General features: G+C 32.7%; 30 protein-coding genes, 8 long non-coding RNA genes, 5 other non-coding genes and 5 pseudogenes across 54 annotated transcripts; 22 read left to right on the top strand and 26 right to left on the bottom strand.

Moving 5' to 3' along the window:
* Window positions 1-10,252: 10,252 nt before the first annotated feature.
* LOC108857228 (uncharacterized) lies at window positions 10,253-11,775 on the bottom strand. 3 transcript variants are annotated; one of them, XR_008943379.1, is made up of 6 exons: window positions 11,590-11,775; window positions 11,256-11,510; window positions 11,087-11,163; window positions 10,823-10,985; window positions 10,610-10,706; window positions 10,253-10,544 (listed from the first exon to the last, which is right to left on the bottom strand). It is a non-coding gene; the product is annotated as an uncharacterized LOC108857228 (long non-coding RNA). The 3 variants fall into 3 exon arrangements; XR_001950327.2 differs by having other exon boundaries at window positions 11,256-11,336; window positions 11,573-11,772; XR_001950326.2 differs by having other exon boundaries at window positions 11,256-11,771.
* A 5,448-nt stretch (window positions 11,776-17,223) lies between these two features.
* On the bottom strand, window positions 17,224-19,209 carry LOC130500239 (uncharacterized). The gene is made up of 8 exons (XR_008938872.1): window positions 19,127-19,209; window positions 18,460-18,792; window positions 18,335-18,373; window positions 18,082-18,163; window positions 17,936-18,007; window positions 17,786-17,857; window positions 17,586-17,676; window positions 17,224-17,492 (listed from the first exon to the last, which is right to left on the bottom strand). It is a non-coding gene; the product is annotated as an uncharacterized LOC130500239 (long non-coding RNA).
* An 880-nt stretch (window positions 19,210-20,089) lies between these two features.
* On the bottom strand, window positions 20,090-22,381 carry LOC108859762 (putative zinc finger CCCH domain-containing protein 9). Its single transcript, XM_056985626.1, has 7 exons — window positions 21,971-22,381; window positions 21,755-21,844; window positions 21,416-21,670; window positions 21,089-21,304; window positions 20,655-21,050; window positions 20,373-20,444; window positions 20,090-20,296 (listed from the first exon to the last, which is right to left on the bottom strand). Exons 1-7 carry the CDS (start codon window positions 21,983-21,985, stop codon window positions 20,162-20,164), a joined length of 1,179 nt encoding a protein of 392 aa, XP_056841606.1. The 5' UTR covers window positions 21,986-22,381; the 3' UTR covers window positions 20,090-20,161.
* A 7,510-nt stretch (window positions 22,382-29,891) lies between these two features.
* Window positions 29,892-34,275, bottom strand: LOC108809114 (disease resistance protein RML1A). The gene is made up of 4 exons (XM_018581250.2): window positions 33,668-34,275; window positions 31,733-32,831; window positions 31,337-31,633; window positions 29,892-31,256 (listed from the first exon to the last, which is right to left on the bottom strand). The coding sequence occupies exons 1-4, from the start codon at window positions 34,135-34,137 to the stop codon at window positions 29,970-29,972; spliced, it is 3,153 nt and encodes a 1,050-aa protein (XP_018436752.2). The 5' UTR covers window positions 34,138-34,275; the 3' UTR covers window positions 29,892-29,969.
* A 2,224-nt stretch (window positions 34,276-36,499) lies between these two features.
* LOC130494825 (uncharacterized) lies at window positions 36,500-37,636 on the bottom strand. Its single transcript, XR_008934262.1, has 2 exons — window positions 37,240-37,636; window positions 36,500-36,830 (listed from the first exon to the last, which is right to left on the bottom strand). It is a non-coding gene; the product is annotated as an uncharacterized LOC130494825 (long non-coding RNA).
* Window positions 37,637-39,967: 2,331 nt separating this feature from the next.
* Window positions 39,968-40,525, bottom strand: LOC108845695 (uncharacterized; annotated as a pseudogene).
* Window positions 40,526-42,299: 1,774 nt separating this feature from the next.
* LOC108845684 (uncharacterized) lies at window positions 42,300-43,502 on the bottom strand (annotated as a pseudogene).
* Window positions 43,503-44,585: 1,083 nt separating this feature from the next.
* LOC108851796 (eukaryotic translation initiation factor 4E-3) lies at window positions 44,586-46,243 on the bottom strand. The gene is made up of 5 exons (XM_018625268.2): window positions 45,830-46,243; window positions 45,450-45,615; window positions 45,229-45,354; window positions 44,905-44,970; window positions 44,586-44,820 (listed from the first exon to the last, which is right to left on the bottom strand). Exons 1-5 carry the CDS (start codon window positions 46,165-46,167, stop codon window positions 44,770-44,772), a joined length of 747 nt encoding a protein of 248 aa, XP_018480770.2. The 5' UTR covers window positions 46,168-46,243; the 3' UTR covers window positions 44,586-44,769.
* Window positions 46,244-46,579: 336 nt separating this feature from the next.
* LOC108820214 (uncharacterized) lies at window positions 46,580-48,958 on the top strand. Of its 2 annotated transcripts, none has more exons than XM_018593249.2 (4): window positions 46,580-46,897; window positions 47,338-47,873; window positions 47,962-48,057; window positions 48,723-48,958. In XM_018593249.2, the coding sequence occupies exons 1-3, from the start codon at window positions 46,780-46,782 to the stop codon at window positions 48,049-48,051; spliced, it is 744 nt and encodes a 247-aa protein (XP_018448751.2). In that variant the 5' UTR covers window positions 46,580-46,779; the 3' UTR covers window positions 48,052-48,057; window positions 48,723-48,958. The 2 variants fall into 2 exon arrangements, with proteins under 2 accessions (XP_018448751.2, XP_018448707.2); XM_018593205.2 differs by having other exon boundaries at window positions 46,582-46,897; window positions 48,728-48,958.
* A 56-nt stretch (window positions 48,959-49,014) lies between these two features.
* LOC108820337 (membrane protein PM19L) lies at window positions 49,015-50,103 on the bottom strand. Its single transcript, XM_018593314.2, has 4 exons — window positions 49,898-50,103; window positions 49,565-49,784; window positions 49,415-49,460; window positions 49,015-49,327 (listed from the first exon to the last, which is right to left on the bottom strand). Exons 1-4 carry the CDS (start codon window positions 50,022-50,024, stop codon window positions 49,241-49,243), a joined length of 480 nt encoding a protein of 159 aa, XP_018448816.1. The 5' UTR covers window positions 50,025-50,103; the 3' UTR covers window positions 49,015-49,240.
* Window positions 50,104-50,946: 843 nt separating this feature from the next.
* On the bottom strand, window positions 50,947-51,728 carry LOC108845676 (auxin-responsive protein SAUR67-like; annotated as a pseudogene).
* A 338-nt stretch (window positions 51,729-52,066) lies between these two features.
* On the top strand, window positions 52,067-53,336 carry LOC130494816 (uncharacterized). Its single transcript, XR_008934258.1, has 2 exons — window positions 52,067-52,234; window positions 53,179-53,336. It is a non-coding gene; the product is annotated as an uncharacterized LOC130494816 (long non-coding RNA).
* LOC130497883 (small nucleolar RNA U31b) lies at window positions 52,171-52,259 on the top strand. Its single transcript, XR_008936919.1, has one exon. It is a non-coding gene; the product is annotated as a small nucleolar RNA U31b (small nucleolar RNA).
* On the top strand, window positions 52,494-52,573 carry LOC130497885 (small nucleolar RNA U31b; annotated as a pseudogene).
* On the top strand, window positions 52,631-52,718 carry LOC130497888 (small nucleolar RNA snoR4a). The gene has a single exon (XR_008936923.1). It is a non-coding gene; the product is annotated as a small nucleolar RNA snoR4a (small nucleolar RNA).
* LOC130497832 (small nucleolar RNA Z196/R39/R59 family) lies at window positions 52,893-52,981 on the top strand. Its single transcript, XR_008936850.1, has one exon. It is a non-coding gene; the product is annotated as a small nucleolar RNA Z196/R39/R59 family (small nucleolar RNA).
* Window positions 53,337-53,867: 531 nt separating the features above from the next.
* LOC108861670 (uncharacterized) lies at window positions 53,868-54,954 on the bottom strand. Its single transcript, XM_018635636.2, has 2 exons — window positions 54,646-54,954; window positions 53,868-54,578 (listed from the first exon to the last, which is right to left on the bottom strand). The coding sequence occupies exons 1-2, from the start codon at window positions 54,826-54,828 to the stop codon at window positions 54,003-54,005; spliced, it is 759 nt and encodes a 252-aa protein (XP_018491138.2). The 5' UTR covers window positions 54,829-54,954; the 3' UTR covers window positions 53,868-54,002.
* A 273-nt stretch (window positions 54,955-55,227) lies between these two features.
* LOC108807643 (probable methyltransferase PMT24) lies at window positions 55,228-58,841 on the top strand. The gene is made up of 8 exons (XM_018579911.2): window positions 55,228-55,489; window positions 55,884-56,794; window positions 56,871-57,020; window positions 57,103-57,484; window positions 57,581-57,755; window positions 57,844-58,113; window positions 58,179-58,373; window positions 58,453-58,841. Exons 2-8 carry the CDS (start codon window positions 55,928-55,930, stop codon window positions 58,694-58,696), a joined length of 2,283 nt encoding a protein of 760 aa, XP_018435413.2. The 5' UTR covers window positions 55,228-55,489; window positions 55,884-55,927; the 3' UTR covers window positions 58,697-58,841.
* A 9,434-nt stretch (window positions 58,842-68,275) lies between these two features.
* Window positions 68,276-69,105, top strand: LOC130499396 (uncharacterized). The gene has a single exon (XM_056993407.1). The coding sequence runs from the start codon at window positions 68,416-68,418 to the stop codon at window positions 69,034-69,036; it is 621 nt and encodes a 206-aa protein (XP_056849387.1). The 5' UTR covers window positions 68,276-68,415; the 3' UTR covers window positions 69,037-69,105.
* Window positions 69,106-75,389: 6,284 nt separating this feature from the next.
* Window positions 75,390-79,184, bottom strand: LOC108859515 (uncharacterized). The gene is made up of 5 exons (XR_001950492.2): window positions 79,059-79,184; window positions 78,850-78,906; window positions 78,659-78,728; window positions 78,191-78,277; window positions 75,390-78,084 (listed from the first exon to the last, which is right to left on the bottom strand). It is a non-coding gene; the product is annotated as an uncharacterized LOC108859515 (long non-coding RNA).
* Window positions 78,197-78,711, top strand: LOC130496046 (uncharacterized). The gene is made up of 2 exons (XR_008935070.1): window positions 78,197-78,445; window positions 78,506-78,711. It is a non-coding gene; the product is annotated as an uncharacterized LOC130496046 (long non-coding RNA).
* Window positions 79,185-81,441: 2,257 nt separating the features above from the next.
* Window positions 81,442-82,088, top strand: LOC108832801 (auxin-responsive protein SAUR64-like). Its single transcript, XM_018606249.2, has one exon. The coding sequence runs from the start codon at window positions 81,585-81,587 to the stop codon at window positions 82,017-82,019; it is 435 nt and encodes a 144-aa protein (XP_018461751.2). The 5' UTR covers window positions 81,442-81,584; the 3' UTR covers window positions 82,020-82,088.
* A 1,050-nt stretch (window positions 82,089-83,138) lies between these two features.
* Window positions 83,139-83,804, top strand: LOC108832799 (auxin-responsive protein SAUR68-like). The gene has a single exon (XM_018606248.2). It carries the CDS (start codon window positions 83,243-83,245, stop codon window positions 83,654-83,656), a length of 414 nt encoding a protein of 137 aa, XP_018461750.2. The 5' UTR covers window positions 83,139-83,242; the 3' UTR covers window positions 83,657-83,804.
* Window positions 83,805-84,478: 674 nt separating this feature from the next.
* Window positions 84,479-84,567, bottom strand: LOC130497831 (small nucleolar RNA Z196/R39/R59 family). Its single transcript, XR_008936849.1, has one exon. It is a non-coding gene; the product is annotated as a small nucleolar RNA Z196/R39/R59 family (small nucleolar RNA).
* A 191-nt stretch (window positions 84,568-84,758) lies between these two features.
* LOC130497889 (small nucleolar RNA snoR4a) lies at window positions 84,759-84,847 on the bottom strand. The gene has a single exon (XR_008936926.1). It is a non-coding gene; the product is annotated as a small nucleolar RNA snoR4a (small nucleolar RNA).
* A 29-nt stretch (window positions 84,848-84,876) lies between these two features.
* On the bottom strand, window positions 84,877-84,956 carry LOC130497880 (small nucleolar RNA U31b; annotated as a pseudogene).
* Window positions 84,957-96,581: 11,625 nt separating this feature from the next.
* On the top strand, window positions 96,582-101,095 carry LOC108861778 (protein MEI2-like 5). Its single transcript, XM_018635732.2, has 12 exons — window positions 96,582-96,749; window positions 97,452-97,598; window positions 97,694-98,142; window positions 98,225-98,383; window positions 98,460-98,576; window positions 98,665-98,816; window positions 98,902-98,990; window positions 99,089-99,986; window positions 100,075-100,159; window positions 100,235-100,303; window positions 100,388-100,570; window positions 100,660-101,095. The coding sequence occupies exons 2-12, from the start codon at window positions 97,475-97,477 to the stop codon at window positions 100,738-100,740; spliced, it is 2,406 nt and encodes an 801-aa protein (XP_018491234.2). The 5' UTR covers window positions 96,582-96,749; window positions 97,452-97,474; the 3' UTR covers window positions 100,741-101,095.
* A 529-nt stretch (window positions 101,096-101,624) lies between these two features.
* LOC108861797 (cold-regulated 413 inner membrane protein 2, chloroplastic) lies at window positions 101,625-103,084 on the top strand. The gene is made up of 6 exons (XM_018635754.2): window positions 101,625-101,786; window positions 101,870-102,001; window positions 102,167-102,262; window positions 102,392-102,456; window positions 102,627-102,696; window positions 102,770-103,084. Exons 1-6 carry the CDS (start codon window positions 101,644-101,646, stop codon window positions 102,933-102,935), a joined length of 672 nt encoding a protein of 223 aa, XP_018491256.1. The 5' UTR covers window positions 101,625-101,643; the 3' UTR covers window positions 102,936-103,084.
* A 236-nt stretch (window positions 103,085-103,320) lies between these two features.
* Window positions 103,321-105,415, bottom strand: LOC108861805 (uncharacterized). The gene is made up of 6 exons (XM_018635766.2): window positions 105,209-105,415; window positions 104,759-105,085; window positions 104,657-104,716; window positions 104,324-104,587; window positions 103,952-103,994; window positions 103,321-103,864 (listed from the first exon to the last, which is right to left on the bottom strand). Exons 1-6 carry the CDS (start codon window positions 105,270-105,272, stop codon window positions 103,630-103,632), a joined length of 993 nt encoding a protein of 330 aa, XP_018491268.1. The 5' UTR covers window positions 105,273-105,415; the 3' UTR covers window positions 103,321-103,629.
* A 1,572-nt stretch (window positions 105,416-106,987) lies between these two features.
* LOC108861788 (F-box protein At2g38590-like) lies at window positions 106,988-108,425 on the bottom strand. Its single transcript, XM_018635744.2, has one exon. The coding sequence runs from the start codon at window positions 108,321-108,323 to the stop codon at window positions 107,193-107,195; it is 1,131 nt and encodes a 376-aa protein (XP_018491246.1). The 5' UTR covers window positions 108,324-108,425; the 3' UTR covers window positions 106,988-107,192.
* A 6,500-nt stretch (window positions 108,426-114,925) lies between these two features.
* On the top strand, window positions 114,926-119,813 carry LOC108808543 (uncharacterized). Its single transcript, XM_056985592.1, has 10 exons — window positions 114,926-115,330; window positions 115,574-115,617; window positions 115,903-116,020; window positions 116,107-116,221; window positions 116,616-117,175; window positions 117,509-117,752; window positions 117,835-118,207; window positions 118,387-118,542; window positions 118,655-119,149; window positions 119,242-119,813. The coding sequence occupies exons 1-10, from the start codon at window positions 115,132-115,134 to the stop codon at window positions 119,545-119,547; spliced, it is 2,610 nt and encodes an 869-aa protein (XP_056841572.1). The 5' UTR covers window positions 114,926-115,131; the 3' UTR covers window positions 119,548-119,813.
* Window positions 119,814-122,876: 3,063 nt separating this feature from the next.
* On the bottom strand, window positions 122,877-125,168 carry LOC108830912 (U-box domain-containing protein 17-like). Its single transcript, XM_018604516.2, has one exon. The coding sequence runs from the start codon at window positions 125,036-125,038 to the stop codon at window positions 122,927-122,929; it is 2,112 nt and encodes a 703-aa protein (XP_018460018.2). The 5' UTR covers window positions 125,039-125,168; the 3' UTR covers window positions 122,877-122,926.
* Window positions 125,169-138,846: 13,678 nt separating this feature from the next.
* LOC108840366 (ER lumen protein-retaining receptor A-like) lies at window positions 138,847-148,466 on the top strand. The gene is made up of 6 exons (XM_018613202.2): window positions 138,847-139,066; window positions 139,234-139,499; window positions 147,421-147,536; window positions 147,915-147,988; window positions 148,085-148,148; window positions 148,241-148,466. The coding sequence occupies exons 1-6, from the start codon at window positions 138,976-138,978 to the stop codon at window positions 148,275-148,277; spliced, it is 648 nt and encodes a 215-aa protein (XP_018468704.2). The 5' UTR covers window positions 138,847-138,975; the 3' UTR covers window positions 148,278-148,466.
* LOC108863194 (uncharacterized) lies at window positions 148,434-150,882 on the bottom strand. The gene is made up of 12 exons (XM_018637534.2): window positions 150,714-150,882; window positions 150,518-150,633; window positions 150,387-150,416; window positions 150,156-150,292; window positions 149,881-150,060; window positions 149,740-149,803; window positions 149,561-149,668; window positions 149,315-149,468; window positions 149,139-149,228; window positions 148,996-149,051; window positions 148,873-148,930; window positions 148,434-148,781 (listed from the first exon to the last, which is right to left on the bottom strand). The coding sequence occupies exons 1-12, from the start codon at window positions 150,793-150,795 to the stop codon at window positions 148,540-148,542; spliced, it is 1,317 nt and encodes a 438-aa protein (XP_018493036.1). The 5' UTR covers window positions 150,796-150,882; the 3' UTR covers window positions 148,434-148,539.
* A 606-nt stretch (window positions 150,883-151,488) lies between these two features.
* LOC108807693 (uncharacterized) lies at window positions 151,489-153,703 on the bottom strand. Of its 3 annotated transcripts, none has more exons than XM_018579969.2 (6): window positions 153,587-153,703; window positions 153,072-153,446; window positions 152,759-152,986; window positions 152,331-152,685; window positions 151,987-152,247; window positions 151,489-151,889 (listed from the first exon to the last, which is right to left on the bottom strand). In XM_018579969.2, the coding sequence occupies exons 2-6, from the start codon at window positions 153,419-153,421 to the stop codon at window positions 151,650-151,652; spliced, it is 1,434 nt and encodes a 477-aa protein (XP_018435471.1). In that variant the 5' UTR covers window positions 153,422-153,446; window positions 153,587-153,703; the 3' UTR covers window positions 151,489-151,649. The 3 variants fall into 3 exon arrangements, with proteins under 3 accessions (XP_018435471.1, XP_018435576.1, XP_018435525.1); XM_018580074.2 differs by having other exon boundaries at window positions 153,072-153,438; XM_018580023.2 differs by having other exon boundaries at window positions 153,072-153,443; window positions 153,587-153,702.
* A 19,764-nt stretch (window positions 153,704-173,467) lies between these two features.
* On the bottom strand, window positions 173,468-174,092 carry LOC108837018 (precursor of CEP14-like). Its single transcript, XM_018610098.2, has one exon. It carries the CDS (start codon window positions 173,946-173,948, stop codon window positions 173,628-173,630), a length of 321 nt encoding a protein of 106 aa, XP_018465600.1. The 5' UTR covers window positions 173,949-174,092; the 3' UTR covers window positions 173,468-173,627.
* A 6,935-nt stretch (window positions 174,093-181,027) lies between these two features.
* On the top strand, window positions 181,028-182,590 carry LOC108846445 (uncharacterized). 4 transcript variants are annotated; one of them, XM_056987887.1, is made up of 4 exons: window positions 181,028-181,399; window positions 181,719-181,938; window positions 182,041-182,087; window positions 182,197-182,590. In XM_056987887.1, the coding sequence occupies exons 2-4, from the start codon at window positions 181,851-181,853 to the stop codon at window positions 182,464-182,466; spliced, it is 405 nt and encodes a 134-aa protein (XP_056843867.1). In that variant the 5' UTR covers window positions 181,028-181,399; window positions 181,719-181,850; the 3' UTR covers window positions 182,467-182,590. The 4 variants fall into 4 exon arrangements, with proteins under 4 accessions (XP_056843867.1, XP_056843795.1, XP_056843846.1 ...); XM_056987815.1 differs by having other exon boundaries at window positions 181,028-181,938; window positions 182,197-182,298; window positions 182,385-182,590; XM_056987866.1 differs by having other exon boundaries at window positions 181,028-181,938; window positions 182,201-182,298; window positions 182,385-182,589.
* Window positions 182,591-197,944: 15,354 nt separating this feature from the next.
* On the bottom strand, window positions 197,945-199,330 carry LOC108850103 (probable WRKY transcription factor 65). Its single transcript, XM_018623686.2, has 2 exons — window positions 198,973-199,330; window positions 197,945-198,839 (listed from the first exon to the last, which is right to left on the bottom strand). The coding sequence occupies exons 1-2, from the start codon at window positions 199,095-199,097 to the stop codon at window positions 198,176-198,178; spliced, it is 789 nt and encodes a 262-aa protein (XP_018479188.1). The 5' UTR covers window positions 199,098-199,330; the 3' UTR covers window positions 197,945-198,175.
* Window positions 199,331-203,487: 4,157 nt separating this feature from the next.
* Window positions 203,488-204,171, bottom strand: LOC108860111 (uncharacterized). Its single transcript, XR_001950591.2, has 2 exons — window positions 203,877-204,171; window positions 203,488-203,726 (listed from the first exon to the last, which is right to left on the bottom strand). It is a non-coding gene; the product is annotated as an uncharacterized LOC108860111 (long non-coding RNA).
* A 6,987-nt stretch (window positions 204,172-211,158) lies between these two features.
* On the top strand, window positions 211,159-214,395 carry LOC108814434 (O-fucosyltransferase 8). 2 transcript variants are annotated; one of them, XM_057011407.1, is made up of 10 exons: window positions 211,159-211,306; window positions 211,582-211,979; window positions 212,071-212,145; window positions 212,466-212,633; window positions 212,721-212,809; window positions 212,887-213,004; window positions 213,076-213,219; window positions 213,307-213,632; window positions 213,716-213,956; window positions 214,030-214,395. In XM_057011407.1, exons 2-10 carry the CDS (start codon window positions 211,611-211,613, stop codon window positions 214,333-214,335), a joined length of 1,836 nt encoding a protein of 611 aa, XP_056867387.1. In that variant the 5' UTR covers window positions 211,159-211,306; window positions 211,582-211,610; the 3' UTR covers window positions 214,336-214,395. The 2 variants fall into 2 exon arrangements, with proteins under 2 accessions (XP_056867387.1, XP_018442510.2); XM_018587008.2 differs by lacking the exon at window positions 211,159-211,306 and having other exon boundaries at window positions 211,475-211,979.
* Window positions 214,322-216,421, bottom strand: LOC108814442 (uncharacterized). Its single transcript, XM_018587015.2, has 6 exons — window positions 215,857-216,421; window positions 215,489-215,690; window positions 215,128-215,262; window positions 214,915-215,009; window positions 214,738-214,832; window positions 214,322-214,563 (listed from the first exon to the last, which is right to left on the bottom strand). Exons 1-6 carry the CDS (start codon window positions 216,265-216,267, stop codon window positions 214,497-214,499), a joined length of 1,005 nt encoding a protein of 334 aa, XP_018442517.2. The 5' UTR covers window positions 216,268-216,421; the 3' UTR covers window positions 214,322-214,496.
* A 6,267-nt stretch (window positions 216,422-222,688) lies between these two features.
* LOC108852034 (uncharacterized protein At2g34160) lies at window positions 222,689-223,929 on the bottom strand. Its single transcript, XM_018625526.2, has 5 exons — window positions 223,705-223,929; window positions 223,509-223,557; window positions 223,231-223,293; window positions 223,082-223,146; window positions 222,689-222,953 (listed from the first exon to the last, which is right to left on the bottom strand). The coding sequence occupies exons 1-5, from the start codon at window positions 223,822-223,824 to the stop codon at window positions 222,858-222,860; spliced, it is 393 nt and encodes a 130-aa protein (XP_018481028.2). The 5' UTR covers window positions 223,825-223,929; the 3' UTR covers window positions 222,689-222,857.
* Window positions 223,930-224,050: 121 nt separating this feature from the next.
* Window positions 224,051-225,228, top strand: LOC108814899 (peroxisome biogenesis protein 7). The gene has a single exon (XM_018587547.2). It carries the CDS (start codon window positions 224,116-224,118, stop codon window positions 225,067-225,069), a length of 954 nt encoding a protein of 317 aa, XP_018443049.1. The 5' UTR covers window positions 224,051-224,115; the 3' UTR covers window positions 225,070-225,228.
* LOC108814889 (disease resistance protein ADR1) lies at window positions 225,208-228,097 on the bottom strand. Its single transcript, XM_018587535.2, has 5 exons — window positions 227,379-228,097; window positions 226,942-227,276; window positions 226,515-226,861; window positions 226,245-226,441; window positions 225,208-226,168 (listed from the first exon to the last, which is right to left on the bottom strand). The coding sequence occupies exons 1-5, from the start codon at window positions 228,043-228,045 to the stop codon at window positions 225,345-225,347; spliced, it is 2,370 nt and encodes a 789-aa protein (XP_018443037.2). The 5' UTR covers window positions 228,046-228,097; the 3' UTR covers window positions 225,208-225,344.
* A 644-nt stretch (window positions 228,098-228,741) lies between these two features.
* Window positions 228,742-230,584, top strand: LOC108861829 (uncharacterized). 3 transcript variants are annotated; one of them, XR_001950916.2, is made up of 5 exons: window positions 228,742-228,888; window positions 229,425-229,533; window positions 229,911-229,999; window positions 230,225-230,303; window positions 230,398-230,584. It is a non-coding gene; the product is annotated as an uncharacterized LOC108861829 (long non-coding RNA). The 3 variants fall into 3 exon arrangements; XR_001950918.2 differs by having other exon boundaries at window positions 228,749-228,888; window positions 228,974-229,533; XR_008946549.1 differs by having other exon boundaries at window positions 228,813-229,533.
* A 7,549-nt stretch (window positions 230,585-238,133) lies between these two features.
* On the top strand, window positions 238,134-239,683 carry LOC108845644 (uncharacterized). The gene is made up of 3 exons (XM_018618821.2): window positions 238,134-238,198; window positions 238,342-239,084; window positions 239,190-239,683. Exons 1-3 carry the CDS (start codon window positions 238,142-238,144, stop codon window positions 239,512-239,514), a joined length of 1,125 nt encoding a protein of 374 aa, XP_018474323.1. The 5' UTR covers window positions 238,134-238,141; the 3' UTR covers window positions 239,515-239,683.
* A 795-nt stretch (window positions 239,684-240,478) lies between these two features.
* Window positions 240,479-241,938, top strand: LOC108859411 (uncharacterized). The gene is made up of 3 exons (XM_018633312.2): window positions 240,479-240,620; window positions 240,685-241,433; window positions 241,507-241,938. Exons 2-3 carry the CDS (start codon window positions 240,859-240,861, stop codon window positions 241,820-241,822), a joined length of 891 nt encoding a protein of 296 aa, XP_018488814.2. The 5' UTR covers window positions 240,479-240,620; window positions 240,685-240,858; the 3' UTR covers window positions 241,823-241,938.
* Window positions 241,939-249,368: 7,430 nt separating this feature from the next.
* On the top strand, window positions 249,369-250,869 carry LOC108849681 (protein BPS1, chloroplastic). Its single transcript, XM_018623307.2, has 2 exons — window positions 249,369-249,528; window positions 249,690-250,869. The coding sequence occupies exon 2, from the start codon at window positions 249,695-249,697 to the stop codon at window positions 250,775-250,777; it is 1,083 nt and encodes a 360-aa protein (XP_018478809.1). The 5' UTR covers window positions 249,369-249,528; window positions 249,690-249,694; the 3' UTR covers window positions 250,778-250,869.
* Window positions 250,870-256,135: the final 5,266 nt, after the last annotated feature.

Below are 256,135 nucleotides of genomic sequence, written 5' to 3'. Positions count from 1 at the left end.
AAAAGCAATCAGGTTTAGCTCGATTACAGAGAGATGACGGAGATGATTACAGTGGAGATGATCACGACGGAGATGAGTGACATCGGATGTTGATAACTTGATCAAATCAGAAACAGGAGAGAATGAGATGCGGAGAGGAATACGACGATGAATCAAGGCTGATGCAGAGACGACGGATCAAGACTAACGCAGAGACGACGGAACGAATATGACGACGATGATATCAAAGTCTTCTTCACCGGAGAAGATGGAATCGACGATTCGCCGGAAATGATAGATCGAGAAATGAGTTTTGTGATTTTTTTGTTTTATTAATTATAACACAATGATAGTAATGTCATTTTACCCTTTAATGAATGCTATTTTGTGATTTTCTTTCTTTAGTGTCATTTTTGGGATAAAAATTTCAAAGGTGCTATTTTAAACAATTGCCCTAGAGAAAAGCAGAAGAAAATAATTTCAGATTACTGTTCTTTTTTTTTCTGGGATCAGTTTCAAAAATCTTATGATTAGGATATTTTAGTTGTTTTTGCAGAGATTGAGATCCAATGTTCATCAACCGTGCGTTTATGTGTATGAAATTGAATCTGTAGCAAAATGAATAATATTTTATTCTGAAGATCTATGTAGAAATTGGAATATATTTTTGTTTCACTAATCGATAGAAGGACAAAAGACAAATAATACCAGCTGTTGGGACCTAATTGATTGAGAGAGAGAGAGGTCACATTTCTTGCCGGTGACAGCAACGTGAAAAGAATGAATTATTTTTAACGTATTTTAACAACCAAATTTGCATTGTTTTGTTTTTATTACTCGGTTCAGTAATGTCAAAACGGTTTAGCATTTGTTTTTTCTTAACGTTTTAGCATTTGTTCGTGAAAAAAGATAATAAGATAAGAACAGTAAAATACTAGATACACGTGTTCGAGAGCAAGTCAAAGTTTAGCCCAAACAAAGTTACGTGGTCAAGAAAATTAACTTATTTTATCTCCAGTTCTTAACCAAATATTAAAATGCAATGGAAGTCCATTATTCAAACATTATTCTTCATTTTTTTTAAAAGCATATGAAGATCTTGACATCAACGACATGATTATATATCTTGTAGCCATCCCTTTGGAGATGGAGTGTCCTCGTGGGTTTACTTTTGTAAGTGAGACTAGCCCAATGGGCCAAACGAAGACTGATCAAGACATGAGCCCAATCCAACAAGATCAACAGAAGCTGCAAAAGGTGACAAAACAGAGTGAGACAAAATAGAGGAGCTGCAGTACGGTAAAGGAGACGCTCCTCTGCTCTAACAGATTTGATACTCTGCGTGACTCACCTCTGACAGCTGTAGTCAGTAGATAAGATCCTGCTGTAACGTCTAGATTGTTCTTAGACTCTCTATATATGTAATCAAAGCTCCATTGTAATCGATAAGAAAAATAAGAGAAAGTTCAGACATTTAGTCTTTCAGTCCTGTTCTTTATATGGTATCAGAGTGTCGCTAACCTTAACAGGTGAAATGATGGCTGCGACCTATCGTTTTCCCGACAGAGTTCATATCACCAGTTCCGTCACCATCAAGCTAAACGATAGCAACTATCTCCTATGGAAGACCCAGTTTGAATCTCTCCTCTCCAGTCAGAAGCTCGTCGGCTTCATCAACGGTGCTGTCACGGCTCCAGAAACCATGACTACTGTCGCCACTGAAGAAGGAGAAAACGTCGTCCCCAACCCGCTGTATGAAGAATGGTTCTGCTCTGACCAACTAGTCCGGTCATGGCTGTTCGGTACGCTCTCCGAGGAAGTCCTTGGTCATGTTCACAATCTCACAACGTCTCGTGAGATCTGGTTGTCGCTTGCTGAAAACTTCAACAAAAGCAGTGTGTCTCGTGAATTCACTCTCCGTCGCACACTTCAGCTTTTGTCGAAGAAAGACAAGCCCCTGTCTGCGTACTGTCGTGAGTTCAAGTCCATCTGCGACTCCTTGAGCTCGATTGGAAGACCTGTTGACGAGTCTCTCAAGATCTTTGGCTTCTTGAATGGTTTGGGAAGGGAATATGACCCCATCACTACGGTGATTCAGAGTTCTCTTAGTCGTCTGCCCTCCCCAACGTTCAATGATGTCATATCTGATGTGCAAGCCTTTGACGTCAAGTTGCAGTCTTATGAAGATGCTCCCTCTGCAAACCCTCACTTGGCATTCAACACTGAGAGATCTGCGTCTCAACCACCTCCGTACAATCCAAACTACAGAGGCAGAGGTCGCTCTAACTACAGAGGAAGAGGAGGTTACTCCAGCAGAGGCCGCGGTTTCAGTCAACATCAAACTCAGAGTCGTCCCTCTGGTGATCGTCCAACCTGTCAGATCTGTGGTAGAGTTGGACACACTGCAGTGAAGTGCTACAACAGGTTCGACAATAACTACAACACTGAAGCCTTTGCCTCTCTGCGTGTGTCTGACGAAACAGGAAAAGAATGGATTCCTGACTCGGGTGCCTCCAACCACGTCACTCCCTCTGCAACTGGTCTCCAGCAGGTCTCCTCCTATGAAGGTACAGATGCTATAATGGTGGGAGATGGTGCTTACCTGCCCATCACTCACATCGGCTCCACTAATCTCTCTACACAGAAAGGTAACATCCCTATAAACGAGATACTTGTCTGCCCGAATATAAAGAAATCTCTGTTATCTGTTTCGAAACTTTGTGATGATTACCCCTGTGGAGTGTTCTTTGACTCTAACAAGGTCTGCGTGATTGATTTACAAACTCAGAAAGTGGTGTCAGAGGGTCCTCGAAATAAAGGACTCTACATGCTGAAGAACCGAGAGTGTGAAGTGTTCTATTCAAACCTTCAGACTGTGACAAGTGCAGAGATCTGGCATCACCGGTTAGCCCACTCCAACATGAAGATTCTTCAGCAGCTCAACTCCAGCAAGGACATCAGTTTCAATAAGAAGACAACACAACCCATCTGTGAGCCTTGCCAGATGGGAAAGAATTCAAGACTTCCGTTTTTTGCTTCTACTTCTTGTGTGGTGAAACCTCTAGATCGGATTCATTGTGATCTATGGGGTCCCTCTCCAGTTGTATTAAACCAGGGTTTCAAATATTATGCAGTCTTTATTGATGAGTTCACTAATTACACCTGGTTTTATCCCCTACACAACAAAGCTGAGTTCTTTTCTATCTTCAAAACGTTCCAAGTGATGGTAGAAAATCAGCTAAACACAAGAATTAAAGAGTTTCAAAGCGATGGGGGAGGTGAGTTTACAAGCAATACGATGAAGAAACACTTAGCTGAGTCTGGTATTATTCACAGACTGTCCTGCCCATATACTCCTGCTCAGAATGGAAAAGCAGAGAGGAAGCACCGACATATTGTTGAACTTGGCCTCTCGATGATCTTTCACAGCAATACGCCTCTGCAGTACTGGGTAGAAGCGTTCTTTACAGCTAACTACATTGTCAATCTACTCCCAACTCAGCAGCAACCAAGCCCTCATGAGTGTCTGTTTCATAACAAACCTGACTACACTATGCTTCGAGTCTTTGGGTCTGCGTGTTACCCATGTCTCAGACCAGTAACACAACACAAGTTTGATCCTCGTTCTCTACAATGCGTGTTTCTCGGTTATAACAGTCAGTACAAAGGCTACCGGTGTCTGTTCCCACCAACTGGGAAGGTCTACATATCGAGACATGTGCTGTTTGAGGAGTCTGAGTTCCCATTCAGTTCGAGGTACAAGCATCTGATTCCTGAGTATCAGACAGTACTACTGAAAGTTTAGCAAGCAAACAACTCTCCTCTGACTCTTACAACGCCTTTGACTCCTCCCATACAACTACTTCCGAGAAAAATACCTGTCGAACCAGAGCTGCAGAATGTACAAGAAGCAGTTGCAGAAGCTGACCAGCCTCATAAAAACAATGAGGACCATGTAGAGAACGAAGAACAAGTAGAAGCAGAGCCAGTAGTTAACGCTCATCCCATGACTACTCGTTCTAAAGTTGGAATCTCAAAGCCAAACAGTCGGTATGTGATGCTTGCTACGAAGTTCTCGCCAACTGAACCTCGAAACATAGCTGAAGCAATGCAACATCCTGCTTGGAATGAGGCTGCCCTTGAAGAGATCCGGAGAATACATCTGCTTCATATGTGGACTCTAGTTCCACGAACTCCAGATATGCATGTCTTGGACTCTCAGTGGCTTTTCACAACTAAACTCAACCCTGATGGCACACCATGAAAGAGGAAAGTGAGACTGGTCGCCAGAGGCAACAAACAGGAGGAAGGAGTGGACTACCTAGAGACGTTTAGTCCCGTTGTCAGAACTGCTACAATCAGACTTGTCCTCAAAGTAGCTACTGCTCGCAACTGGCCTCTGAAACAACTAGATGTCTCAAATGCTTTCCTACACAGGGACCTACAAGAACCAGTATACATGTTTCAACCATCTGGCTTTGTTGACTCCAGCAAACCTGATCACGTCTGTCGTCTAACAAAAGCTCTGTACGGCCTAAAACAAGCTCCCCGTGCCTGGTTTGACACCTTCAGTCGGTTCCTCCTTGAGTTTGGATTCGTCTACAGTAAATCTGATCCCTCCCTGTTTACATACATCAACAAAAACATTGTCTTGATACTGTTGTTGTATGTGGACGACATACTGCTCACAGGAAACTCTCAAACCTGTCTAGATGAGTTACTGGTGGCTCTTCATGGAAGATTTGCTATGAAAGACATGGGGAAGCCAAAATATTTTCTGGGAATTCAGATAGAAGAGACAGTGACTGGCCTATTTCTCCATCAAGAAGCGTATGCAGCAGACATCTTGCATCAAGCAGGAATGTCAGACTGCAATCCTATGCCAACACCACTCCCTATCATAACCGATGATCCGGAAGCTGAGCTATTCTCGGAGCCTACATACTTCAGAAGCTTGGCAGGGAAGCTGCAGTACTTAACCATCACGAGACCCGACATACAGTACGCAGTCAACTTCATCTGTCAACGTATGCACGCTCCAACAGTCTCAGATTTTGGGCTTCTCAAACGAACTCTGAGATATGTTAAAGGAACGCTCAAAGCAGGCTTACCGATTGTCAAAGAACAGAATCTTCTCCTCACTGCATTCTGTGACAGTGATTGGTCTGGCTGCAAAGATACGAGACGCTCCACTGCAGGATTCTGCATCTTCTTGGGTTCTACAATTCTATCTTGGTCAGCAAAGCGTCAGGACTCTGTCTCGCACTCATCTACTGAGGCCGAGTACAGATCACTGACTTCAACTGCTAGAGAACTCACATGGATTGCCAACTTGCTTCGTGACCTGTAAATTCCTCAGCATCAGGCAACTGTAGTCCACTGTGACAATCTCTCAGCAGTGTATCTCTCCACCAATCCAGCTCTGCATCGTCGTTCGAAACACTTTCAGACAGATTATCCCTATATAATAGAACAAGTTGCGTTTGGATTTGTGGAGACAAAGCACATTCCCTCCTCAGCTCAACTAGCAGACATCTTCACTAAGTTCCTGCCTCGCAAAACGTTTCTCAGCCTGCATGACAAATTCGGTGTCTCTGTTCCAACAGCCACGAGTTTGAGGGGGAATGTAAGTGAGACTAGCCCAATGGGCCAAACGAAGACTGATCAAGACATGAGCCCAATCCAACAAGATCAACGGAAGCTGCAAAAGGTGACAAAACAGAGTGAGACAAAACAGAGGAGCTACAGTACGATAAAGGAGACGCTCCTCTGTTCTAACAGATTTGATACTCTGCGTGACTCACCTCTGACATCTGTAGTCAGTGGATAAGATCCTGCTGTAACGTCTAGATTGTTCTTAGACTCTCTATATATGTAATCAAAGCTCCATTGTAATCGATAAGGAAAATAAGAGAAAGTTCAGACATTTAGTCTTTCGGTCCTGTTCTTTATAACTTTGACATAATTATAAGCCGACGGAACATGCATCTAGCCATGTTCCTATCCATCCAAAAACTTTACTGACTGAACTGTTTTTTTTTTGACAACTCTGACCGAACTGTTTGAATACACTATTTTTTAAGCTTGTTCTTCACATTAGAATTTGCGATAGTATAATATACTGTACATGCTTAATACTTTTCCAGCCAAAAAAAAAATCAAATCAAACTTCTTGGTCTTAGATTAGGCAGCTTTTCTCTGATGGTCAATTTTTGCTACCACTCGTGCTTTCCTTTTAATATTTTTTTATAAACCCGACAAGGAAATAATAGGTCAAAATATAATTGAATAAAATTCCTCTTATCTGTCACAAATAAGATAACCAAGAATGTTTATGTAATAATAGGGTGAAACGTTTCTTCAAAAAAAAAAATAGCGCGAAACGAAACGGTTATATTTTTATTAATATATAAGCATAAATTTTTTATTTTTAACATAAATATTTTTCTTGGTTTTAATGTTAAGTGGTCTATAGTGTTATCGTCATGACTATTATCAAGATCATAAGTTAGAAAGAACCTTTTCGTTCCTCATATGAAATAACCAAAGCATGTACGTTATGTGTTTTTTGCCGCGAAGATAACACTATTTTATTATTTTTAAAAAATCTTTTAAATATTTACCAATTATGATGCCCTAGTTTTATACGAACTAGTAAAGTATATTTTTTACTTTACAATGTCAAAATGGAATTTAGCAAAAAAGAAAAAAGGTTCAAATGGACAGAAAAAAATAAGTGAGATGACGTGGCAGTACAACTGGGCCACGTGTGTGAGAACTAACAGAAACTTCGAGTGAGATGATCATAAGAGTCAGAATCTGATTAGACTGTTACAGATGATATGTTTCATTGCTGTTTCATCAAGAAAAAAAAGATATGTTTCATTGCATTCACGTGCACTCCTTTGAAGCCACAGATCTTTCCACCCCAATTTATTACGTGTGCGAGCAAACAAATAACCCAAAAGCATTTGATTACATCCATTTAGCTTGTCTATTTCTCAATAACTCTCTCGAAAGGTTTATAGTTTGGCCCAAGTTTACATTTAATGCAGACTCTATTGCTTTTGGGTCTCTGCAACTTCTAGTTATGAAAATCATTTTCTGTAATTGCTCAATATGTATCCAAAAGGAGAATTAATTTCCAACGGATGACAACGAAGGTTGTTTCGCCGACTTATGAATCAATTTGTTGCGTGAGGAATATGTGAACAAGAATATTCTGCACAGTGAAATGCGACAAAGAAGTTGTTTCTGCAGCAAAAGCCTTTTGCTTGAGATAAAATCTCTCACATTTTGTCCTAAAGAGGTGGTTTACTTACAAATCTGAGCTCCCAAATTGACAATTGGCTTGACTTTGTCAAACTGGTTGATGGATAACCAAACTTGCTGATGTGTGCTTTAGGAAGAGAACCTACTTTTGCCAAAAACAGAATAAAGACAACAAACAAATGTCTTTGAGATTATTGCATCAATCACCAAAAACTATTGAACGCAGTAAACTTTGAGAGATAAAAATATTCACCCTTTGGAAGGACAAGTGTTGCGGATATCTTTGAGAGGTGCACGCAGACCACTAGCAGGCCCGGCTCAAACCTTTTAGAAGCCTGGTGCAAAAAGAAAAAAAAATTGAATAATTTATCTCTCACAGTTAAGAATTTTATAAATTTAGGCCCTTTTTAAACATTTCTTTTCTGAAATTAGGACCCTAAAATCCCCTTAATTTTTTTGAAAAAAGTTGTTGGATCCTGTGCTCTTGCTCCATCAGCACTCCCCTAGAGCCGAGCCTGACCACTAGCACGAGAGCCAGACCTAGAATATCTAGAAGATGATATAGCTGAGACAAATATTTCCACTGATTTCTCTGCTATTTCTGTGTAGTGCCCCATATGTGAAATGATGGACCCACACTTTTCAACATCGTCGGTTTCATGTTTCTGCACTTACAACTTCACACGATAGCATTTACAAGCATTATCAACAGTGAGGTTCGTGAAACTTTAGTTGTTGATCTATTAACCGCAACATCTAATTCTTGTGTTTTTGAGTCTTTCTCACTTTACATTATTAGGAGATGTGGAAGAAATTGAGACAAAGCCTTATAGCTCACTCAGCTTGTCAAGAGGTGGAAAGAAGATAAAACTCCCAACTAAATACCAAGTCATGGATTGGAAGACAGTTTGAGGACGAGGAAAACGTCGCGGCCGTAGATCCTATCACTAACTACTCTTTCATTGTATTGTTGGTAACTTTAGTCTCTTCTTTTGTTGTTTCACAGGAAGGGATTCAACCACTTTCTCGCAAACTTTATCCAGCTATAAAACATATCATCTTATTTTGTTTATGTTTAATTTGAAATCCTTTAATAAAAAAAAGGATAGCACGGCACGAAAAAACATTTACTCAGAGTAAAATTTCCTAAATAACATCAAAGATATTCGTGCACAACGCAGAGTAGCTCTATTTTAAACTTTAAAAGTTTAAAATAAAAGCATTATCTTAAATTTAACCTTGATACTACGTGATACATCACGAAATATGTCACTGAAATATTAGTGCAATCTTTATATTTCATTAAAGGCATTGTGTCATTTATTTTTGATGAAAAATATATTTATACTAGGGTCAGCCCGCCCTACGGGCGGGATGTTAGTTCAAAAATAATTGAAATAGTTAGAGTAAATATTTAATATAATTTTTTATTAACTTAAAATATAAATATTAGTTTAATTCTGTATTTTTTTTTAGTTTTTGAAGTCTAAATAAACTCTGATATTTTGATAATTAGATACGTATTCTTTATTCCGGGTAATTCTACACTAAATTTAGAAACTGCTAAATTTCTATTGAATTTATTGTTGACATTTAAATATTTATAATATAATGCAAATGATTACAAAGAGATATGGAAGATATATTTGCATTAGATATATATTGTTTATAGTAAAAAATATGCCATATAAAACTAATTATTTAGATTTTGAATTTAATAGGTGCATTTAATTTTTAATAACAATTATAGTTTACTGGAAAGTTTATACTATTTGAATTTTTATTAATTATTGATCTTCTCATTTTGCGTCTAGCTAAGGAATAAACAAATCTTGAGATATTATAATAGATTCATGTCGAGAAGAAATTACTTCTGATATGATACCATATGATATTCACTAACCTACTGAGGTTGGTTGTGGTGACTTTGTAGATCGAATGAGCATTCGGGCTTGTCTAGATGATTGCGGCTCATTGTCTGGATGATCACCTGATGGAAATGTATGTTCGGTAATGTTAATAATACTGATGAACTCATCAACAATTTCTATGTTAAAAATAAAGAAAAGCCGGACGAACCGGAACTTGAAACTCTGGAGGCATCGTGAACGTTTGGTGTGTCTAAGTCAGCGCCCATGCTTTTCTCTTGGTTACTACCCGACTCACTGGAACCAGAACATGGAACTCTTCTAGGTGTTTTGTTATCCATGAATCAGAGTAGGTTTCACAAAACGAAACGGTGCTTGAGTGGAATGTGTAGATGCAAAGGGGCTGATCACTAAAATAAGAGCCATTGTTGATTTGTATCTCTCTGTCAGTTACATATTAACTTAACAGGGGATGTGAGAGGTCAATTAATTTTATTTTTCAATACAACACATTTCTGTGTAATTGTTGTATATTATTATATGGCCGAAGAATTAAAAGAATAATTGTTTGTCCACTATCAAACTCTGTTCTGATGTATACCTATGCGTCTAATATTGTACAGGTTTAGGTGAATACGGTCAGTGATCGTCGCAGGACATAAATATGCTGTAATCAGTCGCTGTGAATTCTAAAGTTAAAACTTAAGCCTTACGTTAATTCGACATTTGTATAATACACGAACATCTGTGTATCCTTGATAAAGAGGAAATAAGGTAACTGGAAGACCAATACTTGTGTAATTGCACGAAAGCATGTTTTAATTTTACTAAATAATTTGTTAAAAAAAAGACGGTTCATATTTTATTCGTAAATAAATATCTTTATCTAAAAATATATATAGTGGTAGCCTATTAATGTACGTGCACTAACCATACCAAAATTATTTACCTCATAACTTGAACTAACAGATTCTAAAACCTTAGTTCAAGTTATGAGGTAAATAATTCAAGTTATGTGGTAAATAATAATTTACCTTAGTTCAAATTATTTAGCTCAGCGATTGTTAAAGGCTCAACAAACCTTGATAGTAAATATAATAGTAAAGGACCTAGCAACCAAATAGAGTTGAGAACGTGTTGTTCAACCAACCTTAGTAGTAAATATAATAGTATTGATAGAGTTGAGAACGTGTTGTTCAGCTCAGAAAGAGTTACTGGTACAAATTTTCATACGAAGTTGTGGAGCTGCTACCATCATCAGATCCACATGTTTAAGAACAAATTCCACATTATTTCTTAGACATCACATGCTATGCAGGAAGAAACACCTCGCTGGAGCTTCTTGGAGCACTTGGAGAAGGGAATGTAACACCAGCCGTTGTAAGTCTGAACAACCGTCAACTGTCTTGATTCATGAATAAAAAGCTAGGGAAAAAAAATTAGTGGCAAAACAATTTACTGGTCATGAAATTTGAAGATTTGTGTCACACCTGAGGCTGTGATTTGATGACATAACCATTGAGTTCAGCGGTGGTTAGGGTCTGTACTTCCTGTGCTTAAGATACTTTGGTGTTATTGTGGAGTCATCTGTGCCATTACCCACCAATGTACGGTAGTTTTAAGTTTTTGGAAAAATTAGTAATGAGAACAGAAATATATTGAAGGTGATGGATTAATAAAATAATAAGGTGGAGTTACCGTACCTTTCATAGTAAATCTGCCCTGCATAAGTCTCGGTGTCAAAGAAGAAATGAGTGCCAGAGGTGCGTTCAGATAAAGCCGGCCCAAAAAAATGACATTATGTTGTACGGTGCTGAGTTCTGTTGCATACGCATTTGACTAACTTACATCCCTATTGTTTTCAAGCTGCAAGAGATTACAAAAGAAAGAAATATAATCACCCATTGGTTAATTCAACTTGTTACAAAATCCTAAACTACACAATTATAGTTCATCATGAGTCTTACATAAAGAGTGGTGGATCTAGAGAGAACCTGAAGGAGTGATTATCACCTCGAACCAACTCATCAAACATGGAACAAATCTGGAAAATTACCATTAAATTAAAAATCAAAACTTTGTTAAACATAGTCGGCAGAGGATAAATTTCAAGAGAATTAGAGATAAAGAATCAACTTATAGAGTTTAAGCAATGAATCTTAGACGAAGGAGGTGGGTCAAGCTTCGATCCGAACTCTTTCAACTGCTCCTCCGGCTCTGGAGTCATCATGGATGAAACAGAGAATTTTTAACCGACAATGTGCTCATCTCTCTAAGCCAAAGCACCATACATGAAGATGGAGAAGACGAAAAGGGTTTCTTTCTTGTTTATGTCGGATTCATTTGTTGTTCAGAGGGGGGAGCGATCTTCATTTCTATTCTAGGAGTGCTCTAATACATAGATAGCAGAGAGATTAAGGGATCAAGAAAAAAAAACAGAGTGAGATACGAACCTATTTACAACACACACCGACGTATGAGCAGCACAACCGAAGAGATCATATCAGACACACGAATTTAAGACATTCGGAGTAAACACGCATCCGTTACAGCATCTGTTTCGTCACGCTCGGCGCCGATGGAGACAGGGAGGACGAAGGCGAGGACTCCAAACTCGATTAGGGTTCACGCGAGACGTGATTCTATGGGCCGGGAATCACACACATTAAACCCATGAAGCACACAACATTACACGTGAAGCCCAGGAAGCACAGACCACTACTCCGCGTTTCATTTAACGCGACACGTGTCGGCGTCACAGAGATCCTATTTGTGACATGGCATCCGACGTGTCAACAGGAGAGAAAAAACCATCTTTTATAGTAATAGATATATGGTAGTATATTATTATGTATATAACTATAGTTTGAAATTTTGTATTTGAAAATTGCTTATACGAGATGAAATAGATTAGTTAAAATTATATATGTGTTTAAAAACAATATAAAATGTGTTTTATATTGTTTTAAGTTTTGTTATTATTTTTGGTTTTTTACATGAACTAAACATAAATTGTTTCTTGATCAGTTAATTACGAGGATACAAGGTAATGTTATTTAGTTAATCTTGTAGGATTGGATATATTTTCCTAAACTTGTAACTTTTTTTAAAGGTCTGACTAATTATATTATTACATGATGAGAAATATTACATAGACGATACAGTCGATATATCTACTACTACATGAAAGTACACGTTTGATTGCGTCACTCTGAGCCGTTCTATGAAATCTATATTCGATGATATACCCTACATCATACTAAAAACCTTTGTAACTTTTTTATTTATTTCTGCATAATTTGCATTTTCTGGGATTTGAAACTCGTACATTCTGATGTAGAAGCATTAATAATTTTTTAGTTAAACTAGTGGACTAAAGAGACTTCCAACTAAACAAATAATCCATAGTTGTCGAAACTAAATATTCTGTAGTTATAACACTTCAACACGATTATTTGAAATTAAATTTAAAAACTAACTAAATTTTACAACCCAAACTTGTAATCCTCTGTATCTTGATTTAGAAACTTAATTTTGAGATTTGTTATGATTTAGAAACTAGCATATCAGTTTTGGATAAAATTATATAAAAATAATATTCAGTGCGATCTTTTAATAGGTTTATAAATTTTAGGCAAATAAATATATAACAATCGCAGCTGCTTTTCAAGGTTATATATTTTGCAAAAAAAAAATTATACTTTTTGAACGGTACTGTAAATCCAAATTAAAAAAAATTGTAAACCATAAACCCTAAATATATTAGGATGACCCTCACCAACTTAGTTTATTTTTAAACTATTAATGAATATAAATCCAAAAGAGCTGGACTTAGGAATGTCAAATGGACCTGTGGACCACGGGACAAGCCCGTTTAAACCTGTGGCGGGGCGGGTTTGGGCCTAAAGATTGTTATCCTGCAACATTGCGGGCTTCGCGGGAAAGGGCTTGTGCGCGATGGGCCTTTTGCGGTACGGGCCCAGATAGATCGTGGGATACCAAAAATTCCCGCATCTTCTTCGCTTCTCATTTCCTCCGCCACCTGAAAAACAAAAGAGAGAGAGAGAGAGAGCGAGAGGAAGGCCACTCGGTGCCACAAGAAACGGAGCTCCGGCCATGGTTTCTTCATGCATGATGCCTCCGATCTACCATTCGCCTTTTATCTCCTCCGGTGAAGTTTCTTGGAGCCATAGCAAGAAGATCCATTTCCGGCCATGGTTTCTTCATAGACGGTGGTCCTAGGCTCTCTTGCTTCGATCATACACCGGAGCTTCTCCTTCACTGCATGCATGTTCGTTTTCTTCTCCATTTCTCCTCTCTATGTACTTATAATTTTTTTTAATTATTATTGATCTATGTAGTTACTGATTTTTTTCTTTTCTTTTTGTAGTCTAACAGTTTGACTTGGTTTAACTTTTCAGGTGTGTTCTCTGAAGCTTTGATCCACCACTGGTGCTTCATTGCTTCTTATAGATCCAACGCCTGAGCTTTATATGTTGTAAGATCCACCACCTAATGACTACACCTTGTTTGTCTATGTGTCGGTTAGGTTAGTTAAAATATTAACTTAAAACCAGTGTCCTAATGTGTATTTCTTAAGTCTCTATTTCGGTTAGATTAAGGATTCAACTTATGCTTGTTTTGTGTTCAGTTTATGATTAGTGTTTTGTTTTTATAGGTGAAAAGAATAGACAAGACAGAGTTGAAACTACAAAGTGAACAAGTAGGCGAATAGTGGTGACAGTAAAACTGATGTAGGCTCAAAACGATATAGAAGATGTTCAGTTGATGTAAGTTTTGGTCGTACACCAGCTTGAACTGTCGCCACCACCTGGCTCCTTGTTTAGTGAAGAAGAAATCAACACCGTTACACTGAGCTGCAAAGATTGTAAGGTGTTACCAATCTGAAACTTTAAGTTTTTTGAGCTGCAAAAGTGTGATTTGAGTTGATGTTTATTTGAGTTGCTGTTTCTTTTGATTTGGTGTTTTCAGTTGCTGTTTTTTTAATGACATTGTTTTTAGTACTAGCAACTTTGAATTAGTGTTTGGTTTTAATTTTATAAATTCAGAAAACAATAGCATTTGTTTTTTTATGAAATTATTAGTTATGTTTTGATTCAGAAAAAATAATTGTGTCTTAAACTCTTCACTCTTGATCATGTATAACAGGACATAACAAATTAACCAATGATTCTAAAGTGGACACGACATACATATCACTATATCATCGCCAAGCTGAACTAATAACATGTTTTTTCCAAATTAACAGGATATATTTAGCTTGGATCGTCGCCAAGCTGGATCATCGCCAAGCAAGATGCAGATTGAAATTATTCCGCGGACCGGCCTGTTTGTAACAGGACTTTAGGCGGGACGGGATTGGGCCGGGGCTTTGGAGTACCGCAGTCCGCGCGGGACTGGACCGCAATGAATCGCAAATCGACGAGCCCGCTGCAGTCCGGGACGGGACGGGACGACCTGTTTGACATTCCTAGCTGGACTAGTTGATTTGACTAATACAATACTGTAAATTGGTGTGATAAATATATAAATTATAGTATAATACTTTAAATTTTTAGACATAGTACTAAATTTTAGAGCTGATAATTTTTTAAAAAAATATCAAAATATATATATATATATATATATATATAGATAAAGCTATTAATTTTTAAAACTATTCAGTTACATGTTAAATATATCATTAATGTTTTTTGAACAGGGTCCATATATGTGCAACAATCTATGAAAATCTATCAAAGATTGGTATGACATTTGACATAACATATATGTATTTTGAAGGAATGGTGTTGACTGATTAAGATAATGACGTAAAACTGGTATGAATTCTCCAAGAAAATTATTATAACATGTTTATAGTATAACTGGTATCTTGTTCAAAAAAAAGGGAAAATTGCCAAAAAAGAACAAAAAAACAAGGGTGTTGTCCCCTTGGTATAAATCATTTTTTGTCCAATTTTTCTCCTTTTTACCCTTTGTATTTCTGAAAACTAATAAAATAAATACTTTTGTGAATCAAGAAAAATATTAAAAATATAAACAATTAATAAAACACCTATATACACATGCTGGTATTTTTTTATTTTCAAAAAGTTCATAAATAAAAATTTGAAAATACGTTCTACTAAAGGTAGAAAGTGCATTCTACGGAAAATGGTATAGTAGAAAGCGATTTCTAAAATAAATATGTTCATTTACTATTTTTAGAACGTACATTCTACTATTTACTAATTTTCTAAAAATGTGGAATGCGCATTCTACTAATCCTAAAGCTTCTACTTTTCGTCCGGAAGAATCTTCTACTTTTATTAAGTATTCTAAATTTTGTGGAATGTGTTTTCTAAAGTTTACTCTTCCATCTACTAAAAGTAGAAAGCATGTTCTGGAATTTTGTCAATGTTCTAAACTTTTAGAAGACGCCTTCTACGGATAAGATTACCTGATTTTTGCGAAAATTAATGAAAATTTCAGTTAAGGAAATATTCTAAAAATCTCCTAAAAATATTCTAACTTCCTAAAACGTGTTATTTTTGATTTTACTTGTCAAAAAATTTTAAAAAATAATTTTCCCTTGTCTTCTTCATTAATCTATGGTTTTTCCATAGTTTTTTTTTTGATTTTTTTTCATAAACTCTTGTTCTATATGATGCATATCTATACAACATGTAGTGTTTTGAAGTTAGGTGCAACTTTTTGTAAAGTTTTATTTTTATTTTTATAAAGTTTACAAATTTTATTTTTATTAAAAACTTTTTTAAAATTTTTATTTTTATTAAAAACTTTTTTAAAATTTTTATTTTTATTAAAAAAATTTTTAAAAATTTTATTTTTATTAAAAAGTTCGATAAAATTAAAAAAGTTACAAACATTTTAAACTTTTTATAAAAATAAACATTTGTAAAATGTTTTTTAATAAAGTTAGTTTAAAGTTTTTATTAAAAAATTATAAAGTTTTATTTTTATTTTTATAAAGTTTAAATTTTTTATTTAATTAAAGTTTTATTTAAAACGTTTTAAACTTTTCTAAAAATAAGACTTTGTAAAATGTTTTTAATAAGTTTATTTAACGTTTTTATTAAAAAAATTTTTTTTTATTTTTACAAAGTTTATTTTTATTAAAAAAATTTAAAAGTTTTATTTTATTTTCCCTTTTTAAAACGTTTAATTAAATTTTTTAAAATTCTTTTAGTTTAATGTGTTTAATAAAAACTCTAAACAAACTTTATAAAATTTGTAAACTTTATAAAAATAAAAATAAAACGTTACAAAAAGTTTTTAATAAAGAGTTTAAACAAACTTTATAGAAATACAATTTGAATTTTTTTATTTGTATTAAAAGTTTTGATAAAATTAAAAGATTTACATACATTTTAAACTTTTTATAAAAATAAAACTTTGTAAACTGTTTTTATTAGGTTGATTTAACATTTTTTTATTTTTATTTTTATTAAGTTTTACAAAGTTTATTTTTATTTTAAAAATAAAAGTTTTTATTTTTATTTTCCTTTTTAAACGTTTTTAATTATTTTTTTATTTCTATTAGTTTAATGTGTTTAATTAGATTAGTTAAGGGTTAGTTTTGGGATTATGAAAAAAAATATACTAAAATGACAACTAAATGATGGTTTTATACTATAGGGACAACCATGCTGAATTTTTGTTCCATTTTGACAATTTTCTCAAAAAAAAAACTGGTATCAAGATTCTGAAAGACAAATCTATAACGTGTTGGTATAAACAAATTTTAATAGACGACAAAATCATGACAATATACAATGAGCTAGAGAAGGAAAATATCATATATATATATAATTTTATTATTAGGTTACTAATGACTTGATTCAAATATAACAATCTTGTACAATATTTTTTTCTATAATGACTATTTTAACAGAGTAGATAAAACCAATTTAACTAATCAAATCGGAGATACATAAGAACTGTATTTAGAATATATTAATTATGTTTATAAAATGATGTTAACAATAATATATATTTATGATCCAAACAGAGATACACAGTATATAGAAGTTTTTAATTATAAACTGTTATCAATTTTGTGATACTTAATTTTTTGATCTATTATACTTTTTTACTGGCTTATATCCATAGCATATAGGCTCAAATTTATCCCAAACACAGTCTTCGTACGGTAATTTAATCAGCACAACAACCACGAGGTTAAATACGAAAGCTTCACAACACATCAGTTTCTTGTGTTCCAAAAAGCTGGGATTCTCTTTTGTACCCTCGTAACTATTAAAATCCATCGCTCTCTGTAAGTATGAATCCGAATTTTGCTAGTGTCTCTCTGATACTAGTCACTTCATCGAAACAAATTGTTTGTTTGATCTGAAGAAAACCAAGCAAAACACTCTCATGTGGTAATTCAAAAAAAATAAAAATTAGAGAAATGTTAAATGAGTCATTTCAACACCTACTCACGTCTCAAACGAGCCTCTCTCCTCTGCCTCTGAATATCTCTCTTTCTCTGTTCCTCTCGATTCTGTTGATCATTATCATTCTCTTGTGTCTCCTGTGAGAACAAGTAATTCAAATGAGAAATAACAGTAAATGACAGAGCAAACTCTGTTTCATCTAATAGTAGAGAGAAGACTGAGGTCGTGGTTATGTTGTTTCTTTACCCTCAAATTCTCTTCCTGCAGATTGTCTTCAGCCTCTGTACTCTGCTTCTCATTATCTTCCTGTCTATGTTTCTGCAAATTCTCTACGAATCATTCTCTTGGATCACAGTAAATCAAAAGTATAAAAAGATGACATTTAGTTATAGTTACCCTCTTCTCTGGACTTAGACTTGACCTTGACCTTGACTTTGACTTTGACTCAGTTCTGTGTCTTTTCTGACCCTGAAGAAGAGACTCAGTAAAGTCTTTCACACTTGGCTGATAAGAATAGTATATAGTAACTGCGTTGAAATTACCTGACGCGTATGTTCTGCACCATCCCTTTTCTTTGAATGATCAAAATCACAAGCCGTACTTACATTTTCCTCTCAGATAATACTGAAACGAATTGCATATAGAAGAGCAAATGATTACCTCTTAAATGGTTTTAGAAAACTAGAACAAACTTGTGTGCCTTTTGTTAGATGGACTCATGGACAATAAGCTTAATTCAAATGCATCACGCTCAGCAAAATATAGTTTTAGTCACTCTACAATATGCACTCGTACCTTACACTTTGGCATATTAAACTTGTCTGGTGGTATCTCCTATTAAGATGTTCCACAGTAAGCCGTAAGGTCTATTGCAACTTATAAATTTATAATAAAGCTAAATAGATAGTTTTGTTTCTTACCTTTGGGTGATTGTAGCGACAAGTCTCTCCATAGCCACATCGACCAGTTCTTAGATAAAACTGGCAATCTTTTGTACCGGGACGAACTAGATACTCACTTTATGCCGTCATCCCGCTTTCATTTGCTTTCATCAGGCTAAAGGTACTTAAACGTCACATAATTATTCCTAATATACTGATTTTTAATCACAGGATACGTAATCAAAATAAAAAATGATATGAAGTTTCAAAATGCTATAAAAGTTAGACCAAATGGTGCATTATGCAATACTTATCTCGAAAGGACGGTTAAACCACCCGTGATTTCACACTTGAGGGATTTGGATCCATGACCTAGACTAGTATGGTAAATTTTTAGTACGCTGGTCTCTGACCTACTTTGACTTCTTTGATTTTTAATCCGAAAACCAAAAATTATTAATGCACATCGCGCATGAATCATTTAGTTAATCAGAGATTTCAATGCATATGTGCATATTTAAGGACTTTCTGGTTTTTTCATAACCAAAATGTCATAATATAATCATATTACAAAATATGTGAAAACCGTTTAAATTGATGACGATTATTCGAAATTTTTGTCATTCTTTGGGAAAAACTTCTCAATGCATAAATCACTATATAACATATGATCAACAATCAATTTCATAAGAAGCGACAAACTTACCCTTATAGCAGAAATGTTGAATTGCTTTCGAAAGCAAAATTCCTGATCAATGGCAATGAAAAACCTAATTTTTTGGGGGGGCAACACCTAATTTTATTTTCTAATTGATTACTTGTGTCATTTTATGCTTTATAACCCCCTCCCTCCCCATTTATTATGTTGATTTCTAGAAAAAACGACACATATAGATAAAATGATACATTTTTCTTATTAAAATTTATTATTAAAATTATGATTATTGATATTTTAATTAACTTTTTAATATTTGTTTCTAAATCATCTTTTTGTCAAATGGAAAATATCTTTAATAAATGTATAATGTTTAAAACATATGATATTTAATAAAAACGAATCTTTTTATATAACTCAAAAATAAATTTAATATAAAAATACGATATCTTTAATATTAATATATCATCAGAATCTATCTCTACTTTCATACTATTGTAGTATTGTGATTGACTACACTGCTTTTTGGAACTGTATACAGTGCCGGTCCAGCATAATCTCATGCCTAAAGCATAAATAAATAATTTGCCCCTTGAATAGCCGCTTAGACTGAACTGAAGAATCTGGAGCTTTCCAAACATCGCCTCTGATATTCCTTTAAAGACTTCAGAAGCGTTATCTGCAACTGAAAGACACTAGTATCTAAGCATGATCATAGCGCTCAGGTCACCAAACTTACCATCTTTTTGAGATTCTGCAGCTCGCTGTGCAGGCCCTAACAAAACAATTTGTATCAAACCATATAATCATATAAATCTGTATATAGCTATATATTTTTCGCAAACGTAAATTGAGTGATCAACCGAGCTAAGAAAACAACAAATGAATAAATCACAAGATCGAAACTACAAAAAGTTTGACCTAAATCTTCCCAACAGGTATCGGTTTGTTGCATACCAAACAATCTCAGACTTCTCTTTGGTGTCTCGTAACTCTGTTTCATCTTTGTTTACCCTAAACTCTTCGTTCCTCAACACTCTCTCCAGTATCTCCATACTCTCTTGAGCTTGCCTCCTACTGTTTTGTCTATCTCTCTGTTCCCCGGACAATCTCTTCAACCTCTACCCTCTGACCCCCTTCTCCATGTTCAATCCCCGTTCGCTTGTATCCCGCCGCTATATCATCTTTAAACACGCTCTGGAGACTCGTCACTAGTTCTGACTGAGAATTAAGATATCCCATATAACTAACTTAAAACAGTAAAGAGATAAAAGATATAACATTTAGTTAAAGTTACCTTCCTCGCTGCCATAGAGCTCGACTCTGTCTGATGTTTCCTCTCATCAAATTTCCTATCAGAAGTTGTAGCCTGAGTATCAACGTTCAAAAAGACAACGTCAAATAACATGGGTAAGAAGAAACTCAGTGACGTCTTTCAAATTTTGGCTGATATATAAGAAGTAACCGAAACCTGAAGCATAGGTTATACACAAGACATGTAACTTGGAGAGTAAACCAGACAACATGAATCTATTGTAAATGGAAGTTAGAGAACAGATATTGTTTCAGTTTAGTTTACCATCAATCTTTGTTCCTGCTCCTCACTCTTCTCCTCCCCAAGATATCTCTGACGTCCACTGGTCTCTCTCTGTCTATGTTGCTGCACAATCTCTTGACCGTCTCTCCTTCCCATCTCAAAATATCTCTGACGTTCAGTGATGTCTCTCTGTCTGTGTTCCTGCACATTCTCTTGAGTCTGTTGATCACTGGTCTCTCTCTGTCTATGTCTCTGCACAATCTCTTGACCGTCTCTCATTCCCATCTCAAAGTATCTCCGAGAATCAGTGATGTTTCTCTGTCTATATTTCTGCACAATATCTTGAGCGTCTCTCCTTCCCATCTCAAAATATCTCTGCCACTCAGTGTTACCTCTCTGTTCCTGCGGATCCTCATGAGCCTGTCTTTGTTCCTTTTCCTATAGAGAAGAGAGACTCAGTTTAAGCATTTTTTCACATTTGGCTGAAAAGAAAAAGTAGGCGATGAAATAACCTGAGGCATAGGTTCTGCACCATCCCTTTCTTTTGGGTGAGAAAACTCAGCTAAGATCTTCAGATTTGAAGAAAGTGCTTGACGCATAGTAGTATTATTAGGTAAACGAGGAGCTTCATTGTTCTTTGCGTGAATGAATTTACAATCTGAGCCGTCCTTACAATATCCTTTCCTGAAGAACTGCGAGTAAAAGACTCAAATGAAAGTTTTGTGTTTACTTTTGCTACAAGGAACATAAGCTTAAGTAGATTTGAGATAAAAATCAAATGAAGTATGTAGAGTAAGTAGTACCTTACAAGTAGGATGATTGAAAAGGCAATTGGTTCCATGGTCACAGAGACCAGTCTGTAGATAACTCCTACATATTCTTTCACCTGGACGAACCTTATACCCACTTTTTACTTTATTTACCCTCTTCCACTCTGTTTCATCATGCCTTCTCAGCTGCTGCTGTTGCATCTCAACATCTCTCGGTTGTTTCAGTACGTCTGCGTGATTGCGAACCTGACCCGGTCCGTTCATTCTTAAACCGGATTCGTTGTTCTCCTGAGAAATTCGCATTCTTGATTCAATCATACTACTAATCCCTGTACAGTACTAATAACATAGCAGAGTAAAAGATCCCTTTACCCTCTTCCCTTCCCAGGTTCTTGGATCCCTTTTGTGTCTCCGGTCAGTTCTAACATCAGGTTTGCTCGACCTCAAATCCAGATTTCGTTCCTGAGAATCAAACCGACAAGAATCAAACGTCACCCTTTTCACAAGAACATATCTCGACTCTGTTTCCATGGACGAGTAAATACAGTAAAAAAGAAAGCAGAGTAAATTGTCGTCGAGTTTTCTTACCTTGGTTTCTTCCATGGATAGCGACTCTGTTCCTGCAGAGTAAGTTTATTTAGCCTCTTTCGATTATCCTCTCTGGGTTCTTACTCTTGTTTATTCCGTTTTTTTTGGGTTTCTCTTTTCTTTAGCGCTCTCTTCTCTCTCGAAAACTCTAAAAGTTTGATTCTTTTAAATGGAACACTCTCAAGTTTTCTTGCTTGTCAAGATAGTTTCCACAACTGTACTTTTTATAATACACTCGACTTCATTTGTTTTTTTTTCTTTTTGGAGGGAAAATGTTCCTCGTTTCTCTAAAAAATGGTTTTTTTTTGTTTCTTGAACAGCTATTCTGGTTACGGCAATAAGGGAAAAAATTAATAGCTTCAAAAATACATTTTACAAAATATCCACTTTCTTCCCATCATGATTGAAATCGTAAAACTATTACTCCCTCCGTTCCACTTTAAATGGAGTTTTAGGGAAATTTTTTTGTTCCATTTTAAGTGATGTTTTCAAGTTTCTAGGTAAAAAATAAATACATTTTAATATTTTTAATTATTTATATTATGTAATATAATTGTTTATTAGTTGAAATTACTTTAATCATTATTGTTTTTAGGTAAACGAGAAAAATAAAATAAAAGTTTGTAATTTCTTAATCAACGTGCAAAAATCTCAAAACTCACTTATTTTAGAATAGAGGGAGTATCTTACAACCATGAATTAGTTATTTTTGGTTTCCAAACATTTAAATATTTAATGTAGTAAAAGTAAAAGAATGATATAAAGCAGGCTTGTCTTTTTACAAATGGAATGACTAAATATAATCGGAACCATTCTTCAAATGGACATAAAGTCATACAAATTTTTTCTTGTCAGATTTCAAAAACCAATTGAGAGAAAATGTTTTCGATGATTCAAATTCAAAACACATGATCAAGTCTCAAACTAGCCTCCCTCCTTATTTGGTTGATCATGAGCATGTTTCTCCTGGTGAATAAGTCAATAAAAACTGAGTTAAGTTCTATTTTTCTCCTATTGAAATCTTATGGAGTCAGTTAAATTTCATGATTATCTTATACTATTACTACCTTCAATCTTTGGTTCTCCACGCTCTCCTCAAATTTCTTTTACCATCTTCCTCGCTCGTATGCATCCGGCAACTATTTCCTCAGAACTCTCTTCAGCCTCTATCTCCAGCTTGTCAGCATCTCTCTGTCTCTTTTTGTCAAGCTTGTCCTGAGAGAGTAAATCAAATGAAAATCCACACAGTGTATATAACAAAGGAATTAAGGTACCGTTGTCTTTTTCAACTTGCAATGACAGTGAAGAAGAGAATCAGATATAGTTTCAGTTTCTTTTTTACCTTTACTCTTAGTTCCTCCAAAAACGCTTTAGACTCTCTCTCTTTCTGTCTACTTGCAGATTGTCTTCTTGACCATGTGCACTATCTACCTTGTGATTCTCTGGTATCTCCTGAGTTAAAAAAAAAAAGTAAAACCCAAAAGAATTAAATCAAATGACAACAAGAGTAAGTTCTGTTCTCCTTATCTTTACCATCTGCTCTCGCTTGAACCCAGCCACTATACCATCACATATTTGACTTAGGCTTCTGTTATACTTCTTCTCAATATCGAACACCCAATCTTTAGTTTCATTCTCCTCTTGCCAGTAATCTTGCTTATTCTCTCCAGCTTCTGTCACCCTCACCCATTAAGTACGGAATAGTCTAAACGACAAATCACAGTAAAAAGATCGCAAGTTGGGATCACCATTCATAAGAAGTTGTTGTTTTACCAACTTCTTATTTCATCGCTTCTTCTTCTTCTTCTTCTTGGCAGATTCTCTCGACCGTCTTCTCCCATCAAAATTTCTCCGACTTCTTGTTTCAGTGCCAATGGTCCTCTCTTTCTTATTCCTTTTTTTTTATTATTACTCTGTCTCTCTCTCTATCTTCTTTGTTTGCTTCAAATCAAAATTCAAAGAATGTTTTTTTTTCCTTTAAATCCAAAACTCTAAACGCTGATGTGTTTCCGTATAAGTGTTTAACGAATTCTCTGTCTTTACACTCAACAAAATATAAAGGTTTGTATTTTGGCGGGGAAATGATTTCTGGTTAATTTTTATTTACTTAACAAAACAAGATAGTATATAACAAGTAGATAAAACAGAGTAGACTGTGGTTGAGTTTTCTTTGGTTTTACCTTCTTGGTTTCTTCCATGGATATCGACTCTGTTCTTGAAGAGTAACTTCTCGTATCTTCTTCTCCTTTACCCTCTTTGATTCTCTTCTCTTCTGGGTTCTTACTGTTGTTGTATATTCCGATTTATCAAAGGGCGTTTGGTCTAGTGGTATGATTCTCGCTTTTTTTCCAATCAGTTTTTTATGTGACGGACTTGTCTTTGGTTAAAACGCACCGTTTTTGTCTGGGGGTGATTTATTGGCGATTAGGGTTTTCGATAGCCGCTTCACCAAGGCAGCTTTTTCCGGCGCCGCCGATGCCTCCGACGGAGGACTTGGCTGCCTCGGAGCAGAGGGAAGGGTCTCCAGCAGGTTCACAGACGTCCACTACTCCAGTTATGAATCGTTCATGGGTTAATGTTGCACAAGAGCAGAGAATTCTAAAAAAGTACGAAGTGGAAATCACGAAAACTGATGGGGTGGATTCAGTTGTGGTTCCAGATGAAGTTTTTCATGATCCTTCACCGTTGTGGGAGGATTTTTTGATTGGGAAATTCCTAGAAAAAGCTCCTCACGTAGGAAAGGTTCACGCCATAGTCAACAAGATATGGACAACTGATAAGACTAAGATGGTTGAAGTGTATGTGCTAAACTCTACAACTATGAAGTTTCGGATCATCGATCCAGAGATGCGCAAAAGGATACTCAAAAGAGGTATGTGGAATCTAGCAGGAGTTCCGGCGGTTATGTCAAAGTGGATGCCTTTTGCGGAGGAAGTACAACCCGAACAAACGTCAGTACCGTTGTGGGTTCATATGCGCAAAGTTCCTATGAACATGTTTTCATGGAAGGGTCTCAGTTTCTTGTCGAGCTCGGTAGGGACTCCAGAGAGGTTGCACCCAGAAACAGCACAGTGTGTGGACTTTAAAATTGCAAAAATATTTGTAAAGGCAGATCTTACCAAAGAGCTCCCACGAGCTATGACTTTTAAAGTTCAAGGAAAGGAAGCAAGAGTTGAATACTCTTATCCATGGCTGCCTACGAAGTGCACAAAATGTGGGAAATGGGGACATTCAGTTCAAACATGTGTGGTGAGGGAGAATTGCAGTGATGAAAAGGTGGCACCAAACGCAGTAGAGGATGTGGTGATTCCAAGTGTAGAGGGAACAGTGGCTCATGATATGCAAGTAGAGGATGATACTCTGATATTACAGAAGGAAACAAATGATGCTCAAACTGAGAACATGGAGAAGGAAAATGAGGTTAACGTAGCGCCGGAGAATGAGTGGACGACTGTGTCTCCTGGTAAGGTTGGTCGATCTGCTGAAAAAAAGGGGAAAGATGTCGAGCATGGGCAGGATTCCATTCTCTCAAACTCGCGTTTTTCGGTTCTAAGTTTGGATGAGGAGGATGGGGAAATTATTGAAAGAGTGGAAGAGGCAGAGAAAGGGGACCTCAAGGAGCTTGAGAAGGTAGCAGAAACACAAGCATCTCTGAGCGAGGATTTAAAGAACACTGGCGTAGAGGAAATTCATGAGAAAGAAATCCAGAATACTATATCTCAGGAAGGTGATGAGATAGTAGGATTGATTAAAAACAGAGAGGCTAATGAGACAACAATGGAAACTCCAGAGGAGGGAGCTTCACAAAAGGTGATTGATGCAGCGACAAAAGTTAGAGAAACGACCTCCCTCAGGCCTTCTCTTCCTCGGAGCTCTAAAGAAAATCACAGTGTTTTATCCAACTCAGCTGTTCAGAAAGCAAAGGATGCGTCCAGCTTTTTGAATAAAAAGTCCCTCAAAAAGAATCATTAATGTCGTGTTTTTTCTGGAATATTCGCGGATTAAACAAGCCTACTAAACACACAGTAATCCGGGAATGGATCAAGAAAAACACTCTTCAGTTTGGATGTATTTTGGAAACAAGAGTCAGGGAGAGCAAGGCTGATCGGATTGCTTCCTCTGTATTTAGAAACTGGTCGATGCTATCTAACTATGAACATAGTAGATTGGGAAAAATATGGGTGGTCTGGGGCCCTAAGGTGAGAGTCACACCCTGTTTCAAAAGTTCACAAATGATCACATGTTCTGTCTTGATGGAGGGAGCTCAAGATGAAATCATATGTTCATTTGTATATGCTGCTAACCGAGAAGAAGAAAGAAGAGTTCTTTGGGAAGATCTAAAAAGTCACCAAGACTCTCCTATGATAAGAAATAAACCTTGGATTGTGATGGGAGATTTCAACGAAACTTTGGAGATAGAAGAACATTCAGGATATCTTAATTCTCCGCTGGTAACTTCGGGAATGAGAGAGTTTCAAGAAGTGGTACAATACTGTTCAATGCTTGATATGAGCTACCATGGACCCAAATTTACATGGACGAACAAGAGAGATTTTGAGCTGATTTGTAAGAAGCTGGATAGAGCCTTGATGAACTCTGTTTGGATGCAATCTTTCCCTCAGTCTCACTGTGTTTTCGAGGCAGGAGGATGCTCGGATCACCTGAGGTGCAAAATTAAAATTAGTTCAGAAGAACTGCAGCCAAAACGACCATTTAAATTCGTCAATGCAGTTGTGGATTCACCGGACTTCCTTCCTCTGGTAGAAAGGTTTTGGGCTGAGACTCCTGAGATATATAGCTCCACCTCTGCCATTTTTAGACTATCAAAGAAGCTTAAGGAGCTCAAGCCTTCGCTTCGAAGTTTGAGTAAAGCTCATGTCGGAGATATCACACGACGTACGAAAGAGGTCTTTGAACAGCTTTGTGCTAGTCAACAAAGAACTCTGTCTACGCCAACTCAAGCTAACTTAGCAGAGGAAAAAATGCTCTATGAGCGCTGGTCTCATCTATCATCTATTGAGGAAAAAGTCTTAGGCCAAAAGGCGAAGCTACATTGGCTATGTGTAGGCGATGGTAACAACAGGCACTTTCATAATGCGGCAAAGACTCGGGAAGTCAGGAATACTATTCGAGAAATTAAAAGAGATGATGGATCAACAGCTGCTACTCAGGAGGACATAAAGACTGAAGCAGTTAACTATTTCAATGGTTTTCTTGCGCATCAAGTATTGGACTATCAGGGTATCTCAGTTGAGAAGTTGAAGGAGATTCTGAATTTTGAATGTGAAGAGCTGGATCAGACAATGCTAGCGCAGGAAGTCACTGCAGAGGAGATAAAGGAGGTTATTTTTAAGATGGCAAGAAATAAATCTCCAGGACCTGATGGATACACTTGTGAATTCTACAGAGCAGCATGGTCAATTGTTGGTAAGGAGGTGGTGACAGCAGTAACTTCTTTTTTTGAGTTTGGTTTCTTGCCAAAGGGTGTCAATTCCACAATTTTGGCATTGATCCCTAAAAAAGACGAGGCCATAATGTTCAAAGATTATCGGCCAATCTCCTGCTGTAATGTTCTATACAAAATTATCTCCAAGCTGTTGGCAAACAGGCTGAAAAAAGTGCTACCGAAATTCATATCCCCGAGTCAATCTGCATTTGTAAAGGACAGGCTGCTGATGGAGAATGTCCTCCTAGCTTCGGAATTGGTTAAAAATTATCATAAGGATTCTGTCTCATCTCGATGTGCGCTTAAAATTGATATATCAAAGGCTTTCGACACAGTGCAGTGGCCTTTTCTCTTGGGAACTTTGAGGGCATTGGAGTTTCCGGGGAAATATATTACATGGATAGAGAAGTGCATCACGTTAGCCTCTTTTTCTGTTCAAGTTAATGGTGAATTGGCTGGCTATTTTAATAGCAAAAGAGGGCTAAGGCAGGGTTGCTCTTTGTCTCCATACCTGTTCGTCATCTGTATGCAAGTGCTATCTCGGTTGCTTGATAATGCAGCTATATCTAGACAGTATGGCTTCCATCCTTATTGCCAAAGTTTGAAACTTACGCACTTATGTTTCGCGGATGATGTTCTTGTGTTTTCTGATGGGAAGAAGCGATCTGTAGAGGGTATGCTTGAGGTGTTTCGGCAATTTGCAGAGTTCTCGGGTCTGCAAATAAGCATGGAAAAATCAACACTCTATCTTGCTGGAGTAAAGGATACAGAGAAAAGTGAAATTCTTGAGCACTTCTCCGTCGCGTCTGGTACATTGCCAGTTCGTTACCTGGGATTGCCTTTGATGACAAAACAAATGTCGGTGGCTGACTATACTCCTCTTATAGAGAAGATCAGAAATCGCATAAGCTCATGGAACAATAGATTCCTATCATTTGCTGGCCGACTCCAACTGGTAGGATCTGTAATTCATAGCTTGACAAACTTTTGGATCTCCGCTTTTCGACTACCGAAAAAATGTATTAAGGAAATAGATAGTCTTTGTGCGGCTTTCCTCTGGTCTGGCACAGAGCTGAATGCAAAGAAGGCGAAAGTCTCATGGAAAGACTGTTGCATGCCAAAAGAAGAAGGTGGGCTGGGACTGAAATCAGTTGCTGAAGCAAACAAAGTGGCGAGTCTGAAACTCTTTTGGAGGTTAATCTCTTCCCCATCGTCTCTATGGGTTAAATGGGTCAAGAACTACTTGATACGAAAGGGTTCTATATGGACAGTAAAGGAGAGTTCTACACTTGGTTCATGGATATGGAAAAAACTCTTGAAGCATCGGGACGTTGTTAAAGAGTTTTTGAAAACTGAGATACGAAATGGGGAAGAAACTTCTTTTTGGTTTGACGTCTGGACTCCGGCTGGAAGATTATTTGACATCACAGGCAGAAGAGGCTGTATTGACATGGGCATAAGACTAGATGCAACAGTCGACATGGTGATTAAAACGCATCGTCGACGACGGCATAGAGTGGAGACGCTAAATGATATAGAAGATCATATTCAGCGACTGAAAGAGAGAGGTCTCCTGGAAGGGGAAGATGTTAAGCTGTGGAAGAGGGGAGATAAGTACAAATCGGTCTTTAGTTCCAAGGAGACATGGAAACTAATTCGAGTACCTCAACCGAGAGTGAGCTGGAATTCTGGGATCTGGTTTGCTTTTAACACACCTAAATACTCTTTCATGGCTTGGCTTGCAATTCTCAACAGGCTTGCAACAGGAGACCGAGTTCAGCAATGGAACACAAGCAACCCTAGCTCTTGCGTGCTCTGTAATGATCCGATGGAGTCAAGAAATCACTTGTTCTTTTCCTGCAATTTTTCGGAAAGTGTGTGGAAAGGATTAACTCAGAAACTGTTGGCTGCGAGCTATACTCATCAGTGGGATCAAGTCATACAACTACTGCTGGATAAAAACAGAGACAAGACTGAATTATTCATAGTGAGATATGTGTTCCAAGCTACTCTATATGCCATATGGAGGGAACGTAATCAGCGAAAGCACGGAGAAACTCCAATGACATACGGACAGATAATCCAAACGGTGGACAGGATTGTTCGCAACAGGCTCTCATCCATCCGTGACACGGCGCACACAGGTGGATTGGCCAAATGGTTTGCCACTCGATAGCTACTTCAAGCTCTGTTTTGTTTAACTCTTGATTAAAAAGCTTCAACTCCAATGTAACACAAAGTGTAAAACAGTTTTTTTGTTTGAATTAATTTAACATTCTTTCAAAAAAGTTGTATATTCCGATTTTTGGGTCTCTCTCCCTCTTCATTTATCTCTGGAAAACTCTAAAAGTTCGATTCTTTCTATAAATGAACAATTCTAATAATGTTTCTTGCTGCGCAAGATAGTTTCCATAACGGTACTGTTTATAATACATCTTTATTACTCAACGCAGCTTCTGTGAAAAAATCACAATTTAAAAAAAAAACACAGTTATATTGTTAAATAATAAATAGAGATTTGTCAATGTACACAAAGCTTAGGAGAGGGAGTTATTAAAAGAGACATGATGAGCCTGTAAGTGCTATTTTACACAGCCAACTCCAACAACCTCCATGTTTATTAACTTCGACGTTAACCTCTTCTGATAAATAATCCGAGTCGTTCTGTACTTGTTCGATCTCGTTTGTATAGATTCCATCACCGCATTGAACAATCTCGTCTATATACTTTCCTTCATCGCTTTCATCAATGTCGTCTGAGTCGATTCGAACACCGCATTTAACAATCTCGTAGTCTTCGGAGGGCGTGCAGCTGAATTCGAACAATATCTCACTGCTCAATTCAATACATCTCTCTTGGTAAAATAAACACAGATGTTCCGATTGTAATCCGGGGGACTTATCAGGTAAGCAAAGGTACTTCCAATTTTTTTTAGCGAAGCCACCGTTTTTGCCTATGAGAGTACACGATAAAGCGATAGGTGTTCCCTCTGTCGACCTTCTAGGGGAAATCACAATGCAAGCTTTAAATCTTAAGGACTCGGAGAAAGGATTATCACCGTCGCGACGAATGGTCAAGAAATGTCCTGTAGCTTGGTGACAGAACTCTGCTGGCACTTCTCTTCCGGGTAAGATTCTCTCCCCGGAAGTTAGTTGGATAATTTCTCCTCGTGTTTGTTGGTTCAGTTTGAGGCAATTGATGAAATTGAGGTTCAGATCTAATATTGATGGGTCAAACGACGTGCATGACACGCTCTCCAGTGACTCGCAGTCACATGCATTTAAATGCCTCAGCGAAACAGGAAGCTGTGGCAGACATTTTAGTTTACTGCAGCCCCCTACATATAGGTATAATAGCCCATGAAGATCTTTGATGCAATCTGGAATCTTCTCAATACCCATAAAACATAGGTTTAGAATCTCACACTCCGGGAGATGTGTTAATGTCTTAAAGTTTCCACTGCCCCCTATAAAGAGTGTCTGAAGACGAGTGCAACGCATAAATGATGCAGGGACTTCCTCTACCAGTGTATCATCTATTCTGATACGTGAGACGTGCGTAGAAATTTCAGGTAAGCTCCTTAATTGTGAGCATCCAAGCATATCGACGTGTTCAAGAGATGCCAAGTTGATTAGAGTTGGAACAACTTCTAGTTTTGCGCAGCTGTACACATTTAGAGTCTGTAGTTTCTGAAGTTCCGACACGGAGGAAGGAATCTCTACCAAACTCTCGCAGAAACTCAGGTTCAATTTCTCAATATTTGTAGCATTTGAAAGATCTGGTAGTTCCTTCAAACGATAGGATCTTCTCAAAACCATTTTCTTGAGATTTGCAAGTGGCTGAGTATAAAGAAAATAATCAGAACATAGAGAAATAAAAGTATATATAGAGAGATATTTAAAGTATAAAAATATTCAACCTGGGTTCCTTGCCAAAGCTTTTCAAGATTGCTCTCCTGCAAATTGAGTTCGACAAGATATTCCGGATGAAATGTGCGAGGAAGGGCATTCCTTGGGTATGCCTCCCAGTGTAGTAACCTTAGTTGAGGTGGAAACTCCAACTCCTCAGGTATTTCCACTCGATCATTTTCAACATACCTTGTCTTGTAGACATGTAAGAAGCGAAGGTTACGCATTCTCTTCAGAGCTCTCTCATTTATGACAACGTTGTTGATACCAGACATATCCAACGATATACCTAAAGCAGCTCTATTATCCTAAAACAAATGAGTAATTTGTTAGTACTTTAAAAAAAATGTTTCCCCTGCACCAAATTAATTTACTTATTTAGATTGAAGTTAAAAGAAAAAACTCACTGTATCATCATTCTCAAGGACATAACAAATCTCCTGAGCATCTATTAAGATGCGTCGTTTCCAAGGCTCTTGTCTTTGAATAGCTTGTCTACCCACTTGTTGAAGTAACTTGTGCATTACTATTTCCCCGAGGGTAGATTTATAAATGAGTGATTTGTCAGCTAGAATTTTCAATCCTCGTTTGACATTCAAGTTACTGTCAGCGAGCATTGCCATCACATCATCATCTTTCTTGTAGTTGAAAAAGACCGCAATGTGGAGAAACAGAGCTTGTTCGTCCTCGTGTAAGCTATCATACCCAAATCTGAGTACTCCCTCGATATCTCGATCGAGACTAGTTTCTAGCCTGTCCAGTAGAGCTTCCCACTCATCCTCCTCTTTCCCACGTAAAGCTGACCCCACAACACGGAGACCCAATGGAAGGTTATCAAAACTCTTTGTTACTCTTTCTGCAAGCTTTTTGAAAGCATCAGGTGGTTGGAATTTTCTAAAAGCGTATGTGTAAAAAATCTCAAGAGCATCTTCTCTACATGGAAAACCCACATGGTAAGTAGTTTTAATACCATGTCGCTCCAAAATATCTTGATCTTCGGTGGTTACTATGATCCTACTTCCAGGACCAAACCAACTTGTTTCGTTAGCCAAAGCCTCCAATTGCTTTAGATCATTCACATCATCAAGAATGATAAGCACCTTTTGGTCGCAAAGCCTTTCTTGTATTGCACCTAAATGGTATATCCTCATACCATTTTGGTCTAAGATCTTTGAAAGAAGTTGCTCTTGTAAACGCAGCTTCAAACCATATTCGTCAAGACCACTATTATAGCTTCCCCTAAGATTCTCCACGAAACAACTCAGCTGGAAACTGCTAGAGAGTAGGCTATGTAAAGCTCTAGCAATGGTAGTTTTACCAATGCCTGCAGGGCCACAAATTCCAACTATCTTAGCTTCATCCTCCTTATCCAAATCTAAATAATATTTCATTTTCTCCAGATGTGCATCAAGTCCCACCATGTCTTCAAAGTCCCTAGAGATTGTAGTGTTTAGCTTGTTTGAAATATCTCTAGAAATCTTTTCAATCATCTTTGACTCATTGTCCCTAACAAGAGAGAAAAAGCAATATGAAATTAAAAAGAAGTTTTACATAAGCATGGGCATTCGGGGTCCCAATCGGGTTTCGGTTTTATCCAATCGGGTTTCGGTTTTTCGGATTTATCAAAATCAGTCTCATTCGGGTTATATGAAAGTTCGGTTCGATACCGGTTCGGATTCTATCGTGTTCGGATCCCAATTGGTTATTCGGTTTAAAAGTACCTGATTTATACCTACTTTGTAACCAAAACATAAGTAAAATCGGTTCTTTGGTTTTAAAATACATGATTTGTACTTATTTTGTAATAAAAATATAAGTAAAATCAATTTAAAAATAAGAAAGGAAACTCAACCGTGATTATTCAAAATCAAATGAAAAGTAAATATTTTATTGATAGAAAGAAAACCAAATAAATGAAAGCATAAAACGAAAATGAAGTTCTCATTAAATGAGAAACATTGTTCAATAAAACAAAAAATAATCTAAAAAATTTAAAGCTTCGACCGCCACTTTCAACCATCAATTTCATGTAATAGAACCACTAACCTTCATTCAACTGATATTTATTTTAGATGTTCAATATATCTAAGTGTATTTTGTATACATATTAGGAATTTAGATCATGTTTGGTACAAGATCTTTTTGGGGTTTTGAATATTTTGGGTTCTATCGATATTCATTTAGATTCAGTTCGGTTCGGATAATACCATAATCTAAAATACTATAAAACAAGATTCATTCGTATTTATGTCGTGTTCGGACCAGTTCGGTTGGGTTTGGTTTATTTGCTCAGCCCTGGTTTTACAAGAGAAAAGAAAATGATTTAAGGAAAATAAACAAACCAGTTTTGAAAGTGTTCCCCCGCTATGTTTCCAACATCGTTCAAAGCTTGACTCCATGCTCGCCTCTTCTCTTTTGTTGCTCGAGAACATGTTTCACTGAAAGCCCTCCCAAACTCTCTAGTCTGTTTCCGCACATCAGATGGATCGACTCCGTAGAAGACCGTCATGACTATTTGTCCCATAGCTTCCCTGCACTTGATAATCTCCAACAACTCATCCAAACACCATCTCGAAGAAGCATAGTTCTTTGATAGCAAGACGATTGAGATCCTTGACTCCCTAATCGCTTGTGTGAGAGCAGGTGCGATTGTTTGGCTTTTCTCGATCCCTTGATCATCGAACATTGTAATCCCATTATAGTTAAACTGTTTTCTTAAATGGCTCAGAAATGTTTTACGAACGTCTGCTCCGTGGAAGCTCGCAAAGACGCGGTATCTCCAGGTGCGAGGTGAAGAAGAAAAAGATGCCATGAGATAGAGTGGAGAGAAAAAATCAAAGATCAAATATACACAAATGTTTCTGCTAGAGTCGTAAAAGACGGAGATAATGGAAGTGGCTTATTCGCCGTTGGCTTTTGGCTTTTGCTAAACATTGTCTTTTGACTTTTCCAAGCTTTGTCTTAACTCTTTTGAGAAAGACAGATGAAACTACCTAGCTGTATCTCAATAATAAGAAACATTTAATAAAATAAATTCAAAAAGAAATCACTGTTGTCAATATATTATTAATATTATCGAGAAATTAGATTGTATATACACAGAAAGGCTATACATTCTGTCACTGTATATATTTAAATTAATACGATTTAACTAACCACTATATGCCTACACACTTATTATATCTCCTAGTATTATAGACTTATAGTATCATAAGCTATTATGCAGTGAGTCTTATTATACGTCTTGTTATGATGTCTTACACTATGGTCGTGCTTTTTCCTTTAAAAAATCATATGCGCAATTGGCACATTAATTATCAACTAACTTAATAATTTGCAACGATGGAAAAATCATCAGCCCAACCATAAAGTCCATGTCCAGAGCTTTTAAAATGTCTACCATACTCCTATTACTTTGTTGTTACAGAAAAAAATATAAATGTTTTGTAATGATGATATACATGCAATCATGACCTAGTCTATATATACAAACAATATAAGTATTTGTATAGCATATTCATGTCTAAAAATAGCCAGCAAATGCTGATCAATAGGACAACATTAATTGACGATATATTTTGTAGATTTAAACACTACATATACAAATATTCGTATCAGGCAATTGATATATTGTTTATATCTTTCCTGCAACGATCAATACACTGTTTCACATGAATTTGTTTCTTTATTTAGGGATTAGACATAGTTTGATTTTTTACAGAAATCAACTACATAAACAGTGATATTTTGCGTAAAGAAGATGCAGTAGACATACGATCATTTGATGATCCACAACTTCACTTGCCTCTCACGAAAAATCATAAGTGTTTTACTAGCAATAGTACTTTCAGTTTAAAAAAAATTCTTCACAAATCGGAATTTCTTTTCCGGCGAGATTCCAACGAGTCACAGGTTTTGCCATCTCAGCACACTCGATTAGTATGTGTCACTAGGCCTGGGCACGGATCGGATATCCGGGTTTTTGAAGGTATTTGTGATTTGCTTCGAATGTTACGGATATCTAATTTTCCGATTTGCTTTGATTCGGAAAAATACGGATATTCGGAAAAACGGATATCCGGAAAATAAATAGATATTTGCGGATATTTGCGGATACTTACGGATATCTCATTTGTTTTGATTAATACAAATAATCTTAAAAATTTGATACAAATTTTTTTTGGAAAATATTTTTTTTTGCATGATATAAAGGATAAAAATTAAAAGATACAATGAATCTACATATTTTGTAAAATTTTAAACTTAATTAACAATTATAATAACACAAAACTGAAGAAAAAATTATAATTGTCATAAATGTTTTTTTCCTTTTATGTAATATTTTTATATAAGTAATAATATGAATAGAATCTGTCAAATCATATGTTAGAATAATAATTTTATACAATTAAAATTTTAAATATAATCAAAATATACATGTATTTATATATTGACGGATCGGATCGGATATTCGCTTCCCAAAATTTTAGTATTTGTGATTTGCTTCGATATTAACGGATATTGAATTTTAGTATTTGCTTTGCTTCGAAAGCTTACGGATATTCGGAATTTTCGGATCGAATAGTAACGGATAACGAACCGAATCAAATTTCACGGATAAAATGCCCACCCCTATGTGTCACAGTCCGGTCTATGAAATGTAGATATGTATGTAATATATACCAATTATCCAGTTTTCTTTAATGGTAGTTGGTTATTTAAGTTAGTGGTCGTTAATTTAAATTATTATCAGGACATTGTTATTATTATTCTCATATCTAATAAGTTAAATAATGTATTTCAATTATCCGGATATCATTATTGTTAGTTGGATTATTTTATCAATAGTTGGCTACTTAAATAATTATCCAGATATTGTTATTGTTAGTTGAATTTTCGATCAATAGTCGGTTATCACTATAGACTCAAAGTCGTAGATTATTCTCGTTTCCTAAATTATGTAATGTAATGTATATCAAATTTTCACATATCATTATTGTTATTTGGATTTTTTGATTAGTAGCCGGTTATTATAACTAGACTTGTTGATGAGGGAAAGAGCAAAAATGAAAAAGTCTACGCCATTGTAACTCATAGGTCGTAACTTGTTGTAGTTTTCTTGATCCAAAATTTGCAATAACATATGACTGAAAGTATTGTTAGTTGGATAATACTTTTTAAGTAGAACTAATTATTCCATTAGCCACAAAAAACAAGACAAATATATAGTTTTACACCATGATTCTCTCTTCCAAAAAGTTATGAGGCTGATGTAAAATACATGATTTCCTTGTGCGAGTTTCACTCTGCTAGAAAACCGAAGCCAACAAAGACCAAACACACCCATACCTTGTTAAGGAATCTATGACTTCAAATCATCGGAGAATCTTGAAGTTGACCCAAGAGTCCGAAAGGGGAAGCTGGAGAATGCGAGAAGCTTTCATTGCAAAGCTTCAGTGGATCTGAGGATGAAGATCAATACAGATCTCCATGGGAGGACAAAACCTGCAAATAATCAGACAACCTCAAATCTACAAGATAGGTCCACAAATCCAACAAAAGAAGAACTGGTTCTACCGAAACAGAGAAACATAAGGAAAAAAAGATCAGAAAGACACAATGCCGAGGGTAAAAATCCATCAGACACTGGCCCTAAAACCCAGATGCGTGCTGCTTTGATTCACACATACTCTAATCAATCCCTAAACAAGACAATATGACATCAACAACTAGAGACATGCTTTACTTCTGATGATATCAAACCCATAAAATTCATACATAAGGTTAACAAATTAGAGACTAAAACCTAAGTTAAAAACCCCCACAAATAGAAAACCCACAATGAAATCATGGATTCAGTCAAAGAAACCAAATCAGGAATCATATAAGAGAAGAGGATGATAAGATGATATACCCTGAAGACGAAGGCGTTGAGCAGCGTCATTGGATTCATATTTCATTTAAGGAGCATTGCGTGAATCTCATACTCACTGTAGTTATCAGCAGTGATCTCTTTGATGGTCTCAACCGTCTTCATGGCACCCGCCGGAATCGAAATCCTAGCACCATTCCCAACCATCCTCTTTTTTCAAAAAAATATAGCTTCTGGTAATTGAATCTGGGACCAAACCGAAAATGTCTGAATAGCCATGTATATGTATGTATACGAATACGCAGGAGAGAGAAGGATGGGCTTTGAAACTAGTTGGTGCGTCAAGGAGGAAGAGGAAGTAGAATAAGAAGGAACAGGGGCGAGAAAGGAGAAATAAAAAAAAATATAGAGTGTGGTTTTTGGAAGTGTATGTCTTTCTTCTAAATTCATAATTTTGATAATTACAATAATTATAAGGAGAGAGGAGAGAAATGGGTTTTGGAAAACGATACGATATATGTTGGCCCCGAATGGTAATAGCGGATTATGCGGTGCGCGGCAAGCGGATTAGTTAGTGCGGTGCGGTTTTACTGTGGTTTATACATGAGAAACGCATACTACGGAACAACTGTGGTTCGTCTAAACAGTGTGGTTTATAACAAAATATGAACGGTGATATTTATAATGAGTAGTGTAACTGCGGGGTACATATAATCTATTTTATAAAAACTAAAATATTAGTTATACTAATTTAATTTTAAATTATTTTTAAAAAATTATATAGCTGAAATATAAATAATATTTTTGAGTATTTCGACATACAAATAATATTTTTAAATTAATTGATTATTTCAAAAATAAATATATTTAAATTTATAAATATATAAACTATAAAAATTTGGATATCCATTCAGTTCTCGATTCGATTTCGGTTCGGTTCTAATTTTTCGATTCTAGAGATATAAGTCCACTAGTATAATTGACATGATTAAAACCCGAACAAAATTATATTTCAGTTTCATTTTACTGTTCCAGAAAAATGTGCCCAGACCTACTTACTACCATCAAACTAGGGTTGGACAAATCTAGATTCCGAAAAATTTAGGATATTCGGATACTATACCGGATTCATCGGATTCGTTGATTTAATGTCTTGATATCTGGATATTCGTCTGTATATCGTACTACCACAGATATCTGGATCCGTAAAAATATATTTTTAAAAATAATAAAATTCTAAAAAAATATCATAGATTATATACTTATACAAGATTTATAAATAAATATATATATACATATATATACACACATGTAAATAACACTAAAATATTTAAATATAATATTATAAAGATAATGTTATGTATAAAATTTAATATATTTTTAAAATAGGGCACCGAAATATTAGTGATACTAATATAATTTTTAAAATATAGTATTTTTATTTTAAAAGGTATTTTATATATCAGAAATATGAAATTAAATATGATACTATTGAGATTTTTATAGCTAATATCATATTTTATTTAAAATATTATAATTGAGATTTTTTTTAAGAACAGAATTAATTTAAGTTTGTTATTTAAAATAAAAAAATGTCAAAGTCAAATTATACCATATTTGTACGGTTTTAGGCCTTAACAAAATGGTGCAAATTTTGATATATATAATACGATTTTATTTATATCCAAACTTTTATTTGAATAAATGTGTTCTAATTATTGATGTTAGTTAAACAAATTTTTTTAACTTACTCAGTTCAAAATAATAACTATAAAGAACCACACCCTAAAACACACCTCATTTGAGGTGTTATGACTATACATCGGCGTTCCATTTATTTGTTCGTGTTGATGAAATGCCGACAGCCCACTTAATTTTTGTATCAGTTGTCATTATAATAAAATTGCAATTGTTGAATGGTGACTTATTTGCGGTCGGTCCCGTCCCTCATAGAAAACGCATGCAACATTCATAGTCATTGTATAGGAAAAACAAGGACAAAACTGCCATTAAAAAAGAACAGATCAGCAAAAAAGGTGAAATTTCATATCGAACTCTCCATGAGATTCATAGTTGCATTACTTATAGCTTCCTTCTTCGTAGACAAAGCTGATTCGCAAATTACACAGTTTTCGTGTATATACGCTGCAATTACTCAAATCATATCCTCTCAACTAATTGCTTTTTCCTTAAAAGATCACGTTATTTTCTTTTTGTTTTGTATTTGTGTAAAATATTTTTTTTAAATAATTAGTAAAATAATTTAATAATTATATTAAAATATTTAGACTAAACTTATATTAATAGATCATATTTCTATTTAATAGAGTAGATCATAAATCTATACCATTTGTTCCTGATATATTTTTGTCACTGCCACTTCTCTTTAGGCTCCGAATGGTAACAATGGTTTGAACGATCCTGGACAAGCGGTTAGGTTAGTGCGGTGCGGTTTAACTGCTGTTTATGTTAACAAAACGCATATTGCGGGACAAATACAATTCGTCTAAAAGAAGCGGTTCAAAACATGTGTGAATGGTGATAAAAGTAATAGATAGTGCGGGACAAATGTTTAAATGGTGATTATAAAAAATGCGGGAAAATATAAAATAATATTTTACTGTACATTATAAATATATTTTATATTTCTTATAAAGCACAAATAAATTACATTCAGAAGATAAATCGGTATGAAAATCAATGTTCCCTCAACTGTTTCCACATCATCTAAATCGGTATGAAAATCAGTCTCTTCATGTGTGTCGAATCCTCATGTTTCTGACATGACTTCAGCAAAATCTGCATCAGAAAAAATTGAAATTTTGATAAAATTATGCAATCCTATTGCAACTATTATCACTCCCTTTTGTATGTTAATACTATATCTTGGAAAATCACAAAGAATTCTTCATTTTTTTCCAAACTCCAAAAGTCCTCTCTGTAACTGAATGTAGAGACGCATGATATCAATTAAAAGATTCTTCTTTATTCCGTGGAGCAGGCCCATAGTTGAACTGAGACATATGATATCTGACAACATTGTTTCGTGATGACTTATATGGAGCCAAAAATCCTTGCATGTTTGGATAACCCGAGTCAACGACATAAAACTTTTCCATTAGAGGCAAAGGAAATTAGGATCGCTTTATTGTGCCATTGTGAGAACAATTATATCATGATAAGATACTGATGCTCCATTCCATATATATGTGAATAGCATATTGAGATCGCAGATTGCCATGATATTTAACGACACATTATCGTGTTGGTTCCAATACATTCCTTGTAACTCTAGTGGCACTTTTACGCAAAAATGAGACTCATCCATAGCTCTAACAAATCCACTAAAATATAGATAATATTTTGGATGTATTTGAAGTCTTTCAGGAATTCAGTATAGTTCTTATCTTGTTGGAGTTCTGATATAATTACACACAAGTAATTTTGTCGTTTTAAGAATTTCTTTAAATTTTTTTTTCACAGTCTCTTGATTTCGTCCCAATCTCAACCCAACATTTCTTTGAACTTCATTGTGCTTGCATATTCGCAAAAATATAGACACACTTTCTTCAATGCTTACATTTGAATTTGGTTGTAGACCATAATTCGTTTGTAGCATGTTACATAAAATCCGGAAACATGGCAGCGACATTCGTAGGAGTTGTAGACAAGCAGCATCATCTACTTGAAGTCGAAACCACATATTTCTCCACCCTTTACCTCCGTCTGTCTAGGCAGGTGCTCTATGAAAATATCGATCATAATAATTCAATGTGGGCTGAATAATCAACTCTTCGAATAGCTCATTTTCTAAATTCCATAACTCAATTCTCTCTTCATAAGATAGCATGTAGATGTTTTGTGATCGCAACTGACAGATACGAAACGCCTGCAAATTAATAAACATGTGAAATGCTTCACTAGACATATATAAATAATAACCATTAACACACCAAAACATATAAAAATATTTTAAAGCATTACAACATGACAAAACATTAACACACCAAAACACATAAAAATATTTTAAAGCATTACAACATGACAAAACATTAACACACCAAAATAATATTTAAATATTTCAAAACATTACACTATAACAATAAATTAATACACCAAAATAATATTAAAATATTTTAAAATATTACGACTTAACAAAACATTAACACACAAAAAATAATAAAATATTATATCACAATATCAAAACATGACAATCAGATCGCTAATCTTCTCCTGAATCACTTTGATGTCATGTATTATGTTCTTCTGTGGTTCTCCAAATGTTGAACAGACCTCCATGTCTCGGTTGTTGCGATGTGCTTGCAGATTCAAAATAATTTGTGAAACCGATATTCGGTGATGGTGTTTGGTGAATTTTGGGTGAAGTATATGTGGTTGTACCTTCTGGATACTTTCATTGATTATTCATTGGACTTTCAACTTGATTTTAAGCTTCAAATCCAAATTGAACATTTGTGGGTGTTGTTCTTGAAGAGCCGTCTTACTGAAAATTTGATGCATGTTGACCATGATGAAAATTTTGTGGAATGTCCATTGCTGATGATATGGTGGTATACTCCATTGTTGAACATTTGAGCGTGTGTTCCAACCGAGACCACTTGGAGGTACACCCCCACGGTTGAGAATTTGGTGGTGTCCCCCAATATTGGCTCCGAATGGTAACATCGGTTTGAGCGGTGCGGGACAAACGGTTAGGTTAGTGCGGTGTGGTTTAACTGCGGTTTATGTTAACAAAACGCATACTGCGGGACAAATGCAATTCGTTTAAAAGAAGCGGTTCAAAACAATATGTGAATGGTGACCAAAGTAATAGATAGTGCGGGAAAATGTTGAATGGTGATCATAAAAAGTGCGGGAAAATATAAAATAATATTTTACTGTATATTATAAATATATTTTTTATTTTTTATAAAGCACAAATAAATTACATTCAGAAGATAAAATTAATTTATTGATTTTTCCCATAAAAGATTTGCAATATTATCTCTTATTTAAAACTTATGTCCTCCATCTGTTCCCTCAACTGTTTCCACATCATCTAAATCGGTATGAAAATCAGTCTCTTCATGTGTGTTGAATCTTCATGTCTCTGACATGACATCAGCAAAATCTGTATCAGAAAAATTTAAAATCTTGATAAGATTATGCAATCTCATTGTAGCTATTATCACTCTCTTTTGTATGTTAAACTATATCTTGGAAAATCACAAATAATTCTCCATTTTTTCTTCCAAACTCCAAAAGTTCTCTGTGTAACTGAACATAAAGACGCATGATATCAATTAAATAATTCTTCTTTATTCCATGGAGCAGGCCCATAGTTGAACTGGGACATATGATATCTGACAACATTGTTTCGTGATGACTTATAAGAAACCAAAATTCCTTGTCTGTTTGGATACCCCGAATCAACGACATAATACTTTTCTATTGGAGGCAAAGGAAATCAGGATCGCTTTGTTGTGTCATTTTGACAATGGCTGTATCATGACAAGATCTTGTTGCTCCATTCCATATATATGTGAATAGCATATTGAGATTATATATTGCCATGATATTCAATGATGCTTTATCGTGTCGATTCCAATACACTTCTTGTGACTTTGGTGGCACTTTTACACAAGTCCCATCCATAGCTCCAACAAATCAACTAAAATATGGATAATATTTTGGATGTACTTGAAGTCTTTCAGAAATTCGGTATAGTTCTTGTCTTGTTGGAGTTCTAATATAATTGAATGCAACTAATTATGGTGCTTTAAGAACTTCTTTAAAGAAACATACTTTGTTGAACTTTTTTAGACAGATAAAAGAATAAAAGGAACATACCTTGTTATGGTTTGAAAACAAAAAAAAAAATTCACCAGAAAAGGAAATAAAGCGAGATGGAATTTGATAATTGAAGTGTGTAAATTGACTGTACGTCTTCCTTTTATAGTGTAGATATTTTTTATTTTTTTGTTGTATTTGAAAATAATAAAAACAATTGAAAACATCACAAACCACCAAAAACCACTGTTTTTCTACATAAAATATGGGTATGGGCGTTTTACCTTCTAACAACAGAACATGGAGAATTACTCATTTTCTATTATTTTAAAATTAAAAAAAAAAAAGCAAAACGAAAAGTAAGGTGAATGGCGACAGCTTTTGTCCCGTCCCTATCTGTTTTGTGGACCACATTCACCACACACACCCTTAGTTATGATTAAAACGGTTTCCATATAAACTCTCAATTCAATCGTATCAAGAATCAAACGTGTGGGTGCAGCAATAACCATCATTTTTGTTTAATAATTTTTATCTTTGGTGTTCTCTTTGTTGATAGCTTTTAGATACAAAAAGTGGGGCCGTTTAAATTGAAATCAAAATGGTGGTTACAAAAAATAAGTAGTGAGCGTAGAAATACAGTTTATGAAATATATAAGTAAATTTGTTTTTTAAGTTGGTCTAGTGGCACAAAAGTAATATTCCAAAGAGTTGCAAGGGTAATTGTTAATAATGATTTTGTATTAATAATATTGATATTCTCTCAACTAATTTATTGATGCTACTTGTGCCCATTTCTTCTTTTTGTCAAGAAATAACCTTTAATTTTGAGATAAACATCCACCAAACAAAAAGTTAAAAAGACATAAACACACAACCAACAAAATAAAACCATAATTGTACTACCAAGAAAATTATATTATGCGCGTAGCGCAGACCGATTCTAGTATATATGTATATATATGTTTTTTAGTGAAAGACTGCATCATACATAAATAGTTGATGTTAAATTTGTTATTGAGTCTGTAAGTATACGACAATAAATTATTTTGCTGATTTTTAAATTAATATTATATTTATTAATAAATATTAGGAAGATAATTATGTTTGTATGGTGGTCAAAACACCTAGTTTAATAATTAAATTCGATGAATCAAATGTTAATTAAAACCGAAATATAATAGGACAATCATACATTAGGTCATCATACAACGACAATCAATGTACTCATAGTACATAACCAGTCTCTACACTTCACATTTCTTTAAAAAATATATAATAAAGCTTGATTGTGTGTCTACACGGATTCTATTTTTATAAATAAATATTTATTTGTATAAGTAGTAGTATATATTTTAAAATTTTATCATATTAAATAATTATTTAATATAATTTCTAAACACAATAATTTATAGTTTATATCGAGTAATTTTATTTATTTTTTAACTTTTTGTCGGAACTTTTAAAATCTTTTTGTCAAGAGAGAAAAAAAAGTAAGAGGTTTATGTTAGTGGGGTTAAACTATACGAGCATGGTGGGGTTAACCTTTCCATATACCTAACTAGTGTTTTATTTGAGGCTATGTACTGCAATTTCCCTTGACTAAAACCCATTCCAAGGTTGAAAGTGAGAGAATGCTAATCACTTCAATCACAAAATGTGCATCTTTTTACAGTAAAAGATAGAAACAGAAATAACAAAAAGGTCATGTATTCTCTCATAAGACTTCTCTTTTGAGTCTTCTTTTTCTTTTCCGGGAAGCTGACAAGTAAGACAGTAAGCTCATACAGTATACCGAGGTTTAGCATTACGATCAAGAGTCTTTGCATCCTCCTGAAAAGAAGATTGGACAAGTCAGAACAACACAAACCAATGTAGCTTTAAGAGAACATTACAAAGATGTCTACGAATAATTACATGAAATATGAATCCGACTATTTCATTGCAACCAAGAAGTTCCTTCCACTGTTTTCCAATGCTTAGCTGCAGGTTACATCAACAAGATATCAGTCTGGAAAAAAACCCTCATATAAACAGAATAAATGATTAAACTTCCCCAAAATTTAAGTACGTTTGTACATCTTATGAAGGAAACAAGGATAAGAGTCAATTGTCGTGTAGTTTCTCCTTACTAGTGTTTGGATAAGCACTTAGGGACCTCAGGAAATCAACTATCTACATGTTGTGTGTTCCTCAAAAACAAGCGTAAATGTAGACTTAAAGAAAACGTAAACGATCTACCTGAGCTTCCTCATTAGCAGCGTTCTTTGTCCATACACAGATCTTATCCCCTCTCATTCTGAAATTCAAAACTGCCCCGCAAATCTCATCTCCATGCTCAAACTGCTCACCTACTAATGCAAGTAACTAACACAAGTAGCAGAGACAAAAGAAAAAACATTCAAAAAATGCATCCAACAAGCACCATTGCCTAAGGATTACTCCTGAAAAGTTACAATTACCGTGTTAAGCCAGCTGGATTCCAGTGTAGCCTTAGGGAACATCATAGTCCACTTCCCTCCATTAGCACAAACAGGATCTTCCCACTTGGGTTCAATTTCACGTTTGAAGCAGTAAAGATCCGACCCATGAACCCACTTGGTTGGAGGATGCATGTTATTGTAAAGACTGCATCAAGTAGTTAAACAAAAAACGCTTTTGAACAAGATACCTTAAGCTACAAGAAAGCTCAAACGCAGAAAAAGGAATACACACAGCTAAACCTAGAAACAATCACAAGCAGCTGATTCAATATCTCTGATGTTTACTCCAAAGATACAACTATAACCATTCTTCTACTACTTGAACCTGCCATACGAGATGGATTTTAGGTAAATCTAACCTCCAGAACTCCTCGATGGTAGCGAATGTGTACAAGGTTCTGAGAGAGCTTCCCCATGTGGCTTGATACGATTTCGAGGAAGGATTATCGAACCAGAAGGTCCAAGATCTCTGGAAGGCGTGCGAGCGTTGGATTACGGTGGTTGGTTTTGATTTCTTCCACACGTAGCCATTTCCGCCGCATGCGATCTTTTGCTCCTTCGACGGACCTTCTTCGCCGCCGCGGATAGCGCGAATCACCGGCAAATGCTTCTCGAAGCGGATAAGGTTCGTGGTGTTGGGATCGAGATTCTCCTCTTCCGCCATGATCGCTGATAGTGAAGAAGCCTCAACCGCCATTTTCTCTCTCTCTCTCTTTCTCGCTGGCTCGGATCAGTTACTTTTCCGTTAGCTCCGTCGAGTCCGTCTTCTGTTGTTGACGGAGATGGAGGGGAAAAAGTTTGTCCGTAACATAAAGCCCAGTGTTAGCCCATTAAAGACCAATACTCCAAGTCAAATTAAATTACGCGGGGATATTTATTTATTCTTTTTAATTACGAATAATAAAAAGAGAGAGACCTTAATAGTCGATGATATGATTAGTGAAATAAAAAGCTTGGTTTTGTGATTTAGTTTTTTTTTTCTTTGTATGAAAATGTTGTTTGTTCGGTTGAATATCATAAATTAAAAATTTAATGAGGTGTTGAATAATAATATTAGAAACCAAGAAAAAAAAAGAGTAGCAAGTCAAAAAAGAAAACAAATGATCTATTTCCTCCACGGGAGATTCTGCTTTTCGTCCTACGTGGAGACAAAAAGAAAACGCAGTCCACACACACCAAACCAACTCACACTGTAGCGAGCGAGCGAGATAGAGATAGAGAGAAACAAACTCTTGAGGCGAACGAAACTTTTTACTCAATTCTCAAGGCGAGAGAGAATCAATCCTCCATTGTTTTCGATCGATCGGTCATGCCTCCCGGTGCGAAGAAGAGAAAGGCGTTGAAGAAGAAGCAGCAGCAGCAGCAGCAAGAAGAAGCGATTGGAACAAGTACGAACAATAAGAGGTTCAATGGCGATAATCTCCACGGTACATTTCTTCTCTCTCTCTCTCCTGCTCGTCGTATTATATCGAGGATTCGTTGCTGCTAGGTCGATAGATTTGTCTTGAATGGAATGGTGTTAACGCCTGATTTTGCTATAGTTAGTTTCCGCAAGTTCGTCGAGGATAATTAACCTTTTCATGATTCGTGCGTGCGTAAGAGGGATCTGTTCGATTTAATAGTATTGTCTCCTCTCTTGTGAGCTAAAGATCTTCCCCACTGAATTGAAGAAAGAATGCTAAGTTCATGAACTTGACCTGCAATGTGAAGAACACATCGTCCACGAATTTGAACAGCATTTGTAACAAGTGTTTATCGTTCTTTCTCATTCTCCAGTAGTTTAGTTTATGGAAGAGGAAGTATTATTTCTTGTTATGTGCTCAGTAGATTCTGTTAACCTTTTGAATTTAACCAAAATTTATATCAGGAAATGATGAACAAGGAAGCCAAGATGATAGGGAAAGTGATAGCACTTTGAGTTCCCCTGTTTCTCAAGAGAATCAAGAATTTGGTGTCACAAAAGATCCATCATCTTCTTTGGTGCTGAAGGAGAAGGACACTACTACTAAAGAGATATCAGATGTTACTCATCAGGGACTAGGACCCAAAAGTGGAAATGACGTCGCTGTTGAAAGAGGAACGGATGACAATGACAATATTGTGGAGAAATCTCCCATTTCCTCTAATGGAAACTCTACTCAGGATTCTTGTGGTGATTCAGTTGAGGAAATCGCTCCTGTTGTCGATTCTGTCTCCCAAGTAGTGATTCCTGATAAGAGTGAGCGTGCTGAGACCTCAACACACTCAAATCTGGTCAAACAGAAGTCTGATGAAAAGAAAGAGTATCAATCTCTGGAGAAAGAAAACGGTAAAGAGTCTACTCTTCCAGGGTCTGCTAATGGAACAAGCGGAAATGTAGAGAGTGCAAGAGAATCTGAAGCTCCAGTATCCTCTGAGGAAAATGTAGCATCTCTTTTTCTTCTTCTTGCATCGTGTACATGTGAATTTTCTCTCTTTTTAGTTTGACTGAATCTCATGTAATGTTTTGCAGCGTCTTTTGTTGCCTGCCCCACCAGCTGTCCGAACTTCATGGTTAAGTTGCTGCGGTTTGTTTGATGCAGTGACAGGATCTGACAGATAAACACAGGTTAGTTTTGGTTTATGAATTCCTGCTAAGATGTTCTTTACCTGGTTGAGGTTCTTAGTTACAATGATCTTCCCTGACCTGCAATGTGTCCTGTGTTTGTGATGATGTCCTTGGACTCCTTATACTTTCACTGAAACTACTTCATTTAATCTTGGATTGTGAGTGTGTCTTAAGTAGATTGTTTAGCGCAGAGTTTCTATCAAATTATCCACTTTAAAAACTTTCTCCGAGAGTCTTTTCCAATTATTTCATTGTTGTTCTCGTTATTCTATATTTGTTACTGAAATTGTATAGAACTAATGTCCAATGCCAAGCTATCTAAAACACACAACTCATGCTTGGTCAAGTTAACACTAAGAAGTCTACATCTAGATTGTATTGTGGCCGGAATCTGAAGTTCATATGCCAATGCAATCTTGATAGCTATTAGCTACTTTAATCTTGTTTGGTTGGATTGTCACAAAATCTTGTAAAAATAGCAGTTAGCTTACACTCATCTCCTAACATTTTTCCACCGGTTAGAGGATCAGATTGTTATAGTTTCTCTCCACTCTCCCTCAGAGATCAAATCCTTATGTTGTTCTTTGTGTGTATCTTTAACAAAATTGTCTATTATGTTATAACCCGTGTCACTGACATGTATTCTCTGCATTGTGCTGCGGAAGAGCAGGTGTTGGATAAAGATGGACGCTCATGACAGCAAAGCTCAAAGACAACCAAAAAGCAGAACTTAGGGTACACTCTTCTTTGTACATCATCTTTGATAGATAATAATGTGGGCGGCTTTTAGCAACATAAATCTCAATTTACCTTTCATTTTTGAAATACAGTCTTAATTTGTCCATTAAATGGATTTTTTAGATTCATGAGACTAAATAGAGCTCTATTTTTCTTTCAATTACCACAACTGTCATTTATATTGTGTAGTTCATTAGATACATGTAGAGGTGTGATCCATCATATCAAGCCTCACAGTTCGAATTTATTCAATGAACACAAAGTGATACACACACAAATCAAGATCTGATCCTTTTGTACAGAAAGAATGCATAAATTTAACTGAAGCTTTACTTCAATTTCCTATGAAAATATAATCTCTCACACACACACAAACACACCCACACGCCGAGCTTCGGGATGGTTGACTTGAAAAGTAGAAAAAAATCCGAAAGGCCATAATTTCTTAAGTAGGTTTCTTCACGCCGTGAACAGCAGCGATGTAAAGAAGCTGTGTGACTGAGAGTATGATCAAGAACGCCTCCATGGTTCTCTGCAAAGAAAAGGAGAGGAACATGAAGCCAATACTTGTGTGTTTCCAAAATACAATCCACTATTTGAGACTAGGGAAAATTCTCACCAGTTTTGCATTTCGCACTTGAAACTCGATTTCTTTCCAGGCGAATCTGTTGATAAATGACGATATGATTAGTCTTACCACCGAAGTCTCAAAACATGATGTGTGTTTCTTGTGATACGAGAGAGAATGATAAATAAAATGTATATTTACCCCATGGCAAGGACTGTGAGGGTCCATGCAATAGTTGCGGCCATGGCTGCACCCGGTAAGCTTCCCACGGTCCAAGAACGAATGTGGGTAAGGCCAGAGATTGTGGAAGCTGCACCAACTACTCCCGCAAGCAACGCGAATGTCACAAAGAACCCTGTTGCTGCGTTTCCCATCGGAAAATAAATTGGGGCGAAATGTGCTGGAAGATTGAAATCAGGTCCTGCTCAAATTTTGTTTTCACAGGAACAAATTAAACTCGAGAAACGTTAAGAAATCAAAAAGAATAACCAAACAACCATAATTGGAGATGAGTCTTTTTAACAGTGTTTTTACCGATTTCGAATCCGCGGTCGATGGCTCTGTTCATGGCCCATCCTCCAATCCCTAGAACAATCACATACATGCAGAAGTTGAGCACCAGAAGTAGAGAAGCAACAGGCTTCATTTGCTCACCCGCCATTTTCCCTTTTAAAAACAGAATTAAAAATGTGGAAGAGAAGATAAGAAAGCAGAACTACAAAATTAGAGTTGTTCTTATGTTTGGGACGAGACATAACGAAACTACTTAATATACTAACTTGCATTGTTCTTTTCTTGTTAAGGATGCTGGTAATAGAAGAAAGGTTTACTAGAGAGTTGGAAAGTTGATAGCTTGAAGTTCAAGGCAACTCTTATAATAACCCAAAGATTCTTGGCTTTGTTTTTGTACATATAGAAAGTGTATGTCTTATTTTTAAGGGGAATTTTCAAAAATACCATTTTCAAGGTACCATTATTCATCTTTACCACCACTAAAGACACATTTTCAAAAATACCTTATTTATTAAAATGGTAAAAACTCTTATATCTTTGTATTTATATGATTTTCAAAATTCTAATCTCAAATTCTAAATACTAAACCTCCAATTCTAAACTCTAAACCCAAAATCTTCAACTCTAAACCCTAAACCCTAAACTATATATCCTAAATTCAATATCCTAAACCCTAAACCCTAAAGTCTAAACTATAAACCCTAAATCCTCAACTCTAAACCCTAAATCCTCAACTCTAAACCCTAAACTATATACCTTAAATCCTAAAACATTAAATTTAAACCCTAAATCCTAAACCTTCAATTCTAAACCCTTTATTAAAAGTAGTGGTAAAAGTGGTTAGTGTAAACATGAAAAGTGGTACTATGAAAATGGTATTTTTGGCAATTTCTCTATTTTTAAAGAGTTTTTCAGATGTTCTTACAGAAGAAAAAGGTAGATTCATTGGCAGTTCAGTGTCTCCTTACTATTTGCTTTTTATCCAATTGAGACATGGTACTTATTCTTAAACAATTCTCAATGATTTTGTCATATCAAAATAGCATATTAGTATTTATTCCTTGTTTTCTTTTGGTTGCAAGGGAAACCCCAAACTTATAGATGGAGCAACTAAAAACCCTTTTTGAGTACAATGAAATTTTGGTAGATTGACACCTTCAGTTTCTAATTCCTATGTAAACACTTTGCCCAATTCTTGATTTTGTTTTTGTATTTCAAGTCCAGTTTTCCCTTTTTGTGTTGTAGTATCCAAAAATCTAAAACTTTACAAAAAAAATATACAATATTTGGAAGCTCTAAAGTAAAGCAATCGTTGAGTATTTTGTTCTTGTTGTTGCAAAGAGCATTGTGAGGAACACTTAGAACTAGAGATTGACAGTAGTAGTCTAGTAGAGCCTTTTGTGTGTCTTCATCCTTTCTTCGTTGGACCAGTTTGATTAGATACTCCAAGAAAACTGAATCGAATGGAAAGGTGTTTGGTCCAGCAGTTGGAAGGCCGAACTCTTCTTCAGATTCAAGAGCTCTTAAAAAAAACAGAATTGGTCAGGTAAAAGCAAAGTTGATTTTGTCAGCCGTGTAAACCACAAAATAACTCTTTTCTACAGAGGTTGATCTGCTAGAAGATGTTTTTGATCTCTGAAATGAAATTGTATTCCTGCTTGAAGCTGCTCTCTGTTGCCACTTCTTAGCCATCTTTATTAACTTCTTGTCTTCATCATTCTAAAGCAAAAAAAAAAAAGAGATTATTTGCAAGCTGTGATTAATGAAGAAATACATAAAACTTGTTGCATTATGTAGAAAAATGAAACTGTGAAGAGTTTAGAAGAGAAAGCCAAACCAGACACAAACACATGCTTCCCTAATTATTGTCTGTGGTCATAAAGGTTATATAAGTGGGTAAGTCAATTCATAAAGTATTTGCAAATCAACTCAAATGTATACATGATGATAACTGAGAAGGCATGATCATGTGGGAATAAATCTTTTGGATAACGTGTGCAATGAAAGTGCTAATCCTTCGATATACAAAACATTTGATACAAAGAAAGTAGTCACATGTCGAAGTTCAGAATACCGGTTAAATTGAAGTAAACCAAATCGAACCGGTCAGAGGTCAGCCGCTAATCCCATAAGCTTTACCTCTTAAACCCTAGAGCTCTGTATATAATGACAACGCCATATGCGTAGAGACTCGGACAGCCTCAAAAACAAAAACCCCGTACCGTATTACTAAGTTTTTTCGTTGGTACCTCCTTTGTCTTAATAAACTTTGTGTGTCTACTATGGCTCTCAAAGAAAGTGATGATAAGGAATTGTCGCCCCAGTCTTATTTGTATCCACTACGGTGTATGCAACATGGTGATTGACTATTTTCGTCTGATTCTCTTCATCTTGTATTTTTCTTGTTCTTAGGATTTAGTCAATTGATATGATGAAAAGGCATTAATTGTTTTGTGACACCCAGTCTGATCTGCTTTTGGCAGAGTGAGTGATTCGCCCTTTTCTGATCCATTGATAGCTTTAATGTGTTAAAAAATCTCAACTCTTTAGTGTTGATTTTTTTTCTATTGCTCTGCTTGGTTGATTTTCAATGCTGTGATTCTTTATTTTTATTGACGAAAGTGATGATATGAAATTGTCGCCCCAGTCTTATTTGCATCCATTGCAACATGGTGATTGACTATTTTCGTCTGATTCTCTCAGATATATTTTTTTATAAGATTTTCATAACTGTTTGGTTTTGTTATCTTAATTGGAAGTGAAGAAAAGGCATTAATTGTTTTGTGACACCCAGTCTGATCTGCTTCTGCAGAACTGAGTGATTTGCCATGTCCTCTGATCCTTTTCCAATCATATGGCTTGTGTTTTTTATTATTGCAAAGCATGGGGAATGAGGATGTTTATTGAACCATACGTCTGCAAATCTGAATTACAGTGTAGATTCATAGACATGCACTACCATCTGACCTCTGTTTTCTAACTATTTTTCTTAAACCAGTCTTATTATTTGGTTCGCTGCAATCGATGATGAATAATATCGTCCATATTTAATGATAATCCCATGATTATTAATCACTAGATCACCATCTTTCGGCTGAGGTTGCAGTTTACTCTTTATTCTTTGAGTTTGTTTGTGTTATTGATTATTGCCAATGGTATCTGTCTAAAATTTTTCCAATAAGCTAGCTGTTACTTTTTTACCTTTTTTTTAATATTTTTTAATATCATTCTCGGCTATGGTAATCTAATTGATTGTTGTATTTTCCGTATCACTTGTGTCTTTTTTTATTGTTCTTTTGCAGGGTAAAGGGATTGTTCATAACAATAGCCTGAGACGGTCTCTTGGATTGGAAGTGGCTTTGCATATGGATTCGTTCATTGTTTTTTGTTTTCTTAGACGCAGTTGTAGTCGTACTTTATAAACACAGTACCTTCAAAGAAAAAGTCTTTATTTCTAAAAGACTCGTTTACAAGGGTTTTGAGAGTTTTCTGAGAGTTCTCTAACCTCTCAAACAATTTGATCGACAAATCATTGGATGATCCATTATAAGAGAATCACAAATATACTTAAAGATGAGTATAAGGTCATCAACATTCCACAAGGGGATCCTCAGACTGTTTTTTTCATTCATCTAAAAGGCTTGTCATCATGCTCCAACTCCACTTTGATGCAGAGTGCCCGTTTTACTCTTCTCCTTTCATCCTTGTTGGCTTAGGAAAGCTATGTCCCTTACATATTATTCATATTCATTAAAAGGCTCTACTGCTTTCCCCATTCAAAAGTTTTTACGTTTGATTCAGATAATTTATATACATCATTGTATAATAGATGGAAGATCGCAACTGAAAAGTGCATGTATATACTGTATGTACATGTTTTATTTTTATTTTTGTATGGTATTGTAACCTTACAGAATCAGGTATGTCTCAAAGGTCTTGTCTAAAAAAATACAAGTAAACTGTTTCGGAGACATCGTTGTTCCCCACAGTATAACCAATCATTCCAGAATTCATATAACAATAAACATAGTCACAACGGAGAATCAGAAACATACAACAAACCCTTGGAAATGAAATTAGATATACGTCTGAGCACACTCCTCTGACTCTGACTAACAAAGCAACATTAGAACACGTCTGGATGGTACCGACCCGGGATCGAACTACTGTTCTGCTGCGCTTGTTTAAGATGAAGCGTCAGAGCATAATTATTCACCTCGAGAGTCCTCAGCTGCTCCTGGTACTGACTAACCATCTGCCTCAAACGCTGCAACTCCTGGCTTTGATCTTCGGTTTCCCTCTGCCGCTTCTGCTGCGTCACCACGGCTCGTTTAAGCAAACCGTTCTCCTGGACTATAGCTTCCAACTGCTGCCTCAGCATCGAGTTCTCCTGCTGTAGACTGCTCTGCGTGGCCGCGTCGGCACCTGCACGTGCACGTGCGTTGATGGACTTCTCCAACGCTTGTAATGCTCTCGAAGCACGGTCTTTAGCGTCTTTCATGTCTGAAGCATTCGCCATCTCCCTCACGAAGAGCTCAACCCACTCGTTACCATCCAAGTTCAAGACTTCCTCTTTCTCTGACGATCCTCCTCCTCCTGCTTCTTCTGAATCCTTATTGGTCGATTCTAAACGAAGCTGGTTCAAAGATCTAATCGCAGAATCGAGATCGTCACCACATTCCTCGATCGCCCGCTCAAGAATCTAACAAATAAAGCAAAGAAAAGTCAGAATCTTTGCAAAACCCGGGAAAGGAAGTTTGAAACTTTACTTGATTATCCATGTCGGGGAAAAGGGCCGCGAGGTGATGGAGGAGGAGGAGGGATGAGGAGGAGAAACGAGGCGGAGAAGAAGATGAAAAGCGACGGAGTTTCTTGGAGACGGGAGGCGAAGAAGAAGCGGCGGACAAATCGTCGAAAAGAGATCTCTTGCTGCCGCAAACAATCGCAGACATGTTATCTGCTTCCCCTCCCTTTCTTCTTCTTTCAGATCTGATCTCACCTTTCCTTTTTGTTATTTTTTTCTTTTCCCTTTCTCAGATTCTCTGGTCTGGTGATGATTCTCGGAAACTGAACAGAAAAGTCAAACCCTTTGATAACACAACAAGAAACGGATCTAAATGGGATCCGACAACAACCCGGAGTCGGATCTTAAATTCTCAATATGGGCTAACCCGAAACCTAGCAACAATGGGCCTATTGGGCCGTTGTTAGCACGAGATTAACTGTTTCCCACATCCAAAAACGGTGCCGTTCTCGTGTGAACTAAAAAATATCGTTCATACTGAGAGCTTAGCTGTTCGTGTCGGTGGATCAGCGTATGAACAGATCTTCGAAAACGAAGTTTCTCAATTATTGTTTTTCTTTCTAATAAAAAACAGAGGAAAGTCAAAAAAATTAATTAAATTTTGGTGGAGATCAGATCCAAATTCTGGTATTTTAACACACTACTACCGCCTTTGCATTAGTACTATGACCACTTGCTCTTGAGGTATAAGAGCCAATCTAGTGGTGGATCATTTGTATCATTCACTCTCTCTACTAGATCCGGATCTGGAGATTTCGCTTATCTATTAACAAAGTTGCAATCTTGGTAGAGACCTGAAGCTGCTTCTGGTATTTACAGCAACTCTGTTTTTTTTTTTTTAAGTTGTTGCGTTTCTCTAAATGCAAGATTCCTCCTCTGTTTACTTTCTTACTTTAGCTCATCAAAGTTGTATGATTTAAGTTTTGGCCGATGTTTGATCTAAGTCCTACATCCGAGTGTTTTTTTTTTTGTTGATTTTTAGTTTGATTTATAGATCTTTAATCACATGTCATCTCTGCTCTGTGTTCTTATAGTATCATATTGCCATGTGATTAGTCTCAGATTTTGGGGTTAACCCATCAAACAAAAGCTTAAAGAAACAAGCTCACTGTAGATCCTTACCTAAACATTCTTTTTAAGGACCTCTTGATGGTTTTGACTCTGTTACTTAATAGTCATTGTATTCTCGTTGTGTGTTTGCAGGTGCATTTTGACTAGGGATTGTGCTGGTGGGTCTAAGGAGGAACATGGCAATGGGGAAATATTCTCGTGTAGACGGGAAGAAGTCATCGGGCTATGGCTTAACCATTACCATAGTTTTGATTGTTTCTCTCTCTTTGGTTGGGGCTTGGATGTTCATGTCTTCCTGGTCTGCCCCTACCGAGGCTATTCACTTCTCTCCAAGCCAGACTACCAAAGATGTGGAAACTACTACCAATACTTATTCCACTAACGAAGAAGTTGATCGAAGCTCCAAGAGTTTTCCTGATGAAAAGACTGAGGAGACGGAAGTTGTGACAGAGAGCAACGAAGAGAAGCCTGATCCTCAGAGCTCTGGTGAGAAAACAGAGCAGGCTGAAGAGAAAAAGGAATTTGAAGACAAAAATGGTGAAGGGGATAGAAAAGATGGAGAAGGTGAGAAAGACACGGAACCAGAAAGTGATGAAACTAAGCAAAAGGAGAAGACACAACTTGAAGAGAGCTCTGAAGAAAACAATGGTAATAAAACCGAAGAGACTACTGAAGAGAACACCGAGAAAAAGACAGAAGAAACTGAAGAGAGCACTGAGAAGAGTAAAGACGTGTTCCCGGCTGGTGACCAGTCTGAAATCACAAAGGAGTCAAGCACAGGAAAAGGGGCTTGGTCTACCCAATTGGTTGAGTCGCAGAACGAGAAGAAAGCTCAAGTCTCCTCTATCAAATGGAAAGTCTGCAATGTGACAGCTGGACCAGACTATATCCCTTGCCTTGACAACTGGGAAGCTATCAGGAAGCTCGCCAGAAAGCATTATGAACATCGTGAGAGGCATTGTCCCGAGGAAGCTCCAAGCTGCCTTGTTTCTCTTCCCGAAGGGTATAAGCGATCCATCAAATGGCCTAAGAGCAGAGAAAAGGTAAAAGCTTCTTGAGTTTACATTTATGTTATTTGTCAATGATTAACTCTTTATGTTGTGTGTGTTTGCCACACAGATCTGGTACACCAATGTTCCTCACATGAAGCTTGCAGAAGTCAAAGGACATCAAAACTGGGTGAAGATGAGTGGTGAATACTTAACATTCCCTGGTGGTGGTACTCAGTTCAAGAACGGTGCTCTTCACTATATCGATTTCCTCCAAGAGGTACAGCATATTATTTTGATCTTTCATTCAACTTTCTTCATTGACTATTACTCATTATTATTGATATGTGTATTGATTGCAGTCATATCCTGACATTGCTTGGGGAAACAGAACACGTGTTATATTGGATGTTGGGTGTGGTGTTGCTAGCTTCGGAGGATATCTTTTTGACAGAGATGTGCTTGCTTTGTCATTTGCTCCCAAAGATGAACACGAGGCGCAGGTGCAGTTTGCTTTGGAACGTGGTATCCCTGCAATGTCTAACGTTATGGGAACCAAGAGATTGCCTTTTCCAGGATCTGTTTTCGACCTTATCCATTGTGCTCGTTGTAGAGTCCCTTGGCATATTGAAGGTGGTAAACTACTTTTGGAATTGAACCGTGCATTGAGGCCAGGTGGTTTCTTTGTCTGGTCGGCAACTCCAGTTTACAGGAAGGACGAAGAAGACGTTGCCATATGGAAAGGTTTGGATATTTTGGTTCCCTTGTTTTGGATATGAATAAGACTGTTTGCAATTGGTTCTTAATTGACTAAGTGAGATGCTTTTCTCTGTTTTGTAGCAATGTCAAAGCTCACAAAGGCAATGTGCTGGGAGTTAAAGACGATTAAGAAAGATGAACTGAATGAAGTTAGTGCTGCCGTTTACCAAAAGCCAATGTCGAATGAATGCTACAACCAAAGATCTCAGAACGAGCCGCCTCTATGCAAAGACTCTGATGATCAAAATGCCGCCTGGTAGGTTTATCTATTTCCCTTTTCTCACATCAATTCTCAGTTATATTGAACTCTGTTGCTAAAAAAGTATGTGTGTTTTGATGTGCAGGAATGTTCCACTTGAGGCATGTATGCACAAAGTGGCAGAAGAGTCAACAAAACGTGGAGCAGTTTGGCCTGAAAGATGGCCAGAGAGAGTAGAGACTGCTCCTCAGTGGTTGGAATCTCAGGAAGGTGTATATGGAAAACCTGCACCAGAGGATTTCACAGCAGACCATGAGCGTTGGAAGACTATTGTCTCAAAGTCATACCTCAACGGTATGGGAATCGATTGGTCTTATGTGAGAAACGTGATGGACATGAGAGCTGTGTATGGAGGGTAAGTCACCATTACAAAATTAGCTCCATGCATCTGTTACTAAATGATATCTTTCTGTTTTTCAGTTTTGCTGCTGCATTGAAGGATCTGAAACTCTGGGTGATGAATGTAGTTCCCATTGACTCACCAGATACGCTTCCAATCATATATGAACGTGGTTTGTTTGGAATCTACCATGACTGGTGTGAATCATTCAGCACTTACCCTCGAACTTACGACCTCCTTCATGCTGATCATCTTTTCTCTTCACTGAAGAAGAGGTATGTGTAATATGCACCTCTGTCGCCTTTTCTTGATTGCAAAATCTGATGACTGTGTGTGTAAACAAAACCCTTTCAGGTGCAACTTGGTGTCGGTAATGGCTGAAGTGGACAGGATTCTTAGACCACAAGGAACGTTTATAGTAAGAGATGACATGGAAACAATTGGGGAAATTGAGAAGATGGTGAAATGTCTGCAATGGAATGTAAAACTGACACAATCTAAAGATGGTGAAGGAGTGCTCTCTGTTCAGAAGTCATGGTGGCGTCCTACAGAGGTCGAGACCATTACATCTGCAATAGCAAAGGCAGGAGAGGTTTAAAATAGTTTTACGAGTAAGTTGTTTCTTTTATGATCACACGTTGATTGTTTACTTGTATTATTAGTCCAATATTTTGTATCCTCTTTTTGCATGACGAAAATTGTATACAAGACACTTGTCTCAGTAGTGTAAGCTTTTATGAGTTTTTGATTTGGTCCTAAACCATGAATTGAAATCTTTATTATAACTACTCCAGCAGAACAGTACACTCATTCTGGATTATCAAAGCTTTTAACCCCAAAGAGGTGTTCTTTTCTTTGGTCTGTCACTCTGGAACTTACCTAGATACTGAAAATTTTTAAACTTGATTATAATAGAGAAATATAGTTCAAAGTTATTTCACTAATTTTATTTGAATAATTTGTTAATTTTCTCGAATAATAGTTGCACAGAAATATAATTACTTTCATTTTGTTGGTATTAATATTTACCAAAAAAAATATATTCTATTCTATATTAAATTTCTATGTTCATTTTCTAATGCAAACTTAAGAAAATACAAAAAAAAAAATACATATATCTATTGGATTCTTAAAATCATTAAACTAATTTATTTTTCTAGATTTTTTTCACAATATACAAAACTATTTCCAACTCTTTCCAATTTCAAAAAATCTCTCAACTTTTGAAAAATTAACAACCTTTATATAAATTTTCCCCCCTCCCCTCTTAACAGGCCCTAATAAAATTAGGTAAAAAAAATAAGTGGTGTAATATAAATTTTAATGTTTAATTCATGAACTATACTTGTTGTAAAATTATTTCACAAGCACAGTCGAAAATTATGAAAGAAAAAACAAATAAAAAGGGAATAAAGATAGAAAAAATAAGAATTTTTTTTCTGATCAAACGAAAAATAAGAATTAAATCCAAATAAATGAACACCAAAGATGCAGTTTTTTTTTTGTGTCATCCACCAAAGATAGAAGTTTAGAAAAACACGCCCAAATATACCTGGAGAGTGTGGGCCCAACGCGTGGCGAGTGAGATAGACTAATAAATACTCAAGAACATAGTAACTTGGTCCCTAAGACTCTACTATAATTGTATCCTCTTAGTGTCTTTAGGGTTTTGTAAACAAAATCATCACTCTCCCTTCTCATTCTCTCCCCTCTATTCCAATCGTCATCACTCTTGTTGAAGATTAGCGAGAGCGATGGAGATTGCTTCGATTTCCACCGATTTGAGATATCAGTTCCCGAGAGATCAGAGATACGAAATCAAAGATGTTGGGTGCAAATCAACCAGTTCCTCCTTCTTACACATAAACCCTAATTTGCGACGAGATGGCAAGGAAAGGCGCGACCTTGTTGTTACGGCGGCGACTCCGAAGAAACGCAAACATTCTAATGAGGAAAAACCACCGGAGGAGAAGAGACAAAAGAAGACCTTCGAAGCTTCCAAGTCTAAGTTCACAGAACCTGCGGATGCAAAAGCTATACCGGTCAAGTTTACAAAAAAGGTGCAATCTTTTACGACCCTTCATGTCACAAAGACGGCTAAGTCCAAGGTTGTTACAACAAAACCAGGTGATCAAGATCACAGTTTCAAAGACATGATCGCCAAGGCGCGAGAGAAAGTGCAAGAAAAGAGACAGATCGATCACAGGAACACTGATATCAGAAGCCAGAGGATAAGTGCTCGGCTAGCCCTAAATCAGATGGAAACAAGTGTTTGTTTCGATGATCATCTTGAATACCACATGGAACTAGAGAAGCTTGGGTGTGATTTTATCAGTGATCAAGTCAGTTGTTTGAAAAAGTTCAGTCTGTTGTCAAGAGACGACTACTACTTACATTGACGAATCTATGTAGTTGTGTTTTTATTTTTTGGTGTAATATGTACAACATGTCTCAAGTTATCTTTCATATATATGACAAAAAAATTTTATCTTTCATATATATGACAAAGTTCCAGAGTAATTCTGTTTATAGTATTTGCAAAAATGATCAAACTACTTTAACTGATGCACAAATATTAGCAACTCCATTTACGTTATAAAAGATGGAATAGTCCATATATAGATTGGAATATATGTAGAAGTAGAAAATAGATTTTGGTTCTGAGTTTCAAATTCGTTGACATTATTGTGGTTCAGATTCCAATTATTGTCTACATGTCTCCCTTTCATTTTTTTGTATTTATTATCTCCATTAGTTGCCATAAAAATCATCAATTAATATAGAACATCTCCATTATTGTGAATATTCTCTACTGAACGTTTTAATTTATATATATTCAAGGATATCTAGAAGTCATAAGATCCGCTGTAGCACACTTTGTTAAAACTCCTGATCATTCGAGGACTTTCCTGGTTCGAAGCCCGGCAGTGGAAAATTATTTTTTGCATTGAATAAGGTTAGATATTTGTTTCTTTGTTATCTGCTCTATTCATGTCTCATAACTTGAAGAAGAGCTAAGAGAAGTTGCACAACTCTGGAGATCTCGCTCTATCTCAAAACAGACCTCTTCTCTTCTCTTCTCTGCACTCACTATACAAGATTCAAATACTTCTTTTTTTACTCTGTCCTCTTCCCTGGAATTAGCAACTCCATATACATTAAACGTTATAAAAGATGAAATAGTCCATGCCTGAGAATCGACACTTTCAGATTTGCAATCAAATAAAACAAAATTCACATCAAACCAACACAAAACCAAACTATTTGGTCATGAATTTGTGAAACCGAAGTAACTATATGCAGATGCAAACGGTCTGCTCAGAGAAAGATTACAACTGACTAGTAAAATTAAGATTCAAGATTACAGTCAAAATATTTTCACCTTTCACTTGATGTCCTATGAAAAAAGTGGCTAGAGTCTTCGTGAGAGTTAACTAGTTTGTGGGGCGAGGATTGCAGATGTAGCAGCAGCAGCTTCTGCTATCAGAGCAACTGGTTGACGAGCCTGAAGGCAAGCACTAATGTTAAAAAGGATGCAACTCTGAACCATCATCATACAGAAAATTCAGTCCTGGAAAAACCATTTCTCCGCTATCTGCTTCTTCAGCATCTGCCTTTGTTCTAGTTGTTGTTGGTGCATTCTCGTCTATGGTCCTAGTGGCAGCCTCATATAGTGGTGTCTTCCTTTTCTTGCTTTCCAGCTTCATAGAGTGTTACAGCATGAGACTTACAATCCTATAATATTGAAGGACTGTGTTAGAATAAAGTAAAAAGTGATCCTTTTACAGGAATAATTGATATTTATGAGATGATAACAATAAGTTAAGGATACCTCACGACACAGAACCCATCATTACATATGACCTTATGTTAGCATCGACTATGAAAGCAACTCGAACATGAGTATAACTTAATCCTGAGCTTTCTGTATCTTCTTCATCACTGAGGATGGCACGTGGAGGCCCAGGCATAATCTTGTCATGAAGCACAGAAGCCGGATCAATTAGACTCCTAGAGGATCCCAGAGAATACTAAATCCAAGATGAGCTAAGGTTCCATGTAACCCAATAGTGTTCCCTTACTCTTCAATGGGATATTCATAAAAATATTCAGTTTTTTATATTTATTAATTAAATTGTTTTTAAAAAATAGAAAATCGTTTCAAAAATGATAATCGATTTAAAAAAATAAAATCATGATTTATAAAATTAATTTTAAATCAAAAATTCGTTTTCTGGGATTTGAAATATTTTTTAAAAAATAGAAAATCGTTTTTGAAAATTGATTTTATAAATCAAGATTTTTTATTTTTTAGAAACTCGTGATTTATAAAATTAATTTTTAAATTTAAATAGTTTCTTGAGTATAATTTAATATTTTTAAATAGAAAAACGTTGTTTGGGATTTTTAATATTTATTTTTAGTTACTTTAGTTAAAATTTATATTTTCTTAATTGTACTTTTAAATTTTTAATTGAAATTAAGGGCAGTATTGCCATTTTGAAAATTTTTAGTCTAGTAGAACAAAATATATGTGAGATTATTAGTACATAATTATCATTTTTGGCTAAAAAATAAATTTCCCAAAAAAATATGACATACAACACAAGCTTTGGTGATGTAATTATCAGAAAAAGGTTGTCAATTTGAGTTTCACGGCGGAGAAGCTCTTTGGTGAACGGAGAAGGAGTGTCGCGGAAAAAAAACTGGATTATGATAAATGATGGACGCGTGTCACAAAGTGGCTATCAATTCTACATAATCATGTATTACGAAAACAATTGTAATTTTGTTTTCTTGTAAACTTTTATTGGGCTTAAAATTTTAATATTATGGCCCAACTTGTAATGGTCATTGGACTTTTTAATTTTAATGAAATGAAATGAAGTAGTCCTACAAAAAAAAAAAATTTCCACCAAAGACGTGATTTTCCAAATTTTAGTCCAAACACAATATTTTATGACTTTCAACAATAACAATATTTACAGAATCCCGTGCTAACCAGTCTAATCGACAACAATATAAATTACCAAATTTAACAGTTGTATAGTTAGAAACTTAAATCTTACTAACTTCTTCATGTTACTTGAGGATCTTATCTTTGACACCTAGATGTTCTAAGTAAATTAGCATTCTTCTTCTAGTGATTCTCTAAGCCTCATCAAGTTTAGACAAATTCCTTTATAAATATACAATGAATAACCACTTGGAAGTAAAAAATATATATAATTATTAACTATGTAAACATGTTACTAACCTCAGTTAAGTTTTTATATTAACTTTTCTTTGTCATGTAGTGTAGAATACATAACTCTCTCATCATTAGCAATTTTCTTCAATTCCTGAAACAATAAATATGGCAAACCACTTCTAAATAAACAATCTTTTTATGTTCCATGATAATATTTTTTAAAAATTTTAGTTGGTTACACATATTTTCCTTTTGCTTCTTTAACACATCATAAAGTTTATTAAGTTCCTGAAACATTGTACAATTATTAAACCTTCAAATTAAGTAAATTTTGAACTATTGTCTAAATTGTGGTGTCAGTTCTTACTAATATTGATGTTCTATCCTTCAAATCTCGGCAAGCTAGTTGTTCAAGTAGATTAGTTTTCTCCATCTCGTGTTTCTTTATATCCTCAGTAAGTGTACACAAATCTTGAAAAATATACAATGAATAATCAATTCGAAGTAAAAATTTATATAAGCATTGATCACGTAGACATCTTACTAATCGCATTAAGTTTTTGGATGAATATTTCCTTGTCACATAGTTTAGAATGCATGGCTATCTTCTGATTATTCAACTTTATTAAGTCTGCGTAATTATCTTCCTATTGTTCCAAAGGCTGTGCGTTTGTTGTACATTTTGAGATATTAGTCTCTCAAACTTTTCTTCAAGTTTTCTTTGTTTCACCTTCCACAGCTTCATATTCATTTTTTGGTCACTGAACTGCATGCTCCTCATGACTACAATCATCACCAATTTTTGATTTTGCTTACTGAGATTATACATCATATTTTTCAAGCTTATCCAATTCTTCAAAATCTGCTACAAAATAAAACATTCAAAGTCATTTGTCACTGAAGTCAACCCTTAAAATTGGAAATCTCACAAAGATTCCCTTAGAAATTAGTTCATATCATCATATATACTAACATTATATGTTTCAATATTATTATATTATGCCAACATGTTTAAGACAGAGTTAAAAGAATAGAATTTGTAATGACACTTTTAATTATTGATTCTAGATTTCTATTATCTCAACCAGAAAAAAAAACATTTTTATTGGTGAACCGTCTGACTATTCATAGAAATATGAAATTAAAGATAACAAAATACCAACTTCTAAAAACTCAAAACCTCACCATTATTCAAAATAAACATTTCTCTAATGTTCAATAAACATCAATCTCATAAACCTAACTCGTAAAAGCTGCAAATCCAACAAACATTTAAAATAAACATTTCGCTAATGTTTTATAAACATCAATCTCATAAGACCAACACATAAAGCTATAAATCCAACAAACATTCAGATTAAAATTTCATTCAGATACCAACATCAATACACTTCAACATTTGAGACTTTCTATTACACATAACATATTAAGGAAAGATCTTACGTTCTTGAGATCTCTCAGAGTCGAGCTGCTTTTTCGCATTAGTTTTCTTCATGCTTGTGTCCATCTCTTACAATTACAACAAAGAAGGAAGATCTCAGAGACTTTCTACACAAATGAAACAAAAAAAAAAAGATCTTACCTCCTTGAGATCACTCAGAGTCGAGCTGCTTCTGCGCATATGTTTTCGGCATGCTTACTTCCATCTCTTTAGCTCTGTAGCTACTAATAAAATGTATTTCCCTCTGCGAGTTGCAAGCAAAAAGGTGAAGAGAAGAAAATATGCATATTAACCAGTGGTTTCTCTTGTTTGCATCTGCTCCTCTTTTCTCTTCTCTTTACTAATGTAATTCGTAGTATGCCACGTGCCCTCATTAGAGTAGAGTATTAAGAATAAAGACAAAAGATTATAGCATCTTTGTAGAAGAGGCTTTTGATATTTTGGTGAACAATCTTTGTTTTCTGGCAGGAATTTAGACTTTGGTTGAGGGTCGTAGCATCGATATTATTTCAGCCATCTTGATTCAGCTAGTGTGTTTACCAGTCAAGTGAAACAAATTATAATATTTTATTATGTTTATGCTAGATATGAGTTTTTGCGTTACAATGAATTAGTTTATAATTAACTAACTTTAAAATTACTATCAAATAGGTTAAAATTAATACTTTTACAATTTGTATCACTACCATTCTTACAATTAATTTTTAATTAAATAAATTTTAATATCATGTTTATCACCAATTTCGTTTGTAAAAAGTATTACCAAATAACTTTTTACAATTTTTTTTTGCTTAGGACTTCAAAAACATATGATACAATTATTTTTAAGGAAAACTACTATAAAATATTCTTTTAAATTTCTTTAAGATTTTGGAAAATGAAAATTAATATTTCACATCTATATTTAGGTTTAAGCTTCCACATATTATTTTTACAAAACACAATAATATTTACATGAAAATAATACCTGAGTATTTTCTTTTAATTTCTTGATACAACACGTTTTTTTGGTTGGTTCCTCTACCTCTTAGCGAGGTGCTTTTGTCACTCGAGTGAAAGGAGAGGAGACCTTAGGATAAGTTTCTAAAACAAAGGGGAGTAGAGGATCGACCCGTTCAGTAGAATTACGAAGAAAGACTGTTGACAGCTGGTGGAGACATTTCTTCGGATGCTTAGATCATCTCTAATGGTACTCTATAAATTTCTCTATATTTTACTCTAAAATAAAGTGACTATTATAGAGTGATTCGCTTTCATGATTTATTCTATAATAGATTTATTATATTATAGAGTGAAATATAGAGAAATGCTATCACTTTACTCTATTTTTAGAGTGAATAAGGATTATTTCTCTATATTTCACTATACTATAAAGTAACTCTATTATAGAGTAAACCATTGTAGCAAATTCAACTCTATAATAAAGTTACTCTATTTTAGAGTGAAATATATAAAAAATTATATAGCACCATTGGAGATGTTCTAACATGTTTTTTTTTTTAATTATGATGCTGTTGTCGTACATGAGTATGTGTGAATATGATGATGAATATGTGTTTGAATAAGACAAAACATATAAATAATAAAACAGAATTTGTTTATAAAAATAAGTTAGTTGTATAAAATCTTAAATAAAAACTAACTATAAAATAAGTATTTTTGTTTTTTAATTCTAAATAAAATAAAACTGTAAGAGTAATTTTATTTTCTTATAATTAACTAACTTAATTTTTAATAGATAATCTGTGTTAAAACTATAAAGAAAAAAAACTTCAAATATTTCACCCGAAATGATTGTTACATGTGTCAATTAAAAAATTAGGTTGTGAATGTGTTAATAAAAATGTGTCATTATGTGAAAATAACTTTTCCCCTAAAATCCTAATTAACAGAGATTTGTAAAATACTCTTCCCTTTTAATCTTAACCAATAAGATTTTTTTCTTGTTTTAAATCTTGACCAGCGAATTTAATAGTATTTTTTACTTAAAAATTAATGTTAAACATGATACTAAAAGTTTTTTTATTGACTTTTAGAAAAAAATATTTAATTAACAAGAAAAATTCTAAAAATATTAGCAATATTGAAAAAAAAGAATTTGAAAATGGCACTCTTAAAAATAGTTAATATTAACTGGAAATGATTATTTCATAGTAATTTTATTTTTCTAAATCCTAGACAAAATATAATTTTAAAAGATTATGGAATATTAATTTCCTTTTCTGAAACCCTATAACTGTAAAGTAAATATTTAATAATTGTTTTCTGTTTAAAAAATCATAAACAAAAGAGATTTGTATCATATTTTAAAAGATAATTTGATGATGAACATGATACTAAAAGTTATTTAATTAAAAATAAGTGTAAAATAGTATTGATACAAATTGTAACAATAGTAATTTTAATTTTTTTTTTATTAGTAACAGAAATATTTATTTGATAGCACTTTACTTTTTTTGAAATTCTAAAGTGAAGATAAATGTAAAATCTTACAGTAATTTTTATTTTCTAAAATATTAAAAAACGTAAGAGTATTTAATAGTATTTTAATTTATTTTTGAACTGTGAATAAAAAGGAGATTTATAAAATAGAGTGGTTTCCTTCTTTTTAAAATCTTAGCAAAAAGAATTTTTTAAAAAAATATATTTAATAAAACATTAACTTAGTACATAAGAAAGTGTATAATATTGTGATTGACTCGATTGGTGTTATTTAACTTTCAACTTTTTTATTTCATTCTAATTCTTATCTTGGGTCAGATTTAATTTAAACTTTTAGGTATAGTGTTTTTTCTACCCCTAAATATAAAACTGGTAATAATTCGTTTATGCACCATGATTATAAAATAAAAATATTAACTTTAACTTATGTGTGAAAACAAATTTTTAATTATTAAATAAATCTCACACAACATATACAAAACAATCACAAAAAAATAAATGATTTATTATTTTATGTTCTTTATTAAATTAGAACATTAAACAAAAATTGTTGCAACGACACGTACTCATATTTAGTAACTAATAAAAATAGGTAAAAAGTAAGTGGTGAAACCCTTTGTAAAAAAAAAGTAAGAGGTGTAATTTAAATTTTTTTTATGAACTAAACTTGTTAAAAATACAAATAAATCTAGTAAAACTTGTTACCAGATGTTTTCATATCTAGTAACTAATAAAACTAGGTAAAAAGTAAGAGGTGAAGTCCTTTGTCAAAATAAAAAAGTAATAGGTGTAATATAAATTTTAATGTTTTGATGAACTAAACTTGTTAAAAAAAATACAAAACTGAAACGGAAAAATTATTTAACAAGCACAGTCGAAATAAAAAGATTAAAAAATCATAGATAAAGATTAAAAAAAAGAATCAAATCCAAATAAATGAACACCAAATTAAGAAAAAAAAAAGAACACCAAACTACCAAAGATATAGTTTCTTTTGTAATCCACCGAAGATAAAAAGCATACCCAAATATACCTGGAGAGTGTGGGCCCAACGCGGGGAGGGGGGAGTGAGATAGACAAATAAATACTCAGTAAACATACTAACTTGGTCCCTAAGACTCTACTATAATTGTATCCTCTCAGTGTCTTTAGGGTTTTGTAAACAAAATCATCACTCTCCCTTCTCATTCTCTCCCCTCTATTCCAATCGTCATCACTCTTGTTGAAGATTAGCGAGAGAGCGATGGAGATTGCTTCGACTTCCACCGATTTGACATATCAGTTCCCGACAGATCAGATCAGATACGAAATCAAAGATATTGGGTGCAAATTAACCAGTTCCTCCTTCTTACACGTAAACCCTAATTTGCGACGAGATGGCAAGGAAAGGCGCGACCTTGTTGTTACGGCGGCGACTCCGAAGAAACGCAAACATTCTAATTCTAATGAGGAAAAACCACCGGAGGAGGAGAAGAGACAAAAGAAGACCTTCGAAGCTTCCAAGTCTAAGTTTACCAAACCGGTGCGATCTTTTACGACTCTTCATGTCACAAAGACGGCTAAGTCCAAGGTTGTTGTTACAAGAAAACCAGGTGATCAAGATCACAGTTTCAAAGACATGATCGCCAAGGCGCGAGAGAAAGTGCAAGAAAAGAGACAGATCGATCACAGGAACACTGATATCAGAAGCCAGAGGATAAGTGCTCGGCTAGCCCTAAATCAGATGGAAACAACTGTTTGTTTCGATGATCATCTTGAATATCACATGGAATTAGAGAAGCTTGGGTGTGATTTTATCAGTGATCAAGTCAGTTGTTTGAAAAAGTTCAGTCTGTTGTCAAGAGACGATTACTACTTACATTGACGAATCTATGTAGTTGTGTTTTTATTTTTTGGTGTAATATGTACAACATGTCTCAAGTTATCTTTCATATATATGACAAAAGTTTCAGAGTAATTCTGTTTATAGTATTTGCAAAAATGATCAAACTACTTTAACTGATGCAAATTTTATACGTTATAAAAGATGGAATAGTCCATATATAGATTGGAATATATGTAGAATATAGATTTTGGTTCTGAGTTTCAAATTCGTTGACATTATTGTGGTTCAGATTCCAATTCTTGTCTACATGTCTCCCTTTCATCTTTTGTATTTATTACTCCATTAGTTGCCATGAAAATCATCAATTAATCTAGAACGTCTCCATTATTGTGAATATTCTCTACTGAACGTTTTAATTCATATGTATTCAAGAATATTTAGAAGTCATAAGATCTGCTGTAGCACACTAGTTAAAACTCCTGATCAATCGATGACTTTCCGGGTTCGAAGCCCGGCAGTGGAAAATTATTTTTTGCATTGAATAAGGTTAGATATTTGTTTCTTTGTTATCTGCTCTATTCATGTCTCATAACTTGAAGAAGAGCTAAGAGAAGTTGCACAACTCTGGAGATCTCGCTCTATCTCAAAACAGACCTCTTCTCTTCTCTGCACTCACTATACAAGATTCAATTACTTCTTTTTTTACTCTGTCCTCTTCCCTGGAATTAGCAACTCCATATACATTATACGTTATAAAAGATGAAATAGTCCATGCCTGAGAATCGACACTTTCAGATTTGCAATCAAATAAAACAAAATTCATATCAAACCAACACAAAACCAAACTATTTGGTCATGAATTTGTGAAACCGAAGTAACTATATGCAGATGCAAACGGTCTGCTCAGAGCTAGAATACAACTGACTAGTAAAACTGTGAGCACAGATAAGATTCAAGATTACAGTCAAAATATTTTCACCTTTCACTTGATGTCCTATGAAAAAAGTGGCTAGAGTCTTCGTGAGAGTTAACTAGTTTGTGGGGCGAGGATTGCAGATGTAGCAGCAGCAGCTTCTGCTATCAGAGCAACTGGTTGAGGAGCCTGAAGGCAAGCACCAATGTTAAAAAGGATGCAACTCTGAACCATCATCATACAGAAGATTCAGTCCTGGAAGAACCACTTCTCCGCTATCTGCTTCTTCAGCATCTGCCTTTGTTCTAGTTGTTGTTGGTGCATTCTCGTCTATGGTCCTAGTGGCAGCCTCATATAGTGGTGTCTTCCTTTTCTTGCTTTCCAGCTTCATAGAGTGTTACAGCATGAGACTTCAATCCTATAATATTGAAGGACTGTGTTAGAATAAAGCAAAAAGTGATCCTTTTACAGGAATAATTGATATTTATGAGATGATAACAATAAGTTAAGGATACCTCGCGACACAGAACCCATTATTAGATATGAACATGAGTATAACTTAATCCAGAGCTTTCTGCATCTTCTTCCTCACTTAATCCCAGGCATAATCTTGTCATGAAGCACAGAAGTCGAATCAATTAACTTTACAGCCCTATCCCAACCGGCAAAAGAAAAGATGCAGCAGCCTGTAATCGAGCTATGTAAGCTTGCAAAGTGGATGCCAGCTCTGCAAATGTTGAGTTCTCATTTGAAGCTACAAAAACTACATAGAGTAATCTGCAAAATGAAGTTGCAGCCATTAGAGACTCCTAGATGATCCCAGGGAATACTAAATCCAAGATGAGCTAAGGTTCCATGTAACCCAATAGTGTTCCCTTACTCTTAAATGGGATATTCATAAGACAGCTCTCTGTTGGAGATGAACCCTTCAATGCAAGTATAGAGAGTCTAGATGCAAAAGTAGCTTACATCTGCATTTTATTCATGCACTGAAGTTTTGACAGTGAAGCAAACCTTTCTTGCAGCTTCAGATCTTCAGTGAGAAGATCCACAAACAGCTTCTCCATCTCCTGATTGAGCTCAGGATCATCACTTCCACAATCTGTCTGTCACACAACATATAAGTAAAAACAGAGGAAGGATGTTTAAAAAAAAAGAGATAAACAATCTTTTCAAAAGTGTTCCTAAAGCAACAGATAAAAAAATCTCAAGCTACCTTAGTTAGAATTGGTTACTTATACACCAAAGTAACTCACATGTATTCCAGATGATTCCATAATTAAGGTTTCTTGATTAAGAATCATCTCATACAAATTACATCATTAGATAGAATCTGGATAATAAAAATAATCTTTTTTTTTTTCAAAGAGGAGAGTTTTAAAATTAAACACAATAAGAGAATGAGACTTGTTAGAATTTACAAATTAAAGATCAAAATGTAAGATATTCAACAGACCACCATCGATTTTGGACAATAGCATACACAGGGAGGACAGACGGAGTTGCTTGCTACGAACAGATCCAACGAGACCTACAGAATATCACAAGAAACCCCGACCTTCGCGATATTGCGGTGACGGACAAATGCTCTATTTTGAAATTTTTTTGTCTCACAAAGCTGAAGCGTGAATGTGATAGTCAAAACGACGTCGCTACTTTCACACCTCACAATCTGATCGCATTTCGTTTCCTCACAGGCTCACAGGCGGGGTCGTAATTGGTAAATGTCCAAAACGAGTGAGATCCTTGTAAATACTTGCCAATTGTTAAAATGCCTGTATCATTTTGCCAACTGATACACTTCAAGGCAAAATGCTTTCTAGCGACGGTTTGATATATAAAAACAAACAAAAAAGTCATAATAATTAATTAGTATATTAATATGAAAAAAATTGTTACATAATTTCCGTACGTGTAATCCTATTTTTGTTACTGTATATAATTTTCACTTTGAGATTCTTAACTAGGTATAAAAATAATATTCTCAATAATTTTTTTCATTTTTTACACGACCAACTATTCCAAGAGTTCAAGATTAAAAAATAGTTATCATCTGACCACGTCGATGATATCATGATCAAAAATAATCTTAACAGAGAATGATCAAGATAGTCGGATAAGCAAACAAATGTGTTTGAATGAAAAAAAAAACTTATGATCTAACACGAAGCCAAAAAAATATGTAAATCATTGTTTATCAACACTGAAATTAAATTATCCATTTTAGGCAACAACCAACAATAAGAAATATGAATTTATAACAAAAATATTCATGTAGAAAAGAAAACAGAGACCATGAACTGAACTCTTCAGTTTTGGCAAAGAAACCAAGTTTCAAGCAACTATGTTAAGACAAAGTGAGAGACACTAGTCTAATACCATAACTGAAATATTTCCAAACATTATATTATAAAAGTCAAAACAACTGATACACATTTTAAAGGAATAAAAAGTTAAACAATAATCATACATGTAAGAATCATGATGCACAATTCTAAAAATTACTCAAATAACAACCAATTGACTCTAAGGATGTCACTGTAAAATTTTGGAACAATCACCAAGGAATTAGAGCATCAGGCAAAACAAATACATACAAGACTCAAGGAAAATTCTACCATATGAGTCATACTTATACCCAAGTAAATATCTGTAAGAGACACCAAGATATATTCATTTAATAAAATGAAGACAAGCACCAAAACATAGATAATATGTATTGTCTAGTCAGTGTTTCAAAAAAAAAAGGATTGTCTAGTCAAAAGAGATAAATATTTACATAAGCTCCAAGATATATCTATTTATCAAATATAGATTGATAATAACTACTTTATATTTTCTAATCACGATATATATTGCTGACACCATAAGCACAAAATATAAATGTGCCAATATTAAAAATATTTTTCTTATCAAATGGATAATTTTTTCTACAGTATGACAGACAAAATCAAAGATGATAATATTGTCGATATTATCAGATCACAAAACTCTTTGGGAGGTAGGCAAGATAAGTAAGAAAAAAGCTAATAAGGAATTGCAAAATAGTATAAGGAAGCAAGTGAATACACACACAAGGGAGGAAGTAAGGAAGCGAAAACAAAAGGAACCAAATAAACAACAAATCAACAAAGCAAGTTAAGAAGTGAAACACTGAATCAATGGAGTTAATTAAGAAGTAAGACATCAAGAAAGCAAGCAAGCACATAAATTAGCAAACGAATCAAACAAAAAAGTGAAGCCAGTAACAATGAATAATGGTATCAATTATGAATGTATGAATGCATATATGTATTTATGCATGTATGTTTTTGCCATTCTGGAGGTTTGAAATACACCACACTAGGATTTAAAATCTGTTGATCCAGAAGCAAATACGACCTACAAGATCAAAATAAATGAGTAAGCCAACACCAAAACCAGACTTGGAACTTAATGAATCAAAACAGAGACATCAAAGGAACCCACTAACCTGCATAATTTCAAATGACCAGTGTTTTCTCTACGAAAACAGAGACGTGGTAACTCTGAAACATTAAAAGGCTTCATTTAAGCAACATTGATTCAAATGCAAAGTTATACACTATTAAATAGGGTACTAAATCCATACTTCACCAATGATTTATAAATGTTAGAAAAAAAAAATTTGGGTGTCCATAAGAGAAGCACATACCTTAGAAAATCAATATTGGCATATATATTAAGATTTGGATGCTAACAAATAAACATCTTAAGATTTGGATGCTTATTCAAACACGTGTTTAGTGGAAAATGAAATTAATCTTGATTTCACATATGTTTCTCCTACTTGTGAATCTCAGAAACTAAAATTACAAGCAAGTTTGAAAACCACATACCTATCAGAAAAGTCTGCTACACTTGAAATCTCCTCAAAATCTCTAACCTTGTTTTGAATACCTTCTGAAACACATACCTGGAAAACAAAAATCAGAACTAATTAGTCTTTACTTTGTAAAAAATCGATTTTTGTTTCCTACTCCTTGAAACTGTTGGTCGTATTAGCCATTTGACGAATCATTATACTCTCTAAGCCGTGGGTAAAACAAAGTAAAGAATCTATAATCAATTTACAGTTTTTGCCTTAAAGACTTTCTTAAGCCTTAGTTATCTTATTGGTCCTTCAAGACTTTTAAGTTCTCAGTTCAGAGTCTTTCTCTTAACACATCTTTAAGCCATTGCTTGTGTTTTTTCCCCATCAAACAAGTGTTAAGCCATTGCTTGTGTTTTTTTCCCATCTAAGGACTCTTTCAGAATCTTTTTCTTAAGACACTTAAGCTATTGGTCATCTTTTCCCATCCTACAAGTCTTGTTTAAGCCGTTAATTTAGAATCTCTCGTAGATTCATAATAATAATCTTTGTCGTAAGAGTTGGTCATTAATTCCATCTAACTTATAGTCTTTGCATACTTTTAAACCTTGTGGTTGTCAAGCAGAAACAGTTCTCTGAGCCTTGTGTCATAGTCTGTGTGTTGAAAAAAACTATTCAAAACGGTGTTGCAGAGTAAAAAATCGGTTATCCGTCCAACAGTCTCAGTCATGAGAGATTTATTTAATTTTAGCTGTGGGTTGTTTTCCATCTTTTTTTTTGTACCGCTGATTGTTTTTCCATCTAAATTATTTGTTTTGAGACCTTCTTTAAGTTGTTGCTCATTTTACCAAAACCAATCCATAGTCTTTTTCAAAAGACTTTTTAAGCCATGTCAGTTCTCTGACACTCTCTAAGCCGTGTGGAAATAAGAATCTTTGTCAAGAATCTTTAAGCAGTTGTTCTTTTTTCTGTACAGCAGATCGTTAGTTGTTTTTATCATCCAACAAGTATAAACTGAGATACAAAGTCTTCCTCAAAAGACTTTTCTAAGCTGTTAGACATTTCTAAGCCGTAGGTTGTCTTTGTCTAGAGATATTCTTAAGTCATGACAGATTTTGTTTGAGCTCTGTCTTTGTCTACTTTAAGACCTTGGGGTTATTAAACAGAAACAGGTCTTTAACCCTTTTGGTCCATAGTCTTTGTCTTTAAGACTTTTTCAAACTGTTTGTCGTAGTTTTCTTAATCCAACAAATATTGTCTCAGCTATTAGTCATTTTTCATTAAAGACCTTTTTCTAAACCGCTTGTCACTGTTTCCATTCATCATGCCTACAAGTCAACATATAGTCTGTCTTATACTTTTAAGCCTTGTGATTATCGCGAAGACAATTCATAGTTCAGATTTTTTTGTGTTAAGACTTCTCCTAAGTTGTTGGTCGTTTCTTTACCAACCAACAAGTCTAAATTAAGCCATTAGTCATTTTATCCAACAAAGGACTTTTCAGAGATTATCTTAAGACATCTTTCAACCGTTGGTTGCATTATTCCCCATCCAACAAATTTTATTTAAGTAGGAATCTCTTGATTCTTGTTTAAGAAACTTTGCATTATGATCTTTTAAGCCGTTGGTAGCCTTTGTCAAAAGACTTTCCTAAGCTGTGTGACTTTCTCAAATCCGTGAGTTGTTTTTTATCAGCTTTGTTCTTAAGAGATTTTCCATAGTTTGTCTTATGCTGTTGGTCGTTTGTTTTCCCAATCCAACAAAACGTAAACCAAGCCAATGTCTTTGTCCAATGACTTTTCCAAACCGTGGGTTGTTTCTCTACCCAAAAAAAAATCTAATACCAACTCATTCTTTGTCTTTTTTCCTTGTGCAACCTTATTTTGATTTAGTCTCTATGTGGAGACCGATTTCAGATAAGCTTGACATTCTTCCATTGTCTTTGTATTAAGATTTGATCATTATGTCCATCCAACTCATAGTCTTTGTATATTTGTGGTTATCCGAGCAGAAAACAGTTTGTTTTACGCTTTGTGGTTCATAGTCTTTGTCTTAACACACACCTTTAAGCCATTAGCCGTTTTTCCCCCATCTTTAAGCTATTGGTTGTCTTATCCCATCCTAGAAGTCTTCTTTAAGCCCTTAAGTTAGAATCTCTTTTAGATTCATAATCTTTGTTAAGAATCTTTAAGCCATTGGTGTCTCTGTTTAAGACTGGTTTCAGAGTATGATGGTCATTATTTCCATCCAACTCAATACTCTTTGTTAACTTTTAAAGCCTTGTGTGGTTATCAAAGCAGAAACAATTCTTTAAACCTTATGGTTCATAGTCTGTGTGTTGGGACTTTTTTTTAGTTTGAAGTCGCCTGGCAGAGTAAAGAATCAGTTATCTATCCATTTTCTCATGTCTCAATCATGAGCCGTGGGCCTTTTTCCATCCATAGTCATTATCCTGAGACATTTTAAAGCCATTGGTTAGTATACCAAGACCAAGCCATAGAGTCTTTTTCAGAAGACTTCTTAGCCATGTGGTTACATAAGAACCTGTTGTCAATTCATATTTTCAAGAAGCTTTACCTTATGAATTTTCGTTAAAGTCGTTGGTCTTTTTATCAATACAATAAATCGTTAGTTGTTTTCTATCATTCAGCAAGTCTATGACATAGACTTTCTCAAGAGACTTCTGAGCCGTGTGGTTAAATAAGAATCTGTGTTTGATTCATCATCATTGTGTCAAGAATCTCTAAGCAGTTTGGTTTCTTTAAGCCCTTTAGGTATCATTTCATACAGCAAGTGTAAGTTGATTTACCATATTCAAGTCTTTCTCGAAAAACTTGAACAGTTTGTTAAAGCCTTTAACTCTTTTAGTTCATGTAGTCTTTCTTATGGTTTTTAAAAGCTGTTTGTCATTTTCTTCATCCAACAAGTAACTCTCTCAGCCATTAGTCTTCTTTATTCATCTAGGGACATTCTTTCTTTCCTAAGCCGCTGGTCAATGTTTCCATCCAACGGGCCCATATTGTCTTTTGTCTAAAGTAAAGAATCCTTTTCGATTCATAAAATCCTTTTCGATTCATAATCCTTGTTTAGATTCTGTGTGTTATGATTCGTTAAGCCGTTGGCAGCCTTTGTCAAGAGACATTCCAAAGCCATTAGTTGTTTTTTGTATCAGTTCTGTCTTAAGGAATTGTTCATTCTTTCCATCCACCAAAATTACAAACCAACTCATAGTCTTTCTCTTGACCTTTTACAAAGCAGAAACTGTTTTCGATTGAGTTGGTCATTATACCCCCTATCCAACTCATAGTCTTTCTCTTGACCTTTTACAAAGCAGAAACTGTTTTCGATTGAGTTGGTCATTATACCCCCTATCCAACTCATAGTCTTTGTTTACTTTTTTTTAAGCCTTGTATTTACCAAGCAGACATAGTTTTTAAAGCCTTGTGGTTCATAGTCTTTGTTTCAAGACTTTTTTTTGTTTGTCTTTTCTCTGTTCTTTCATTTACGGACCCTTTTTTGTCTGATCAGCTGGTCATTTTTTTCCATCCAGCATATGTAAAAACCCACCCCTTTTGTCTTTGTCAAGAGACTTCTTTAAGCCGTTGGAACTCTTTTATTACACCAAGGACCCTTTTCTAAGCAACCCCCATAATTGTCTTTTGTGTGAAAGACTTTCGTTTAAGCTTATTTCACCTGTTGATCGTTTCTTTCTTTCCATCCAACAAATCGTAAACCAAACCCCATCCAACTCATAGTCTCTGTCTCTTGTGGTTATCGCAAAGACAATCTGTCTTAAGACTTTTAAGCATGCACTACCACCAACCAACCAATAGACTTTTAAGACTTTTAAGCATACATCTTTAAGTTGTTGGTCGTTTTCTCCAATCCAATGAGTCTTATTTAAGCCATTACCATCAAAAGATTTTTTTCTAAGCCGTGGGTCATTTTCTTTCTCATCCTCCTCACATAGTCTGTGTTAAGACTTTTAAGCATGCACTACCAACCAAACGATTCCTCATGGGACAATGTTATCCGAGATAAAAATCGGACAGATAACACTATTAGATCAGTGCTTGCCTATGATCTTCATATAGTCTTTGTGTTAAAGCAAGCAAGCATGCACTACCAACCAATAGACTCCAAGTCTTAATTTTCCATCCCCATAACATCCTTCTTTAGACCATGCACTATACCAACCATAAGATTTCTCACGGGACAATGTTACCCAAAATAAAAAAAATCGGACAGATAACACTCATCATTTAGAAATGATCAACGAAGGATAAATTACCTCAACGACGATGGTTTCACGCAGAGAAGCTTCAAGATATGTAAAGCAGTAACTCTGTCAGACAAAAAAAAAAACAGAGTAAAAAAAAAGGCAAAGTGAGATTCCTGTTCCAAGAGATACTATCATATGTTCAAAACCAAAACCATGTCCAGACACTTACCATGACGCTGACTTGTGTGAAATTTATACAGAAATAAAATTTGTGAAGTAACGATTGCAATCTTCAACACTCCTCCTATAGCCAAACCTACATTGAGAAACAAGAGTGATGATGATGATGATGAAACCATTTGGGATTGATTCCTGAGAAGTATGATTTAAACACAAAAATCTATGGATAAACGGATCTGTTCACAGGAGTTTGACCACCAGCAAAATCACCTGTGACAGATAAATTGACACTGTATGTATGTATGTATGTATGTATGTATGTATGTATGTATGTATGTATGAATGAATGTATGAATGTATATAGGTATGTATGTATGTATGTATGTATGCATGCAGTGTATGTATGTATGTATGTGATGTACTTACAAAGGATTGTTCAAATTAAAATCATCAAACCTCAAGGCTTAGCTTCAAAGGGAGAAAAGGATAAACCCTAAATCATAAATATTTTATTTACCTCGAAGAATGAGTCAAGAAGCTTCGCTCCAAAACGAAAACGAAGAAAAATAACCCTAAACCTAAGATCACTGCGAAAATCGAACTTTGAACAATTAGTCAAATTGAAAACGCGAAAATGATATCGCGAAACAGATGAATGATTAACACGAACCTTACAAAATCCCTAATCAACATAATATAGAGACGTACCTCGACAGCGAGTGTGAGAAACCCAAACAATCACATCGGGTTTCAGGCGGAATCAACCTTCAAAAGAAAATCAAAAACAATCTAATCAAAGATTGAACAATTTAAAAAAAAAAAATTGGAGACCCAGAAACAAAATCGTGATCAAAGAGTACTCGAGACTTAGAAATCCTCAAAACAAATTCAGGATTTACAGAGAGTGAAACACTTACTAATCTAAAAACCGTAATCGGATTTTCCGGTTTTGCAGATCTTCGAGGAGTCGATCGAGAGAAATTTTCCCAGGAGAAGGAATAAATTGGGACGCACACGATTCTTAAGGTTTACATTTAATTAACGGCGTAGATCACTTATGCATTTGGTGAAGACGCGTTTTCTAACGGCTTTATTTTAAAAACTGAGCCAATTATTTTGAATTTGAACCGGTCCTGCGTTTACAGTTATATTTTCCACTTAAACCAAACCGATCTTGAATATTTTAACGATGTCTACTACTTATACGGCGTCGTGTCTATGTCTATTAAACCAAACCGGTCTTGTATTTTAAGCAATGAAATATTAGTTCTTGCTATTCTATTTGTTTGTGTTCAAAAGAAAAAAAAAGTTATTCTCATTTTTTTCATATCTTTCACTTAAAATATTGGATTTGTTTGGTTTCATAAACATCAAGTTTTGATTTATTACACTGAAACTGAATTTCAAACTACTTGATAGACCCATAGTTTTTATTTGTTAACCTTCGGCTTTCTATTGATCTTCCTTATTCTTTCAAATCTCTGTAATATTCACCGATCCATTTCTTAATAATGGCCACCTCTGCTCTTTCAGCCACTTGGGGTTGTCTTTCGTAGCTGCCCTGTTAATATGCAAACAATGTTGGGTTTCAGTTTTTCTCAACACCGCCATTTGACAAAATATGTGACAAAAATCAGTATGTCAAGATCTAAATCCAATAAAATTTTAACATCACGAAGTATTACTTACCCTCTACGGCTCCACGGATCATGCATTCCATTGGAGAATATGATGTTGCTTCCAAACCTCTTCAACACTGACTCAATTCTCTACTAAGCATGGCAAGAATCTCATTTTATTGAAATCGATCCATGGACTGGAAGAAATAAGAGAGGACACAATACAAAAACTAACGTTCCCGGCAAACTCTGTGGTGTTCCAATGTGGTCGATGCTTGACTCCCAATCTACCCACGCTGCAAGCACTGTCTCAACACATAACATACAACAGAACATAGTTTATAAGGAATGATAGTTAAATAATTCGAAGTTATTATTCCATTGACAGTGGTGGGTGTGAGCTTACTTCCACCATAAGAGCCACCAAAGACAACCACAGTTGATGCCTGGGATGATAGATTCTGCTTCAAGCTTCTTATCAAGACTACATAATCAGCCAGTGCCTGCTGAGAGTTCTGGTAACCTTATGTCTCAGCCAACTTATGCTACTTCTTACCAAATGGTGTTGATTCTCCATAGAACCGGTGCTGCAATGATATGCATATGCAACTAACATGCAAAACATTACAATAGTTTTTTTGAATCTCGTTCTTGAAATATACATGTCTTGGACTGCTAGAAAATTCGAAATATTTATAAAATTTTGAGACCATTGCTTTTAGTTCAATAAATATTAAAACTATAGTAAAATTTATTTTGACCAAAAAAATAGTAAAATTTTATTTGTTATTGGGTTAAGAATTTTACTTCTATTCAAAATCATTTGTTATTCACACCAAGGTTATAGCTCCACAATAGTAATAAAAAGTCAAAGCAATTCACCAGTTGTCCCTATGAATATCTTAGAATGGGAAAGAACTAATAAAGACACGAGATGTCTCCATAAGGATCTTCGTCTTTGATTCAACAACACATGTAATTCTTTGTGTCTATCTATTTCTCTGATCATTAATTGTAACCACAACTTTGTCCCTGATTTCACCACAGATTTGTTGTCCCCTAATAATTTCTTGACCTATTATTTTTGTTATCACATTGGCTTATAGCTAATAGATCTACTCACCAACATGGGACCCTTATGCTAATAAAAAACGGTGTCAAGAAGCATGAGTTTGGTATTTTTTGTCTTCTCTTGTTTACAAATTCTCAATTTTTGTTGTAAGTATCATATACACGGTAATTAACTCTTGTAGAAAATTTATTGCTGTAGATTTTGCTTTGAAATTTATGCTGTAGAAAAAAAGCTGTAGATTCTTTACTTTGGTTTTAAATTTTATTGCTGTAGATTTTGTGGAAAGCTCAAAAAAATTGATTTAAATATTTGGCTTTAGAAAGCACTTAAAGAGCTGTAGATTATTTCTGGAGCTGTGATTTTTAAAAAGTCATTAAAGCTTGATTGATGTAAATTTGGTGCTTTAGAAATAAATGGTGCTTTTTGACAGCACCTACAGCCATTAACAATCACACCCAAAGCTTTTAATTTTCATACCCAAATGATCATGTCTTCTCACCATAAGCTGTATAGTCCACAATTTGTTTTGTGCGCAATTGATTATGCAACTTGGGACCATCATTGATCAGATAGAGTAGAAACATAGGCAGGTGTTGTGTCTGGTTAGGTTTCTCCTTCTATAAAATGAATCAAGGCAATGGTATTTTTCATCATTCATAACTATCATTCAGAGAGAGCGCTAAATCAGAACTTACAAAATCTGTTCTCTTTCTTTGTACTTCTAGCTTTTTTAATTAAATATTTTTCAGAAAATGGTAATGAACACAAAGACGCTAATCAAGATGGTCAAGAAATGGCAACAAAGAGCAGCCCTCCACAGGAAAAGGATCTCATTTCAGAGGTCGACTTCTACTGGTAGCAGCTCAACGTCAGTAGAGAAGGGTTGCTTCGTGGTTTATACGGTGGACAAAGCCCGCTTTGCTTTTCCAATAAGTTACCTGAGCAACTCTGTTTTCCAAGAACTCTTGAAAATCTCTGAAGAAGAGTTCGGCCTACCCACAGAAGGACCAATCACATTGCCATTTGATTCTGTTTTCTTGGAGTATCTTATCAAATTGGTCCAGCGACGAATGGATGAAGATACAGAAAAGGCTTTGCTAATGTCAATCTCTAATGCTAGATGTTCTTGGCAATGCTCTTTGCAATTACAAGATCAAAGTAGTAGTCAACATTTGCTTGTATTTTAAAGTGTAGCAGTTTCTGTATTAGATAGACACAGAAATACAAATGATTATCTTCATCTCTTCTCATCAAAATCAACTTCTGTTGCAAACAAGGAAAAGTGAACAACGTCAATATCACTTGTACTCATGCTTTCATATAAAGTTGACGGTAAAAAATCTTCAAGATACTTCACTAAGAAATGTCTAATTATGAAAACTTTCCGTCTCAGAAATGGTGCAACTGTTAAGAGGCGTTCCTATGATATGATGCACATGTAACAAAAGATTATTACACGAAAGAGTCGTTCCTATGATACGAACTTAATATGTACCGAGGAAATAAGAAATATTAAAAGAGTAGTTGATTTTTGGACGTCTAATCTATGGACTTATCTACATGGCCATCATCATCTTCTTCAGTATGACATGTTTGTTTTTACCATATCATGTGCTGCACCAAAATATAGTTTAGTCCCTTTTCTATATTTCGGATTTAGATTACTTTTTACTTAGCATGAGTTTGGTCAAGAAAAAAAAGCATGAGTTTGGTCTTTCTGGTTACTCTACCAATTCTTGTCTCCAAGTGAGAGATGCTCTTTACAATGTATGTGGCAACAAGAACATAACGGTCAGCAAATGCTTTTCGCATAGACTTCTGGTAAATAGTTTTCAAAATGTACCTTGAGGGTTTCATTTTGCTAAACAACCTTAAGGGTTCTGTGACACTTTTTTACTCATTACCAAAATTGTTACAGGGCTGCACCGTTGGTTTTGAAGCTTAACGGTTAAAAGCCAACTAAATTCTCCCGACTTTTAAGGAATTTAATATTAAAGGACTCTAGAATTAACCATAACCACTGAAATTTTTCAGGTTTGTGGTTTTAAATTCCCTGAGAACATCAAAGGGCCTACAAGTATCTTTCGTTCACTTGCACGTCTTTGTATCTAAAAGTTTAATCACATGGTCATGTCTTTTCAGAAGATGTTTTAGTCCACAAGTTGATTGAGCATACAAGATTGATTACTAACTTGGGACCCTTTATCATATACAACAAAGACAGAAACATGTGCTATGTTTGGTTTGGTATTTCTAAGTTTATCCAAACTTTAGCTTCTCTTTATATATATGTACAACGATCCTATGGGATTACTCATCTATATACATTGCATTCAAAGAGCTATACAACACAAGTTAATTACAAATCCCTTGTGCTTTTTGATTGAAACAAGTCATTTCCCTAAAAATAATGATGAACACAAAGAAGCTACTCAAGATGGCCAAGAAATGGCAACAGAGAGCAGCCCTACACAGGAAAAGAATCTCATTCCAAAGATCAAGTACATCTACTAGCAGCTCAACAGCAGTAGAAAAAGGTTGTTTTGTTGTTTACACGGCGGATAAAGCACGCTTTGCTTTTCCATTAAGTTACCTGGGCAATTCTGTTTTCCAAGAGCTGTTTAAGATCTCTGAAGAAGAATTCGGCCTCCCAACCAGTGGACCAATCACCTTGCCATGTGATTCTGTTTTCATGGAGTACCTGATCAAATTGATCGATCTACGAATGGATGGAGACACAGAAAGAGCTCTATTAATGTCAATCCCTACGGCTAGGTGTTCTTATCCATGCTCTTTACAAAAAGAACAACTGTTTGTATTTTAGAGAATCAGTATGTGGCATTTTTTGTATTTGTAAAGATATTTAAGATTAGATAGGCTTTATTCAGATATTCAACCCACGTCTCCATAAGCATTGTTCCATCAAAATCAATTTTCATTGTAAACAATGACAGATGAATTCGTTTTGTATACTCAAAACTGTTTCTCTACTGAAAGTTTCAGTCAAAAGTTTTCAATACACGTCATTCTTTGCATGTATCTCTGATCTAACATTTGTTGCGTACCCTAAATCTAGGCTTTCTGCAATTTTCGTGACTAATAACATTTGATTTAGCTGATAGACCTACAAACTAACATCTAATCCATGTTTGGACCGCTCAATGTCCAGTAATGGCACCTAGCCCTTTATTTAGTTCTGACCATGTTTATCCATGTTCATATAGTGTTGCCATTCCTTGAATGTTTTGTTTTTGCAAAAGTTTAAAAAAATAATTGTCAGACAATTGCTGTATTTCTGATCAAATGTTATTTCTGATTAAAGGTTATAACTTGCAATCACATAAAAATAAAGCAGACGGCCATCTCTCTCACAATATAAACTAAGAGAATTTAAATTTACAATCACAAACACGTTGATGAAACAACAGAATATAGTCACAAAGACATTTCTTGGTTATAATCCATCCTCGAAAAATGAAATCAAAAACATATTGCCGTCTCAGATGTAAATAACCTGCAAAAGAACAAAAATATAAAATATATGAAAAGCAACCTGCAAACTACGACAAGAGAAACGCTAACCTAACAGTGTAAATCAAATACCATTGAAAATTTCTTAAAAGGAAAAAACATATGAAGAGTAAACTGCAACCTCAGCCGAAAGATGGTGATCTAGTGTTTAATAATCATGGGATTATCATTAAATATGGACGATTTTATTCATCATCGATTGCAGCAAACCAAATTATAAGACAGGTTTAAGAAAAATAGAAGCAAAAAATAGTTAGAAAACATGAGGTCAGATGGTAGTGCATGTCTATGAATCTACACTGTAGTTCAGATTTGCAGACGTATGGTTTAATAAACATCCTCATTCCCCACACTTTGCAATAATAAAAACACAAGTCATATTTATAATTAAAAGAGGATCAGAGGACATGGCAAATCACTCAATTCTGCAGAAGCAGATCAGACTGGATGTCACAAAACAATTATATGCCTTTTCTTCACTTCCAATCCTTTTTTAAAGAAAAAATTGAGAGAGAATCAGACGAAAATAGTCAATCACCATGTTGCAATGAATGCAAATAAGACTGGGGCGACAATTTCATATCATCACTTTCGCAAACAAGTAATAGATCCAAAAACATCGAGAAAGGGCATCTACAATACAGCTTAGCTAATAACATTCCTAGACAGAACAACAACCAAAGCAAGATAATAAACAGAGATTGCTGCAATAAAATTAGCGTTTTCAGGTCGTCTTTGATTTTGGTGTGTGTAAGAGAATCCAAAGGTTTTCGCTTTATATATAAGCAGACGACTGATTAGGTTTTTAGGGTTTCTCTCTCCCGCTTCGCTTTTCGTGGGCCTTGGCCTTCTTAATCAACCGTCTTCAAAAGCCTTTGTCATGGATTTAAGTAGGACTAGTTTAATATTCAAAAGACCCATTATTCGTAATGCATTGTGGAGATTCTAACTAAACCAGAAGGATTTTTCTACGTTTGTGTTGTATCACTTGATTTCGGTTTAGCACGAATACAATCTATAAGCAACTTACAATAAACACGTTTAAATATATATTTGGGAAGCAGACTCTGCATCCATCGGTAGTTTCACGTTTGTGATCAAGTTGGGATGTTTTGTATTGGAACTTGGACGTGTTCAATCTCTATATAAAGAAAAGGACAAAGACTGTCTTCTCTTTTATGGACCTCATTCTTCTGATACGGTTCTTGATTTCTTGCTTCTTCTAAGTCCACTTGTCAAAAGTTTTAGGTTAACATATACTATCTTAAGTACATGTGATGTATAATAGTTTGCGTAATCAATTTGAAGCCTAAGAAAAAGGAGAAACAAACATCGCACAGAATTGTATTCCATGACGCAAAGCAAACGAACGGATTAGGTCTTTCACCTTTACACTCGACATCCTTACGACAGTGACTCTTGTTTAGACCACCAACCCTCCTCTCTCTTTTATTTTTGCATCATCAACCCCAAAACAAAATACATTCTATACTAACTTTTGTTGGTTTTTTTATTCTTGAGTCCAGTTTTTTTTTTAAATAAATTACTCTTATGCGTTTGTGCCGAGCTTATTTGTGGAGAAACATACAAACTCTTCCAAGCTTTATATGTGCTTATTTATGTCACACCAAGTTTTATAGAGAAATTTTTTAAATGATCTTTAAAAAGTTAGCTTTCAATGTTCAAAATAACCGAAATGTTTCATTAAATTAGATAAATAAATATTTTCACCTTTTAGCATTAACTACTAAATTTGTATTTGAGGGACGGAGTTTAGGATTTAAAAATTAAATTAATACTTTTTAAAAGTTTAAAAATAATTTCGGAAAGAATCTTTGGATTTTAAAATAAAATTTTGAAAAAAAAAAATTCAATATGTTTTTATAAAAATGTTTAATTCAAAAAATGTATAATTCAAAAACTATAAAAGTTAATTTCACTTTGAATTTTTCTTTAAATAATTATTTATATTTATATATCTATAAAATAAATATATATAGGTTTTTCACTGTTGAATGAAATATATTTTGATCATTTTCCTCGTTGTTGATTTTTGGTGAAAATACTAATTTTTTGGTTATATGGGAGAATTGCCTAGTTTTATATGTATTTTTGTTACATCTAAACGAATATGCCAAATGTTTCAATAGATTTATATGATATATGCAATCAATAATATTCAAAAACAAATAAATAAGTTGATCACTTTATTTTTCTGTTAAAAAAAAATTAGTGGACCACTTTATTCCTTACTCAATCCATCTGAATAAATAGTATGTATTTGCTTCCTAACCACAGTTCACAACTTGTGCTCTGTCAAAATCAAATTTGAAAATCAGTTATATGTTTTAGTTAAACGAGACAACGTTTTAAAGTAACCTGTAATCACTGTAACATTATCTTTAAATGACCGATCAAGTTTGAAACAGCTGTGAACAAGATGTACACATATAAGTATTGTGTTACAATTAGAATCACACGACTAGCTGTTTCGATATCTATAATAACTCGTGATGTCATATAGTCAAATGTACATGCTAATCTAATTTTCAGATGTGATGATCTGAAGGAAAACTACAAATAAGCAAACCAAAACTAATAATCTGTAGAATCAGGAGAGACAGAGCTCGTTTTGGAGCTACATGAGTTGAACAAGTCTCTTTTCATAATTTTTTTCTTTCAAATTAAAGTACCTCCATTTGCAAATCGCAGATCTTTTATATTGCTTGAACAAGTCTCTCTTTTCAGAGTTTATGTTAATAAAATCACGGATCTTAATCACCACTTGATGCTAAAGACCATGCCTACTTGTACATCTTCTTACCTTAAACAATTGTTACAAATATATAGCATTCAGTAAAAGTCAAATCAGATATGTACCATTCTAGCAGATTGCAAACTGAATCGGACAGTAATGTCCATATGCAAATGTCATATCTTAGAGACGATTACTACTTTTTACCTCTATCCATTAGATTTTAAGTTGATGCTATAATAATTTTTTTATCCCGCTATGTTCATTTTCAAATATTGGTTATATATCTTGTTTCATATAAGTTTATTCACGTCAGACAGTTGCTAAAAAAAAAAAAAAATTCACGTCAGACTAAATTTAATTTATACATTCATATAATTGTTTATGTTACAGTTACAGGATAATGAAGATATCTAAACGATCAATTCAAAGTTAGAGTGAATACTATATTAAAAAGGGATTGAATAGATTCCTAATATATGCAGTTTGTATTGAATGAGTCAAAGAAAAAACCTTTGTAGTTTTCTACGACATTTTGTACTTTTCAACACTGTTTTGGCTTATCAGTTTAAGATTTTCTGACGAAGTACTTTGTCAGTAGGCTCTAGTCTTGTTCCTTAACCCAAAAGAATAACTAAGAATTTGCTAAATATCCATCAATTGTTACTACAATATACTTTTACCACAAAACTATATACAAACTAGGGAAATGAAAAGGAATATCCATAGTGACATTCTCGCATATGCTTCAAGATTATCCTGATGTGGCTTCGCAATATCTTATTTTTAACATAACCCAAGCCGTAAAGCAATAAGACTAAATTGTGAATCGGATATTTACTTAAAATATAAAAGTAAGCCTATGATGTTAACCCAAGTGACTCTACTATGATGTTAACCCCTTAATTATTTTTTATTTTATTTTTATGTATTATATTATAGCTCTAGCGTGAAGAAATGAAACTACCAACAACAAAAAAACCTTTCGCAATAAAATAAAATAACTAGTGGTCCAGTTATATGATGTAGAGATCATTTATATTTAATTATCCTAACGCGGTCCTACTCATTCCCATGTCATATTAATCTATACAATCCCCTAGACTATATTTGAGAAGTGATTTTGCCATATGTCATCTCTACAATCATTCTCACAAAAATAATATGACATGGCTACTAAAATTGATGACATATCTTATAGATTAATATGACATGGACAATTTTTGCCACATGTCTTCTCTACAATCATTCTTACAAAAATAATATGACATGGCTAATAAAATTGATGACATGTCTTATAGATTAATATGACATGGACAATTATACTTAATGTTAATTTATATTTTTGGTAAACTTTTTAAAATATGGTAACAACTCATATATAACATTTATTTTCGATTTATATTTTTGGACTTTTCAAAAATAGGGTAATAACTCATAAATCATCATTAAAATAAATATATTCAATTATGACATTTCAAATTTCGAAATATCATTTAAATTAAAAATATTTCAAAAATATATACATATTTTTAGAAAATTACAAAAATTAAATCATAAAATCAAATTAAATCTTAAAATCATTAGTTTCTTATAGGTATCTACAGATTTTATAAATATTTTTTAATTTTAATTTTTGACAATTATGAAATTTTCATCCCCTAGACTATATTTGAGAAGTGATTTGCTACATGTCTTATACAATCATTTTCACAAAAATAATATGACATGGCTACTAAAATTGATGACATGTCTTATAGATTAATATGACATGGACAATTATATTTAATGTTAATTTATATTTTTGGTAAACTTTTTAAATATGGTAATAACTCATGTATTACATTTATTGTCGATTTATATTTTTGAACTTTTTTAAAATATGGTAATAACTCATAAATCATCATTAAAATAAATATATTCAATTATGGCATTTCAAATTTTGAAATATCATTTAAATTAAAATATTTCAAAAATATATACATATTTTTAGAAAATTATAAAAATTAAATCGTAAAATCAAATTAAATCGTAAAATCATTAGTTTCTTATATATATATATATCTACAGATTTTATAAATATTGTTTAATTTTAATTTTTGACAATTATGCAATTTTACATATTTATTTAATATATTTAATTAAAATAAATAGATAGAAAAATCTATCTAAGATTATAATTTTAAATATATACATGCACATTCTTAAATATATTTCAAAAAAAACAAAATTGTTTTTATCTTAATTTTAATGTTCAGTTAAATCAAATTTATATTAAAATATTAATAAGAAAAAGAAAATTTATAATATTAATAAAAAAATATAATTTATATTTATCTGTTAGAAAATATTTTAAAATTTTTTTACTGCACATGGTGCAGGAAAACACCTAGTTACTATGTATTTAGATTCTTTGGTAACAGAGAGTGCCGTGTGAAGATTTTTTGGGGCCTATGACAAAAAACAATGTTTTTAAAAAAATTCTTGCTAGAAAAAAATTATAAACAGTAAAACATTATGTATATTAAATAAAATAAAAATATTTTATGATTTTTAAATTTTTTATATAAGATTAAATTTTAAAACTTCATATAAATCATTTTCTGTTTTGCAAAGAAAATTTTAATAGATTTGTTTATATATAGAGAGAGAGAGCGATTAATATATATACAATATTTTGTATTTTTACAATAGCTATATATGGATTATTACATCAAATAATTTATGAAACACAATTAATAATTTAATAGGTAATACTTTAAGAAAACAATTAAAACATCGTAAAACACGAAAACAACAGAACTGAAATTAATGGAGAACATAATTTCTTCAAAAAACAATAACATATTTATGTAGACAATCTATCACATGCACAAGATGAATATAAATATTTCTATTAACATCCTGAAAGACAGAAATAATATATATTTTGGTATTTGTTTTAGTTAAAAACTTAAAATAGTTCATTTATATTTTTCTCTATCAATTAACTAGTAAAAAAAAGAAATAAGTCAAGATAATAAATGGGGCCCTAAAATTTGATGAGAAAGTTGGGGGCCTGGGACTGTTGCCTTTTTCTTTAAGGGTAAGTATGGCTCTAACGGATATATTTATTTCTATTAACATGCGTTAAAATATGAAATCCTATTTTTAATTCACTAACTAAACAGTTTAATCAAAGAGATGTTGGTCTGGTGGTAAGTGAGTGTTTAGTAAGCACTTTTCCATTTAGGTTAAATTCTCGTTAGGAGGAATTATTTACAACGCTTGAGTTTTTTACATAAAAAAAAAACTAAACAGTTTTTTTTTTTTTTGATGAAATTTCAAATTTATTCATCCATATAGGGAAGGAACATTTACAAAAGAATTTATAAGACTTCTATGCCTATTTATGTAGTGAAATAACCCGAAAAAGAAAAAGAGCTGTGAACCTACAAAGTGTGTAAGCCTACAAAGTGTGTAAGAACCATCTCTGAAGCAATCCCGTGTACTTATGTCATGCCTTATACTTGAGTGATGATATGCGGTTCCTCATCGCTTTATCAATCAAAGTGCACATTGAATCAGTAGCTATCCAACCAGTGTGATGTCTTCGCGCGTTGCGCTCTCTCCAAATGTGATAGATCGTAGCCTGAAATAACAATTTGAGGAGGATAGTATCCATCGCACCAGCTCTCAATTCCTGTAGATGATCAAGAGTCATTTGCCAATCTGGGTCCGTATGGGATTCAGGAATACGATTTGCCATGCTGTGCCACACTGTGAATGAGTATGGACATGCAAAGAACAAATGATCCCTTGTCTCATTAATCTCTCCACACAGTGTGCAGCATTGCGTCATCCCCCAAGAGCGCATCCTATCACCTGTTGATAGCCGATTCTTGACCGCTAACCAGGTAATCAAGTGGTGATGGTTCAATAACTAAATGGTTCATAATGATTCAATAGTTACGATTTCAACCATTTGTGTTATTCATTAGCATTTTCAGTAAAAAAAATACAATTTTCTATTTATAAACATTTTAGTATAAAAGGTGAACCTCTTAAATAGTCTTTTTGCTTTTATTCATAAAATAGCATTTAAAACCCAACATGCCCAAAATAGATTTTACCAAAAGAATAATTGACACTTTTATCATCTTTTTATAATTTTAGTTTATTATTTATTAAATTTTAATATATATATATATATATATATATTAAATTTTTGAAAGGATAAAATCAAAAATATGTTTTGTCGATTTTTTCTCTAATTTTTTTATCTATTTCCAAATAGAACTATAGAAATGTTATTATAAAAAATTAGAAAGAACTTCATGTATGATATTTTTCTAAATTTGTAAGAAATTTTAAATCAAGAAATACCTTCATAAATATTTCTTAAATGTAGTTTGTACGTATACTTAGAAATTTGTTCCTAAATCTGTATGTCATGTTCTTGAATTCAATTTATATGTATATTTGTTTAAAAAAATATTTTTCAGTATATAATCTCTCGAAAATTTACAGAGATTCTTTTAAATATGTATAACATCTTTATAAAATTTAGATATAAAGTTTATGAAAGTCTTATGAAAACTTTAGGAAAATGTTATATATTTTTTAAATATCTTATTAAATATACATATAGTTCAAATTCAATAAAGTATTCATAAATATATTTTTATGAAAATCTTCTTGAATACACATTTAAAAATATATTTCTAACGACATATTTATGAAAATTTCCATATATTTAATGAAGATATATATATATATATATATATAATTTAAATTTATGAATATATTACACTTCTTCAGGAAGATGTTATAAAACAAATTTAAATGATATCATACAAATTAAGAAATATTTTCTTAAATTCAAATTTAAGAATATTTTCTTAAATTTTTATTTTAAAAAATCACTTTTTAAAAATTCAGAAAGATGTATTTTAATATTTATTTATTTTATATATCTATAGAGTATGAATATAATTGTAGTTTCATTTTTTATGAAACTTATTTTAATGAAACTTATTTTAATGAGACATATAATTCAAATTAAATAAAGTATTCATAAATATATATTTATGAAAATCTTCTTAAACACACCTTTAAAATGTATTTTTAACTTTACATATATGAAAATTTTAATATATTCAATGAAGATATTATATATATGTATCAATATCTTTTTAATTTATGCATATATTTTACTTCTCCAGGAAGATTTCTTAAAACAAATTAAAATGATGTCAAACACATTAAGAAATGTTTTCGTAAATTCAAATTTAAGAAGATTTTCTTAAATTATTTTTAAATTTGCTTTTAAAGTTCAAAAAGATGTATTTTAATATTTATTTATTTTATATATCTATAGAGTATGAGTATAATTGCAATTTCATTTTTTGATGAAACCTCTTTTAATCATTTTAACTATTGAAAACTATTCTGTGATAGTTTTCTCTCAGTGCTATTCTATAGTATTTATATATAAAAAATCAATTGTATATTGAAGAGTTATAGTTTTTAAAAAGTAATATCATATTTCCAGACGATGTATTCGTGATGTATTTGTAAACAGTTCTGTCACATTCAGGATGGAAAAACATATACACATAAATAAACGTCATAGTTCAAATTTCACAAAACAATTACATATATTCGTGATATCAAATCAATAATCAGCGAGTATAGTTCTTAAATATCTCGACCGTCTATGGTTATTGGATCCACATGTTATTTATGTTAAATCGTGTTTACTTCCTGTAATTATCACATGATTTTTTTATACTTTGGCATCATTGGAACAATATCGTTCATCTACCATTCTATTACTTTATTTTAATCACACTTTTTTTTAGAATTTTAAATGAATATGTAATAAAAAAAATAAATATACTTTAATAATATAGGTAGTCAAATTATTTTTTTAAACTTTTCTAAATAAAACCGAAATCGAGATGTTACAGGTTCTTCGTAATTTTTTTTTTTCACGCTAAAAGCTTCATTACCACTGCAAGAGTTATACAGGTTCTTCATAATCTCTAGGAAATGATAGTTCTATGCTCTGCTAGCTTTTGCCACCCCGGTATAAGTTCTTGCAATGGTTCTTCATAATCCAAGTAAATTTTAGTTTACAGATCCCCCATGTACTTTCGTGGAGGATGACTTGACATCTCAATGACTCAATTGATTATGGGATAAGAAGTATGTTAAAATATTATAGTGATGCATTATCCAACATTATTTAATAACACTCATTTCGGCCCCTCTTTTTAAATCTTTCCAGCCCCCTAGGATATACTTTACCATATACTAATATTATATTCGTATTCTATGTTTATAGACTTCTAGTCTATCTTATTCTCATGTCTCGTATTGATTTCTGAAATAAATTCATCTTATCACCAAGGCACCAACTAGCATCTTAAAGATGTTGCATTCTTGGTCAAATGCAGGTCTGTTTGGTGATTGGGTATGGCGTAAAATCAATGCCGAGTAATTGTGTTTATTAATTGATGTTTTCAGTTTATTTGACTGATTATAACAAACCAGTAGAAAAACAATAACCTGAATCCATACTAGTCGAAGTCGCTGATTATTTTAAATATAATATACGTACAAATGGAAAATATTATTATCAAACATTTAAATTATAAATAATATATTTTATTCTAAATGTAATTTACAAAAAATAAAAAATATACATGGATATTTTTTTAAAATTAGTGGTTTATGAATTTACGTTAAAAACAAGTTAAATCAAATAACTTAACTAGGGTGCGGATCATGTTTTAGTTGTTATAATAGTGATTCCAATGTTTAACCTAGGTCTGGGCATTCGGGTCTTCGGATCGTGTTCGGGTCGGTTCCTTTAGTTCTTTCGGACCTCAAACATTTGGACCCAACAGGTACTTTTAAATTTTCGGGTCGGTTCTTGATCGGATCCGGGTCGGTTCGGGTCTACAATTAAAATACTTATAAAATACCCATAATTTTTCGGATCTGAGTCGGGTTCAGGTATTCAAAATCTAAAAAGAAAAAAATATACAAATTTAATCAAATTTAGTCAAAATATGTCATATATATTTAGTCAAAATATGTCATATGTATCTAAAATCTTTTAAAATAACTTAAAAATAACTTAAAATAAACTATTAAAACTAAAAAAAAATTGAATTCTAAATTTTACACCTAAAGCTTCATATTACTTGAAAATATTACAAAAATTTTAACAAAAATTATTAACAAGAAAAATATTTCAACTAAATTATAAAATAAAATATAGGAAATAGAACATAATAAAACCTAGTTTTTGATATTAATGTTTTTAAGTCGGGTATGAATCGGTTCTTGTCGGGTCAAATCTATTTGTGTCGGTTCTTTTCGAGTCCAGACCTATTCGGGTAGAAAATTTTTGGACCCAACATGTACTTATAAACTTTCTGATTGGTTCCGGTTTGGATATTTTCGGGTCGGTTTCGAATCGGGTCTACGGATCCAGGTTAAAATACTCAGGTCTAGTCTAACCGATGTTAATACACGTTCCCCCTTCCTCCCCACTCAGTTTATAAAAATCTATATTGGTGTAGTTTTTTTTGTCATCAATATAAAAAATACAAATTTATGTAGATTCTGCGAACCACTCAGGTAGCTTTGTATCTATAAAGATGACGAAGGTTAGTTGTTTTCTGATATTACGTACAAGACTGTCTCCTTTATATTTTTCTTTATAAGTTTATAAGTTAATAAATATTTATATTTTAATAAAATATATCATATTCCATGAGAAATGATTTCATGGATATTTAAGTTTTCTTTAATTTGAAATAATATTCTCTTTATTTACCCATAATTTTTTTAAATCAAGACTGAATGACCATAACAAAATGTTTTTTTTTTCAAAATGATATCATTTGTAAACTTCAAAGTATATATAATGACATCAATGATATTAAAGAAAAATCATCCATATTTTTTACTCTTATAAAATTTTGAAATATTATGTTTTCACTATTTTCCAAACAAATTTACAAATCTTATTAAGGATATTATCGCAATATGCTTTTGGTCACTACTCTTCTAATATTTTGAAACATTCAAATGTTTTAGAACAAATAATTGATATACTTTGGCATTTTTGAAGATTTAATACCATTATCTTTCATTATCAAAATTTATAAACTTTTAAATAATTCATTAATTTTGAATTATTATTAAAATAATATTGTAATTGATATTAATTTAAATTGGAATTCAACAATAAAAAATAAAATTTCCATAACCAAAGTTGAGTTATTTACAACAAATAATAAATATATTAAATTAATTTTAATATATCAATTATTTATAAACTATAAACATTAATTTAAGTTTCTATATGCACAAAATAAACCAAAATAATGAACTTTACATTACATTTTGATTTTAAAAATAGAATACTTATTTTATTTTGTTTATGTAAAAATTATTTATATTTACTTATTAAAAATTAAATTTAGTTAAGATATATAATATCTAATTTTATGGTGTATAGGATAATAACTCATGTTTTCACAATTGTAGTATTGTGGGTTATTAGATTAAATATAAAAATATTTATCAAATGTATGACACTTTAAACGAATATAAAAATTAATTTTACTATAAAAGTTAAAATAAATTTCATCTAAGTAGATAAAATGGATTGATCCATTTTAATATTCATTGTGAATATAAAACCAACAATATATAATGTTTAATTTGTACTTATATAATATATATATAATTATTAATTTCTGGTTTTAATGAGATTATGTAATAAAAAAATTTGTAAAAAACTATTATCTTATTAATTTATGTGTTTTGAACCAGTTCAATTTCATAACCATAAAAATTTATTAATTAATACTCCCTCTGTTTTTTAAAGATACATATTCTAGACTTTTCACATATATTAAGAAATCACATTAAAAATGCATTGATTTTTGTGAATAACAATTTTCCATAATCTTTAACCAATAAAAATCCAATAAACACAATTAATTTTCTTGAAGTTAACAGATTTTTATTAAATAATACATTGAAAAAGTAAAAAATGTATCTTTTTAAAACAAATTTTTTTTCTAGAATATGGATCTTTAAAAAACAGAGGGAGTAGTGTTTATTAATTTATCAAATATTAGTTTATAGAGTTTTTATGTAATTATAAAATTATAAATATATACCTTGTCAATCCCAACAATTAATGGGTAGTAAATATAGGAGATAATGGAGTATTTGCTGAAAATGCATACGGAAGTTATGTGTGCTAGGGAAAATTTAAATAATAATCTGATAAAATCTGAAGACATTAATGGATAATAACAGGAGAGAGTAAAAGATAAATAAATAAAAAATACGGAAGTGTCAAAATCACAAGTTAAAAAATGTCAAAATCGGACGCAAAAATGTATTTAAATAGAGTTAAGAAAAACCTCCTTAAGCCCATCAATCATTCTCATCCTTTCTTGTCTTGTTCTGATATTTTTCCTCCATTATTCCTCTTCTTCTTCATCTCTCTCTCTCTCTTTTTTTTGGTTGGTGGTAGAGATTAATCTCTCTCTCTCTCGCTTCCTGCTCTCTGTATCGTGATCATCGTCGCTGTTTGGTAACTGCACCTTTTAGAGAGGTAATTAATTATAACTCTTTTTACCTCATCACTTTCGAGATTTTCCCCCATTTTTTTCGCAACAAATTTTTATTTCTGGTTATCATGTTTTCTTCGCCAACTGAATGTTTTTTTTTCTGGGTTTTTGTCTAAACCCTTTCTTAGACTTTTAAAGGGTTTCTTGTCTGGTGGCTTTTTGATCTTCAAAAAGCTGAAACTTTTCCTGTATTGTTTGTGTCGGCGATATTGATCAAAATCGTGTCTGAAAGGTTTTAGCTTTTGATGATCCGGATTAGGACCGATCAAAACCTTGTTCTGAGTTTGTGTGAGTGTTTGGCTCAACGATCTTCTTTGGTTTTGATTCTCATTTCATAGACAATACTATTGGTCTTAGATTTGAGCTCTTAACCAGTTAACAGTTTCGTTAGTCAATTACTCATTTTTAGTCTTTCTTCAACTGTAAAGGGACAAGATTGACTTTCATGACCGTTGAATATTTTCTTCAAATACTTTTGAGCTTTTGCAGAGTTTATTGTTTGGTTTGAACATTGATCAATTTTTTGTTTGTTGGTTTGTGGTTTTGATTTTTCTTTTTGACTTAAATCAATATTTATTGCTTGCATGTTAATTTTTCATCACATGACTTGAGATTTCAAATGTATTATCCACTCTTGTACCTTGATTTTTTTTAAAAAGGTATATCCAACCTGTGTGTTTTTGTAGATCAAAGAAGATAACTTTTGTGAATGGATATTCCACTAGACGTAGCTGGTGCTTGGGGGATTCCCTCTGGAATGGGACGCCACCGTCATCTCCCTAATGATGCTTCTCTCTTCTCCGCTTCTTTACCTGTTCTTCCCCATGGAAAACGTATTAAAACCATGTCTCTTAATGACCATCTATGCTATGCTTATGTTATGTTATATCTCTTGCTTACTTACAAGTTTTGACTTCTTTTTTTGCAGTGCAATCAAGTGACAGCCGAGATGGTTTCCCATTCCTAGACGACGCGGCTGCTTCTTCTCGTCCCATCCACGACCACGACATTGAGTCTCATTCCATTATGCTCCCTGACGAAGACGATCTTCTCACTGGGATGATGGACGATCTTGACCTCACCGAGCTACCACCAGACGCTGATGATTATGATCTCTTCGGCAGCGGAGGAGGCATGGAGCTCGACGCTGACTTTCGCGACGGCTTGACCATGAGTGGTGGTGGTGGTGGTCCTCCAAGGCTAAGTCTCGTTGGTGGGAATAATGCAGCAGTTCCGCAGTTCAATGTTCAGAACGGCGCTGGAACTGGAACAACGGTTGCTGGCGAGCATCCTTACGGTGAACATCCCTCGAGAACGTTGTTTGTCCGTAACATTAACAGCAATGTAGAGGACTCTGAGCTCAAGACTCTCTTTGAGGTATAACTTTCGGATTCGTTTATATAACAAAAGCTTAACTCTACAGACGCTGATGGGTTTATGTTTTTTTGTGATGTGGCAGCAATACGGTGACATTAGAACGCTCTATACTACTTGTAAGCATAGGGGGTTTGTCATGATATCTTATTACGACATTCGTGCTGCTCGAATGGCTATGCGGTCTTTACAGAACAAACCGTTAAGACGGAGGAAGTTGGATATTCACTTCTCAATCCCTAAGGTTTGGTTTCTTTGTTAAAATTAATCTGTCTAGCTGCTCTAGTTTTGTATCTAAATGTGCATGTTGTTCCGTGTAGGATAATCCATCTGAGAAGGATATGAATCAGGGGACACTAGTGGTTTTTAACCTGGATCCTTCCATAACTAACGATGACTTGCATGGAATATTTGGTGCTCACGGCGAGATCAAAGAGGTATATATATTCATATTGAGGTTGTTAGTAAAGAAAAACATCAAATGTTTAAGTTTTGTTTTTTATTTATTTATTTACTGAAAAGCAGATAAGGGAGACACCGCATAAGAGGCACCACAAGTTCGTCGAATTTTACGATGTTCGAGCTGCTGAAGCAGCATTAAAGGCTTTAAATAGGTGTGAGATTGCTGGAAAGCGTATTAAAGTTGAACCTAGTCGCCCTGGAGGAGCTCGTCGAAGGTTTGTATCTTTTCTTTCATCCTCCAAGTAATCATTAATGTAATGTTTGCTTATCTCTGACCATACATACATTTGATCTTTCTAGCTTGATGCTGCAACTTAACCAAGAGCTTGAGAACGATGATTTGCATTACATACCTCTGCTTGGTTCACCCATGGCAAACTCTCCTCCAAGTGAGTCATTTAAACAGAGTTTTAATTTTTTAACATGCTTAGAAGCTAGCTAACACTGTTTGTTGTGGTGAGGCTAACACTGTGGGATGTTGTTGCAGGTAACTGGCTGCAGATGAACAGTCCCGTTGAGGGAAGTCCGCTTCAGAGTGTGCTGAGCAGGTCACCCGTTTTTGGAGTAAGTCCTACAAGGAACAGCCACCTGTCTGGTTTGGCTTCTGCTCTAAACTCACAAGCTCCAAGCTCCAAGCTTGCACCCATCGGTAGGAGTCCAGTCAATAGCAACGTCTTCCAACAGACGTCTCATCTGTTCCGAGAGCCAAAGCCGGATAACAACAAGTACAATGGAAACCTCTCTCCTTCTGGTCCTTTGATCTCGAACGGAGGCGGCATCGAGACGTTATCCGGGTCAGAGTTTCTCTGGGGAAGTCCCAACACACGCTCCGAGCCTTCAAACTCTTCTGTTTGGTCAACATCATCCACTGGGGTTCCCTTCTCCTCGGCTCGTGTAGACCGGTCTGTTCCGTTCCTGCACCAAACACAAAACCGCATCCATCATCATCATCATCATCTCCACGTTGGGTCTGCACCATCTAATGTTCCTCTAGAGAAACATTTTGGATTCTTCCCGGAGTCTTCGAAGGACACTATGTACTTGAACACAGTTGGTGGTGGTCTTCAAGGAACGAGTGGTCTCAACGGTGGGAGTTTCCCGTCGAGAATGGCTAATCATGGGATTATGAACCCTGAGAACGGTTTCTCGAGTTACAGAATGATGTCTTCGCCGAGGTTCAGCCCTATGTTCTTAAGCAGCGGTCTAAACCCTGGACGGTTCACCTCTTCTGGTGTTGATGGATTGTATGAGAATGGAAGGTCCCGTCGAGTGGAGAACAGTTCGAGCCAGGTTGAAAGCAGGAAGCAGTTCCAGCTTGATTTGGAGAAGATTATGAATGGAGAAGATTCTAGGACTACCTTGATGATTAAGAACATTCCTAACAAGTAAAAGCTTTTTCTTTTCTTTACCAATATTTCTTCTTCTCAGAATGTTATATATAACTTTGTTTTATGCTTTTTTTGTTATCAACAGATACACTTCAAAGATGTTGTTAGCGGCGATTGATGAAAAGAACCAAGGCACTTACAACTTTCTCTACTTGCCCATTGATTTTAAGGTAAAATAAAAGATTCGTTAAGGAGTTCACTAACTTATAGAACGAGCAGTTGATAAATGTTTTTTGGTTTTGCAGAACAAATGCAATGTTGGCTATGCATTCATCAACATGCTCTCTCCTGATCTCATTATTCCATTTTACGAGGTCTCTTCTCTCTCCTTCTAAAATATTTGGTAAACTCAGTTTACAAGATGAACTGAATATATAACATTGCTTATTATGTTGCAGGCGTTTAACGGGAAGAAGTGGGAGAAGTTCAACAGTGAGAAAGTGGCTTCATTAGCATACGCTAGGATACAAGGCAAAACTGCACTTATAGCCCATTTTCAGAACTCGAGCTTGATGAATGAAGACATGCGTTGCCGTCCAATTATCTTCGACACACCTAACAACTCAGACTCTGCTGAACAGGTCTGAAACGACGACATTTTAAATAATCGATAAGGAAAGTTAATTCTAGTGTTGATACATGGTTATGGGTTGCTTTGTGGTCATTACAGGTTATTGTTAAGGAAACTAAGAACGGGGATTTATTTGACTCTGAGGTTAATGATGATGACGATGGTAGAGAGAAGAGCTGACCCAAGAGAGAAGAAGACTCGGTGTTGTGATCATGGCTTTGTTTTTTCTTTTTCAAGTACTAATTATTAACCGTACATAATGGGTGAAAGGCAGAGTTATAACTGATGCAGGAGCCTTGCAAAAGTGTGTTTTACGATTTGCAGGTTTTAAATGCTGCAGCTGGAGAGTATCTTATCTATCGTACTCTACTCTGTTTCTTCTTTTCTCTTCATGTTTTTTTTTTGGTTTGGTTCCATGGAGCACTGTATATTAAGAAAAAGCCATGAATACTCGGATTTTATGTGGGTATGATGTTGTAACTCTTTCTGTGACTCTTGTTGCTTTTATTTATTAAAAGCTTTGGCAATTTGTACAGTAAGCAATCCAAGATCACTCTCAGGTCTTTTGTATTCAAGTCTCTAGTCTCTAGTCTCGTTACAGTATATTATTTCTGTATGTTGTTTCACATGTAGATGTAAAAAAAGAAGAAGATAAGATCTTTGATAGAAAAAAAGAAAGAAAAGAAGAGAAAGATAAGATCTAATCAACATGTCATGTCCAAAACGTGGCGTGCTGTTTATGCCGACATGAAATTCATATTTAGTTAGTTATTTAATGATGACGTGGAATCCTACGTGGACCCTTGTATATTTCGAGTTGATACCAACGGTGGAGATTCAAGATTCTTTTGAATGATTGATTTGCTTGCGAGTACGTTTCTCCTCAATCACGTGTAACTCGGGCCCCCACTTTTATATCACGTGCGAGAAAAGCTACACCGTCCACGTGGCTAGTGTACTCCTGGGTCCCACTTTTAAAGCAGTTGCGCGAAAACCTACACCATCCACGTGCCGGCTAGTTATTGCACGAAATGATACGATTTAACGGAAAGGATCACTCCGTCATCTAAACAAATTTTACACATGGCGAGTCTCTGTATCTCATCGTCCCGGATCGTCTCTCTCCACCACCACAAGCCGTTTCTCTCTCTTAAACCCCGGCCTTGTTCATCAGATCTCTCCGTTGTAACTCACCATACGAGTGCTGTTTGCTTCAATCCGCTAAGGTAAGATGAGCGATTCCAATTTCTCAAACAGATGATTTAGGATCTCATTTTTGTGTGATTCTTATCGTTCTGAATGTTGGCAGAGTATCGTTAGATCGTCAGCGAACTGCTACGAAGGCTGAGGAGAAGCAGAGAAAGAGAGGATCGAGTGTGGTCTGTTATGCTGCTCCGATGTCTGTTCATAATCTACAATGGATCTCCACAATCTCTTGCGTGTAGGTTCTCCTCACATTGGAACTTTTAGCTTGAATCTGTTGGTTTTGATTGCCTTGAGAGAGATCATGTGTTGGTGTGAATTGCGATATATAGCTAATTGATTCTGTAGCTTTTGAGTGTTTTCAATTGCTATATACAAACTGAATTGGTGTTTCTTTGGGTAGTGCATTGATGCTTGCAAGAGGTACAGGTATCCACAAGTCCTTTGTTGTTCCGTTACTTGCTCTAACCGCACCATCAGGCATTATCTCCTGGGCAAAGTAAGCTCTTTCTAGAATGACTATAATATGATATGTATGTTCTCCTTTTCTTGTTCTGGATGAGAGAACTTTGTTTGATTGAACTGCCCATCTTGAAGTTCATTAAAACTTTTGCATTTGATTTTGCAGGGGTGAATATGGCATCTGGACAGCATTTGTGGCGCTTCTTGCTCGACTTTTCTTCGCTTTTCCAGGTCTCTTTTCATCTTCATCTGGTTTTGTTTTGTTCGTCTGCGTTTTACTGGCAGTTATTTGGCAATCATGCTAATATCAATATCGTTTTTATGTCTCGTCAGCTCTTATATCTGCAGAAGTTTATCCCTGTCTTTACCTGCGTGTAATTATTCTTTATTTTTTTTAATAGGTGAACTTGAGCTGCCATTCATTGCATTACTCTTGGCGATTGTGGCGCCATTTCAAGTTATGAGCATAAGGTTAGAGTTTTAGAGAATTTTGTGTGTTTTCTTTTCTTTAGCGGAGACTCATTGTCTCTTTCCATGTTTGCAGAGGGAAGCAAGAAGGGGCTCTCATTTCTTTGGCAATATCTTGTTTTCTGGCTTTTCAGCATTTCTCACGAGCAGGCAGCTTGCAGAAAGCGTTCGATCAGGGCTCAGTTGTCGCCACTTTAAGCATCATTGGTGTCACACTTGTATCTGTCCTTTTCTTGATATAACTATACTCGTGTGACTGTCATCTGTAAATCAATGTAACGCTGTCTACGAAGAGGCGATAAATAACGGTCTGTATTTATTTACTTAGTGTTACTCAACTCAATGTGCTTATGTTTATCCGCTGTGTATGAGATGCTTATATTTAGCACTATTAGCTGGTAACATACTGGTCTTTTAGTTGTAAATGATTCTACAATAAACTTGTTTTGAGGTTGAAACTCCCACTCAGAATGAAGGCACTGTTATGGATATTGTGATGCGAGGAACTGCTTTAAAACGCTGCAGGTAAGGTGGAGTTTGCCTCTCCATCGTTGGTGTGCCTACCCGTTTTGGAATGCTTGCAGGTATGTAAGTACTTGATGTAAATTTCATTTTATATTGTGTGTGTTTTTAACCAATCCCTAAGTACTTTTATTCTCTAGAACTGTAAAAGAGATACATTATGCTTAACGTGTCTACAAGAATGTATATAACCTAAGCCCTTTGATTTTGTAATATTGCCTACTAAATAAATATACTTCCCATTATGAACTATATAGCAAAGAGAACAGATGATTTGTGTAAGGTCTTGGATTAAAATCTTCTTGCTGATCACGGCTGATTTCTTCAACTCCATACTATCGTGATGGTGTATTTGTAGGAAACGAGTCTTGTAATTTGCAGAGAGAGATGGAAATCCTGAAACCCTTTGTCCGTTTAGAGATAATTTTGCCTGAGCAGTGGCACTAGTATTCCTACCGCTGTAAACATTGAGAAGAAGCTACGTGACACATGAGTTGCTGAACTCGGAAGCCCCGTTGGCTCTGCCACGCCGTAGGGTGGTCCAGAACCAGGTATGTCTGTAGGTGGAGTTGTTATTGGGGGTGGGTATGCAGGAGTAGAAGGTGGTGGATTAAAATCTGGTGGACTTGGTTGACTTGGCGGGCTTGTGCTGCATTTGGCATATAGAAGTCACTGTTATTTTTTCTCAATTTGTTTGCCAGGTTAAGACGTTAATTTAGCGGAAAGAGAAACATACCTGACAGTTCCTGATGATGATGGGAAGCGACAACTTCCTTTACCTGGAGCAGCGTAAGGGCAGATTTGAGTACTACACTCGAATTTATATTTAGCGCATACAGGTGAAAACTCTAGTTGTTATTGAGTTATTTCATACATTAGAATCATATGGTAATGGTGGGGATAGTATTCCTAGGTTCATGAACTTAATCTAGACACTCAACTCAAGTTGTAGTCTTGTAGAGGTCTCAAATAGCTCAATACATGGAGGCAGCATAGAAAGAAGCAGAGTATATGGATGCTAGTATTCATGTAACTTATTATTTATACTTTCATCTGGTTCTTATAATTAAGTCTTTGTAGATTTGTAGATAAAAAGGTAGCGTCTTACTTGGATCTGCGCTGGTAAGTTGTGCAGCCCCTCCAAAGTTGCAGCTATCTGAACCAGGATGCTTCTGGTAATAACTATTGAAAGCAAAGGACGCATGATCACGAATAGTGTTAGGCTCGTAGCAGCTTGCACCTTGTTGGATCTGGCCACAATCAGCTCCTCCATACCCACAAGCGTAATCCAAAGCCACTTGTAATGATGTTGGCGAAGCAGTTGCTTTCGCTATACACCACTGACCTCCGCCTCCACCACCACCACCACCACCTCCACCATTATCACCACCACCGCCTCCACCAGGTGCAGCACCACCACCGCCTCCACCAGGTGCACCACCACCACCACCTCCACCAGGTGCACCACCACCACCACCTCCACCATTGTCACCACCACCGCCTCCACCAGGTGCAGCACCACCACCGCCTGCACCAGTGTCACCACCACCTCCACCAGGTGCACCACCACCTGCACCAGGGTCACCACCTCCACCACCACCAACCGGTGGTGTAGTACCATCAAGTGGTGGGTAACCACCGGTTGGAGTGGTGCCATCAAGTGGTGGATAGCCACCACCTGTTGGTGGTGTTGTACCATCTAGTGGTGGATAGCCGCCGGTTGGTGGATTTGGGTTCGTGACTGGACCTGGGAATGTTGAGGTTGGCGGTGATGGTTGGGTTATGGTTGGTGTGGTGGTATCACCACCTTGAGGTGTAGGATTAACTACTGGTATATCACCTTCTCCTCCCTGAGCTCTAACATCTAGAGCTGAAACCAAACCAGTCATCAGATTTAAAAAAATCAGGTTAGTTCGTTGCATTTGAGAATGTGCAAGAATAAAAATCGAGCAGCTTATATACTCTAATATTGTATCAGACGCAGAGAGATTACGTGAAGTGATAAGAAGACATAGAAGCATGATCTGGAAGCAGCGAGGAGCTATACGGTGAGCCATTTATTTCTTGTTAGTTGAAGCTTTTGAGAGAGAAAAAGAGAGAGAGAGAGAGAGATAGACTTGTCAGGTTGTTTTGGGATAGGGGAAAGGAAAGATAGAATGGTTGCGAAGAAGTTCTCTCTCAGGTATAAAGATGAAGAGAAAAGGGAGAATCATAGAATCAAAGATTTCTTGGGATGGGAGAGAGAAGGGACGCGAAGACATGAATGAGAGAATATAAGAAAACTTGAGAAAGGAGAAACTAGGAAGCTAGAATCGTCAAGCAAGAGAAAACACCATAAAGAGGAAAAGGTATTTACAGATCAACTTATATTGTACATGAAAATATTTAAGAAGCTCCTCTTTTGGTGGGAAAAATTCAAACCTCTTCCTAACTATTTTGATCTCCTAAATGGTAAATAAAGATGAAAATATGGGATTGGTATTTCGTGAAAAAAGAGTTTTTGATTAGAGTGACATATGAAGATTAAATTACATCATAGGTTCTCATTAGAAGTGAGTGTAAACAATGTTTTATCTATTTAATAACGCTAGTATTGGAGAATGTTGTCTTTTAAAGCTAGGAGTGTCCTTTTAACTGTTGTTGTTGTACTGAATCGAACAACAACAGAGAGAACATGTAAGTAAAGTTTAAAAAAATAAGGAAAAGCTAAAGTGTTTCCTATGAAACATAACGAATGTGCTTGTTAAGATTAGTGTCTCTATCCTTTTTTCACAATGTAATTTTTTGTTCAGATTAGTTTTTCTTTTATGAGAAAGTTCATGTGGTAACTTTTCCCCCAAGTTATAAGTGTTTCTTTATTTTCTCTAGGTATTAACTTTTGATTCACAAAAGTTGAACTGAGAGTTGCAAGCACAAACATCTAGAACAAGAGGAAAATAATAAAAAAAACATTTTATATGGCTTCTATTCAGATTTGGTTTATTCAACTAAGATTATTTTTAGGTTTGTAAAGAACTTACGTTTTTGGTTTATTTTTCTCTTCTTGTTAATTTATGTTCGGAATTTCCGATATTAGAAAGTATTAAATTATAATAGCTAAATAAATTAGATTATTCGTTTTTGATCGATTTGTTTTTTTTTTGTGTTCCATTCAGATATATGACATGTTTTGCTTTCCAATGCCTGAACATACCTCATATCTCATGAGAACTTGCTTCGAAGTACCTCTCTGTGGGTCTCGTTTGAAAGTTGTTCCTGCAAGTACACATAATTCAAAATATACCATCAGGACTGGCATGGCCGGCTCATAGTCCATCCGATATTGGATCAATTGAAATTCTTAATAGATTACTGTTAGCACGTAGAAAACAATTGAAACACAGCTCAGCTGAAATTTTGGTATATAAACATGGGGTTAGTGTAACAACTCAGCTGAATTTTTGTTCGTGGTAAGTCTGTTGAACAAAACAAAACAGTGATTGATTTGGATGATGAATTATGTTGCGATACCATGCGTGGTTCGCTGGAATGGATAGTTTCAAAAAGAATCTTCCGGAACAGAGAATGGATTGCAGTGTCCTCAATGCTAGTCAGCCGACTGGTACGAAGGAACATAAATTTAGCTACAATTACATTTCCTTGTTATATTTGTTTTGTTTTTAAACACCTTTTTGTAACTTTGATTTTTTATTAATTAAAGTCTTTCGGCATTTATATTTCTATATGAACCATTCCCTTGAACCTACGATGACATAAATAAAGATCTTGAGAATAATAAAAAAAACATTTTATAATATTAAGAGAGACACGTTGCATCAAAAGAAATAAATGTAGGACAAAGAGTCAAAGATGAAACCAGAAATGTGATACTAAACGACTAATCATCACATAATTATTTCTCGCTTGCCTTCCCTCCTGCAGATTACCAGACCCAGCTACGGTTTTTCAAGTGAGACAAGTCTCGACATGTTTTGTTGTTACCTTTTACGTCCTGAAGCAGGTTGCTTTATTTGCACTAGACTAGGAACATAAGAACATGCATTTTCCATATACAAGTTTCCGTCTCTGCCTGCACGTTCTACGAGTTCCATTTTTTTTAAGTATCCAGCCTCTCCAACGATTTTGAATGTTTTGCAGTTACCCATCGCAACTTTCTTCTCTTCGTCAATGAAGAAACTATTATTTCTAGTCAGAGAGAAAGATCCCGTTTCCATTTCCACTGACAAGAACTTGCTCCACAACACCTCTTTGGCCTCAATCTTAGTACTAATCCATATCTCAAACTCACCAACTTCGGCATTCCTAAATAAAACCGCAAGCTTCTCTTCTCTAACACATGATAAAGTCACATTTTCACTATACATAGGGTCAAACGGCAGACGCAGAAGCGGACCAAAACTCTCACTTGTGAAATCGAAACTGATTATGTAATCTTCGGTTGGGCTATTTATTAGTGAAGCAGGCCAGTAAGTGTTTCCCTTGACAGACACGCCATGATGATGATACCGTATACTCCAGAGTGTAGTGATATCAAGAGTCTTCCATAAACTAGAGTCGAAATCGTAAATCCGATACAGTGAACACTCGTTTGTGGGTGTATAATAATACTGATCTGTAAACCTGATCAACAATTTGTAGCTACGATAAGAACCCTTGTCCTCGTATCCTAGAGCGTGTCTGAACGTGTCAAATCTCCATGTGAAGTAAGAATATCTAGATAATTCTATCGACCTTGTTTGTCCCCAATACGGATTGCAAACAATAACCCTGGTCTTGTCTTCTCTCAAGTCGCATAACAATAAACCGCCACAGTGAAAAACTTTAGATATCTTATTTTGTTTGTTAAGTTTACCTATACGCTCTATAAATGGATCTTCATTGACGGCTTGAACGACCCTCATGAGATATAGATTGTAATCCATCAAGACGACAATCATAGACTCATCTGCTGCGCTTAGTTTACCAATATGCATCTTTGAAAAGCTTCGACTCTTGGATAAAGCGTCCCACTCTTTGCAAGTTAACCGCACTGCTCCCATATTTTTCAGAGGAACCCTAGATAGAATCTCCTCTACCAAACTTATTGGAAGATCGGAGATCATCGTCATTATTTCAACCTGCAACTAGGGTTTTGTTTGTTTGTCTGCTGATCCCTTGAGCCTCATATGTATTATATACAACAATTGAATACCTCAAACCCTGGAACGCCAAATAACGGTTTGACAAAAAAAAACTAATATCATGGAGTATCAATTTATAAAAATACTAATTTCTAGAAATATTAATTAGTATTTCTAACTAGATCCTTGACCCGTTACATTTAAAAAAAAATTATATTTGTGTTTTAATTATATTTGTGTTTTATTTGTATAATATTTTTCTTAAATGATTAATAAGAAATTTTAATAATTATATTAAAATAGTTAAACCACACCTATATCAGTATGTCATGTTCTTATTTTAATAATATTGATTAATTTAGAGAAATGATCTCATATATACCGAAAAATAAAATTCTCAAACTAAGATCAAAGTGATTAAAATAGATTTCATCAAAGATATAAATGACAAGTATGCATCTTCTCTTTTTTTTTTGTGAAACCAGTATGCATCTTCTCTACATATCTATACTAATAAAAGAGACTATACGAGACTCCAAAAATCGTCTAGATCAGCGAATTTTTTTTTTCCAAAAGATGACATGTGGTATTGGTATTAAAAATGAAAAATAAATAAAAAAGTAAATATACAATATAAGGAAAATATATTATAAGTAAATATACAATACAAGAAATCAAAATATTACGTTAAACATTTGATAAAAAAACAAAAAATTAGAATAAATAAATATATAATATAAGAAAAATAAACAATAAGTAAATATACAATATAAGAAATAAAAATATTTTACTAAAAATTTATTGGAATATTGGAATAGGTAATAATAAATATAAGAAAAAATAAATAATAAGCGTCCACATCGAAAAAAAATTTTCTCCCGGAAGATGACACGTGACATTAGTACTAAAAAAAGTAAATATACAATATAAGAAAAAATATATAATAAGTAAATATACAATACAAGGAATTAAAAAATTACATCAAACATTTGATACAAAAACAAAAAATTAGAATAAATAAATATACAATATAATAAAAAATAAACAATAAGTAAATATGCAATATAAGAAATAGAAATATTTTATTAAACATTTATCGTAATATTAGAATAAGTAAATATAAATATAAGAAAAATAAATAATAAGTAAATATACAATATAAGAAATATAAATATTACATTAAACATCGAACGTAATATTATAATGTATATAAAAGCAAAAAATTTAGAATAAGTAAATATACAGTATAAGAAAATATATATATGTAAATATACAGTGTAAGAAATAGAAATATTAAATTAAACTTCTATCTTAAAAACGTATAGAAAAATAATTAATAAGTAAATATATAGTATAAAAATTAAAAATTACAACAAACATTTATTATAATATTAGAAAAACAAATATAAAATATAAGAAAAATAAATAATAAGTAAATATACAATATAAGAAATAGAAAAACTACATTAAACATCTATCTGAAAAATATATAACAAAATAAATAATAAGTAAATATACAATATAAAAATATAAAAATATAAATATTACATTAAACATCTATCATAATATTACAATTTGATATAAAAGCCAAAGAATTAGAATAAATATCATAAAATATAAGAAAAATATCATTCCCACGTGGTCTTCTTCTCATTTGATAAATTGATTCTAAGATTCCCCAAAATAATTCTCAGCTTGTTTGCCTTATCTGATGCTTGAGACATATTGATGTAGATAGATATTTGGAAATATTTAAAATATCTTATTATTGATTTTATTAATTAGTTTAAATAATTATATTTATTATTTTAGGGTTTTATTGTTTTCTTATATATAGTCTTTAGTCTTTGTTTTGTATTCAGATTATTGATATTGATTTTTATAAAGAGAAGTTTGAAACATTTATTTCTTTGTTACGAGTATAACTCGAGAGTTCTTAACGAATCAAGAAGATTTTGATCCTAGGTATTCTCAGACTAAATATGATTCATTGTGTTATCGTAGTTTCTGCTACATCACAGATCCTTGAGCTCATCCCAATTCTTCTAAGCACATAAACCTTCTTCTTCCATAAACTTCACATCTTTAGAGATAAGTACTCTCTTTGTTATTAATTTTTCGGTTAAATATTTACAATTTTAGTTTTAATGTTTAAACTTTTATTTTTAGATCTTATTTTTGAATTTTTTGAATTTTTAAAGTTTTTAAATTTCAATTTTAGATCTTATTTTTTATTTTTTTTAGAATTTTAATATTTTCTTTATTTTTAAATTTGAAATTTTAATTTTTATATTTTTGAACTTTTAGATTTTTTTTGAACTTTGTTTTGATCTTTTTGCAGTTTTTCCAATTTTATTCGAATTTTAGTGTATTTTTATTATTTTTTTATTAATTTTATTATTTTATTAGTTTTTATCAGTAAAGTGAGTACCAGTCACATATGAATAGGAAAATGACGTTGGAAGTTTGTTATAGGTTTGTTATGTTAAAAATGACACTTTGAAGGTTTAAAGTGTTGGCAAAAAAAATTCAGTGTTTAAAGTGATATAAAGTGACACTCTTAGTATTTAAAATTCGATTTTCCCTTTAAAATTATATTTAAGAATATACATAGTTATAATCTTAAATAGATTTTCTATCTATTTACTTTGGTTAAATATATTAAATCAATGTGTATAAAATTAATAAAAATTGATATAATATTTTATAATTATAAAATTTAAAACTAAACAATATTTACAAAATTTATAGATATATAAGAAAGTAATGATTTTACGATTAAAATTTTATAATTTTAAAAAGGATTGTAGAAATTTTTGAAAATTTTAGTAATATAAACGGTGTAACTATAAAATACTAAATTAAATAATATTTCGAAAATTATACTGTCGCATTTAAATATACTTATTTTAATGATGATGTATGAGTTATTACCGTATTCTAAAAAGTTTAACAAAAATAAATATCAACATTAAATATAATGCATACATCATATTTATATTTTAAAAAGTTTAACAAAACTAAAAATCAACATTAAATATAATGAATAACATATGACAAATCATTTATCAAATAATATTCATGAAGTCTGTAAGTAAAAATGCAAGTTCAATGATTTGAACTATGAACTAAAAGAATATGGTAAAAATGCAAGTTCAATGATTTGAACTATGAACTAAAAGAATATGAATCAGTTGATACTAAAAATATCTTAACTATCTTAACTATTAAAATTGAAATACAATTAGTAATTAACCCTAACTTTTTCTCAATATTTACCCTCAAATGCCATTGAAAATAACTTTAATTTAAACCTCCCTAAATATTCCTTGAAAATAGCCAATCAATTAACTCTGCCTAAGTTGTTTCCATATTCTTTTTTTTTTCTGAAGATTCCATATTCTACGCCACAGATTTTAACAATATCTAATATATTGATTATCATATATTTTCAAATATTCAATTTAGTTAAAACTGAAGGCAGAATATTATCACAGTATAATTCATCAGTTTGGGTATTGAACGCTATGAAATTGATCGAGGATGCTGATTCTCAATGCAAGAGTATTGTCAGCAAAGGCCTTGTACGTGTGGCTGATATCAAGTTCTCTCTATCCTACAGAACCAAATTTTTCTCTATTGTGATTGTCTCAGATGCTCTTGGATTATTTTTTATCCAAGTACCTAAATAAAAGAAGACCGTGCCTGAACTTCCTAGAGTTGCTTCAGATGGTGTAATTCCTTTTGCAGGTAATTTATCTTAAAACTTTTAATGAGTAATAAAAATTTTCATTCAAGTTTTTGGTTCCTAACTTTTGAGCTTGGACTGTTTTTAGGTCTCCCTGGTCAGTAAAAGACTAAAGTTGCTGAATTAGGGTGTCCCATAAGTTTACTACACCATGTTCTCTAAGTTAGTTCATAAATGGCATTGCATAGTAAGCTAGCTGTTTGTATTGAACACATGATTAAATGGCAGTTAGTACTCTTTCTGCTTGCAGGCTAAAATGAATAGCACATCATGGTGGGACATCACGTGAGCACAACGAGCTGCACCAAGCAAGTTTTTTTTTTTTTTTTCACCTCAAACCATTACATTAATCAACCACCACTGTTCCACACAAAAGCATATTCACACGTAAGGAAAAAATAGCAGAATTGTTATTCTCCTATGTATTTTGCAACAAAGCCTTTGTCCTTTGTATCTAGCAACACCACTTTTTCATATCTATTCTATTAATTCTGCAGTGTGCCCTATTGATAAAAGTTGTGTCCACCCTTTTTATTTTATAACTGAATTATAGTAATATATATATACATACCTTTTATAATGGTAACTGCAACAAAATTATCTACCGGTTTAATAATATCACTACCGAAAAAATAGATTGCAACAAGAAAAACCGTCTAAAAAGTTGGTTTGCGTCGTGGGATCTTTTCTTTTTACATTGGATTATGCGAAAGATCCTTTTTGTTCATTGCTAATTGGCTATAGTGTTCTACAATTTTTTCTGAAATATCTACATCGCCTTAATTTTCTTCTAAAAGCCACAACTATTATAAAGGTATGAACTCATGTACGTAAGCCTTTTTTTACGTACGCAAGTTTTTATTAGTAATAAGCACAATGGATGAGTGGTTAATTTTGCTAAGCCTCTATCATTTTTTTGTTACACATAAATATATAACTCCAAAATGTCATTTATTTATAACAGAATATTTTAACTTCAAAACTATATCGAACTCCTTATCATACTAATCTCAATTTCAAATTTTGTATATTTTTTGCAGCTATATTTATAAGTTCAGAGATGTGAGAGAAAAATTAAATATATCCTAAAGAAAAAATAGATATTTAGTGATATAATTGGTTACAACCTGGATTTTGTAAAAAAAAATATTTCTTAAAGAATATAAAACAAAAAATAGGCGGATCATAAATTTGGTTCAACTATTTGAAAAAAAATCGATTTATGGATGCAGGTTATGAATATTTTATTTGGGGTGCGGGTTGGTAGATTTTGGATTGCGGATACCCGCCGACTTAAAAAGTATTTAAAAAATAAAAATAAGAAGAAAAGTAAACATTTTTTTAAAAATATGGTAATTTAAAAAAAACAATTTAGAACTTTGAAAATATATATTTTTTAATATAAATATATTTTTATAACAATAAATTAAATAATTATTTTTAAAAAACTTATAACCCGCGGAAAACCACAAAATTAAATGGAGCGTGTGTCGGTACAAAATATTTGTTTGCAGGTTGTGCATGTCATATTTCTTGACCAAAACAAAATTGAAACTCGCGGGTTGGCGGGTTCGCGGATTCGACCGGCAATATACCAGATCAATTTTTAAATTGCTATTATTTAATAAAATATATTTTGATTAAGATTTATACACAAATATGATTAAAATGAAAATACAAATATAATCACAAAAAAATACAAATATGAGAATTAAACTAAAACAAAAATATATCCGCTCTTTAAAGGGCGGGTCAAAATCTAGTTGAATTTAAATCATCAGTATCACCAGTAGTCACCCCATGAGGCCGTGAACACTTTACATCTTTAAATCAATGGAACTAAGGTTATTACTTACAATAATCTCTCTACCCACAATTGAAATATTCTAACTATATTAAAATATATCAATTTTCATGTACAATATTAATTGTACATTTACAATATTATAAAATACTAATTCCAAAAAGTAATTACGTTATATACAAAATAACATTCAACACATTTTGCATAAGATAGAAGATCTACATATAAAATAGGGATTTTAACATTTTTTAAAAATTAAAACATATATCAATTATGTGTCTAAAAGTAAGTAGTCAATTTATATTATACATATAATAGCTACTTTGATTAAAAGTTAAATCCGAATATTAATATTATAAACCAAAAAATATACTTTAAAATTTAATTTATATTTTACAATTTAATTTTACTTTACAATGTGGAATGAATTAAAACACAATAGAATAAAAAAATAATATAATAGTTACCGAAATGGACACTAAATACATCGACAACTACACAAAGTGGTCAAAATTATGAATATATAATAAGAACATAAATATACTTTAAAACTTAATTTATATTTTACTTTAATTTTACTTTACAATGTGGAATAAATTAAAATACAATAGAATAAAAAAAAAGTAATAGTTACCGAAACGGACACTAAATACGTCGACAGTTACACAAAGTGGTCAAAAATTATGAATATATAATAAGAACATAAATAATTATGTTTATGAGTTTTTTAACAGATTAATACATGAACGAACATCCGTGTAGGCGTGCGGATCAAAAGCTAATATTTTCTTAATAGCCTAAATATGTAAGATAGTTTTTCTTTTGGATAATAATTAAGTTATAACTAATTCTTTGTTAATTTCACATTTACTCACTATCCCATATATATTTAGATAGTAAAAAGAATAAATCGTAAGTTTCACTCATACATATTTAATTCAATTTACTATTTATATTTTTTTCCTAACATTGATGTGATAATAGATGTAATATTAAATCGATAGTGATAAAAAGACTGAATATTAAGACGAGGAAGAAAGAAAAGAGGAAAAAGAAAACAAATTAAAACGAGGGTGGAAAAATCTCGAGAGGGTTTTCTTATATCATCAATCATCCATCCCCCTCCCTCCTCCGTATTCTCGCCGCTGACAAAAGACACAAAGCATCGTTTTATATATATATATATATATTCTATCCAGCAGATCCGAAAGAGAGAGAGAGAGAGGCAGGTGACGGCGGATAAGATGAGCAGCAGCAGCAGCAGCAAGGTCGTTGTGGGAGCGAGAAAGGGGGATAATGGAATGAAGGATATCCCGTCAGGGTCTAGAAAAACAGTAGAGAGCTTGAAGGAAATCGTCAACTCTCCCGAGGCTGAGATCTACGCTATGCTTAAAGAGTGCGATATGGATCCTAACGAAGCCGTTCATCGCCTCCTCTCTCAAGGTTTCCCCTTTTCTTCTCTATTAGGGTTTTAGGGTTTCATTTGGGGTTTTTTTTAATTCCAATGTATCAAAGCTTCTGATTTTGTCAAAAGGTTCGAGCTTTTTTCTTGCTAATGGTTAAAAGTCGTCTTCTTTCATACTTTGGTGAAAGTTTGTTTTTGTGGAAGTTAGTTCTCAGAGTCAAGGTTTTGTCTTTATTAGTTGGCATCTATTTGTGATACTCTTCTTTTTTTCCTCTGTCCAGATCCTTTTCACGAGGTGAAGAGCAAAAAAGAGAAGAAGAAAGAGGTGAGTCCGTTTTCTTACCGCAAGAGACTTTGTCTTTTCTGGCATTTTAAATGCAAAACTAATTGGCACTATTTAATTTTGTATTAGCACCTTTATCTGCTGTTTCTAGTCACGGTTCTGTACATTTACATGCTTAGTGGTGACGATATATACATATGCCCTTCAAATAGCACCTGACGCTAGATGTTTCGGTGGAAGTCAATCAAATCTCTATTTTTTTTGAGTTAGTATCTTTTGGTTTTACTGGAACTTTGGCTTTATTTGAAGTTTTTTGTTTCTATTCAGACAAGGGATGTACCAGATTTCCGGTTTCGTGGTGCTAATAATACATACAACCGCGGTGGTAGAGGTGGCTCTGATCGCTATGCTGGACGAAGTGCATCTACCCGTCTCAGCTCTACTGGTATAAACACCATCTCTTGAATGGATGGGTAAATTTTACATTAGCTTTAACTATAGGATTCATGCTTATGTACTTCTCTTGTTCAGATTCTGGAAACGTCCAGGGAAAATCTACACACAAGAAAGAAAGTGGAACTCAGGGTTACACAAGCTCTTGGTCTTCTGCCTCTGGAGTGCCAAACCACCAGCAGACACCACACAGGTTTTCCCTTGAGTGGTCTCTTTCTTTTGCAGTTTGATAGTTGAAGCAACTGAAAAAATCAGTGGGAGTTTTGTGTCCTTCATATTGAAATTGAATTAAATACTTTAATGATTGTATTGGTAAGATCCATTAAGTGGTGTATCAGAATTCAGAGGTTATGAAATTGAAATTCTGCGATCATTTTGTTTGATATTATCTTGTAGGTTTCACAATTACTTTTACTAGTTTATTTGCAGGTGCGATCAGAATGATCTGAGTTTATAACTAAACAATTTTTCATGTAATATTTTGATTAATTAGAAGCAATGCAAATGTTTTACACGATGAGTGTAGTTGTAGGTGTCGTATGAAGAGGTTAGGCATGTTTCTTATGCACGCTTTTCATCTTTTGCAGTGAGTCTGTTGTAACGGAAAATAAATTGCCGTTGCCATCTGCTACCGGAGATGGAATATCACTATCACAGCCTGCTTCTGGACATCAAACTGCATGGTTTGGAGCTCCAGGCCAGATGTCTATGGCTGACATTGTGAAGATGGGTAGACCACAGAACAAGACAACAAACTCAAAACAAAATGCCAATATGCGTTCTGAGATTAATCACGAGCATGAAGCTAATGCAAATCACCAGGCCCCTGTTAAAGAAGAGTGGCCGACGATTCAGAAGCCACTAGCTCCTGGCACATCTTCTGTATCAGTAGCATCAGCCGAGTCAGAGGTATGCGATGGTCAAGCTGATTTCCAATCCGCCAGAGTAGATCAGCATCTGAGCGACCGGTTAGAAGATATTCATTTAGCAGAAAATGGCCCTTCTGATAATCTTGGAGTAGATCAAGTGCAACCTGACTCGGTTGCTGGTAAAATTGTCCAAGAAGATGACTCTGGAGTTCCGTCTGAATTTAACGAGAATCAGTACGCGTATCAGACGCAGAGCCATCCTGTAGACCACCACAAAGGTAATATCTTAAAGTCTGTGTACATGTTTCTTAGTGCCTATCTCGGCTTAAACTTTATTGTGTGATTGTCTGATTTTTCTTTTGATGATTATGTGAGCACTCTATTTATATATTTAGGTGAATGACAATGCGTCTCTTCATCAAATAAATAACAATGATTGCTAGTAATCTGCCATTATGATCAAAACGCCCTTTTATATTTCGTATTGTGTTTTTTTTTGGGGTAGAGTTGAGGCTCAATTTGAAGTTCTGTAAAAAGAAAAAAACAGATTACTTTTTTGTTTTTGTGTTCTTGGTTGTTTCTTAATTCACTTTTTGATTTTTACTTTTCAGATGAAGATGAAGTTTCATATGGTTCAGCGGAATTTCAACCACTAACTGTAGATAGTCATGACCAAGGAGCCTCGCATGAAGAGGATAGACGTGCTGTCGTTATTCCAAATCATTTGCTAATCAACACAGAAGAATGCTCACAATTAAGTTTTGGAAGTTTTGGAGCTTTTGGAACAAGGCCTTTGAGCAACAACGCAGAAGAGACTCCTGATGTAGCTCAACAGATCGAACATTCAGATGCAAGGTATCCCCTCTTTCAAAAATATTCTATGGTTTTTTACCTTTTTATGTATTATATACTAACTGATCAATGCTTGTTTTTGCAGAAATACTGAGTTCTATGGAGATGAACATGTTGAAAGCACGGTCAATGGAAATATGGGCCACGCACCTGCTGCTGGAAGTTATGATGATTCTTTAGAATCTAGGAGAGAGGATTCGGAGCAAGAGAACCCCGAGCACCAGTACACATATGCTCAGTCTGAGCCAGAGTACGCTAAGCAGCAGATGAATACTGCATATGATGCATCACAGACACATGCACAGGATCAGGATCAGATGCAGAAGCCCGAGACTGTTCAGGACCACCAGTACACATTTGCTCAGTCTGAGGCAGGGTACACTAAACAGCAGCTGAATACTGCATATGATGCGTCACAGACACATGCACAGAATCTTGCTTCGTTATCGAATGTGATGGTAAGTTAATTAATTTACATGTGCATTATATTAAGTTTTCCGAACAGTGCATTCAGGCTGTTCATAATTTTGTTGGAAATGTAGTTTGTGATCTCTGAAGTGATATGAGGCTAGCTAGTAAATTAGTAATGCCTAATGGCAGTGTTCTTGATTGTTCTTTTCTTTTCCTACTTTGGCAGGGGTATGCACACTCAGTTCCCAATAGTTTATTGGCGCAAACTGCACAAAATGCGAGGGATCTTGAATTCCAGTATTCAACTTTTGCACAGTCTATGCAGTCAAGAAACAGCAACAATGCTTCATCACTTGGTGGCCAAAGCATCTCCATGCCAGAGGTAAATAATCCCTTAAGAAACACGATATGTCTTTCGTTTCTACAAACTTCTGTCTTCTATAAACAAGAGGAATTTGTATGATTATGATTGTATATATTCTCTTACATTGCAGGCGCTCCGGGGCAGTGGAAATCCGGCGGCGGCACAGCCAACGCAGCAAAACTTACCCGGTGCTAATATCAACGCAACTGGACCAGCTCTTCCTCAACAGCTTCCAATGCATCCTTACTCTCAACCCACAATGCCGCTAGCACACTTTGCAAACATGATCAGTTACCCTATGATGCCTCAGAACTATCCATACATGCCATCCGCTTTCCAGCAAGCGTTTGCTGGTAACAGTTCATACCACCAGCAACAACTAGCTGCCTTGCTTCCGCAGTACAAAGCCAATCTCTCTCCCAGTAATTTGCCTCAGTCTGCAACAGCTCCTGCTTCCGCTTATGGATTTGGAAACTCCTCCGCCAATGTTGGATCCGCTGGAAACTTCCCTCTTAACCAACAACCGTCTGCTCCTGCCGGTTATGAAGATGTTCTGAGTTCTCAATACAAAGAGAACAGTCATCTGTTGGCACTCCAGCAGCAACAACAGCATCAGCAGCAGCAGGTAATTTATCTCTTTATAGTCACTTCCTTAACCCCCGTTTCTCTTGAATCATTGGATGACATTTTTCCTCTTTTTGATCAAAAATATTATAGAATGATAACTCAGCGATGTGGCATCACGGGCATGGTTCGAGGACCATGTCAGGTGTTCCAGCTAACACTTACTACAACCTCCAAGCACAACAACAGCAGCAACTCCAACAGAGTCAGCAAGCAGCAGGAGGGTATCGTCAAGCTCAGCAACAACAGCATTATGGATCTCATGGCTACCCTAATTTCTATCAGTCCCAAACAGAAATGTCGCACGAGCGCCAGCAGCAAAACCCTAGAGAGGGTGCAGGAGGAGCTCAGCCCTCGAATCAAACCCAGCAGCAGCAGCACTGGCAAAACTCTTACTAAAAATAAAGAAAGTGAGTGTTTTTTTCTTTAAGCTCCTTTCTGTTATAGAGAGGTTTGTGTTGGCGAGGCTGAAGAGGAAATGGATATGTTCTGAATGTATTTATTATATAAATCATCATCATCATCATCCTTTTTGTAGCTTAAGAAACCTTTTCCTTAACCTGTCTCGTCTTTTCATGTCCTTGATGTTTGTTTAAACGTTTTGTTAAAAGATCTCCTAGCTTTGGGCTTTAACGTGATTTTGAAGCTAGTTGACAACACCTTCATATTCATCTTTTACTTTTAGTCATATTCATCTTTTACTTTTAGTCAGAGGTCTCTCCTCCCCTAAACATCTGTGGAAAGAAGAATGTTAGAAGTTTAAATCTTTCTAGATAGCTTTTAAGACGGGCTATAATATTAGAAGCTTCTCTCCAGCTGAGAAATTAAATCTTTCTAGATAGCTTTTAAGACGGGTTACAATGTTAGAAGCTTCTCTCCAGCTGTAAAAGGCGATGGATGGATCGTAAAGATAACGTCTGAATCGATCAATTTTTCTAAGTACTAGCAACATGCATATGACGGTGGAGTCCATTCAATATTTTGAATAATTTACATCAATACTCTACGAATGTCGTCATATAATACAAAACTAAGAAGAAAGAAACTGCGTAACGCGTGGCCATGATTTTTTTCATTGAATCGTTCAGCAAGTTACATATTATATCCATGCCCATGCCATAAAGTTCTTTTTTTTTTCTTTTGGTTTCCCATGTAAGTAGGAGGATGTAAGAGCATCTCCAATGGTGTTACTACCATTGGAATCCTTAGCATTAGTAAACTATTTTTTTTTTTGTATTTGAATAGTTAAAGATCTATCTCAAAATTTAGAGTCCAATGGTGTTATTTACTTTGGAATTCTTAGTACTTGTGAAAAAAAAATTGGCAAAGAGTTGAGAAATTTCACTTCTTCGGTTCCAGCAAAAACAAGCATTTGTTTCAGATGCTGTGTGAATGTCATAACGTGAGAGATACTCTCGCTGCAGAATCTTAGCGACGACCTTAGTAGCGTCCTTGAGGATGTTCGAGCATGTGACGGCGATGACTGGTATGTTCGTGAATAGATTCAAAGTTGGCATCTTCTTCTTCTTGTTTCTTCAGACAAAACAGGAGCTGCAAAACCAGTGGCTTTCAGCAGTAGAAGTTGAGATAACGGTCTAAGGTCAATTTTACGCCGTCGCGTACCTTAATACAACCCATTCGAGAGCCATTGGAGGATTATTTTACGATCTGGATTGATTGAAAGAGGTTGATGATGAATTTAGATCTGACTGGGCGATGAAATTCAATCTGGATTGATTGAAAAAGGACAATGCCATGTCACTAAGGATCAAGTCCTTCTAGTCCTTAATTAGGGATCAATTCTTAGCTAGTTTAGGTTTATAATATTTATTGTATTCATATTAACTTAGGATTATGTGCCAAGGATTCGTGATAAACCTCCATTGCGGATGGTCTAAGGGAGACTAAATAAAACCGAGTCCGTTGGACAATCCTAATGCATATAACCTTTCTATATTGAAATCAAGAAAAGCACTACAAAAATGTATGAAATAAATATATCATAGATGCATGGACCGATGGACGATAATGCGCATATTGCACATGATATTTAACGCGTCAAAAACACCATAAGTGACATCCACTTCAAAAAGAAGCGTACAGAAAATAGTGGATGACACTTATCTTTTAATCATATATCTCCTAGTTATATTTCATGAAATCCACCAAGCATGATTATAAATAAAAGAAGAAAAAACAGAGGAACAAACAAAATCTTGAAATTACAAATTCTAGTTTGGGATCAAAGTTTTCTTATTCTTACTGATGATCAAAGGTGGTATTTACACAAGAAGAATAATAAAATGATAAAAATCAAAGCTAAAGATAAATAGGAAAACATTACGATAAGGCTTATCTACAAGACTACAACTATTAAAAACGTATCTTGATTTGTTTACGCTTAACTCTCTAATAATCTGTAAGAGAAGAAACAATAATGATGAGATCCACTTAGCAAGATTTTTTCTAAATAGGAGGAAGAAACAAAATCTTAAAAAAGAAAAAAGATGAAGTTAATTTGCCCCAACTCACCACTTCAACATAAGAGCTATCAATTACTGGAGATTCTTTCTTTCTCTAACTTTTTTGCAATGAATATCTTAACTCAATGCTTTTCTGGAATAATATTCTTCTATCAATTTCACAAATGGAGAAGAGACTACTAGCATACATCAGACTTCAAACCTCACTTTTTTTTTTTTGTTAGGTGTAATTATTCTTTTGTTGAATGTTTTCCTTACAGGTTCTCCATGAATCAATAGTCAGAAGTCTTTGTTACTAGGATCTTTTTATATCTTTAAATCCAAGTATAACCCACTTAACTATATAATTCTAATATGCATTCCTCTTTTTCAATACCAAGCACATCTCCTCCCCTATTTGATTTTTACATATCTAAATAATGAACTCTAACAAACGCAATTTCATTTTTGGTTACCATCACAATGTAATAGGTTTCATAGCTTACATAAGAAATACAATACACATAAAGATCATTGCACTAAACTCCTTTTCTCCTCTGGAAGATACACATAAACATATCTTCTCCAAAACTTTTACTTTGTATTATTATACCTCCCAACCAATCTATCTTATTAAAACAGAAACATTATGTTGGACCTAACATTTATTTTGTAAGTTTTTAAATTAAATACACTTTTATACTTTATAGTTAAACCTACATTAAATCACTAATGTTCTTTTCTTTATATTACTATCCATGTTTCCAAACAATATACTTATTTCTTTATACTATTATCAATGTTTCCAAACAATATATTTTATATACTACTATCAATGTTTCCAAACGATACAATAATTAATCTTAGTTATTTTATATCCATCATTTTCTCTTTAAAATTTTGTAGAAACGTCATAATTTCATAAATTACAAAATAATGAATTTTAAAATTTGGATTATAAGACTACAAATTATGAAAATATTACAATTTCAATCAAATTAGATTACATATCGGTCATCCATCAGTTCAATCGGTTAGTCTCGGGTTTTAGTGACTTTTTAATATAAATATTTTAAAAAACTAAATTGAATTGTTAGATCTCCGGATTAACCGATATAATCACAATCGGGTTGAATTTAAAAACACTGATTTAAATACAAAAATATTTGAAATACACACTCTTTAAAAGTTAACAAAATATTTGTTACGTTATTAGTGAAATTTTTCATCGTAAAATATTCCGCGCTTCCAAAGCGCGGGTCAAGATCTAGTAAATGTATTATAATATAAACAAAACAAACAATCAACACATAAGATCACAATACAGAGATCGACATCGGAACAGAGACATCCGTCGTAAAACTGCCGGCGTCTCTATTCTCGTTCACATTCCCTAAAACCCCATACCCGCCTGACCTCATCGCCGCATGTTCCCGCCTCTGATAAACCCTAGCAAGCGAAGCAGCCTTCCTTCTAGCCCGCTTCGTCCCGGTGAACAAAAGCGTCTGCAGCAACCCGGCAATGGCCGGTGCTCTCAACACTTTCTCCGCCGCGGCTGCTCCACCGCTTCTACAAAGCTCAAGCAACGCAGCCACCGCGTTCTCTTTCCCTCTCGGAGTCCCGCATCTCATCATCCCCATGAGCCCCGTCACAGCCCCTTCCTCTTTCCCTATTGCCTCAGCTCCTAGAGACTGCCTCACCAACAGAGCCAAAGCTCCTGCCGCCTCCTCAGAAACGACGTCGTTCTCCAGCGCTCCCACGAGACTCCGCACGCCTCCTCCTTCGATCATTCTACCGCAGTTATCAGGGTGCGTTGATAAGTTGTACAAGGCCGTAACCGCGTCTTTCATCCCTCTCGGCGTCCCGCTCCTAAGCAGCGAAGACAAAGCCTCGACGCAATGATCAGTAAACGCTATCCGTTTCTTGTACTCGTGCACCGCGGAGAGACTGAACAACGTGGCCGCCGCGTTCTCCTGCGCTTCCACCGTGATGCCGGAGACGAGAACGTTTACTATACACTCCAAACAATCTTCCTCCTCCATGATCATACTCTTGTTCTTCTCGTGTATCGAGAGGTTAAGCATCGCCGTCACAGAGTTCTCCTGCGCTATAGCATTCTCCGACTCCAGAAGCCGACGCAGGTGCGGTATCGCACCTGCCTCGGCTATAAAAGCCCGGTTATCCTTCCCGGTTTTTGCCAAAAGCCGAATCTCCCTCGCCGCAACCGTTTGAGCTTCTTCAGACGATCCATCCGCTAGAAACTGAACGAGTATCGAAACAGTCGCTTTGTTAGCTTCAACAGCAGCTTTCGTCGGCGGCGACACGAAACCACCCTCGTTAACGAACTCAGACTCGCAAGCTACGCCGCTCGCTGCGCACCACTGCACGATCAAGTTCTTGAGAGCTCGGTTAGGGACGATACGAGAGCCCACGAGGAGCGTTTGTCCTGTTTTGGGACAAGTACAGTGTCCTTCCTCGATCCACCTGGCGATGGAGGCTCTCTCGTAAGTCTGACCTGTGGAAACAATCACGGGATCCGTCATCAGGTCGAGAGAGATCGGACAGACGAAATCTCTCGGAACTGAAGTTACGATCGTGTCTCCTTCATCAACCTTTGGATGTTTCTCGATCCTCCATTCTTCCTCGAATCCGAATAACAGAAACCTAGAGTATCTTGTAACCGCTACGAAACCGTTGATAACCGAACTCGCCGGCTCTAACTCTCCGTCGTGATTCGCAATCTGTTCTTCCAAGAACTCGATTTCGGTTATGTAAGAGTTAGAATCTCTAAACCCTAACCTCTCTACGAAGAAGGTTCTCATAGCGGTTGGACTCGGAATCTCACCGTTTTGGAAGGATTCGAGAAAGGAGTAGAACGTTTCGCGTAAGGACTCGTCGTTGTTATCTATGTGCAACCTCGATTTCAAGGATTGTCTCTGTAACAACTCGATTTGTTCTCTGATGTCGTCGGTGAGGTTGAGATCGTTGACAGGGAAGACATCGAGGAGAGTCGAGATCTCTTGGTTGAGATCATGGAAGTAGCCAGATATGGAAGGGTTTTGGAGCAACAGCCATAAGTTACTGGACTGAGCGACGTACTCGAGGAGGATCTTTGACCTGTAGATGAGAAGATAAAGTTCCTTCAGACACAGCAGTGTCGTCGTGGTGAAAGAAGAAGAGGTGGAGCGTGATCCGGAGGCGAGGAACTCGAATAATACGAAGAAGGTTTCGATTTTACGAATCAGAGAACGGGAGTTTCTGCGTTGGAAGGAGAAACGTGTAGCGGCGAAAGAAGAGACGAGGTCTGAGGAGATGGAAGATAGGGTTTGGACGAGAGCGATGCCGGAGAGGTCGACGGGGGATAAAAAGGCTTCTAGTGATGGGGATCTCCTCCGCCGCAGAGATGAGAATATAGCCGCGGTGGCCATTGATTCTGGCTCCGTTTATTTTAACCCAGATTTTTTGAAAAGAACTCGCAAAGGTTTGTGTAGTATTTATATACGTGTAGTATTTATATACGAAGAACAAAGTCAGAGGAGAAGAAAGTGAAAAGGACAATACTTTCTGGCAAAGAGAAGGACGAAGAAGAACGCGTAATCTCTTTTTTCTTTGGTTTATCTCTCTCTAAGAAAGTTTTATTACAGCGAAATGTTTTGAGTAAAGTCAATTACTCCTTAATTGTAACGGATAGAATCCATGTTCTGTCCATTCCATTTTCTGTTTTTCTTTAGTAATTATTATCACCAAAACAAATGCCAAATCTGATCCAATAAAACAAATTTATTTGAGCTTAATTACTCTTTTCACCATTCTGACTCATCCCCTTTCTATTATTTGAGGAGACCACTTTTAAAAGAAACTTTTAGTTTATGTGTTTATTACAAGTGCGCCATTTCTTATGTGGCAACTCCACAATCCCTCTTACCTATTCTATTTAAAAAACCTTAGTTAACTAGAGTAATTACATAACATGTCATTGATCAAAACATTATTATTTAACTAAACATTTGTATAGTCCCTTAAATTACTTTAACTTTGCCAACATTCATATCACATATATACACATATATACGTATCACATCTATAAAGTTGTAATCATTTATATGACATCACATATATATGTATCACATCACATATTGATCTAATTTTTTATTCAACATGAATATAGATGATTACATGTTGTTCTAACTTTTTTATTCAAAATTAATATAGATGGTTACGTATTGGTCTAATTTTTTTATTCAAAATGAATTTTATATTCAAAATAAAAAGGTTATTACGTGTATATTTTTGAATCTAAAATTATTTTATACACTATGTGTATTGACTATGTGTTTGAATCTAACATCAGTCTAAACCCTATACATATGTCCCATATTAACGACATAAACTAATTCATGCATTGATTTATTCTATAAAAAAAATTCTTAGTAAATATTATTTATTTATTTTTTAGCAACTTCCCATAAATATAGGAGTAGTGATTAATCAATTTTGTACGCTATTGGAAAGGAAATATATGATCACCTTAAATCTGCAATGGTTCTTATCAAAGTTTCATAGTGAATTTTACCAAAATCGTTTTCGTGAACATAATGGTGGAAGTCTTTTTCTATATAACATAGTCGTTGACCACCACTATTTTATACATTATTTATAACAGTTTTTTATACAAGTTCGGGGTTAAATAAACAAATTTATTTGTTATCTGAAGGAGATGCCGTGTAATTGTGCCAGCTAACAAATATTGGTTATATTTCATGAATAAATCATATAATATATATCTATATTTTACGATTTATGTTTCTATAATAAAAAGGGGATGATCAATCGCATTTACTCTCACGACTGAATCAAAATAATGTTAGATTTGTATTCACTTGCCAGTAACAATTGATTTAAATTTGTTTTCTATCAGTTTCCTATATTTCATCTTTCTGACTAATTTTATACATGAATTTCCTATATTTTAAATAACATGTTTCCTATAATATCTCTGCATTTATCTTTGGCAATTATGATTGATTTTTTTTGTTTGAATTCACATTATATTGACAAAAGTCGTGTAATACTTGCTGCATGAATTTAATCTTTGAAATAATGTAATTAATGCAATATTGAAGCAAATTGATAAATTTAAAAATGTAGGAAACTTAAATCTTAGAATCAGCCTAATATGGTAACAACTAATTGATCTCTCAATCACATTATACACTTTCCGTTTAATAAAGCCGTGTAATTTATATTTCTCACTATAAATATATTGTTCGATAAGAGTGAAATTCATTAGACTCTGGAAGCAGTACACGTCTTTTGGTGGAGAGACCATAGAAATAGTTTTCGTGGATGCTAAAGTAAATTGTTCTTTGTATATAGTTTCATAAAATATCGATATTGTAATTTGTTTTGTATCTGATGCCCACATTTTTTTTAGGGAGATAAGATCCATGCTTTCAATTAAAAGGAACTGATGCACCAGTTTGAACCTTTCTTCATCCAAAAATGTTCCAAACTTCTTTTTAATTTCTCTTTGACCCCCTCATACGGTTCTTACCGGACAACCAACCACCCTTACAAGATTGTTTCTTTTCCTACCACCAGGGTTTGAAACTGTGAAGATCTCCTAAACCAACTCTCTGGCCTTCAACATGTGACCTATCGTTCGATATTAGATGGAACATTCTATCCTGATTTTTTAGTTGGTAAGTGATCATTATCTATATCTAAATTTTAAAAAAGTTATACTTACTAATATTTTTATGCAAAGATACCCAAAAGAAATTGTACCAATTATCGTCTATACATATATAATTTAATTGATGATTTGAAAATATATTTATAAATCGAATAAGCAGATATAATTGGTATAGTTTCTTAACTAATTGGACAATATTAAATTTAGTCCTTGCAATCTTTTAATTTAAGCCCAATATTTTTAACTAAGCAATCAACATTAATACTAACATGCAAATAATTTTGACCGTATAAATTATTAGATTCTTTAATATGTTCAAATATCATAGTCAATATTGTTTCCTATTTGTTTATTTTTAGTTATAATACTTTTGGAAAATTTAAAATTTAAAATAGAAGTTATGGATTATTAGGATTAAAGTTTTGGCATAGACTATTCATTTTCTTTCAAATTGAGGTGGAATTAACCATGTCAGTTATTAATATGTTATTGAGTTAATGTTTACTAAGTAAATAAAAAATAAATCTAAAACCAATTAATATCAGTTTCCAAATATTCTAAACTATATTGAAAATAATAATTGACTTGGTCGATAATTTTTAAATTTATTTATTTCAGTTTAGATTTAAAATAAAAAAAATAATTCTAGAACCAGCTAAAGTACAAATGTGTATATAAATCTATATGTTATTATAAAAAGTTAGTGATCTATATAGTACATGTTCTAAGTGTTTTTTACTCTATCTCAATCAATTTCTGACTAAATTTGGTATGCAATTCAATATGTTTGACCGAAATAAAGACATTTACCGTTTCCTATAATACATTACAATTCATGATCATGTCATTATGATAATGACCATCATAGGTATAAATCATAATCATGTCATTAATTGCGCATATATTAATTCAATTTTATGTGCTTAGGCGAATCACAATGTCAATTATGTCATTAATATTTTTAATATTATGAATTGATATTACGAAGTACATAAAATTCAAAATCAAAATTTATAATAAATTGCAATCCCTTAACTTAAGCCACAAGACCTTGAGATTAAGAAATCTCAATAAATGTTAATAGATTAATAATGTTATTGTTCATCAATTTACATATGAATCAAAGATAGGTTATGATCGTAATTTAACCAAATTCGATTCAATATTAAATTTAAGTTTTATATGCAAATTTAAATAACATTATTCTAAGGAAAGATAGATATTAAGAAAATTTAAATTTAACCGTAATTTATACAATATCGAAAAAATAGAAAATTGATATACACAATCAGCTTTTTGGTTTCGGTTAATATTTTTAATTTACTATAAATCTATTTAAATTATCATTAATAATTAAGAACCACACACAAATTTTGGGGATTTACTTGCGAAACATTACTAGACAAGTTTTTTAAAAAATTAAAAAAAATCTAAACAATTGCACAAATTGTAAACTACTCTTGTAGGAAGACAAACTTTCATAAAATTTATTTCAATTACACCTAACCAAAAAAAATCGAAGCTTACTTTCTATAACATGCACAATGACCTTCAATTTTTCATTATATAATATGTAATATTTGTGCCTAAAACTTTTACCATTCTAATATCTATAGATTAAAAATTCTAATTTTTATTTAATTCATTCTCTCCGCGCAAGGCGCGGATATCACCTAGTAATTAATGTATTCTGCAAAAATATTTATGAGTCTCGTTTATCAATGTATTTTCTTATGTTTTTAATGTCGTAAGATTCGATTGTTATACTCCCTCCGTTTCAAATTATATGTCGTTCTAGAGGAAATTTTTTGTTTCAAAATAAGTGTCGTTTTCGGTTTTCAATGTAAAATTTATTGACAATATTCTCTTTTCCATTTTTCTATTGGTTGATAAATGGTTAGGTGTATTGGTAATAGTGTTTTTAATTTGGAAATATGTAAAATTAAATGTTTTCTTAATTTGTGTGAATAAGGTTAGAACGACATGTAATATGAAACGGAGGGAGTATGACAATATATCGATACTGGCAAATATCAATACTATATTATATGTTATCGTGTGGTATATAACTGAATCATTACCCCTTCTTTAGGTTTGTTTGACCATCCGGTGAACCACTTATTTAGGTCGGCAATGTACCAAGAACACGACATATAATAAAACACAGAAGCATTTAATTCTTGACATAATCTCTATTAAATTTATGACCGTATTTATATAGAATCGCTGATTTTCGTAATGGTAACTAAAACAAAATATTTATATATGTATACAGAAGGTGTCAAGGTCGCCCTATGTAGAATCTAGTCAATGGCATCAGCCATTTAATTGGTTTGATTCCCTGCTTTACTTTTGCTAAGTTCGGGAATAAAATTAGGCTGGCCAACAATTATACAAGTATAAAACAAAACATTGACAAAAAAATCTTTTGAAAAGTCATACATCGCCAAATTTTGTAGTAAATATTTAATATAATTAAATTCAAACAGTTTAATATTTATGAGCCTAATCTCAATTGATTCTACGATGAATACCGATATCAGGTTTGGTTAACCCTTCGTACATTTTGCTACTAGTGCTTGTAGTTGGTATTGGGTTTCTACGAACAATGGTACACCAGCAAACCGGAAACTTTTGAATCATTATGGTGGAGAAAAGTCGGTTACGTTGGACTGGCCCCGGGCAGTGGCAGAGGGAGAAATGTTTTTAACAAGGGTCAAGTTGATGATACAAGAGTTTTACAAGGGCCAGTAAGCAAAACTCATCGTCCATTTCTATTGGAAATACATGCAATTTTTTTTTTCCGAAAAATAACATGGGTCATTTGACCTGCATGATCATATGCTATATCCTTTACTGGCCCCGAGTGTGATACATGAAATTTATAAATATGTGAGACAAGAGCTCTTTCAGCATTTTCTGATCCTTCTTGTCCTCATGTGACCTCTTTGATATCAAGCACATCATAAACTTCTTTTCTTAACCAAATATACTTTCATCTTATGCAGTGCCTCTTGAATAAGTTTCTTGCCAACACTTTCTGGTCGGATCTATTTCCAAATAAAAGATCACACTACTACAATTTGAAGGCTCAAACCACACATGACACATCTATATATATAAAAGAAGGTTGGATCTCTCCTGCTGACACATCAGCATCCACCTAAGAAATTCGAGTATCCTTGCATTGACACGTGTCCCAAAAAAGTGCAACTCAGCGTTTCATTTAGCTTGGTTCTAGATGAGCTTTGATCATTAATGTGTGTTGGGCTAACGATGTGTACGGCCCGGGTAAATGGAGTCTGCTCTCCAACTTTAATTCTATTCGATCAAAGAATACTCTTCGTGCGACGGCGATGCCGGGACGTCTGGGCTTCTTCTCGCCATCTGAAACGGTTCGACCTGTGATTTTGTGTTTAATCTCATTCAATGTGTCATTTAGATCTGCAGCAAGGATCTATATAAATATGTGAGTACTTCTCATCTTTTCCTCATCCTCTCTTCGTATCATTCACAATATACTAATGCGTCATTGTTCTTTGATTTGATTTATGGGTTGTTCTTAGCTTTGCTCATATTCATCCTTGGTTTTGGTCCATTGTAATTGAAGAAACACTTCAATTATGTTTTTCACACTTCGTAATCTGGGCTCTGAAACTTGGTACTTGAATCTTCTTATATCTAAGCAAAATCACATCTTTATTTTATATTTTTAAAACTTGAAAGAGCTGCTTATATATATATATAGGTTGTTAAGAAAGATGAAGATGTTAAAGTGATCGAAATGGTGGGGGATGAGGATTTGGTTGCCTCCACCGCCAAAAGTTATCTTCGCTGAAATTATCTCAATAAAAGCAAAGAGTCCGTTAAAGATTTCAGCCATTAAATCATTGTGAGAGTTTTGCATATATATATTTCCCATGTTTGTTTTTAGAAAGGGGGTTATATTACATCATGTTGCAGTTCTAGAATATTGATGTCATCAGAACTATTAGCAGTGTTCTTGGCCAGAGCATAGCTCTGAATTATTAATTTACTGTGACCGGCAGGTAGCAATCATAGATCAGTTTGTTTCTGTTAGGTTGATGGTATGGTAGCAATTAGCAAAGTTTACTGAAAACTATGGGATGGAGAAAACATGAACGTCAACAACGAATAGGAAGAAGCTATTCCAGTTGGAGATTTCCACTAAAGCAACTCCAAACAAAGAGTTTCTAATTTGCTTTTAGTGTGTATCATTTTCTTTTCCTAGGTGAATTTGTAAGCAACTTCATATAATGGGTTTCATATATGAACTTGCTGCAACCATAAAAATTGTTTTTTTTTTACTTTTATGTGTCAATTTTTTAGTGATATAATTAAAAAGTCATGTGCTAATCTTATCACAGAAATTGTTTTGATAACACGACCCAATTCAGCAACAATATGTCGCATACGTTCAATTTCGAAATAAAACTTCAAGTCAATACATATTTGCAAAGTTAATTCGTTTCTTTTTAAAAAAATCCAACAAACAAAAAACTATGGAGTACATGACAACATATAAATTTTAAGAAAATCAGCATAATTCAAATCTATGAAGGACAAAATATAAGGGGTTGTTATTCAATCAAGGATATAAATATTTCAATTTCTTTGACATATAGTTTTGTTTTAATGGAATAAATAACAATTAAGAAACTTAACATCGAGACATGTAAATAATTCTTTTGGTATCTTTTGACAAATGTTTAAATCCAGACACATTTTTTTTTGCACAATACACATTTGACTATATTATAGTACATTATAATTATTTTGTGAAACTGAATTATTTTACATGCTAGGATATCTATATAAATAAAATAATATTCTCATTATTGTAATCATTTTATTTTAAATCAAGAATATGCTAAGTTTGTTTTTAAAATTTTATCACAATTTAAGATAATTTATATTTTATTGTGTATCATTTTTACCGTAATTTAAGGTATATTTATATTTTACTTTTGTATCATTTTTATCATAATTTAATATATATTTATATTTTATTTTTATTTTTTGTCAGCTTACAAACATTTTGTCAGCCTTGAAAAAAGTTATAAGTGATGTATTTATGAGGTAAATGTAAATTATACAAAAAATAATCATATAAATCACAAATAAAGTATATCCCGCCTGTAGGTCGGACTGACCCTAGTCCATTATAAGAACACACGTTGATCAGAGATTATTTGTATAAATAATGTTTAGTATTTGGTAAAAAAATGAAACCACTTTCTTTTAGCAGAAAAAAAAAAGAAGATGGTTCCCTTATCGGACAATATGATAAGAGTGATTATAAGATTCGGCTCTCAAAGCACTATTTTGACGAATCTAACTGTTTGAATTGACTGTGTAGTAGACCACTCCTAAAAGTATTCTCTTTCCTACGTAAGAAAACCCTATGTAAGAAAATGTAATAATGAAGCGTTGACGCAGAATAATACAGTTGCAACGTATCAAAATGGAAACAGAAGTTCTACGTCTTTAGTCAAGCTGCCTTGGTAAAGTGCAATAAATGAATTCAAACTTAAAAACCATGAGTCTTTTGTTTCTTTTTTGCGTTTACACATACCAAAAAAAATATATTTTTTATACGAAATTATTTTGTTTAAATAATGTTTGATGTAAAAATATTTGAACGCAAGTACAGAAACATATTGCATTGAAAAACACTGTTACAAAAAAACTGTATCCATAGCGACTTTGAAAGTTGAAACCTCATGTCTGAATTAGTTAATAGTTATCACAGCATGGAATTGCAAAAGCGGCGATTTTGTTGATTACCAGGTCACGTGATGTACTGATGTGTTTATATTTAATTGCAGATAGTATCCCCTATATATTAATCCTGGAACATTGCAACATTGTTTAGTAGCCACATGTCATCATGAGAATTATTCTGAGGATTGTTAGAGAAATAAGTTGGTCCATCTACACATATATTATAGTTTTTATTAAATAACTATTAAATAAATTATTAATATACAAAAAAAATTCTCTATTGTTTCCTTAAATAAAAGCTACGGAACTTTCTAATATGATTGACATATATATCACCATTAATGATTATGAATAATAAAGATTTGATAATAATTTTTTATCCTCTATACTTTTCGTTTAATTTTATTTGTTAAAATAAATTAAACAATCACATTAAGTATATAATAAAAAAAAATTATATTTTTTTTTATATGTTGTATTTCGAATTTTTTAAAATGATTATAAATTACTAAAAATAGTACAAGCCTCACATTGAAAATTTTGTGATCAATGGTAACTTTTTTCAGTTCAGCCTATCGTTTTTAATGAGTCTTGAATATTTTTTAATGATTAACTAAATAAATCACATACATAAAAGAAAGTGTTTTAGTTTAAAAATTGTTGCATACCCAAAATCAGTATGAACCATCGTCACTTTCATTTAAAATTTAGTTACAATAAAAAATATATGGTTGGGAAAAAAATCCGAATCCAAATAACCGAACCAAATCCAATCTAGAAAATAGTATAGAACTTTAATCAATTTGGTTAGATATCTGAACATGTTTAAATTTTTGGTATCTAAAAACCAGAACATGAACCCGATTCGGACCAAAATATTTTGGGTATCCGAGTATATTCAAACCAAATTTATATACTTAAATATATTATTTTAAAAAATTAATATCTAAAAGAAATATACAAAATACTTAAGATGTTTTAAATTGTCCAAAATATTTAGAAATATATAAAAATAGTAAAAATTATATATTTAAAATAACTAAACATTACTCAAAATACCAAAATACTGAAAATATCTATTCATTTTCTATCCAAATATTTAAGTTAAACCAATTTTTATGTTAAATTTAAGTATTTTGATATACATTATTCAAATTTATATGTAACATATTATTTTTATTTTTATGTTTTGAGAAATTTAAAGTATATATGAACTTTAAGTTTTTAAAAAATTAAATGGGTTATCTGAATCTAAGACCAAACCGAACATATAAAGATTCGAACCAAATTTGCAAAGATCCAAACCGAACCTAACCAAACCAAATGATATCTACCCACATATCATCCCTAATCAAATGTAAAAAAAATATTGATAACAAAAAAATGTATTATTTATTTAGATACAACATATTTTAAAAAAAATTCACCCCGCGCAAAGTGCGGGTTATCATCTAGTCTATCTTATTAAAACAGAAACATTATGATTTTTTAGGTGAATTTTTAAATTGGACCTACTATTAAATATGATATATTTTCTGATCCTATTAACTAACAATTAATGTTAGTAAATTATTTCATTATTCTATGCTAACTTAATACCTTATATACATTCATTTTATCAGTTGGCCCATTTTCTTTCTATTCAAAAAAAATATTTTCTTTCCCAATTGATTTCATAACCAACATGCAGTAATGTTAAATTTGAGATTTCATAATCACCATCTAATAAGTCCATGCGATGATCACCATGCAATACATTACTCCTTAACCAATTAATTTTATATAATAGTCGTATTATATGATATATTCAAAGTGGATTCAAATCAAACTTATTAACCCATTATTTTTTAACCAATTCAAACATGATTATATATCGGATTACCGGGTTTACTGGCTCGACGATCTAAATTAGATTTAAAAATGTTGATTCAAACGTAGTTTTTTAAATAGACAAAATTCTTACATATTAAATATTTGTAACATTGTTAACAAAATTTTGAATCATAAAATATTCTGCGCTTCCGAAGCGCGGATCATGATCTAGTTACATAATTAGTAGGGGAATTTGCATTACACGAACATTAGATGTATTATGTATATGGTTTTGGTATTATGTGATATTAATTTCAGTAGCGAGTCAGCCTAATTTGGTATCGGTGGTATCATAGACGATATATATTAAGTTTTCCTTTTCCAGAACCAATATGAGAGGTTCTGAGGTTCATATGGAAGTTGCGATAATTTTTCAATACACAAACACTACAAAAAAATAGTTATTTAGCATCATTTATTTTTAATTTTTGCATTAGTTATAAATGATGTAAAATAAATTTGTATCACTTATATAAATGACTCTGAAAGTGGTGATGCAAATAATTCACATCATTTTACTAATAACTGATGTGAAAAAAAAAATATTTGCATCAACTAATATAAGTGATGTTAATATATATCAATTACAAAAACTGATACTAATATTTATATCAATTTGAAAACGATGTTAATATTAAAATCAGTTAAAATAATTGATTTTAATTATTTATATTTTAATAACTGAATTAAATTAGAATCAATTTCTGACGTGATTTCACTAATTTTTTTTATCATTTACAGTTTATTAATTAAATTATTCTTATTGTTGTTGAATTTATATCACTAAATAAATTTAGATTAGTAAATAAATTTGTATCATTAAAAAGAAATTATTAATATTTATTTGAAATAGTTCTCGTGATGTTACAATTAAAAGATGAAAAACCTATAAAACAAGAAAAGAAAAAAAAAGATGAATTCAAAATTGCATAACAGTAAACATTCGCCATTAGAGTTCCTTAGTCAAGATTTTCCTTCTCTTTCTCTGCATCTATTACTGCCTTTGGTGTTGGTGTTCTAAGACTATTAATTGCTTTTCTTCTCTTTCTCTGCATCTACTACTGCCTTTGGTGTTGGTGTTTTAAGACTATTAATTGCTTCTGCAAAAACAATTATACCATCATCATGATTCATATAAAGAAAAGACAGGTGTTGCATACAAAATCAAATCAAAAGAAAAGATTGCACGAGATTCTTACTGTTGACTAACCTTAACCAATGACATACTGACGTATACAACATTTGTCTTCACAGAAGTTTCAAGAGGATGATATTCAGATCGATTCAACATCGGCTACAAACTATGCTCCAATAGAAGAAACCATATCAAACTGCGTTGGAAACATTTGTTAAAGACTTTTGTGAGGAAGATAAAAAACTGTAAAAAAAGATCAGAAGTAAAGGATTATATCGTTGTTTTTATTCAGTTAAAAAGGATCGTGATCTAGTGGGTGAGATAAAATAGGAGAAGATATGACTATTTTTTTTTGTAACAAACATGTATATTTTAAATGGTGTACAATTTTGTTTACAAAACAAAATAACGAAGTGACTATAAAATAGACTACTATAATTTATTTTGTTTAATTAATTATATATTAAAATGAACATTAAAATATTTTTATAATATAGGTTTAATATTCTTTATTATGTCAGTATATAGTTACCATTTTAATATTAAAAATGTCAATTTAACTAACTTACTTATTAAATAATTCAAATGATATTATCAACAATACAAATTTTGTTAATAAATTATTTATAAATTCGAATGATATTATTGAATTTTTAATTTGTATGAAATAAGATTTGCAACATCAAATATATTCAAGCGACACAAATGAATTATATACACATATTCATAATTTAATTAAATTGTTAGTATCATTTTATCATTGATGTCAAATTTGCAACGTTCTTTGAAATGATGTTACTATTGTGTCATTTCTATAAGTGATGTTAACCCAAATTAGTAAATGTATCGATCATTTAATTGATGTAAAAGTTATATTTTCTATCAATTTTTTAAAAGTGATGTAAACTAATATAGATTTGCATCAATTCCATGGAAGTGAAGTCAAATAAATTAATAACATCATCGTTTGCTATAATTGATGTTAAACACCATATTTTGAATCATTTGCTAATAAATAATTCAAATTAGTATCATTTATTTTTCTGATTCAATTTAAGTGATGTATTACAGTCTTTTTTTTGTAGTGAAAACCCTTAACATTTTAAATATTGGATGGTAAATAATCTGTGTCATAATAATAAACCGACTGAATTACTTGGATTCGAATAAAATCAAAAAATAAAACAATTAAAAAAATCATTTATATTATCATCATTTTTAAGATGCACTGTTTCTTCTAGATTAAACGTTATTGTACGATACAGTTGATTTTGAAAATAACATCATCATAATATAAAGGAAAAAATCTGACCGACCACGGTATCCACGGAGAAGCATTAGTCATGCCTTGTTGTTTTAGTTTATTTGACTCACGATCAAGAAAAAAAAGCAACACATTGTTGGTTTTACGTGTATTCATGAGTCATGACGTTTGACATCATCATGTGTCATGAGGAATCGGAACCAAACGCTATTAGATAGATATTTTCAAATATCTAAATCACAATTATATATTTAAATATATTAATTATTTTAGATTTAATTTCAAAATATCTAAAATACTCAAATAATTTAAATTATTCTAAATACTTGAAAATATCTAAAATAGCTGAAATTGAATATCCAAAATAATAAAATTACTCAAAACAATGGAAATATGCTATAACTAAACTGGACCAATTTTCATGTTAATTTTAGGTATTTAGTCAAACATCATTCCAATATACATTGTAAATTATTTTATTTTTTGATTTTGAAGAATGTAAGGATTTGTATTTTAAACTTGTTTACATAATTTAAATAGATATATTAATCCGAACTGAATCCGGTAGATCCAAGCGAAACTGACATTTATAAATATTCAAATAAAATTTTAATTTTTGATTCCGAATATCTAAAATTCTAATAGATCCGAATCGAATTTGAATGAATACTCAAACTCCCACCTTTACCTTCAAGCAATTTTTCCCATAAAAAAACACATCTAGACACACGCATATATCAATAACAAATTATATCATAAAAATAACTTTTTTGCGCTGTTTTTGATGATTATACAATATATAGTTTTATGTATTTTATAAATATTTATGTCTGAATGCTACGACTGACAATTGCACTTGTATCATAAAAATTCCACGTAATTATTTTCTTCATTTATTTACATAATTCTTAATTATTTTTTTTTGAAAATAAAGATTAAATATAATTCATTGCGTAAAATTTTTAATCAACCATTACTTAATAGGGTTTCAACCACCTTTCAAAATTAAAACCAAAAATCTAATGAAAACTCATTTTGATATATGAATTCAAGCGTAGGTAGGGTGTTCATCTGGTGTAAAACGTAAAAAAAAATGTGTTAGCTTAAAACCAATAATCATTACTCAGTAGTCAATAGTAACATTACCAAAGAGAGATGTCAGAAAAGAAAAAAAAACATTACCGAAGATAGTTAAAGCCCACATTTGATAAAAATAACTGAAGGCCCGTATCCATTAATAAGCAGCTAGTAGCTGGTCCATTTAACTTACCTAGACAGTCTTAACTGCTTTTAAAATTATATAGAACACGAGGAGCACGAGCAACTAAAAAATACTATGTTAACGCCACCACCATACCAGCCGCGTACATAGCTGCCACATCACTGCTCGATTGACACATGGCCTAAATTTGATGGAATGTAGACCCACAGAAACCTAGCGCATTCTACTTTCAACAAGGTGCGACGTAGCAGATAACATAACCTTTCCACTTTCGAATTTAGTATAATTGAGAGCGCAGATGTTAGTGATTGCCACGTCATCGGGAACGTGCACTCTCTTTCTTTCTCGCTCTCCGTTTCTCTCGGTTTCTGGATTCCCGGAAAAAAAAAAAACAGTTATCGTCGTCGAGTCTCCTCCGTCTTCTGGTCAACGATGAATATCTTTAGATTCGCCGGCGATATGACTCACTTGATGAGTATCTTAATCCTTCTCCTCAAAATCTACGCCACGAAATCCTGCGCTGGTGAGTTCTCTTCCCTGTGTATGCACTGAAGACGAGCTCTCGAAAACAATCTCGCATTGCTTTGACCTTTCACGATCGATTTCCATGTGAATCCGAGTCTGCGAAATAGATTAGGTTTTGATGGAAGAATGCGAAATGATGATTTTAACGGATTTGATTGGTGCTAGGAATCTCTCTCAAGACGCAGGAGCTGTATGCGCTTGTGTTCTTGACTCGGTACCTGGATCTGTTCACCGATTACGTGTCTCTCTACAACAGCGTGATGAAGGTCGTCTTCGTTGCTAGCTCGCTGGCTATCGTTTGGTGTATGCGTAGGCATCCACTCGTGCGAAAGTCGTACGATAAGGATCTGGATACGTTTCGTCATCAGTACGTTGTGTTGGCGTGTTTCGTGTTGGGGCTTCTCCTGCATGAGAGTTTCACATTCCAAGAGGTATTGTCAATTTGAGTTTTACCATGCTTTTGTAGTTTTAGTTTGTAGAGACGTGAAAAAAGCGAATACCTCAAAGCATAGTTCAGTTGTTAAGTGACACTGAGACGTATTTACCTTAAGGTAGTTGCTATCTTCTTATGGTTCATTTGTTCACACTTAGTTATGGTGATCCTCATACTGCTAAATCATTTCTTTGGTGATTATGATGGATATGTCAGTTCTTTTCCAGTTATATCATTTGGATTTTGTAATGTTGTTGGTTGTTGGTAGAATATATAGTCGCTCATGTAAAAGAATTGATCAGAACAACTTTCTGAACTGATTTGGAGTCTGTGTTTTGTAGTCTTATTTGAAACTTTTTCATAGTTGGGTGCTTAAAGCTTGTTTAAAGTTTGTACTGCATGTGCCACTTCTCTTATCTTGCTGTTTAGTATGAGAAATTCCTTGAGTGTCGAAGTGTTGCATCGTTAGTGTTTTTTTTTGCTTCTGTTTAGCGAAATGTGTAGAAGCCGGAAAACCGAATCAAATAAACGATATAATAAAAGCGAGATGTTAAGGAAAGAAACGATTGAATAGACGAAATGAAACCCGATAAGAAAACGTTCATGGAGTCGAGATATGATATCTCTTTCCTTAACTCTTTATATTCGCTCCGTAGTGAGACGGGACTGTACGAATATAGAGTCCCAGGATAAAACCATGGCGACGATTCACGCTTCACTCGTGAATGCCCTATCGAACTATACTCTACGAAACACTCTCTAAATACTTACGCTAAGGGAATATTTGCTGGTTTCGATGTGAAAGAAAAAGTGAGTAATGAATGAGGAGGAGAGGCAGTATTTAAAGAGAAGACGGAGCAGCCACTTCCCGCAACAGTTGCTGCACGTGGGCGAGAATCTCGCGGAGATCGAGGGAAGGTGAGTTGCGAAACTTCTTCCTCAAGACTCGCTCTCTTCTTGTTTAAATATCTCGAGAGGATAAACTGCGTGTCGTTTTTATTTTGTAAACAAACTACTTGTCGTTTCAAAATAAAATGCATGTTGTTTTTTGAGAATTAAATGGGTCAAAACGTTGGGTTTAATTTGGTCCAAAAAAAATATTCTTATCGGGCCGGAGGCCCTCCACCAAGACCCAAGACCCAAGACCCAAGACCCACGACCCACGACCCACGACCCACGACCCACGACCCACGACCCACGACCCACGACCCACGACCCACGACCCACGACCCACGACCCACGCCCGACGCCCGACGCCGCGCCCGGCCCGGACCGGACGGCGGCGGCGGCGCGCGCGTGGGGGCTATCCTCTCTCTCTGAGCTGTTTACACACTCCTAACTCATGAACATATATATACTACTCGACTTTGCCTCATGTAACCGATGTGGGATGTTTACACATCTCTTCAATAAAGTCACTAAGGCTTTTGCTCGGTTACATTCGCTGGCCCATTTTGTATTCACATTTGTCAATTATTATTGAGCCATTGGTTAAAATAATTGTCCAACAATCCCCCACATGAATAGAAATGACTCTAAACATATGCAGACTAGATGCAGACTCGATAGACTCTAAAAAAAAACAAATAAACTTTACTGACTAGACTTAAACTAAAGCTAGACAGACTGACTTATCGAGAGTGTTTGCGAAAATTCACTGTGTTTGAGTAGGTGGCATTTTTAAGCCTTGAACCACTCATAGTTAATATCTGTCGGGTTTACTTTACCAGAAGGTGAACATGATGTCTTGAACCAACCGGTGTTTTATGTAGACCGAGACAACAGGCACAACGCAGCTTCATTTTCTCGTAGAACTTAGTTCTCTATTGTGTTCATTGTGGCCCTGAACTATTCCTGGTTTTCATGAGTGAACTTAGAGAATATAGCCTTGCATTCATTCTCCTAGAAACGGCCCCATTTCACACTCATTAGGTGATTGACCATGAAAAGTATTGAGTAATACTTCGCTTTAGAAGCTATGGAATCATTAAAAGCATATGCTTATCCTTCTCTCATTCGTTAGCACTTATCATCTTTAGGAGCTGGGATGAGACTACTTTGTCTCAAAGTGCTTTGGTTAGATTCTGCTTGATTTTGTTTTCCCTTTGAACCTACGTCTTGGGATCTCCAGTCATGATAGGTAGGGTTGCAGTCAAGCATCCTCATTAGTTATAGGCTTTAAACCCATTCCTTTTGATGATTTAGCAACAACATCTCGTGGCAAACCTTTAGTAAATGGATCCGCTAGGTTGTCAGCCGATTTGATGTAGTCTATTGTGATTACACCAGTTGAGATAAGTTGTCTAATGGTTTTATGTCGTCTTCTAATGTGACGAGATTTACCATTGTAGAGATTATTCTGAGCCCGAGCTATAGCTGATTGACTATCGCAATGTATTCTTATAGCTGGTACAGGTTTCTCCCACATAGGAACATCTTCCAAAAAATTTCTAAGCCATTCAGCTTCTTCTGCTGCTTTGTCTAATGCTATGAACTCAGATTCCATAGTTGACCTAGCTAGCACTGTTTGTTTGGTAGATTTCCAAGATATTGCCGCTCCTCCTAGTGTAAAAACATATCCACTTGTGGATTTTGAGTTTTTAGAATCTGATATCCAGTTAGCGTCACTGTATCCTTCTAAAACTGCTGGTTCTTTACCATAGTGAAGCCCAAAATCTTTGGTGTAGCGCAAGTAATTGAGTACTCTCGTTATAGCTTTCCAGTGTGTATGGCCTGGATTACTTGTATATCGACTAAGTACGTTTACTGCATGCGCTAGATCTGGTCTTGTACAATTGGTCAAGTACATGAGACTTCCGATCACACGTGCATACTCGTTTTGTGAAACCGCTTCACCTGAATTCTTTGTCAAGTGCATTTGGGGATCTAACGGAGTTTTTGCAGTACTATTAGAGTAGTTTTTAAATCTCTCTAATATTGTTTCAGCATAATGAGATTGAGTTAAAGTAATTCCTTTTGAATTTCTTATGATTTTAACCCCGAGAATAACATCTGCTAATCCCAAATCTTTCATCTCAAATTTTCCTTTGAGCATGTTTTTTGTTTGATTGATAATGTCTTTATTGCTTCCAATAATGAGCATATCATCTACATATAGACATAACAAAACATACGCATTTTTGGTAATTTTGTAGTATATGCATTTATCACATTCATTAATTTTGAAACCATTTGACATCATTGTGTTGTCAAATTTTTCGTGCCATTGTTTAGGAGCTTGTTTAAGCCCATAAAGTGACTTTACAAGTCGGCATACTTTGTCTTCCTGTCCAGGAATGACATGGCCCTCAGGTTGTTTCATGTAAATTTCTTCTTCTAAATCACCATTTAGAAAAGCTGTTTTTACATCCATTTGATGGATTTCTAAGTCTCTTAAGGCTGCGATAGCTATCATCGACCTTATAGATGTTATTCTGGTTACTGGAGAATATGTATCAAAATAGTCAAAGCCTTCCCTTTGTCGGAACCCTTGAACTACAAGCCTAGCTTTATATTTTCCACCAGGTTTTCGTGTCATTATCCATCTATTACCTAATGCTTTGCAGCCAGGTGGTAAATCCGTTACGTACCATGTGTAATTTTGCATGATAGAATCGAATTCACTTTTGACAGCTTCATTCCAAAACGGAGCTTCGGGTGAAGCCATAGCTTCTGCCAAAGTTTTTGGAACATTTTCTACTAGAAATGCCATTAGGAAATCATCACCAAAAGATTTCTCCTTTCGAGCTCTTTTGCTTCTCCGAGGTTCATCTTTTTCTTCATTTTCTGAGATATCATTTATAGAACTTCAACGTTTGTCTCAATTTCTGAGTCCTTGTCGTTGTCTCTTTCTTCTCGAGTTCGTTTTGAACCATGTTTTTCCCTGTATGGAAAAATATTTTCGAAAAAGATGCATTTCTAGACTCCATGACTGAATTTTTATGGATGTCTGATATTTCAGATTCATGTACCAGAAACCGATACGCAGTACTATTATGTGCATATCCGATGAAAATGCAATCCACTGTTTTAGGTCCAATAGTGACCTTTTTGGTGGCGGTACCGCAACTTTTGCCAAGCACCCCCACACTTTGAGGTATTTATACGAAGGTAAATTACCTTTCCATAGTTCATATGGAGTTTTGCCAGTTATTTTGTGTGGAATCTTGTTGAGGATATAATTAGTGGTAAGCAACGCTTCCCCCCACATGTTCTGGGGTGACCCAGATTCCTGCAACATTGCATTCATCATCTCTTTAAGAGTTCGATTTTTTCGTTCAGCAACTCCATTAGATTCTGGTGAATAAGGGGCTGTAGTTTGATGTATTATTCCATGTTCCTTACAAAATGAATTGAATGGACCATCATACTCGCCTCCTCTGTCGCTTCTAACTACTTTAATAGTTGTTTTAAGCTGATTTTCGACCTCGAGTTTAAATTCTTTGAATTTATCTAAGGTTTCATCTTTGCTATGTAAAAGATAAACATAACAATATTTTGTGCAGTCATCTATGAAGGTCACAAAGTACTTTTTCCCACCTCTAGTTGGCATGTATTTCAAATCACATAAATCAGTGTGAATTAAATCTAGAGGTTTATTAGTTCTTTCAACACGAGGTGAGGGCGTTTTTGTGAGCTTAGCCTGTACGCAAACTTCACATTTTTGTTTACTTGTTTTAAATTTGGGAATTAAATTTAAATTCATTAATCTTTGTATAGATTTATTATTTACATGGCCTAATCTTTCATGCCATATATTAAAAGACTCAACCAAATAAGCAACTGGCTCTTTCTTATTCATTGAAACTTTTGGAGCTACAACTTTCGGAGGGACGGTCATTACATTCAACTTGACCAGTCCATCCTTAACATACCCCTTTCCCAAATACATCCCATTCTTCCTAATCACGAGCTTATCCGCCTCAAAGCTTGTGGCGAATCCATTCTTGCTGAGCAAGGTTCCCGAGACCAGGTTTTTCCTCATGTCAGGCACATGCTTCACATTTGTCAGAGTGACCTCACGTCCAGATGTCATCTTCAAAATCACATTGCCGCGTCCTTCAATCTTGGAGACTGCAGTGTTTCCCATCCTGAGCTTCTCCTGAGTCTTGCTTTTCTGATAGGTGCTGAACATCGCCCTATCAGTGCAAATGTGGGTGGTTGCACCAGTGTCATACCACCATTCCCTGGGGTTGTTGCTTTCAACCATGTTGGCTTCAGTCACCACAGCAACAAGATCCTCCTCAGTGAGATTTGCCTGAGCCTTCTCATCTTTGATCTTCTTGCGACACTCAGCAGTCTTGTGTCCCACTTTGTTGCAGTAGTGACACTTCCCCTTGAATCTCTCCACATTCGCATTGATTTCAATGCCTTTGTTCTTGAAGTTTTTTCCAGTAGCCTTCAGTGCTGCAGCAGTTTTCGAAGGCTTTGCTGGAGAATGGGCGTGTGCCTTTCCTTTGCCTTTGTGCTCAGCCATGTTGACACTATGCTCCTTAGCATTGATCTTGTCAGCAATTCGGTTCCTGGATTCCATCTGAAACCTCATGATAAGCTCCTCAAGGCCCATCTTCTTCTTCTTGTGCTTCAGGTAGTTCTTGAAATCCGCATAGCTTGGAGGAAGCTTTTCAATGAAGCTGAGAGTTGTGAATGTCTCGCAGATGGACATCCCTTCAGCTTTGATTTCATGGCAAATGAGCTGGAACGCTTCCACCTGATCCATGATGGGTTTTGAATCCACCATTTTGAAGTCATGAAATTTTGCAACCACATACTTCTGGCAGCCAGCGTCCTCACCTCTGTACTTCTTGTCAAGTGATCTCCATAGCTCCTTCGCCGTTGGAATGTCACAGTAGACATGGTACAATGGGTCAATGAGGCGACCCAAAATGTAGCCTTTGCAGACGAAGTCAGAATGCACCCAAATGTCAACACTTGCGAGAGTGTGCACATCATCAATCCCGTAAGGGACAAGGGGCTTGTCCTCCTGGATGAACTTGTCCAGCTTCATCGTTGTTAGGAAGAACATCATCTTCTTCTGCCACGTTTTGAAGTTTTTGCCATCAAACTGGTCTGGCATCAGTCCTTGAGTGAACAGGCTGGGCACAGACGGAGGAGTTGGTACTGCAACCGGACCACTTGAGGTTCCTAGACCTGTACTCGTTTGATAAAGACCAGCACCGAACAAGCTACGGCGCGTGGTTTCATCAGCACTGTTTCCCGCAGGAAGGGTAATGGTTGTTGTTGCTGCAGCGGTTGAGGAAGCAGGGATGTTTCCAGCGGTAGTCACACCAGATACATCAGTTGCAGCAACGTTGATTGGAGTTTGCGCGATGGTAGTGTCAATCAGGGTGTTGTTTGCATCCGTCATTTTTCTGTTGAGAAAACATGAAAACGGATTAGTACTCCATTCAACAATAACAAATTATTATTAATATAATAATAAAAATAATAATGTAAATCGATTTTCATTTTTGGTGTTTGAACCAAATCATATCGATTTAAGTCTGAGAAAACGTTTTGCAAACTCGCTTAAAGCGTTCGCAGAAACCGTTTGTGTAGACTTTTAGATCGTTTCACAAACTCGCTTAAAGAAGCGTTCGTGGAAACGATTCGAATACAGAACGTTTTGAATAACAAAGTATCTTAAACGTTTCGCGGAAGTGCTAGAGAGCAGATCGCAAACACGTTTTTGAAACCGTTAACAAAACCTTAAAACCCGTTTCATAAATCGTTTTTCAATCCGATTAAAGCTTTAGACAGAAAGCGATAAAGAGTTAAGATTGTAGAAGCCGGAAAACCGAATCAAATAAACGATATAATAAAAGCGAGATGTTAAGGAAAGAAACGATTGAATAGACGAAATGAAACCCGATAAGAAAACGTTCATGGAGTCGAGATATGATATCTCTTTCCTTAACTCTTTATATTCGCTCCGTAGTGAGACGGGACTGTACGAATATAGAGTCCCAGGATAAAACCATGGCGACGATTCACGCTTCACTCGTGAATGCCCTATCGAACTATACTCTACGAAACACTCTCTAAATACTTACGCTAAGGGAATATTTGCTGGTTTCGATGTGAAAGAAAAAGTGAGTAATGAATGAGGAGGAGAGGCAGTATTTAAAGAGAAGACGGAGCAGCCACTTCCCGCAACAGTTGCTGCACGTGGGCGAGAATCTCGCGGAGATCGAGGGAAGGTAAGTTGCGAAACTTCTTCCTCAAGACTCGCTCTCTTCTTGTTTAAATATCTCGAGAGGATAAACTGCGTGTCGTTTTTTATTTTGTAAACAAACTACTTGTCGTTTCAAAATAACCCACGCCCGACGCCCGTGCCCGTGCCCGGCCCGGCCCGGACCGGACGGCGGCGGCGCGCGCGTGGGGGCTATCCTCTCTCTCTGAGCTGTTTACACACTCCTAACTCATGAACATATATATACTACTCGACTTTGCCTCATGTAACCGATGTGGGATGTTTACACATCTCTTCAATAAAGTCATTAAGGCTTTTGCTCGGTTACATTCGCTGGCCCATTTTGTATTCACATTTGTCAATTATTATTGAGCCCATTGGTTAAAAATAATTGTCCAACAAAATGTACTGTGTCCTGTGACAAAAATTTCTTCCAGAAGGTGGAATGGATTTTTGTGATCAGCATCTTCTCGAGGTTACCTTTCTTGTGAAAATGTTCTCTGATTAACTTGTCAGATGCGCCTATTGTATCTATTTATTTGAAATTCATCAATGTCATTTAGCCTTGCCTTCATATATATATTTGGCAAATATGCCCCCCTGGATTAACTTTCATCTTTGCAACTGCCTTCACTCCGAACTGTATTCTGAAGTAGTATTGCAGCAGTGGCGCTTTTGTATGCTGATAATGCACTATGCTAATCCTTTGAATTTGGAAGCATTGCAGGTGTTATGGGCCTTTTCTATATACTTGGAGGCAGTTGCTATCCTTCCTCAGTTGGTTCTGCTACAAAGAAGTGGGAATGTGGACAATTTGACTGGACAATATGTTCTCTTTCTCGGGTACGTAATTCTTTCTAGAGATATGTGTTTGCTTGCTTGATCTACCGACTTTAATTGGTTCACATTTTGGAACCCAATGTTGATATAGAATGACTACTAGTCTACTACTACCTGCAATAATGTTACTGTAATATATCTATTGGGTTTGTTTAGAATTGTTCTCTCTTCTTGATATACTGTCTTTGTTACTTACTAAAGTGATCAATGCAAAACAGTACATGTATCTCAAAAGTCTATACAGTCGTTTTCCTTTTAAGCTTGAGGTTGTATTGAATTAATTATTCTGTTATATAAAGGAGATTAGATAGGCTTGGTTGGTTATACATTTTGTTTGTGTGCTGTATACAAAATCTCAGCGAGCAATTATTTAACTTGCAGGGCGTATCGTGGATTATATATCATCAACTGGATCTATCGCTATTTCACAGAAGATCATTTCACTAGATGGATCGGTAATAAATGTTTCAACAAAGAAGCACCAAATCACATTCTGCCGACATATTTTTTTCCTCATTGCTAAAGATTTGACATATTTGCAATTTTTCCAGCTTGTGTATCCGGTCTTGTCCAAACTGCTCTCTATGCTGATTTCTTCTACTATTACTACTTGAGGTAAATACACTCCACCAGTCTGAAAACTCTCCTAACCTTTTATAGCCACTGAACATGTGACTGACTTGGGATCCCTTTCTGTTTCATTCCAGCTGGAAAACCAATACCAAACTGAAGCTTCCGGCTTGAGAAAAACCAGACAAATTTTGCAAGTGTTAGAAAAACAAGAGACATTGTTAGTATTTGGTTTCCCCCTGTTGTTTCAATCTAACAAGAGTTGAACGATGCCGAATTGTTGTGTAAGATGCTTCACATTGTAACTTTCCCGTGTATGAATTCCACGTAGAGATTGAAATCAAATCTATTCGTTTTAGTGTTGTTCAAAACTGTAGCTCAGATTACAAGAGCAAAAGTACAACAGCAATGTTTTCGGAAAAAAAAAAACTTAAAACTAGTCTTGTTGAGTATGTTTTACTTTCTTGGTTTTCTTCTTGTGGTCTCGTGTCTTCTTGCTTCTTACCTCGTCTACCTCTTCACCCTCGGAGACTTTTTCTCTGTTGCGTTTCTCTTTCTTTGACTTCTTTTTCTTCACAGGAGCCTCCTCTGTTTCATCTTCATTCTCTTCCTCATCACCTTCCTGCTTCATTGTCTCTTCTGTTTCAGCGTCAACCTCTGTGTTTGCGACAGCTATCTCTGCTTCGACCATAGAGAACCCAATCATATAACAAACATACTAACGTATGTAGGAATATGTGATAATGTCAACGGCAAAAAGAAAACTAACCTTCTCCACTAAAGCCTGAGTCGAAGACGAGACCTGTAAGATGCTGCTTCAAGAAAACCTGCAAAAAAAACAGTGTGATGAGTTATGATGATTTCTAATTAACATCCATGTCAAAGAGCGTACCGCAGAGATGAGCTGTCGTGTCTTCACGTCATAAATCCGTAAATATCTGTCTAACCCTGAACAATTAAACAAAACAACACACATGAGATTGTTGAAACGCATATAGATTTTAAAGTTAGTGTGACAATACAATGCATCTTTACCGCAAGAAGCTATCACTTGATGATGTGGATGTCTAACAACAGATCTTATGCTTCCGGAACACTTTCCTAAAAAGCTTCCCAACAGCTTTCCTGCAACAGAGATGGTTAATTGATTGCTTACTTGTTTGATACGGCAACATTGTTTTATGATACGTATGTAGAGAGAATCAACGAACCTGTTCGTATATCAAAGGCAGCGAGGTCAGCAGAAGCATTCCCAACATAGACAGTATGACCATCTGGGTCTTCAGTGATAGCTGTAATAGCAGTCTCGTGGAAATCAAAGGACAGGACCGGTCTACGTTGAGCAGAAACATCATAAAGACGAACCTATCTCAAGAAAACAAGAAAAAATGTGAGTAACCTGGACAAAGCGACTACAATCTGGGGGGAAGTAAGAAAAGAAACATCATGGTTTTAACCTGGTGAGACTTAGTTCCAGTGACAAATTTACGGTGATCGTCGTTGCTCATGAATGCAGCACAAGTGAACCAGGTAGGCGTGAAGATCCCTAGATTGTCTTTAGGAGGCTGCACCAAGCAGAGATTGGTTAGAATTACAAGAGACATTAACTGAAGGGTTTGGTAGAGAAGAAACTCACAGATTTTGCGCTCCAGATCTTGGTACATTGTTCAAGATCCCATATATTGACTTCAACACGTTTGCTGCATTACACATACATTCAGTACGGTAACAATCAAACTGAGAGATAAAAAAAAAAACTAAGTTGTTAACTACTAACCCTCCAAACAAGCCGAAGTTCTCGGTCCCGTCAACCTTACCAACCAATAGCTCACCAGAACCACATGCTTTCCAAGTTTTGGGCGCAGCGTCATCCTTAGAATCAGCACGCGCATCTGGAAACTGAACCGTTCTGAGGCTCACATCTCCCTTTCTCGTGCATGTAAGCAATGTGCAAGATCTAATAACACCATTTTTTATTTTTTTTTTCTGAGAAACATCAATCGCAGCAGAAAATTAACTGGTGATTGATTGGTTGAAGAAACTGTTTCATACCTTTCTGTTTGATCTTCTTTTTGCTTTCTAAACAAGTGCAGGCCGGAGATTTCGTTATCTTCAGGCGAAGAACCGTCGTCACCAAACACAGAGTATGCAAAGTGAAGATCATTATTACAAGGATTAAGAACCTCAACCTGTAGAACGGACATAAAACGTTAGCTCGGTTGTGTGGAGAGAAGAAACAAATTACAGATATAGCTTAATAAGAGTAAGGATTTAACACTTTACGTTGCCATCTTTTCTTGCCACAGCCAAAAGCTGCAATTTTAAAAGAAGAAGACAAAAAAAAAAAGTGATGAGCTTTTCAACTAAGCTTCAAGCAGAGCTGACATCATAAGGATGAAACTTTTTGTGTTTACCGGGTTGGTTAGACGGTCATCCATGGAAGCGGCGAGAACGCTTCTGGAAGCATTCATCTCGCCCCATGTGTTGACTACAGTGGGAGTTCCTCTCTCTTTACCTCGAGCTTCAGTCACTGCAACATCGAATTTGAAATATGAGTTCCTCAGCTGAAGGAAGAGAGAGGGAGGGAGATAGAGAGAGAAAAGTGGGGACCTTTGATAAGCCCGAGAGAATCAAAGGTTAAAGCACGGATCGGAGGGCAGCCGAGGGTCTCGTTGGAGATGACTCGAGGCATTTCTTCTCCGCTGTTATTCTTCTGCTCCGAGTTGCAGAGGCGCGACGATGGAGACGAGAAACCTTTTCTAAAACCCTACAATTCGACTCTGGACCACCCAATTAAAGTAACCACCAAATTTATCTTCTACCGGAGTCGTTTTTTTGGGTTAGTTAAACCGGGACAATACTGTACTTTGATTATTGGTTTGGGCCGGCCAATGCTTAGGTCTCTCTTACTCGGCCAGAAGGCTTCATTACCAGCATTTTAGGTAAGTATTACTCGAGTATGGAGATATATATTTGTGCCGGTATTGGGAAATTTTCATGTCCCACCAATTTTTTTTTAAGAAGTTTCGTCAAGAATTTCCTATTTAAACCAATTTTGAAAGAACAAAAGCAGCATTCTTGACAACTTTCTCTCAACACTATTGTTTGGATTTAAAAGTGTTCACTTCATTTTGTGTTGCGGATATGAATCATAATTTACATAAGACTATAAGGTTTGAGGAAGTTAGGCATGAAGGAATAGAAAGAGTGTCAAAGCTGGCATAGACAATGAGTAAAAAAAATATGCTTCATATGTAGACGACTACTTGAGAGACAAGTTAATGTTTCTTAACGATTTTCTTTTCCTTTCAAAAGGTTACATTTTAAGATCTATCTGTTCTTTGTCAAACATTTTAAAAAGGTACCAGTGTGTAAATATTGTAGGGAAAAAATAACACAGATCTTAATACACTAATGGAGGTAAATCTGTTGGTTAATCAAAAAGTATCTACCAGTTTGATCGTCTATTGCACCTTTAGAGTTGGACACATACGAGTTCCTGACTAGTCTCATCAAAATTTACCCTTTTATAAGACACTGATACATTTAGAAGCCAAAGAAACCAAGCTCGCTCGCTTTTTCCTTCTCAAAGGTTTCGAAATACTGATATATGATTGTCACAGCTAGCAAGATTCCAGTCCCCGACCCAATGGCTCCCATGAAATCAGCCAAAACAGTGAGTGCACCTATGCAAACTCCTCCAAAAGCAGCTGCGGTCGGGATATAACGGTTCAGCTCCTTCTGCAAGTTCGACTCTCTGTGTCCCGGCATCACCATTTGTTGTTCCTAATCATTATATATATTTCAATCAAGTGAGTTCCCAGACCTAGACAGTGTTAAAAGAAAAAAACGATTTATCAATGAAACTGGGTTTTAACAATACCTTGAGCTGCTTAGCTACATCTCTAGCAGAAGACCCGGAGACTTCAATCCAAGTCTTTGAGAAGAGGGCACAAGCGGTGAGCATGAAGACGATATAGAACAGAGCATGGAATGGATGAGCTGCCATCTCGGCGAAGCTTGCTGGAGCTGTGATTAAGTAAGCAAGACCACTAACTGGTATAGACTGTCCACTGTACTCTGACTCTTTCCACTGTCCCAATAGGTTCACAAAGAAATTTCCACTGAACTTCCTGTAGAGAAGCTGTTTCACAAGGAGGAGATGCAACTTGTATCAGATAAACCTTCTTAGCTAAAAGTCCTTTGTGCGGAAACAAAAGGAAGTACCTGAGAGATGAAGTAGAGGTTTGAGACGAGAGCAGACTGGAGAATGATCGGCATGTTGGAGGTGTAGAACAGTTTGATAGGGTAAGAACCCTGTTGGCCACGGGCACTCTTTGATCTCACGGGCAACACAACACGGAACCCTTGGAAGTAGATAACGATCAGAAAAATCAAGACTGTAGCAAGCAAGTTGGTAACGTTCGGAAGGTTTTGCCTGTAGAAAGCCTGTCTGAGCGCAGCAACCTTATTGGATTTAGTAATCAGCATATGGAACAAGGCGATGACAGCACCTTCGAACTCAGCTCCACGGCCAGTGTTGATTGTTGTGGGACTAAATGATTTCCAGATAATGCTTTCACTGTGTCAAAGTTGAAAACTTTATGCATCTAAATAACAATCTCTCATAAAAAGAGTAAAGCTTTGTAACGTACCAGATATTGGTAGCTATGAAAAGAGAGATCCCAGAGCCTAGCCCATAACCCTTCTGAAGAAGCTCGTCAAGGCAGATAACGATGATACCAGCAAAGAAAAGCTGGAGGATGATGAGAATAGAGTTTCCAACGCCAAGCTGACCAACAGGACCGTACATTCCAGAAAGAACATACGCAACAGCTTCACCAATAGCAATCAAAATCCCAAGAAGCTTCTGAGCACCATTCCTACACAAGAAACAAACAAAACACACATGAGACAACAACAATTCTGACAGGTTCAAAAATCACAAAAAAAAGACTGTTAACTTACAAGAGAGCACGATCCTCGCGGACATTGTTGTCAACCTCAATGATCTTAGACCCAGCCAAGAGCTGCATAACGAGACCAGAAGTGACGATGGGGGTGATACCAAGCTCCATGACGGTACCACGGTTGGAGGCGAGAATGACACGCATCCAGTACAAGGGATCAGCGCCGGTGGTGGCGTGGATACCGTAGAGAGGAAGCTGGCTGCAGACGAGGAAGATGAAGAGGGAGATGACTGTGTAGATGACTTTCTCTCTGAACGGAATCTTCCTGTCGGCACTCTGCACCTCTGGGAGAAAAGGCAAGAATGGCCTCACCAGATGCAAAACTCTGAATCCTCCTCCCATTGGCATTGGCTAGGTCTAATTATCTGCACTACTACACATATACCAAATCAATCATCAAGAACACTAGCTATAGATATGTAACATTCGATCTCATCCCATAAACTAGATCTACCAAACAGTTTCAAGACGATCTCAGATCTATATACTTTGAGAAGACGGAAGAAGCTTTACCTCTGCGAGTTTGAGAGGAAGCGCTGCGAAGAAGAAGAAGAGACGTGTTACAAGTTTGTTTCGCTCGAAGCCTATTTTAACAAGAAGATAATTACATGTCATCGACCCAATTAAAATAGTACACGTACCGGCTAGGGTCAAGTGTGACGGCTTTATAAAATTATATTAACACACTGTTAATCAATGTTATTAATTTTGGAACATGTCCAATTAACAAATGTTATGTCCAATTTAAAATTTCTAACAATACATCTCTTTTAAATATAACTGCATCAATAAATTATATCTATTCTATGTCAACCACCACTTCCCTAATAACCAGCAACCGATTTTTGCCAATAACTTTTTAGTCAACACATATTTGGCTACTAAAATTAACTAAAGATGCTAATAATTTTTCTTTTTTTGTAAACTAAGATGCTAATAGTTTTCCAAGTAAAATCTAATATAGAGCATAGTCATCTTCGTTACTTCTTATTCTAATATTTTTTGTTTGGTGTAATCTTATTTTGAATATTATTTGTAATAATGTTATTATTATAATTATATATGAAATCAAATCATGAAACTTTAATGAAATTTTATCTATTTAATTATTATTTGATTAATAAAAAAATTGAAACTATACTGTTTTTTCTAAATATCTATTTACTATTAAAATACAAAATTAGTGTGTGAAATGGATATGGTAACTTTGTATAGTTCTACAATATCACTAATTTAATACAATTATCAAAATTCTTAGTAATAATTTGAAAAAAGAGATATTCTATACAAGTATAATAACAAAAAAAAACACATCTATGCTTACAAATAAAAATACAAATCTAATATATTAATTTGGCAACATGAACCTATTGAGGTAGGTTTGGTTTAATTATTTTAATAGAATAGATTAAAACATTTTATTAATCAACTAAAAAATATTGTACACAAATATGATTATAAAGACACATAAATATAATTAAAAATACACAAATATAAAAATTAAATTTTTAAAAAATGTAAAACAAGAAAATATACCCACCCTTTAAAGGATGGATCAAAATCTAGTAAATGGATTAATTTATTAGTTAATCACTAAATCCTAGACAATTTGGGATAAAAAGTAACAATGGACAAAATGCAACCACTTGGGTTTGTCCGTTTGCGTAGATCGATTTGTTGTAATTGGGTCTGCTGGTGCATATCGACAGCAAGAAACCTCTTGGTTTATGAAAACAGAAGCTCTTAATCTTAACGATATTTTCTACACCGCCTTACTTCTGGCACGAAGATGGCAAGAATCAGCCGCATTGTCAAACACTAGCAGCACCACCATGTTGCGAATGACAATGCTACTGGTGTGTCGAGCTCGAGACAGGATTGTAGGTTGTGGATGACTCCTCTTCAGCTCACTATTTGAAGAGACTAGACAAGGTCACATCACCCCGATGGCCTGAGGCTCTAGCTGTATAGGAAGCTCTGCTTTAAGCCAAGGCTCTCCAGATATCTAATATCTGTCTCAAATCAAATAACCAGGTCCTTATCAAAACAACATCTGGTTGAACTCTACCGAATCAACTTGAATATTGAGAATATATTTTCATCTTCTTCTTTGTATCTATTACTTCTATCTGTTTCAAATTAGATAACCAGGTGCTTATCAAAACTTTAAACTCAAAACAAGATCCGGTCGAACTCTACCGAATCAATTTGGATATCGAGAATTTATTTTCATCTTCTTATTTTGTATCTATTACTTTCTCTTATGTTCTTAGAAGCTTAAACTGTGCTTGAAATGTTTTAGTTAAATCTGTTTTTGTATCACGCAAACTCTGTACTGTTTCGGTAGTTTCACCTATGAAATATTTGGTTGTTAAAAAAAAACAACTTACCTTTTCCAAAAACTCGTGGGTGAATTTGATTATTTCGTCGATGACCATTTTTATTGTTCTTAGATTTGCATTTCAAACAAAACTACATTGTTTAATATATCAGTAGGTTATCCTCTCCTGAGCTTTGTAAAAAGGACACAATCATTAAGCTCAAAAAAGTGACATAGCTAGAGAGCTTTAAAAAAAAAATTCAATATTTGTAGTTCGAAATGTTCAATGGAAAACATGATAGGATGAGAGTTTGAGTTCTCAAATACTAGAGGATATTTTTCCTCAAAAGTCAAAACTATCTCCTCTTCCCCACATTGTCTTTTAAAAGAACTCGGCCATGATTATTCAATGAGACATATTCATTAAGCCCACGGTTTTTTCATACAGAAAATAAGGCATAATATTTCTATAAATAATGATGTTAATTATATATATGATGTATAAAAATCAAAATGACAACAACAAAGAATAAAGATAAAAAGAAAAAGACACTTTAAATCCGCAGGTGAATGAAAAAGAAAACTAACAATGATGAGGACTTCCTGGAGGGGCAACCTTAAACTTTTCTTGTAATGGCATTGTGAACAAGATTTCAGTTTAGAAAAAAATGGCAAATTGGACAAATCGCAAGTTTGAAATTAGGGAATTGGGCGACCTCAAGTTTAAATTAGCCAATTGGGGAACTTTTTGCATTTGCCCACGTAAACTTATGTCTAAATATTCTTTGGGACCTTTGTCAGATTTATTATTTAAATCTTTGCCATTTCAATTAAAATATATCTAAAATAAAATTTGTCACATCATCTCTCTCATACTTTAATTTGTCACACCATCTCTCTCATTCTTTTTCTCTCTCCTTCTTTTTCTCTTTCCTTCTTTTCCACACCACCAACCATCATCTACGAAAATCATCTTCCTCTCCTTTTTTTTCCTCTCATCTTCTTTTTCTCTCTCATTCTTTTCTACACTACCATCTTTACAGTTAAATTAACTGAAAAAGAAGAAAGCATTTTTTCTTTAACTGAAGAATAAGAAACCATTACGTCCATATACACTCCAAGCCCCTGTTTATGAAATTTATATTTATGACACCTAAATGCAATATTTATACACTAAAAATGATTAAAATGAATGCTTAATATCATACAAAATACTATATATCATTTATTAATTATTAAAAATATAAATACTAAAAATGTTTATTAAAATTTAAAAATTGATTTCTTAGAAGTAATCTAATGGGAAAAATTATCTAGGTTAGATTTCGATTTTATTGAAATTTATTGTAACTGTATTACATATTACATTCTCTTAATTGTTTGGTTTTTTAAAAAAAATCTTTCATTATATTTCATTATCTTTTAATTGTTTAAATTATATTTCATTATATTTTAATAATTTAGTTTTTAAAAAATCTTTGAATAATACAAGATAATATAAAATGTCTATTTTCTATTAAAACATCTTATATCCATCTAAAATTCTAGTTTTCATAGCTGTGATTTTATTGAGAAAAACTAAACAATTAATAGAAAATGTCTTTTTCTATTGAAAAATTATCTAGATTTTATTTTGATTTTATTGATTTTTTTTGTAACTGTATTATATATTTCATAATAAAAATATGATGTATTTTTTTTAAAGAACTCTTTCATTATATTTCATTTTAGATGTCTTTAATGTCAATTATTTATTGTTTAATCTTTAATTGTTTAGTTTTTTTAATTGTTTAGCTTTTTATTATAAAAAATATTTAATTGTTTAGTTTTTTATTATAAGATGTATTTCACTTATTTATTTCAACATTTCATTTCTAAACAATCTTAAATTTTATATGAAAAATTATGTTGGCTAAATGAATGTGCTTCACATATATGAAAACACAATTAAACTAATATGTTAATTTATTTTATTGAATTTAATGAAAATATTTTGGTATATCAGCTTTCACAAATGAAATGTTGTTATAAATTATTTGATTGTTTTTACCACCTTTTAGTTAATTAGATCATTTATAATGAGATTGACCAAATTTTAGATTATAATACCAATAGGTTATTAGCAAAATATTTAAATTTTATATAGAGTAAAATGTGAGTTCTAAATAATTAACGTATAATTGTTTTGGAGAGCACTGTGCTCTCGTTGTATCCGTAGATGTATTTAAATTTTATACTTAATATGTATTTAAACTCTTCAATGCAATAAGGGATATAAACAAAAGGTATTCATAGATGTTATGTATTCGTACACCAATGTATTCGTATACCTTAAATATATGTATACTTATGTATACATATACTTGTGTATTCGTACACTTTAAGTATTCGATGGGTTATGTTGGTATTCGTACATTTTATATATTTGTACACTTTATGTATACTTATGTATATGTACACCTTATATATTTGTACATCTTAAGTATTAGATGGGTTATATTGATATTTACACCTTATGTATTCGTACACCTTCTGTATACCTTAGGTATTCGTACACCTTAGGCATTTGTACACCTAAGGTATTCGTACACATTATGTATACTTATGTATACGTACACCTTATATATTCGTACACCTTAGATATTCGTACATCTTATCTTTGTTCGGAAACTCGCTAGGCGCAATGCGTGCGGTTGACCAGCGCCTAGCGATTTATCGAAAAATCGGATATAAATCGGGGAGTACTCGGGGATTTTTAATAAGGCTTTAATTTTCAATTATATATATATATATATACTAGGATAAGACCCGCGCCTTGCGCGGGATGAAGTTGTTATTTTTATTATGTTTTGGAGAATGAAACAATAGTTTGGTTTCAGTTATGTTCGGTTTTTACTGTATTTCGGTTAGTAAAATATAACTACTATTCTAAATCCATATTTACTTCAGTTCGATTTGGCTTATATACCGTCGATTTTCAGTTTATTCGGTTTTATACCAAAAAATAATTATTTAGTTTGAGATCATATTATATTTTATATGAATTTTAGAGTCATGTTGTCAAGAAGTCATTTATTAAAAAATATTATATATTTAAATAAAATAATAAAAAACAAAAAAATGCTTCTATCATCTAATAAAATAATCAAATCTAGAATTAATATCAAAGCTCTAAATTTTGAAAATAAAAATAAAAGACAAAAACTGAAGCATGAAATAAAAGGTTTTATATTCTTCCATATTTAGTGTTCATCAAATTAATATGTTTTCAATTGAACACAGTTGTGTTTGTATAAAGATAAAAAAAATTGTAAAGAATTTCAACTAATTGTTGATCAAATTTATAATATTTACTTCAATTTAGTTATTGTTAAAATAAAGCAAAAATATCGAAAAAGAAAGACTAAGAAAATAAGAAGCCTCAGTTGCAGTAAATTGTTACTTAATTATAATTCAAGTGATTCAAATGATTTACAAATTATAATTATGGTTCAACTCATATAACAAATAGATATTCATGCGTCGTTATAAATATATACATATTTACATGTTTCAGTTTAATCGGTTATAAATCAAACCATATCCAAATCCTATGGTTTTTATAAAATTACATCCATTTGGTTACGACGGTATATACCAAAACATAACCATATTATCTATTTCTATTCGGTTCGATACTCTTCGGTTTAGCATATTGAACAGCCATAATTTGAATATTAGTTGGTTTTGGATTGTTTTTTATCATATATTAATATCCTATCGTAGAATTGGATTTTAAATTCATATTTTTTGGAACCTTACATGTGAATTTTATATTAAAAATAAAACATAAAATACATAGTTTGAACACATTTATGTAGAGTGTGAAAATATTTATTAGAGTGTGAATGTTCATTCTTAAATAATTGTGAGACTGCCACATTCCATTATAGTGTGAATAAATTTCTTAAAATGTTTCTCCTTTAATATATATATATACAATGAAACCTCTATAAATTAATAATTTTGGGACTACACCAAAATTATAAATTTTTATTAATTTATAGAGATTATTAATTTATCGATATACTTAGGAATATCAAACAGGTCGTCCCATCCCGTCTCGTCCCGGACCGCAGTGGGCTCGTCGATTTGCGGTTCATTACGGTCCAGTCCTGCACGGGCTGCGGTACTCCAAAGCCTCGGCCCAATCCCGTCCCGCCTAAAGTCCTGGTACAAACGGGCCGGCCCGCGGGATAACTTCAATCTGCATCGTGCTTGGCAATGATCCAGCTTGGCGACGATCCAAGCTAAACATATCTTGTTAATTTGGAAAAACAAGTTATTAGTTCAGCTTGGCGATTATATAGTGATATGTATGTTGTGTTCACCTTCTATATCGTTTTGAGCCTACATCAGTTTTACCGTCACCACCATTCGTCTACTTGTTCTTTGTAGTTTGAACTCTATCTTGTTTATTCTTTTCACCTACAAAAACAAAACACTAATTATAAACTGAACACAAAACAAGCATAAGTTGAATCCTAAATCTAACCGAAACAGAGACTTAACAAATACATATTAGGACACTGGTTTTAAGTTAAAATTTTAACTAACCTAACCGACACATAGACAAACAAGGTGTAGTCATTAGGTGGTGGATCTTACAACATATAAAGCTCAGGCGTTGGATCTATAAGAAGCAATGAAGCTCCAGTGGTGGATCGAAGCTTCAGAGTACATACCTGAAAAGTTAAACCAAGTCAAACTGTTAGACTAAAAAAGAAAAATAAAATCAGTAACTACATAGATCAGTAACAATTTTTTAAAAAATTATAAGTACATAGAGATGAGAAATGGAGAAGAAAACGAACATGCATGCAATGAAGGAGAAGCTCCGGTGTATGATCGAAGCAGGAGAGCCCAGGACCACCGTCAATGAAGAAACCATGGACGCAAAAGGATCTTCTTGCTATGGCCGCGTAACGTTATACCACGTTCTCAGCGCTTAAACTACGGGCTACAGTAGAATGCATCCGAATTGCCCAAACTCGCCACGGCGACTACCCGCTTCACGATTTTGCGGACGGTTACTCGGCAACTCGGCCGCTTTTTAGAACAAGGTGTATATGTATACTTATTTCTTGAGTTTAGGGTTTAGGGTTAGGGTTTAGGGTTCAGGATTTAGGGTTTAGGGTTAGGGTTTAGGGTTTAGGGTTTAAGGTTTAGGGTTCAGGATTTAGGGTTTAGGGTTTTGGGTAAATTTCATAAATATGAGTTTCTTTTATGGGTCAAAATGTATAATTTATTCGGATTCCAGATTTACCCAAGGGTTCCGGGTTTAGGATTCATGGTTTAGAGTTTAGGATTTTAGGTTTAGTGTTTTGTTGATGATTTTAAATATTTAAGATAAGAAGTTTATGCGAGAGAATTTGGTCAAACTCAGGTTGAGTCTTAACTTCTTAAGACATAAAATCTAGGGGTGGGCGTTCGGATACCCGTTCGGGTTCGGATCGGGTATTTCGGATTTTCGGGTATTTCGGTATAGGAGTATAAAACCCGTTCGGGTATTTCTGTACTTCGGGTCGGGTTCGGGTATTTTTAGTTCGGGTTCGGTTATTTCGGGTCGGGTTTTCGGATATTTAGATTTTGAAAAAAAAAATTAACTTCTTCATTTCTTAAGTTTTTTTCTTTTAAAAAATATAAATTTTTACTTAACTGATATTTTATTTTTAATACATTGAATGATTTGAAGATAAAATCTTAAAAATAGAATACACTAATTTGATTTTTGTTTTAAAATTTTAGCTGTAGCTTTTGTTAATGCATGAAACTAAAATTTAGACATGTATTTTAAGCATTTTAAGTGAGCAAAAAATCACTTTTCTTGCAATTATATGTATATTATCTAATTTTAAACCATGTGTATAATTAATATAAGTATTTGAATAAAATTAGAGAAGTAAACTATGAATATATGGTTAATAGTACATAAGTTCGGTTATTTTCGGATATCCATTCGGGTTCGGGTATTACCCGTTCGGGTTCGGATATCCAATCTCTCATAATTCAATACCCGTTCGGGTATTTTGCTACTTCGGTTCGGATTTCGGTTCGGGTTTTTCGGGTCGGGTTCGGGTGCCACTTCGGGTATCGGGTAAAGTGCCCACCCCTAATAAAATCACTAGATACTTGACATGGGGGCACCAAATTATCTTATATTTTTTGGGGTGAAATAGCACTATAGCAGATATCTTTTTCAATAGACTATAAGCACGGCTCTACCTATGACTAAGCAAGAACTTGGGATGATTGGAAATCTGCAGGTTGTACTCAATATGAGATTATATTGGTTCTAGCAAGTAGATATGATCCTTGAAAATTAAAGCTAGAAGATCACTTCATCGTGAAAGGTGTAGGGTTTGTCATTTTATTAACAAATTTGTCATTTCATTAACAATTTTTGTCATTTTGTAAACATAAAAATTATAATGAATGCACTTTGCTGCCAGATCCCAATTTGTCATTTTATTTTTGGGAAAAGAATGTAGCATTTCGTGAGTGTTTCTATTTTTGGCAAAAACAAAAAATGTGAGATCAATTTTGACCAAAAAAATGTAAGATTCACGTAGGTTTCCAAATTTATTAAATTTACCCAAATATATTAAAAGTAAGTGTAGACAAATTTATTTTCCTACCATTTTGGCAAAAAATGAAGGATATATGAAGGTTTCTTTATTAAATTTACTCAGATTTATGATAATTATCCATAAATTTACATAATTTTATGAATTATCATTTATTTAGATAGATTTCATAAATATGAAAGTTTCTTTTATGGGTCAAAATATATAATTTATTGGGTAACTTCCATAAATTTTAGAGTTTACATCGATTTTATATTAATTCGTATAGATTTTATGTTGACTTTATATATGAAAAAACCTGTATTATATTAAAAGTAGTTGCTCATAATTGATCTTTAAATATTAAATATGGTCCACAAGTTTAATTAATAAAAATATTTATGGGGTCCACAAAAGTTAGTTGTTAAAAGTTAGTGGGAAAAAAAATATTTTTATAGGCAAAGTGGATTTTGGGTCCCACGTAATTACTTTTCCAACTTGCCAAGTTTAATAGGCAAAAAGGTTAAAAAGGTCATAAATTTATTCTCTCTCTACTAGGTTGCCCAATCTCCTAATTAAAACTTGGGCTTGCCCAATTTCCTAATTCAAACTTAAAAATTGACTAATTCCCTAATTCACCCTTCAATTTATCTAACCTTTTCTTTTTTCTTTTTTTTTGACTGAAGGCATATCTAACCTTTTCTTGTCAACAATTTTATCTAACTTAAAAGACATATATCATGGATTCATGGGTGTACCAAAAGAAAAGACATATATATCATGATAACTTAGATTAGTTGGCTTCACGAGTTTAAACTTTTTAACTTTTTAACAATTATGGACCCACTCATTATTGATTTATCCTATGGCTGGCTTAATTATGATATTTTAAATAGCTTATCACTATTTTCACTTTTCTTTTTTTATATTATAAGATACACAAGTGTCATCCCTTTTGGGTGTATAATGTACTTGGGTGAACGTTCGGATATCCATTCAGATTCGATTCGGATCTTTTCGAATTTCGAATTTTCGGAATCAAAGACTTCAGTCCAATTTGGGTATTTCTAAATTTTGACTCGAGTTCGGTTCAGATTTTTGCGAGTTCGGTTCGGGTTCGGATAACCCATTTAAATTGTTTTTAAAATTTTAAAATTCATTATATACTTTTATTCTTTAAAATCTACAATAAAAATTATATATTACATATAAATTTGAAAAACATATATCAAAATACCTAAACTTAACTTATAAATTGATTTTCTTTGAATATTTGGATAGAAAATCAATAGATATTTAAGTATTTTTGGTGTTTTAAGTATACTTTTGCTATTTTAGACATATTTAAGTATTTTGAAAAACTTAAAAGTATCTTATAATTTTGGATGTTTTTACTATATATTTTTTTAAAATAATTAATATATTCAGTTATATAAATCTATTTCAGATACATTCGGATACCCAAAATACTTCGGTTCGGATCAGGTTCGGTTTCGGTTCTTTAAACACCAAAATTTTGACTTTGTTCGGATATTTTTAATAAATTTTGGTTCGGATTCGGTGCTACTTTTTCGGATCGGATTCGGTTCGGTTCTTCGGATTTGGATTTTCTTGCCCAGCCCTAACCTTTACTTTAAATTTTAAAACTATAATAGGATTTTATCTATGTTTTAAAAACGTGGGATTGTCTATTTCTAAATACTTAATTTTATAGCATACAATTTATACTTAAATTATACATAATGTGTTTTGTAATATTATTTAATATTTAGTTACAAAAAACATTATTTAATAGTTGTTTTATATGTTTTGGATGATTAATATAAAAAATATTAATTTTTTAAAAATAATAATTGTTATTATGCAAAAATTTAGATCAAACTCAAATCCATATACTAAAACGTTGAAAATTGAACCCAAATCGTATCTAACCTACGATAGATTTATTGAACATAAAATATAATTTTTATTTACTTGTTTGAATATTTCCTGATTTATTTTGTGAAATATAAAAACTACTGTAACCATAATTTTTAAAATCATATAAAATATATTTATGTGGATAATCGGTTACATTAAATGAACCACTAAAACATATACTTACAAAAGTCATAGTTATACCATTATATTTATTAGCTTATTCTTATAACTAATTTATTAAATATATATCCTATCTTATTACTATATTTAAATATTTTTAAAATATGATATCTAAAAGAATATTCTTAAGTACATTTTCTAAGATTATATTTTAATAATGTATTTTAATATATTTTATTTAAATTATACTTTATGTTTATTTTTAATATTAATTTTTAAATAATGAAAATTCGTAGCTAAATATCAAATGACTTAATCCAATTATTAAAAATACAAATGACTTAATCAAATTATTAAAATATTTGATAAATTATAAAATTAAAATAATTACATATACATAATAACATATATTCATCAATTTCTTTCAGAAAAAGTATTCATGAACTTAACAATATCTTCAACTTATTAAAACAAAATATTAGAGTAAGATACTTTAATTTATAAATAATTTTATATGTTAATATACATATTTAAATTAGAATATTAAAATATTTTTTAATATATTTTAATTTGATAAAATTGAAATACTAATGGACATTGATATTAATATTATGTGATAATACAACATGCTGAATTTATGTTTTACAATTACAGTTTTTTTTGTTGCAGATTATTTCATAAATATATAAATCTTTACTAAATAGGAGACATGTTTAGTGACATATATTTAATTTATATCATCATAAAATAAATTTTTACCAATATAAAAAAAAGTTTAAAATAAATTCATATTTTTGACAAATAAATTCATATTATAGTCTAAAATGTAACTAAAATTAACAAAAGGTGGGTTATATACTTTTATTTATCTTATTTTCATAAATTTGAATTTTATAAATTTAATTGAATTATATATAATTTTAAAATAAATAATACATATATATATATATATATATATATATATATATATATATATATATATATATATATATATATCTAATTTTCTGTAAATAATGTTTCGAATAAAAATTAATTCCGTTCTTTCAAAGCGTGGTAAAATCTAGTGATACATACGAAGACATCAATACTTTCTTCTTCCAACTATCACACAACATACCTGATTTAGCATTTGAATTTCTTATCAAAATCTCTGATTTAGCATTTCAATTACTTACTACTAATTTATGTCACTTATTATAGGCGATGTAATTTGAAATTAACTATACTGCTATTTGAACACCGAATATGGTCATATGTAGAATGCAGATTACATTGTTCATACGAACAAATAATAAAATAAGTATTGTGCTTAAAGTATAATGATAAACTAGATTTTGACCCGCGCTTTTGAAGCGCGAAATATTTTACGATAAATTTTTTTACTAATAATTTAACAAATATTTTGGTAATTTTTAAAGAGTGTGTATTTAAAATATTTTTGTATTTAAATCAGTATTTTTAAATTCAACCCGATTGTGATTACACCGGTTAGTCCGGAGATCTGACAATTCCATTTATGTTTTTAAAATATTCATATTAAAAAATCACTAAAACCCGAGACTAACCGATTGAACTGATGGATGACCGATATGTAATCTAATTGGATTTAAATTGTAATAGTTTCATAATTTGTAATCTTATAATCGAAATTTTAAAGTTCACTATTTTGCAATTTATGAAATTATGACGTTTCTACAAAATTTTAAAGAGAAAATGATAGATATAAAATAACTAAGATTAATTATTGTATTATTTGAAAATAATGATAGTAGTATAAAAAATATATTGTTTGGAAACATTGATAGTAGTATAAAGAAATAAGTATATTGTTTGGAAACATTGATAGTATTATAAAAAATAAGTATATTGTTTGGAAACATGGATAATAGTATAAAGAAAGGAACATTAGTGATTTAATGTATGTTTAACTATAAAGTATAAAGGTGTATTTAATTTAAAAACTTACAAAATAAATGTTAGGTCCAACATAATGTTTCTGTTTTAATAAGATAGATGTTAGCCGAATAAGAGAAGTACATAAAAGAGAAAGCCCATTAGTCCTAAATCTTACCCTGCACCGTCGACTTTAAAGAACCCTGGTGGGAATAAAGAAATCGGCCCATAAACCTTACTGTCACTCTTAAATATACTTAATTTGATGGGGAATGAAAGTGAGAGAAACATCACAGTCGCAATCACCTATGAGTCTTATGAGGGTCCCATCGACAATCATGATCAATTCGTTTGGTGGGACATTGAGAACTGTCACATTCCGAAGAAATGATGCTCTCAGAGTCCAAGCTAACGTAGTTACCGGGTTGAAGCTGATGGGGTTACATGTTTGTAACAAATTTGAAGCTGCAGTGGCACTAAGGCAAAACATATGCCATGACAATCAAGTGAGGCTCCATGATGTTGATATTCCATTTGTGTATGCCCATCCCGAATACATTGGTTTCAACGCCACCGACAATAAATATAATTGTTAGACCAATGTATTCCATTTGTTTCTTCCAATCCAGCTTCTTAATTTTATTGTCACTAAAACATTTTCCATAAAACTTTAGTACAACTGAAAGATGTTGTTGTTGAATTTAACAAATTTTTATTGTGCTAAATGAAACAGTTGGATGTGAAGACAACATGAGCGCATGAAACATCACTGTTGTCTTTGTGTCGTCTTTAAGTTTGGTAGAATTTGAGTTTTCTATGTATTATTTTATGTTTTTAAACATATATTTATGTATGCTTTGATTTGTTAGTTTGAACAAATATTGAACTTACAAGCATAATTTATTATTTTGTAAATTTGCAATTTGGCGGAGTTTGGCGTTGAGTTTCTGTCTCCAATGCTTGAGTATCTGCTGCTGGCTGAGAATAAGTTTCATCACCATCATCTCTACCCACTCTAGAATTCAATTTTGCTTTTCCATGTTAAGCGCTCTATCCTTCACCTCCTGTTACTACTACACCACCAAATTCCGCTTCAAACAGATTCATATTATCAATTTCTTTGCATACGGATTTTATAATCCCATGACACTCCTATATAACCCAAAAGAAAGAGTAAGTCAGTGATATCAATGTCATTAACAGAGAAATAGCTTTGAACCATTTGTATGCATGCAAACACAAATGAAGTATCTCAAATCGATAACAGCTAAGTTCACAGAAGAAAGATAATGTGAAACTGACATTTTCGCGTTCATTCCACCAATCATCTGACATGTCTATCTTTCCCATGTTATCAAACCCAAGCCATGTCTTATTTTGAGTCAACTTCTTAATCTTGGTGTATTTCTTCCTACCAGTGTCATATTTGTTCTTGTAAGGCTGCTAACTGGGATATCAATACTATTAAAACATGAGAACTTTTTATCGACTATGTTTTGGACTATAAAAAAAAGTCATTACAGCCCAACTAAAATAATTTCATTAGTTATTATTATCATATAATGTTTTCTAATCTAACAAATATCTATTGATATTTCAAGATTTGTAAAATAGAATTAATTTAACTTCCTATTGTTTCTCTTACAACTAACTTAATAATATTTTCAAAATAAGATATCTAAAAAGATATTGTCAAGTATCCTTTTCTAAGTTTTTATTATAAAAATATATTTTAATTTCTTTTTATTTAAGATGTAAACATAAATTATTTTTAATATTTATTTTTCAATAATAAAATTCGTAATTAATATTAAATAAATTATTAACAAGTATTAATTCTTTCATTATAGAATAAAAAATAATATTCCCATAATGTTTATATTCATAATTAAATTAATACATCAACTAATAAATATAAAGTAACTTAATTAATTTATTAAATATTTTATAAATCATAAAATTAAAGAATAACATACATTTATGAATTTTACCACATACTTCAACGTATTAAAATAAAATATTAAAGTAAGATGTATAAAATAAGAAATAATTACATGTTTAAATTTGAGTATAAAAATAATTCGATATAGTATGATACGGGTTGAATGAAGTATATTTTATTTATATAATAATAAAATAAATTTTGACCAATATAAAAACTAAAAATATTTTTTACTATAATTTACAGTTTTAAATATAAGTAAAATTAATAATGACGGGTTTTATAAATGAATTATCTTATTTTTAAAAAGTTATATTTATTAATTTTAATTTATGTATCTATAAAAACAATTTTTAATAAAAATACATGTATGAAATTTCTAATTTTCAGTAAATAAATTTTTGGAAAAAAAAAATTAAGCCCATAGATCCGGGTCGGGTAAACACAAGTATGATTATATTAAGTTATTTTCATAAATAACTGAAAAGTTTATATATCTCTTGAACCAAAAAGGAAAAAACTATAATCAAACTGAAACCGAAATCCAAAAAGAAAAACAACCTAAAACCAAAAAACTAAACATTATATTTAAACATATTGATGAATAAAAAAACGGGTTAATAAATTTGTTGACTAAACCAATCTCAAACATTTAACAAACGAAAAAGATCAATACATAGGATGATGACCAAAAAAAAAATCTTATCCGCCCTTTAAAAGGGCGGGTCAAACTCTAGTCTATTATATTAAAACAGAAGTCATGACCTTTTTCATGTGTGATATTTTTAAATGGACCATCAAATCTTACATAACTTGATCATCATATCTTTTAATATATTTATCTTTATTTAAAATACAAATAATATTGTTTCAGAAAATTCTAGGAAAATCTTTTCAGAATCATTTCAAAACTTACTTCCAAAATTTATTTAATTTAAAATTAAATTATCATAGAATATAATTAGAGTTTCAAATTATTATTTTTATTTATGAACGAAAATTACAATATTGTAATGATTATAACAATTTAAATTGATTAATTTTAAAAAACATTTTATAAAGATCTTGAAAAGATTTTGTTAGAAGAAATATTCATTTCTGTTTCAAATAAAACAATCTTATCCAACTACAAAATATTATAATTTCTCTTTTAATTTTTTTTTGTAATTTTCTAAAACAAATTGTTGTTTTAACGGTATCTCAAAATATTTATTCTCTCTGTTGTGTAGATCCAACTTAATTCAAATTCCATATACATTTCAAATTTAGAAATAAAACCAAATTATGTAAAATGGTACTGTTATCTAATATTCTCAAAAAATAGTTTTTTACAATATTTATAAAAAATTTATTGTAATAAAACTATAAACCACAAAATATAGACATTTAGATTTATATAATACATAAAATTATATTAATTTAGTGATATTTTGTTATATGAACTAAAATGTTATAGTATATAAAAAAAAAAATCCGCACACAAGATCTAGTTTTTTCTTAAACCTCTATTCAAATGCATCCATGATGTTATGTTTTTCTATTTTATTCATTCATGTACCCGTCTTATTTCCTTCTTTTTTTTCCTCTTTTCTGTGTAGAGTTGGAAAAAATACCTAGTTTTCTCACGAGACCAAATCTAAAACACACCAATCTTAGTGCCAAATCTATCTTATTAAAACAGAAACATTCTGTTGGACCTAACATTTATTTTGTAAGTTTTTAAATTAAATACACTTTTATACTTTATAATTAAACCTACATTAAATTATTAATGATCATTTCTTTATACTATTATCCATGTTTTCAAACAATATACTTATTTCTTTATACTACTATCAATGTTTCCAAACAATATATTTTTTATACTACTATCAATGTTTCCAAACAATACAATAATTAATCTTAGTTATTTTATATCTATCATTTCTCTTTAAAATTTTGTAGAAACGTCATAATTTTATAAATTGCAAAATAATAAACTTTAAAATTTGGATTATAAGATTACAAATTATGAAACTATTATAATTTAAATCAAATTAGATTACATATCGGTCATCCAACAGTTCAATCGGTTAGTCTCGGATTTTAATGATTTTTTTAATATGAATATTTTAAAAACTTAAATTGAATTGTTAGATCTCCGGATTAACCGGTATAATCACAATCGGGTTGAATTAAAAAACACTAATTTAAATGCAAAAATATTCTAAACACACTCTTTAAAATTACCAAAATATTTGTTATATTATTAGTAAAAATTTTCATCGTAAAATATTCCGCGCTTCCAAGCGCGGGTCAAAATCTAGTTAATCATTAAATCACAGACCCTAAAGCATAAACAAACAAATAATCACAGACCCTAAAGCAAAACACATACAGCAAGTGCCAAGATCGACTTAAACACAAAGCAATAAATGCAAATATTTTTTTGTGACAGAGCCTTACATTTTTTGTCATCTTAGAATGATTGAAAGTGAGAGCTTGGCAGGGTCTGAGACGAGAGAGTAAGCTTGAGAGGGTCTGAGCTCCGCTGCAATAACCATGAAAACATTGTAACTTAAGCGTCGTTGTAAGCAACTTCAGGTTCTATCGCACTCTAAAAAAACAATAATCAATTTAAGCACAGTGAACAGAGTCAACAGACTATTATTATCTTTGCTGTCAAAGCACAAACTAATAAACATAAATATGTTATTCTTTTGATCGTAATCTTTTATCTCAGCATTTAAACAAAATCACTAAACATTTTCTCTCTCTCTCTCTGCATCATGTAAATGTTGTTTTTGAACTAATAAAAAAAGAAATTTCGATTCAACACGTCTCAGAGTCGTACTAAAGAGAGTGTAATAGCTCAGGAAACAAACCTTACTAAAGAGAGAGTAAGCTTGGGAGGGTCCTCAAGCTGGAGAGGAACAACGGCTTTACACAAACCTAAGCATCAAAAAAGATGTGACAAGGCAAGTAAGACATGGCAAAGGGTACAAAAAAGCTATAAGCATGGCAAAGGGTTGGTCATCCTGAATGAAAAGACCAAACTTAGCTACATTTGCTTCAATCTTAAACATAAGAAATAAACTTACAGTTCAGCAGAGATGTACTCTATGCGTTCCGAACGTACGCATTAACTTCTGCCAAATCCTGTTTCACAAGCACTGGACCAATCAACTTGTAGACGTATGCGTCTTCTTCTAGCAAATCCAACTCCTGTATAAACAGAACATTAAGTACACAGAAAACTTAAAGCTGAATGTAAATGAGGGAACAAAGAGACCCAAGCAATGCAACCGAAAACATCAAGCTTAAGCTTTTAGATTACACGTATACACAAAGTGTTGAAACTAATATCAAACAGAAACAATAAGAACGTTAACGTTTTTGTATTGAAACAAAACATAAACTTAATCTTAGCTTCTGTTTCTGCAGAATAACGTTTGGTTCTTACTAATATCAAACAGAAACAAACGACCTGGAATGTAAACAATAAGAACCAAACATATGAACAAAGATGTACAACAGACCTTGAGAGAGTGAAGACTCGAGAACAGCAGCAGTCTGAAGACTCGAGAACAGAAGCAGTCTGAAGACTCGAGAAAGTGCTTGAGAGGGTCTGAGCTTGAGAGGGTCGAGAGGGAGAGGCTGAGATGACAGAGAGATGGAGATGAGAGAGGTCGATGAAGAAGCTGAGACGAGAGAGATAGATGGAGAGACTTGAGAGTGAGAAGAGCTGCAATGGAGAGAGAGGCTGAGACGACAGAGAGAAGGCTGAATCAACATGGAGTGTCGATGGTTAAGTATTCTAGTAAATAATCAAATACAATAAGGATAAATGTGTAAAATAAACCTTAGATTTTTTATTGCAGACGCTGATTTTTCGGCGATCGACGCAAGAACACAGCGTTCAGACGCAGATGTAGTAACATCATCAACAAAACGAACAAGATTTTCTTTAAAAACAGACGCAACCGCAGCCGCAGATGGTTGTGATAATCAAACGAACATCACCAATCTAAATCTCAAAGTCGTGCTATATTTATTTGATAACTACTCACCAAACTCATATCATTATCAGGATCGTTATTCCACTTCAAGGCCATGAAACTGAAATGGAAAACGAACATAATCGTCCTCACTTATGATAAACTATAAAGTTGCCTAAAAAGAAACTAAAAGTGAGGGTGCAGCGAAAACACAGTCAAATGAGTTCAAGAAGCATAAGGAAAATTTTAGAACATTTCCAATGTCACTATATTTTCTACTCCAAAATAGAGTTTTGAGTAAAAATATTTCAATGATATTCTATTTTTCATTCTATAATAGAATAAAAATAAATGTATTATATATATAGAATAAGTTGTTTTTTTGTTCATTGCTGTATTTTTTACTCTAATTTAAAATAAAGTATTATTGAGGTATATCACAACTCTATTATAGAGTTACTATATTTTAGAATGAAAAATATAATGAATCATTGGAGATGGTTATACTGGAGATGGTTGTATTTTTTTTTTTTTTTTGAAACACCTGGAGATGGTTGTATATAGGTAAGTGTTAATTGAGAACGCAATGCGGGTCGATTCATCTCTTACAGCAAGCCGCCGGCCTATTCTGGCGATCGATAGTCACAATCGTTTTTAGTAGTAGTTTATTCGATAAAAAATCATATTTGAGTCTTTAGGGAAAAATCTTTTTACTACCTTAGCTTCGATCAGGTTTACGTGCTAACTATGTTAGATTTCCCATTCATTACGAATCGAGTATATACTACAAGCAATTACAATACGGTATTGGTATAAAAGTTTTGCCAAAGGCATAGAGTTATTTTTAGCAAAAAAAAAAAGGCATAGAGTGATGGTTTGATTGATGATCTTTCAGAAAAAATAAATTTATCAGCCGATATGGATCTAATTTTTTTTTCAAACAAAAGTTGCCTAAATTGTAAAAAGTTCTTTTGATAGAAATAAATTTAATATTATTAAAAAATATATATATTTGGAATTGCATCTCTAATTAATCGAGTTTTGAATTATCCTCGATAAAAGATATACGAATCTCTTGTCAATTGGGCGGTGGACTAGGGGCAGCCAATTCAACATTGTACACCTCCACAAGTAACTAACAACACCTTTCATCTGGTACTATTATGATTGAAATGTCATAAAATATAACCATGGATAAAAGAGGTTTCGATCAAGTATTTAAATTTGTCATTTGGCGCTCAAGTTTTTTTTTGGGCTCTCAAGTTTTCACTGTAGAATCAATATCCAATTAAATTTTCAATTAGAATCTTCAGTATGGACTTCAATAATATTAAATACAAATATTTTCGACTAGTTTGTTAAAATCCGTTTATAGTACAATATAAAACATTACTACTACATTGATATTGTTTATAGTACTCATTCTATGATCTCTCTATGTATTATTGTTAATCTCCGCAGCCACTAATCTCAAGACCATGGATGTATGTAAATGTTCGACTCATTAAGTACGTCGACTGAATAAGAATCACTAACCCAACTTGTTACAACAGAAGAAAAGTATAACAATGTTATTATAAGATGGGATATAAATTTAAACCCGCGTCATATTTAACCAATAAACTTTAGATTAATTTACTCATGGAAAACTTTTGGTAACGTGAGTAAAGTCCCAAAACAATGGTCTACCTCGTGGAAATTTCCTATCATAATAGTTAGAAAAATAATTTACTAAACTTTTATAAAATGAAATAGGAATCTAATCTAACGAAGACTATTAATGGCCAACGCCCGGACTTGGAACGGATTGAAGAAACCGGTGAACGGTGGAGAGATGTCGAGATCGGAGCTTCACGGCTGAGATGACGGCGTGACCCTTTTTGCTCGGTGCCGAGTTTGGGATTTTGCCCTTTGGCAGAGCTGCTAGGGTAGTGGTGTTGGTCACGTGAGGTACGTGACTCTTCTCTTCCTCTCTTACCGTCAAATTTTCTTGTTTTTTCATCTCCAAGAGCTTTCTTGAAGAAACAGGTGACGGCAAGGCCACGAGGATGACGGCAAAGACAATGAAAACCCCGATGGTCACTAGACGAACGGCCATGAAAATCTTTGGGATAAATTTAGAGAAATAGAAAGAGACAGAGACAGAGAGATCAATTCAATATAATTAAAAGACTTAAGGTTGCTCTGAAAGCATGAAGTATTATGTATATATAGCCAACATAATAGAGAGAGAGAGAAAGACAGTTCCTATTTAAGAATGTTGATTAATGTACGAATTGGTCGAATCACTATTTGTCTTTTGTGTTTCTTTTTCGTTATTATGAATAGAAGAAGTCTAACGCCAGACTCTACCACATGCATGCATAGCAAATTAGTATAACTTGGTTATAATTTCCAGACACTATGTTTTCCATTAAATTTCATATATATTGTCATTTGGGAAACTTACATTATGAAATACAAATCCAATTTCAAAAGTCATGTACAAACCTATTAAAGGAGATTCTTGGCAATTTCAGCTACACATAGAAAAATGAATTACGTTTTCAAAAGTCAAAGAGGACATTTTAGATAGCAGCCTGAAGAGGAAAAAGTGAAGTTAGCATTTTGCATAAAGATTAAATATTACCAGCAATTTTTATCCAAAATGTGAAATGTACTTAATATGTAAGGGGGCTAAAGTCAAAGATCAAACAAAACTATAAAAAACGAGACGATCGTTTTGACTTAAAAATAAAGGGATTAGTCGCGGACAGAAAAAAAAAAGAAGAAAGGGATTAGTAATCAACGAGAGTACAACTAGTTTAATCAGTATGCAATAATCAGAATAATCTTTGGTTGATCAAGTTGAGTCCTAAGAACACTATTATCGGGCTATCTTAGAAAAGTCCTTAACCATTACTTGGCCAAAAATAAATAAAAAAGTCCAATTAAGCTAAGGACGTCCTTAGCTTAGATACATTTCTTCTCGTCTTTAAGTGGTACGTGTCATGCTTCGTATGGCCGACGCATCTCTCTTTCTTCGTGTTCGTCGTCTTCGGTTCTCTCTAGCCGGCGAATTTCTCTTGACAAAGCCGATAATCATACCGACGACGCTTCTCCCTCGACGTCGCATCTCCCTCGACGTCGCGTCTCCCTCGACGTCGCTTCTCCATAGACCGCATCTCTCTCTTCGTCTTCGCTTCTCTCTCGACAGTTCTTCTCACCTTGATTTCGATCTCTTTGACTGCTGGATGCGATCTGTTCATCAGATACGTGGCGAGGACGTCTGCTTTGGAGTACGAAGATTTTAACTCGGCTAAGTCGCGTCTTCTTGAACGTGCTGAGAAGTTTGGTGAAATCTCTTGCAGGGTAAGATACTTTTTTTTATTTACATCATAATAGAATAGAAGAAGAAGATGTGAAAGGTGTTTACTTTTCAGTTATAAACTGTGTAGCTTCTTTGATTTTGTGGAACTCAATTGTAATTTTGTTTCTGGATTTGAACTTGGATTCGTGGAATTTGTGTTTGTGCTCTAATTTTCATTGTGCTTTGAACTTAAACCAAGCCATTATTGTACCTTACGTTCGTTTTGGTTGGTAACAAAAGGACAATCGCACTTTGTATTGATCTCTGTTTTCTCTTTTCTTCTCTGCCTTATTTTTGTTGTTGTTGTTTTATGTATCAGTTGCAGGATCTACAGGACGAAAGCACATATTTTAGGTTTGATTAAATAGATGCTCTTCCGAGTTCTATGCACAGATTCCTTTCTTTTTTCTGTCTCTTTAAATATCTACACTTGTTTGTTCTACTGTGTTCCTATTAGGTACATGTTGTTGTATGCTCTCTGTGTTCCTATTAGGTATGAAGTAAAAGCCAGTTAATGTCTTGTGCCTCTTTCATGGTTTGTATATGATGTTATGTGTCTCTGATACATTTTGGTGTTTGTGATCTATGTAATGTTGTCATTAGGTCTATTTCTCTTATGATTTTGTAGTAGTAGTAGTAGACTCTCTCAATGGACCGTTTCCATGAATTATAGAGGGAAGGCCGGATGGAACATGAGTTTTGTTATCAAATCAGCTATCAAAGCTCGACGTTCCTGTGAAGCTGCTGCTTGATTCAGCTGTGGCGTATAGCATGGACGAGGTGGACATGGTGTTTGTGGGAGCAGATGGAGTTGTAGAAAGTGGCGGTGTTATCAACATGATGGGAACTTATCAGATGGCGCTAGTCGTGCACAGTATGAACAAGCCGGTCTACGTTGCAGCCGAGAGTTACAAGGTAATTTTGATTTGTTATGGAAGATCGAATAGAGCGAGAGAGTCTAGTTAATGATAATGAAAGCTGTTTTGTGTATGAATGTTTGTTATGTTCATTTCATTTAAGAGAAAAGATGGCCATGAATGTTTATAGTTCTTAGCTTTAAGATAGTATTTGGCCTTTTGTTTAAGATACAACACAAGTCCCACCAATAATCTATAAATTTAGGAAAGTCCTTAGCTTTGATTCTAAACTTAAAAATATTAATAAAATATGCTAAAGACATATTAAGAAGTTCCATTGATAATGTTGCTCTTAAGTACATAGTGAATAAATTTAATCAATTTAATACTGTTATACTTATTTAGTTAATTAGTTAGGTAGGCTAATTAAATCTCTTGGGATACGGTATTACGTACGATGTAACACGTGGGATGAGTTTGGTACGTGACGAAGTTGATGTTTTCAAAATTCAGAAGCCGCCGGCCACCATTTTCAACGGTGGTCTTCACGTCACCGCCAAATGTTAGGCTCACAAGTTTCATGTCTTTTTTTTCACACCCTTTTTCTTGAGAAAACAAATCTTATACTTTCCGGTTGATGTTGTTATCCCAACTTTTTTGGAGTTTTCTTTTTCTCTAGTCTGAGTTTTGACTATTAAAATCAATTTTACTTAAAAGTGGCTTATTAATGTCTAACTTAATTACTCACATTCTCAAGCTTTTTGTTTAATATTATTTTGATTTATACAAAATATCATAAAACAAAACATTGAAAACACGAAATCTAATCAAATATTAGATGGCTGGCAAATGTCCAGTTAGTGCTTACCATAATCTCGAGCGTTGGTTAAAAACTATAAAATCATTGCTAATGTAGAAATCCATGCACCATGCACATATCTCAAATAAATAAATTAGTTAATAATTAATTCTGTGAAACCCTATGAAAGTTAATCATGAAATTTTGACCCATAGAACCATTTACCATTAGATCAGGCGAAGTAATTTGCAATTTGCAAAATTTTAACAAAACAAAAATTTAGACAAAACTAGACATGCATTAAGAGAGACTTATAATGTATTATTTCTTGCTACATTAGAAAATCTATAAATTAATAATCGATAAATTAATAAATATTATAAATTAATAAATTTTCTCCGGTTCCAAATCAGGGACGATTCAAATTTTAATATAAACAGATAAAACAATAAGATAATTTTTTCAGTTTTTTTTATTGTAAATATATAGTTTCATTAAATTATAAACTAATAACTATATCAATATACATTTTATATAAGTACAAACCAACTATTATATTGTTAGTTTAATATTCACAATGGAGTTACCTTTATATTTTTTTAACATTTAATATATTTTAATATCTAAGAACACATTTAAATTCTACAAGATATATTCTATATACACTAAATAATATAATAAAATTAAAAAATGTAGAGTTTCAAAATGTTAATTAATGTATATACACTAAAATCAAATAGTTTTCTTACTTTAGGCAAAATATATCTTAAACTATAAAATCTGATTTTTTAAATTAATAAATTTATAAATTAATAAAATATTAAAGTCCAAACATTATTTATTTATAGCGTAAATTCACTTTATTATACTATTCCAATGTATTTGCTATTTTCACTTCTAGAATAGGAAAACTCTATAAGAAATGTGGGATATGTTCTAATGTATTTATATAAAATAGCAATCTCTAAATATAGAACAAAAATAGAGGAATGCTATTTATTTCTCTATAAATAGAGAAAAATAGAGATTTTTATTATAAAAGAAGAAATAGAGATGGTTAGAGCAATTTTACCTCAAAATACTATTATAAAGATGAAAATAGTAATCGATTAGAAATGTTCTTGCATATCTAAAAAAGTTTGGTGCACATTATCTACCAGTATCACATGATCATGGTGAAGCAACAACATATACTTGTTAAAATTGCGAATTTTTCACAATTTTGGATTTTTTTATTAATACTATTATTATAAGAAAATTGTTTGTCATATATTGATTTTAAAAACATATAACACACTATGTCTATGGTGATGCAATAATATATAGAATTGCTACAACTGTTAAAAACGTCACAAGCTAGATTTAAGTTATATTTATAAGATATTGAATTCACATATATCTTCTGGCAAGACCAAAAATATTTTTTAGTAAAATAAGAACTTTGTCACAATTTTACGTTTTGGAAGAAATCCACGATTTTTAAAATAAAAACGCTGGTGGAAACTGTAAACAATAATAGTAAATATATAAAGATATTATTTTGATAATTTTGTTGTATTGTCTAAACCATTTTAAGTATACCAAAATTCTACAAAATAACGAGAACTCTACTTTTATTTGTAACTCTTCTTCCAAAATACTTTTTCTCAATAGGAAATTCAGGTTTCAAAGTTCCGTAGAGAGTGATTTATTAATGCAGACTACGAAAGAAAAACGTACAAGAGATTTTCAACAGGTGTAAATAAATCTGGTCAGAAGTGAATATTCACAGGACGGCCTAGATGATTCAGTTAAGGCGTAAATCTCACAAGATATAATATTGTCGATATTCGATCCATCTTTATAATTTTTCTCATAGTTGCAATGTCATAATAAATCAGCATTAAAAATGAATATAAATCGTTCTCTTTTATATCTATCTTATTAAAGCTGAAGTACAATTTCGGTGTGTTTGGATACTTGGACAAGAGTATTAAAAAAATTTGGTGTGTTTGGTTACTTGGATTAGCATTTATAAAGAATAAGTTTGTTTGGAAACTTGGATTGTAGTTAAAAAAATTGTTTGGAAACTTGGATAGTAGTTAAAAAAATTATTTGGAAACATGGATTGTATTTTATTAAAAAAAATATCTCTATCCAAATAAAATTAACAAATCCATTTAAACTTCCTACATTTTAGGAAACCACTAATTGATCATATATGTTTTCGTGATACACAATATTTTTCCCTAGATTTTTAAATTAAATAAACATCATTCGAATATTATAAACATCGTAGGAGGTTCGAGTTGGATCATTTTCGGTACGGGTTGATTTGTAGCAACCTAAAAATATATCAATAAACTTTCATTTTAAATATGACAGTAATAAATAATTTGTATATTAAACTGAATTAATATATAAATATATTATATTGTTATGTAAATAATTGTTTATAGATTCTTTAGTTGACTAATTTTTGATGTAGCTTATATTGAAAGAAATTTATTTAAAAAAATTATATGAACTGAAGAAAAAATAATATAAAAGTACTGTACATTTGAATTCAAAATCATTTCTTTTAACAACAAATTAGACAAATATGTTGAACTGTATACAAATTACAATGTAAATATTTAATTAATATACAAATATGTCACATTGTTTAAACAAAATATCAATGTAAAAGTATTGTACAGTTATATTCTAAAATTATTTATTTTAACAATAAGCCAAATAAATATATTGATTGAAAAGGAAATAAAATAAAGTCAGAGAAATACATAGTTTACCAGGGGCACTCTAATATGTCGAATTTATTATAAAGAAAGTTTTAATAAGATAAATACATTCAATAATTACAAACAAATAATATTTTCATAAAAGTGAAAAATAATACCCGCGCTTCGGAAGCGCGGGTCAAAATCTAGTATATTACTAAAACTGAAGTACATTTTAGTACTGTTTGAAAACATAAATAACATGATAAATGAGAATTGTCTGGAAATATGGATGGCAGAATAAGTACTTTTTTTATTTACACATTTAGCCAATGCATTTATAATAAATTAAGTATTTATTTTTGTATTTTTTATTTACAAATTTTGCCACTGCATTTAAGATCAATTTAAATTAGTTAATTACAATAACTGTTGTTTCTTTGAAGTGAAAATAAAAACACAAACTGAAATATATAGTTTATATTATATAAAATAAATTTTAAATGTAGTATATATTACCTTATTTAGTTTAGTCAAATATAAAAATTTCGAGTGTTTAATTTTCAAGAAAACAAAATATTATGAAATTAATAATAATTTATAGAAAACTAATGCATAGAAATATTTTTTTTAATATGTTGTTTCATTTTAAAATAAATTTAAAATATTAATATATAAATAGAACATTTACATCAAATTGCATCAATTACAATTTTTAATATAACATTATGTACAAATAAAAAATATTTTTAACATCTATATTATAAAATAATATATTATATTCAATATGTAAATTACAAAACATACAAAATATACATGATATTTTTTTATAAAATCAACGGTTTATAAGTTTACGTTTAACACAAATTAAATCAAATATTTACGATGGATATGGGTCAAGTTCTAGTATAATATTATATTAGAAGACCATTAAAGATGTTGACTTATATGATTTTGTCACTGTTTTTCCAAGCGTGTTCGTGACATTAATGAGCTAAACACAAAATCGTGGAGGCAGAGAAAAGTCAAGAGCATGGCCGGTACCTAAGCTCCAAAATGGGCCTCCACTGCTCCACCTTCACGTATAATCTTAAACCCTTGCAACCTTAGTACCGAACAAATATTATATACATAATACATCTTATATTTTTCTATATAATTTTTGAACAAAAATTTCAAGTATTATTTATAAATATATATAATTCCTTGTTTTATAAGCATATTTACTGGTAAGCTCTCCTACTAATGTTAAGTAAAATAAGGTGATAATTTTATAAATTTACTATCTAATGAAAGCTTCTGCTTCAAAATTTAATATAGTAAAATTTCACTGAAATCAGAAAAATAAAATCGAATTCTAGATGAATTTGTAATTTCAAAATGACAAAACAATATACCTATGCTTAGCCAATCCATTTATATAGACTATCGGTGGATCTAAGCAAATATATGTGACGTCCAATACTGTTAGACCATCCGCAACAGCGGTCCGTGACGAATCCTTAACCTTCTCTTTCTTCCGTGATGAAATATAATAATAATATTTTGGTTTAACTAACCAAGGATCAATCCTTCAAGAAGGATTGGAAGGACTTGATCCTTAACCTTCTCTTTCTTCCTCTCTCTCTCTCTATCTCTCCTCCCTGGCTCTCTCTCAATCTCTCCGCTCGCACATCCTGATCAGATGCGGAAAGTTCAGCTTCGCTTTCGATCCCTTGAGCTGAAACGCCGCTCGGTCGTACGCCACCACCGCGTCCTCCGGCGTCTCGTAGGTCCTGAGCCACACTCTTGCTCCGGGGTTCCGGTAGAAAACGGGCGGATTGACACCGTTATTGACGGAATCAGGTGAGCTTATTAAGTCGCTGTAATCAAAACCTGACATTTGATGATTATGAATATTTATGATGATTTAGTCTTAGTTAGTGCTTCTGAATCGAGTAGAAGTTTTAGAAAGTGAAAGCTGCTGAAGAATGAAGTGTTAAAGCACACTTGCGGAGAAGATTTATAAAGATACAGATCGATCTATGAGAGCTTGATGATTACTCTGTTTTAGTTACTCTGTTTCTTATCACATAAAGATCACGCCTTTATGATTTTTTTTAATTTCTGAAAGTTTCTAATTTTGGGGGTGGGTGAATAATCTTCATGACGCCTTATGTACAAGAACGAGTCAACATTGGTTCAGGACCACCAGGCTCCAAAGTCAGGTGGTTTAGGTCTTCTAGCAACGAGTCTAGATACATCAACACTATCACCTTTGAAGCCAAGGAAGGTTCTCCCACTCTTGTCATGGTTCATGGATACGGTGCTTCTCAAGGTTTCTTCTTCCGTAATTTTGATGCCCTTGCCTCTCGATTCAGGGTCATCGCTATTGACCAACTTGGGTAAGCAAACCCAACTTCCCTATCGTTTGCACTCTTTGTTGGTTCCAAAGGATTCATTTTGGACTGTATGATAAGGTAGTTTTATCCTTCTTCTTCTTCTAGGTGGGGTGGATCAAGTAGACCTGATTTTACGTGTAAAAGCACATAAGGTAATTCATCCATTCCCTCTACCTTCATCGAAACCTTTCTCAGTTTTGCTTTGTATATACGGAGTTGGTACACCAGTAATGGAACTGCTTTGTTCTTAATTTGTTTTAGGCAGAAACAGAGGCGCACACAAGATGGACTGGCGAGAATTTGGAAAACCATGTTGATGTCAAGAATGTTCTCGTTGACATGGGAATCTACTTCCAAGTGCAGGTAGCAGAGTTTAGTTGCTATGTATTTCATGAATGCTATTTGATGTCAGGAAGTAATTCGTTATCTATTTGTGTGTGTACTTGTAGGATGACTATCTGGATTGTTATTGTTCTTGTTCTTTTATTTGTTCTTGTTCTTTGCCAAAGCTTTTTTTTTCACAAGTATTAAAAACTCCAAATTGGAGAACACCATTGGACTTCAAATTTGGAGATGAATCCTTAACTATTCAAACACAAAAAAAAATAGTAAACTAATGCTAAGGATTCCAATGGTGGTAACACCATTGGAGATGCTCTTAGGGGGGAAATCCTTTGAAAAAGATGAATCATGCTTTCATCAATTAAAAATTAAAACAGACGAAAAAGAAGTGTAGAAATGACAAAAAGAAGCAGAAAAAAAAAAGAGTGAATCCTTTAGCAAAAAAAAAAAAAAAGAGTGGGTGGGTCACATGGCCATGTTCTGGTGTTGCCGATCAACAGAGAAACATTGGCGCGTTCCGCCGTTTCCGAACACGTCCGGTCCCATGCATCCTCTCTGCTTTATTTTCCTTTATATGTACACGTTTGATCTCCTTGTATGTAATATATGCCTACACATAGATCGATCTCTACTCAGTTTTAGGTTTTAATCTTTGCATAAATGTTTCTATCTGAGTTTCAAAAAAAATAAAAAAAATGTTTCTATCTGCATTCCATTGTAAAAAACGAACACCATTTTTCTTTTGAGTTTAATTTAACATTACATTCAAATATATATATATGCCTACACATAATGAGTGTGATTGGTTAGCACTGTTAGAGTAAACAAAAGATGTCAAAAAATTATTACTCTTATTTACTCTAAAATTTTGCCAATCAAGTAGAATTATTTTTCCTCTGCGTTACTGTAGTTACTATCTATATTATTAAAATTAAAATACATTTTAGAGTTGTTTGGAAACAAGAATAACAAATTAAATGAAATCTGTTTGAAAACTTGGATAGCAGATTAAATATTTCTCTTTTTACACATATAGTCATTGAATTCCTTTCTTATTTATATATTATACAGTTTGGAAACTTAAATAGCAGATTAAATGATATTTAGCAGATCAAATATTTCTTTTTATTTACATATTTAATCATTGTCTTTTTTATTATTTACAGATTCTACCACTTCACTTAAAATCAAATATTTTAAATTAATTAGTTACAATATATTGTTATTTCTTCGTGCTGAAAATAAAAAAAAACACAAATTATAATATATAGTATATCTTAATTTGCTATGACACAAATTTTAAGAGAACAAAAAAGGTTAATATATAAATATTACAATTACATCAAACTGCATTAAGTTATAAAACTATAAATATAATATTATGTACATATAAAAAAATATTATCAAATATCTACATTATAAATAATATATTCTACTATACATATATTTTACAAAACTTAAATATAAATGAGATTTTTATAAAATCAGTGATTCATGAATTTACAGTGAATACAAGTTAAATCCAACATCCGTGCCTCCGCACGGGTCATGGTCTAGTTCTTTTTATAACTCATGTTACTGTAGTTACTATTAAACAAAAGAAAACATACTGTTTAGGGCTGGGCGTTCGGGTACCCATTCGGGTTTCGGTTCAGTCCATTCGGGTTTCGGGTTTTCGGGGTCAAAGATTTCAGCCCCATTCGGATATTTCTAAATTTTGGTTCGGGTTCGGTTCGGATCTTTGCGGGTTCGGTTCAGGTTCGGATAATCCATTTAAAATGTTTTTAAATTTTCAAAATTCATTATATACTTTAAATTTTCAAAATCTATAAAAAAGATAATATATTACATATAAATTTTCATAACATATATGTCAAAATACCTTAAATTAACATATAAATTGGTTTTCTTTGAATATTTGGATAAATAATCAATAGATATTTAACTATTTTTGGTATTTTCAATATACTTTAGCTATTTTAAACATTTACTTTTGACTATTTGCATATATTTTTCGAGTATTTTGGAAAATTTAAAGGTATCTTATATATTTTTAATATTTTAATATACTTATATATAAAAATAATGTATATATTTAAGTATATAAATTTATTTCGGATACATTCGGGTACCCAAAATATTTCGGTTCGGATCGGGTTCGGTTTCGGTTCTTTAAATACCAAAATTTTGAACCCGTTCGGATATTTAATCAATTTCGGTTCGGGTTCGGTGCTACTTTTTCGGATCGGGTTCGATTTGGTTTTTCGGGTTTGGATTATTTGCCCAGCCCTAATACTGTTAATCTAGATTTGATGGGAGTAATACTTTTTCTTTTTTTTTTCCTCTCCTTCCACTTTATATTTTCCTCTCATTTTTACTTTTTAATATCCCTCTCTTTTTTGTTGACAAAGAATATTTTGCTCTCATTTTTATTTTTATTATCCTTCTCTTTTTTACCAGTCACAGCCAACGTGTTTCAAAATAATGTATATATTAAAGTTTTCGTACTTCTTAAGAAAATATAGAAAATTTTGATAATAAATATATATTATTTAGCTATTTCATATAATTTTAACCAATCAAAATTCAGTAAACACAATTAATATTTTTATAGTTTATAATTTGCTATTATTAGATACATTAAAAATGTAAAATATAGATATTTTAGAAATAATTTTTTTTCTAAAACATGGATCATTCCGAAACAGATGAAATATTAAACAAAAGAAAACATACATTCACTGTTAATCTAGATTTGATGGGAGTAATACTATTTTTTTTTCTTTTTCCTCTCGTTCCATTTTATATTTTCCTCTCATTTTTACTTTTAGTATCACTCTTTTTTTACCGGTCACAGACAATGTATTTTAAACTAGTAACACATACCAGAGATGATGTATAGACGTGTACAACGAACTACTATAAAATCACTAAATTCATTTTTTATGATAGGTTCGAAGTCGAATGATGAAAAAGGCAAAACTATCACATGAAAATTATAGTGTACACAAAATCGTTTTGATGTATGTGTATATCTAGTGGAACGACGTTTAAAATGTGAGCAGTGATACCATTGACAAAATGATCATTTTGTCACTTTCTTTCAGTCCTCTTACTTCACAAAATCTGAGCAGTGATACCATTGACGTTTAAAATATTCTTTGTCAACAAAATTATTCAACTACTAAATCACCGTTTATCACTTTCTTTCAGTCCTCTTACTTCACAAAATCTCAGCGACAAGAAATCTATATAGGTGATGCCAATCTTTATTATCTATCTGTATACTGTCTATAATGGGAGTATCATTTATAAAGTATAAACCCCTAAATCCCAAACATTTTTGGGTAAGATCTGTCTTTACCAAACTTATGAGTTAATTTTGTCCAATTCCAAACATATTAACATACCAATTAAAGATAATCGCAAAAGATGTTTTTATTAGCTTATAACTCATAAATTTATAACCAATGTTTTGTTTGATGAATCCAAATATTAAATAAAACCAACACCAAATCAGAGTCATGTTCTTCTTATTATCTCTCTTATTTTTTATATGTAAAACAAAAAGATGAAGAAGGAAAAAAAGTGAGTCCTTCTAATCCCGCATGATCCGTTTTAGCCATCCCAAAAAAGCACAGTCCTGCAACAATTCGTTCTACAAAATTCGCTAATTAGCGGGTCTAGAAAACCCTAACCCAATACCGTCTCACGATATTACTTTATGGCCAGACCGCGGTTTAGGTCCGTGATTACCGTCTCTAATAATATATTTTTAAGTCTTTGAGAAGTATATTAAATAGTTGAATTGACTTATGCAACAATTATTCTCGTTTTATGATTTTTCTTTTCATATATTAAATCTTAGCTATTAAAACAAAAATCATGACTTTATTTACATGCGATTTTTCTTTATTTGGACCATTTAAAAAAAACCTTATCTATTATAACATTGCTAATCTTTGTTAGTGCATCAATATTGCATTATTCAGTTACCAATCCATTAAAATATAATACATATTTGCTTATAAATAGAGACCTACGGAACCATCTAACAAGTCCAACCAATTATTTAGTTACCAACCATATAAGAACTTTTATTTATCCCCACATAAAAATGTAAACTAAAATTACCTCATATAATCATGTAATTGTATTAAAATCTAATGTATATATCAATTGTATAAAATCTAATGTATATATCAACTCAAGAACATAATCCAAGTTTACGGAGCCATCAAACCAGAAAATTTATTTTACTTTGCATAGACATTAATATATATTATGTTTTCTAAACTCTATATATATATATATATATATATTTATATAAATTGTAACCGTAACTCATGGGTTTCAAAAAATTTCATATCAGATTAATTATATTTATTTTTACATGCACACGCAATATTATTATTGTATTAAATATTTACACACATCATATATGTGTGGTTTTCATGTTGAAAAATTCGAGTAATTATAAGTTGTACCCAAAAATATAAAAATTTATAAACAAAACTATACTTCCTTTCTAAACTAGTTTTAGTTTATAGTTGTATAAGATGTTAGATAGGTGCAAGTTGTGCCGTCTAATAGCACGTGCAAGTGGAACGGTGTCCGAATTGAAAAGTAAAAAAAGTTAAGAATCTTTGAAATAATATAATAAGTTATGATATATAACTTTTAAACTTTTTAGACATAGCACCGTGCAACATTAAGCTAACAAGTGACTCTACTTCTTCTAACCATTTTAATATAGGACCAGATTATACCAATAGTTAAAATCTGTTATCAAATATCATTTAAATCCATATAAATTTACTAGTATATATATATTAAAATACATTTTCACTATAATATCACCTATAAAGTATAGATATATTATTTGCACCTATAACAATATGCTATATTTCTTTATAAAGGAATATGAATATTGAACACAATCATTTAATATCTTAATAAATCATAAATATATTATATTAAAGAAAAAATCAAAAATCGTCCATACTAATATATGCTAAATTCTAAAACATACTAATAATATTTCAATATTTTTACATAAATCATTTTTGAAAATAAAAAATGTTCATATCAATAAAAAAATCACATATAATAATATGTAATATAGAATATTTTATTTTCCCAAAATTTCAATTAAATCATAATATACTGTACAATATAATAACAATATTTCCAGATTCATATGTGAATGTCGACCAAAAATTATAATATTTTTTCAAATTAAGAACAAAAAAATATGTAAAATATCTATATTACAGTATAAATATTTCCAATAAAATATTTACTACAAAATACAAAAAAAATAAAGTGATAAATTAAAGGAATCTAAATATTATAAAATAATTTATAGAAACATTTTATAGATTAACTAATTTCATAGAAATATAATTCAATTTTTCTAATTAATTATAAGAATATAATAATAACTTTGAAGTTAATAATTTACTGTAGATAGTTAATGAAATTTATAAATAATTTAAACATGGTCAATAATAAGTTTGATATATAAATTTTATTATTATTATTTGTTGCGGGTGATGGAATAAATTTTTCATATAAAGTATATTGTACTTTGACAGAAAAAGCATATTGTACTTTATATAATAGGAAAATGCATATCTTTATCCAAAACATATAATTTACAATCATAGATGTACCAATATACATAATCAGTTAAATGGTAGGTTTTATAATCAAACACTCTAGAAAGAAATACCGTGTATAATCCATAAGAAAAAATATCTTGTATAATCCATAATTATCAAATTGTAGATTACTTATCTAATATACCAACTGATTGTTTCACCGTTCAAAATTGAAATATACAATCAATACAAATACAAATAATTTTTAAATATATAAATTTGTTATATAGAAAAAAAAGTTGATACACAGGATTATTTTATAACATCTGCCCGGTAGCGTGGATCAAACTTTATTTTAATGTTAAAATTCTTGGAACTTGAGTAAAAGTCTCAAGTGTTTTAAAAAAGTCACTAGGTGTTTTCCTGCACCATATGCAGTAAAAGAATTTTAAAAATATTTTTTAATAGATAAATATAATTATATTTAATTTTTTTATTAATATTATAAGTTTTCTTTTTTTCTTATCATATTTTAATATAAATTTGATTTAACTGAACATTAAAATTAAGATAAATTTTTTTTGTTTATTTTGAATTATATTCAAGAATGTGCATGTATATATTTAAAATTATAATCTTAGGTATATTTTTCTATCTATTTATTTTAATTAAATATATTAAATAAATATGTAAAATTTCATAATTGTCAAAAATTAAAATTAAACAATATATATAAGATCTGTAGATATATATAATAATTAATTATTTTACGATTTAATTTGATTTTATGATTTAATTTTTATAATTTTCTAGAAATATGTATATATTTTTGAAATATTTTTAATTTAAATGATATTTTGAAATTTGAAATATCATAATTGAATATATTTATTTTAATGATGATTTATGAGTTATTACCATATTTTAAAAAAGTCCAAAAATATAAATCGACAATAAATATAATATATGAGTTATTACCATATTTTAAAAAGTTTACCAAAAATATAAATTAACATTAGATATAATTGTCCATGTCATATTAATCTATAAGACATGTCATCAATTTTAGTAGCCATGTCACAATTATTAATCTAGGTGTTTTCTGCACTATGTGTAGTGATGAATTTTTAAAAGTTAAATTTTATATTTTAAAATGTAATTTATTAATATTATATATTTTATTATTTTGACCAATAATTAATATAAATATCATTAATTAAGCATAAAATTAAGAGAATTTTTTTTAATTATATTTAAGAATATATATGTGTATATATATAAAGTTAAAATCTTAGATAAAAATATTTATTTCATTTGGTTAAATGTATTAAATCAACTTGTAAAAATTACTAAAAATCATATAAAATTGTATAGTTATCAAAAATTAAAACTAAGTAATATTTATATAATTTGTAGATATCTTAAAGAAACTAATGATATTACGATTTTTTTAAAAAAATATTCAGAAAATTTAGAAAATTTTAGATAATAAAAATTTTATAATTATAAAAGTAAAATTATATAATATTTCGAAATTCAAGATGTCATATTTGAATATATTTATTTTAGTGATGATTTATGAGTTATTACCATATTCTACAAAGTTTACCAAAAATATAAATCAATATTAAATGTAATATATGAGTTATTGCCATATTTTAAAAAGATTCCAAAAATATATATCATCATTAAATGTAATTGTCCATGTCACATTTAACCATATGACATGTCATCAATTTTAATAGCCATGTCATATTTTTTATTGTGAAAACGATTGTATAGAAGACATGTGGCAAATCACTTCTCAAATATAGACTAGGGAATTCTAGTTGTGCTCTATTTTAATGTTAAAATTCTTGGAACTAAGTAAAAGTCTCAGAAACATTTTCCGGAGGTGTTATTACTTGTGGAGACTATGAATGGTAGGGATGCTGTAGTAGATTTACAAGTATGGTTAGGTTATGATAGGGTATATACGGTTGACCCTGTGGGGCATGCAGGCGGTTTGGATTTGTTTTGGAAAAAGTCTGTATCTATTAAGATGTTGGATGTAAATAAGAATATTTTGGATTGTATAATACAAATGGGGGATGTTTCTTTTTCTGCGACTTGTATATATGGACCCTTTATCTATCGACAAAGGCTTGCGTTATGGGAAAAGCTGAGCAGGATTGGGGTTGGTAGAAAGGAAAGCTGGTGTGTCTTCGGGGATTTCAATGATATTCTGCACAATGGCGAGAAGATTGGCGGTGTGTGGAGAAAGGATGAATCTTTTGAGCCGTTCAATCAAATGGTAAAAGCGTGCAAATTGGAGGAGTTACCAAGTCATGGCAATGGGTTTACTTGGAGTGGGCTAAGAAGTAAATCATGGGTGCATACGCGTCTTGATAGGTGCTTTGGGAATAAAGCATGGTCCAAGAAGTTCCCGTGTTCCAATCAGACTTTTTTGGATAAAAGAGGATCAGACCATCGTCCTGTGTTAATTCGTTTGATTGAAGCGCAGGAAAATTACAGGGGATGGTTTCGTTTTGACAGAAGGTTCCTAGAAGTTGATGGTGTGCAAGCAAATGTGATCAATGCGTGGGAGTTTGCGAGTTCTGGGAGTCATGTGTCAGTGACAAATTGCCTTAAAGTTTGTAGAAGATCACTGAGTGGGCTGAAGAAACAAACGAATATGAACTCCAGAGATAAGATTCTGACGGCTGAAGCGGCTTTAGAATGTGAGCAATCGGCATTTCATCAGTCAACAGAAAGGATCCGGTTTCTAAAACAGGAACTGATGAAAGCTCACCGCGAAGAAGAAATATATTGGTGGCAGAAAAGTAAGGATAAATGGCTGCACAGAGGAGATAAAAACTCAAGATTTTTTCATAATTCTGTGAAGGCAGCCAGGGGAAGAAACACAATAGACAAGCTGACCAATGCTGCAGGAGTTGAAGTCTTTACAGAAGCAGCTAAAGGGGAAGTGGCACTTGAGTATTTCTCGGGATTGTTCAAGTCTTCAAATCCTGCTCCTCTTACGACTTGGTTTGGAGATATGCAACCGAGAGTAACTGATCAGATGAATGTCGAGTTAATGCGTCCGGTATCAGCAAAGGAGATCAAGGAAGCAGTGTTCTCAATCAATCCCTCAAAAGCACCTGGACCCGATGGTATGTCAGCTATCTTCTTTCAAAAATTTTGGACAACCATTGAAGCTCAGGTGGTCAGGGAGGTTCAGCGGTTCTTCCTTTATGGAATCCTCCCAAAAGAATGGAACTACACACACTTGTGTTTGATACCAAAAATCCCGGAACCGAAGACAATATCTGAATTGAGACCCATTAGCCTTTGTTCGGTGGTTTATAAGATAGTGTCTAAAATAATGGTTAAGAGACTACAACCTTGGATGCCGGAGATAATATCACCTACACAGTCTGCTTTTGTGTCTGAGCGCCTAATGACTGACGATACCACCATTGCTCATGAATTGGTTCACTCCTTGGGAGAAAGCCGTTCTGAAGCGTCTCAATACATGGTGGTCAAGACAGATATGTCGCAAGCATACGACCGTGTTGAGTGGGGCTACCTACGTTCCTTGCTAGTGGCTTTGGGGTTTGATTCAAAATGGGTGCAGCTGGTAATGAAGTGTGTGTCAACGGTAACTTACTCTGTGCTGATCAACGATCAGCCTCATGGAATGATTATACCTCAGCGCGGCCTCAGACAAGGCGATCCGTTGTCGCCTTTTCTTTTTGTTCTCTGTACAGAAGGTTTGACTCATCTTCTGTCTCAAGCTGAAAGAGATGGTAACATCACAGGCATGAAATTTGGAGAGCATGGTCCCTCCATTCATCACCTGTTATTTGCGGATGATTGTCTGCTCTCTTGCAAAGCGGAAGAGGGTCAGAGTGAAGTGTTGTTGAATATCTTGGAACGATATGGGGCAGTGACGGGTCAGATGATCAATCAGAGTAAATCTTCAATCATTTTTGGGAAAGGAGTTACTGACGAGAACAAAACTCAGGTCAAACACAAATTAGGCATTCAGACCGAAGGAGGAGATGCGAAATATTTAGGATTACCAGAATGCCTTACTGGTTCCAAGGTCAAGTTATTCTCATATCTTAAAGAAAAACTTGGCAAGAAGATATCTGGCTGGTACGCAAAGACTCTCTCACCAGGAGGTAAAGAAGTTTTAATCAAAGCAGTCGCTACAGCTCTACTGGTATCAGCGATGGCAGTGTATCAACTCCCCAAATCAATCATTGACAGTCTTGCCAGTGCTCTCGCATCTTTCTGGTGGAGCACAGTGGAGCATAAGAGAAAAATACATTGGATGAGCTGGGAGAAGATGTGTTTACCGAAAGAACTAGGAGGGATGGGGTTCAAGGATTTGGAGAGTTTTAATTAGGCTCTCTTAGCCAAACAAGCGTGGCGACTCATTCATATGAAGGATTGCCTAATGGCCAAAGTCATCAAAGCACGATACTTTGAAACTTCCACTTTCCTTAATGCACCACTAGGGAAGCGTCCCTCCTATGTGTGGAGGAGCATATTGGAAGGTAGGAAATTGTTAGTGCAAGGCCTCAAGATCTCTGTGGGCAATGGTACCTCTCTTCATGTCTGGTCAGACCCTTGGTTAGAGGACGATGAGAGAATTGTAGACCACCGATGAGAAGGCAACAGTTCTTCAATGTTAATTTGAAAGTCTCGGATTTGATCAACCCTCTGACCAGAAGATGGAGTAGAAGTAAGATGCAAGAACTTTTTGTTCCTGGAGATATATCCATATTGACAAGGAACCAACCTGTGATTTCTAAGCCTGATTCTTGGCTATGGAAATTCACTAGGACTGGGGTGTATTCAGTCAAAACTGGGTATGGACTAGCGTTTGCCAGGAACAATGCGGAAATGCTTAGATCACAGGAAGCGAAACCTTCTCTTAATCCTCTCAAGACTCAAGTTTGGAACCTTTTGGCACCACCAAAGATTAAGGTGTTTTTGTGGAAAGCTTTATCAGGAGCGCTATCAGTCCAGGACCGTCTACTAGACAGGGGAATGACATGTGATCGTGCTTGCTATACATGTGGTGAGGATGGCGAGTCGATCAATCATGTTTTGTTTTCTTGTACGTTTGCCAGACAGGTATGGGCGTTGTCAAATTTTCCTTCACCACAAGGAGGCTTTGATAATGCAACTGTATATGAAAATATACACTACCTGATTAACACATGGAGAACAAAAACAGAGATGAAGGATATCACTAGAATTTTTCATTGGACGTTGTGGTTCCTTTGGAAAAACCGAAACTCTTTTCTGTTTGACGGAATCCTGTTTGATAGTGAACAAGTGTGTGCTAAATCTGAAGAGGAAGCTAGTTTATGGTATGTAGCTCAGCATTTGGAACTCAGGAGTATGGATGATCATAGGGATCAATCATTTCAAGCTTCATCTGCTTGGATACATCCTCCGGAGAGCTTTGTTAAGTGTAACATTGCTTACAAATGGACGACACAGAAGGGTATTATGGGAGCTGCATGGGTCGTACGCGATGCTAGTGGAGCAGTTCTACTTCATAGCAGAAGATCCTTTGGAGATGTTAAATCGAAAGATGAGGTCCAATTTCTTAGTGTGGCTTGGGCTATAGAAAGCATGGACAATTTGCGGTATTATAAGGTACACTTTGCTTTTGAAGGAAGGATGCTTGTTGAAGCAATCAACAATCCAAAGGCTTGGCATTCCTTTAAATTCCAAGTGGGGGAAATCCGAAATCAGCTCCGGAAGTTCTTACACTGGCGAGTACTGATGGAACCATATGAAACCAACACAGGAGCTCGTTTTATAGCTACTAGTGCGGTGATGGATCTCCGTTACCAATCCTACGTCGCTAGAGTCCCATTTTTTTGGATAGTAGTGGAGGTGATGGTCATCTCCTTAGCTGTTGTAGTATGTGGGGCTGTGTGTGTGTGTGTCAACTTTGTATAAAATTTTTGGATATGAATGAAATACTTTAGATGGCAAAAAAAAAGTAAAAGTCTCAAATGTTTTACAGTCATTCTAACTTGTTTGCTATCTATACTATTATTTGCGAAGTAATTTTTCGCAACGAAGCTCCCACGTTAAAAGTTAGAGTGGTTAATATCGATACTACCCTTAATGAATAAAATATATAACTAATCTAAAAATAAAAACGAAAATTAATTTATTTAATTAGATAATTGATTAAAATTAATAATAATAAGATTTATCTAAAATCTAAAAGTATATTAAAATATAAATATAATTCCTATATGTATGTTGTGTTGTTATCTGAATTTGTTTAAAAAATATAAAGTTGAAAACATAAATTATATAACTAAATATTAATCAAATAATTTTTTTTAATTTTATATAATTGAAAAGAGAATATTAAGCTAAAAATAAAAACGAAAATTAGTTTATTTAATTATATAATTGATTAAAATTAATAATAATAAGAATTATCCAAAATCTAAAAATATTTTAAAATAAAATATAATTCCTATATGTATGTTGTGTTGTTATCTGAACTTTTTTTTAAAATATAAAGTTGAAAACAAAAAGTATATAACTAAATATTAAACGAATAAATTTTTTAATTTTATATATTTGAAAAGAGAATATTAAGTGACTTTCAAAATTTATTTCTATATAATAAATATGTGTACATAGAAATTTCAAAAAAAATATAATTAAAGTGTAAGAATTTTCAAATGAAATAAAATAATAATTTATTATCATAGTCTTTTAGTTAGTAACGCATATATTAATGAGTACACTATAAAATATTTAGTAATTATGATTTAATATAATAAAACCCAAACATAAAAATGAATTTAATCTTTATGAAATCAGATAACTCATTAAAACTGATATAATAAAAATATTATTAAAATAAAAAAGATAATTCATATACATATTTTGTTATTATCCAAGAATATTTTTAGTAAAGATTAAAAAATGATTTCTATATATATATATTTATATATATATTATAATCTAAAAAGAATATCTTTCAATCATAAATAAAATTAGTTGCAAAAATATATAGTGAAAATATTTCTACTATATATATGAAAGCTTTCAAGAAATTAACAAAATAATAATATATATATTTGATACATAAATTTCATATATAAATAATTTGATATTCTATTAAAAACTTAAAGATCATAACCAATAACTTATCATGATATTTAGTTGGTAATTGTAAAATGATTAGGTCCGCTTGAGCGGGCACAACTCCTAGTAACGAATATTTCTCTTGTCGGGATGTATATTTGACTTGGGAACTTCTAAAATACGAGAGACGACGTGTTTGATGTCGTTGTGACAACCTATCACACACTGTCACAAGATATACATATAAAAAGGTGAATTAAGCAAACAAGTTATGGGATGCATGCCGACAATAATTGCTTCGCAGATATTGTAATTTATTGGTCTAGTCTAATACCATATATCTTATAAACTATTTGAAAGAAATATCACAAATAGTTTATAGCCCTTTTTTCTTCGAAAATGAACAGTGAAATAATGAAAATAAGGTAGCCGAGTTCGGTCGCAAGCTACGTGTAGTAAGTATATAATAAGAGTTGGTGGCACAATTTTTCTCAACGACCAAGAACACAGAACGGTCTCTCACTGTTGCATTTGTTGACTTTTGGTGACCAAAATGGGGCATGAACTGGTGATTGATGTCAGTGGCTAAGGTACCTCTGACTTCAGACATAAAGTGTCATTTCCAAGTATATTTGTTTCTCTTCTGGTTAAACACGTAATTTCTCTCAAAGAAAACGTACGACTGTTGGTCGATGGAAAGAATGAGAAAATAATAAATCATTTGTAAGGATGTTGCCGAATTATTTTTTCTGTTAAGTAAAACAAAATGATGTTTTCAGTTTTATATTGTTGATAGTACTAATCGTAGTACGTGCATGTGCACTTTCATAGAAGCGTAAACAAAATTCTCAAAATTCAATCTCTGGTTGGGCCGGAAGATCTATACTTGTTTAATAACGATGATGACATTTTTGGACGGCGTACATAGCAAAACAAATGAAAGAATTTAAATACCTTTTTTAAGATCCTGATTCCTGAAAGTCAAATAAGATTCAGTTAACGTAGTTTAGGCCCAACACACAAGAGACGAAGAGATAAAAAAAGAATCTCAGTAGTCAATACTCCCTCCCTATACTGATTTAGATTGAATCAATTTTTATAAGGTAAAATACCCAATATATAGCGGGATCCAAGGCCCAAAGCTGGCAGAGTCATACTCTATGTACAACAATGTAATCAGATAGATGTTCTCCGTTGCAGCAAAACATTATCATTTTAAAACTAATGTTTGAATGGGTTATTGAATCAACATTAAAAGTATAACCGAAAATCAGCATTAGGTAGACTGTAATCGTAATAACTAGTAAAGTTTAGATCCAAAACTAGTAGGGTAGTTACTATAAAAAGTTACGTATCTTGACCGGTTGTTTATGGACAGCCTGCACTCCTTTCATGTTTCAAGTGCTTCCTCATCATTCTCTTCTTGCTTTGTATTTCTCTATGACAAGTGAGTAGCTGGCTTCTCTTCTCTTATTTTTTTCTAAGTCTTTCCTTTCTTTTCTTGTAAAAAAAAAAAAAAAAAAAAGAAGTTGTTAACACAACGTGTTACAAAAATGGTCTACTCTTAACATTCATACCAAAAAAGTTACGTATATATATTTTAACTTATAATGAAAGTGTAAACATGTAAAGATAATATATAGTGTTTTTTTAGAACTATATTTACTGTTTTTTGCCTGTTTATTCCAGACCAAATGCCATTTTCTTGAACTGGTTTATTTAGATGGGATGCATATATATTATGCAAAACATGAAACTCCAGCTCAAATTAAAATCAATCGGTTGAAAAGGGGAAAATGTTGAATACGGTTTGAACTTTATGGCTTGGCTTCAGATCATAATAAATCTAACCTTATATTAAGATCGCTGATCTAGTATAACATTTTATATCATAATATCAAGAAGACAACTTCTCCAATATTGTTGTTTTCTCAATAAGATATAAGCGCCAACAATCCTATACAAATTATAAAATGTTTACACAGAATTCCTACTTTCTTGTGATAAAGTCTACAAATAAGATCATGGGAAACATTGATGAAAATAAAGGTTCGTGGGGGTCGAGAGCAGTGGTGGTGGAAAAGACGACAAAGAAAGCGGTGGAAACGATGATGACTAAAGCAAGAAAAAGTTGTAGTTAAAGTCATCGGTTAAATATATGTGATTACTTGCAAAGGACGATGGAAAGGATATTAGAACGTATTAACACTACGATCTATTCTAAAACTGCTGCGTGTATATCCATATTATTTCACGGTAGATATAAATGCTTAAATCATTTCCAAAATGATTTCTTTAGTATGTAGTCATCACAATATATTAATTCTATTGTATTTCGTAGTCCTACATTTTAAAATGCACACCATTATCTTCCTCTACGTAGACTACTACGATTAAATATACACACTACAGAATTATGTAGAGGAGGTTGGACTGCCACAATTTTCTAGAATAAAAACCTCAATAGTCAGAATTACAGATAATGTGAACATATAAAAGTTCTATATACTAGTTACAAAAAAAAGTTCTATATACAGACTTAATTTAATAATAGTAAATTACAGAGAGTTTGGGAGGCATAGTAACGTGAATCATATCACAACTAATCAATTCTTCTGTTTCTTGACAAAAAAAGTCAATTCTTCTGTTCAGCTGTGCTATTATTCTTCGCGTAAAGTTTATAAAAATCACGTATGTAATCATGTACCAACAATACTTAAGGATCTGAATGGTGGCCGATTCTTATTAGTAATAAAAATCTTTACATATATCTGTATATTTTTGTTATTATTAGAATCACACCATAATTGTTTGTGTATATTATCATTCGGGACGAGAAGTTTGAATATTAATTCCAAAAATGTTTGTTATTATTAGAATCAAATTTATTAGCATTTTCTGTCGTTAAGTGGTATTTCATGATCTAAGTAAAATCATATAAATAGAGAAAAAGACAATATTCAAAGAGTAGAGGGTAGCAAAGGAAAACAAGATGGAAATTACAAAATCGAATCATACCTTTTTCTTTAAATGATAAGTGTATAGAGACTAGAGACACTCTTGTGATGATTTATTGAGTACCGTTGAGAAACTTGAAAAAACAACAAAAACCGCCGTGCGTACAACGCTTCCCATGTGAGCAACAATAATATCCAATAAAATACCACCACGAGTTAAAAGATCTCCACTTGTGACCCCACTACCCTACTACGGTGACTAAACACCGCCGAACACTCCGGTAACTCGCCGAGATCGGCGAACAAAGACTCATCCTCCTCCCCCATCGGAAAAAACACCCCCACCTTATCCGCCGACCCCGAGACAGCTGTCTTTTTCTCTGCTGAGAATATTGGACTCTCAAGAATGGTCGAAGAAGTGGTTTCCATCTCACTAAACCAAGCAAACTCGTCGACGACGCAAGACGGCGTTGTTTGGATCTCTCTCCCAAGAACCATAAACTTATTATCATTATCACCCTCCTCCTGCTCCACCTCGGGTAGTACTTCGGGTTCGGGTTTGGGTTTGGGCTCGGGTTTAGGTTTGGGTCTGTTTCTAGAAGAGGAAGCGAGAGGCCAAGGATGGTTATGCTCAGAGGTGTAAGTGATGAGAATCATCGTTGGATCGTCTCTGCTTCTCTCGACTTGCTTCCTTGCCGGACAGCCTTTCGTGCTACTACAACGGTAATAACCTCTAGGGTAAGGAGATCCTTTAATGGGCTTTTGGCCGTACTTACGCCAGGACCATGAATCTGACGGTGGAGTTGTGTCGCCTTTGTGCCGAGATCCTTCTATTTCTTTCATCGGTATGTTCACTACTCTCTTCTCTATGGATCTCCTACTGTAGTTAATTAACAAGTACACCAATATATGAATATACTAAAGAGCATCAATATATATGAACATACTTAATGCTAAGCTTTTTCATAAAATTATTTGTAATTCGAATCAGAGATATGTGTATAATGATTTACCTTCGCTTAGGTGACTGATAAGAGATGACAGCGTTGAAGGTTGGAGAATTTGGTGATTCGGGTCCGGTTTCTTGACTGCTTTCGTGATCATTGTAGCTTCTTGCCATATCTAGACCTCGCTTCATGATGTATATTCTATATAGTTTATATATTTACAAGAAAATTGAACAAGGAAAGAAGTGTTGATCAATGATATTGACCAAGAATCAGATATTTCGTTGATCTTGATTGCTTTTGAAAAGATCTGAGTTGCAGAAGTAAGAAAAAGAGTAGAAGTAGAGAGAGAGATAAGAGAAAGAGAAGGTGGAGACGGAGAGGGGTTGTGTATGAAAGAGGACGTGCAAGCATATGTCAAGTTAATCTCTAGTACTTGTTATTTTAAACAATAATAATACTTTAAAATCCCTATCATTAAGAGATGGACCCCGATTGATTGTTATTTTAATAGCTAATAATTTGACTATAAGGCGATGGTTACATATGATCACACCCTTTGTTTATGATATAGTAATTTTATTAAGTGGTTTGAACTTTGAAGATTGGGTTAGGTATTATTTGTACACAATTGTTTTATTTTATTTTTGTCTTTATTCACCAATGTTCAAACCCTTATTTTTCTACAATGTATTTAAATGATTGGAAGATGATTAGGTTCATTGGGTGTAGTGTCTGAATAAGCAAAATGGGAACATATATGATCAAACCCTTCTTTTCAAGATTTGTTTTGGACCTAATGCTTATCTCTATCCTTTTCAAGAACTTTTCCATTCACAAAAGTGTATTAGGTCTTAGGCAAAATTTAACAACGGTTACGAATATATTCTGATAAATCAAGTTTATTCCAAATTAAATTCAGTTTTTGATATACCTGTCAAATATGTAAAATACCAATATACATCTTCTTCATCGTATTTGCCCATTTAAATAGGTTATAGATCTTGACATCTCAGCTGTTGAATTCTAGATACAACTTGTATATCACTTAATGTGTTATATTATGTTTGGTTTCTTATTCGGCTATGTATATTTCTTGTTTAGAACTAGCTATAACATTATACAGTATTGCATATACAACTGTTTAAATGTATATATGAATATTGAAAAGGGATATTATACTATTGTTAAAAGAGCTATCACTTATCTAATGCATAAGATACATATCCACTTCTTCTTTCCTTTTTTATTTATGTTTGTAACTTTATGGATGTTTGGGCATCTTGGTGTGCATTAGTGCATATGCATATGTTCTAATGCAATTCCAAAAGACTCAATAAGTACTCCAAAAAGTACGAGTCGGAACTATGTGCAATATTAAAATTAAAGTTCTTATGACCCTTTTCCTTCACCAAAAGCAACATCATCGATAACGCATATATAATAATTTTAAATTCTGATTTCTAATCATATAGATAATCTTATTTATGTGTGATGGTTATCGTTTACTGATCAAAGTTTACCCTTTCTTTGCGCTGATCTCATCAGTTAGTACGCAAATGGGCACGCCCCGTGAACATCCAATCAGTAATCAGTAGTACGCAAATGACATATTAAATATTTGTATGATTATCACGTTTTTCTTAATTTTTTTCTCTTCTTTCTTTTCCATAGGAACACGTTTTTTTGTTCAAATATGATTTTTTCTTTGTCATTTGAAGAAACATACTCATATAAGAAAAATGTTCACAAACATCATACGATGTAATCATGTAAACAGCTTAAACACACATTTGAAAACAAAAGCTGGCTTACATAATCGGATCAAAGATGGAAATGGAACTGAAAGTGTTTAACAACAAAAACATGATGGTTTTATAATTATTTGTTGTATAAGTTTTTTTTTGATAATTCAGTATCTGACTACTAAGCGTGATCGACTAGCCCATCGGGCCTAAGCCCATGCCATTACAGGATTTTTAAGCCTCCATTTAAAGGCTCCTGGTTACGCGAAGTGGTCTGGAGGGCGAGAGAAGCCCATGTGAAAACTCTCGTGGCTAACGAGGATCGAACCTAGGGCGGACACTCCAGCCGGAGTTCTTTTACCACTAGGCCAATGCGCGTTGGTAGAAAGTTATATGAAGTGTTTAACAAAAATAAAAGTTATAGAAAATACCCCTTACATTAAGTAATAATTTGATAAGTTTCAATAAAATAATACACCAACTATCTAACTAGTTTTGACAAGGATAACTATAATTTCCTACTTTGGATTTGATATTGGTTGAATTCATTGAAATGTATTGATGAGTGGTGGCTACAATATTCCATTCAACAGAATATTATAGCCACTTGATTTGGCAAACTATTTTTTATACATTATTGTCTGACTGCATTTAAATTTGGTGGCTAATATCATGCAATTTTATGTTATTATAAATTGAGACTAATAAGTTGGCATCTCTGACTTTTCCTAAAACCTCGGCGTGGTTCTTGTACAACATGCCATACATAATTTTTATTTCAATATTTTAATATTGGTTTATCCTCTTGTATTTGTATATTTCTTTCCACCAATACTTCTTTGTATATTTCTTTCCACCAATATTTCTTGATTAATAATAACGATAATAGTGTCGTTGCTTCTATGCTTACTAATTGATCAAATGCAGTATCTAATATAAAACTGATATACATTTGAGATTTGTTTAGAAACATAGATAACAGTTTAAAAAAAAATTAGTTTGAAAACATAGATAATAGTTTAATTTTTTTTTGTGAAACACTGATAACAGTTTTTAAAAAGAAATTTATTCGAAAACATGGATAACAATAATTTTAAGAAGACAAAAAAGTTATGAGCTTATATTATTAAAAAAAAAATGGAAGTACATTATACTTTTAGAAACTATCTATCTAGGTTAGCTTTAAATATATATGGAAATGAGTCAATCTAATTATCTAAAAACATCTTTTTGTTTAAAATAATCATAAAACAAATCTTTATATACATATTTCAAATCAAAATAATAATTTAAAGTTGATTTATATCAATATAATTCAAAAATATACATATATTCAAAAATTGACTTTTACTAAAATATTTTCCAATAACCATTATTAAAAAATGTTTACAATGTATATAAGTAAAATACAATACAAAGCCCAATTTTATATACCAACTTAAATTATGGTATTTGTATTTCACATTAAGTTTAAAAATATAATATATGTGATCATTTATATGATGGTAAGTATAAAATACTGTTAATTATATGTTATTTATATGATGTTACGTATAAAATACGATTAATTATATGATGGCACATATATGACATATAATAGTGACTAGGGATGGATGTTCGGATACCAATTCGGGTTCGGTTCGGGTCTGTTTGGGTTTGGATTACCGAGGTCTAAGATTTTTTTAGTCCCATTAGGATATTTATAAATTTTGGTTTGGGTCAGATTCTGATCTTTGCGGGTTTGAATAACCCTTTAAAATTATTTTTAAATTTTAAATTCATTATCTGCTTTAAACAAAATCTACAAAAAAATAATATATTACATATAAATCTGAATAACATATGTCATAATACCTAAACTTAACATATAAATTGTTTTGGTTTAATTATGTGGATAGAGAATCGATAATTATTTTAAGTATTTTTAGTGTTTTGAGTATACTTTAACTATTTTATATTTACTTTTGAATATTTGTATGTATTTTCAAGTATTTAAACCAACTTAAAATTATCGTATATATTATGGATGTTTTTATATACATTAAATCTAAAATAATTAATATATATAAGTATATAAATCTATTTCGGATACATTCTGGTACCAGAAATATCTCGGTTCTCTAAATATCAAAATTTGAACAATTAAGATATTTAGTCAATTTCGGTTCGGGTTTGGTATTACTTTTTCGGATGGGGATATGTTCGATTCTTCGAATCCGAGTATTTTTCGGAGGTCTGATATTGATATGAAAAACAAATAACAACATATTTTAGAATATATATCCGTGCGGACGCGCGGCTTAAAATCATGTATGCCGGCATAATGGACTAGGGATCTCAACGGTTGATAGAATTAGATAAAAGCACACAAAAATAATTAAAGAAATAGTGTACAATAGAAAGAGAAAAAAAAAGGAAATCAAATCCACTCCATTACACCTTCATTACAAGATCTAAACATACATTCATCCTCAAATTTTGGTCGTACTTTCCACTGCAAAACTATTTATAAATCTGTCCGAAGTTGGACTTCAGTATACTTAGGATCTGGCCCAGTGTTTGGGTTTAGCCCCGTGACCCGTATAGAAGGTTATAAGGACTTTTCATGGTTTTACATGTCTTAAAGAGTATTTTCATTTGGTTTCACCGCACTATATATGTTTAATGCATGTTTGAGCATCATTTTCCCGTCCATATATGATCATCTTAGAGTCCAAGTAGGGTCATTTGCACTTATAAGTATTTTGGAGTTATTTGGGAGCAAAACGAGCAAAATGAGATTGAAATGAATATTTTTTTTAAAAAATAATTGGAGATTAAGCATGGAAAGAGGCGATGATAGAAAATTTATTTCAATAATATTATTTATAAGAAATCAAAAATGTATTATAATACGGTTCTCATATAAAATTTTATCTCAAGATAATTAAGTTTTTAAAATCATAAAACGTAAAAAAAAATCATAAAACGTATCTTTTCATATAAAATGTAAGCGCCATTAGCTGTTTACCCTTCATTCTCTTTCTTTTTCTTGGGCAACACCCTTCATTCTCTTTCTATTCGGGGTAAAGCTACCTACAAGTTGAATTTCCCTATGTGTAAATCAGTAATGTGAACAAAATCATAGATTCAAAGCTGAAGACTTACGTCCTTACATAACTAATAATTAAGTGATGAGCAACCAATATATCACATTTTAATCCAAAAAGAAAAATAAAATATCACCTTCTACATTGATTCAAATACGAAGAGAGAAATAGTTTATCCAAAAAAGACGAAGCGATGAATCCCACATCTTCATGCATGAACATCAACCAATGCGCACGAAGACAAGAAAAAGGAATTTCTTAATTGTAAATTGTGTGAAAATAGTCTTCCGATTAATCACATCTAACTTTTTTTTTTGAAATATTGGTGCAGAAGAATTACCGGGCAAATCTCCTTTGGCAGAGAACTCACTACAAATCAATGCACAGAGAGATGCAAAGATCTAAGTAATGGTTTCCTGCCAATAGAGATCTTGCCCTGTAATGCATTTTCACCTTTCATATATATCACCTCTTCACATCTGTAACCTACAAATTTATGTTCATATATATACAATCCTGAACACCAGCATATTCCACGGTACAATGCTATACTGCATTGTAAACAAGACTGAGGTTTTCGTCTGAGAAATGGTCTCCTCTCCGTATAATTTCTAAGGAATAATCTTCCCTACCACACGAATTGTGCTTAGACATTCCTAAAATAAAGTGCATTACCACTTTGTTCTTACGGTATCCGAATCCTTGGGGACATCTTCTGTATGAACGCAACAAATTAAAACATATTGTTCATGTATCATTTCATTTTATAATAATCATCTTTAGTTTTTCACCTAGTATCAATACCAATATCTATTGCATAGCATGTGCTAGAACCAATAAAATTATAGTTTTACAGACATTAAAGCTCTAGTTTTTATTCCACTATATAACATATACCATTTGTTATATTCAGAACTCCCAACCTAATTATTTTTCTGATTTTGGCTTATTAATTTGAAAGACTAACTCATATTAAAAATGATATCACCTATAAAACTAACAATTGGGATGGGTAAGACTTAACAAAATGGTTTGAGACGCACTTGTTTATGATTTTTATACAAAGTAATGAATTGTTCCAAAAAAAAAAAATACAAAGTAATGATAAGAAAGTAAAAAACGCTACATGTGGGAAAGGAAAAGGGGTTGTAAATAATTAGCTATATAAAACAAAAAGTGGTTTTTTTTTGCTAAAAATAGAAGGATTAAACCCGAATCTATTAAAGATACAGACCCAACTTCCAGGTGGAGGTAAAACCCACGGATAGACTCTTTCATGGGCATTCAAATGAGTCGAAAGCAATAGTTTTTATCCGTGTGGTCGGTGGGGTTTGAACCTGGGTTCGTAGTATTGGGTTAAAAAAATGGTAAACAAAGTGAAAAGGAACAAAAAGTGATTCTTGAAACGGAAGATCCGTAGGAATGTTCTTTTAGTGTAGAACCTCGAAACTGCAATTTATCTACGCAATTAAAATATTATATACATATATACATATATGTTCTGCCACTCAGTAGAGTTATTTAATTTTGAAAAGGCCAAAAATAAACTTCCAAAAGGCTAAAGTTCGAATTTTACAACATCAAGTGTACATTAAAGTAGTTGACTCTATACATATAAGGAGTCATTACATTAATTTTTTTTTTCTTATAGAAAAGAAGCTATGCATAATAAAACTGGCATACTTTGTATCATATTCGCGTATATATCACTTTTTAAGATTGAGTTTTTGTTTGAATAATGACTCCAGACAAAAAGTTCTTAGTAGCAGGTACGTACAGGATATTCTTGAGTATATCCAAGTATACCGAAGATTAGAACAATCATGCAGACAAACACAAGACTTGGTCATAATTCATATCCAAAGATATAAAGTAGTTAACGTTACATACTAAGTCAAGACTGTTGTTATATAATAGTAATGTATCGCTCCAGGATACTAATTGGAAAGTAGATCAAACTAGAAAGTATATAAATATTGACATATAAATGTAATTGATTTTCTCTACACTATGGAACAGGCTCTTCCACGGTTTCATACTAGCAGATTACACTGACCCCTAAAGAAGAATGCTTAAATAGACATCGTTTTGGAGATGAAATGGCATTTCTTCATGCTGCATGTACATCAATACTAGAAGAAAAACTTTACGCTCTGGTGAAATATGTTGACATACTTTAACAGAAAAAAAAAAGAAATATGTTGACATGCGGTATAAACAATCCGTGTTTATATTTAAATTTTAAGAATTTCTATTATCTGTTTTGAATTTCAAAATTAATACAAGCTAGGCCAGCTTTGAACTTGGCCCTCGGGGACATTAGTTTATTATCGGCTTTAGGAGCCTCTTTAACTAAAAGTCTAAAAATAGTCATTAGTCTACTTGGCCAAGAGTCTATATGACTGCGCTTGTGGTTACTGATATGTGTTATATGGTCTGACGTATTGACCGAAGCACAAAAACGTAGCTAAAATAATTGTTGTGACGCATTGCCAACACACTTTGTTCGATGTTCCTAGCTGGAGTTGTAGTACAAGGAGAAGGTCCCGTTAACATTGCATTTACCTAGCATACATATGTGCTCTATGGACTATGAAACATGGGATGTGCCACCGAATATGCTAATATATACGACATACGTGCATGAAATGAAACCACATACACTCTATATATAGTATTGCTATGGTTGGACTTAAGCTATTACTCAAAAGAAAATGAAATAAAAGTACAGAATGATTAGTATAGTTTGGAAGAAGAAATGCATGGTTGGGTTACAGGGCAAATACTCCATTGGCAGATGGTTTCCGCTACATATATATCATTTAAATATTACTTGCCTATATGTATGACAGAAATAATTTACTGCCAAAGGAGGGGATCCCGCCAAAGGAGATTTGCCCCGCAATTCGTCCCATGCAAAATAACTAAATACAAGAATCATCTAGCACAACACAGAATAAAGCTGCTACGGTAAATATTTAACTGGCATAATGTTCAATATGAAAATAATATTAGGATTCATCATAGTCTAATCTCTTGTATAAACCAAAATTCTTCAATTTATAGATCAATAAATTCAGATTCTAATATAAAATATAATTATGGTAACATAGCCAACATGACTTAACTATTGAAAATTGTCATTTTCACATTTTATTCGCATTATTTTGTCCTTTTTACTTCAAAAAATCAAGTTCAATTTTTTTAGTCCCTTAACCTTAGTTCAATATGAATTATGATGACAACCTCCGATGTTTAAAATAGTAACCTGACAACAAAACATATATATATATATATATATATATATATTCATATTATGCTATTCATGTATTCGATTTTGGAAAATATTATGCTATGTAGAAAACTATAGAGAGTTTAAGTTGATTATATTATTTTATCTGACATAATTTATTATTATTATTTTGACATAATTTATTAATAGATTAATAAAATAATGTGAAATATAAAAAAACCTGTTTCGTGAGAACATAAAACAACACTTTTTAATTATGTTTCTACTACTTGTTATTTACCAAGATAGATTAATAAACAAAAAACTCATGAGAGTTTTTGGCTAATTTTTCCTTAAAATCTTTTTCTATTCGGGTTACTGTTTCTAGCTAATTATATTTTAATCTTCCTTCCCTGACCTGTTCAGATATTTTTTATATAAAATAGTTTGGAAATCCAAATGAAAAACGTGAATTTTGAAAGGCTAGTAAGTCATACCATATGTAAATATCTATTTATATACAAGTTTCATTCTCTGTCTCACACAATTTAAATACAAAAAAAGTGTTCTGAAGCTCTTCGATTCTTGAAGGCTCGAGAGATGGAAACAAGCAAGAGCTCAGACAATACCTTTAAACAAAACCAAGATTTCAAAACTGAAGGAAAATTGTCAGAGGCACGAGAACCAGAGGAGGAAGAAGGAGGAGTGAGAATGTGTCTGATTTAGAAGCTGAGGAGACCAAAGGGTTTATAGATTTAGGTTTTGTTTTCACAGAAGAAAGAAAGACTTAAATTTGGAGTTGCCTTAGATACTTCTGGGACTGCGGTGCGGACGTTTCTCCACCGGGAAGAACATAGTAAGACAGAATCTTCCGTTCTGAGACCTTACTTGTAGGAGGCATGGGAACTTCACACATCGATAAAAATGGAGTGAAAAAGCAAAGAAAGATTCAATGATTTTAGACTTGAGAATGGCTAAGATGTGTAATGAGACAAACATAAAGGATTGTCTCAAACGGTGGGCTCGTTCTGTAGCTTCTAGTTTCAAATGGTATCCAATCTTATTCATTAGTTCTTCAGAAAAAAATATTTTGGGAGACACATTATGAGTTATCAATTACTCATAAAGACATTTTGGGTGAAGAGAGCAATTTTTAATGTTCATTTGTCAAAATTATCCTTCAACTAGAAAGAGAATATCGTAACATGTGCCAAAATTATCTTCAATCATTTCTAAAATTAATTTCATATAATTTCACCTTTTGTGTTTCATAATTTGTAATTCTCTAAACATAATCTTATTTCAGTAGTATATCGTCATTTTCACCTTTCATCTTCGATCTTCTTCTCGATCTTCTTCTTCAGTAAAATTCTGCGATAAAGTTTGCTTATTGTAAATTTGGCTTACACTCAACAAACAGTTCCACAAAAGTATGGTACTGAGGATATTCAAGTCATAAGCTTAGATAATATCTGCATGGTGGTTGGTTCATGGATCTCCACAACATAGTTAGGTTTGGAATGATATTTTGGGAAAGATTCAACTCATGAAAACATGAAACTTAAGGAGGTGAGATACTACTTTGCATTCAGAGATAGAAGCACTGTGATGGAAAACAGAGAGTATGTTACGACATTCGTCATGTCAGTGCTTTGTGACAGATTATAAGGATTTGATCGCGATGATAAATGAACCTAAAGTTCGGCCAAATTTTGTAACAAAATTGAAGGCGATAAAGACGCTATATATATGTTTTCCGGACTTCACAATATCTTGAGAGCACAAAATGAATTTTAGACTTTTTAGCTAAGATTGCGAGATCTTTTCATAGAGAGTTTTGTTACATTGGTTATTCTATTCCGATCTATTTACCCAGACCACCTAAAATATGAGTAATAGAATAGTCGTTCGATGTCTTTGGACAAAAATGGGTCGAGTCCACCTATTAGACTTAAATTGGTTGAGTCCACCGGTTTTAATATCCCTATTTGTAACATACAAGAAGTGACCCAGACATACTAAAATTTAATGATTGCCCCAAACCAAAATTATATTATATATGTTTACATATAACAAACAATTAACAATGAAAAAATAACAGGAAAATATATTATTATTTACGAATTTGTTTTTCATTTTTATTTTTTCATGTTGAAAATTAATTTATCAAGTCGTTGATACCCATAATGAATAGTTATACAAAATTATTATATAATTAGTAACATAAGTTTATGTTAAAAATTTAAATATATTTATTGAATTAGATTACTGACTATAAATTAATATAATAAATTTACTAAAATAAAATATATTTTACAAATAAAATTAATTTATATATACGGTATAACCAAACACATTACAAATTGAAAAACAGAAAAATAAAAAAATATATGTAATATAATTATAACCAAATATACGGTTTAGTTTTATAAATACGGTCCAAGTACCTTATTCAGAAAAGGCCAATTTTAACAATTTCAGTCATGTCAAATACGATCCGAACAAATGATCAGTGCTAAATACGGTCTTAACTTAATTATAATTTAAAAAATTATCCGAACTTTTTAACATGTATCTAAATCTACATAACAAAAGTTAGTTAACCATTAACAAGAAAAAACAACGTCATTTTGATATATTTTTTTCAAGAAAAATGTTCATTCCGAAACTCCAACACATGCTTTGATACCATTTGAAAGGGGCACACTAACCAGTTACTATAGTAACTTTGTAAACTACTATTACAAATTTAAAATTATATATACTACTATACTTCTTGGTCTTATCCAATTAAAACCTTGGTGAATATTTTTTCTCATCAATAAATACATTGACATGTTTTCAATTATCATATATTTAATAAAATTATATTATACTAATAATAAAATATTTATACTTAGACGAAATTAATTATGCTTAAAATTTTGAAACTATTTATAATTTGTTATATTACTTATTTGAAATTTATAGACCTTGAATGGTAATCTTTTTCTTCAAAGTTAATATAATAAACTATATATCTTATGTTTTTATATATTTTACTTATTGTTTAATATGTCTAATATTTTAAACAAAACTAGATTCTAATCCGTCCTTCAAATGGCGAGTATATTTTTTTTTACATTTTTATTAGTAATTTAATCTTTATATTTGTTTTCTAATCATATTTGTGTTTTGTTTGTAATAATATTTGTGTAAAATGTTTTTCTTACATGATTAGCTAGAGGTTTTAATAATTGTATTAATATAGTTGGACTAAATTAATATCAATAGTTCATGTTTTTTTAATTTAATAGAGTAGATAATAGCTGGACTGAACTTATATCAATATGTCATGTTTCTAATTTAATAGAATAGATATCTTAGTGAAAAAGGTAATAAGTGTCTTAACATTTTGAAAAAAATATCACAAGTATATAGTATTAACTTTGAAAAATAAAAAATTTCCACTTAACTTTAAAAATTAAAAATGATTCATATAAGAAAATTTTATAGATAACTTCAAATTTTTAAATATATTTAGTTTCCTATAATTATAAATATTTTATTTATATTTTAGTAAGATATAAGTTTATTAAAGATATGATAAGTAAAAAATATGTTAAGGTATCTATATAAATCAGAAACAATCATCATGAAAATTTTAACTGGATATTATAGTATTTTATATAATTTCAAGTATATACTAATATTGCAAAAAAAATAATTTAGTTTAGTGGTTAATGTTTCCCTTTAAAAAAGTATCAAGACACATGGTTGATATCGTTTTGTCTTGTTAACAATAGACTAATTTTTGTTAACAAGACAAAACGATATCAATATAGATTTATGAACGTTTTAAGAATTTTAGATAATTTTTCGAATTATTAATGAGTTGGAATTGTATTTGGTACTGACTATTTATTCGGGTTGTATTTAACACGACTGAAATTATTGGAGTCGAAATTGGCTATTTTTCCTACCTTATTCAGTTTTTTTGTTGGTTTATGCCAAGGTCGGCACTGCCTACAAGGACTCAATAATACTATTTAATACAAAGAAAATAGAGCAAATATTGCATCACGTGATTCTCGGATCCAAGCTAAAAAAACAAAACAAAATGAGGTTGAAAATGAAAAGATAGTAGTAATAAAGGAGCAGCTTCTTGAGATTCCTGACAGATTTTTCGATTTAGGTATTTATTAAAGCTTCAAACACACGCAAATAAAAAAAATCATATTAGGCATGGAGATCGGCAACGACCGAAGAACTAGAAAGCAGAAGAACAGAAGCTTTCGGTTCTGGTTCGATTTGTTGTCATGCAGCTATCGCCATACCTAATCTTCTCCATTGAGGTTTACGCCGTAGCTTTTCTCATCCCAAATACAAATTTATTTTTTGTAGAAACCCTTTTATGTTTATCCTATTTCTTGCCTTGCGTTTTACTCTTTCCTTACAAAAATTCAGACATTTCTCAACAAACTCTTCTAGCTTCACTTAGAATTAATATGTCGTGTTTGTATTTCTCCAGACTTTTCTTTTAAAACCATTTTTAATATTTTATTGTTAGAAATTTCTGGCTTTATTGATTCTTAATCGAGCTCTGTTCCTGATTGTTTCCATTACATAGTTTATGAGCTGAGAGAGAGAGAGAGATCAATGGGGAAACAAGGTTCACCGAGAAGTCCTCGACCTGAAACGAGAGATAAAGAAGAGAAGACTGGGAGAAGAAGTTTGGATTCTTTAACAGGAAATGATCTCTTAACTGGTAGAAGAATATTTGGAAGTGAAGCATCCAAGGCTCAAGGATCTAAACATGATCAAAGTTGTGGCAGTATCAACAAGTTCAATTACTCTTGGAAGCAGCAGCATTCATGGCTTCGTAGGAACTTTAAGTCGATTCTTGTGATGATCTCTGTCACCGGTTTAATATTCTTTATGGATTCCATTATGGTTACCATCTTTCATTCGGATAGAAGCTCCGTGGTGCAGAGCATTTCAAGGTTGACCAATTTGACTGACCATAAGGTTCGAATCAAATTTTTTTTTTTTCATTTTTCTTCATACTTCTCCACTGTTATTGATTATGATTATTATCTTTCTATGTATGTCAACGAAGAATGGAGCTCAAGATGCTACACCGGTGCAAATGTATAGCCGTCTACTTAATTTAGCTTCGAGTTCTCTTGCAAAGGTTAGTAAAAACTTATATAACATTTTTGTTAAACAAACGCGAATTAAACACGAATTGAAGAAAGCTAAGAACAGCTAGAGTGTAACGCGATTGAGGTGAATACCCGTTTTAGGGGTGTATTTATAAAACTTCAAAATCCGATATTCTCTGTTCTTTTAGAGAAAAAAAAACATGTTTTATCTATAGAGTCACTTTTCCTTATCCTAAAAAATTAACGTATGTGTCTTTGTACTGGTGCAATGAGATTTAAATAATTTCCAGAATCAACAGTTTTTGTGTTTTTGAATTGTTAGTAATCTTGGTTTCCTTTGTGCTACAAGAACATATTCAAACCTGATACACCGAATTTTCTGGAGGAAAGATCTTCAAAGTGGAAGCCTTGTGCTGATAATAACAAAAACGCCGTGGCATTAGAGAGGTCTATCGAAACGAATAACGGTTACATTATGGTTAGTGCAAATGGTGGACTTAATCAGCAGCGAGTGGCTGTAAGTATAATACCAAACTAACCAGTAACGATCTTTGGATTTTTCAAGAAAATATGTATGAATAGTGACTGTGTTAGTTTCTTGCAGATATGTAACGCTGTTGCGGTTGCTGCTCTGCTTAACGTCACTCTAGTGCTCCCGCGGTTTCTTTACAGCAATGTCTGGAAAGATCCTAGGTAGTACAACCTCTTCAAGACTTGGAATTCATAAGAATAATGTTCTGTTGATGTCTGAGAAAATGGGTAAATTGCAGCCAGTTTGGTGATATATACCAGGATGAACGTTTCATAGAGTATCTGAAAGATGATGTGCATATAGTGAAGGATCTTCCTCAACATCTAAAAGCCATTGATAACAAGAATCTCAGCTTGGTATGTTCTTTTTGCATTCTCTCTTCTTTTTCCTTTTTATCTGCTTTATCATAATGTTTTTTTTTCCTTAGGTCACTGATACAGAGCTTATAAAAGAGGCAAAACCAGATGATTACATCAAAAATGTTCTTCCTTTGTTAAAGAAGTATGGAATGGTTCATCTTTTTGGATACGGGAATCGCCTCGGTTTTGATCCGTTGCCTTTTGATGTTCAGGTGCACAAATATATGAGAGAAGATGGATGCATCATTAGTTCATTCAGTTTGGTTTCTTGGAAATGATATGTGTTGTTTAATTTACAGAGATTAAGATGTAAGTGCAACTTTCACGCGTTGAAGTTCGCTCCCAAGATTCAAAAAGCAGGATCTCTCCTGGTGAAACGGATAAGAAGATACGAAACTTCGCGGAGCAAACTGGACGAAGCATTGCTTGGTGAATCCATGGCTAAATATTCAGCTAAAGAAGATCAAGAACCATTGAAGTATCTTGCTTTGCATCTAAGGTTTGAAGAGGACATGGTTGCTTACTCTCTATGTGATTTTGGAGGAGGGGAAACCGAACGTAAAGAGCTTCAAGCGTACCGAGAAGAACATTTCCCTCTTCTCCTCCAACGTTTGAAGGAATCAAAGTAAAAAAAAATAAAAAGAAACTATACAAAAACTTCCCACTACAATGGTTTGTAAAATGACTTTTCTCTCTGTGTTTTGTCAGGTCTGTCTCTCCGGAAGTGTTGAGGAAAACAGGAAGGTGTCCATTAACACCAGAGGAAGCAACTCTAGTGCTCGCTGGTCTTGGCTTCAATAGAGGAACATATATATACTTAGCTGGATCTCAAATCTATGGAGGTTCTTCTCGTATGCTTCCTTTAACAACTCTTTACCCAAATCTTGTGACTAAAGAAACTCTCCTTACACCACAAGAACTCGCACCATTCAAGAACTTCTCTTCTCAGGTAAAAACGTTATCATAACTAGTTGTTGTAGCCATCTAAACCAAACTCAAATGGGTTGAACTCTGTTTTGCAGCTGGCTGCACTAGATTTCATAGCTTGTGCAGCTTCAGATGTGTTTGCAATGACTGATTCCGGGAGTCAGTTATCGTCCTTAGTCTCTGGATTTAGAACATACTATGGCAACGGTCACGCACCAACATTGAGACCTAACAAGAAGAGGCTTGCAGCCATCTTATCAGAGAGTGAAACAATAAACTGGAAGACTTTTGAAAGCCGTGTGAGGAAAATGATAGAGGAAGGTCACAAAGTTCGTCTTAGGCCTTATGGACGCAGTATCTATAGACAACCGAAATGCCCAGAGTGTATGTGTAAATTTTGATTCTTGGAACGTAAAACATTACTGTTCTGAAAATTTCGATGTCTCGTTAGTACACAAAAACAGAATAAAGACATTGTATATCATTGATTCTAGGTTTGTAATCACAATGAAACATTGAAAAGATGTTGGGCTAGAACCTCTTGAGAATCTCGTACTATGCCTTAACTTCTTCTCTCCAGTTTCCTCTCTGAGGATCTTCTTCCTTCCGAGTCTCGTCTCCGTTGTTGCCTGTAAGATTTGAGATTAAAAAAAACACATTCTTAGATTACTGAGTAAACAGGCTTAATGAGCATGGAAAATGAAAGTTTCCAAAAGATGTCTTCCTCAAGACTACAAACACCGCACAATCAATTCGTGTCAATAGTCTTTAGGAACCAAACAACAGAAAATACTAAAACTTACGCGAAAGCAGAGTATCCAGAACCAGCACTTGCACCAGATACAGGAGCTGCATTACTCCCAGCTGCTAGAGGTGGATTCTTCACATCTCCATCAACCTGATTTAGCCAAAAAATATATGAAAAAGAAGTCAGCAAAGAACTAAGCATGCCAGAATCTTTTGATGATTTCATTCTATACCTTATCCCATTTGGATTTCTTGTTTGGTCTGCCATCACGAGCAGCAATGTCAGTTGGTGCAGAGGGCAATCCAGTAGTAGCTAAAGCTGGAACACCTGAGATTTGTCAAATTCCTAAAACATCCATCAAATCTTGCAGACATGTAGCTGAGATATATAAAACAACCAAGCTGACACCTTTTTCTCTAACTCCCTGCAACTTATAAAAACACACCTGGGATAGGGATGTTAGGCTTTGGGGGAGCGAATACCGCAGCCACAGGTTGAGTTCCAACGGAAACAAAGTCGAGCCTTTGGTTTTTCTTGCTTTCCTGTTCCTTTCTTTCCCTCTCATGCTTCATGTCAAGTTCTGTAATTTAACACATGAAAAAGGTTCTCTAAATCTCGTAAAAACACAGATAATGGTTATAACTAGCAACTACTAATCCAAATTGAGTGCCTGACTGATACTAAACAGGGTATCACAAAAAATGGAACAAGATATCAAAGATGCATCTTACTGAGAGACAAAAATGTAACATACTCTTACAACGAAAGAAAAGAGAAAGGACCCATAAAAGAAGGTGGAGTGTTACCTATTGCATCACAGAAGTCACTAGGGTCATATCCATTGGGGTCAAAGACGTCTTTACTGAAGCAAGAACCAGTCTGATCAATATCTTGATAACTCACAGCATGCAACAAGAAGTCAGGATTCCTATATTCTTTTCTATTCCGCACTTCATTATTGAAACTCTTCCCCATCTTCTTCAAGCTCAGAAACTTATCTATTTTCCTCTGCAATTATTACATCCACAAACTTGTCAAGTAAAATCCCCCACCCAAACTTATCCATCTCTTATCTAAACCACTTGAAAACATTCCAATCTAGTCCAACAACCATTGTAAATCGACTAAAAGCATCAACATGATTATAATATTGAAGGAGCAATAGAGAGCTTACTTGCAGCTCCTCGGAGCACTTCTCCTTAGGGCGCGGAGGAAGGAACTGATCCAATAACGTATCAGTACTTTCCCCTGACGTATCCTCACCATTCCCAACCCTAGACTCAAAATTCATTGGACTGCTACTCCGATCAGGTCTCAATGATTCGTCGTCGTTGTCGAGTGAACGAGGGGTGGCGTGAGCGCTTGAAGGTCCACCAGGCGTTCTGGAATCTTCTCCTCCTCTCTCTTTCTCCTCGTCCATAAAGTTAGCTTCTTCTTCTGGCTGACCACCACCCTCTCCAGTTCGTTCCGCTTCTTCCTGGTTTCTCTGCTCTTCCTCCTCGGCGTCTTCCATCTCTTCGTCATCCTCGTCACTGTAAACGGATAGTAACGCGATTCCTTCAGAGTGCTTCTTCTTCGACGCCATGATCAATTCAAGACTAGGATTAGCTGAATTCAAATCCGATTGCAAGGACAGATCAGATTTGGAGGGGGAGGGGAAACGGAAACGAAGAAGCTAGGGTTCCTCCAAAATTGAAATCGCAAACCCAACTTTAGATCCACCAAATTCAGAAGAACCCAGTTGTCTCTATTACTGAAACGACACAGTTGGAGCGTTTACTAAATGGATTGGACTTACTCATAGGCTATGAAAAACCCATGACTACTTGGACTTGAATTCATTCTTTGTTAAATCTAGGCCCATTTAATGAGAGTTTTTGATTTTGTCGGCTTCTTTTATTTCATTAAAAGGCTTAATAGCCTTCAGTTTTATAAATAGAGATCAAGATCGAATATCTATATCTATCTTATTAAAGTAGAAGTACTTTAAGCTTTTGTTTGGTAATAGAGATAGGAGTCTTTTAAAAAATTAAATTTTGTTTGGTAACAAAGATAATAGAGAATTTTATCTTTTTCTTATTTAAATGATAGATTTAAATATTCAATGTATTTTCCTAATTTAAATAATAGATTTCTTTAATAGAATGAATCTTAACCAAATAAAATTTCTTATAGATTTTTTGTTAACATTAAATATTTTTCAATATTTATTAATAAAAATAATAAAATAAAAATCACACATCAAAATCAATTTATATATCATATAAATAAAATATAAAATATTTTATTTATAAATTGTTAGTATAACACTTTTATAATATAAGTCCAATTAGTTATAAATAATAGATTTTTATATGATACACTGTGATATAATAGACGACTAAAATCACATAATATAATTATTTAAAGTAATAAATAAAATTTTTGTTTTAAAATGTTATTCTAACAATTATGTAATACATATTAATTTACACACATATATATATTATCATTAGAACAAAGAAAAAAACTGAAGTGAAAGCAAATATTTATACGGCCACGGGTCAAACTATAGAAATAAACAACAATGACTTAAGATTTTTTTTTAACAAATATATTTTAATTTCAAATATGTTTATATATTTTATTTATTTGTAAATTATTTTATTTTTTATTAATAATGCTAAGATTTTGGAATTGGAAAAAATTATGACCCATCTCTATATTATTTTAATTAAGAATTTAAAATTTATATCAAAATATTTTTTTAAACTTTTAGTTTTTATTATAACTACAAATGTTAATTTTCAATTTAAATTTATGTTTAAATAACAAATATATCATTTATAAATAAAAACTAAAACATAAAATAAATACCCGCCCGGTTGGGCGGGTCAAAATCTAGTTATTAAAGTTGAAGTACAAATTGGAGATGTTTGGAAACAAGGATAGTAGAATAAATGAGATATGTATGGAAACAAGGATAGTAGAATAAATGAGATATGTTTGGAAACATGGATAGTAGAGATGTGTACTTTTTTTTATTTACACATTTAGCCATTGTATTTTCAATAAATTAATAACAAATGAGAATTGTTTAGAAACATGAATAACATATTTAATACTTATTTTTATTAAAAAAAAATTTAGTCATTGTTTTTACAATAAATTAAACAACCTTCTTTCTATATTTCTTTTTATTTACAATTCTGACACTATATTTACAATTCTTTATGGTAAAAATAAAAACCCAAACCGAAATATAAATAGTATATTATATCAAACAATTTTTAAAAACAGTATTATTACCTTATTTAGTTTAGTCAAATATAAAAATTTCAAGAGTTCAATTATAAAAAAAAACATAAAATTAATAATAATTCATAGAAAACTAATGCAAAAAATTAAAATTTTGAAACATGGATAAAAATATATCAGTTTTAAAATATACAAAATGGACTAATCTAATTACCTAAAACATTGTTTTGTCTAAAATAATCATAAAATAAAATTTAAATTTTATATACATATTTCAAATCAAAATAATAATTTAAAATTGATTTATATCAAAAATTGATTTAAAATATGCATATATTCAAAAATTTATTTTTACTAAAATATTTTACAATAACCATTATTAGAAAATGTTTTCAATAAATATAAGAAAAATACAACAAAAAGATTAATTTCATATACCAACTTAAATTATGGTTTTTATATTTCACATTAAACTTTAAGAATATAATATATGTGATTATTTATAAGATGATACATATAAAATACTATTAATTATATGATTATTTATATGATGAACCAATATAATTAATTATATGGTGACATATATATGATACATAAAACAATAATAGTGACTAGGGCTGGACGTTCAGGTATCTATTCCGGTTCGTTTCGGATTTGTTTGGGTTTTGGGTTTCCGGGGTCAAATATTTCAGCTCCATTCATATATTTCTAAATTTAAATTCGAATTATGACTAGGGCTAGGCGTTCAGGTATCCATTCGGGTTCGTTTCGAATCTGTTTGGGTTCTGTTAAATCCGTTCAGGTATTTCTATATTAATTAATATATAAATATGTCACATTGTTTAAACAAAATATCAATGTAAAATATTGTACAGTTGCGTTCTAAAATCATTTATTTTAACAATAAGCCAGATAAATATGTTAATTGGAGAGATAATAAAACAAAACCAGAGAAACACATAGTTTACCAGAGATACTCTCTATATGTCGAATTTATTATAAAAAAGTTACTAAGATAAATGCATTCAATAATTACAAACAAATAATATATTTCATAAAAGTGAAAAATAATATCCGCGCTTTCGAAGCGCGGGTCAAAACCTAGTCTATTCTATTAATTCTTCAACATGTCCAATTGATATGGGTTATGTCCACTTTTTTAAAAAAAACTGATTTTACATAACTGCATCTAATTATATCAAACACAAATGACGTTATAATTTTTCTACCAAAAACTGTTATCAAGTTTACTTTGAAAATGCTTTTTGTGATCATCACTTAATTTCCAGTAACCTACAAATACAGAACTTTAGTCACAAAAAAAAATACAGAACTCAGACACAAATATAGAGTACAAGCTACAATCTACCCATTTGTGGTTTCTAAAATCACTTTGTAGGTGCTTTCCTTTATTCTACTTACTGGTCTGAGACTATGGAAATTAAGACAAATGCCATATTCCAAAACGCTGGTATTGGGCGGTGCTTGGGTGTGACAATTTCATCATAGCCAGCGATAAAATCGAAGGTCCTATTTTTTTTGAGTTTTGAATGTTTAAAACTGATGTTTTGTGGCAGATGTATGTATTTGAGACATAACTAATATGTAACCACATAACAATTTGTTAATTTACAGAGAAATAGTTGATGACTGCCATTAAAATTAATTTACAGAGACGAAACCTTAAATAAAGATTCTGGGGAAGATGATGAAAATTACAATTATGCCACTTATTATAAAAAACGCAAAACAAGATTAACCAACAACATTTGCCAATAGGCCACTGAAATTTAATTACAAAACTCGGTTCAAACAATTCCAAACATATTCGATTAATCTTGATTCTTAAATAGTTACCATAAATGACATTTCTTTATTAGTTCCTGATTTTAGTCTTTTATAATAGGAAACCAGAATCACTTTTTTTTCCTTACTCACAGTTATTTTATTTTCATTATACACACTTGCTATATTTTCAATAGCATTTATAGAAATAACTTTACCTAAATAGTTTTGGTCATTTATAATATTTTTGTTCATATTTATAATCAATACTATTAAAGTTTAAATCATGTGTAAATTTTTTATTATAAATATATTTTTATAATAATTAAATAAAATAATAATTTTTAAAATATATATAACCCACGGATAACCACAAAATTAAATGGAGAGGGTGCGGGTATAAAATTATTTGTTTGCGGGTTGTGCGGTAATATTTTTTAACCAAAACAAAATTGAAAACCAGCGGGTTGACGGGTCAGCGGGGCGAATTCGACCTGTAACCCAACCTTAATCGTGCGTATACCAGATAGTATTGATTCTTCAGTATGACCAATTGATATGAAGTTATGTCCATCTATCTAAATCCATGATGCTTACCTTTAATCATTTCTCTATTTTACATTTTATATATTAACGTAACCACCTCTTCTTCCCCACATTAATCGGGAACCAACCCTGCTGATAACTGCATACGTATGTAACTAACTGCATACATATGTAACTTTAACTTTATAAAGTATTTAGGATTATATAGTTAGGCCAGTTTAGACTATTTTACTAAAAATATGCTATTACAATTCTTATATAAAATTATGGTTTTATGGTATGTGTTATAATTTAGCATAACTGTATATATATATATATATATATATATATATATATATATATATGTGTGTGTATTATTTATAGTTTGTATTGCAATATTTTTAATAAACTAAAAATTAGTATATTTAAATTTTAAAATAAATCTTCAATTTGTATTCATAAATTTATGATTAGAAATGTAATAATAAAACAGTAATAATTAATTTCAGACATATTTACAGAAAAAATACAAAACAACACTATATATGCGCTTCAAGCACAGATCAAGATCTAATATAGGTCTAACATTTTACCGGACCCGAAAAACCAAACTAGAACGGATCCGAAAATACAGGTTCAGATCCGAGTCTATGCTAAAATATTTATTGGATTTTTTTTATGGGGACCCACGAGTCTCGGTTTGGATCTACTTCCTACAAGAGACCCAATCGGGTATTCGAAATACTCAAAAATTATTATATATTAGGTAAATTTGGATGATTGTGTGTATTTTGGATATTTCAGATATTTTTTTAAGTTTCAGGTTCAGGTTTTTAGGTATAATTTCAGGTTTCGGGTAAATTTTAGATCTCCAAAAAATATAATTTGGGTGTTCGGGTAAAATTTGAGATACCTTTCGGGTTTTCGCATCTGATTTTGGATAAGTTTCAGATATATTTCTCCAGGTATTTTTTAGAATTTGCAGGTACTTTTCGAGTTTTCAAATTCAGTTTGGATATGTCAGGTCTTTTTCGGGTCCTATATACCCAAATCAACCCGAATGTTCTCAAATATTTAAAAAAATAGTTTCATTTAAAATAAAAAATCATATAAACTTTTTAAAATACACAAAAACAGATTTTATCAATACATAACGGGTCTAAGACAAAAAACAATAGTTTAAAAAATATTAAACTTTTTATTTAAATTAAAATACTAAAAACAAAATCACTGTGAAATAATTCACAAGTTTAACAGCAGGTTAATAAACAAAAATCATAATACGGGTCAGAATTATTTGGAGTCTTCAAAATTTTGGTCATATTTAAAATAACAAAAATAATTCATACAATAATATTAGATAAACTTCATAAAATTCTTAACAAAATATAATTTATCAAGGATAAAAATATTCATGACATAAAACTAATTTTTTCAACAAAAAATATACCCGCCCTCTGAAGGGCGGGTCAGAATCTAGTTTATACAAAAATTAAAGCCCAAACGTGATAAGACTATTATGAAATGTTGTGAATCCATGTGATAAACATCTATCGAGTCTATATCACAAAATAATCAATCTGCACTGGCTATTTCTTTTTTGGAACATCAGAAGGTCCATGATCCCTTCTCAAATCACAACATCTTAAATTAATTTTGTCCCATCGAATTAGAGACTTTGACAAATAGTCCAGATCCTTTCCAGTTGAGCTAATGACCTCTGGTCTGCACTAAATATTCTTTTGCGCCATTGCAACACTTGTTAAATGGCTATATCACAATAATCCAATTACTTGGTATGATTCCAAGAATGCCTGACTAATTCAATTATTATACGTTTACATAACCCGATCTTACAGGCTTTTTCTTTTTTTTCCATTTATCGTAATCCAATTACTCAAAAAAATCAATCTGCACTGACTATTATTTTTCCTTCAGACATAAAAACATATATTAACAAAAGCAGTAACACTATTGTCATCATGCAATGGAATCCATCCACTACAATTATCAAATGAAAAGCTTATAATCGTTTGGTCTACAACTTTTATTAGTTCAAATTCATTTGACTGATGGCGTTGATGGTAAGAATGGCTGAACCAGTAACTAGTTAGTGAGAAACAGCCTTATTGCAAACTGACATCTGAGATTACGAGGACTTAAAACATTTCTTTAAAAAAATTTATAAAATTTTTTTTTCATAATTTGGAAACTTATATCCATATAAAAAATCTCTAATATTTTTGGGGGCCGAGACAAATGCATCCGGCCCTGCTGACCAGTTGTAGAGAGAACCGCATGTTGATCCAAATATGTAGACAGAACCGCTAATGCATCCGCATCGCTACCATTTTTTACTGACCAGATTCCAAAACTTTCAAATTAATTATTTTACGGAAAAAATAAATAGATTTCAGCATTTGTGTAAGTAACATTTTAAAACAGCTTAGTTTGGTATATTATGGTTTCGAATCGGACTTATATTTCGAAAATGTTATGCAACAAAATCTCTTCTACACCTAATACTCGAAATAAAACAAATCAAAGTGTTCTAACATTAAGCAGGCAGCGAGCTAAGAACAAAGAAATCGGATATTCGACAGAAACACAGACCCAAAAAAGAAGATATCAGTTCTGCACTTGTGCTTCTGCAGCCTCCTTCTCCTCATTGGCCGCAGCCATTAACTCATCAAACTTGTCAGACTTGGCGAGCGTTATCTCAATCTACAAGTGGTAAAGCAACGATTTTAGCCAACCACACAGCAGTACCACAGAAAAAATAATCATGGAACTCAACTTTGATATCTACCACAACCTAAACAAAAGGAAACGGTATTATCCAGAAATCTAACCTTGGCTTTTTGCACAGGACGTCCTCTTGAATCGTCCTTGATATCCACAGTCATAGTCATGATCTCTACAAGAAGAAACAATAAGCAAAACTTTAGTCCCAGTCAATCTTTGAAAGAAAAAACAATTTGGTCATTCAAGGTGTTCTTACTCTTCTCAACAGCAAAACCATTGTTCTTCAATATCTCAGCTACGGTAACAACAGTAGCAATAGCTGGCATAGTTCAAAAATATTCAATAAGAAACCAGAATAATCTTTCCAAATAAAGCAAGTTCGGATTCTAAATCTCATGACAATAAATGAAAAAAAATTGCTATTATGGAAACAAACTTTTGAGTTTAATAAACTCAGTTACATTGCTTAAAAACCCTCACATCATATTTTGATATATACAAACATAATTAAAGAGAGAATCAAATAACATTTACCCATTCCAAGTGCAGACAACTCCACATCTGCGTACTGCTGCATGTACCTCTGTTTAATTGAGAGAGAGATAAGAGTCACATAACAACACAGAGCACCACCAATAGCCCATTCAAATATTACAATAGATAGATACTAATTAGAGTAACTCAATCAAGTAGAGTCCTAGGTTTCAAACTTAAAGGGTGGGGTTAGTACCTTGGCGAGATTGACGTAGAAGAACAATGGTTTCTTGGTGTGAGAAACCTGAATCCGATTCTTCTTCTGGTTATCAACTCCCAAACTCATGCTCTTTACTCCAACAGTGATCCCTTCCATTGAAATAAACACTCTTGTCCTCTTTTCTCTCCCACTCTGTCTAACAAACTGATAGAAAGAGACGATGGAGCTGAGCTTCTCCGTGATAACCAAACCCCAAAAAAAAACCCTAACTAGATAACCTAAACGACGACGTTTGGATATATTGTAATGGGCCGATTTTAAGCCCAAACGGCCCGAATGGCGGAGAATTAGTTAATTATTTTAATTTTTGACATATTGAAATTTATTTTATCCGATCAGATCGACAAGACTCTTTTGATTTGATTCCAAACACTCGCCGGCGAAGCCATGCCGGTGTTCAAGGCTCCGTTCAACGGCTACTCAGTGAAATTCAGCCCCTTCTACGAGTCCCGCCTCGCCGTCGCCACAGCTCAGAACTTCGGAATCCTCGGAAACGGCCGGATCCACGTCCTCGAGCTCTCCCCGGGACCTCCCGGCGTCACGGAGTCCATCTCCTTCGACACAGCCGACGCGGTCTACGACGTCTCCTGGTCGGAATCGCACGACTCCGTACTCATCGCCGCCATCGGCGACGGCTCCGTGAAGATCTACGACACCTCCCTCCCGCCTCCCTCCAACCCGATCCGATCGTTCCAAGAGCACGCGCGCGAGGTCCACTCCGTCGACTACAACCCCACGCGCCGCGACTCCTTCCTCACGGCGTCGTGGGACGACACCGTGAAGCTCTGGGCCGTGGATCGCCCCGCGAGCATCAGGACGTTCAAGGAGCACGCGTACTGCGTCTACCAGGCGGTGTGGAACCCTAAGCACGGAGACGTGTTCGCCTCCGCTTCGGGAGACTGCACGTTGAGGATCTGGGACGTGAGGGAGCCTGGATCCACCATGATCATCCCTGGTCACGACTTTGAGATACTGTCGTGTGATTGGAACAAGTATGATGATTGCGTTTTGGCGACTTGTTCGGTGGATAAGACGGTTAAGGTGTGGGATGTGAGGAGCTACAGGGCGCCTTTGGCTGTGCTGAATGGGCATGGGTATGCGGTGAGGAAGGTGAAGTTCTCGCCGCATAGGAGGAGTTTGATAGCTTCTTGCTCGTATGATATGAGTGTTTGCCTTTGGGATTATATGGTGGAGGATGCTTTGGTGGGGAGGTATGATCATCATACTGAGTTTGCTGTTGGGATTGATATGAGTGTTCTTGTTGAAGGTTTGATGGCGAGTACTGGTTGGGACGAGCTTGTTTATGTTTGGCAGCAAGGGATGGATCCAAGAGCGAGTTGAAACTAGTTCAAGTCTTCTGAGTTTCCTCTTTATTTATTGTGGAATAATGAAGTTGGGAATCTTGCATAAAAAGCCATGTAATTGATGGAAAAGTTCATACATAGATGAACATAGTTTCTTTTGATTTGTGGTTGATGATAATGAATAGAACTTTGCTCATGTTCTAGTGTTATAAATTGAGAGAGAGACGGTGTTGCAAAAAAAAAAAAAAGAGAGGATGAGAGATATTTCAAAGTATACAATAGGTTATTAAGTGTTTGAGGTATCAAAAGAGTTCACTCGTTGAGCCATTCCAAGCTGAACAAGCTCTCAGCGATTTCGATGCAAAGTCCTGGAACCGCCTTTTTGACTTCTTCCCACATATTTGAAGCCTCCTTATCGCAAATCACATGGCGGAGAGATTCGAGTGCATCTACAGAACCCGGTAAACCCCGTAAACAGCACTCTCTCATGTCAATTTTCTCAAGTTTCTTTAGGTTCCCAATCTCTTCTGGAAGAGACTCTATGCGGGTACACTGTGAAATTTCAAGGTACGCTAGGCACGGAAGATCACAGATTTCGACTGGTAGGGCTTTCAGCATGGGGCAAGCATATAGCCTTAGAGTTTCAAGGGACTGTAGATTACTCAGATTCTTTGGCAGTTCAAGAATGTTCTGGCAGTTGGTTATGCTGAGAGAGTTGAGAGAGGTGATCCCACAAATGGTCGAGGGTCTCACAAAATCATCACAGTGATCGATTGTGAGATCAGACAAGCTTGGGAAGATGTTGGAAAATTCCAAATCTGCTCGATCAAATATGTTCATCTTACAAAGAACCAGATGCATCTTGTGTAGGTTTCTCAGTGAAATGGCACTGCTAGAGAGTTCAGGAACGTGAACCCTCTCGAGCCAGAGACTCCTCAGATTGGCCAAATTTGCTGAGAGGGGGAAGCCATCTAAACACGCAATAGACATGGAATTGTTGATAATCACAAGCGCCTTGAGGCTACCCATCTTACAAATAAACGGTGGCAAGACGTACTTGTCTGAAGAAAAGTTCAGTATCAAAACTTCTGTCTTAGGGAGTTCCATGTCAAACCAATCCAGTTCGTTCATCTCCCCTGACAACAGAAAAATCGATCAAGCTCTTTGATGCAATCATCAATTAAATACATACAAAGTTAAAAGAGTTCTTACGTGTATGAATGGAGACAATCCGGGCATCAAATGGCTGATTATTGTTCCTCTCCCATTCTCTGGGAAGCATTGACTCTCTTCTCGGCATCAGTAACCGCTCTCTCCTGTTTACTTCCACATGATTGCTCAGATGAAGGGCTACGTCTCTTAGAACATTGTGCTGCTTGACAAAAAAATCATCGTAGCCAGTGCCAAACCTGCAAGGTTATTATACGTTAAGATACCTTTGAAACGTGAGCAGTGGTTACAAATGGTAAAAGAGCGAGTTACCTCGGAACTTTCACTAGGGTAAGGAGATTCTTCTGTGATAAACAAACAAGAATGGAAAAAGCGGTTTCCTCGTCGATCTCATGCATCTCAACCAACATGTTGGTGACAACATTACTAGGGATCTTCCTGTCTTCAGGGAATGCAGCCAGATCAAGGAAACAGCTTCTTGTTCTGGGGTCGAGGTTGTGCAGACTTTCTTCTACATGAGCAAACACTCTATTCTCATCAGAAGCTTCACCTCTTGATAGCCTCTTCAGTACACCTTCCCAGCATCTATCAGGCTTGTCTTTTAACAAAGCACCGAGAACTTTAAGAGACAAAGGTAGACCTTTACACTCATCAACAACCTACCAAAAAAACATTGTAATCTTCCGAGTATCTGGAAGCAAAGCGTATGTATCAGTGGCATAAAATGAAATATTATTACCTGCTCGATTAAAACCTTTCTGCATCGGTGTGGCGGGAATTTTGCCCCGAAAGCACAGATACAAAAGACGGACGTTGCCTCATCTTCCTTTAGAAATTCAACATTGTAGGTGGTTCTAGGAACTGTGAGGTTAAACCGTGAGACCACAAGAGTTGTGGCTCCAGGAATCTTAAACATCAGCATGTCCAAAGATTCTTTTGTCCAAACATCATCAAGGATCACCAGCTTCCTATTCTGAGATCCTTCGTCAAGAAAACTCTTTATAAGAGACCTCAGGTTCTCAAGATTCGGAGAGGCTGACAGAGTCAAAAACAAAATCTGGTTCCTGAAGAAGCCTGCACAAGAAAGAATAGAACCGGTCCTAATCAAATTTTAAAACCGTAATAACTTATCACTAAAACTTTTGAAGCTAATGTTTGGTCTCGCTATATACGAACCTCGAAATTCAGGGTCTTGAAGTAGCCCTTCCGCAAGGGTAGTTTTCCCGGAGCCGCTCATCCCAGAGATCCCAAACAGATTAGCATCTTTATACTTAAGCATCATCTCCTTCACTTTTCTTTTCCCACGGTCCAACACTTCCTCCTGAATCGCTGGATCAACTTCCATCTCAAACGCCATGGTAGCCTCCGCCCTCTTCACGGCTTTCTCTAACGACAAACTATCCATCCGCTCATTTATCCTGTCGCATTTCTTCTCAATCCGTTCGAGGCTCGACTCACAGCTAAACCGGTTATGGTTAACATCCGCGAGAATGTTGACCAGAACGGAGGTGCTAAGGAAACGAACTATCTTCTTCTCCAGGTCCTTCATCTTGTTCGCGTAGTAGACGTGTTTAGGGTTCAAGCGACTGCATCTTAAAACCTTCTCGCTCAGCTTCCTTGCTTTCTCCAAGATTTCAAAGAATATTCGCATTTGAGTTTGGCGATGTTCACTCAGCTGGACGCCACTGTGTTGGATCTCCCTGATCGTTGGTTGTACATCGCTGATCAGCGTGATCAGCCGTTCCGCGATTCTTTTGCAGCCGTAGACTGTGCTAGCTACCGTGACGAGCAGCTTCAGGAGCTCCGGGCTGATGTCTCCGGCTACAATATCTATCAACGACATGGGAAGCGATCTGAAAAGTGTGTAAGAGAGAAAGAGTAAAGTAAGAGTAGTGAGGGACAATAGAGGGTTTATGGCTTTTAACATAGACATTCACGAGAGAGCAAGACGAAGTTTCGTGGCAACTCGACTTCTTTATTTTTAAATTTTACCTTTCTACTTTGTTGACATTGTTGTCGTTAAGACTTATTTTATTTTATCTTAGATGAGCAGAAGATGGAATATGCACACATTCCTGTCTGAAGTGACTAATAGACTTGAATCTAGTTTCATAGTGATTCCAGCTCAACTTTTTATATATTAACACCAAATCTATGATTAAATGGGGTGTAGGAAAAACTCCATCTGACACAATCTTTTAGCCACCACAGACTGCTTTCTTCTTTGATGGGAATGAAATGAATCTAACGCCAGTTGAAGCTAAGTAGATTATTTATGCTGATCTAAAGTCGAGCTTCATCTATGAGTGGAAAGACCTTTTGTAAAGTTCAGACCGCCACCGTCAATGTGTCCTACGCTCGCTCTCGCTCTTTCGTTTTGTTGTCCTCCTTTAGACCATGTGTGTTATTTTCTATTTATATAAAGTTGAGTTTGCTCTTTGCAGGGCCCTCCACGTCAGATGTCAGTCTAGAAACTCGCTTGCCCTGCATCCGACACGTGGCGTCATTAATGAAACGATGCGCGGCTCAGTTTTATGGCACTTCCTTTTTCGATTGGGCTTCGTCATACGGTTTATTATGTGAGGCCCATCTATCACACAAGTACGAAACGTAATCCGTGTTGTTTGCTTCTTCGTCATCTTCGTTCATCTTTGATCGGCGATGTGACGATGCAGATTCCGTAACGGTAAGCATTGAGTTTAATCGTCTTAATACGTGAGCCCACTTCCTTCCGCTGATTAGTTCATCGGCGAAACCTTATAAATATGCAGAGATCTCTCCTCTGCGAATCGCGCTCTCCAATATCTCTGTTCTACTCATCTGAATCATATTCATCTTTGTTCTCATCTCTATTCTACTCATCTTAATCATTCATATTCATATATCATAGCTTATGTGGATGGATTTTCTCATTGTGGATGTTAACACGAGTCATTTTTCTGTTTCCTTCTATGTATCAATAGTTCTAGGTTTTTATCAACCGTCGTACTGTTATTATTTCCGGGTGAGTCCTAGGCCGTTTTTGAATTTTGATAGTGTTTCCGCTTAACCTGATCGTGTTGTAAGTTTTTTTTTTTACGATTTCACAACATCTTTTTATGCCATGCGCCAAATTAGACTGAGATGGAAACTTCCATTTGCGTAAAGTTTTAAGTCTACAAACTTCATATCCTGTTTATATCTTTGGTATCTTTGTTTCTAGAAATTGATGTTTCTCTTCAGATGGCTTTGACTTGGTGTCAATTGACTGAATGGAATAAGCAGTCTTCTGCGTAGGAGGTCATGCACAGGACTCAAAGAGACATGGATGTTCATGAAAGAAACAATGAAGGTTTCATTTCTTACTCTGAATAGTTTTGGCTCGATTTAAAAGAATTATCATCCTTGCATAATAATGGAATATTGCTGCTGAACTGTCGTATAGTTAAAATATTATTCTTTCTGTCTCAAACAGAGCTCTTAATCTGTAAGATTCAGTCTGTTGATTGATAGGAAGGGTTTATTGCAGATGAATCGTGCATTTGACCTCCTAAACCGAACTTAAAAGTGTTGTTTTGTATCGAACTTATTCTCTTTTGTGCTAAATATAGGTGATTTTTCTTTCCATAGGATTGTAATAAATATTGCAACTGCATCTTTGTATTTTTGCCTCTGAACCTGATCTCAAAGTTTTGGTCTTTAATAAAATTTCTTTTCTTTTGTGCTAAGCACATACTCCACTACTGCACGCACATGTTCACATGTAAGGCTTTGACCCACTGGGTGGCGTTGGTCCATCAGCAGCGTCGAGCTCAAAGGTTCTCTGTTTTTATGTTTATTCTCATCATCATATTTCATTTAAGTATTTGTGTTTGAGTCTCATGATCATATGTTTTCTACAAACCAGGCAGTGAACAGATGTGAGTTGAAGTATAATCATGCATGAATGTATATGACTTGATAGATTTTGGAAATAAGTTAATTTTGATGGCTGACATCTTCCTTCTTTTGGGACACTTCTGAATAATTTTAATTTGTAACAGATGGAGGTAGGCCAATGAAGTCAAGAATCTAACGTTTGTCACTTAGGAAGACTGCTAACGACGTTGACGAATTTATCAGGTAATGATTCTTTTCGTCATGACATGCCTTGGTGGAAGGAGGAGGACTCTGCATCATCTTATTTGCTTCAAGTTTCTCTTTTGGTTTGTTTTAGAGTCAAAGAAAGGCAGCGTAACATTTACCTCTGGAACAAGCAGCTATAGAATTCTGAAAAACAAATTCAATGCAACTCAGGAAGTGTTAATCAGATTGTGAAACGCAAAATGTGATGGTTGTGCTTCGGAAATATCAAGTATACTCTTGATATTACTTGGTTTCAAAATATTAAGCTTATGACCATATATGGCCGCTTCTAATCAACTTTAATCACTTCTTTGATAATAGCAGTTACTGCGACTTAGAAAATTGATCAAAAAGATATTTTTTCTTTGGTCATTGTTTTAATTTTTTTGAAATTACCTTTGTCACACAACAAACACTGTATAATATAACACAAATCTTATAATCTAAGTAACAATTAAAGTATGGGCCACTATTTTAAACAGAAACCAAATTGACAGTTGGACGGGTCTAACAGTGAACCGGACCATATTCAGACAGGGTGGATAAAATTGAGTTTATTTTTAATTTGTTATCACAAGAAAAGTATTGATGTTTTATTTTTTAAATCACTATAACTATTATAAAATATTACATTTTTATGTTTAAGTTTGTAAAATTTTCATAACTCACAATGATAAGTGTTTTACTTTATAATTTAAAATATTGAATTCAAATGGTCGTTTTATTTGGTTTATATTAAAATTTATAAAATACACATAATGAAAATATACAATAATATAGTTAAATGACCCGTCCGAAAATAAGACCACAATAAAATTTAATAGATAATAAAATTAACAATAATTGTTAGGAAAAATAGAATAGAATACAGAAACTAAACAAATAAAAACAAAATGAATAATTTTTAATATAAAAGATATATGTAAATTTATTCTAACTAAATAAATGTAGAATGTATTTTAAATATTTATGTCAAGAATTCTAAAAAAATTCTGAACATAGATCCAGAACTGTATCCACAACTGTGTAAAAATAAAATATATACTTATATAGTCAAATAAGAGACACATGATATAAAATAATATAAGAGAATAGAAAAATAAATCGTGAGGAAACATTTAGTTAATTGTAATAATAATGTAACCGAATAAATAATAACAATAGATAAAATAATGATTCATACTAATATAGAACAAAATATTTTAAAATCAAAACAAATATTAGACATAAATCAAAAGTATTACTCTAACTATTTAAATTATTTTTAAATTATCATCCCGTCCGTAGGGCGGGTCGACCGTAGTTATTTATATATGGTTATGTGACTTATGTCTCTTCATGTGTGTATAATACTCCTCCTGTTTCTATTTTATAAGATGTTTTAGTATAAAACACAAATAAGATTTTTTTAATTTTACTAAAACTACTTGATTACAATAAAAAAGAATCAAAAATAATAAACCATTGTTATTCTGAATAAGTAAGACAAAATTATACATTATTTTAAAATATTTTAATTAATTATCTTAAAAAAATCATTTAGAAAATTTCAAAACATCTAAACTATCTAAACTATTAAAACTGAAATACATTTAGTATTAACCCTAACTTTTCCATAATAATTACCATCATATGCCATTGAATTAAACCATTCCTTTTAAATTATTAAACCATCTCAATTTAATTTACTTATTCAATCGATATTCGCGTGAATTAAAAGTCTTCATTTTAGACCATAAGATCCGTAAATATCCGACTGTTATCTACACACAAATAGTAATTTGCATCAACAAAATCATTGTATCTTATTTTTTCTTTAAAAAAAAGAAGAATAATCCATTTGTTGATCACTATAATCTTGCAATATCTAACTTAACTCATATCGTTGCGTCATATAAATTGTATATAGTTCCAGAGTTTAATTGTCTTGTCGTTTTGATTTTCTGAGATTTTGTGAAGTGCTGAGGTTATATTAAGGGTAGCACTTATTGTATATATAAACCACTACATGGTGGCCCAGTGGTAAGCGCCAAAGAGAAAGCGCTATGGGTTCGATATGCGGTGGCCACCGGAGCTAGCGTTAAATCGCAAGAATACGTGAATTGTCGTCGGTCTCGTGGGATTAGTTTAGGCGAAGCTTAGGACCCCCACGATTAAAAAAAAATATAAATTATATATATATACACACCTATTCCTATTGCCTCATTCAAAAATCATTTTAAAATGGGATTTGACCGGCATGATCAATCGTTTGGAGAAAGAACATCCAACTAGATTTTGACCCGCTCGACCGAGCGGGTGTTCATTTTCATTTTTATCTTTGTTTGTACTAAATGTTATACATGATTTGCAATGTTTTTATTAATATAATATTTGAAAAATAACAATATGTTTAATTACATCGTATCACTTTTTGCGTTTTACGGTAAGTTATATGACCGACATAGACATCATATAAACAAATCTAACATTTGTATGATTAGATTTATGTATAAAATATCTAGAAAATAAACATTTTGAATTAAAAGTAAGAAAAATAGAAAAATATAAGTTAGTATGATATTAAAATTTGATACATTAATTATAACATTTGTAAGAAAATAAAAAATTATAGACAATTTATTCCATAGAATATTCAATTTGTATAGTTGTACCATAAATTTTAAAATAATATAGATTTGTAAAGTGAAAGCAAAGTATGACAGAATATAATCAGTTATTATATTGAATAACCATGCCTTAAATTTAGATGTTTGATTTTTTACTTGCCTCAAGTGATGCATATCAGAGTTTATTTTAATGATAACCTTACATAACAGCATACAGTATGACATCTTTAAATTAATAATATATAAATTAATATATGTATAAATTAATATAATTTTATAGTTCCAAATTGAGTTTTTGGTTCAATTAGTATTTCGATAAATTAATAATCTCTATAAATTAATAAAAACTTGTAGTTTTGGTGTAATCCCAACATTATTAATTTATAGATGTTTCATTGTATTAAATTCGATAGAGTTTTGTATATGACCGAAGAGAATTCATACATTTGTCCAAATCAAATGAATAACAAACTTATTGAAAATATTTTAGTAGTAGCTTAAAATGGGGCTTACAACGATATGGTTTTCACCTTATTAGGGAAGAAGTATATATATAGCTAGGTAGGAAAGGGTAGGGTAAATGACATATAATTAGTAAAGATTTGGTTAGGTGTGATTTTCTAGCATTAAAAACCGAACATGCTATTCAATTATATTCTAAATTGATTTGTTTATTAAAAAACTTAACGTATTTACACAAATGCAGGTTTTTAATTATATACGTGATTTGCAAAATTACCAGAATCTTGTGATTATTGATTGATATCTTAATTGTTATGTTGATTGCTTAGATATAGGAAACTATTTTGGAAGGTAATTTCGATGGTCTGCTTTTTTTTTGAGCAAATCGATGGTCTGCTAAAACCATTGGTATGTATGAATGTATTTATTGAATCTTTTGATTCTGTAGACCAAGAAGAACGAAGATAATATCACAATTTCAATAGATATTTTAGTAATGTTATGCAACGATATATAGGAATGAAGCTACTGTATTTAGATGGTTTAGTATTGTTAAGGTTTATTTATGGTTTTGTAATTATATGGTTTAGTAGTTAAAAAATACAGATGTGTTTAAGGGGAATGGCACTCGATGTATTTAGGTTGTTTAGTATTGTTAAGATTTAGTGATGGTTTATTAATTTAGTAATTAAAAGAAACAGCTGTGTTTAAGGGAGTGGCATGCAATGGTAAATTTTGTGGAAAACTTAGGGGTTTTTTTAAATTTGTACTTCAGTTTTAATAGTATAGATGCTTGAACAAAGAAAAACCAAAAGTCTTGACTTTTGTACTGTAAGAGGAATCCTGCCTTTTTTTTACAGTGAATCCTAATTTTTCTTTGCGCCAAACAACTGATAAGGAGATTGGACATATAATTAATTTTAAAGCAACTAAAAGTAGCCCAATTAATTTGTAATATGTAAATCCATTAAAATTTTAATAGTTACGTTGAAAACCAATTCAAAATATATTTCAATACTTATTTTAGCATTAAATAATTCAGGTTTTTCATGTAACACAATTATATATTTAATATGATTTTTATTATATAATTTACTTTTTATAATTATAATATTATTAAATATATGTAAATATATTGAATTCTAAATACATATGCTAAATGATATTAATATAATTACATTTTAATTTTTATTGATTCTCAAGTATAAAAAGTTGAAAATATAATTAAATAATTTATTAAAATATTTATTTTATATATTATAGGTGTTTTAGATTTTATTATTTTATTACAAATTAGTATGGAAATTTTTGTTAAATTTTAGTGGTAGGTATTACTAACCGATAACAAATTAAATTACATATAAAATAAATTAAATAATATATATGTTGTTGTAGATTTACATTATATAAAAATCAATACGATATATTTGAATAGTTTTACAAAAATAAAAACTAGACATATATAAATTAATTAAATATTTGTGGAAACAACCAAAAAGGTGTTTCAAAATACAAAAGGTGAATTACATATGATATCTTTTTGATTGCTGAATATCCAAAAATGTTATTATACAAAAATGTTGGGAATAAAACTTGAATTCATGAATCCAAAGAACAAAACCGAATTTTGATCCAAAAAATAGTATCAAACCTGAATCGAAACTGATTAAATATCCAAATGAGTTCAAAATATTGGTATTTAGATAGAAAATACTAAACCGGATCCAAATCGAAAGATTGCGGATATCACAATATATAGGACTCATATTTATATACTTAAATGTATTTATTATTTTTAAATTTAATATCCATAGAATAACCCAAATATATAAGATTTTTTGAAATTGTCCAAAATATTCGAAAATATAAAATATTCATAATTAAATATTTACAATAGCTAAAAATACTTAAAATATCAAAAATATTTAATAATATATTAAAATATTCAAATCAAACCAATTTTTAGGTTAAATTTTAATATATTGACATATATTATTCGAATCCATATGTTACTTTTTAATTTATTTGTAGATTTTGAGAAAATTAAAGTATATATGAATATAAGCTGGTTATCTAAATCTGAACCAAATCCGCAAAGATCTGAACCGAACCTCAACCAAAATTTATACGAATAATTTAATATGGTTAAAATCTTCAATCTCAAAAACTCGAAATCCATATAAACTCGAAGTAAAACTAAATGGGTATCCAAATTCGAGTGGGTACTAGCATCCTATAAATACATATGAAAGATATCTAATCATATTTTATTTATTTAAAATAAACAATATACCCGCGTGGGCGCCCAAGTCAAAATCTAGTTATAAAAATTGAAACATCATACAAAAAAAGGATGGAATATATATTTTTTGGTTTCTGTTAGTTGCTCTTTAGCTACTCTTTTTCAGCGGCTGGGTTTAGGAGAATGACAAGACTTGGGTTCAGCCCCTATGGTGAACTCTCAAATTCACCTCAATTGTTAGCACCAATCAAAGTGCCATGTAGGATTAGTAAAAAAAGGAAACAAAATTAAAAAGAAAAAAAAGGGAAAGAAGTGAAAAATACGTCGACTAATTTTTGTAACGCCATCTATGGCTTCTTCTTCATCACCAACACATAATTTTAAAAGCTTTTTATCATCTACACAGAATATTGAAAGTTTTATTTGTCAAATTGGTGTCTACAATCCTCTTCCCTTATATCTTAAATCTAAACCCAAAATACTAAACCCTAGACCCAAAATACTAAACCCTAAACCCTTGGATAAACCCTAAACCCTTGGATAAAGAGATATTCCAAAGGTTTAGAGTTTACCCAAGGATGTAGGGTTTATCCAAGGGTTTAAGGTTTAGTTTTTAGAATTTACCCAAGGATTTAGGGTTTAGTGTTTTGGATTTACCAATTTGACAAATAAAGCTTCAATATTCCGTGTGGATGATAAAGAAGCTTTCAATATTTTGTGTAGGTGATGAAGAAGAAGCCATGGATGGCGTTAAAAAAATTAGTCTACGTCCTTTTTATTTCTTTCTTTTTTTTAGTTTTGTTTCTTTTTTTTATTAATCTTACATGGCATTTTGATTGGTGCTAACAATTGAGGTGAATTTGAGAGTTCACCACAGGGGGTAAACCCAAGTTTTGTTCTTAGGAGAATATACGTTGAAGAACACTCATTCTTTTTATTATTTTCGCACTCACAATATGGATGACTATCAAAATATGGATGTGATATGTGTTCTATTTATAATAATAACATAGATAAAATATAATCATGTTTTGTATAGAAAATATTTATTCTTTTAATATTATATATAAAGATTTAAAATTATTTTAAAAAGTAAAAATATAAAGAAATAAATCTGTGTTTTGGCGTTTTGATTTCTTTCTTTAGACAGGAGAATCCGATAAATTAATTAACTAGATTTTGACCCGCCTTTGAAAGGGCGGGGTTTTTTTTTTGTTGTTTTTTCAGTATAAAGATTAACTATTATTCGTTTTAATTATATAAACCGTAATATGATCAAATTTCAATTATGCGGGTTTGTAATAGTGTGTACAGTATGGTGAAATTTAAAATGCGTCATACAATCGTTTTGTGTTTGTAATAAGTTAAACAATGTTTTATCCGAAATTCTTACTTGGGCTATTATATAATTTTAAAGATTTATAATTATAATATTGCTAAAAAGCGCGGGTTGTTTTCACTTATTAACCAAAAATTAATTTACAAATTACTATTATTTTTGTTTCAAATCATAACAATTGAATTTTTATATTTTTATTATTTGTTTTTTCTCTTTAAAATAAAAATAAATAAAACAAATATTTGGTCAAGAGTGATTCGAATGAATTTATAATTTTTATTAAAGAACATATAATTTAAAAGTTTTTTTTGAAAATAATGTTGAGTTTTAAGAAGTGTTTTCATATTCGACCTAGATCTGTTGAACTGGAAGACCCGTACCATGTATATAATCTAGTTCGGATTTAATGAAAAAATCGTTAATTAAAAATCCGATAAAACCCGGTAAAACCCAAAAATTCATTATTAACCTGTGATCTAATACCAATGATCAAATAAAACATAAAATATCTTATAGTATTTTGTTTTTTTTATTAAATTAATCATATACTTTTTAATAATACATAAATTTGTGGTCTTTAAACTTTGATGATATTTTTATTATGTCATCCAAATAAAAAAAAGATAATATAAAAACTTATTAATATGATAATATTAGTTTATTTTTGTTATTAATGACCTATTATAAGTTTGTATTTTTCTATTTTTTATTTTAGATTTAAAATTAAATTTATGATACATAGATTTAAGAAAATAACATTATAGTGTCATTATGTTTTTTTATTCATTTAGTTTCAGAATATATATGTCTAATATTTGAACATAAAATATTTATATTAAATAAAAGTAACATATTTTATAAATATGTGTAAGCCCATTATTTGTTGATCTATTAAAATATATTTATGCAGACCCAAAACTAAAAGACTCAAATGCCATTAATGAATTTTATTAATCATTTGTAAAAATAAGGGTATTTTTGAAAAACTTAAAACATTCATTAAGGGTATAATTTAGGAATGATATGTTTTAATGGTATTGATTTAGCCAAAAATGGAAAGAGGAAAAAGAAAAGTTGGTGTCCAAATCTAATTATTCTCCTGGTTAACTTGAAGATGATAGACATTCGCCTCGTTCATCAACATAACTTAGGTTTTTTTTTTTGTGTGTAGAAGCTATCGTCAATGTCTCACCCTCTTCTCTCCCGACTCTCCAACCTCTCTCCCAGGCGCCACTCGCTCGTGAGATTTCTTCTCGTACTATTTAAGATTTTGGCTGCTTTAAAGTATGTATTAGTAGTGTATTTTAGCGAATTAAAGATATGAACCATATCGCTTAGTCTTGTCAAGAGATAGTTTATTTGCTTATTTCTCTACTGTGGCAGTTGCACAAGACCATTCGCTTGTTTTCATCGTCATCGACCAGCCCATGTTTTCCGCTTGGCATCGTGGAGAAAGACTCGCCGAGCGACGGCGGCATGGTCGGAGACATCCACTTGTTCGATGCGGCCACGGAAAGGTTAGTCACATGCACTGACAAAACCATACCCGAAGAGATCGTTAACGGCGGTACCGTGGTCGGAGCTTCTCATGGATGGTTATTTTTCAAAGACCGGCAAGATCGTTCCCTACGTGTGACCGACTTTTGCAACCCTTCGGCTTTCAAAACAAACGCAACAACGATGATTCCTATGCCTACATTTACTACTCTCCACCTTTGCCAAACTGAAGTTGTGTGGAATGTGGCAATGTCTACTTCTCCTGGTCAACAAGAAGATGAAGATGATTGGGTAGTTGGTATCAAGTTCTTGGGTAACCAGCTGAGTTTCTGCAGGCCCCGTCGTGACCTGCGGTGGACCAACGTCTTAGCTCCTTTTAAAATATTCAACAACTCAAATCTCATGTTCTCAAAGAGATATCAAATTTTTTTTTTGCCTGCTCCCGTGGGCAACTACTTGTGCTCCTGGGATATCCAGTCCCACAAGGACGGATACCCCCCTAAGATCCATAAGCTGCTTTTTCACAACCTTCCCCAGTTGCCCCAGTCCATGTGGGAGCTACTTGATTCGTGTCCCAGAGAGGATCACTGGGTGGAGTCACCATCGGGGGAATCTTTCCTCGTAAAATGGTACATTTTACTTTAAGAGATTGATGCCAACCTTGCCAATTGACATGCATGTCAACAACTAGATCATTTCTAATAACCTTTGGCTCTTATGTTATGTCTTTTTAGGTACTCCCGTGTCTCACTTTCCCCTAGCATGTCTACATTGCCGGTAGTTATGGTGTTCAGAGAGGAAGGCACAAAGGATGGAGCAATAAAGATGTGTTACACAGAGGACATTGGAGATATTTGTATCTTCCTATCAAACAGTGAGGCGTTCTGCGTCCCGGCTAGTTCTTGCCCTGGTCTCAAGCCTAATTCCATTTATGTCGCTTACCGTGTATTTTCTGTTTACGATCTCACGACCAAAATCTTCAATCATTTTGAAAACCCCAAAGATGCACCAGAGAAGATTTCCCGCATCCCTTGTTGGCTTCCACCCTTTTCAGTCTAAGTTTCTATTGTCGCTGTGTTTGGTTCATTGGTGTTATCATCAGATATATTCAAGCCAGCCATCCTGCTTGTTAAACTCTCTTTGTTAAAGATCATAATCTTGTTGAACTTCTCACTTTGTTTGTTTGTTGAAACTCACTCAACTTCAGTGAAGTCTAGCTCTGTTTGTTTTTTGTTCTCTTGGTGATTTTTTTTTTTTTGCAAACTGTGAAATTTTCTTTTACCCACTCTCTATCTTTTTACGTGGGTTTACATGTTAACACTGATATAGTGAAAATATCTTTCTATATGTTATATTCTTCTTTTCTCTTTATAATGTGGATTTGTTTCTGTATAGTTAGAAAACCAAATTTATAATTTTGATTTGTTTCTGTATAGTTACAGAAAGTTATACAGAAAGTTACAAAAAGGATATTGATCTTCTTTTCTCTACAAGAAGTTAAAAATGCAAAATAACATTTTATGTATTATTTTTTATCCAAAAGTTGTTAATATTAAAAAAGATCATAAATATAACGAATTATTGTGTAGATACTCTAATAACGACCATAGTGTATAAATTAATTTGATCTAACTAATTAATTTTTAATATATAATAATTGTGTGTAACATATATTTATTTGTTTTATGTGATTTGCATGTTTTTTTTTTAAACAGAATTGATATTAGTTGTATAAGTTCGAAATTTAGTTATACTAGTTTACTTTTCTATTTAGTATTAGCAGTTGTACATAATTGTACTATTGTTGTACCGACTCATTCTCTCCTCCTAGTCAAAGTTGTGATTGTGCAGATTCTTGGAACATCATATATTTAATGGATTTTTGTTGGGTCTTCACCATGGATTTTATGCCCTATACTAATACTATAACGCTTTCTTTCTATATTATTTTGATGTGTTTCTGTATACAATTTATTTCAAGCGAGTGAAAATATCTTTCTATATGTGAAAAACATGTAAAAGATTTCTTCTTCTTCTTGTGTTTACAAAACAAGTAATTATTATAAAAAAAATTGAGTTTCAAAATAATATTGTGGAATCTTTCGTCAATGTCTCAGCTTCTCCTCAGACGACTCTCCAAATTCTCTCCCCGTAACAGTCCATTCGTAAGATTATCCACTCTCTAGAAATTACTTGTTTTTTTTTAATTACTAATCATTGATTTGAAAGATTCATGACAAGGCTAGGAGGGTGTTGTCATCGTCAGCAGCCACCAACCCCTATGTATCACTGTAGATAAGTGGGGATTTGAATCAAGATGGAGGAACAATCATTGGAAATGTCCTCCTGTTCGACGCAGCTAAACAAGATGTGCTCACGGTGGAGAAAACAATACCAGAAGAGATGATCGTTGAAGGGAAAGGAGTCGGCGCTTCCCACGGATGGTTATTTATGGAAGACCAACGCGATCATTCCCTATGTCTCACTGACGTTTTAAACCCTTTAGCTTCCAAAAGAGAAACGACAGTGATTCCTCTGCCTCCGGTTACTTCTTTACCACTTTGCCAATCTAGGGTTGGCGGGAATGTGGCAATGTCCTCTTCTCCTCCTGACCAAGACGATGAGGATGATTGGGTGGTTGCTATCAAGTTCTTAGGTAGACAGCTTAGTCTCTGTAGGCCACGTCGTGACCTCCGTTGGACTAATATCCAAACCCCTTCATTAGGCTACTTAGATAACTCAAACCTCATGTATTCCAAGAGAGACCAATGCTTCTACTTGCCTTCTCCTGGAGGTCACCACTTGTTCTCCTATGATATAAAAGACAAGGATCATCCCAATCCCAAGTTTCATGTGTTGCAGTTTCGTGACCTTTCCGAGATGCCTCAATCCGAATGGGAGATTTTGGTGGGTTCGTGTTACAGGACGGAATATCTGGTGGAGTCAGCCTCCACTGGTGAACATTTCCTCGTCAAATGGTATTTATATCTTTCTTTAACTCTCTGCTAGCTACTTTGTTATCAACTTTGTGACTGAAACATCTTTCCTCAGGTACCTCCAAACGCATCTCAATAAAAGGCAGGACTATGAAACGAACCAGTTCATGGTATTCAGAGAGGAGGAGACGTTGGAAGGAGGAAGATACATGTGTTACACTGGGAACATTGGTGATGTGTGCATCTTTCTTTCAAGTAGTGAGGCTTTCTGCGTCCAAGCGAGCTCGTTCCCTGGTCTCAAGCCTAACTCCATCTACTATATAGGCCAGGGATTTGGTATTTACGATCTTACCACCGGAACCACCACTCCTTTTCAAGGTGCACCAGCCAAGATCTCCTCCTCTTTCTGGCTTCCCCCATTTTCTATCTAGTGGCTTGGTGGTGTATCCTATTTTCATTTGTTGGGGATGAATATTATCATAAATCTCTGGCTGTTGCTTGGACCTGAAAAGGATCCTACTATTTAAATAAATTACTTTTTTCCTTATAATATGGGACGGCAGTGTAATAAGCAACTGTTTCATGAAATTTGAAATGTTTGAAAGATTCATTATTGTTTTTTCTCTGAAAGAAGGGTAAGATTCATTATTGTTTTATACAAATTGTAAACAATTACTTACAAGTTCATGAGCTTGAAATTCACATCGTTTGGGAAAAAGGTTCACGGGCTTGAAGCAAAAATAAATTTAAAGATTTATTTATTTATTTGAATTGAAAACTTATTTATTAGACCGCGATTAACCTGAAGTTTTTATGATGGAGTTCTCAACGGAAGTTAAGAAATTATTTCTTAATTTTTAATTAAAAAAAGCTAAGAATCGGTTTTTAAATTTTTTATTTAAGAATTAATTTTTAGTTTTTTTTAGTTAAAAGTTAAGAAACAGTTTATTAACTTCCGCTAAAAAACCCAATATAAGAATTCCGGGTTAATCATGCTCTTAGGATGTTTAAAAGTTATATAGTTATATGTAACAGCGTACCTGAAGTCCGAACAGTTAGCCGATTAGAGAATTCAACTACAGTCTTGTTGCCTTTCAGAAAAGACTTGATTTCTTAAAGGTATTGATGTGTTTACTCGGTACGAGTATTGGATAAGCATACACGTCATTACTGACACGAGTTGCTCATATTATTGAATTTGAACTCGGCTTGTTCGAAATGAAACCGCAAATTTGATGATGAATTATATGAAAATTATTTATTAAGAGATCAAAGATGGATTACTGAGAGAAAGCTATGAAATCGCAAGAGAATAATAAACTCGAGCACAAAAATAAAATAAACTATGAAAACTCTAATTCTTGTAATCTAATTGCGAATATCTCTATCTTTGCAAGTTCTTTGCTATTTATTAAAAAATTCATTGATTCGTTCTTTTTGTTTTAAGCCGGATTTGCTTTCCTTAACAGTTTTTCTTTTTGTTGCACTATCTCAAAAAGACATTCTATTTTGAAGTTTTATGTTAACTTTTTTCAAAAGCAAAATTTTAAAATCAACTTCAAAAGAATTTATATTAGAAAAATTGTTTTTTTAGGCCAAAAAATGATAACTATGTTCTAATAGAGTAAGCTCATATACTTTATGTCCTATTGACTATTTTTTTCAAAATAGCAATACTGTTCCTAATTTCAATTAAAAATTTCGAAATTACAACTAAAAATATTGTTAAATATTAAAATATATTTTTAACTAAATTAATTAAAAATATTAAAAATCCCAAAAATCCTAAACTTCAATTTTTTTTTTATTAAAAATGATTTTATAATTTTTTTTTAAATTTGAAAATTGATTCTATAAATCAAGATTTTCTATTTTAAAAGAAAATCGTTTTTCTTTTTTTTTTTAATAAATTGATTCTTCTATTTTTTTATAAATAAATTTTTATCTATAAAAAAGAGTTTCTATTTTCCTAAAGAAAAATCGATTTCTATTTTTTTATAAATCGATTTTCTATTTTAAAAACAACTTTTTAAAAATTGATTTAATTAATAAGTTTAAGGAAACTCAATATTTCTAAATATTCACTTCCCATATTTTTGAAACTGATTATCATTATCCATAGAGTGTAGAATACAATAAACATGTTTGAAATCGATTTCTACTAGTTTTAAATTTACTTTATGTAGATTTTGATTTCTACAAGTTTTAGATTTATAGTAATGTGTAGATTCTGATTTCTACATATTTTAGAACGATATGTTAAGCTCAGAATGTGTTTTCCAAATATTTTTAGATTACTATTATTTACGTAGATTACATATTCTAAACATAATAGATTCAATGAAAACAGATTTTAGAATGATAGGTTAAACGCGGAAGGTGGATTACGTTTTCTACTATGTAGAACAAAAATATGAAATTATGATTTAAACATTTTCAAAACTGAAAAATATCAGTACGTAAATATACGTATTTCATCAGTATTTACAATTTTCTAAATTTTTTTTTTGTTTGTAAAACTATTTAGTTTTATTTATTTTAGAAAATACTAAAGGGTATTAGAGGAAAAAAATGGTACAAAAAATTAGTCTAACAGGACATAATTATCATTTTTGGTCTAAAAAACAATTTCCCATTTATATTTTATATTATACTCCTTCTATTTGTGATACTTAATTTAAATTCATAAAATTTTATAAATAAACAGCACATATATAAAAGTATTATAGAAATATTAATTAACAAAATGATACAGTAAAATATATAAATTTACATAGAAATGCATAACTAAATATTAATTACAAGTAAAATACTACATTATTCTATAAATCTATTTTCGTAATATTTTCATATATGATCAATTATTGCATTTGTTAAGTTTTCTTCTAATATTGTTGTTATCTAAATCTAGTTTTGAAAAAAAAAAATTTTAAAGTTTTATTTAGTTTTATTTGTAAAATTTAAAATTATAAAAGCAAATTTTAAATATTTATGATTTATAAAATTTTGAAGGATTTAAAAGATTAAAGAATAAATTATTTAAGAATTATAAATATAATTTGTAAATGTAAAGACAAAAATGCAATGAAAAATATGAAACTTCAAATTTGAAGTTTTGAGTAGTGACACTCTATATTTGAAGTTTTACTACTCAAAACTTGAAGTTTTGAAGTTTTTATTGAAAAATTAAAAACTTCATATTTGAAGTTATATAATGTCTTTTGGAGATGCTCTAGGGTTGGATTCGTTCTTTCGCTATTATACGAAAACAGAGTTTTGCTGTTGTTAGTGATTGTCGATGTTTTCAACAATTACATAAGATGCTATCATTCGCTTACAATCGTTTCTAACTTCTTAAAATCAAAATCTGATTTATTAGCATTTGTGTTAAAATTAAAATATTATAAATAATATATATATATATATATATATATATATATATATATATATATATATATATTAATTTAAATTAACTAACAATATCACAATTTATTTTATATAAAAATTAATGAAGAATATTCATTATAATTTTTATACATTATAATGAAATATCCGATAAATTTTTATACACTATAATTTTATACATTATAATTTGTTTAAATACATATAAAATATGTGTATATATACACATATCTGAATGAAACAATATATTCTTTGAAACTTCTAATATATGTATTCAAAACAAATTTTATTGATATTATAACTTTCATCTAAATTCTAAAAATAAATAAATATAAAATTATTATGAATTATATTATATAATATTATATTATTTTATATTATATTAATAATCATTATATTTTATCATGATAGTATATTTTTACATTTTTATAATGTTATAATATGTTAATATTATAATTTATTATTAAACATATACAATATCTCATAATCAATCAGTAATATCACGGAAATTCACCAATTTCTAACCGATGTATTTATGTACAAATCACATAATATTACTAAAACTACATTTATCTATGACTGCAAACTTCCGCAGCTAAATTCGCAACTTCCACAGCTTTGGTCTTTGGACTTTGTCGACAGATATATTCCGATTCAAATTTTTATATTTTGTAATTTATCTTCTAAAAATATGATTTACTTTTCATTTATTTAATGTCAAAAAGTTGTAAGAAATGTTTAGATGATATGCATGTTCCATGGAAATAGTATATCTCAATGTTTTAAGAGAATTTGTTAGTTGTTTTCATTGATAAATAGCTAGATATCAGTTGACAAAAAGTTAAAATATTTTTATAGAATAGAAGATTAAAACATTAAAATTCTAGTTAAATCAATTATATATATATATATATATATATATATATATATATATATATATATATATATATATGTAGAGCTGGGTTTGATCCAACCCATGTGAAACATTTGTGTAGGGCTCCCATTCTGTGAGGTTACTTTTTTTTAAAAAAAATTCCTTCTATATATTGTAATAATGAATAAAATATTAAATTTTAAGAGAAAAATATTAAAAATAATTTATAAAATAATATAAAATCTATAACTTTGATATTAACAAAATTATAGTGCATATTAAAACGAATTTTTGTTTTTAAATTACGAAATTTGCAACTATTTTAAAGGAATTAGCTGATTTTTTTCAAAATGTAAAAAAATTGAACAAAACTACATAATTTTTTTATTTCGCTTATCCGAACAAAATTACATATTTTTTTTTAGATCTCAGGTCCGGCTCTGATAATAATATGTTGAGAACTTGAGATCTATGCTAATAAAATTGGTTTTTTTTTCTCGATTTTTGCCATGTGTCACATTTAATTAAACGGTGCGTTTTCTTTCGTTTCATGCTGTTTGCTTTCGTTTTGGGCTTACATTTCATTAGGCTTTCTGTTTGCTGATCTCTTATTTTATTTGGGCTTTTGTTACCACACAAGAAGACGTCTACGAGGCATAGAACGGAACAGTCCACTTCCTAATGTTTTTATGTTTCTGTTTTTTCCTAAATTTCCAACAAAGTTAATAAGTGGTTCATTGTCTCTTTTTCTGTTGAAGAGATCTATTCCACCAGCTTATCTATTTTCCTGCTTCAATGAGTTTAGACTATATCTATATGCTTTCTGTATTTTGATTTTAAGATAAAATAAAACCCAATAAGAAGTAATTTTAATTTGCCCAAAATAAATTCATGTTGTTTTTACTCTATCTCGAATAATTATCAAAAAATATATGAAAACGTTTTGAATACACGACTAGCGCATGAAATCTATAATTATTTCTGCTTAAAACCCAGTAACTCAAAAAGATAGCCTTCGTGCTATAATATACATCCAGTTACGTCATCCACACGCAAAACCACAATATTGGTATAGACAATATATTTGAATATTTATAACCGACAACAATATTTGTTTTCAAATTGAAGTAAACAAATCAGAATAATAATTTCCTCACACAAAATTAAATATGATCACAACGTCTATACAACGTAGATACATAGTATTGATGTTCAAACAAAAATAAAAAAAAGAGACATCAGTCTCACTTAACTATTGTGCAGAAGGAAATTGTAAGTGGCATACAAGGATGGTGATGTGTTTTTATTTAAAAAGCAACACCAAAACTAGATGCTAATAATTAAAATAGTATTAAGTTAACAATTTGTTTGATAACAAATAAAAATCAAAACAAGGCAAAAATATTTTAAAATTAGAATAAATATAAATATTTAAAATTCTCCATGTTTAAATTTAACTGAATTTACTTTGTTTGACTAGATCAGTTTTTGTTCTATTTAACCACTTATAATATTTCATATTGACTTTAACAACTTCAAAACAAATCAATGCAGTAGATCTTTAACTACTATCAGATGGATCATAAAAATATTATTCTTTTTAAACATATACTAGATTTTGACCCGCGTTTCGAAAACGCGAGTTTTATTTGGATTATAAATAGAATTTGATATGAACTACTTCTGAGATTTTATATATTATTATGTTATAACGTCGTATTATTCCGAATAAAAAAATCTATAAATCTATAAACTATATAATTATGAATTACTTTAAGTTTCAGATTCGGATTTTGGTTATAGTTTCAGGTTTGGGTAAAAAAAAATTCAAAAATTTTAAATTATATTTGGATATTTTCTGGTATTTGAATATTTTCTGATATTTGTTTTGATTTTTGGATATTTTTGTGTTTGAGATTTTTCATGTCTTCAGGTATTTTGAGTTTTTTTGGTCTTAAATACTTGAATTGTACGACCAGTACATACCGAATTACATGTAATACAGGTACTTGAATTATAGACTTGAATCGACCCGGATTCAAAAAAGAGATGATTTGAACCGAATTGTTTGTTTTTTTAAAACATCTAATTGGGTCCAAATGTTTATGACCCAAAGAAATCAGATCTAAAAGGAACCAATCGGTACCGGATCCGCAGATCTGAATGCCCAAACCTACTCTCGTATTATATTTGTGTGTATTTTATAAAACTTACATTTATTAAGTTGGTGAGACTTAAGATTTACTTGGAGATTTTTTGTCTAATTTAATAGTATAGATTTGTAGATTTTTTTCATTTTGTTAAAATTTGTGTACATTTTATAAATACTTTTTATAAAAATTAATTTAACATGATATTCCTCCTCCCTTTTTAGTAATAAAATGAATCAGAAGTAGGCTAATTTTCTTAAAGAGATGGTTTACTAAAGTGCTTTATCAAATTTGATTTTGTAAATATTTGAAATTATAAATGTTGGATGACATGGTTTAAATGTTGTATGATATATGTTAACTCATTTTTATGATTGATGTGTAAATATTGTAGGTCTATATTGACCATAGAATATTGTATATAGAATTATTGCATGACAACTATAATGTTAAATGATAAAATATTTTAGAGAAAATTATATCACATGAAATAATGAGTAATATGATTCTCTTAAAATGTTTAAAATTTTGTATGGTTAGAATATTTATTAGTAGAACAAAAATGGTAAATATTTACACATGGTCTTACAACCTTTTTCTATTAGATTTTTTTTTTTGAATGATTATCTTTCAATAGTATTATTTAAAATTTAAAGTACGATATTTTTTAACTATGATGGATTGAGTAAATATAAAACACAAACTTAAATGTAAGGGTATTAGTAGTCAGAGAAGTAAAGAATATATGCAGGTGTTAATTCATTGGATTAATTAATATATAATGTATAACTAAAGAACTATGTGTTGCTTAATAACATATATTCGGCCATTAGATTGTATTTGTAAGAGTGGGTCCTGTGCATGAAAACCATCGTATATTAGTTGAGAAAGTGGATCTTGTACGTTCATATAATCATATTATTCAGCTGAAACGTATTACTAATATATAATTGGCTTATTAGAATTATATGTAAGACCATTAACTAAATTACTATTATGCCATTAATAAGGGTGCAATAACCTTGTATAAGTAGATTTTTTGAGAATGATTCTCTTTTAATATTATAGATTCATTTTCATATTTTTTAACATGATTTTTAACTAAGACTAAAATAAACTGTAAATTCTTTTAATAATAAAAAATACGAATCCCGGCGGACCACTAGTAGTTACTAAAATATACTCCGAAACAAACCATTGTTTTCGTGAAGGAACCAGAACTTTCCAGCCGTTGGATTGAGAAAAGTCCGCCGGTTATTCTTACTTTTTATTTATTGTCGTGTGCATAGTCAGTCAACTGACAAGTGGCAACTGACACCTGAGTCAGAAAATCAATCTGTCTTAAACGAGTCACAACCGTACGCGTGTACATCACGAAATATTCTTAGTCACTGCCGCGTAGCTGAAACTAACCACACTGCTTTACAACTAGCGAAGGCAAAACCAACGTGAGAGTAACTTTGCTTCCCGTGTTGCGTTGATTTGCAGAACACGGCAAGAATTGTTTGATTCCTCTCTTATAAGAACGCGTGTTTCAACACTTGCGTTTCCTGGAACACACACACCCCATCTCTCCTCCTATTTATACTTTTCTCCAACAGGGTACTAAACTGTAAATTATTCTTTCTTCCCTCTCTCTCATATCTTCTGAAGTTCTTTGAGACCAACATTGAAGTAAGCGCTAACACTTCCCAAGAATCTCTTTGTCTAGGTGAGTAATAGTTTAGATTCACAACAATAATGTTTGGATAAAATCGTTTTAGTTCAAAAAAAAAAACAATGATGTTTGGGTTTTTTTTTTTTTTTTGAATGAAGATTTTTTCTTTTTTTTTTCATATTTGTAACTTTGTTTTTTGTTTGTGTGTGTAACAGTTAATATGAGCCGTATAAAAGATCATCCACCAAGAGTGTTCTTCCGCTGTGGAAACCCATTCAAGATTCTATTTCCCAAGACCAACAATGCACGCATATCTCCAAATCTTCTCTCATTGTTGAACAGTTTCGAGACAGACTTGATGTTATCGATTAGAGTACTTATACCAAAGGATGATGGGAATGCTATTCTCACTCTTTCTTGGATGAAGGAAGCAATGGCATCTCTTTGTGAGACACACAAGAGTATCAGGACACTCGTGACCGATCTAGAGCTTCCTGTCTCGGACTTGGAAGAAAACTTTATTTATATCTACTCTGGCATTACCTTGAAGCTCCTTGAACTCTGCAACTCCTTCACCTCAGAGCTAGACCGTCTCAACCACGGAAACCTGTTACTCAAGTTTGCTTTTAGTAAGCTGGAGACGAGCAGTTGTTCTGAGGAAATTTTTTTGTCGCATCTTGAGAGTTGGAGGCAGCACATGGCTTCCAAGAACCCGAGAATAGAAAACTGCGGCGCGATTTTGAGTAGTCTTGTTGAATCATTGAAACAACATCATCATAGTCTCTCCAAGAAGAAACTATCTGGAAAAGGAAAAGTCATCCTACGAGCTCTATATGGTGTAATGGTCAAGACTTTGTACATAACCAGCGTGTTTGCTGCAGTGTTTTCTGGTTCTTCCGATAATCTCTGTTATCTAACCATTCCAAAGGAGATGGAGAAGGTTCCATGGGCGCAAGCTTTCATGGAACTGCAGAACATGGTTAACCCGGAGATCAAAAACGCATTCTTATCAGGCAGGTTCACCGTTATTAAAGATCTCGAGGCAGTTGAATCAGGTGTGAAGAAGCTTCACAAAACGGTCCAAGAAGGGTCGGTTACTAATGTATTGATAGAGGTATTGAAGAAATCAGTGATGGAACTCTCGGAGGGGTTTGATTTTGTCTCCAAGGAAACAGGTTACTTGTTGAAGACAGTGATCTCTGCTCGAGACGCATTCGTGGGGAGGCTGTGGACCGAATATGAAGAAGAGTTAGGAGTCAAATTGCCCATGATTATATGTGTTAAAAGACTTGTTTGTGAATAGTATGAGTGTTTTGTTTCATGTTCAGTAACAATAACATTGTAACCAGAAATTAAAATTGAAAATAATAATAAAAATCTAAAATCAGAACAAAAGTGTACGAAAGATCATGTCCAAGCTACTGATAACCAGTGGACCACAATTTTCAAATAGTGTTCATGAATATTATACAACATTTTCATATAGTGTTCATGAATATTATTTTAGTAGCATAATTTTATTAGAAACTAACTGGATCTTCATTCGCTATCTCTGTCTAAATTTTTCTTTCATCTTTCTCTAAAAACTAAGAGGGGTTTATTGTATTGAGGATTTAAGAAAATTCTAGTTTTTATTCAAATCTCCCCTTATTGTATATCTAATATTTATGAAAGTTCTATCAAATCTATCCTTATTGAATTGATCATTTATTCAAACTTCTTCAAATCTCCCCTTATTAGAAAACAAGGATTTCATTCAGGGAAAATGATCATTTAATTCCTCAACAAATTGAAATTAACACATTTACTAGATTTTGATCCGCGCTTTGAAAGCGTTGATTTTTCTTAAACTATAAACAGTTTAATATGAATTAGTATTTGTTGATTGTTGTACATTATTGTAAATATTAAAGCATATAATTTTTTACAATTATATAAATTATAAATTAGTTTATTTGAAATTTTGCATATATATCTTTTATGTAAATTTTTAGGTCTGTGCATTTTATTTGGATCCAAAACACGAACCGAAACCAAAAATATAGATTCGGTTATGATCCACTAAAATACTTATTGGTTATTTTAAGACCCGTAAATTTTGGGTCTGGTTCGGATCATACGTGAGATCCATAAGATACCCAAAGTACTCATCTTTTTACAAAAGTTAGAATATTATCTCTTATATATTAATTGAGGAACATTACAACATTTGAATGTAGTCACGTGTCATCACCACAATGATTTTCGGAATTCTTAGAAAAATATGTTGGTCCATCTAAATATATATTATTATTTTATAAAATTAATTATCAAATTGGTTAATAATGGATAAAAAATATTCTTCGTTCTTTTCCTAAACAGAAGCTACATAATTATTTAATATGAGTAACATATATATATATATATATGACAATTAATAATTTTGAATAATAAATATTTGATAATAATTTTGCATTCTCCATCTTTTTGTTTAATTTGTGATGTTAAAAAATTTAAACAATCACATTAAATATATAATAAAAATATAGTTTTTTCTTATATGTTATATTTTGAATTTTTAAAACAACTATAAATTATTAAAACTGTTAAAATCTTTTTTTTTTGTTCACAAACTGTTAAAAACTGTTAAAAATATTACCAATGAAAAATTTGTTGGTTTACTTTTTTTGTTATAAAAAGATACAAATGATCATAAAATCATATGAATATGAAGTATCATAGTGTAGATATTCAGATTATATATTTTTTTATTTTTTTCAGTAAACAATATATTATTATACGATTTACTATTGAGATGGAGATGCACAAATGATAGAGGTCCTGGCCATGAATTTTATGCCGTAGACAAATATTTTATTACATTGATTTTCTTTCTATATTTCATTTTTGTAAATATTTGTAATATTAAACATATATTATAATGTGTTGTGCACACATAATTTTAAATCGAGCATGTATGCAAATATATTAAACAATTATCTTTAAATTCAATACGATTAGAGAAATATATGGTAGCAACACAAACGTTATACTATGTTATAAATATGTTTACTGTACAATTAATAATATGTTAAGTTTTAGACTTATTGGTTTGTCAATAGGCACGTATAATATGTTAAGCATCACTTTTATAATTAGGCATGTAAATATTAATCCTCTTTTATGGGCCCAATAATAAAAACTAATGCCAGCTAAATATAAGTTAGTTTCTGATTTATTGGAGTTGTTTCTGATTGGAGTTGTTTCTGATTTTGTGCTAATCCCCTCTCTTACACACAATTGTTAATCTCTTTACTCTCTAATTTGTTTCTGCAGATAGTTACTCTGAAACAATCCTCAAGGGTAACTTTGAAAAGTATTATAAACCCAAAAATGCCGTCTAAGATGAACAAGTGTTGGCTGATAATAGCAGGAAAACAATAAAATTGAGAGAAAATTTCATTTTCTGTATGCTGCAGTTTTCAGTTCTACTTTGGAAAGGAAAGAGGAACAACTACAGACATTAAAGCTCTTTAACCCAAAACAAAGTAAGAAGAACATTCACAAATCAGCATATGCAATTGTCATTAATCAGCATATCATCAATAAAGAATTCGTCAGAACCCACAAACAAACCAGGAGAGTGCTACAATCATTTTATTCACCCAAATTTGCCTCTGATATTCTCTGCACATTGATTTAGAGTTTCAAGTTTTTTTTAAAAAAAAAATTGGGGAAAAATATAAAAAGGCCAGAGGTGTTACCAAATGAATTAGACTAACCACGTCAGTTAAGTATTTGACGTGGACCTTTTAAACCTCTAATTTTGTTAAAACAACATACACATGAATTCTAAGAATTATTTTGTATAATCTATAGTTGGGGAATAAATGTGTTAATTTCAATTTGTTGAGGAATTAAATGATCATTTTCCCATTTCACTCATGATATTTATCAAGAGTTATTTGGAATTATTAGATAGCTGGTTTTATAGACAAAATTCACTAGAAACAAATACCATCTAATAAGACAGGTATTTCAAAATAAATAAATAAAACAATTTTTTTGATCTTGTACGTTTAGTAAATTCTACATCTCTGTCTCTTCTTGATTAGCTTTGGTTCTTGACAGTGCGAAGACTACCTCATGTTTGATACGCACACATAGCCATACCTCCTCTGTGTATACGTACTGCCGGTGGGGATTCACATAACATTTTCATGAAACGTTGAGAGCGAGAGAGAGAGAGAGAGAAGGGGTCATATGTAGATGACACGAAACAAGGAGAAAATGACAAAGTTTAATAATTAAGAGCATTAAAGAGTTGCAAGCACTAACCGGCTGAATCTCTTTCTCCCTCATTGCTGATATTTCTTCACTCTTTTTGATCTTGCTCATCTGATGCGCACTAACTAGCTGAAACAAAAATGCAAAGCTTGCATAGTTACAGATCATATCATCGAAGTCATCATCTTCTGCTCTAGAGCTGCTTCTGTTGAGATTCATCTCTAAGTCCCCTCCATCCTGATGAGAATCTATGAATATTCATATAAACAAAAGCACAGCTGCAGAACATAACAAAAAAATACCCTAAAGATGAGAGAGACCAAAATAACCATCGAAGATCAAAAAATGCATAACTTTTTTGGTTTGTTCCATATACAGTTTGTTCTTCTTTAAGATATGATTACAGTTTGAAAAATAGTAAAACAATTGCTATATACAAATCTCGTTTGGTTTGTCCACTTTTCAAAAAGTTTGTGTCATGGTTTGGGTTTTGGTCATGTTTTAATTTGTCCACTTTGTATCAAAACGTTTTGTGTTACTTTTTTGTCAACTCTATTTTTCTAAAATTATATGTTAGTTATCGATAATGATTAAAATATATGGATATGATATTTGTTGCATTGATAAGAACTACAGTACTTAAGATTATCTCTTCTTTAGTTAAGCTAAAAATTGCATATATACCTGAATATCAGACTCCTAAAAGATATATGTGCAGCATCTTTGCACATATATGATATATTCTTATTTTTATTTTAAAATTCCACCAAATTTCTCATCAAAATCTCTGTTAAAATCCTTAAAATCCAGATAGATTCAGCTAAATCCCGTTATAAATGAAATCCTTGATATTTTTCTAAATCTCTATTCCAATAAGCCCCCATAAAGCTTTCCTTTTGTCTGTATAAGCAGTTGGAGTAGTCGTTGGTTTCCTCTCATTTCTGCGTTTTGATCGTTACTCTTTGTATTTTTGGTTTCTTCTCTCAGATATGAAGGTTCGTTTCCTCTTTCTATTATCTCTTGTTTTGTTGTTAAGTCTCCTTTTTTTAAGTCAGTCTCCTCTACCTTTGGGTAGGCCTGTCAAATATGGTAATACCGAACCGAAATAGACTATATAAGCAATAAATTGGGGTTTATCCAGACCAATGTTACGCGCATCCGGAATACCATGGAATCATCGTAAAGTTGATCGTTATGAGTCATATGATGAATTTGAATGGGAAATTCAGTGGCAAAAACAAAGAGATTCATTAGCTCGTTATTTAGTACTACGACTTAACGAAATAACAGAATTCATCAAAATTATTCAAAAGGACTTTTGGGGTCTCTATGAAAATTTAGAAAGCATAGGCTTTGATAAAAAAAAGAATCCAGAGTGGAATGAGTTTGGTTTCGGTATATACCATATAAATCGAGTGTATATGATTTTATAAAAAGTATAGGATCTGGAATGCTTATGTTTATAACCGAATAAACTGAATAAACCAAAAAAAAACGATAAAAATAAAAACATATATATATATATATATACACATTATATAACAATACATGACAATTGATTATGACAAGTTTGAGTAATAAAATAGCCGTTTGCCGTCGAAAAAAAGACAATTGATTTGTTATATAAGTTAATTTTCTTGTTAATAGTTAATATCATATACTTATAGATAAAAGAAGTCATGACTTAGACCATCTCCAATGTATTTCCTTATTTTTTCCTCTATAATAGAGATGTGTTCTTCTCCAATGTATTTCTCTATTTCTTCCTCTAAAAAGGAATATTCTTAAAAGATTCTTTTATTATCTTACAACTAAAACCTTTTATTTATAAATGTTGAAAATTCACTCAATCATGTAATTTTTAATTTTCATAAGATTGCAATATTATTTAAACTAAATTTTTATTACAAAAAGCTATCATATATAATAAAATAAAATAAAGTAGACATTACCTAACCATAAAACTATATTTTCACATAAATAATTTGTTAATGCATTTCAAAGTGAGAAATAAATATTGATTAATATTTATGTTGAACTTAAAGATTTTTATTAATATGTTAAAAATATGTAAAACTTTTAATAGTTAAATTTTAATTTTAGTTTCAGTTAAATAAAACGTTAAATTTCATTTGTTATTTTTTTTCAATTTTGAATAAATTAATAGTATTTTTATTTATGATTATTTATAATTGTGAAAGTTTAAAAATTATTATGTAAACTAAAACTGTGTTATTATATGTAAAAAGAATTATATTTATCTATAAATATGTATTTTAGTTATAATCATAAAAAGTTAAAGGACCATTTTGCAAATAAAAAAATATGCCTCTATTATAGAGGAATGCTATTCTTTCCCCTAAATATAGAGGTGAAAATAGCAAATCTCTATTTT

Source organism: Raphanus sativus, chromosome 1, assembly GCF_000801105.2.
Source record: "Raphanus sativus cultivar WK10039 chromosome 1, ASM80110v3, whole genome shotgun sequence".
Taxonomy (NCBI): Eukaryota; Viridiplantae; Streptophyta; class Magnoliopsida; order Brassicales; family Brassicaceae; genus Raphanus; species Raphanus sativus.
The sequence above is the reverse complement of the archived record's forward strand: the minus strand, read 5'-3'. Positions and strand labels throughout refer to the sequence as shown.

What these genes read in the sequence shown, in the direction of transcription:
- LOC108859762 (XM_056985626.1), bottom strand. An exon ending in CTTTTTCTTTTCAGCCAAAT is followed by an intron (nt 21,051 to 21,088) that starts GTGAAAAAATGC and finishes TCTTCTCTATAG; the next exon opens with GAAAAGGAACAAAGACAGGC. An exon ending in GCTCTATGGCAGCGAGGAAG is followed by an intron (nt 20,297 to 20,372) that starts GTAACTTTAACT and finishes CTTAATTCTCAG; the next exon opens with TCAGAACTAGTGACGAGTCT.
- LOC108809114 (XM_018581250.2), bottom strand. Translation starts at nt 34,137, where the DNA reads ATGGCATCTTTTTCTTCTTCACCTCGCACCTGGAGATACCGCGTCTTT. An exon ending in GGGGAACACTTTCAAAACTG is followed by an intron (nt 32,832 to 33,667) that starts GTTTGTTTATTT and finishes CTCTCTTGTTAG; the next exon opens with GGACAATGAGTCAAAGATGA. An exon ending in AGCTTTGGCAAGGAACCCAG is followed by an intron (nt 31,257 to 31,336) that starts GTTGAATATTTT and finishes CTTTATACTCAG; the next exon opens with CCACTTGCAAATCTCAAGAA.
- LOC108851796 (XM_018625268.2), bottom strand. Translation starts at nt 46,167, where the DNA reads ATGGCGGTTGAGGCTTCTTCACTATCAGCGATCATGGCGGAAGAGGAG. An exon ending in AATCCAGCTGGCTTAACACG is followed by an intron (nt 45,355 to 45,449) that starts GTAATTGTAACT and finishes TACTTGTGTTAG; the next exon opens with TTACTTGCATTAGTAGGTGA. An exon ending in TAGTCGGATTCATATTTCAT is followed by an intron (nt 44,821 to 44,904) that starts GTAATTATTCGT and finishes TCTTCTTTTCAG; the next exon opens with GAGGATGCAAAGACTCTTGA.
- LOC108820214 (XM_018593249.2), top strand. Translation starts at nt 46,780, where the DNA reads ATGCCTCCCGGTGCGAAGAAGAGAAAGGCGTTGAAGAAGAAGCAGCAG. An exon ending in CAATGGCGATAATCTCCACG is followed by an intron (nt 46,898 to 47,337) that starts GTACATTTCTTC and finishes AATTTATATCAG; the next exon opens with GAAATGATGAACAAGGAAGC. An exon ending in CAGTATCCTCTGAGGAAAAT is followed by an intron (nt 47,874 to 47,961) that starts GTAGCATCTCTT and finishes AATGTTTTGCAG; the next exon opens with CGTCTTTTGTTGCCTGCCCC.
- LOC108820337 (XM_018593314.2), bottom strand. Translation starts at nt 50,024, where the DNA reads ATGGCGGGTGAGCAAATGAAGCCTGTTGCTTCTCTACTTCTGGTGCTC. An exon ending in CGACCGCGGATTCGAAATCG is followed by an intron (nt 49,785 to 49,897) that starts GTAAAAACACTG and finishes AAATTTGAGCAG; the next exon opens with GACCTGATTTCAATCTTCCA. An exon ending in CTCACAGTCCTTGCCATGGG is followed by an intron (nt 49,461 to 49,564) that starts GTAAATATACAT and finishes ATTTATCAACAG; the next exon opens with ATTCGCCTGGAAAGAAATCG.
- LOC108861670 (XM_018635636.2), bottom strand. Translation starts at nt 54,828, where the DNA reads ATGTCTGCGATTGTTTGCGGCAGCAAGAGATCTCTTTTCGACGATTTG. An exon ending in TCCCCGACATGGATAATCAA is followed by an intron (nt 54,579 to 54,645) that starts GTAAAGTTTCAA and finishes TTTATTTGTTAG; the next exon opens with ATTCTTGAGCGGGCGATCGA.
- LOC108807643 (XM_018579911.2), top strand. Translation starts at nt 55,928, where the DNA reads ATGGCAATGGGGAAATATTCTCGTGTAGACGGGAAGAAGTCATCGGGC. An exon ending in GGCCTAAGAGCAGAGAAAAG is followed by an intron (nt 56,795 to 56,870) that starts GTAAAAGCTTCT and finishes TTTGCCACACAG; the next exon opens with ATCTGGTACACCAATGTTCC. An exon ending in AGACGTTGCCATATGGAAAG is followed by an intron (nt 57,485 to 57,580) that starts GTTTGGATATTT and finishes TCTGTTTTGTAG; the next exon opens with CAATGTCAAAGCTCACAAAG.
- LOC130499396 (XM_056993407.1), top strand. Translation starts at nt 68,416, where the DNA reads ATGGAGATTGCTTCGACTTCCACCGATTTGACATATCAGTTCCCGACA.
- LOC108832801 (XM_018606249.2), top strand. Translation starts at nt 81,585, where the DNA reads ATGGTAATGAACACAAAGACGCTAATCAAGATGGTCAAGAAATGGCAA.
- LOC108832799 (XM_018606248.2), top strand. Translation starts at nt 83,243, where the DNA reads ATGATGAACACAAAGAAGCTACTCAAGATGGCCAAGAAATGGCAACAG.
- LOC108861778 (XM_018635732.2), top strand. Translation starts at nt 97,475, where the DNA reads ATGGATATTCCACTAGACGTAGCTGGTGCTTGGGGGATTCCCTCTGGA. An exon ending in TTCACTTCTCAATCCCTAAG is followed by an intron (nt 98,384 to 98,459) that starts GTTTGGTTTCTT and finishes TGTTCCGTGTAG; the next exon opens with GATAATCCATCTGAGAAGGA. An exon ending in ATTAAGAACATTCCTAACAA is followed by an intron (nt 99,987 to 100,074) that starts GTAAAAGCTTTT and finishes TGTTATCAACAG; the next exon opens with ATACACTTCAAAGATGTTGT.
- LOC108861797 (XM_018635754.2), top strand. Translation starts at nt 101,644, where the DNA reads ATGGCGAGTCTCTGTATCTCATCGTCCCGGATCGTCTCTCTCCACCAC. An exon ending in ATCTCCACAATCTCTTGCGT is followed by an intron (nt 102,002 to 102,166) that starts GTAGGTTCTCCT and finishes TTCTTTGGGTAG; the next exon opens with TGCATTGATGCTTGCAAGAG. An exon ending in ACTTTTCTTCGCTTTTCCAG is followed by an intron (nt 102,457 to 102,626) that starts GTCTCTTTTCAT and finishes TTTTTTTAATAG; the next exon opens with GTGAACTTGAGCTGCCATTC.
- LOC108861805 (XM_018635766.2), bottom strand. Translation starts at nt 105,272, where the DNA reads ATGGCTCACCGTATAGCTCCTCGCTGCTTCCAGATCATGCTTCTATGT. An exon ending in ATGTCTTCTTATCACTTCAC is followed by an intron (nt 105,086 to 105,208) that starts GTAATCTCTCTG and finishes GTTTGGTTTCAG; the next exon opens with CTCTAGATGTTAGAGCTCAG. An exon ending in ACCTGGTGGAGGTGGTGGTG is followed by an intron (nt 104,588 to 104,656) that starts GTGGTGCACCTG and finishes ATAATGGTGGAG; the next exon opens with GTGGTGGTGGTGGTGGTGGA.
- LOC108861788 (XM_018635744.2), bottom strand. Translation starts at nt 108,323, where the DNA reads ATGACGATGATCTCCGATCTTCCAATAAGTTTGGTAGAGGAGATTCTA.
- LOC108808543 (XM_056985592.1), top strand. Translation starts at nt 115,132, where the DNA reads ATGAGCAGCAGCAGCAGCAGCAAGGTCGTTGTGGGAGCGAGAAAGGGG. An exon ending in TCATCGCCTCCTCTCTCAAG is followed by an intron (nt 115,331 to 115,573) that starts GTTTCCCCTTTT and finishes TCCTCTGTCCAG; the next exon opens with ATCCTTTTCACGAGGTGAAG. An exon ending in ATCGAACATTCAGATGCAAG is followed by an intron (nt 117,753 to 117,834) that starts GTATCCCCTCTT and finishes TTGTTTTTGCAG; the next exon opens with AAATACTGAGTTCTATGGAG.
- LOC108830912 (XM_018604516.2), bottom strand. Translation starts at nt 125,038, where the DNA reads ATGGCCACCGCGGCTATATTCTCATCTCTGCGGCGGAGGAGATCCCCA.
- LOC108840366 (XM_018613202.2), top strand. Translation starts at nt 138,976, where the DNA reads ATGAATATCTTTAGATTCGCCGGCGATATGACTCACTTGATGAGTATC. An exon ending in AGAGTTTCACATTCCAAGAG is followed by an intron (nt 139,500 to 147,420) that starts GTATTGTCAATT and finishes GAAGCATTGCAG; the next exon opens with GTGTTATGGGCCTTTTCTAT. An exon ending in TCATTTCACTAGATGGATCG is followed by an intron (nt 147,989 to 148,084) that starts GTAATAAATGTT and finishes CAATTTTTCCAG; the next exon opens with CTTGTGTATCCGGTCTTGTC.
- LOC108863194 (XM_018637534.2), bottom strand. Translation starts at nt 150,795, where the DNA reads ATGCCTCGAGTCATCTCCAACGAGACCCTCGGCTGCCCTCCGATCCGT. An exon ending in AACTTCGGCTTGTTTGGAGG is followed by an intron (nt 149,804 to 149,880) that starts GTTAGTAGTTAA and finishes TGTGTAATGCAG; the next exon opens with CAAACGTGTTGAAGTCAATA. An exon ending in AGATCTGGAGCGCAAAATCT is followed by an intron (nt 149,669 to 149,739) that starts GTGAGTTTCTTC and finishes TGCTTGGTGCAG; the next exon opens with CCTCCTAAAGACAATCTAGG.
- LOC108807693 (XM_018579969.2), bottom strand. Translation starts at nt 153,421, where the DNA reads ATGCCAATGGGAGGAGGATTCAGAGTTTTGCATCTGGTGAGGCCATTC. An exon ending in CGCGAGGATCGTGCTCTCTT is followed by an intron (nt 152,987 to 153,071) that starts GTAAGTTAACAG and finishes TTTCTTGTGTAG; the next exon opens with GAATGGTGCTCAGAAGCTTC. An exon ending in ACCTCTACTTCATCTCTCAG is followed by an intron (nt 152,248 to 152,330) that starts GTACTTCCTTTT and finishes CTTGTGAAACAG; the next exon opens with CTTCTCTACAGGAAGTTCAG.
- LOC108837018 (XM_018610098.2), bottom strand. Translation starts at nt 173,948, where the DNA reads ATGGCCGTTCGTCTAGTGACCATCGGGGTTTTCATTGTCTTTGCCGTC.
- LOC108846445 (XM_056987815.1), top strand. Translation starts at nt 181,710, where the DNA reads ATGTACAAGAACGAGTCAACATTGGTTCAGGACCACCAGGCTCCAAAG. An exon ending in ATCGCTATTGACCAACTTGG is followed by an intron (nt 181,939 to 182,040) that starts GTAAGCAAACCC and finishes TTCTTCTTCTAG; the next exon opens with GTGGGGTGGATCAAGTAGAC. An exon ending in GAATCTACTTCCAAGTGCAG is followed by an intron (nt 182,299 to 182,384) that starts GTAGCAGAGTTT and finishes GTGTACTTGTAG; the next exon opens with GATGACTATCTGGATTGTTA.
- LOC108850103 (XM_018623686.2), bottom strand. Translation starts at nt 199,097, where the DNA reads ATGAAGCGAGGTCTAGATATGGCAAGAAGCTACAATGATCACGAAAGC. An exon ending in TATCAGTCACCTAAGCGAAG is followed by an intron (nt 198,840 to 198,972) that starts GTAAATCATTAT and finishes AATTAACTACAG; the next exon opens with TAGGAGATCCATAGAGAAGA.
- LOC108814434 (XM_057011407.1), top strand. Translation starts at nt 211,611, where the DNA reads ATGGGGAAACAAGGTTCACCGAGAAGTCCTCGACCTGAAACGAGAGAT. An exon ending in TTAATCAGCAGCGAGTGGCT is followed by an intron (nt 212,634 to 212,720) that starts GTAAGTATAATA and finishes AGTTTCTTGCAG; the next exon opens with ATATGTAACGCTGTTGCGGT. An exon ending in AATGTCTGGAAAGATCCTAG is followed by an intron (nt 212,810 to 212,886) that starts GTAGTACAACCT and finishes GGTAAATTGCAG; the next exon opens with CCAGTTTGGTGATATATACC.
- LOC108814442 (XM_018587015.2), bottom strand. Translation starts at nt 216,267, where the DNA reads ATGGCGTCGAAGAAGAAGCACTCTGAAGGAATCGCGTTACTATCCGTT. An exon ending in AGTGCTCCGAGGAGCTGCAA is followed by an intron (nt 215,691 to 215,856) that starts GTAAGCTCTCTA and finishes TAATAATTGCAG; the next exon opens with AGGAAAATAGATAAGTTTCT. An exon ending in GCCTAACATCCCTATCCCAG is followed by an intron (nt 215,010 to 215,127) that starts GTGTGTTTTTAT and finishes GACAAATCTCAG; the next exon opens with GTGTTCCAGCTTTAGCTACT.
- LOC108852034 (XM_018625526.2), bottom strand. Translation starts at nt 223,824, where the DNA reads ATGGAAGGGATCACTGTTGGAGTAAAGAGCATGAGTTTGGGAGTTGAT. An exon ending in TCTACGTCAATCTCGCCAAG is followed by an intron (nt 223,558 to 223,704) that starts GTACTAACCCCA and finishes TCAATTAAACAG; the next exon opens with AGGTACATGCAGCAGTACGC. An exon ending in TGGTTTTGCTGTTGAGAAGA is followed by an intron (nt 223,147 to 223,230) that starts GTAAGAACACCT and finishes TTCTTCTTGTAG; the next exon opens with AGATCATGACTATGACTGTG.
- LOC108814899 (XM_018587547.2), top strand. Translation starts at nt 224,116, where the DNA reads ATGCCGGTGTTCAAGGCTCCGTTCAACGGCTACTCAGTGAAATTCAGC.
- LOC108814889 (XM_018587535.2), bottom strand. Translation starts at nt 228,045, where the DNA reads ATGTCGTTGATAGATATTGTAGCCGGAGACATCAGCCCGGAGCTCCTG. An exon ending in GAAAGGTTTTAATCGAGCAG is followed by an intron (nt 226,862 to 226,941) that starts GTAATAATATTT and finishes TTTTTTTGGTAG; the next exon opens with GTTGTTGATGAGTGTAAAGG. An exon ending in ACCCTAGTGAAAGTTCCGAG is followed by an intron (nt 226,442 to 226,514) that starts GTAACTCGCTCT and finishes ATAACCTTGCAG; the next exon opens with GTTTGGCACTGGCTACGATG.
- LOC108845644 (XM_018618821.2), top strand. Translation starts at nt 238,142, where the DNA reads ATGTCTCACCCTCTTCTCTCCCGACTCTCCAACCTCTCTCCCAGGCGC. An exon ending in CTCCCAGGCGCCACTCGCTC is followed by an intron (nt 238,199 to 238,341) that starts GTGAGATTTCTT and finishes CTACTGTGGCAG; the next exon opens with TTGCACAAGACCATTCGCTT. An exon ending in GAATCTTTCCTCGTAAAATG is followed by an intron (nt 239,085 to 239,189) that starts GTACATTTTACT and finishes ATGTCTTTTTAG; the next exon opens with GTACTCCCGTGTCTCACTTT.
- LOC108859411 (XM_018633312.2), top strand. Translation starts at nt 240,859, where the DNA reads ATGATCGTTGAAGGGAAAGGAGTCGGCGCTTCCCACGGATGGTTATTT. An exon ending in GAACATTTCCTCGTCAAATG is followed by an intron (nt 241,434 to 241,506) that starts GTATTTATATCT and finishes ATCTTTCCTCAG; the next exon opens with GTACCTCCAAACGCATCTCA.
- LOC108849681 (XM_018623307.2), top strand. Translation starts at nt 249,695, where the DNA reads ATGAGCCGTATAAAAGATCATCCACCAAGAGTGTTCTTCCGCTGTGGA.